The 265233-nt window shown below is 41.9% G+C and overlaps 7 protein-coding genes and 2 long non-coding RNA genes across 22 annotated transcripts; 3 read left to right on the top strand and 6 right to left on the bottom strand.

Moving 5' to 3' along the window:
* Positions 1 to 3523: 3523 nt before the first annotated feature.
* LOC134156219 (uncharacterized) lies at positions 3524 to 110508 on the bottom strand. 2 transcript variants are annotated; one of them, XR_009961861.1, is made up of 5 exons: positions 110067 to 110508; positions 53167 to 53226; positions 22713 to 22784; positions 21802 to 21852; positions 3524 to 4567 (listed from the first exon to the last, which is right to left on the bottom strand). It is a non-coding gene; the product is annotated as an uncharacterized LOC134156219 (long non-coding RNA). The 2 variants fall into 2 exon arrangements; XR_009961860.1 differs by lacking the exon at positions 53167 to 53226 and having other exon boundaries at positions 110067 to 110470.
* A 4628-nt stretch (positions 110509 to 115136) lies between these two features.
* TFAP2C (transcription factor AP-2 gamma) lies at positions 115137 to 125445 on the bottom strand. Its single transcript, XM_062604078.1, has 7 exons — positions 124989 to 125445; positions 123213 to 123689; positions 122906 to 122957; positions 121174 to 121396; positions 120398 to 120516; positions 118847 to 118988; positions 115137 to 117003 (listed from the first exon to the last, which is right to left on the bottom strand). The coding sequence occupies exons 1-7, from the start codon at positions 125034 to 125036 to the stop codon at positions 116718 to 116720; spliced, it is 1347 nt and encodes a 448-aa protein (XP_062460062.1). The 5' UTR covers positions 125037 to 125445; the 3' UTR covers positions 115137 to 116717.
* A 25052-nt stretch (positions 125446 to 150497) lies between these two features.
* RTF2 (replication termination factor 2) lies at positions 150498 to 178284 on the bottom strand. Of its 3 annotated transcripts, none has more exons than XM_062604018.1 (9): positions 178139 to 178284; positions 176961 to 177055; positions 176763 to 176856; positions 176429 to 176568; positions 175213 to 175291; positions 159142 to 159255; positions 155644 to 155686; positions 155454 to 155546; positions 150498 to 153032 (listed from the first exon to the last, which is right to left on the bottom strand). In XM_062604018.1, the coding sequence occupies exons 1-9, from the start codon at positions 178205 to 178207 to the stop codon at positions 152851 to 152853; spliced, it is 909 nt and encodes a 302-aa protein (XP_062460002.1). In that variant the 5' UTR covers positions 178208 to 178284; the 3' UTR covers positions 150498 to 152850. The 3 variants fall into 3 exon arrangements, with proteins under 3 accessions (XP_062460002.1, XP_062460000.1, XP_062460001.1); XM_062604016.1 differs by having other exon boundaries at positions 155632 to 155686; XM_062604017.1 differs by lacking the exon at positions 155644 to 155686.
* Positions 162293 to 169539, top strand: LOC134156175 (beta-1,3-galactosyl-O-glycosyl-glycoprotein beta-1,6-N-acetylglucosaminyltransferase 7-like). Of its 4 annotated transcripts, XM_062604012.1 has the most exons (7): positions 162293 to 162367; positions 162630 to 162740; positions 165238 to 165365; positions 165823 to 165917; positions 166695 to 167726; positions 168165 to 168260; positions 168961 to 169539. In XM_062604012.1, the coding sequence occupies exons 5-7, from the start codon at positions 166751 to 166753 to the stop codon at positions 169185 to 169187; spliced, it is 1299 nt and encodes a 432-aa protein (XP_062459996.1). In that variant the 5' UTR covers positions 162293 to 162367; positions 162630 to 162740; positions 165238 to 165365; positions 165823 to 165917; positions 166695 to 166750; the 3' UTR covers positions 169188 to 169539. The 4 variants fall into 4 exon arrangements, with proteins under 4 accessions (XP_062459996.1, XP_062459999.1, XP_062459997.1 ...); XM_062604015.1 differs by lacking the exons at positions 165238 to 165365; positions 165823 to 165917; XM_062604013.1 differs by lacking the exon at positions 165823 to 165917 and having other exon boundaries at positions 162315 to 162740.
* A 1662-nt stretch (positions 178285 to 179946) lies between the features above and the next one.
* Positions 179947 to 201428, bottom strand: CASS4 (Cas scaffold protein family member 4). Of its 5 annotated transcripts, none has more exons than XM_062604022.1 (7): positions 200993 to 201428; positions 188132 to 188560; positions 185801 to 185905; positions 184811 to 184960; positions 182085 to 183410; positions 181255 to 181314; positions 179947 to 180576 (listed from the first exon to the last, which is right to left on the bottom strand). In XM_062604022.1, the coding sequence occupies exons 1-7, from the start codon at positions 201026 to 201028 to the stop codon at positions 180163 to 180165; spliced, it is 2520 nt and encodes an 839-aa protein (XP_062460006.1). In that variant the 5' UTR covers positions 201029 to 201428; the 3' UTR covers positions 179947 to 180162. The 5 variants fall into 5 exon arrangements, with proteins under 5 accessions (XP_062460006.1, XP_062460007.1, XP_062460010.1 ...); XM_062604023.1 differs by lacking the exon at positions 200993 to 201428 and adding an exon at positions 197576 to 198496; XM_062604026.1 differs by lacking the exon at positions 184811 to 184960.
* Positions 201429 to 203871: 2443 nt separating this feature from the next.
* On the bottom strand, positions 203872 to 211561 carry CSTF1 (cleavage stimulation factor subunit 1). Its single transcript, XM_062604098.1, has 7 exons — positions 211426 to 211561; positions 210720 to 210890; positions 209831 to 210026; positions 208159 to 208436; positions 207157 to 207354; positions 206220 to 206610; positions 203872 to 204818 (listed from the first exon to the last, which is right to left on the bottom strand). The coding sequence occupies exons 1-7, from the start codon at positions 211543 to 211545 to the stop codon at positions 204559 to 204561; spliced, it is 1614 nt and encodes a 537-aa protein (XP_062460082.1). The 5' UTR covers positions 211546 to 211561; the 3' UTR covers positions 203872 to 204558.
* A 795-nt stretch (positions 211562 to 212356) lies between these two features.
* Positions 212357 to 220141, top strand: AURKA (aurora kinase A). 3 transcript variants are annotated; one of them, XM_062604099.1, is made up of 9 exons: positions 212357 to 212491; positions 213092 to 213179; positions 214015 to 214297; positions 214865 to 214919; positions 215603 to 215794; positions 216393 to 216531; positions 216890 to 217038; positions 217608 to 217782; positions 219431 to 220141. In XM_062604099.1, the coding sequence occupies exons 2-9, from the start codon at positions 213126 to 213128 to the stop codon at positions 219620 to 219622; spliced, it is 1239 nt and encodes a 412-aa protein (XP_062460083.1). In that variant the 5' UTR covers positions 212357 to 212491; positions 213092 to 213125; the 3' UTR covers positions 219623 to 220141. The 3 variants fall into 3 exon arrangements, with proteins under 3 accessions (XP_062460083.1, XP_062460084.1, XP_062460085.1); XM_062604100.1 differs by lacking the exon at positions 212357 to 212491 and adding an exon at positions 212708 to 212732; XM_062604101.1 differs by lacking the exons at positions 212357 to 212491; positions 213092 to 213179 and having other exon boundaries at positions 214136 to 214297; positions 214865 to 214923; positions 215606 to 215794.
* Positions 220142 to 220637: 496 nt separating this feature from the next.
* Positions 220638 to 228513, bottom strand: FAM210B (family with sequence similarity 210 member B). The gene is made up of 3 exons (XM_062604102.1): positions 228230 to 228513; positions 225022 to 225194; positions 220638 to 223591 (listed from the first exon to the last, which is right to left on the bottom strand). Exons 1-3 carry the CDS (start codon positions 228404 to 228406, stop codon positions 223375 to 223377), a joined length of 567 nt encoding a protein of 188 aa, XP_062460086.1. The 5' UTR covers positions 228407 to 228513; the 3' UTR covers positions 220638 to 223374.
* A 1155-nt stretch (positions 228514 to 229668) lies between these two features.
* Positions 229669 to 252634, top strand: LOC134156196 (uncharacterized). 2 transcript variants are annotated; one of them, XR_009961849.1, is made up of 3 exons: positions 229669 to 230246; positions 249326 to 249522; positions 252322 to 252634. It is a non-coding gene; the product is annotated as an uncharacterized LOC134156196 (long non-coding RNA). The 2 variants fall into 2 exon arrangements; XR_009961850.1 differs by lacking the exon at positions 229669 to 230246 and adding an exon at positions 235729 to 235803.
* Positions 252635 to 265233: the final 12599 nt, after the last annotated feature.

A 265233-nucleotide genomic window follows, 5' to 3' on the forward strand; every position in this document is an offset into this window, starting at 1 on the left:
TCAAATGAAACAGCCAGATCATTTTTTATATACAACTTGTCTGCTAGCAACTATGCTTTATGACAAGACCTTGTATGTAAGCATAATAAAAACCATAAATGATAGACAAGACAGCACGGTTCAGTGGATTTCAATAAAGATTCTGAAAACAAATCCTTGAAGCCACACCTCATACAATAACTATAACCACCTTCTCCATTAAACTCACATGGAGTAAAAGGCTACAGCTGCGAGAGGCCAACACTGCAGAGGGTTGATACTCATGCCAGTGGCTGCCCACTTCCACCTGCAGCACCACCCTCCTGGTGGAGGCTCACCCCCAGGAGAGGACATCAAAGACTTGGCCATCACCATCATTAGGGAGATATTGTTAGTGAGATACTGAATTCCCTGGGAGAGAAAAAACACCTTAGGTAATCATAAGCAAAACCTCACCTGCTTTTAAATGTTTTCCCTGCATTTTTAGGTCTCTTCTAGTCTAACGAGAAAAGCAGCTCTTCACTTTTATCAGAGTTCTCTTTTCTCTCCAGTTCTCATGCACCAGCTCTGTTGATACTGTATTTGGGTACTACTGGTGAAGGCTTACCGGCTTGAAATCACCATGGCTGCTGACAGTTTTCTCTTCAATGCCTAGAAATCCTTCTAGAGATGTGCAAGTTTGCTGAGGGAGGGATCAAGTTTAAGCTCTTCAAATTGCTTTAACGTAATCCTCTTCATTTGCCTTCACTAGCAAACTTCAGCCCCCGCTGAGCCTGGTTTGAGAGAATTAAGATTTAATCCAGACATCTTTTTTACCTGCCAGGCTTGCAAAGACAATTCCTGATTGACTGAGAGATGCTGTGGTGCCTTTGATATTCAATCACTATTTTATAATGGCTAGACTCCTCTGGCTATCTGAGAAATGGGTGACGGTGGAGTGTACTAGCATCTTGCAGTGTGTAAATTTTATATCTATAAAAATATATTTTATATATATAAAACTTGAAGAGTGTCAGGGCACAAAATTTTGTAAAGCAAATGTAGATGGTGTGGGAGCTTGCAGTGGTCCTGGCCCTCACTGGAGGTGCCCAGGGTACCAGCAGTGGCCATGTTGTAGGTGAGCAATAGCAAGCTGCTCCACTACACCACAATTCCTTCTGACACTGGGGCTGTTCTGCAGATTTGGTCTCATAAGGACCAGAGGCAAGGCAGCCTGGGCCATTCTTTGCTGGAAAACTCTATGAAAATCCATCCCCAGGGTCTCTGGCACGAACAACTCCAGCAGGGCTGTTTCTGGCACTTCTTGCAGTGCTTTACATGGGGAACTCACTTTTAATGCTTGATCATTTGGTTTAAATCAGCTGCAATTTAGTTAATAAATGTTTTCATTTAACTGACACTTGTTTTGCCAAAAGGTATTCAGTAGATTCTTAAAACCTGATACAAAGCACCTCTGACAGAGTCTTCTGTCATCTTTCTCCATCAATCTGATTTTACCTATTCTATTTTCACAAATATCTTTATGATAGAATTTGATATTTGCTTATAGACCTAAAAAACCATTTTCTTATAGACAGCTTATACCCTGAAAAACATAGCTAACTAGTTGTCAGGGAAAAAATACAATATTTTCTATGCATGAGAAACATTTCATTCAGAGTTTTGAAATGTTTTGACTTTTCCAAATGATGTTTCAGTTTAAAATTAAACCAAATTTAAAGATTATGATTAAGATTGAAAACAATAATGCAACAGTGCCTTTAATTTAGGTTAAACAAAGTTTTTCATCCATTGCAACATTCCTTCCTTTCTTTCCTTATTTTTTTTTTCTTTTCTATTTGTCTTTCAGGCTTTTTGGCGTTGTTACAATGGGAAAAGCACTGCTAAGTAAAACATTTGGGAAGGAAACACAAGAAAAAAGAAAAGTAATTTCAGACCAACCCATTTTCTTCCCAGTTTTTCCTGCAGTTCAGAGAAGTATTTACATGCACAGCTGTAATTGGAATTTGAGACTGTTTTATTTAAATATTGCAGATGTCTTTAAGCACAATCAAATTCACCAAGGCTTGTCTTTTTGCAGCACAGAGGTAGTCTAAGAAACAATATAGGGACCAAATCACCTTGAGCTGTAGGTTCTCCAAAAAACAAAAATCATTACATCATTTAAGGTATGAAATATGTAAACTACTGAGGAGAAATAGGATCCAGACCCAATATTCTCATTTCTTGCTTTTGATTTCCTGCTGTTATCATTACAATAATGAAATATTTTAACCTGAGGTTTCTCACCCAATAGGACCTAATTAAAGGCTTTTTAATTACATAGAAGTTAAAGACATCTCTTTCAGCTGTTTTTTTTCATTCCTTTCCCCTCTTCGCAAGTACCCTTTCACAATTGCTTTGCAGACTCATTCTATTAAAAAATTGGAAATTGCAGTCCATCTAATTCAGTCAAATCACAATTGTATGCAACTTGCATGAACCAGTGGCTGAATTTCACACACCATTTGGAAAGTATGGTAGTGTTATTGCTGATTTGTTTCAATACCTCAGAAGCAATATTCCATTATAAAAGGGAATATTACTATTTTGGTTTTGGGTATAGATGATTTCCTACTACATTATCAGTCTTCATTGAATTCTGTTTAAATGTATAGCTGCCTATACATATTATAGAAGAGTTGATATTTAAACACTATTGTGGAGCTGGGAACACAAAGAGGCATCAGACTGAAAAGCAAACTTTATTTCAGATGTTTTTTTTGCCAGAGACCCTCTGTTGTAGCAATCCTGGTTGTATCAGTTGCCCATCTTGTCTGTAATTGCACCCTAACTTCAACAGTGCTTGGTACTACACGACTTACAGGGACATGTGTGATGACCTGAACCAGCAGGAAATCTCCCAGTTTCCAAGAGCCAAAGGATGACACAGGGATTTATATCTCTTGGTTCTCCTCAGTTTTGCTGCAGTTACTGCTATGAACCTGGAAAGCTTGTTCTGCATCTGAATGTCCTGGGTTGATTTCTTTTTCTCTTTCTTTCATTTTTAGTGTAGTTTGTGTTCTCCTTTCCATGGTCTTTTCTGGCCTAAGATGTTTTGAAGAAAATTGTAACTGCTTTTTTTCCCCCTGCTTTTTATGTCATCAAATGTCTTTTACACAAAATAGCTCAGCCTATTTTTTTGAGCAATGGGAAATACCCAGCTGGTTTAAAGACCGAGTCTCCTTGCTCAACTCTTACTTTCAAACTTAGTGGAGTTAAGACTTCCATTTGTATTATCTTTTGTCTTCCTAACAGTGACAAAAGGTGTCTTGGCAGCAACATTTTCTACTCCCCACACACTGTAACACTTTCACAGTAATCCTAAGCACCAGGGGAATATCAGAATATTCCTTGTCAAAAGCACTACTCTCTTTGTATCTTGTTTCAGACCTATAACAGCTGCCTAGGAAAAGTAGTTGGATAGGGCAGGCAGACAGTGATTCTTCTCCCAGCATCTCCTCTCAACCAAAAAAATATAATGTTGCAATTACACAAGGAAAAGCAGAATAAAATATCAGATATATTTACAAATCTCCCATTTCACCAGTTTCACCAGACCTCACAAAGCCTGTGCTCACATGACACAAATGATTTTGGTATTCACTAAAATACAAGTATGACTGAAGCATCCACGATTACAGTACCCCAAGCCCATGCATGATATTTCTTGTCTTTCTTCCAAACATTGTGCTTGGTGGTAACTCCCTGTGGTCTTCTGCTGTGTTTTCCTTTTGAATTTTTGGAAGCAAAGGAATGAGATCTGCTGCATGTCAGCATGCATCAGGCTTTTTAGCATAAATCTCTTAGTGCTGAGAGAATAGCATCTGGATATCTGACTCCAAACATAGGAGAGCGACAGTTAATTTTTCTAATGATACACAAAACTACCAGGAGTGTTTCTGACATTTTCCATTTAATTCCCTTCCCCAAAAATCTACAAAACAAAACAACAAAGAGCTGCAGGACTAACAAACACTAGGCTCTCTCTTCCTTGGAAATCATTTGAACTTGCAGTAGGAAGTTGTTTCTTGTTGCAGATATTGTTAGACTATCATCTATCAAACCGAACCACTAAGTCCCTGGAAACAAAGACCATTAAGTACCAATTAAAAAATATATTAAAGATTCTCCTTCTCCCCTCAGATTATTGTTATAGCTTGCTGAAAAGACACATGCAGGTATTTTTCTAATGGATGGTTAACTGAAAAAAGCCTAGTTCAAAATGACTTTGCTGCTATTAAAATTACTCATCTTTTGTATAAAACAGGATATATTTTGCCACAAAACTTGGCATCATTTCTTACAGATGAAACACTCATAAACTGCACAGTTCTTGAAAGATTCTGTTGAGATCTATATATCACCATCCCTAAACCAATTTAAACAAATAGAAACCATCCATGATGTCAATACACGTTGGATCAGATCCTATTAGAGTTATTTCTACACGCTGACTCGTTGCTTTTCTACTTTGAACACATTACCTGAAGACTTGGCCACATTGCAATGTTGTTGTTAGGCACAAGTTTCTACTACTAACGCTAAACTGGAAAAAAAAGAAAAGATCAAAGAAAGTTTCGACAGTGAAATTAAGGCACGTGAAGCTGAAATCCGCATTTCTCGCAATGTTTAAATCTTTTGGTTGCAAGCTTTCACTCCCTAAAAGGAAGCACCAGAGGAGATAGAAACAGGGTCAAAAAATGTGTGATAACTTTTCGGTCACTTACTCAGCACCCTCCAAGCACAACCCTTTGCAGTTCCTGAGGTTCATTTTGGAGCATCTTTCTGAGGCAGGTAAGTTGCTACTTTCTTTTAAACAATAGAAGGGAAGTCAAGCCACAAACCCTACACGTAAACAGAATGAATGAGCAAGACCTGATTTAATGGCGGTTTTAATAACAGCTAGTGCAAAAGGTATAAGCAGAAGGTACTCTCATCATTGTCTTTGTAACAAGTCCCCCTTTCTGCCCCATGTCATCTATAGGTATGGACTTTATTATCTAAATCCCCAAACAAGCTATTTTCTTTTCCTAAAAGAGCATGGTCTCAAGTATGGTCCATCAAGACCCCTGAACCAGTTTCTTGGGCTCTGCACAAGTGATGCTTACCTGAACAATCATGCAGCTGCCTCCCATACAGCAACAGCAAGTCCAATCAAAAAAAGTTGTATTTTCTTTTTAGCTGTCCAGAGCAAAAGAAGTTTCCCCTCTCTCCATACTTGTCTAGCATCATCATGGCAATATAGTAAATTCAACTGCCTCGCCCTCTCTGTGCCTAAAAGGCATGAAGGACACAGAGGAACTGTGGGATCTATCACATGTAAAATTTCTTTTGCAGCACATCAGAATCAGACATAATCTCTTGTGACATGACATCAAGACACGGTTTTGTTTCTTTCTTTACCCCAAGCTAAATGAAGGGTTTATATTCTGCTTGTGGTTAATGCCTATTTTCATAACCATATATCTTTTTAAGCATCTCTTCTGTATCATGCATCACTGCCTTTACAGCAGTGCGGCCCAGAACCCACTGATAACTTGGTTTTCAGAGGTGTACCTGCAAGGATTCTTTTCCTTTCCATTAATTTCACTATTATTCCCTTTATCACTCAATTTTGGCAGTGATTTCCCAAGGCTGAAGGAGCAGAGCAGCAATCTCAGCAGAGAGGGTGCCACAGCCATGCATAGCATCAAGCTGTGGTGAGCCCAAGGGTGGCAGATGGCCATTTCCACCACTCCACAGTAACACTTGTCATTGGGACTGCTGAGCTGCCCTAAACCCCACAACAAAATTGCTCTTTGTTTCCCTCCACCATCCATCAGAGTCTCCTCATTGGAGGAGCAGCTTTGGAAAAGATAAAACAATAAATGGGAGCAGCAGGCAATACTTTGTTTCAGTGGTTTCTTCATTCCAATGTGATCTTTTCTTGCCAGACTGGGTTTTCACACCTTGGCCTTTGTGCTGCTAGGCATTTGTGTAATGGTGGGAAAGACTCTGCCATTCCCACCACAGCAGGAGATGCCCACCACACACATTCCCCACCACAGACAGAGTAGGTGAATCTCAATTCTTTTGTAAAGGTAAACTTGCAGGTAGGTGTTTGTTGTTTATCTTTTCAAACCATGTGTGCAGCATGGGGTCAGTCCATTTGTCAGCAGGTGACTATTATTAGAATGCAAAGGGAAAACTAGTAGGACCTCATTTGTTTTTAATAACTATTTCTTGCTGAAATTAGTGCATTAACATTCAAAACAACATTCAGTAAAGGAGAAAATTTTACAAATAAGGCCTCTCAGTCAAAAGTTCCACCTTTGTGAATAAACACAGTTCCAACCATGAGTAAAACCTGGAGTGCCATCAGGGCAGGGAGTTGCTTGGAAAAGTGGCCAAAAAGAGAAACTTTTCAGACTTTTGAATAAAAGGCAAAGTTTCCTTTAGCAAATATGAAGATATTTTAAAATAACACTTAAAAACATAGTTACTGTAAGTTTATACTTATGAGTCTTATTCCTCATCAGCAGATGGCAACAAGCACTTTACATCCAAAATCTTTTGTGACTAATTGAGGATGCCCACTTCAAAATCACAGCAACAAGCACACATAACATTTATTTTATAAATAAACATCAAATGTGTCTATCTATAAATATGTGTTTAAACACACATTTATTTTGTAAAACCTTCCTAGCCAGGAAAAGTATTGGTATCATCATCATTAGTCCATACTTCTAAACCAGAGTTCTCCCACTTTTTGAAGACAACTGCTTGTTTCTATTTTCCACTATTGTTCCCAATAAGACCACTGTTTTTTGCAATACACTGTCGAGTACAGCTCACCTTTCCTGTCCTCTTTCTGCATACCCCAAAGGACAAAAACACATGTACAAATGCTGCATGCATATTCTCTAGCCTCAGCATAGTTGGACAGGTATGATGCCATTTTCCTATCTTCTTAATATTGAAGCCCTTTTTATTTTCTCATGAGCTAAGTGGATTTGTACAGTACATTCATCCACACAGAAATTCATACCAAGAGCTGTGTGTTTGTATTAATCAAAAACATGTGGCAACACGCTATACGTGTAGATAAACAGCATGGGTAATTGAGAGAAATGTTCTGCTCAGCGTTTTGCTTGTTCTGGTGTGTCTGTTGCATTGGTTTGCATTTAATAAGGAAAATTAAACAGAAAAAAAAAACATGTTTTTATAATTCGCTGCTGAAAAAGTTACAAATTTATAATATTCATTTTCTGGTCCCTACCCTGAGCAATAACTATAAAACATGAAGTCATTTACTCTAGACAGACACCAGATTTTCTTTCATATGCCAAATTCTTTAAGCTATATTACTCTGAAATTGGAATTGATGGAGGACATCTGATGCAAAAGATTCTTTTCTTTAAGTTTAATATGTCACATCACATGATCTTGTCAGGTGGGATCATGTCAATTATATTTATGCCATAATGTGAATCAGCCATGTACAAGTTGACTGTACTAACACAGAGAAAGGAGATAGATTATTTTTTTTTTGCAGTATCTCAGCCATCTTTCCCCTTTTCTTACATTCTTTTTAAAGAAGAAAAAAATCTGAGTTACAAGCAGCAGCTAAATCCCAGACAACTTTCTACCAAGCCCAAATTCCTGATCCTAGTTTTGTGTGGGTGGATCAGAGCACCAATAATAGGAAAGCCATGAGATGAAAACGAAAGTGAGCTCTCCTTCCATTTGCTTTGGGCTCAGCTGCAGCTATAGCATTTTTCTTCCACAAAATTCAGACCTTGGTTTGCAGAGATCTTTTTCTGACTAATTTTCCCTCTTCGTTACATCACTGAAACATGAGAGGAACACTATCTGAGATCATCATTCACCTGAAGACGAGGAAAAATATATCAATGACCTGGAAATACCCAGGACCTTTCACATCCTCCATGACATGTGACAAGCCTCCTGTCAGCCCAAAGCACCACGACGGGTGGCAGAGGAAACCTGCCTGGCAGCAGCAATGCCTGCTATGCACTGGGGAATAGCATAGGACCAGATTCTGCTTCCACTTACAACCCCTTTGCTCTGCTGAGTGGTTCAGCAATGAAATTTAGCCACATAAAACCAACTGACTCAGAGATACAAGTGTATGGCATAGTGACACCCAAAACCTGAAATCCCACTTGGATTTCAATGTTATTTGCTAAGAGGGGTGGAAATGTGAAAGGGAAAAGTCCCCCAGATTGAACGTGGTATAAAATAACGAATTTTTGTTCATTGTGCAAAAATGTTTATTTTTCTGGTTTTGTTCTTCAGGAAAGAAAGTATACCTGATGACGCAGGTCTGGTGTTGAACCAGGAAATACAACTAGGCAGAAGTTTCTGCCAAGAACATGTTCTAGCAGAGCTACAAGACTAAGGTCCTATGCCCCTTCCATCACACTATGGTTTTCACTTGTTCTGGTGAGACTGACCACAGCTATCCTTTGGTCCATGATGCTTCTCACAAGAGTCGCCTTTTCACAATGAACTCAGACAAACAGAAAATCATGTGCTGAGAAAAAACAAATGCATATACTTGGATTCAAAACCCAGCTTGACCATTTGAGCCCACAACTCAAAGACCATGATCAGTTACCAGGTATGAAGTCCAAAACAACCAGATGCCTGTATTATTTGTGGCTCTAGATTAGCATCATTTATCCTTAACTGTGAAGCTCATTTAAAATACACAAAAGCAGCTTTGCCAGTTCTCATTTAATCCCACACAGAAAGTTGCCTTAATTTGCAGTCAGTGGGGAAGTTGGCTGTTACACCTGTGCCATGGCAGCCTGCGTGTGACTTGTACTTTACTACCCTGGTGTGTCTGAAGGGATGCTTCTGGGGGAATAAAGCTGCCACTAAAAATAGAGCAGGGGTTAAAAAAACAAGTTGCTTCAAAATTTTGCATCCAGTTTTCATGCAAACTGAGTGCAGCCCAGAAATGTAATCTCAGATGGCCAATGCAGCTCATCACTGCAGCAAACAGAGCTGGTGCACAAGTATAGCCTTGCTGGCCGCAAAACAGTGAAGGGTCTCCACCTCCAGCTCAGCACTGCCTCTTCACGCAGAGCAAGAGAAAATATAGGAGTAAAGTCAAAGGCAGGCATATTTAGACTGCCCATTAAGCATCATCTCATGAATTAATACTATCAGAAGTATTAACTCCTCCTTAAAGTAACTAATGCATTACCTCATTCTGGATTTCAGCAGATATAGGAGAAGGATGATGTTCTTCAGAAGTTAGGAAGCTTTCAGCCTCATGAGAAAATATTTCCATCTGGGAAAAGGAACTACCTGCAGGTAGTTAATGTAGTCCCCAGAGGAAAGTAAAACAGAAAAAGTTAAAGTTGTGATATGATTCGTTTGGCTTTCAGAGTTGCAGCAGAAGCGCTCTAATAGATGCCTGCTATTAGCTATTCATTTGTGCCTTTACGTTCAATAAAAATCTGATTCCCAGACCATCAATGGTAAGAAACAGGTCTTACACATAGAAGACACACCATCTCTTTCACACTCTTAATTATTGAGGAAAGATGTTTTTACAACTGCATAAGTGGACAAAATCTGCAGCAAGCTTCTCCATAGATCCATGAAAACGAGGTGCTACTGAGCACAAATAAGATATTCCAACTGACAGAGAAAGATATGTTACATTAGTTTATATTTCTGGAGATGATCTAAGCCCTTAGTTATCTGTTACATCAAATGTCTCAGTTTTCCTTCTGTAATCTAATATCCACCTTCAAGCTTGCCCTACATTTAAAATTTATACAGGTTTTTTCAGATGCTGCCATTTTGCCTCAGGCTTTTTAGGTGTTAAGCTCCAGTAATAATCTACACTGTTTCTTTAAGAAAGTTCATCCATTCACTTTAATTACATTTTCAGCCCTGGTTATTGTCCCCGTGCCTGCAAAGAATGTTTCCAGCCATAAAAAACCATTATCTGCCACAATTATGGATAACCAGAGCGTGGCCAGAGGGCAGAAATGCCATGGTGAAAGATTGTACCGCAATTCAGCGCAGAATTTATAACTTTCCTCAGGGCTAACTGTCAGCCTGATCACAATGCCTGACAAAAAGATCTAGTAAAGCAAATGCAGATGCTTCTTCTTGCCTGCGTGGTTGCTCTTTTTAGTTGTTTTTTTTTCTTTTTGAGGTGCAGTTTGTTATAACACATTAAGTTGCAGCCACTCTACATGCAGCGCTACAGAAAAGACACCACGCCTGATTCAGTTTGCTGGAGCACAGATTTAGATCATACAAATCCAGCACCATGGTTGTAAATACGCTTTGTTCTCTGCGCAACCAGGGCATCTCAAAGGTACACAGAAAATACTACTGTTTATTTGCTCTGGTCGCAGAAGCTGCAGGCTGTTTCTGCTGTGTTGTGTTCTCTATGCTTGATACTGACGCCAGATGGACACAGAGATGATTTTCCATTGCTACCCATGTTACTGCTCTTGCAACATTAGATCTTTCCATCTCTAATTCTTGTTTTTATTAACATGCAGAGGAATGCTAAACTGGAAGAAATATTAACTTCTTGACACAGTAGTCTAATACATCTAATTCTTTCTCTCATTCCATCTGGACATCTTTGTTCTAATGGAACAGAGAATTGTCTTAGGCTTCCTGATGTGCAGGATTTCAACAGAAGAGGGCAAGAAGATCATGAGCCCCATCAAGATATTTGTTGATGAGAATAATAATATAAATCCTTCTGTAACATTTTTCCAGCCAGAAGTCTCAAAGCACAATACAAACATGACTCAGAATTATTCTTTTTGGTTTGGCGGGGAAAGAAAACTGAGCAGATAGGAGAGATTCTTGGGTGATGTTCCTGGCATCCCTGATGCCTATGCAACCCCCAGCACAGCAGCATGAGCTGCTGTCCCCACCCATGTGCATGGCAGCCATATTTTTGGGCCCTTGTGAAAGGACAATGCAGGTTGAAGTTCTTCCCCTCAGCATGCTCCAGGCTTGCTTTAGCCTGTGCCTGGGTGCTGGTCTCCATTCCCACAGAGCAGACGATCCCCAAAGTTGGACTTTGTGCCTAGTCTCAAACAGACCTTAACATAGAGGTGATAACAGCAAGACCATAATCTCTCATCCTTTGCTTTCTACAGAGGATGTTGCTTTTCTCAGCAAGGAGGCAGCTGTTCAAATGCAAATGCAGAATAAAGACCTGGAAAAGATATTTGATTTCTACCCCAATCTGTCCCTGGGATTTCAAAAAATTCTGTGCTTCTAAATGGGACAATAATGCCTATGGGCATCTTTTTGCACCGTTAGACATTAAAGGACTTTTAAAAGCTTGGCTCCAGTGCCCACAGATCAGACTGAGAGCATTCACAGCAGTTTCAGTGTAGATTAACCCAGTTTCTCCTCCTTTCAGTTGTCATTACAGGAATCCAAAATATGGAAAAGATAAAGGTTAAAAAATTCAGATAAGATGACAGAGCTGTTTTTTGCTTGGTCCTGGGCAATGCAGTGAGATGGTGCAGCAGGTAGGTTTTGCCTAACAAAAACCCTTTGACTTTCATTCTAAGCTCTCTGGGCTTCATTCTCTTGAGTCTGACCAGTTCCAACTCTGATGCAGCAGAGCTCTTTGCAAAGGGAGTATTTCTCACAGTCTCTGAGATGGCAAATCTTCCACATTTCCCACCACCCTAACCCCACTCCGGCATGAACAGGTCATAAGATTTGGCACCTCTGAGTCAGCTTCAAACTCAGTTTCTATCCTAAACAAAATCCAAGGCAGAACTCCACCTCTTGGCATCTCTTCAATAAAACATCATTCTACCTGAACCTCAGAAAAGATAAACTATTAAAGTAATAAGAGGATAATTTAACCTCTTTAATCAGATAATCCTCCAGCACATTGGACATTTATTTGCACGGTATATTCTACAGTAATGAGTTTGCAGCTCGGATTTAAACAATTCCCCACCCTCAGAAAAAAGCTGAAGGAAGTGGTTGAGACATTCCATATCTCAGGTGCCATTATGTGAATGTGAAAACAAATGAGTTTAATTGGGGAGAAATTCATCCCAGACAGAGGGCTTGCCCAAGGCCCTTGTCTGAGAAACCCCACTTAACTCTGCTCTAGTGCAGAACAGCTACACAGGCACTAGATGCCAATTAAGCCCTACTTATCTTTTTAATGAAGGGCTGAATCTGAAAATGAATTATTGTTTTGATGTGTAAATGATGTCGGTTTGGTAAGGTAGTGAAAGTATTCTATCTGGGGGGACAAGCAAAACTAAAGTGATCAAGTGGTTGCATGAACATACATGTAAATGCTACTGAGCTTTCTACTGCTCTCCAGCTAGGAGGAAAATTCTCCACAGTACTCAGACTAAAACTGCATATTCAGCAACTTGAATCACTCTGTGTCTTTGTGCCAGTTTCAGCCAAGCATTCCTTTCAGAGACCAAAACAAACAGAAATACTTCCCTGAAAACTAGAACTTCATTTCAGTGTTTGCTAAAATAATTTCTTTTCTAAGCAGTTGTTCATTCTCCCACTCCCCTCAATTCCATATATGTAAGTGTTGAATGTTCAAAAATAAAGAAACTGTTTTACCTTGGGCCAAGTCAAACATTTCGTTTAACTTATCCATAACTTTTCAATTGATGAAAATATTTAGAATTTTTTTTTTTATTTACCAGGATTTTTTTCCTAAATTTAAAATTGTCCAGAACAAACAAAACCACCGATTAATACAGGCCAATGTATGTTCCAACACCAAGCAATTAATAAAAAAAAAATAATTCATTTTAATCTCATTTAAAGTTCAATTTAGGGAATAATTGTCATGATTTCTTAGTTTTTGGTAAGCTGTATCTTTACCTTAAGTAGTGTACATCTTCCGTGTGGCTGCAGTCATGAACAGTGCTTTTTGAAAGACAACATCTCTGATAGGGATCTTTGGAAAAGGAAGCAGTACTCTTGCTATGAAACAAAAGTGAAATATGGTGCTTCCTCTTCACTCAAGTGCCAAAGACCTGCGAGCTAGCTTAGATCCCACCAACAAAATCTCTAAAGTTCATCAGGTTTTCAAACTCCTATGATTGCATAGGACTGGTGAATGGTGAAAACTGGTGTGCAAGACTATAAAGCTCTACAGATGAGCTCTCCCAGCCAGTGATTTTAGCTTGTGGCCTAAAGTCAGACAGCTGACTTTAAAAAAGCAAGCCTACAAAGAGAAAGCTTAAATACCCATGGGAAGAGGCTGAAAATCACCAGTCCAGAGGAAAAAGCATTCAAAACTGTGTATGATTTTTATGATTTTTGCAGTTTTGAACTTCTCCTTAACAATGCTGGATAGTAGGACATGTCTATTTGAAAACAATAATGCAGCTATTGTTTCAATGTGCTCGTAGTCAGAACTTCATTTTAGTAAGTAGAACTGATGAATTAATTGTCAGACACATAGATATCTCACTTACAAGACTGTTATATTCCTAGGACAGCTTGCATGATATAGTTAGACTTCAGAGAATAGCTAAAATGATCTACAGAAACCAGTATTTAATGGACAGAGAAGTCATAGTCATTGGCAACAAAGGGTGGAGGGACTTGCTGGTCTTTCTCATCTATGAAATACACTAGTTTTCTGAGAGATAAACAAATGCCATGATTAAGGTGTGAATAATATTAATCTATACCAATAAGCCTCTGTTTTTTGAAAAATCACTGAGATGTCATTGGAAAGCCACAGTCTTGCACTATATTGGTCATATAGGTTTGGGTCTATAGGTAGATATGTTAAATTCCACTTTATAGTTTAAAAAAGACAAAATGCCATCTACTGCTAACTTAAATCATCCTCATTTCTGCTCCACCTTCATTACACAAAATTCCCTTTGCATGATTGCAAGATCAAATCCTTCATCCCAGGCTGTAATTACAGAGCAGTTGGAGAATAGGTGCCATCTTTCCTTTCCAGGGCCATATAACTCGTTAGTCAATCATACTATTAAGACATTTTCAGTTTTAATAAATGAAGGTGGTGCTCATCTCATGGCTGAGAATGGATATTTTCATGGAAATAAATATCTGATGCATATCTTCACAGCATCTCCTTAAGAAAACCATTATCACTTCAAAATAGTTCCTCCCAGCAAAAAGTGCGATTATGTCATTGGTGTACAAGCCAAGTGATGATGAGACGATAGGTTGTGTTTATGTTTTTTGCCATGTTTCAGACCCAAAGAATCAGCCACAGAAAGCTGATGAAACTTGAATACAGTTGCAGACCAGAGAGACTCAGTGCTTCAGCCACCTGCAGTAGTGCAAATGTCCCTCACAAGCTCCATTCAAGCTGATTCGCAAATTAAAACTAGGTTTTGAACCTGCATTTAGTTAGGGCTTGTTCCACAAGCAGGTCCACTGAACAAGGGGCTAAGAGAATCCAATTCTGTGCTTAGATGCTGAAAACCATCCACTTAATGGCAGCAATTACCACTGATCCATCATGCTAGCTTCTTAACATTTAATATCTTACTCCCTAAGATATGAAAATAGGTTATTTTAAGCTCCTAAAATAGATTTGAAGAGTCTCCTAAAAATTCTCAGGACCAGTCTCATTCAAAGGTGAGTGGGATTATGCCCAGAAGTTACTCAGATGCTTTTAAAAATTCCTATTTAATTTTACAATGCACAGCCCTGAAGTAAATCTCCATTCAGTACTTCTTGTAATCAAGCTGAAGAAATTGACTTTGGAGCCAACACACATCTTTGTACCTGTATTTTCTGTTGGCTGCTTTTCCTGCTGTAGCACGATGCTGCAGTGCTTCATTCACAATCATACCCAAAATACTAACATAAGACCCAAACTGCTATTCTGATCTGGGTCTATGGAGTGCTCTGAAAAGAGTCTGTGTTGTAATGGGCACACACAAGATAAACTGTGCTTAAGAATATCATCTTTGGTAAATAAAATGGTTTAAAAACTTGACAATTTGCGATAGATTTTGCAAAATATTTTTCTTTGGAAGCACTAAACTGCCAAAACAAACCTTCTTTACCACATGCTGCAGAGGTTAAGACTGATGTCAAAATGAACTCCATAGATGTCTTGGGAAATAATGTCTCTTAATACTCTAGCTAAGCACCATTTGTTAACTTAAAAACATAATGTTTGGAATGAATATTTCATATTTAGCGTTTGCATTGCACAGGAATGCACATTTTACAGTTTTTTATTAGTGCAAACATTTAGAAACCAAGCAGAAGACTAATTTATTATTACTGTTCCTACTAATAAGTATTTATATTATTGATGTACACAAAGTTCCCCGTCAGGATAGTGACCCTGTAACATTAACTTTTAAATAATGCATAAGTTGGCAAATTTCAATTTATGGTAATTGTTTCTCATAAACCAAGGCAATTAAATGCTGCTTCTGCAGTTGCATATACAAAACTGTAGGGTGGACCTTCCTCCTGCAGCACTGCAGCCATGCAGCTCCCTGACAGTGAGTTGAGGAGCAGTGATTAAGCTATTGTCAGGACGGAGGATCACCTTTGTGAGATGCTATTATTATATTATTATTTTAATATTTGATTACACTTGACACTGTGGTACTCTGGCAAATATTACTCATTAGAAAAAGTAATACTAATCTTTTCTTTTTTCACCTGCACCACTCTGCAATAATCCCAGTGCATGTCTTACAATGGGATTGCTCCTGATTTGCACTAGCAGAAGGAATGTAGGCCTACAAGTTTCAGAGGGTATTTGACTCATCAATTAATAGGCCAACTCAGGGCCATATCCATTGGCCACACCAACTTTCACCAGCTCACAAGGCTGGTAACCCCCTTAAGCATGTTAGTACCTGGTTTCTTTTCCTGCTCCTAAGTAAATCCCTTCCTTACCAAAAGGCACCGACACTTAAGCCCTATCCTTTCCAGTGAAAATCAAGAGAATAAATGTGATAGAAAATTCCCCTAGCAGGCTCTGGGGAAGGAAAACATAAAGATCTCTAATTACCAAACACTGTGAGAATTTAATTGCGAGCCCTCGCGAGCCCCTTGCTGGCTGCGCTGGGGAGGGAACATTTGCTTCTACAAACCCCGTCTGCCAGCAGCTGGGGCTGGGGCTGCTCACACCCTGTTGGTGCGGGCAGCAAGGAAACCATCCAGTGTCCCAAAAAAGTTAATGAATTATTCTCCTCCTCCCAACAGACTCAATGCTGGAGCCAGGAGCCGTAATCGCACTCCTGCAGCCTCTGAGTCACTGTCAGACAGAGCCCAGCGCAGAGCAGCCTGCACAGTCAGCAAAGGCGGTATGTGCATTGCGTCTGTAATTCGGTCAAACCAGTTTAAAAACAAACTCATCTTCCCTTGTCCCCTCACAGGCCCCTCTCAGGACACACAAACGCTGCAGCCTCCCACCGTACACACGGCTTTTTTGGAAGAGAGCATGAAAGAGCCTTTGCCCAGATGAACCAAAGCTGAGGTTTTCAGAGAAGCCTGCAGGAGTCAAGCATTCAAAATCCATTAAAATTCAATGGGAGAGGAGTGCTTGTGCTCTTGGGTGCCTTTGAAAATCCCATCCTCTGTCTCAAGGTTAAATCAAGATGAACACAGGAGCTTTCACCTTGCTGTGTTTTCTAAGGACAAAAGTAGAGTCCACAACTGCAAAGACAGGTATTGCAAGACCCTTCTGCTCATTGCCATAACCACAGATAGCTTCCATGCTTCCCCAAAGCTCCCTCTGTGAGTTTCCTCCATATACCAGAGTCATTGGGCAGCTGGAGTAGATAAATGGCCACTGTCACAAAGTATTGATATTGTGGAGAACATAAATACCTTTTTCATTTCTTCCTCAAACATTCATGTCATATCTAGCTGCACAGGAGTGGGAATTTTCCGTAATGAACCATTTTCCATCTGTCTCTGACAAAAAAATGACTGGCAAACAAATTAATTTCCCTTTCCCCCTGTTATGGCATTTGGAATGAAGTGTCAGAGAAGTTCTGGGAGGTATTAAAGATCTGTAAGTAAATTCTGAATATTTTAATATTCGAAATTCAAACCATGTTGATTACCTACAAGAGGCTCCATAGCTTGTTTCTGCTGCTTGGCTGAAGTGAAATGCTAGGAATAGTTTTCCAGTAAGTGTATGTATTCAACATTTCTATGCATATTTACTGATGTTTGCTTACTATCATTATTTTAAGTGAATGTCTCCACCACAAGGTTCAGCTGTATGTTTGATCAAGAAAGTAAAAATCCCAAACACCCCAACAAATTAACATGATTATTAACATTATCATGATTAAAAATGTGAGAGAGTTTTGGCAGAACTCAAATTTGTGTTAATTTTAACTCACTTAAAATTGTTGCTAAACCATGTATTGTCATTCGCACTTCTAGTTTTCCAGTGGAAATAAAAGTGTATTTTTATTTTATATGGTAGTACAATAAAAGGAAAAGAGGCTTATTTCTAGCTATTAAAGCTGGTAAGACATTTCAAGGCTTGATTTTTCAGAGTAATCATGTCGAATATTTCAACACACAAAGGACTAAAATGCAAAAATTATTTGTATTTAAGCATTGTGCTCTATGAATATTCTTCAAAATGAGTGATTTTTCAAATTTAACATAAATCAAAAAACATAAAAAAGTAATGTTTCATCAAATCATGCTGACAGTGTTTGTATTATTTGCATCGACTCAGTAGCACGAAATAGCGCTGTTGAAGAGACAGACACCTACTAATTCCCACTTTCTGAACTTTAAGCAGCAATAACCCTTGAAAATTTCTAAGAGATCACCCTGAAAAGAGCAAAGATAAACATACATCACTTCCCTTCATACTCCAGGAAGAACATTACTAGAGTAGAGCGTCTTAAAGTAGTTCATTCTACCCCAGGATAACACAACAGCACTGTGAACTGCTAGTCCTCAACATCACTGTAAATGTAAAGATTTTCAGACATTTTCTCTGGAAATAATTAACAATCACTGAGTAGAAGCTGCAGATGTGCAAAACTTGATCATGTTTTTGTGCCTGCTATAGCTAAGTAGTATGACTGGGAAAAGAGGTCCTAGTATCCGAGTCCCCAGCCCTATTGTCCCTTATTCACATTCAAACTACCACAAATTCTATGCTGAAATATCACTGTTGACCTGACCCCAAGGCAACTGCTTTTCCAGCTGATTCTAGGGCAGTTATTGCAGCCAGTCAAGCAGTATCTGTCAATTTTCAGTGCATGTCATTTCCCAGTAAACCTTTCCATGTTGTGTGATGAACACCAGCAGTGCAGTGCTGGTATTCACAAACACAGATTTGTCTTTGGTCTTGCGGCAATAGACCTGTGAGCTGGTGCTTTGAGGGCTAGAGGAGAAAAAGGAACCTTGCCAGAATAAGAGCTAGCTTTATCAGGAGCCCTGCAGGAAATCCTCCTCTGTAATCCATGGAGCACAAGACACAAAAGACACTACAGCCAGCATTACAATGGCGAGACCCAGCTTCAGGAAGGCTACAGGATATGACACAATGGCCAGTCACCATAACTTGGCCAGCCACCATAACATGACTGTCCTGGGTTCAGCAGTAGCAGTCATTTTTCTCAACAACAATGACCCATGAGAATCAATAGAACCTGAGGTGCTGAGGATCTAGGCAGCAGGACATGTTGACCCTGCACACTTCAAATTAACATACATGAGAGCTGGTTTAGCTATCAAAAGCAACCTTGCTACACTAGCACTGGGACTATTTTTCCAATTGTGAACTCCAATGCTTAGTTCTAATGTGGGTATCTGCTGCTCTACGCAACAGCCATCTCTAGTCTTTCTGTACACTAGGTTCCTGTGGTACAAATGGAGATAAATGATACATTCCTGGGGTTTAAGGTCATTGTGAAAATCGGAATCATTATATACAGTAGGGACTACTTGAGCACCTATGCTGAGACAGAAGCCAGAAGAGCAAGGGAGATGGGATCTCAGATCAAACACCCTCTTTGCACCAGCTCCCAGCATTGCATCAGTAACCTGTGCACCTCAAGAGCATTTCAGGGAGATCCAGGAGGGACTGTGCCTACTTGCACAGGGAATTCAAACAGCTTATTACCAAAGCCATTTTCTTTTTTTATTATTACTTTCTTCAAACAAAGCTAATAAATCAAATCACCCAAGATGCACATCATGCAAAGCTTAATTAGATTTGGCACACAACTCGCTAGGAGTAGCACCCATCTGACTTTAGATCAGAGAACTCCGGTTTGATGGGTGGAACCAAATCGCCCACTTTGGAGTTGCTAAATCTACTTTTAAATGCAGTGTGTTTGCATTTTTTCACTCTGGGACCTGGAGGAGGTTAGCTTTGTTTGACTTTTGGGCAATGGGAGCAGTAGAAGAGAATTCAGAAATAGAAGGATACACGTTTATGAAGAACATAAATCTCTTATTCTGCAGGCACGGAAGATTCACAAAGAGTTGGCAGCAACTATTTCATAGAGCTGCTTTTCACAGAGCTACTGGGAGCTTGTGGAGCTTCCTCCTTGACTACCTGCTTTTCTAAGACATTCTGGGGTATTTTTAATAAACACGTATAAAATTCATGCAAAAATACTGTTTTAACAGCGTATTATTTGGCAGAGCAACCTTCACTGCTATTACCTCTCTAGATTTTATTATCAATCTCTTGCTTTTCTTAAGCCCACAGCTCCTCAAGAAACAAGATCCATTTTAAAAAATATAGTTGAAATTTTTCACAATACATTTATAACCCTAACAGCATTAAAAGGAAAAAAAAAAATCTTTATTCATGAAAAGGTGCATAAAAAGATTTTTAAAAAGTAAAAATGCTTCCCCCCACTTTATCCCTTTTCTGCTGAGAGGAAACAAGGACCAAAGGGGGCATAGAAAAAACTCGCACAAAAGAGTAGCATCTCTGCAGCCTGCCCCTGAACCCCTGCAGCAATCTCCCAGTTCCCTAAATCCCCCTTTCATGGAATGACATGTGAGGGAAGCAGAGGGGAAGGGAAGAGGCTGGTTGCAGACATGTGCTTGTAAGTACAGCAGAGCTGTACTGGAAGTCCTGTGCTCCAGACAACACAACAAACCACAGCCTGGGCGACAATGCAGAGAACATGATGTTTTCTGCACTATGGATGGCTTGTGACTGGGCTATGTCTCAGCTGTCCAGAGTCTACTTGCAAAGAAGGAAACGGGTGTCAGCCCACCACTGTTGTGACACACCAGAAAAGACAAGCTCTCTGTTAAACAACAACAGATCTGGCTGGACACACCGGGTTTGATCACACAGAGCCAATGCACTGCACGTGCTGGCTGAAAGACATGCAGATTGGAGCCTACCTTCTTACCCTGCCTGCCTGCCGGCTCCTATGCACTATGCTCTGCATTGCCATACCCTCACCACGGCTGCAGCAGCTTAGTGCAGGAGCACTGGCATGGACCACTGTCGGACCTGCATTGTGCTGGAGAGACGTCTACTGAGCTTCATGCTCATCCAAACCGTGGCACAGCATGGACCACAAGGCTTGCATGCCCAAATGACACCAACCAACACAAGGCAAACTTTAAACCGCAAGTGCCCGCAATGGGAAACTCACATGCAGTCTTCAATCACAACTTAATTCAGAAAAAAAATATTCAGCAAATCTTTTAATGCTATAATTATTTAATCAAGAAAATCCTAGGTCAATTCTAGTCAACCAACATTAAAAAAAAAACACAAACATGTATATAGTTTCAAATTCATTCTTCAGAATGACACAGACATTCAGGATCTGCCTTTAAAAAATGCCAGACACCACTGTCAAAGCCTGAGTTTTGTAATGTGAACACCTACATTTTTCTATCTGCTAGATGAGAGCCTCACATTTGCCTTATTCACAAATACAGAAATGGGCAAAAATAATTAAATAAAGGCAGTCTGGTTCATGCTCCACTGCACCATGTATGAGAAGTTGTGGCTGACAATGACATTGAAAACCAGTTGTCAGTCTAATGTAATCAGAGAGACAATTGGCTCTGCTGGCAAGAACTGAATTAGTGTTTTCTGTCTGAATCAGTGTCATCTTCTAGGGAGCAGTGAAGCTTATGCAATGATCACAAAACTCCCCAGAAGCTGCATTTGTTACTGAAATATGGTGGTGCTTTGGTGCTGTGTAACCTCATTCTGTAATACAATATACCTCATGGTCATGCTGCTGTTCTCATGTTTCTTGCAATGATACAATTCAATGACCAGATACTATATCAAATTAGACAACCATAACATTAAAACTTTAAAATCTCTCTTTGAGAGCTAACACAGTTTATTCTCAAATGCATTCTCTGCTCTCTTGCACGCCGTGCACATATGCAGAGCATGAAATCAGGGCAGAGAGTCCAGGCCTAGATACTGCCACAAACGCTTGTACTTTGGGAAAGGCAGAAGGGTGAACAGTGTTAGTCCTCATTTTCCTAATGAGGACAGTGAAAAAAATTCAAACCAAGGTCAGAAATGAAAAAATCCCACTTTTCAAGTAGGACCCATTGCTGATGCACACGTGTATTTTGCCATAAGAAACTGAGAGTTTGTCTTAAAATAGACGTGTGCATTGTTGGTACTGTGACAACACCTAGCAGCTTCACCTTTATTTCGTTTCAGTTCGTAGCATGAGCTGGGTTTGAGTGCTGGAATATGCTGTGTAGGTTTTGTTTTTTTTTCATTTTTAAGTTTTCACTGTGGTAGAAGCTTGCTCTGCATCTGCTGCATCTTACCTGCAAAGCCACCTCACTCATGAGAGATGTGAACAAGTTTGCAGGGGACTCCTTTCACATGGTCCAAGAGTGTGGAAGAGCATACAGGTACAGAGCAGAAAGGCTACCTCAGAAAAGCCACTTATTTTCAAAGAAATACTACTTCAGCACAAGGAACAACCAAGATCTTTACATCAACACACAAGAATATTATCTTAACCATTGTGTTTCTATAACAAACAACCAGCTCTCAGAAGTTTCTGCTTCCTGCTCTATTTAATAATTATCTTGCATTCAGTGATATTGAACAACACAAAATTCAAGTATTAGTCAAAGCAATAGAAGCAGATGGTTTTTCTGTTATTTCAGTTTTACACATATTTACTCTTTTTCATCTGTAACATCTGTTTCTTTAAAGAGCTATCGGTATAATGGGAGAATACTCTCATTGGATTGATGTACATCTGTAATTAGCAAGTTGATGGTCCTCCTCAGGCCAAGGAGACACTAGGTGATCTGTCACTTAAAGGCAGACCATCAAAATAGATACCCTCTTTTTTATAATTACCGTTCCACGTTACATATTCATTAAGACTTACATAAATTATTTCCTTGTTCAAGGTTCAACTTTTCTGTCCTTGTTCAGACAAAGCTCTTGTTGAATCAGAATGTGTTTACTCAACAGGATATGGACACACTTTCAATCTGTTGTGCTGCCATTAGTCTTTGTAAGCCTCTAGTCTTGCTCAGACAGAACAAGGAACTAGTCAAATCCTGAAGCCCTTCATATGTGATTCCCCCTTAATTTTTACCAAAACCACCTCAAAAAAAACCCACCTCAAAATAGAAAAAGTACTGCAAACAAACAAAACCCAAAACTGAAACAAAACCATTCAAATACAAGAATTTTGTAAAAACAACAGGAGACTCACAGGAATAGGAAGCGTTGGTACACCACATCTGCCACACCAGTGCTTCAGACCAGGCCTCCACAGAGCTCCCTGCTGAAAGACAGAGCAAGTGAGATGAAGAGAGGAGGAATGGTTTATGCCTTACACCTACTGTTTGTCAAGCCAAAGCCCCAAACAGGAAATGTTTCACTAGCAAAGTTTTGTAACAACGTGTGTTTTTCATATGTAGAGGGCGAATTTTGTAGGTCACGTCAATAACCATTCTGATTTACTGAAACAAGGCAAAGAAGAAAAATGCCCAGTAGGGGCAAGGCAGATGACCACATCCCTTTGGCACACACCTTCCTGTCCAGCTCTGCCCTCTGAAGGCATGTACACTCTCCAGTAGTGCTTATTTATATGTCACATTACAGTGATGAATGTTACTATTGCTCTCCAAAACATATGCTCAAAGTTTATTATGGCACTAAATACGGGCTGGGTAAGAATCTGGATTGTTTAAGTGTCAAACAGTGACAACATGTGTACAATACAACACAGACATCAAGGGAGAACCAGCTAAGCTAATATGTGGTATTCATATAAGCCTTTAAGAACAAAGACCACCCATAAAGCAAAGCCAAGGTTGCCACAAGAATAGGTGGTACTGCTTCCGTCATTGCAAACTGTGTGCCAATTGGTTTCCTAATTAGATTTGCAAGTTAATAAAAAGCATAAAATACAATAAAAGAACAATATGTTATAACTTTTCCCATGGCAGACCTTGCAGTAAATTCAGCAAATTTCTGACCATGGCAGGTACCCAGTGCATGCTTGTCTTTCTTCTAACTAGGTTTGGTTTCTTTCTATTTTGAATGGCTTGTACCTTTTTTCATGAGAGTGAATACTTCCTTAACTAGGATGATCCCGAGCACAACAGTTATTCACTAAATAACGGTCAGCATAAATAACTCTCATAATTCTCAGCATCTTCCTTTAGACGATGGCGTTTTGTTCCATTTCAGATTCATTTTGTTAAAACACACAGTAAAATGGGAGTACAAAAAACCCTAACCATTAAAAAAATAATTAAACCACAAGGAAAACATTCTAAAGTACATCTCCTTAAATACTTGAGTTAAGACATCTTGGTACAGCAGCACCACATGAGAACTGCTGGAGCTCTAGTCTCGTACCACAGGACTGAAGGGTTCAACCAGAACTGGAGCGCTGCTCAACAGTACTTCAAAAGGATTGAAAGGAGAAAAGGAGTGAAAACAGAGTGACAAAAAAAGGACAGGAGGGAAGAACAGACTGAAGAGGGAAAACATGGGGAGGGAAATGAAATTTAGATTAAAATCTAATGCACCTTCATCATACGTGTATACCAGTGAGTTGTAAAAGGATTTCTTCCCTTGATGTATCAAACCCTTAATAGACAACTTTCCTTTCTCAGCAGCAGTTAATTAACAGAACGACCAAAGGAAAAAGCGAGCCTAAAGAGAAAACTGCAGTGCCATACTGACAACTTCTGCTCATATGAAATCATATTTAAACCTGAAAAAAACCCACTGTCCAGACTGTGGTCTACAATGCAAGGGTTTCAGCATGCAAGAACAATTCTGATAAGACCTTAGACTTTCAAACAACGCAGTGAAAATCCAAACAGATGCTACCACATCTTAGCATGCAGTCTCCAGTACAAACTGGAGAAAGCTATTCTAATAACGTGAGTGGTACTACCTACACCACAAATTCAACAGCAGTAGTGGCAATCCCCACGCACTTACACCAATTGCATGGTGGGTAGGACCCTGATAATGAGCCAAAACCTGGAACCTCTACTATGATTGCAGTCACAAAGGGTTTCATTGCTGGTACCAGCTCATATTCAGATGGTCCCTTTGCCCAGCACAGACTTACTCCTCAGCCTTTTGGAGCATGGTATAAAATCTTTTCCTCAGGCTCTCTCAGAGGAGGTGGGTTGAGTGAGGTTTGGGTGCTGGAAAGAAAGATGTATTGGCTCAAAGTTAAACAGCTTTTTGTATGCACAACCTGAGGCACAAACAAGTCAGGATTTGCGTACTGGACCTTTGCATACACAATCTGTGTACTTAGAAAAAAATCGTTCATTAGTCCTTCTATTGCATGGGTGTGAAAACAGTGGGTCAGCTCCTTTATATTTTAAACAGCAGAGAAATAAGCATGAAATTAGGAAATCCATAAACATCTTTCTACAGCCCATGGACTATCTGAAGAGGCAGTCCTGGCCCTGACCAGGGAATGGACAAATGAAACTGTGTCATGGAGGAAACAGGCTGGATAATCAAAATGTTCTGTACAATCCATGGATATCTGGGTTCATCTCAACAGCTCACGTCTGGCCCAAGCAGACTTCAGTGGCACTAGAGCTAGAACAAAGATTCAAGCAAAGAGCAATAATGATGGTATAGGGACAGCATGGCACATGGGTCTTGATGAGCTGTTTCCATTTTAATTCATTTCCATTGTTTGGAAAGAGTTCTTCAAAGGGGAGGACCCCAGCTAACAGGCCTTCTGGAAGAAAAGCACTTTCAGAAATGACTTGAAAGAAAAGAGGGTGGGGGAAATCTGATTTAATAAATGATATATAGGAGTATAATTATATGGTTTTAAACACAGTTCCAGTTCACTTGTCTCAGCAAGAAATCCTGGTGTGCAAAAGAAATCATTTATATTGCTTACTATGGTTTTTCAATCTTGGCAAGTACTTTTTCCATTCTAAGATGTGGGAACACCCACATCAGTAATTATATACGTTAGCAAAAATACAAGATAACTTGTATTCTGGATAGGGGGGGTTTCCCCCATTTCTCAGTGAACTCCTAGGGCAGTAAAAGGAAAAACTGCTATTCTATAAGCTTCAAAACTGTAAAAAATTATTACTGAGGTAATATTATTGTGAGGTTGTCTCTACATAATGAGCTATAGAACCATTATCCAAACATTTATCATACATTACACTTCTGTGACAAAAATAACAATTTTGCATTTTTCCATTCTGGATATGTTATTCAGTGTGAAGGGGGTAAATAGTCCACATAGTCTGGTGCAAATCAGCAGAACCAGTGGTGAGATGTTACACATTTGTAAGCACAGGTTACTTGGTAGGGCACATTCATGTATGCATACCAGTAAAACCCAGTCTTAAAACATGAAAGCTAGAATTTCTGCACCTGAAACACTTCCTGAGATCTTCCTAGGGGCAGAAGTTATGGTGAAGGTGTTGAGGGAGACAGAGCTGCAGATTCCCACTGATGGCCGTGGGATGAGGCTGTTCACGTGCTCCAGCCACAACCTGAACCACCTGTGAATCACACGAGTCTCCTGAACCACAGCTTGGCTATCCTCAAAACACAGCATTACAAAATCCAATTGGAACCCGGCAACGTCCACTGAAAATGCCCTGAAAAGTCCCAAATTATTTGCACAAAATTTAGCTCCATTAATTTTCTTGTTCTCATAGTGGCTAAAAGAAACTTGAATATACAGGCTTTAATTTTGCAGGTGTGTACGTCTTAAGCTGCATAGGAGAGAAATCTTAATGTACGTAAAGGAGCCATTCACTTCCATAATCCTACTACATGCATTAATATTTTCAGGACAGACCTGTGGGATAGTCAGAATCTTTTATGTGACCTGACACATGACAGACTGCACATTTTTTTTCTATGCACAGATTTTTCCCAATATGTGTCTAGATATAAAGATACGATCACTCCTGGTTTTATTTTGTTTTCATTTCTTTTGTGGTTGCACAGCTCTCACATCTCAATAAAGATTTAATTACCTAATGCATTAAAAGAGAATTGGGTTAGCTTTCTGTATGGTTTCTTAAATATTCTTTTCATTAATGCAGATCATCAAAAGCAGCAGTGATAAATAATGGTCCACAAACAAAATTATAATCTATCCCTTTTTTGTATATTTTGGCCTTAAAGAGCCATCACACTAATTGGACAATACAGAAATTGGAAACTCATGATTTTGTGACCCTGGATATCCCCAACTTGCTATTTGCCGCTAAGTCTCTGAAGCTAACTTGCATTCTATTTAAAAACTATATAGATTTTTGAGAGATAAATGAAATAATCTTCTTCTGGGGTTTCTTTCATGTCAGGGTAAGCAAATGTCCTAAGAGCCAATATTTTGTTGCACAAAAGGGTTTCTTAGCAAGCAGAATTATGGTTTTAGTCTAGATTCCCTTTTTCCTGAAAATATTAAAAAAAAAAAGTCCTGGTTACCTTTTCTATTCATAAGTTGATTAATGTAATTGGATAAATTAATAAAGAAGAGATAACTGAACTAACCATCCTTAATGAAACAGCAGATTGCTAGGAGATTAGTCTAAGAATTTCTTGTCATGTTATAGGCTAATACGAATAGACGTAATTTCATGTGCTAAACACCCACATTTTCAAATCCCAGCTTTACAGAGCTCACTTCAACACTACAGGTGACATTCCCACCACCTCCTGGCATGAGAAAGGCCAAGTGATGGGGCTGGATGAGAGTTAAAGGCAAAGCCGACAGGAAGAGACTCTGTCCAAAGTTTCCATAGGCTTTATACCAAGTTGAGGCTTTTAAAATTAAAGAAAAAGATCAAGCCACACCAATCCTCAATTTTAATATCCTAAGATGAAATAAAAAAATTACCTTGCATATTTCTTTGATTTTAAAATTTTTACCTCCTCCTTCCCAATCCCTATCATCCATGTCATCCATATCTAACACTGATCTTGTAACCTTTAAGTCATCATCTTTACCTGGAGCTGAATGATTATATCAGATGTTTGAGAGCACTGCATGCTCTGCAACAGTTCTGCATTTGTTTAAACTGTTTTGGGCACAACAGGCACAGACAAAACAGCTTACTGGGTTGCATGCCAGCTTTTTTAATATCTTCAATGTCATAGCTAGATAGATAATTTAAAATTTGGATTATTATAATGCAACATTCTTAAGTAGCTCTTAAAACCCACTTCTCCCTCGCTACCCCCCCCCCCCCAAGAAAACCCAGATGCACACAGTAAAAGCTGTCAAGCTCAGTCTTGTCCAAAGCAGATCTGCCAATGTTCTGACAATGTTTGTACTTGCTTGTCAAAATGGTCACTTCAGCTGAGCGTCATTTACACCATGGCTTACAAATTAGTCATGTAAATTACCTATAAATTTAACATGAAAAGTAATCTACCTACTTTTAAAATTGCATATAAAAATATACACACTTTCTATATATATTATAAAATGTGGCATCTAATGACCACATTATGAACACTTCCTGGCTGGAGCAAAATGTTGCAGATGGACTGCACAGAAGCGTTTGGCTCTTTGCCCATACACTTGGGTTTCACTCTCTCCTGTGCCACCAGCTCACAGTCCAAGCTTGAAGAAAGTCACCTCTTTCATACCTCACTTTCTCAAACTGTAAAGTGGACAAGACTGGCTGAATTAGCCCTTGTTTTATCTGGCAAATGTAGAGAACATTTTCTATTTGAAAACCATTTCACAAGCTGTTTTAGCAAGTGATCTGCTCTCTGAAACTGCTTAGAAAGCCATTTTCAGGAAGAGTGAGAATCTGTGAGGTTTTTACCAACTGGTCTGTTGGTCCATGTGGCCTGTTTTTGGGAGCAGTGTTGGTTACACAATGTGCTGCATGATGCTGCTCATGTACAGGGGCTGGATTAATGCTTTTTCTGTTTATATGAATGTCTTTAATTGTTCAGCAGATTTCAAAGATAATTAACCATATTGTTATTAAAAAAACCCAGCGCTGAGAGTGCTTCATCATGGGTTTCTTTCCCTCATTTACAGAGGGTTCAGTTGTATTTGTATGTAAAGACAAGTCGACTAGTTGCAATAGGAAGAGGAGAAAGGCTGCAATGGAGAGAGGATCTTGCAACCGGGATTAATCTGTCCTAAATTAAGACATGCATCACAATAGCAAGTGCTTATGCAGGAGGGAACTGTAAAGATTCCTGAGCTCTCACGGTGTAGCTGTATATGGCATAAATAAAACTGTTCAGGGTGTTGAAAGGAGATGAGCTTTGATATAATAGTATCCTGGGTCTTTCAGAAACTAGCAATGAGGAACACCTCTTAAAATTGGGATAGATAGCGATATTCTATACTTAGGATGAAAAACCTCTGTTAGTGGCTTTGTTCTCACCTCTTCCTTTCCTCTCCAACATCTTGGATACCAAGACCAAAATAGCAGTGATTGTTCTAACATGTCAAGGAAACACCCTCTTGAACATTTATTCTAAATTGCTTTAACTTACTCTTTTTATCCTCTGATTTTCTAATCCAAACTTCCTTGTTTAACATCTGTTAATAAAAGAGCTTTGACCGTTAATGAAAATGGCCAGTGGCTGACCGCTCATAAAATGCACACACGAAAACTTTGCTATATTTAGTCGTGACTATAACTGGGCATAGGCATACTACCTCACAGTACATGCCAACATTCCACTAATTGCTAATAGGGTAGGAGATCCTAGAATTAACAAGAATGGGTAATGACCAGAGTATTAATATTGTGTTTCACAGCATCACTGACTACTGAAATCATCTGCTGAGCTTCAAACTGTTCTTGTCCAGTTAAGTATTTCCCAAGGTATCATGACCCTCAAAAGACAGTGAGACACCAGATGCATGAACTTGCCTTCTCTGTCAAATGGACATTGATGCTAGCTGGAGCCATAATTACTCAATGGAGCTGCAGCAACAGCTTTTTGTCCCTTCAGTGAAGGCTTTATAGAAATCTTCCTCCAACAATTAAACATGATGTAAATGGAAAGATACTATTATAGCAGCAGACACTACTGTTTTTATAGCTCTGAATATTGAAACTCTCGATCCATTTCAGCTGCCAATTGCATGGCAGAAAAATATTATCAGCTTTTTCATCCTAATAAGTGTTCATTGTATTTCTCAATTTCCACACAAGAATCACAAAGAGAGACAAATGTTTATGCATCCTACTTCACAAATCATCATGTAGATATTATTCCTAACTTACAAATTAAGAAACTATATACTTGGTGTATACAGTGATTTAGCCAGAAGTGTTTCAAATGGCAAGACCCTTCTCTAAAGTTGTCAACGTGTGGATTTAGCAGCTGATCAACCCATGAAGGAGCCATGGCTCGTATCTCAGGATGCTGATGTATGTACCAAAGAGCCAAAAAAGATTGACTTCCATTTCACATTTGTGTATGTCCTATGCCCTAAAAATTCTATGTGTGCATAAATCTGCACAGTAAACAGAAGAGAAATCTGAAAGCACCTAGCACACTCTCAGCCTACATAACCATACTTCTTGAAGGAAGGCAAAATTCCAGAGGGTCAAATAAGTGGCGTGTAGGTTGCAGCTTGTCTCTTGAGTCACAGCTTAATTACATGATAAGAGATCAATGCTGTACATGCACAAGGTGAATTTAGCCTGATAGTGGCCTGTTTTCCAATACGCAGCCCTACAGAAAAAGAAATGAATCCCTGAAGAATTTGCAGGGAGCTGGAAACAGAGGAAGACAGCTCAAGTGTTCCACACTTACACTTATTATTAGAAGTGAGAGAAAGCTGTAAATAAGCCTGTGAATATTCCGTTTCGTTGCATTCAAGTTGCTTTCCAATCTAATTCTTAAAGGAAATTCCTACACATCAATCTCTGTGCAAATACCAGAGGAAAAAACGTGCGTGTCACTTCAGACTTTGGTATGTTGCTTGTTGAGGACATGGGAAGAGAACAGGATTTGCGATTGTTGCAAGGACATAAATTTTGACTAGAAATAGTACAGTTCTAAAGTAGTACAGTTAAAAAATGTAGTATAAAGTGTTTTAAAGTGTGAAAAAAGTGAATTTTAAATTCACAAAGATTTTTAGTGCTTGCACCAACCCTTCCCCCAACCCATTTTTCCAACCAGGAAAAAGAAGCACATCATGTGACTTGGACACCCATTAACAAAGAGCTTAAATTTTAAATGCTGGAAACCCACAACGTACTGCTGGCAACCAATCTACTGACAAAGAATGAATCAGGAAATCAGTTCAAATAACGAATACATTGAGAACATCATAATAAAGTCAATTATGATTCATACACAGAAAAGAGACACCATTCATTCACTATTATCCAGTGAATAAATCATTGAATTCCTCCTTATCTGAATATGTTTCTTTAACAAAGCTGGATCTTATAATAGCTTTCTAATTTAGCATTTTCTTACAGTAAGGAAGAGGGAGAACCTATGTGAAACATGCAAAGAGTCAGTCTTTCTAAGACCCAGATTTAGAAGTGCCTCTTGGCCACCTTCCTGATGGAAATCAATCCACAATATATTCTAGGTTGTGGACATATCCTACCAGGCAGCCCAGCAATCTATGTGGGACTCCACTACTAGTGAATGCAGGAGTTGGAGCTTTGTCAAATACATATTTCACTTGAGGTGAAATCCTGTCCACAGAAAGAGAAGTTTTGCATTTAGCTTCAACAGACCCAGATTATAGTTTGTCTTGTTGGCAATCAAGGGACAGGCAGTAAAAGCATGTTTTCCCTGTAGGTGCTCCTTTGTATTCTTGAACCACTTTCATCCACTCCCGTGTGCTTCTAAATCTTTAGCCAGACAGCTAGTTTGCATATGCTTTTGAGATACTAATTAAACACGTACAAACAAAGAAAAACCTTGAAGCAAAAGAGAAAACACAAAGAAATTAAGGAACAAGTCTTCAGAAGTCTCGGGTAAGCCAGTCAATTGGGTTTTCCCCACAGATTCCCCTACTACCTTGACTTCCCCAATCCACACACTCCACCAATTCCAACAGTGAATCTATATATTCACAATCGAGTGAAATAACTTTTAGACATTAAACACAAAGCTACATGAGCATAACTACACACAAGCACATGCTTGTTTTAAAGAGGGAATCTGATCCACCTTGAGAAATGGGTACAACACACTCCGTTAATCTTCTGGTTGCTTGAATTACGCTGTCCACAGCAGTGCAGTAGTTTTAACAAAACTACACACACACACACACACAAAAACGGAAAAAAAAAAAACAAAACAAACTAAAATGATAATTAAAAAAAAAAGAGAAATAAAAAACAGAGAAGGGAAAAAAGGGAAAAAAAAAAAAGGGAAAAACCCAAACCCAACATTTAAAGTATTACAGTAGTAAAATAAATCAGGAGATTCTATGCGACTTCTAACGCAGGGATAACAGTAAAGTATAAGTCTGGGAAAACAAGATGCTTTTGGTCAAAATTTGAAATGCCAGCAGCAAGACTGGAATTTTAGATCAATTCAGGATTACTCCTTCTCTAGCTCCACATTGCAGTGCGATAACTGGGTCGTGTTTGCTCTAACATTATCTTTCTCCACCAAGGCGGCCAGAAAAATCTCAAACTGTACCCTCCAAATAATAATACAATCAAGAAAATTTTTTTACAATTTGCCACAAAAGCTCAAGGTTTCCTCAGGTCTACCCAGGGAAAAGATTATTTGGGGTTCAAATAATACCTGACAAGTAATAATGGCTTATCTCAATAATTTTGCTCTTGGGAAAACGGCAAGAGGCAATCGACTTCTGTTCTCATTTTCTGTTTGTTTCCTATGAAAGATTTTTTTCTTTCACAATGAAATGCAGATAAGAAGTTCACCTCAACAAGATAAAGAGTGAGATGGGTGCAATTAACTCTCTGGAGTAATTTGTTTTCTACAAGACCCATGACTTCAATAACATAACATCTAAAATGCTTGAGGTATCAAAAAACTGGAAACAAAACCAATAAAAGCAAGATGAAATGTCAGCAGATGGATTAACATCATCAAGAATGTGCCAGATTCTTAAGGCTATATTAAGCAACATTTTTTTTCCAAAGCAAATTTTATGATAATTTTAATAACTTCACTGGGGAACTTGATTTCCTTTTTAACATTAATTTCCTATTTCCCTGTTCTTCCTCATTACTACTGCAGGGAAGGGGGCTTTTCCCAAACTGCTGTCAGTGCTCCAGTGTCTCAGCTGGGTTATGGACTCCTCACCTTGAAGGCTAACGTGCAAAGTTCTCCGTTGTTATTACAAATGATCTTAATGTCAGATAATCATCATTCCAACATGATGCCCTCTTGATTTTTTTGTTTTTCATTTGCACATTTTTCCCCAAAAAATTGTGGTTCCCTTCTAGCTGATTTGTCTATGCTTGTCAGCCATCACCTATGTGCTAGCTGTCCAGGGGTCTGAATACAACACACCCTCAGGGGATGACTATATATAAAATATGTGAAACTCAACAGACAGCTGATTTAATATGACCTTATCAGCTTATGGCACAATGTCTCCTACCATTTTTCTCTGTAAAACTTGAGGTGCTTTTGGCAGAAGGCAATAGATACACACATATTATATATGCATATGATAATATTACACATATTACCATATTTAGCTCCATTCCCAGAAATTTATAAAGACTGATGCAGTCTTTGCTATAATTTTTTTTTTCTTAAAAAGGGATTTTCAAGAACATTATAAAAAATGCACATCATTGCCTAAATGCCTAGATTTCCTGTCAAGAAAACAAGGGATTGATGGGGTAGTTTGGTTGTTTACATAAGAACTCTTTCATTTGTTTTGGGAGCTTTTATTTTCCAATGACCCTTGATAAGACCAACACAAGCCAGTAGAAAGAACAGAAATTCCTACGCATGGGAGGACTCAGCCAATTGAACTGATGATGGAAACTGCAGTCATGTGTAGTATAAATGCACAAGGGAAACAACCTGCAAAGCTTATTATATAGGATATCTGGCCAGCTGCTGACCTTTTACAAACACAGTATTTCTAGACATAGCAGCAGGGTAGATACACAGCCTGTTATCTTTCATGTCCCCGCTTTATCCCTTCCAAGGCAAAAGCAAGTTGGAAAATGTAACCCTGACATAGCCATCCTGCTTGTTCCTGGCACCAGCCCAGCCATCGGCGGCCTACAGTCTTCTCATCCCCTGATGCAGTCATAACAACTCCATTTGCAATAAGCACAAAACAGATTGGTAAGTGAATCTAAACGTGTGCCACTGATCCCTGTGGCCTTCTCCACCACTGTGGTCTGGATTTTCAATTAATTCCTATTAAAGCAACCAGCTCCCTTTAGAAAATGCTTTTGATTCTGTGTAAGTTTGTTCTAATTAGCACCGAATAACGAAAGTATTACAGCAGCACCTATTCTACCAGCATTTTTAACAAGCTGTCAGAGAAAGAATAGTGTGAATAACAGCTGGGTTTAATACGTTATTTTGCCTTTTTATTATTATTATTATTGCGTTGTGTTGCTTTTTATATTTCTGGGTGACCAAAGCAACCAATTTTGGGGTCAACTGAACACAGACGAATTCATATAGTTCCTTGACACAAAGAGTTTAATCTCAATAAAAAATAAACCTATGAAGAAACCTCCACAAATGACTCAGGGATGTGTCATCTGACACATTTATTGCTCAGGGTCCCTGCCAAAGCCCTTCAATATATAATTATCTCAGCTGTGCAACAACCCTTATTTCTATGCATTTAAATTCTTCAGATTTCTCCAGGAGAATTTTAATGGAAATCTTTTCAACATCAAAATGATATTATGTTATTTGGTGTCTGTCTTCATCAGAGCTCCGATCTGCACATGATAAAAAAGGCAACTTACTCTCAGCACTGATGAAAAATACCTGAGAACTTCGGGGATGTGTGATCAATTCCATGTTCCTGCAAGACCTGAAAGCTCCTGTAGACTCCAGCAGGAGCAAAGTGTGAAAAAGGCATTGGTAATTATTCTTGCATGCTACACTTTTAACTAAAGTAGTAAGGAGATGAGAAGAAATCACTGACTGCTTCTTGTTGTAAATAACACCAATCCTGCCTGAGGAAGTTCCTGATCCTTAAATCACTGAGATGGAGGAGTATTGTTAAAAGTTTGTCCCATCTATATAATTTTTCCTGCATGCCCATTTGCCCATTCTGAATGAGAATGATGAGTCATTCTTCAACTCAAAGAGGTGCCTCATGCTACTTCTACACAATGGTGCTCTCTTTTCCCATGAAAACCAATAGAATGCGTCCAACCTTGTTTGAACATCTTCAGACAACCAGGTAAGAACACTGCAGATGTTTCCTCAGCCTAGGCCAAATCTTCAGATGTTAAGAACGGGAGTAATTCCCTTGAAGTCATAGAAGATCTTCCAATTTCTGCCACCTGAGAATGCTGCCTACTGTTCAAACCCGATTCACCTACACACTACAAACGTTTACATAGAAAACAGGTTTAGGGAAGGAGAGATTGACAACATCGTTCCTGATATTCTGCTTATGGGCTGGACAGCAATTTATCTTGTCTCTGATCAAACCTAGCAGTTATGACCAAAGTTTCACAACTACAGGAGGCTTTGTGTTGCAACTTGCAACAAAAAAATGTGGCATCATACATTATAGCTTAAGTGTTCGATGCATACAGATCTGTCCTCATGCGCTAACAGAACTTTCAGTATAAGATTTTTGTTGTTGTTGTTGAAGAGATGTAGCTCTAGTCTTTGAAGTTTAAGACTAGTTGTAAATTCCTTGAAGTCAGCCCTATTTCCTTTTATATTAGCATGTTAACAAGCTTTGGAAGACTGACAGACCTTACAGGAAGACACAGCTGGGTGCTCCTCTAGTCTGGGCTTAATGAAAACCAGAACATGAAGGCTGAACTCTGTGGCTTGTCTGCTGTTTACAGACTCGGCAGGAAGAATCCACTACCCTAGTGATGAAGGCATAATGTCCTCATCAAATACTGATACTTTCTGTACTACCAAAGAAAACAGTTGGGATTAATTAAGAAAGGAAATGCCACAATATTTTAAATTACTTCTGTAGTTTAAACCTTTGTACCAGATGAAGTTCAACAATAAATAAATACAAATAATAAAAAAATAAAAAAAAAAACCTACCCTGTGAAATACTGTGAAAGACGGGATTTCGCAAACAGGGACTGATTAAAGGGTGAGGGTGTAACTGTGAATGTGATCCAGATTTAGACTGAAAGAGATAACCTTTAAACTCCTCCAGCATGGAGAGCTCCGTGTTACTGTGGGCTAAATGAGTATGTGAAGGACCAGCGAGAACAAAACATTACGCCCCTAAAATTCAAAGTCAGTAACGACTTACAGAGCAATCCCAAAACCACACTGGGAATCAGTGTTTATCAGGATAACTGTGATTTCAAAGGATGCTCAAGGAATGCCTATCACACAGACAATGTCCTCAAAGGACAATTCCCAAAGAGAAGATTTTGTACCCCATCTCCAGAGAACCAAGCTGAAGATAAAGAAGAGCAGGCAAAGGCAGCTTTGACTAACACTTTGATCCTCTGGTCCTGGGTCGCTCAAGCAGCAGTGATGCTCCTGCACACTTCTTCACATTGAAGAAACTTCAGCTCTGCACTGGCCCAGGATAGCCATTAGATATATCTCACCTCAATTATCTCTACTGCACCTGCCTCATGCCTCCCTGTCCCTATTTAATATGCACAGGAGCATAACACAAGCCATCCAGAGGAGTTTTGTTGTCCTCTATTCATAGACTCATATCACAGAATCATAGAATGGTTTGGATTGGAAGGTACCTTAAAGATCATCTAGTTTCAAATGTCTTGCCATAGGGAGGACACCTTCTATTTGACCACGTTGCAGTACTTGATTTGGAAGCATCCTCACCTTCCTGGGAGTCCCTTATGCGACTCTGGCCTTTTTACACTGAATATGCTGAGAAGCAAATCTTTCCTCTCATTTCTGCTTGTCCAAGCCCTGATGGTTGGAACCAAATTTTCAGGAAGCTGAAAGGGAGATCAAATTCAGTTTCTGCATTCCAGAGTTCTCATATCTCTGGAGAACATCGAGGAATATTGTTTCAACACTGAATTTTAACAGTGGATTTTCCTATTTACATGCACTTTGATTTAGTGAAATATATGCTCCAACACACTTGTACTACATGTCCAATTTCCACATTTATAAAAGACAAATATATGTATAAATCAAATAACTATAGGCACAACCGACAATCCTAGTCAATGACAAACAGTTTCTGTGACAGCTGCATTTTTCCCCACCTATCTATAATGCTTATGCAAGTCAATACTCAAGGGCTTGGAAAGAAAGAACATTCACAAACTGAATAAAAACTACTTTTGCATTATTATTTTACATCTTTTTTAACAAAGCATGGTTAGTAAAGGCCAAGACAAACCTAATTTCTCAGAGCAGTGTTTTCAAGTCAATCAGGCAGAGATTTGCTTTTGCTGTTATTACAGCAACATCATTAAAAATCTTAATGTTGACAGCAAAGGTAACCTTTAAATACTGTCCAATCTCAACAACCATATGTTGCATTTTCATGCATGCTTAGAGCTTTTTGCTGGATGCCAGATTTCCATGTGCACCTGGTTATGCAACCAAAATATCCAGCCAGAAATGTAAATAATGCAAAGTCTGAACCTCATTTAAGTCATATTATTGAACATTCAAAGTTTAAGTTCAGAATTTGTTTTGATGAACACTTAAAATGAATCATTTCTTGTGCAACAAAGACAGACTGATCTGCAACAGAAAGGAAGGGGGAGCTTGGTGAGTCCATGAAAGAACTTACTTTGGTAATTTTGTGGGCTACAGACAGTAAGGTTGTATAGGAGCTTGAATCCAGTGTCAGGTGTATTATTGTTCCAGGTTTTATTAAAGCTTAGTGATATTTGGTGGCTGTTGGTTTGCAGGTTTTGATTTGGGGGTGGTTTTTTTTTCTCTCTCTTTCTGAAAACCGTTTAGTTATAACTTTGCTGTTGTTCACTTTCTGGACAGTCGTAGCTGAGATCTGTGTTGCTCCTCAGCCATCTTCTGGCAATTGTAGCTGCTTGTGCCAGCCTGATCATACACACAGTGACAAATGAAACCACAGACAGCAACAGCAAAGGTATCCTTCTTTCAGATTTCCTCTCTTTTGCTTTTGATTCACATTTTTGGTCTTGAAATTAAAATAGTATAAACATAATATTGCTCCTCAGGGAAAGGTAAACAGCCTGGTGGGTATTTCTCCCAGGCCCCAGTGAGAAAAAATTGGTAACTGACTGGCAACAGAGTGTGTCTAGATCTTTTGCACACTTAGGACCAGTAAGTTGCATTTAGTAATCAGCAAAACCCCAACAACGTCAGTGCAGGACAGAGATGGCAAGATATTACAGATCAAAACCATAAACACTTACTTAAAGCAACAAGATCAGAATTCTTTACTGTGCACAAGTAAACTGGTGAATCCAGCAGAAACAATAATGTTTTCAGTGCCAAGGGGTTTTAAACTAATGATTACAAAATGCAAATGTAAGACATTCAGAAAGTCTTCCTCCTGTTTCATTATAGACGATAAATACTTCATGTATCTGAGTTTGTCTCAGTTTCTCTGGACTAACTCAGTGCAGCTCCTGAATAGGCAAAGAACATGTCAGTTATAAAAAGAAAACACAACCCAATAATTCTGGATAAGGACAGAAGCCAAACCTTTCAGATTTATAAGTTAAAAACCATGCTTTTATGTGCCTCGTGCACTGTTTATTCTCATGGGTCAGTTGGTGATAACATCCACATTAAAGATCTTCCTCTGACTTTATTAATGTATCCTGTATCTTTCACTTAGCTGGTATAACCAGTCCCTAGGAGTTCATACACTTCATTACTGCATATTCACCTGAGATAGCAGTATTCCACCAGATCTGAAATATTACTCTGTATCTATTTTTCTTCCACAGTTTTACTTCCCAATTAAAATTGTAAGTCAGCCTGTTAAAAAGATACGCAGTTCCATCAAATATGCTCAATCAGTGGAATTATCTTCCTACTTTTGCTCTTAACATTTCATCTTAAATCTGACTCAGAATTCATAAAATAGGAACAGGTCTATAAATAACATAAAGAAAGTTTTGACTAATATAGATTGAATGTGCTCCTCTCTTAATCTCCATATAACCTCCATAATGTCAAGCCCCTGAGTGGTTTTGTTGATTATGTACAGCATCCTGACATGCAAACTCACAATTTAGCCTGAAGTCATCTGCAATTAATTCATTAATCCCAACAGAAATTATCAACACTCATTCACCGGGCATTGCACAGCCAGCAGCGGAGACTTCTTAACCATGGAGAACTCTTCAAGCAGAAACAAAGCCCTATGCAGAAAACAAAATGTAAATTTTAGAACAAAGAAAGCTTCCTGTTCAAGCACGGATGCACAGTGAGTTGCCCAAGGGGTGCATAAGGTCCTCCAAGACCTACTTTGATGCCCATCACACTTCCCTCAAGGCTCTGTGAGTTGGGTCTGACCTCTGACATGGATTGCTGTAACATGTCAACTTGCCACTGTAACATCACCTTGAGAAGATGCCTCAAAATATGGGGAGGTATTCCAGATGCTTGTTGTGTTTTTTTCTCTTAAATGTACAAGAGCTACATGTTCGTGTTGCAAGACAAATAGAAATGGTAGTGCATTTCAGGAGCTGTTTGATGAAAATCCTTAATTTGGAGGTGTATTTTTAAAATTATACAAACCTTTATTAAACTCACAGAAGGCATTTGCATTAACATGCACTCTCCAACCCAGCTACAGTTTAGCTCCAGCCACTTTGATAAGAGCTGAAACTGATTACAGGTGATTGTGTAAACCTGACATTTCTGCTGGATGTTACGTGCTTGAGTAACCCTCTGCTTACAGTAAATTGGCTGGGGGAATAAAATACCAACTAATGCTGGGCTGGGGGAGGTGGGAGGAGGGAATCCCATGGAAAATACAACTATATTCAGTTGCTTACAGCCAGTGGACAAGATTGGAAATTAACTTTTAATCCTTTGTTACACCACCTACAGAAAGCAAGCGCAGTTATGATGGATAGCTCCACTGTGGTGTTAGAGACAGCACCCTACTGCAGCGCATAAAATCCCTTTTACAAAAACCAGATTAAGCTCATTCCTGTTGTGCCATCAATCCTATCTTAGATGACTTCAAACACATTTGGAAACTGCTGTGTTAAGAGATCCTAGTAAGAATGAAAATGAAAAAGTGAATTCAAGAGCAGCCTCCTATGCACATTGCTGGTGCATAGTGCCTCAACGATGCTGGACTAGTTCAGTGCAGTTTCTGAATAGAGCTAGTTGATAAAAAAGCTTTTATAAGGCAAAACATGTAAGTTACATAATAATAATCTAGGAACAGTAAAGAAAAAAAAGACAAAATAACAGCAACAGAACTAGAAATAAGGGATGTCTCAGGGCAAAGCCTCAGTGTAGTTAATCAAAGGATTTTGTTTTAATGGAGTAAGAATTTCTTGTTTCTCTGTCTTATACGTATAAATATAGATTTATACGTACTTCTTCTGAGGAAAAAGCTACTTTAAAACTGAAGACATTTCACTGGGTTTGGTTTTTGTTTGCTTGTGGTGTTTTTTTGTTTGTTTTTTTTTTTTGAGGTGGGGTTGTTTTGGTTTGGGTTTTTTCTTTTTTTTTTAATAAAACATCATCAAAATCCTCACCATGCTGTAAGGGGAAAAAAAAAAAAGAAAAAAAAAAGATGCCTGGACCTTTCCAAGATTTGGTTAAAACCACATTTTTATGCAAAAAATTCTTTTGACAACAGTTTCCCTTCATCCAGTTTGGTTTCTTCTGTTGTCTGCCAAATCCACAACAGGAAATTTTATATCTTTTTATTTATTTTTATTTTCTTTCTCTGATTTTTCCCATCCCATCCTCACCCTTTAAGGGAGCTCCTATTTTTGTTCTCTGGTGAGACTGCATACACAACTCTGAACCACCTCATTGACCATCCGCTCTACTGGGCCAGCTCATCATTTCTGGATCTTTCCTTCCCTAAGATGCTCCAGGGTGAATTATGCTTCATCCAGGTCCAGCCCAATTCTAAAACTCAGCTGCTGGAGTGTTATGAGTGTGGCACACATAAATAAGGGCTTCCTAAGTGGATTTGCTATGTGCAAAATTTCTAGGTATTTAGTAACTCCTCTCACCCATGTACAATCCAAGCACTTGGGTCAGACACACGGGGAGTGACAGTGCTGTGTCTGAGAGGTACCAGATGTCTGTGTATTTGAAATATAGCACAGGCACACAGAAGAAATGAACATTAATACTAATAATTTCACCCAATCCGACATATATCCCTCCTTTCCCTTTGAAACTGTTTTACAACACTAGCTGTTAACTCACTCATTTTACTACAGAAAACTATGTTTCCTCCTAGACTTTTTACTTAATGATTAGAGAACATTAAATCTATCTCTAGATCCTCTCCAGAATTTTAACTTTAAGCTCTTTACAGCATATTTCATTAATAGCTTTTTCAATGGGGTACCTATCTCCTTTCACATGTGCAGGAGCTATCATGATATGATCAATAGCCAAGACTATTTCTATCCAGACTCTTTAAATACACTGAATTCCACCAGAGATTAAATACATAATTATTTCACTCCTAATAATGGTTTTGAGAGGCTTCTCTTATAACTTTTACATTAACTTCCTTCTTCAGGTGTTAGCCACTTTATTGAATTGATTAAAATAACTTCCTGGTTATGTGACTCATATACTATAGAGCATTAAATTTTAAGTTAATTTCTAGTGGTTAAGGCTTCCTCTGCATCTCACACGGTACTTCCCCAGTTACCTAGATTACTTTTCAAGCAGTATGTATATAATAAGCAATAAAGGAGTAGAAGATTGGACAACTGAGCACAGCACAAGGAATAATTTGCTGAGTTTTGTTTACACTGGATGTTGAGAACCCATTGTAAAAATTAAAGGGAGGAGGTTTAACACCCCTGAGCCTGCTGGCCATTTGCACATCTGCACTTCCTGCTCTGTTCACTAACCAAACACAAACCAGTTATCCATTTGCATTTTTATTTCTTCTAAACAGACTGATGTTTAGGACAGAAGAACCTAAATATGCGCAAGATAAAAAAATGCATGAATGGCATAAATCTGTCCACAGCAGCTCCTTAGAAATACACATGGATAATGCAATAAGGCAGACTACAAAATCCAGACCATGGCTTACAGGCGTCCATCACAAACAGGCATTAATTAGCATTAAGCAGACTTTCACACTGAGCAGATGAGAAAGAGACTCCACAGTTCCCAATGCTTGTATGACGGTGACCCTTAAAAGACACCTTCTTTTAAAAGAAGGCCTGAGAGGGTTTTGCCCTGCCAGCTCAGTTCTGAGAAGGGAAACATTTTCCCTTTTTCCTGTCTTAAAATAGTACAAAGATCAACTTTCCTCTTCTCCATTCTGATGGGTACCTCAGCGGCACCTGATAGGTGAAAAGCCTTGCCATGCTTCTCAGAACCGTGGCTAGCTGGTAGCAGTAGATAAAGGTTAAACGTATATGGAAACCAATGCAGTTCAGGTGGCTGAAAAGGTCCATTGTTTCTCAAAGCTCCTTCCTTTCTCCCCCATTATCATCTCACTGATCCTTGCAAGATTCCAGATGCTTCAAAACTAAATGAGATTTGACTGTGTACATTATAAAACAAACCACCTGAAAAAAAGAAGCCTGATTGTGCTTCACCAGTGCTGGCACTGCAGAGCTGCTCTGCCTGGACCCACTGCCCAGCTGAGCCATACCCACTCCCAGCAATTACTATCAACGCAACCCCTATAGCATTTGACAAAGCACCTTAACTGCAGACTTGTTACTACCACAGACACTGTTACCAGCATATTTCCCTGATACAGATGGATAACCATTATTCCATAGCAAGAATTCAGGGCCGAATTCTCTCTGGGAAAAGCCCCACACGGGTGTCCATATCTGTAACTACATAAAGCAAAAAGCAACAACGACCCTTACAAACTTGCCCATGAATCAACGACACAACATCAAGCCAATGAGTGCACATGTTGAAAACTGAGCAACTACCTTTTTTGCACTTAGTGACACAGAGAAAACATTGTTTCTCCTGTAGCCCCAAGAAAGGAAGTACTAAAAGATCATTCTTAAGCATCATAACAATTTTCACACAGCAGCTTCTGTGAAAAGGGGTTACAGTTATTTAATTGTATGAATGCAAGCAATCCCACAATGAATCAATTATATGATTTCCAAAAACTGAAACAAGAGGCACAATTCAGGATGAAGACAGACTGCGATTTACCTCCCCAATCCAGTAGCTGGAGGCTTCAAAGAGAAAGTACAACTGAGAAGAAAGACAAATACAGTGGAACAAATTATCCACCTAAATGATGTAAAGGGACTGGAATCTGGCCACAACTGCTAGATTTAGATTTCTTATAATATACAGGGAAGTGTAAAATCTGGTGTGACATGTTTGGTAAACTGAAGGCACAGGACCCCCTCCCCACCGTCAAAATATAGATCTCTTTACAGAGATTGTATGAGTCAGAGTGGGCAAAGGAAGAGAGTCAGAGGTCTGCTATTCCAAATCGACATGTCTCTAATTTATTTAAGACCATAACCAATTTGGGATAGCTACACCAGCCCATCATGCCACCCCCAAATTTTAAGGCATCTGTTCTGTTCCTGTTATCTGTTGAAATCTGTTTTAAGTCCAATCATCTGTGTTTGAATAAAATGCTTCTTTCAAAATGACATTCTCTCCACCAACATAAGAAATTATTATTTCACCGAGTAACACTTCCTCCCTCAAGGCTAACTGCCCTGTTACTCGATGCTTTACCTCTAAGGTGAACTTGACTGGCTTCACTTCCAGTCTTTGGTTCTTCCTTTGTCTTTCATCACTAGATTAGAGACACATATTCCATACTTTGCCCTGAAGGCACTTAACATATGGTAGCCAGGTCACCTCGCTTTCTGAAACGTTTAACAGATTGAGCCTTTTAGTTTTCACAGTAAGGAGCACATCACTAGCATAAATCCTCTGCAGGTCACTATCTCCCCACGTTCCAATTAGTTCCCTTTTCAGGCAGGTTTCTGTATTTCCAGTATAGAATCATAATTTCCAGCTCATGTTTCTCTCCTTTCCTTGAAGGCTATTTGCCTACATGACCATCACATTCAATTCAAACGCTGTATTCAGATAGGAAGAAAGGAAAGATGAGTTAATTGATTATGATAATAATTGGGCAAAAGAAGATTCAAAGAATTGCTTGTCTGTAAAACTGTTTTCTTCTAAATTTATAAGGCAGTGGTCAGAGCCAAGAGAGCTATTCCTCTTTATGGGGTACATGCAAGCACTGAATGGCTCTTTCCTGTGCCTTTATTTTACTAAACTTGTCACACCAGATTTTACACTTCCTTCTAAATTGTGAGTAAAAAGAACCCTTTGTTTGTCATTTTTCCACTTTGATGGATACGGATCATAATCAAACAGTGCAGCCAAGTTCCCATCTCCTGCTCACAGCAGGCTCAGCTCCTGGAGAGGTGGAAATGCCCCTCACTGGTAGCTCAAGGCACCTGCATTTCCAAAGCCTGCTGGGTATCACACCCTGTGCTGCTCATCTCCCTTCCCACTGCCACTGCTAAATCATTCGCCAATGCCTGGGGGGAGAAAACAGTTCAGTGATAAATGTGGGTCACTCCTAGATCTCAGCTGTATCTCTGCAAACAGAAGACACCTGGTATCGGTTACCTTCTCCTTGCACTTTCTCTATATTTCAGAGAGCGTGCCACGCAAGAATAGATGCTTTTTCTCTTCTGCAAGCCACCTGTTACCTGTCAGCACTGCCTGTAACATACAGAGCCTTTATTTGTATTACTTCACCCCTCTGGCACGCACCTTCCACTTCACGAGCACTTTATATCGTCACCGGTAATTGTATGCTTGCAATGGCAGCGTGAGGAACATTGGTCACCAGCAGCATACTCCTTTTCCTACCTCAAGGCATGGAAAGCTGGTGGGTGGTTTAAACAAGCAGCGAAGGAAATAATGCTGTGAGCATTGCATGGTCTAAGTTCCTGTCCTGAAGGCTTGTTCTATTATTCACAGAGCAGCAGCAAATAAATCAGGAAAACCGAGCAATAACCTCCCACCTCAATCAGACAAAGAGACAGACTCCTTTGTCCCTTTAGTATAATTAGCATCCCCAATTTTATGACTGAAGGGGACAGGTATGGGCTGCATAACCTAAACAGTAAGAGAATTGAAACAAAGCATCACAGTGAATTGGGCACCTATGAGAGAGAATGACCCCAAGAGCACAGTCAGATAAACAAGGCAGTTTTAACAGTGATGTCCTTGACGCAGAACCAAGACTTGCACGAGGCTCTTAACTCTAAAGACAATCAGCACGAAATGTACTGCTGAGTATGGCTGCCCTCATAGCCGCTCCCGGGATGGTGCTTGCTCATGTAAAGGGCTCTCATGTAAATGTATCACCCACCTGCATGCACATTCATGGATTTCTAGGAGCAGAGGGTGACCTGCCAAGGCAAGGCTGCAGCAGTTCCAGCCCCTCTGCTAGCAGCTTGTCCCAGCACAGTCACAGCACATTCCTCTGCTCTGCCAACACAGCCTCCCGGTTCCAGCTCTCCACCTCACTGCTCCATGTGTGTCCCCTGCGTGCAGGAGCTCCTGGGCACTGGGTTTCAGGGGGTCCATCAGACCTTGTGCCTGGGATGGGGCCAGTGACAGCTCAGAGAAGGGGGCTGCATGCACAGGGCAGGAGGATCACACAAGGGGTGACACCAGGACCAGGAGGTCTTGTCCCCTCCTGCATCACACCACAGCTGAACATGGTCACCTTGTGACAGGAACAGCTGCCAAACCCAAAGCAAGGAGCTGCCTCTTTATCCCTGGTCCCAGGGGTCATTGGGCAGCACCTCACTGTCATGCTGGGGAGCAACACCTCTAACAAGAAGCATTTTTCAGTAATACTGGAGAAATCTTGCTGATCTCTTTTAACTCAAAGCTCCACACCTCACAAGCAAAGTGCTTTGGAAACCACGTTAAAGCAGGCAGGGACTGTGGTAAAAATCTTTTTCTTTTCCCCTTCTTTTCTCTCTTTAAATTTGTCCTGACGGTTTTCACTTGCTGCAGTGTAGTAAAGTTCTGGTGATCTTTTGGACAGGCAACACACTGTGCATGGCCTCAGCAATGTAAAAGTATAAAATCAATTTACTAGAAACTACTGTAGAATTACTGAGTTGAAGAAAATGTAAATAAAAGGGATTTTACTGTGACTTCTCCCCTCAGGGAACCACAAGAAGATTCCTCAAATAACTTTTATTTGTCAGTGAAAATATGCTGTTTAAATAATTTTCTGAAGTATTTCTCATTTTGCGTGCGTGTGCTTCAGAATAGTGGCAACTTTAACACGCTAATAAATCTTCATGCAAGACACAGTTTTCAACATAATTGTAATAGCTGCAGGCTAGATTACAGGTGTCCTTTTAGACACTTTACCTTGTTGTATTTACATCTTGCTGCATCAATTGTATGGCTATTGTAAACTCTATATTATGCAAGGTGTGTAATTACACAGCGTTTCAGACTTCCATCGTGAGTGCACACCTGGCCTGCGTCTAACAAGCACATTCCTTCTCAAAATCACTACGTAATTAGAAAATTCCACTTCTTGGACACAGCACTGCGCTCAGCACACGTATATTTTGCTGTGAAACGCGTTACCATTTCTCTGACAGGGTCACTAGACACGCTGTGAGCTGCTCATTGTTTTTAATCCTAACATGACCTTTATACTAAGTACAAAAACCAACCTTGAGATTGAAAAGCGTGGCATGATGTCATGAGCACAGAGAATGATTTCAATGAACCCAGGGCTGTTTGATCAGGGACCAGTCCTCCCAAGGTGCTGAGTCCTCATTTCCTGCAGGTCCCAAACTGTAGTTTGTAGTGCCTGAAAACTAGCTGTCCCAATTAAAATTGGAAAATGAGGCGTTTAAAATCTGCAGCCGCTTAGAGAACACTCACTTTGGGAGTTTCCTTAAGATGCTTTATCCAACTGGTGCGTCCTGTGTAGAAAAAGCACCAAAGCTTTATTTCCTTACATACACACACACACAAAACCCCACCGACTGCCAAAAGTGCAGACCAGTACAAACACAGTAATTATTTTATCACTGATGTAATCAACCAGGACTGATTATAGATCTGTATGAGCAAGACCTCTGCAGCACCCCCTCCCACCCTGGGCAAACAGGGTTATATGATAGTAAATGTGTTAATCAACATTTGCTGCAAACAGGGAACACACTCTGTGTTCCTTCTTTGCTAGAAGGGAGAGGACTAGGAAACAGGGAAATTTGCAGGAAGGTTTCAGGATGGGGAATTCTTAGAAGTGCCAGCTCTTTTCACACATGTTGTTGAGGACAGAAGGGAGATAATTGTAAATCATTATGGAAGAAAAAGAAAGCACCAGATCCCAAGCCCACAGAAATCCTTTGAAAAAAAAAAACCCAGATGAGTAGATGCTTTCCCACACCCCTTTCATTGGAATTTTAGATTCATCTTATGTGATCTGTAAAATAGCAGTTACCAGATTAAACCCCAACTTCTCAGCTAAGCAATGCAACCCCATGAATTCCAGTGAATAAATGGCACAGATTTATACCAAGATATTTTAATTCTTAAACAGTTAACAGTCAGAGAGCTACTTGGTTACTTACACAAAGGGAAGGCTGTAATTGTAACATCTTTGCTCTAAGGTGAATAATTAAGTAGATTCCACTGACAAAGGGATGAGAAGACTGTGCCTTGGGACATTTAGTCAATAGAACTGAGCAACAGGCTACAGGGAAGCAAACAAGGGTATATTTAAACACAGGCCTATTGACTAGATTATTTTCAACACAGATAAATTTTGATTCCTAAAAATGTTCATGGAATTCTGAGTAATCCTGGGGCAATTTAACAGAAGGAAGCAGAATGACAGGATTCAAGGTCACAGATATTTTTGTTGCAACTTTTGATGCCAGGATACCCTTTTATTCACTCATCTGTCCTCTTTCCCCTGGACTCTCAATTTCTTCACAACAAAAACGTGCTAAAAGTCAGAGATAAAAAGTTATCCTAATCTTTGTTTAATGAAGTTCTTCAATAAAGCTCAACTCCATTCATGAATACCTTTTGCAGATTTGGCCCCTTGTTTTTGAAACAGCAAGAAGCACACCACATACCTGCATTCAGAACTATTTTTCTTCATTCTAACAGAGAATTTAAGTATTCAGAAATGTAACTGTAAAGATCTGCAGCAAGAAAAATGAAGAACTCCTGTATAGTTACTGGGTGATCCAACCAAAAGCCAGAACTTAAAGGAAGTGCCCAGGTCTGTAGCATTTAGCTAAGGTTAGAAATCATCTTTCAGAGGGGACTTTTAACCCATACTCCATTCTGTTGGTGCAGATAGACCAGCAATAAGAGCACAAATGATTTGCCCTTTCCCGAAAGAAGTGAAAAGAGTCTTTACATAACCACTGCATTTATCCCCAGCCTAAGGTTGGAATCAACCCTTCTCCTCCCACCAACAAGGGCGAGATCCCCCCCGCACATCCTCGTTCTTCTACCTGCGGACCTGGGGTCACCCTGTGATAGCGTCTCAGGGAGTCCATTTGAGGTTGCAGTGATGAACAGTAACTAAGCAGTCATACAGCACCATGATGCAAAAAACCCAACACTACTATCAAAAACCAGCCCCAGGTTGTTTGATGTCTCAGCAAATCCAGCCAACAGTGAAGCAGATTTCTAGCTGCTAAAGCCTATTGCAGAGCAGCTGGAAATGGTGCACACCGAGCACTCACTACGGAAACCCAGGCATTCTGCACTCAAAAAAAAAAAACATTTTAAGCCAATATGATATCTGTCTTGTCTTTTCTTTCTTCATCTAGAAGAGGGACAAGAGGTAGCTTTTTGGATCAGAGTCAGCAAACAGCTCTAATGAGGCCTGGATGGTAGATAAGGTCAGCACACAGCCGCAAACACCCTAGAAAAGGATTAATAAATAAACTCAGAAGATCTAGACAGCATAGGATCCTGGGGACATGAAAGGCAGTAAGTCAAGAGGAGGACTGGACTGGATTGGCTGGCCCAACTAGTTTTCCATCCAGCAGGACTATCATCTTTAAAGAATGATTTTTAAGCTTTTCCGTCTCCTATTAATTTGTTTGACATGACCTTATCAGGACTCTGCTAGTTATGTTCTGCTTTCCTTATGTAGTTGTTTTCAACAAAGTGAAACTGCATATAGTTGTCTCCTTCTGTTATGCATTCACTTCTGCAGTGCTGAAACATTAAAACAATTTGAAAGATATGACAACGAAGTTGCTCAGTACAGTGAGCATGTGGATTGATAGGTTTTGATTTTTTTTCTTTCGAGAACAAGACTTGTCAGTGCTCAACTAGAAAAGCTGCCAAATACATCATCATCTCTCATTCACTATGACCCAGGTGCTGTCAGCCCAAACTGACTGTTTTCAGTAAAAAGAATAAAAAAAATGCATTGGGTGAGTTCAAAACGTATCCCAAGAGGTGCCAATTAGGAAGCATTTTAAGTGCAAATTCTAATGTTAATTTTCTGAGTTCATTTGCTCCAAGTCCATTACTAAATCTCCAGTTTAAAATGCACTTTATAGCCTAATTTTGTACTACACAATAATGTTTCCTTCCCACTCCACATACTCTTATAGTTGCACGTAGGACTAACACATGCATTTAAATATTTGATTCACTGCCATTAGCAAGAGAGGGAGAAGAAAAACTTAATGACGGATGATATGATATGCTGTGCACAGAATGCCTTCATGCTATTCACAGCACATTATTATCAACATATCTCTTCCCATCATGTGCATTTTTTAGGGAACTAAAACAAACAATGTCACTGAACTCAGAAAAGATTTGCTAGTAAAAGGATTAAAGTCTATGGATCATATAGATGAGTGATCAGTTTTGTTCAAATCTGACCTGTTAGTTTTGTTCCGATTTTTTTCAGTAAACATCTTTATACTGAAATGTGGGAGCTTACTACTTTAAAATGAGCAGTGAAATATATAAAACACATAAAACATGCTTTTATATGTTTTCATATCAAAACCAGTTACACAGATCTCTAATCTAACCACTGGAGTAACCAGCACAGCAACTTAATGCATTTAAACTTGGGAGACATCCAAATGGAACAGTTGAAAATTTCTTGTAAATCCAAATGTACTTTAAAATATACTATTGCTAAAGCAAAACAAGGGTTAGTTGAGAGGACGTTAAGAGCTAGAGATTAAAAAAAACAACCTATCTTTCCCAGTGTAATACTTCACACATTTTGAATGCTTTTGTGCCCTTTCCACTCAGCAAAACACAACCAATCAATAGACCATACTCAAGAGGCCCAACATGACAGGGCCCAGTACAGTCACTCCTGCTCAGTGGTAAGGAGCTTCTGCTTTTGTACCTTTCTGAATTCCCAGTCACCCCTTTTATGGGAAGAATGACCCCAGCCTGGAGCTGCCACCACTGTTGGTGGATGTCCTGTGCATGGAGCAGTGGAACTGAATCCATAAATGATCCTGGAAGTGGTGCTGACACTAGGAGTGAGCATACACCTTACCAGCAAGAACATCATCTGACCTAAAGATGCCACCTCTTTTACGTGGATTTTGAAGCCAGAGTTTCAAAAGCTTTAATTCAGTTGACTCGGGCTTCAATACATTTTCTATTATATGCCTTACTTTGGCCAAAATACCATGAGAAAAAGCTAGGGTTTGATACCTGAGTTTTTCCTGTTTCTAATGAATATCTAAGTCCAGTCAGGGAAACGAGATTTATATTTGATGGCAACCGCATTATTCACATGCTTAAAAATAAGCATGTGCATAAATGACTGCAGCTTTGAACTCTGTTGATATTGAAAATAGAACAGTTGATTGCTTGCACAGGGATCCAGGGTGTCCCAGTCCTCTACTCATCAGTAACACAAGAAGCGAGAGAGAGAATATCTCCCTTAAAAAATCAGCTCAGAAAACTCATAATCCAATTAAAGGAACATCCTCTCCTCCACTGCCATTTTATTGTACAATTATTCACCACATCCATCGTCTTTGAATGATTAAACAACTTGTTCAGCTTGCTTTGAAAGGCAAGACAAGGTTACAGGGGTGGTGTAATTCTTGGTCTCCCATTGCTCTTCCTGATGTTTTAGATTAGAAGATGCCTAACCTGGTGACTGAGCTTGCTGAGGACATGCCATGCCAAGTCCCTGGAAACTGGAGCTGGCAGCGCCTGCTCGCTGCCGGGTGCAGCATTGGCCACCGCAGCTGCGCCAGCCCTGGGGAGCAGATGAGCTGTGGCCAGGGCTAGGGCAGAGCAGGAAACCAGCCAAAGGAAGGAGAAAGCTCTACACGACAGAATTAAAGTGTACAATTACTGCCACGGTATAGACTGGACCAAACTTGAACTGCTTAAAGCCCTGAGTCCTTGGGTATCTCTGCTTGTACGTATTTCTTCCCATTAGGAGCTAATGTTCCCAAATGACAGGTAAATGAATTCATTTTCCAGCATCTGCGTGCATCCTGCACAAGCAGAATCTCCCAGCCAATGTAAGACCATTTGGTCAAATGGCATTTGCAATTTGCTTTTATATTTAGGACACTTGCCTGAAAAATTCCACAGATATTTAACAAGGTCAGTGGGCAAATTTGGGTGAGCGATATGCAATTTCTGCTATGTTAAGATAAACTACTTTAATTCATCAAGTTTGTATTCCTTTTATATCTTAAAATATAAAAACACATAATCATAACATCATAGAATAGTTAGGGTTGGAAAGGACCTTAAGGTCATACAGAGAAATACCTTGTGGATCTAATTCACACTGCAGCTTTTTATTAGCAAATCATGTCTTTTTTCACCTTTTGGAAGAGGATACGGCAAGATCAAGTTTGATCAAGATTTTGAATATATAAAAGCTAAAAAGCCCTGGAAGTTTCTTCCAATAGAAATACATATTTTTCAATACAGTTTCTACTTTTTTATTTATTTCTTCTTTTTTAAAGAAGCAACATCCCACAAAGGGAAAACAAAGATACCCAACCAGCCAGAGAAATATCAAAGCATTCTAAAGATAATTGTTTTGGTCTAAAGCTACAACTTGATTCTGATGAAAGACTGAAGTCTTATTGCATGCAAGGTCCTAAAGCACCAGTTTGATTTTAATGGTCTAAACATCCCTAATTTTTTATTTCCTTGAATAAACTCTTTCTTGGTAGATACTGCTCCCATAACAATCAGCATCACTTTGCATAAGTATATTTACATTTTTCTTTCAGAAGTACAAGGCGCTGTACAAAATGCAATGCAAGCTATGCTATTATAAAGAAATAGAGTTTTTCGAGTCCTTTGAAAATGCATTGAGTTTAAAATGCTTTTTTTCTATTAAAGTGCTTTATCTCCTAAAAGTTAAAACCAAGGTTCAGAAGAGTCAAATCTTTCTCTTGTTTTTAAAGGTGGCAGCTCCTGACAGGAGCACGCATATTCAGGAGTCCTATTCAGAGGGTCTCCAGGCGTGGTACCCATTCTGCCTTGTCACTGGTGCAGGCTCAGGGCACACTACCAAATTCCAGACCTGCGGATTCATTGCTAAACAGCAGCTTTCTTCAGCACAGCCCCGTGAAGCCAGTTTAGAAAGCAAATGTGTGTTTAAAAGTTAATTCAGCACAACCCCCTGCTGAGGGGTGGTGAGTAACACATTGGGACGTAGAACGTGTAACGTTCCCAAGCACCGAGCAATGAAAAAGTGTCCTGAATTCAAAGTGCTCTATCTCAGAGCTCTATCTCCACATGAGCTCTAGCCTGCAGAAATGGAATTCACTGTTCCATGGACAGGTTCCAGAAGCTGTTTCCGTATGCAATGCATGCCAAAACTGGGCCTAGTCGGCTGTTATTAAAATGTTGCTGTCAAGCTATTAAATGCTTGAAAAGCAGAGAATTAAAAGACGCTTTATGCATGTACTCCCTACAGTGTTTCTAATAATGCCATTGATGTCTGGAGAACCAGTTCCCTTCAAAATATAGTTACAGTTTGTGTTTATAAATCATTTCTTTTAAAGGCTGCCACCAAACAACCAATCTCATTCCTCAGTCTAATCTGCAGTTTGAAGAGGAATGAGATTGAGCTCAAAGATTGCAAAGTATTCTTCAAAGGCTCAACTAAAAGCAGGTGCTTTAGGGAACTAGTCCTCCCAGAAACAGGGTATTCTAAAAGCACCTATTCCTCCCGTTGGACCAGTTTGCACTGGGGAGTAAGACCAAGAGCCTGCAAGAAACTTCTTCACCTACACTGCCCTCAGTTCTGCATCATTCCCCTAAATTCCCAGGATGTGCTTGGTCAATTTACCATCAAACAACTATCTAGCAACACCTAAGTTACTGACATGAATGACTGGAAACCCAAAACTTACTCTATCTAAAAATCTGTCAATTATCTGTCTCTTCATCTAAATGAAGAACTTCAGACCCATCTGCAGAAAAACACATACAGGATAAGTGACTTAACAACTGCAAGAGCAAAACCACAGAAAGCCAAAATCCAAAGATTTCAAGAAGAGGGACCCCTTAGCATATCAAAAGCATCAGAGAAGTAAGCACAGTTGAAGCTGCACACTCTTGAGTCTCTAGGAAGTAATGGGAGCAGTTGTCAGGATCAGTCCCACGTGGGATCAGTGCTGGCTGCGTCACATTCTGCTCTGCCTTGTAGACAGAAGAAAAGCAACTCAGACGCAAGCAGCCAAGCACACAAGATGGAAGTGGAAAAATAGTCATCCTGTAATTGACTGCTCACTAATGCAGTCAATTTATGGCTGCAGAAAAAACAGCTAATTTGTGGGTAATGGTGTTTAAAAGATAAACCATCTAGACTGAATCAGATGTACATAATCCAACCATGCCTTCACTCTGGGGAGAATTCAGCATTTTCAGGAAAAAGTGAATAATCCTTAAGCATCCAACACTTCCAATGACCCCAGTTAGGGCTGAGGTCTCTGTTTTATGTAATCTGGACCAAATAGCATGAAGTGTATCAAAATTTGCAGGGCTTCAGAAACACTGTGACATTCTTCACTGTCTGGGATGCAAGAGGCTAGAAGTTATAGGGAGATTCTTGGGAAGGTACAGCAAGAGGTACACTTTCATTACTGAGGACTTAACCCAGATCAGCGAGAACCCCATTCAATCACAGACTAGTGCTGAGGGTGAATTTTAAGCCTGTCCTTGTCTAATCCTTACACGAGGAAGGAGTCACTGGTAGGATGGGAAGTACTCTGTTGTTCTTTTGTAACATCTGTGGGAGCATCCTTGAGACGAAATCTCACGATGCCAAAGCAGACTTTATTTAATACTCCTAATTCACAACTATTTCGTTCAAGTGTTTGATACAAGATCCAAAGGGTTTGATATCTGGAAAACCTTGCATGTAATACCCTCTTGACAGATCATTACACGAGTCTAATTGAATTTAGATCTTGAGATACGCCGTTCAGAACTTGTTTGCGTTTCACTAGAAATGAGATGATCATCAGTTACCTTTGCATAGATATTATGATGCATATTTTCCTGGACATGAAACACAAATACCAAAATATTCAGGTATTTGTGTCCTTTATTTGCATACATTTCTACATAGAGGTAGCAACTAAAGTAATTACTGTAACAGGTAATTATGTGCTCACATGTAATTTGCAAGAGAGGAGAAAAAGATCCTACAGTTTACTCATTCTGTAGATATTTGGGGCAACAAAGCAAACAAGAAAGAGCTAGAGGAAACCCTGCATGTTTGCCTAAGATGTCCTCCTGCCAAATAGACAGTTCATTTAGAGAAGAGAGAGAAAAAAACCAACCTCCACTACTTTCTCATGAGCAATTTCCCCTTTTTCCAGAAAATTATTTGCCTCTGTTACTAGGTTCTAAATAGATAAATAACAAAAATAAACAAATGTAAGAAGTCAAAACACTGCTACTTTTCTTTTAAGACCTTCTGTTACAAATGAATCAACAGCCTCTTGAAAAAGCTCTCTAATTATTGCAATTTTTGCTTAGTGGAAGAAACACGCTTGTATAATTGATTCGAATGGAAACATTCTTTTTTACTCAATAGGAAATATTTCTTCTATTTATGCCTGTTATTTAACAAAGAAAATTGTCTTTCTGAAATGAACATCAAAAACTAACTTAAAAAAGAAAACTTCTGCCATTCACCAACTCCTTCCCTTATTTTGGAGGATAAATTATCCACCAAATCTATAAGTAACTCATGCTAATGTTTTATTTTCTTAAAATTTCAGAATTTAGACATTTACTGAGAAAAAAAAACAAAACCCCATCCAGTTTCTTTTCCAAAGCTTCATCTGTGGCTAAGTAATTACTGAAACATCTTTCCCCTCTACTAGGCTAGTCTTTAGTAGATCACTGCAGCCTGCCTTCATTGCAAGAGTTTATAATTAATGGGATGTCTGAGATTTGGATCCAGTGTGTGGATGTTACAAAATGCATCACAAGTCTTGGTTTTCATAAGCTGAAGAAAGAGCTGCTTTGCTAGTCCTACAAGTCCTCCTTGAGCTCCACCAAAATATGAATTAATCCCTGGGAAGTTAAGCCAATGCAGGTTTCTGGTATCTGGCTGTGACGTGATTGAAATGGGCTCAACATCATGACAAACATAACCCTCCCTACCCTCTCCTTCCCAGCCTCCCACCTTCCTTGACACATTAAGTGAATTTCCCCTCCTCAAGTTCTTCATATATTGTAGGGGAAATCCTCTTGTAACTCATTTTGCCACTAAACTCATTGTGTTCTAGGTTTCACCTCTTGCATGAAAAAAAGGATTGTGTTTATTTTTCTTCTAAAACAGGTAGAACAATCCTTTTTTACCTTTGTTGTGAAAGCACCTTCTAACATACATTCCCTAAAGGAGGACACACTGCTAGTATTTAGGAAACACCAGAGCTTCCTGGGCCACCAAAGAATTTAAATCAGTTCTCCTCACTCTGTTAACCATGTTGGAAGAGAATCCTATAGTAAAACTGTGCTGAGAACTCGGGTACATAAATACGTACAGAAAACTCGTGTTTGAGCCTTTGGGCATTTTAAGTAGTAACTTGGATTTGTGTGAGTGCCCCTTCCATCCCCTGCTGTGGTTCCCAGTGCTGTACCCACTGCTCTCACAGTGCTTTCTCAGGGGGATTGGACAGGGACTGCCTACCCCACTCCTTACTCACAGGTAACAATCCAGAGCAACAGACTGCTCACCTGTACCACAGTATACGAACTAGGTCTTCGCTGTTTATGCTTAATTCCAGACATACTTATACTTTAATCCCAAGGTTGGATAACAACAAATGCAGAAGAGTCTCCACAATTACTTGACAGGATAGGACCATCACCACACAGAGCTTTTCACACCTCCTTCCCTCTGTTTTTTGGAGAAATAATAATGACGCTAGAAGAACACGGCATTGCTCTACCATCTTAGCCATTTCCTTGCATCTCAGACCACACTTGATCTTTTCCTTCCCAAGTAATTGACATTTCTCTCTGCTCATTTCCGTGCTAATCAGATGATAAACCCATGTCAAATTTAAAGGGAATAATATGGCTTCTGAGTTACTCCCCAGAGAAATACCAGAAACACCTTTCTCAGATACAATTCTTCTATGATATGTCTTTGCATAACACACTTGAAAATTCCAGGGTTGTTCCCTTAGTGGTTTTTGTTTGTTTGTTTGTTTGTTTGTTTGTAAAGATCTTCCTCAGTTTAAAACACCACAGACAACAGTTTGTCACATGAATGTACCATGAAGCAAAACTCCTACACGGGTTTTTCAGCATTACCAGATTTGCTTTGGGACCTTCATCACATATTTAGCCAAGCTGTATGAAAGGCATAATCACAGAGACTTCAAGTCATTTCTGAGCTCAGACGAGATATTTGTCTGTGTTCGGTTCCAAGCTGCATTTTTTGGCAGAGTTTAAAGATAAATAATTGAAAATTCTGTATGTTGATCTAGAATGTATAATTATTTGTTCTTAATAAGTACACACGTGCTTATGAGTCCAGAGCTCCAGGTAGGAGAATTTTAAGCAAATGGAAATAAATATAAAATAATTGCACGTAGTTCTATAAAACTGTAGAAAGTTGTGAAGCTGATTTCTAGGTCCTAAAATATCATACCCCGTTCTACAATAAAGTTTCTTTCTTTCCAAATACCTGCTCTGCAGCCCCTTGTCATCTGGGGCACTGCTGCTTCATGAAGGAGGTTTTCAGGCAATGAATGGTTGGACCAGTTGCTGGAAATTGGCTCTGCAGAAGTACCTGGGAATGAAAGCACCCAGCAACTTGCAGCTTGGAGACCAGGGAGGGAAACAGAGCCTGTACTGATGCTAGAAGAAAGGACAAACCTAGGACTGTGTCCTGTCTGGGTTTTGACTAGAACACACAGATTTAAAGACTTTTTTCTTTTGACATATCCCCCATCAGAGTTTAGTTTGTTGCCACACATTGCACTGACCTGTGAAGTCAAGGCTTGACCTTTTTCATTGAGTCCAAGTGAGAAAGCAGATGAGATACTGGGACAGAGGCAGACTTTTAGCCTCAGAGGCTGGCAAGGGAGGCAGAAGTGCTGCGCCTGAAATCTGTGTTGGGCTGTTACCAAGACATCGCTTGTTCCACAGCCATCCACAGACTGTCACATCATTTCAGTACTAGAAATAAAGGGTGGTCTGACATGTAAGTCATTAATAAATAAATAAATAAATAAATAAATAAATCTCTATTCCTAAGCCTCACAAGAAAAGAATGCATTAGAAAGTCAGATTTTTTCAAGAAGAAAGTCAAGTCCAAATGCTAGTTAGGCCTGTCTGCAGATGTGAATTGTGCATGTAAAAATATACACAGAGACTCCTTTAAACATGAAGCCAATGCTATGAAGGACTAGATGTAATTTTCCAAACAAAAATGCTACAGTCCCTACCTTAAGCATTTAGATAACTACTTAGCATGCTTGGAAGATACCTACGCTAGAGAGATGCTGGGCAAAATAAGATATTTTTGTATAGGATTTCACCATTCCACACCCAGAAAGGGAGCGCTGTAACATGCAAGGAAGAAGTTAACATGCTTGAAAAAATCACCCTACGATTACAACCAATGCTCTTAATTTACTCTCTGAATTGAAAGCTATCAAGGGGAGAAAATTTAGGGCCTTTTGGAGCCCCAATTTATGTCTGACTGTGGGAGGAACAGAAGTCATCAATCTATCAAACCCTTTTCAAACTAACACACTTTTTCTACCAAAAATTGTTTAATGTTTTCTCAGCAAATTTCTCTGTAAAAAAAAAAATAATAATACAAGACAGACCCTTCCATAGTCAATGTTTGCTGTAAATTTACCCAATCCCTCAGAATTATACAGAATGAAACACACTAAATTAGCCTTTTTTCCATTTGTGTTTTGGCACATAATATGTTTAGATGTGGTCTCTCAACGGCTCATCTGTGCCAAATGATTTTAAAGTTGCTGTAAGTTTTCCTCACAAAACAAATATTTCCAGACTGTTGAAAATAGGTTTTGGATCAAAAATAAATAAATCTTAATCCTCTAGAATTCCTAAATTTCTCTTGTGTGATCACCTGTGCTTACCTGGAAGCCTTCGTACAGAGGGGCTGTGACAAAAGGGAAGAAATAAAACAACTGGCATCTGAGGCATTTCCCTTTAACAGGGCTTTGGGCTCCTGTTTTCCTTCCAAAGTATAAGCATAATGCCCCAAAGTCTGCAAAAGGCTAACACAAGCATTCTGCTTCGGATTATGACTGACTGTTAGGGACCTGCACAATGACAAAAATCATCAAGCCAGTCAAGGCAATTGTGGTGAAAGATTACAGGGAAGGAACAGAAGCATGCTTGGAGCGCTGAGGAACCCCAGAGTCATGCTGCTCTCCTCAAATCAGAACGGGCAAATCCTTCCCCAGCAGCCACATCATATTCTCTGCAAACTCTGCTAAAGAATTAAATGTTTAAGCACTCTCACAAAACCACCGTATCTGCATCTGAATCACCCTGCGCGGAAGATCGCAATGTTTGGAGTTCTTAATGAAGCCTTGCTTGGCAAAGTTACAAAATCACTTTTAAAAATCTACTTATTTCTCCACCATCAATGCTCCTTTATATGCACGATGACAAAACTGAATCCAGTTTAAAATGCACCTGTCAGAGCTGTCAGCCATCAGGAGAGCCCTTTTGTTGTTTGGTTATGCTGCGAGGCTACTCCAGCATGTTTTCACTAAGAGGAGGAGGTGTCATCTGAATATGGCAAAACAAAACTGCGTGACTCACTCAGCAGAATCAGACGTTACAGCTTGGAGGAAGACGCACAGCCTGTCAGAGGCTGCAGACTCCTCCAGACTGAGACTTTCTGCTTGTACAGCACCCAGCTCCCATCACAGAGCTGATCCCACTGCGGCAAGATAACGAGGTGATGAGAACAACCCTCAGCGAACAGCAGTTCAGAGCCCTGTGAATCAGCACTTGCTCCATGCGTTGCTACAACAGTCACAATTAACACCCAGCTTGTACAACAGAGGTGGCAAAACAATATTGGAGTTAATACAGTGTGGCAAATAAAAGAAAATGTAATTTCTATAGCAAAAATTAGGGAGAAAGTAACACCTTTGGATGCATACACCAAAACTAAAGCTATTTAGGCATCCACCTATTTTTTCTTGCTTATTAATTTTTGCCACTGAATCCAGGCATTTTGTACCCTGTGGCACCTCCTGGAAGTTTTAACAGTTGAACTAATGAGATCTCTGAAAGCACTCCCTCTTTGAGAGAGGAAATGATTTTTAGTCAAACAGTCGAATGTTTTCCCTACCATCTGCACAACCTTTTGTTAAAACACCTTCTATACTAAGACACCTGATTAAACAGATGGGGAGAGAAAAAAAGCCTTTGTTAAAGTTTTGGCGTCCCATTTCTTCAATTAGATCCTTCCAATAAGTTTTCAGCAAAACCAGAATGTTCCATATATTTTTAATCATAAAACTTTTGCCAAGAAGGGGTAAAAGGAAGTAATTCACAGTGCCCTGTATCTTTATAGGTCTGAAAATACATTACTGCAAGTCATAGAATGGTTTGGGTTGGAAGGGACCTTAAAGCTCATCGAGTTCCAACTCCCTGCCACAAACCTTCTACTAAACTAGGTTGCTCCAAGCCTGGGGGGGGGGGTTACTGGGCTCAAGCAGACATAGCTGGATCATGGTGAGCTTCTCATCAACCAGCACCGCCAAGTCCTTCTGCTCAGGGCTGCTCTCAATCCAGCCTCTACCCAGCCTGTGCTTGTTCTTGGGGTTGCCCTGAAGCACAAGCAGGACCTTGCACTTGGCCTTGTTGAACTTCATGAGGTTCACAGAGACCCATTTCTCAAGCTTGTCAAGGTCCCCTGGATGGCATCCCTTCTCTCCAATGTGTCAACCACACCACACAGCTTGGTGTCATCAGCAGCCTCTCCTCTCCACTGGTCACTTGCAATCTACAGCAGCAGCACCTTGACTTTGAAGCACACCAAAGTAAATATGGTAAAGGTAGATCGAAGTACAAGAGAAGCATCAGATGTGTACCACCTGCACCAGTACTTATCCCTAAAAGCCTGGGCAAACAGTTGTTATTTTAAATGTTCAGTACAGATGTCAATTCCTGCCGGACAAAGACCACATTTTGATGCTGCTTTGTTGTGCCATCACAGGAAATGCAAATTAAAATGCACAACTTCTTGATAGTCTGTATTAAGTGCTCAAAATTCAGTTAATCTACTAATTCATGATGTTGCAAAGGAGCATTAGTTCATAACTAAATGCATGAAATTGAATGCTGGCGATTTCCTTACTGTAATCAGGTTAGGTGTATGCAGAGGAAAAAAGATTCAGCTACACTCTTTCTCTAAACCTGGAAAAGATTAGCACCTCTAAGAAAATACATAAAACTCAATTGTCTGCTAAGAAATTGATTGCCAACTAGATTGGCACAACTCATAATTCCTGTAACAGGATGGGCAGCCGTATCAGTCAGTATTGGCAAGTAAGGACTGATGCCCCAGATGGCTGGCAGCATTTAAACAAGATGGGACTTAGATCAGAGGCCAGCAAAGCGGTGAGCAAATCAAAATCATATCACTGAAATGCTTAATTTCTCCAAACAATTATGCTTTTAAAAATTAAACCAACAGGACTGTAAAACCAGGAACCCCTGAACTCTAGTAGGGTTGGAAAGGAAACCCCATGGGTGACAGCCTCCTCCTCCTGGCTGCGTGGAGCTCGTTCCCCATGGCTCCTTCCCCTCAGCATGCTCCCTTATCTATAGTGGAACACAGAGACATTTATGAGGGAAAAGCCTGGCAGATGCAAGAGCCAAATGCCAGAAGTCTGGATGCTTTTTGTCATCAGTGTTGCCAGCAGTGGCATCTGCTTGCATTGCTGGCTCCTTCCTCCGCCATCACAGGGGGAGTTCTCATTCTTTGCCTGGCCAACACTCTACTGAGCTGCTGTGGATCTGGTGGGTCAGGCCACCTCTAAACAGTGACCAGAATTCTTTTAGCACTACTAGCCCTTTCATTCTCAAAGGGGGATAAGACAAAGACAGGATTTTCTCCAAACAGACTTTCCATAACCTTTGGCTCTGCCTAGCACCCAACACAACCAAAGCTCACTCTCAGCATGAATGTTGAGGGATTGAGGCGGGACAGTTTAGCATCAAGTTTTCCTAATTAAATTCACTCTGACTTCAGGTTAGACAGGAATGCAAAGATTGTTGCATGTCAAGATGGAGACACTTTGCTAGCAGCCAGGACAGATAGGCACAGGGCTACGTTTTCCATCACATTTACCTCTGCCTACACACCATACACAAGCCAGGTCTGCAGCTAGGTGTTTGCATGGATAACTATAAGCCTTATATACATTTACATATTCATTTATGCTTCCAGTTTTTTATATATTCACATGGTGCTACATGTTTTCTAAAATTTCCAGTTCCTGACTGTAAGGTATTTGGGATCTCACTGTTAAATCCAAAGAGACTCATTAACATTTCAGAGCAAGACACCTCATTGAAAACAGCACACAATTGTAAAAAGTCTTGAAATCTGCACTTTTGCTTCCCTCCACCTCCAACGCAACATGTAGCATGTTATAAAGTCTGAACTGCTCATCCTCGTGACATGTTGTAGTTCAGGTAAGAGTTATTGGGATTCACTCCAACATGCAGACAGCAAGGGTAGCTATTCACATTGGTCCCTATAGCTTTGAAATGTGTTTGTGTTATAAAAGCATGTTTTGACTTCTGTGGTATGAAGAAACTTATCCACAGGAAATAAATGCAGCTTCTGCCACACTTCCGTACTTTTATTTCTGCAGATTTTAAGGTCTTACAGTTCTTCATTGGCTTGATAGCTCAGTAATCTCAGAAGTGTCCCTGTTGAACTGTCTACACCGTCAGGGCATCTTCAAGAGCAAATGTAAGGGATAATGCTTAAATTGCAGGAAGCACAGAAAGGCTTGTACTTTAGCGCACGTAGATTCATGAGTGGGAATGATTATCCTCAACTTTTCAGCTCTTTGATGCATTGTGTGAAAGATACCCACAAATCTTAACCAAAAATTTCCTACATTAAAAGCACAGCCAAGCAGAGGAGCCTGGTCTTCTGGCTGTGGAGTTTTGCCTGAATATATCCCCATGTGAATACACTGCTTTGAATGATGTAACATGAAAGGATCGCCTGCATTGTGCAGAAATTTTCTGTTTCCCATTACTCATACTTGTAAATGTATCTGTTTTACAGCTCCCTAAGAAATGAACAAGTCTTAGCATCAGAAATATTCCTAACACATTTTTAGGAAGAAAAAAAACAAAACAGCTAGCCATTCCACAGTACTAAGTAATTATTTTGTGTTTTGTAAAGGCTCACATTCCTATATAACATTTGGATCCATTTACGCAATTGCTTAGATTCCCCACACAAGTACAATTAGGTCTTTTCCCACTCTGACAAGAGGTTTTCCTTGGCAGCACCATAAACTGTGCTGCTGACAGCATACAGTAGTGGAAAGAGAGACAAGCGAGTGCTTCAGATGTTGCAAGAGAGAGGTATGCCAGCATTCACCACAGGAGACTCCTGCTTAGCAAAAGATCCCCACCCCAGCCACAGTATGGAAAACCTGCAATCTCTTTACATCTTTTACAAATTATAAAATATAAATTAATAATAATATTTTTTAAGCAAAAATAGAGGAATTGGATCAAAGCGTAACTTAGTTCTTAGTTCTCGATCTGACTGAGAGATGACTGTAGGACCCCTACTCTGATCACAGCTCATGACTACCTGAGGATGTCAAACAATATGGTGATTTTTACATGACTTTTTTGTGTTTACCAAGATACTACATGCATCTTTAACAGTAAGAAAGCTACAGTAGTTATAGAAACTGTGTTGTCTTGGACCTGATCTATTTCAAAGATAGCTTTTCAAGAGGATTATAAAGAAGGAGTTATAATAGCAAATCTTCAAATTGCTATAGACTAAGCAATCCTTCCTAAAAGGCTTCGAGTCCTTCTGCTGGAAGCAACAGGACTTCAGAAAGCTTCAGCTATTTGGTATCCTGCAGACCTCCCACCTCCTTTTTTCCTCTCAGAGCTGGCATGAACTGGCACAGAGGAAAGATGCTGATGAAGATATTCCCCAACAGTGTCCCTTAGACACACACTCAGGGCCCAGAATGCAACTGCAGTCATCAATCTGGAAAAATCTAACCACAAGGCAGCAATTTCTACACTTGACAAAAGATTTCAACACAAAGACAGATCTATAACCGCCTCTCCTTTGTGATGGATCTCTATTGAAATCTCTAGATGTGATGCCAGACTCCCTTGTATAAACATGGCATTTCACTTGCACCCTGCAGTACCTCACCTGCACAGGATTGTGTTTGGTTTTTTATCCATAGAAAAAAGTGAAGACTGAACCCTTATCGTTCTGTACACTGTTTATCTCACAAAGGTTTATTCCCCTCAGCAATTGGGCAAAAGCTTCCTGCTTTTGATCAATAAAGCAATATCTGCTGTTTCCTGCCTGGGAGAGATTGCTGGCTTTGAGCAGTGCCTGGTTTCTCCTGCAACAACTTATCCTTTTGTTGTCCCTCTGGGTTCAGACTTAAAGTTATTTGTAATGAATCCTGGTAAATGGCTCTAGCTCCTTGTGGTAAGATAACTTGAGAAGAGAAGCATAGTTGAAGTTTCACTGGAAAGCATGATACCTGTATTACTGCCCTATCCCATCTGACATCAATCAAAAGAAAATTCCCCTTCGTTCCCACACTTTATAAGCAGAGATAATGTGCTTTTGTGTGTAATACAGCTTCCTAGGCTTCATCAATCAAAGGAGGAGAAGAAAAAGGAGTCCTAAACTCCACAAGGCTGCCTCAAGGGGTAACCCACCTCCAGCAGTTATCACCCATGCCACAAACATCTTTCTCCTCTCTGCAGAGACCTCGACACTGCAGGGCTGAAAGGAACAGGGAATACCGGGTGAAACTAGGGCGTGCTGGACTTGCACTCGTCTCCAGCAGCAGCACAGCCTGGGAGCTGCTCCCAGGGAGCCTTAGTGTGGATACGCCTCTGCCGGCACACATCGCCTGTGCAGATGGATCATTCATTCTCCACACATGACTCACTGCAAGACCTGTGCTGAGCATCTGCCACCTCTGCCAGTAGACTGAAGAAGGTGGAGGCAGACTGTAACCCACCAAGAGGCCTTCCAGGGAAAAAGCTGAACATATGGACTCTTGTAGCTACCAGGGTGGTCTTGCACCAGTAATGAAAAGCTGCACATCTCACAGCACAATCTCATTTGTTTATAACCTGCAAATAACATATCATAGCAACAAGATTAAAACAAACCTTTTTTATTAAGCTAAATAAGGCTCATTTTCATCATATATAATATTGAGAAAATAAAGCTACATAAAGGACTAAGAAGAGGAAAAACGTCTTGAGAAACCAAGAACACCACTCTTCTGACTATCAGACATGGTAATGCAGCTTCTCCTGTTAATGTAGCTTAAAAGGACACACTCTGCTTGGTTTCTAGGACCAAGTCACAGAGCCTTTGATACATTTAGGTCTCAATGGCATTCAAACCAATGAAGCCCAAACTCTGGAATAAAACAAAAAGATGTGTAATTTCTCCTGCTACCCTCGGTACTTGGCACACTGTCTCTAACATTGTTTTGTTGAATTTGATCTGTTATGTACTTTCTGAAAAGTTTTGCTTGTAGCTACTTTTCAGTAGCAGTGGTTTATCATGGAACGTTGCTCACAACATGGGCTGACAACTGTTTGGAAGTCAGTTTGATCTATTTTCTATAGCAGTTGTGTTTTCATTTTAAATAGAAGCAGTAAGATAGTTATAACCGGAACATCCACACTAAAAGGGGGTCACACTAAACATGCCAGACCTGTCTGGGCAGGTCTAATTTAAACACCAGCCTTTTAAGAACGGGACTGTCTTTGAATGAGATTTCTTTGTACTTCTGAAGACAGCACACACCCTTTTCCTGCTGCTTGATTAAACAGCACTTGCCCAATGAATAGATCTTGATCAGGAATAGAAAATGCATGGAGCTGTCCTGAGGAAAATGTGCTCGATCCTTTCCCAGACTCACCTGTGGGAAGACAAGTTCAGTTATATTGAACGCAGACCTTTCAGATCAGTCCTGACACATATGGACCTCTGCTCTGCCCAATGACTCTGCCTTTAAAGTATTTTCTTTTAGGGGCTTGAACATAATAAAGCATTAATTGTAGAAGAAGCCTCTCACAGGAAAGCTGTACTTGTAGATTTGGCTTTGCTCTGTGTCTGTTCTGAAAGGCAGACATAAACCAAGACATGTACCATTTCGTGAGATACTGCGGCCTAAGATCCACCATTACAATCACAGCAGAAGTCCTGAAGTGCATCTATCACTACTCGTGCAGAAGTGGATCCTCCCTTGCTAAAAATAACCATCTTTGCTGCATGAATGATCATCCTTCATCTTGTTCCCACTCACCCATAAGAATACAAGCCAAAGAGAACAAGGCAGGTGAGCGCTAAGGAGGAGCTGGTTTCCATATGCAAGGTGAATATTAAAAGTTTACACTACTCTGCTTCAATAATGTTTTTTTCCTATATCAGAAACTTTAGAAATACTGATTTCTACAGTGAACTGCTTGCAAATGCACTAAATTAATGTGCAGAAATAGTATAAATACATTCTCATTACATTTTGAGGTAAGGGTCTTTAAAATAACAAATTATAACAGAAAACTCAGTTCCTTCAAAACCAAGAATGTTTGCTGCCTAGGACACATAACCTGGATTAACTCTGCTCTCTGTGCCAGTTTTCCTGAATTACCTTAGGCAAATCACCTAGCTCCAGTAGGAATCAGTGTGAGCTGGAACTCTGCATCAGGTATCTCAGCTCCCTGCAATTTCAAGGCTCAGCTGCTTCAGCATGTTTGAAAGTTTTATGCCTCAGCTCCATTGCTCTAAAACAGAACAAAGAGCATTTCTCTGCTTCCAAGTAATACTAGGATTAAAGCACCACAGGTTGTAAAACGCTTAAGTACAGCAGCTGTGCATGTGCCTGTTCATACTGTGCATGGACAGTAGCTAGGTCAGGCTGGCCCCCATCTCCAGGGTGACTCATTTCAGGAGAAGGTGCTTGCATTCACTTGGAAGGACAACAAGGCATGACTCAATGGATCAAAGTGACTTATCAGGACTGAAATCAGCACCTAATGTTAAATTCTGAACTCCCTTCTGCCAGTCCATTTACATATTAGAGCTTTACATGGCCAGTATTAGCTGAAACAAGACCCACTTGACAGGCAGAATTGTTAATTATGCACTTATGGGATTTCTGCAGTTGCTCTGGTAAACATTCTACAAGATGGAAGTCATTTTTACAACTGACTTCTTCACTTCAGTAGTGCATGTGTCCTCCCTACTTTCAGAAGGCCTAACCTTGGGAGCACAGGAGGCTCTTTGTCACCATTCTCTCTCCATCCAGGCACTTGGCTCTCTAAAGCAGAGGACAGAAATGTTGACCATGCTGTAAGGATTTTAACTCATCCTCAAAAGTCTGTATCCTGCTCTATAAGCATCTTCCTGCCTCTTTGGATGTCAAGTAGGGATCGTCCTGCAGAAGAATTCTTTACAGCCCTTTATCCAGCGAGGCCCTTGTCTCCTGGTGCTTAGACAAACACTTTTTGGTTTATGTAAATAGTTGCCGGATCAGATTTCCCCCCGCCACACCCAGCCGGCCTGAATCACCCAGCGAAACAAAGAGTCAACCTCTACGCATTGCTTTTTTACCAAAGTACACAAGAGTTGCTACGTTACCCTTGTCCCACCAGCAGAGAGATTTTTCACTCTGAAAGACTTATTTCTGTGTATCAACCCCCTGCATAGCCCTTGTTAAAGTTTGATCTGATCGAGAGGAGGAACATCGCGTGCTCAAAGTGAGCCTTTACGTCTGGGCTTCATGGTGCTGCTCCTCTAAAGGAGCCAAGCTCCAGCCTCCAAGTGCTTGCCCATTAGTTGGGCTTGCTTTTCTAGAAAGAACAATACAAGACTAGGCCAAACAGATCAGTTGTAATTAGAGTGAAAAATATGGAACAAAAAGCAACCCATCTCTACCTACGCTACCTCCACTGCAAGCCTCCCAAGACCATCATTAGCGGTACAATACAGCCCAACATGCGTGGTGTTCGACCGCAGCTCTGCCCTATCTGCTTCCCTCCTCCAGGAGCCAAGAGACCCGTCCTTATCCCTGTTTGAAGCTAGAGGAAAACTCCCTCCTGAAGCTGATGGTCACTGTGGCAGCCCTGGTGGTGCAAGCACAAAAACACAGCAAGGCTTGGGAAGAGATGCAGCTTATGCCGTGGGAAATCCAGAAACCATTTCTAAAGCAAACCCTTGTTTTCAGGCTCAAAGGAGAAACAAGGGGGGAGAGATGATTTTCTGGATGTTTCTTTTAGCATTATGGTGCCTCAAAAAGCCTCAGTTTGCTCATTAGCCTCTGTGTGCTCAGACTGCTATACTACTACTTTTAGCTGCTAGCAAGCAAATCCAGACCGAGACTAGGCAAGTGTTCCCAGTGATCACCATTCTCTGGCCCAGCTCATCTGGACCCCTGCCCACATCCCAACCGTACCCTTAATCCTACCCCCAGCCCAACTTCTGCTTCACAGCTGCTGCAGGAATTCAAAAGGACTCTGAAAAACAAAGCACCAAGGTCTGAATTCTCTATGGAAACCTGAATGTAATCCCCATTACGTCAGCAATTTACCTTAATGTTTCCAGCCATCACATACAAAACACTTGAAGAACCAAACCCAACTCCCAGTTTCATTGATGAAAAGGAGGGGAATTTAACCTGGTAGGGTTATTCCTACTTATTAGCCATTAGAAATAAAGTGATGTACATGAATTACTTTGTAAGGGTTTGATTTATTGCAGGTGAACAATTCTATTGTGGAGCTAGCTTACTTCATAGCATAGTGTATATACTGAAATCTTTTCTGTTTGTTTAAGTTCTTTATAGAAATTCTTACATAGTTTCAAATAGTTGTGGTTAAACACTTGTAAATACATATGCATTTCCAGCTATGTTCCTATATCTTTTCCATTACTCTTCAAATGTTTTATGTGACCTTTATGCCTCATTTTTAATTTTTTGACATGAAATATAGTTATATGAATTTGTGTCTGAATTTTTTCTTTCATTCATTTTATTGTTACATTTGACACTGTCATAATGTTCACAAGCAATGTGGAGCATAAATTGTGCTGTGTGGGTCATAAATCACTGCAATATGTACTTTAGTTTCTGTTGAAAGTGCAAGCCCAGCTCTTTCTCCATGATTTCTAGGTGAGATCTTACTGCTATTATGCTTTAAAACATTCTGATAAGCAGAAAACGTTTCGAAATATCAACAAATAAAAAAAAAAAAAAAGTAGTAAACCAGAGTGTTTGGTCAGTATCTTTCCTTACTGTCAAGTACCACACTCATTAAAGAGTTTAGGTTTCCATTGCACAAAGCAGCAGTCATGACAGTAACATCCAGGAAGCATTTTGTTTATTTGGACGTTTCTTTTTTGTTGACTACCTCAGTTCTAGTGAAATATGCTTAAGATATAGCTACAGGTGGCACCTAAATACACTTGCTAAATGTTTTTGAAATGGACAACTTAGCTTGGGAAGCAGCAGCATGCTGAAACATCTTATGCATTTTAAAGCCAGGTGAGATCTGCACATCAGGATAAGTGAAAGATAGTGAGCAAGTCCTCCAGCTCTCACCCTCTTTAAAGAAATAAGCATGGACTCCTTAAAAAAAGACGAGGAAGAAGAAAATATGTCTGGGTAGATCCTAACTACAAAGCTGGTGGTGATCCTTATCTTGCCTAGAATCACCTAGACTTTGGGGTATGCTTTGCAGCTTTTTGGGTAGCAGAAAGCTGACCTTCTCTCCAAAGGTCTTTCCCCATTGCAGGTTGAGAAATCAGAAAAGTAATCAGGCAAAACAGTGAGAAAAGGGAAGGGTGCATGAGGGGAAGAGGAGTTATCTGAAGAGAAGTGTTCAAGGGGCCTAGGCAAGCGCACATAGCTGCTGGGCAGCTCGCGAGGCTGCTGGTGTGGTGCATGCTATGGCAGTTGGCACAGGCTGTAAATTAACTGATGTGATACATAAATCCACAGCAAAACTGATTGCACACACCCAGCTGAAAAATGTAAGTAAACAATAATTCCTTCCTTTTTATATCTACTACTTCAAGCTCAAGCATGTTTTAATCCTTCATTTTATTTGATATCATTTACCTTATCCAACATATATAAAAGGATATGTTCTTCTCCTTAGACTGCATTCAACTTTCTATGAAACTAGCTTTAAGGAGTAGGCCAATATTTGTATAGCAGATAATACCTAAAAGGACACTCCCCTGTCTAGATAGGCTGAGAAAATTCCCATTTTAGTCCTTCAGTATAGAATAAAACATTGTATGCTTAGAGACGCACAGTCTGGCTTCAGCCATGTATTTGATATTCTTTGCATGTGTCTCTTGTGTCTGAAAACTAAGGACTATATGCCAAAAGTCATTCACTTTTCAGATGTGACATGTCTAGAAACGCCCCCATCTTTGAACAAAAACAATCAGGAGTATGGCACTCTTGTAGAGCTTTCAAACAGTTGTAAGAAATACAGGGTTATAAAGTCCCCTATACTTCAAACAAGAATAGAGGGACTGACAGGGAACAGAAAAGAGGTGGAAAACAGGAAAACCAGTTAAACAAATGAGTGTGGAGAACTGGGTTCTGTGCCTGACTCCACCTTAGATGTTTTGTTGGGCCTTTGGCAACTTACTTATCATTTCTGTCTGTTTCCTTAATGCATTTAGGGAAAACTTACAGATAAAATGATGAGTTTGTAGAAATTGGACACCAGCACGAAGTGTAGCAAAAGCACCTTCTCTTGGGAGAAAGAGAAGTGGAGAATAGAATGAAGGGATCAACATTTAATGAAGTTTCATCTCTTGCTCCTAGCATTTGACATTGCTCCTTTACCGCAAAGCCATCAAAAGAAGCCTATATTGCTTTGCCTCTAAGGGCCTTATTTTATCTTCTCACCTGCTCCTCTTCTACAAGTATGACTTCTAGTCTCATGAGCTTGCATAATCATGCATAATCGCAATCAAAGTGTGACACACTGCTGAACCAGCACCTTTGCCTCTATCCAGTTATCACTGCATTATCTCAACATGTCCCTAATTTTCTGCTTTTACTTCCTGCAGGCTGAGTTGGGAGTGTGGACCGCATGTGTTTTAGATGAATATCCCTCTACTTACTATCTGAATATTGTTATTCTAGAGAACTTCATGCTGCCTTTCAAGGTTCATCTCTGATTGTGATCTTTGCTAGCAATAGTGCTATATATATTCAAATAAGACTTGTGTGTATAGCTATTGGATGCACTGCAGATGTTTTAAGTACTTAAGCCCTTTAATAGATTTAATAGATTTATATTTCATAAATTTTTCCATGCCCTAAAATAAATCCATCGTATCTGGTTTCTTCCATCACAACAGTATTCAAGTTGCTGAAATAGTCACAGTTGCTTGCTTTTCCTCTCCCATCTTATAAAAACACAAATACTTGTATACATCAGAAAAAGAAGAGTTGCTTGTGGAATGGAAGAAGATTGTAAGCTTTAACCCAGTGTACTTTAAGATGATCTAAAATCTCAATGAAAACTGTATTACAAGTATTTCCATTTTAATGAAAGAAGCTGTCTCTATTGATAGTGTTGTGCTCATGATTAAAAAGCTATTTTGCCTCCTGAGCAGATATAGTTGAGAAATAACAATTAAGGTTAAATATTTCTGTGAAGGATACAGTACTCTGCTTGATTCAATTACAGGCGGTATTGCTCTAACTTCTCAGCATCCATTTGGCCAATAGTCCTAATCCTATGATTAAGCAGAATTTCTAACATCTTTACAGTGTTTCTGATAGAGGCATTGAAAAGTCATTTGGAGGAAAGAGACAAAAAGTCCTAATTAATTTTAAAATGAATTACATAAAATGTACATGGTGCAGTACCCTCAAGATCAGAGGGCTGAACGCAATGATCCATGATGCCCCCCATGTCCAGTTTGACCAAAAGATACTGTCTTGTTACTAATTGGTCTAACTTTAAAGTCCTGACACTGCAGGGGCAATTAGAGCTAAAGAACTATATTATCAGAAACACAAAGATGTAGTCAGATTCTCTTTCTTCACCGAAGCTATCCTTCCTGCACCAGTCTGTGACTTCCCAGTATTGTCTAACTCCTTATTATCCTATTTATGCTGAGTAGTGGAGCACAGATGGCAATAAGTAACAGAAATGACAACTAATGAAAAGCAGGAATACCTAATACCTGACAGTTTAGCCTGAAATACTTAGCAAAACTGCCTTCAGATGATTTATACCCAGAATTCCTGAGGTATCCCTGAGAACTTGGTTCTGCCCAAGGAAAGTATGGGAGAAAGAAAGAAAGAAATATCTTTCTGAAGACAAGACACCATCAATTACAAATTAAGTTTCAATACGTGGACTGAGAGAAATCACAGCTGTTCAAACTGGTACCACAACCCTGCATTTTTAGAACTATATGGAGTGAAAAGAATATGCTACCTTTTACTAACATTAGCAGTGATTTCTAACACCCTGGTGTGCAGGCAGGCATCACAATCGTTGCATAAATGGGTGCTTTCCTCCCCCATGACCTGCACTGGAGCTAGGCATAGACATCAAGCCCCTTAGACCCTGTTAATGTTTCAAGCATAGGGCACCTCACCCAATTTTAAGAACTTTTCCATACAACTTCCTGCCCTTAGTATAGGTGAGATAAAGGTATTTTCTACATAAATTCTTGTAATTATTATATTGACATGGGGTAAAAAGTCTATTCAGTTGGAAAGTCCAGCATTTAAACTGGACAAAGTATAGGCACAGGCACTGGAACCTCACTGTGTTCATCTCATCAGCAGGGAGAGCAAACAATTTGCTACAAGAACATTTTATGCTGTCTAACAATGTTTGTATGTGTCTGCATATATAAAAAACCCACTTCATACTGCTGGTTGAATGACTTTTTTCTCCCTCCCTATTTGGATCAGTTCCAAAGCCAGGATTATAACTGCTCTTTGCTAAGTAACAAATATTAACTATTGCTGCTTCATCAAAATCTTGCACCAATGCATTTAACCAGTTTATCAGCCAGGAAGATGATATTTTCATATTTGCTAGCCTGGAGCTTCACTAAAATTAAGATCAACTGAGTACAGCTATAACAATTATCAATTTTCATTCTTGAATAACAGCTTGAAATTGCCTTCAGGAAAAAAGGAGGGTCCTTTGCTTTGGATGAAAAAAAATTCAGATATAAAATTAACGACGTTTTCTTCCTCAGGCTAAACATGTGGTTAAACTCACCAAAATTATTCAACAACTTTGCAGGTTGCATCCCTATTTGCTTTAGCTTTTAGGTTGATAAATGAATAAGTAAAAAAAAAAAACCTGTCAGGTACATTAAATTGCAGTAGCAGCCTGCACTTTTATCTGTCCTATACTAAATCACTTCCTACAGCCAGCTGAAACTGTGCTGAGAGAGGGAAATTTGAAGTACCTCTGAAAAAACTCCTTCAGAACTGCTGAGGCCAGTGTCACCTGCTGGATATAATGCATTTTAAATCCAGACTTAAGTAAGCTATTGGTCACAGTGGAAAATCCTCTTTAACAAAGCAGTTTAATATCAATTGAGGAATTTTACTTAAGCAATATGACAAAGGTGGAATTATTGTAATATCCATTGCTGAACACTTACTGATCACAGAAATCAAAAGTTTTGATCATGTGAAGCTACTGGCAAACTCAGAGGCGGGCAAAGTTATGAGCTTCTGTGCTCTGTCCCTTTCCATGGGCCTGACACAAACACCAGGAAGATCTGGTGGCTCCAACCCACAGCAAACTTCTGGCTGGGTATTTTCCTGATTCCTCAAGCAAACAGAACAAAGCTTTTATGTACTCTTTTTAAGAGAGCTCCCAAAGGCAAAGAAAATTGGCTACGTAAGCAGTCAAAATACAAATGACAAAATATATTATTATTATTATTAATAATAATAATAATAATAAATAATAGAATTGTCCTTTCCCACCTCCTTCCTTCTACCTATTTGTCTATAGAAAAATGCCAGATGATTGACTGGTTTATTTATTTGGATGCAAAATGAGATTTCTTATGTCATTGAAGGAAATAACACTGTTTGAGTTGTTTTAATTTATTTTTCCCTTTGATGACTTTTCCACTGAACATATACTTACCATTTTCTTAATAGAACCTACCAACCACAGTGAAGCAAACACATGCAACTCAGTCCTGAAGTAATGTCATCTCTGGATTGCTTAAAGCTGTACAAAGATTAAAGCACTCCAGTTCTACCTTGCCCAATCTGCGAGATTGCAAACTTCTACTTTAAGGCACGTGTGGTGCTGCATCGCATGAACTGTGTATCCCAGGAAAAGGTCAAAGGGGCTTTTGATATCTTGTTGAGCAACATTTTCTATGACTGAGACAAATGTAGTAACAGATCAAAAGACAGTAGGTTGAGTAAAGGATCAGCTTGCTATCAATTTGAAGACACAAGAAAGACAAAGGAATTTCATCATGAAAAATTAACCCACATAGATAAGAGACAGATGGTGAAACTTTCAAGATATGTTGATAAAAATACTTCATCAAAGTGGTAAATTGCCTATAAAATTAAACCTCTTGGTGAATTTAGACAACTTTTCTGTTTCAGTGCAGGCATTTCCACAGTAAAGTGTACCATTTATAATTTCCACACCTAAACTTTTTCAGCATTTTCTAACATTTTCTTTCTGAAGTTTATTTTAATTGCGTTTGAACCAGTTGAAATCAAAACAATTTCTTAAAGCATTTTAATTACATCAAAATAAGTGCTTTCAGGGGAGTTGCGGGATGGGGGTGGGCGTTAAACTAATAACATTTCACATTTTCCATTTTTCCCCCAAATTGAAAAAAAAAGAAAAAAAAAACAAAATCAAACCAGAACCACCACCTAATTTAATCGTCCTCCACAGTCTTGCACACTGCAGTAATGCACAGACATGCAGGCAGGCACAAGCATTGCTATTTTACATTTGTGCCCATGGAAGAGAGCACCATGCGCCTCTAAAGAGCATACCAGGAAAGCAGAAAGCTTTCCCACAGGCTGGGGTCCGTCATGTCAGCAACTGCATAAATCTGTGCCCTGTTTTCAGCTTACTTGGTTGAAAAATGAGACACAGTGCATTTTAGAATCTGGAGACAACTGAAATGCAAAAAATTCCAATTCTTTCTGATCCTAAGTTCTGGATACAGACAGCAACCCAAGGAGATGTCTAGATCTACAAACCTAACTATTTATCTTGGCAGCTATGCCCCAACTAGTGCTCAATGGCAGAGAGCAGTTTCCTTCCCAACAATATGCCAAATGCACTTCTTGCTGATTAAGCTGCATGGGTGAGAATAATTCCACTGTGCTTGACTAGAAGAATGAGCGGCACCTTCAGGAGGGTTATTCACAAGGGGAGCTGTTAAGCTGTAGCCCAGCAGGGCTTCCCCCCCCTACTCCACTTTCTCAAGAGTACAGGGCAGCAATTAGAGCCACCGCCAACAGCTGCTCCCGTACCATTGAGAAGCCACCATCCTGCTGAGGCTCTGAAACACTGCTCTCGATTGCAATTAACACACCGCTAACAGCTTTCTTCCAGATCAACAAGCTAGGAGCAAGCTCAGAAAAAGACACTGGTCAGGTTCATTTTCACAATCACAAAGTTCCAGTAAGCCAAAACAATAATGTACTTGGCAAAGAATAGCTTGGGAATCTCTCTTTAAGGACAGGGATACCACCAGTGTCCCTACTAGTAGTTCACTATTGTTTATATGTGGTGATGACATTAAGAAACTACCTGAATAAAACTGGAAGTTATTACAAGTGTTACAGTATACCTGACACAACAATGAGATGTTTAGATACTAAATAATCCATGATTCATTCTTTGCTGGGGCAAAGTTCCCTTATTCTGCATACATCATAGTAAGAGGCAATGTGTACCTGTTGATAAATTTACTTAAGCCTCCAATCCCCAATTTTAGCAGGAATCAGTCAACTGAATGTTTAGTGAACACCTCGACCACAGGAGATGAGGGCATAACAACTACAACACAGTCTACAAAGGAAACCCTTTCCATGACAGTAATTTCCCAGGAACTTTCAAGCATTCATTTTGTCCTCAAGACTTCTGTGTCTGGAAATACAGACATGCTCAAGATTTGCAGATTAATGTAAACAGTGTATGAAATCAAGCATAGCATTAGGCTTCAGGCCCCTCTAGCTACCTACAAATGTAGAGGAAGTTCAGGATAACTAGCACGTAATTGTGAAGTTGGGGGAGCCAGCACAACATTTGAGTTTTCCCTTGGTTCAGATTTCCCTGCATATAGAAAGAGTGGGTGGATATGGCAAGACATACAGTATTTATATATCAGCTGATGTCACATCTGAATGCAATTCTAGATTTACTATTACAACTCTTCCTTCATCTAGGCAATAACTACCTGCCTGCTAAAAGGCATCAGATTCTTTTATTGTTAAAATGAAACCGGACCTGGTACCCTGGGGCAACTGATTTCAATCTCCAAGTTCATATGGGTTTTCTTGCTGACAAGACTGGTTTGAAGGAAAGCCAAAATGCCAGCGGCAGTTGCCCTTGCTAGGAAGAACCTTGAAAGATGTTACGATGATTGTTAATAGAGTACTCACACACATGCACACAATTTTCTGTAATAAGCTGGTGGATTATAACTGGTTCCCCCAGTGCTACACTTGGGATGGATGTGAGGAGGATATAGGAGGCAGTTTGTATCCTGTTGTGGAGGAGTCAAGAAATCTTGAGTTTGCAAGAAGCCAAAGGGAATCCCAAGTATCGCACTGCACTGCCAACTGGTTGTGCCTCAAATGCAGGAGGCACCTACTGATCCTCTACGCATGCAAATACCAGATTTTCATGTGGTATAAGGGTTCCTTTACACAAAAGCAATAGCAATTTCATGCATTTTGCTAGTGCATGTGCCATTGCCTGACCAGTCTTTTGAATATTAAGCCTGATGCTTTAGGGGTAGAAAGCATGCAGAAGAGCCACCGATCTTAAAGTGACCGAAGATCTGGAAACTGTCTTATTCAAGAAAGTCAGGAAATTTCAGAAGAGCAGTGGTATGTTGCACTGCTGATGCTCCTATAGTTGTTTCCACACACACTGTCATGTGATGCACTGCAACACAAACACCTAACTCTGCTTGGGCATGGTTATAAGTTTTCCAAGACAACATGTGTGATCCTACAGGAGCATCTCATTCACCTCATTGCCTCTGCTTTCCCTGCATTTAATGGAACTGTGCACTCGATGGGTCTCCACAGCTTTCATAAAGAAACTGCATACCCTGCTTACCATAAATGAAGCTTATATTTCAGTTCTGGTTTCTCTTAAAGGGGGATTACAGGTTTATTTCTTGCATTTACAGCACTATCTAGGCAGAGGTTTAAGATGATAGGTTTGTCTACGCTAAGCGGTTGCTCTGAATAATTGCACCAAACAGTTCCAGTTTTTCTGGACCTGCTGCATTTTTCTACATTTTGCAAACACTTTAAAAAAAAAAGAAAAAAAGGAAAAAGAAAAAAAGAAAAGCAACGACAGCTACTGAAACCCTTAGCAGCACCAGGCAGGGCCCCTTGTGTCTGTATGATTGCCTCTGCTCTCCGTAAAATGCTTCCTGGGTGTCCCCTTCTGCTGGGCTCAGAGACTCACACTGATGCAACCTCCTTGGCCACCCAAAGCAGTTACAGTGCCCAGCTGAACATAACAGTTTCAACCATTTTGACTCCAGGATGAAACCCCCCTTTATGAAAACTCCATCTAATGCGACTTGTGGGTTTTCATTCACAACTTCTGCTCTTCTAGTGCACACATGCATGTGCAGACTAGCTCTGCGCCAGGCAGAGGGGCTCTGCCCAAACTAGCAGCAGGAGGCAAGAGACCGGCACGCTGCACAGTGCTTGTAGCTCTCCATGGCCCTGAGCCAACCCTGCAGCACCGCATGCAGGGCACACTCCATGGGCAGAGGGGGCTGAGCTCCACACACAAGCACCCACCTGGGCGAGGGGAAACCTGCGACGACAATGTCACTATCAATAATGGAACCAGCATTAACAAAGGTTCCAACTGCAGCTTTTCCTGTGAGAGCAAAAGGCTGCAATGATCTTTCCCAGCCAAACGGTCCCAAGAGCACTCCAGCAACATATTGAGAAGTTGCTATTCCCCAGTCAGTTAACTGGATAAGAAATCTTGGTCCAAAGGCAGCCACATACTGACAAGCAGTATGCAGACAAGCATATTCCTTGGAAGTCTCCATACCCACTTCCAGAGCTCAGTTGAAGAGCCTGTTTATTATTATTTTCTTTTCCTGCAAAACAATCATTTTTGACATTGATGTTTGGATCTACAAGAGCTCATCACTTGACCAAAATATTAAATTAGGAGTGAATGATGTAAAAGAAGGGATCGGAGCAAAAGACAGATCATCCTAACCCCTGATTCACCATATCTGGAGAAAAACTATGTGATCATTCCACAGCTATGGCTCTTGGTTCTTGCTTTTAACTCGTAACCAAGTATATTTAGTTTCTCCAGCATTATTAAACCACCACAAAATTGATGTCTGACAAGTGTTAGCAGTGCACCTAACAGACATGGACTGCATGTCACTTCTGTCTTGTTTTATTCTAGCATTTCCTAGGCAGAAAATATTAGCCTTCCAAAAACTCTCTGTGTAAGATGCAGACCCCAGACATGAGACAACATACCCACCAAAAGCAGACAATATGAGAGAAGAGCAACATTCACAAGCACACTCTGCACATTAGGGTTTTTTTTGTGTTTCTGGATGATCAGCTTAAACGTTCTGGCTGAATACTGTTTCTTAAGCAGCCTTAGTTTCTTCAGCAATCTTAGAAAAACAAATCTAGTTCTTGTGCCTAGTCTTACTAGAATTCATTCATCTTTTCCACTCTATTGTTCCATAAACAAGACAAAAAGAGCAATTTGTTAGATTCAGAGATTTAACACGGTCTATTCCAGCCCAGCACACAGTTCTCTCCTTAGTAACCACATTTTTTGTAACAAGCTTCCTTACAGCTCCCAACCTCTAGAATATCTGCGCACCAAGTCAATGCGAACCAGGGGTTTAGTCCTCCTAGCTCACCACAGAGCAGTTTGCACCTTTCACTATAAGGATCTGGGAGGTGGAAAGAGCTGCTAAACAATGTGGAATTCTGACAGCAAAGAGAATTTCTGTTACCAGAGGATGGATCCCTGCTCTATCCCTGGCGGTGTTGAAGGCCAGGTTGGTCAGAGCCTTGGGCGACATGGTCTAGGGTTAGACATCCCTGCTCATGGCAGGGGGGTGGAACTGGATGATCTTAAGGTCCTTCCCAACCCAAACCATTGTATAATTCTGTGATATGTAAATAGCCTGTTAATAGAAAGCAACAGATGGCTCTTAACAACAGCATAAACACAACAAGTTTTATTTGATCTGATATAAGGTGGTTGATGAAGCCATTTGTTTACAAGTGTATTTTTACATAAGATCATCCCCAGTGCCCAGAGCATTGTCTGGGTGCTCTTTTATTACAGTTTGTGAAACTCCAAGTAAAAAACTAGGGGCAAGTTGATTCTTCTTTGGAGCATTGCTTGTGTAACAATAGGGCTCTGCTTGCATCACCAAGTATTCAAGACAGAGAGAATCAAAATAAACTTTTACAGCTATGAATTTGCAGTTTTACTCATACACACATAAAGATGATGCAGCTTGCTTGTGCTTTTACTACTGCTGTTTGCATAACTGATGGTAAAGTGGCAAATAGGCAGCTATGAAGATGCACTGGACACATGCATTTTGAAGTAGTCTCACACTGTTACGCCCACTTTTCTCTCTCGTACATTAAGACCGTGCCAAATAAAGTCACCATTTTATATGTGCTAGCAACCCTAGATGGCCTTACTTATTTCTCTCACTGGAACAGGATCACAAACAAGCAGTAAATTTGTAATAGAGCATCTTAAGAGAGGTGGCAAAAGCTTCTAAAGGAGGCGGAAGAACATCAGTGGGTGTAAAGCCTTCTTTCTCACAGCAATCCAAGGCCATGTGGAATTGATTTACAATTCTGACCTGTAAATTCCTCCCTCATTTCTCCGATCGCTTGCTGTGTCTGTGAGAGTCATGCAGAAGCACAGCCTCCTGCATCGCTGCATGCTGGCCCCACATGCACAGTCATTCTTTCCACTGACAGTTGTCACTGCCACACACACTCAGACACTGCCCCAGGGCACAGTATAACTATCTTGCTTCTAACAGACGCAGCCAGAGCAGACACAAAACAACTTGTGTACCCCTCAATACAAATATGACATACACCCACAACAGTGGGTGGAGAAAGAGGATGGAGAGCTAGTCTGGAATGCACTGGCATTCAGATATTGGCATATATGCTTCTCAGAAGATTAAAACAGAGGTGAAATACAACTATAGTATAGGCAGACTTGCAAAAATAGCCTTCCTTCCCTACCATGTGCAACTTTTTAATCAAAACACCACTAAGAGCATGTAAGTGCTGACAGTGTAAGCATCCAACTCACAAACTCCATTACTGAAGCTACCATACACAGTCAGCTTTCCAAGATAAGACTTTGCATGCACTGAAGACAGTTGTGCAAACAAAAGAGGGCATCGAGTCACCGCAGCTGGAGGGGACACAGTCACAGCAGACTCAGAATCAGGACTTCAGCTCCTGAGTTTTGCTGGCATCTCAAGCAAGTTCAGCAACACCACTCTGCTTCCTCCCTCGGTGGCACTGTGGGTGCCTGGGCAGCACAACAAAGCTCCCTCCCTGCCTCTACCAACTTGTTCACAGTTTGCTAAATAGTCTAGGGTAACTTAAAGACAACCCAGAAACCTTAGGGAACATAGTACTCTAAAATCTCCCTTGATTTTCTGTTAAGCAGCTACTGTGAAGATATGTCAGCCAAGAGTTTGGTCTTCCTATCACCTTTCAAATGTTTTCAAAATACTTGCTTTGATCTAAAATTCTTAAATCAAGGAAGACTCACAGAAAGAAAAAGGAAACCTGTAACTTTCCAATGTGGAGAGGAACCAAACCAGGAGATATCCTCATTTTTCTCTGAGGAAAAGATTGCAGCAGGAGTACATTTGTGCTGCAGCATGGTCAACTGGCGGAATAAGCTCTCCCAGATGTAAAGTAGCACATGTAGAAGACAAAGATTTGTTCAAATAAATTCATTCCTTTCTTCACATATCTACAGGTTAAAAAAAAAAAAAAAACACAAAACCAAAAAACACCAAACCAAAAAACCCAAGCAACACAGTGAACATATTCATCCTCTTCTTAAGATGGTGGAAATCTAAAATTAAGAGGAGGAAATATTCATCCTCTTAAAATTAAGCTAAAATCAGTATAGGAGCCCAACCAGCAGCAAAGCACATGAATATGAACTCCAGCCCATTCCAAACATCCTAACCTTAGTGCTGCAAACAAACTCTTGTTCTTCACTCCCTTCAGCCACTCTTCCCACCTACTGCTCTCCCCTTACTTCACCTTTCTGAAGGTCGTCCTTCAGAGTGGAGGACACATCTTACAGATGTGGAGCCATCTCTCCCCCATTTCAGCCTTGCGCTTTGCGTAGACAGCACCAAAACAACCACATACACCACCCCATGCTCTGCTCCTTCCGCACTCTCTGTCCTTGGCGCAGTGACATTGACAGCTGTATTTCAGACGCCAGCGGGGACGGATGGTCTCTTACAGCAAGACAAATCGGAAGTGGCATGTAGAGGATGATTGACACCACATGTAAGTTCTTATTCTGTCAAAGCTTTATAATGTTGTTAGTTGTCAAACCCAACCACCCTGCCATGGATTTGCCACAATCCCACATGATGCCCAGTGTCTACCAGGCTTTTTATCTGCTCACAACAATGTTTGCAAATCCCATTCTCAGGGTTGTACGTATACCTTCTGCATAGCCTAAAGTCATGCAGTCTTGTGAAAGTTCATTTGCTTTGTAGAGGATGCCGCAAAACCATTTTTGCTCGCTAGGCTTGCAAGAGAAGTTCTTTTGAACTGAGGGTTAGTTTTTAAATAAATAAATAAAGCAAATCTAGGGCTAAACCAGCTCATGCGTTACCAGACTCTGCATTTAATGGGCAAAACTGGGGTAATCCCATTTGGAATTCTCCCTTCGCAGTGTTAAGGAAATTCACCTCCAAGTTTAGCCAATACAGAAACCACCAGACCAGTTCAGCTGAAGATCACAACAGTCCTGTACCCTGACACCCATGCAGCCTAACTCAGGCTACAGGCAGAAAGTCACCTTGCAATACTTGGGTACAAAATTACTTCTCCACAATAGGAAAAAAAAATAATCTACTCTCATCAGTTAAGCAAAGCTTTGCATCCTGCCAGAAAAAAAACAGCCAAGTTCCCTTCTTCAGTTACGTGTTTAATGTTTTCTCTGCTGAAATCAAAATGCATATATAGTAGGCTGTCACTCAAAAGTGACTCCTCTGTACAGCAGCATGAACTGAGCCATGCCTGTTCTGTGCTTACTGCACTGTAAATGTTCTGTAAACACCAAGCAGGATGTCTTTATGTATGGATTAGGAGGACTGCACAACATTAAGGTACTATGCTGTTTGGGAGAACTCAGCAAGGTGCAGGGCAAGCTGCATGTGATACTGCCTTGCCAGTGTCTGCTAAACTTCAAGTGATCGAGTGCTATCATGGGGTTGTGGCATTACCTACACCCCATCCACAACTGTATCTATCTAGCTTCCAGTGCAGCAGCAAAAAAAAACAAACAAACAAACCTGGAACTCCACATTAAGTGGGTTGAAGGAATGCCCTTTAACTGATGGAGCAATTCCTGAAGAAACCCAGGGTATTTAGCAGATAATGCAAACATCAGTAGCATTTTCTGCCTTCGGAGAAGTCAATCACGACATCCCGACAATTCAACTCAGGTGAGTGCAAGCAGTTCAAATACAGTCTACATTTTTCCCTGCAGGAAGGCCAGGAAGGACTCCTGCTGGGTCAAGAGAGTTCATCTGTCTCTCTGCTAGTACCACTCACAGGGCAAAATCAAACTAGGGGAGTCCCTTTCCCTCGGCCTCCAAAACACTCTATCACAAAGGTTTACTTTTTCAATTAATTATAGTCATTCTATTAAGAAGGATCAGAAGAACAAAAATAACAAAGTGAACACAGAAGTCTTATCATTAGTGAAGGATTTAATTAGAAGAACACCAACAAGTTAGGACAAGAACTACACCTTGCTTTGCGTTTGCAGAACAGTCCTCAGTACTACCGCAGTGCAAATGTTTAGTTATTTAGTGAAAGAGGAAAACTACATATATATCATAGAATCGTAGAATAGGGTTGAAAAGGACCTTAAGATCATCTAGTTCCAACCCCCCTGCCATGGGCAGGGACACCTCACACTAAACCATATCACCCAAGGCTCTAAATATATTCTATAGTTACATAATCTGGACTCCAGAAGCTTGGACACACTTGGATTAACACATTTTTGAATTTCAGGAAGCTTGAGTGAAGAAATTCAGCCCACCACCACTTAAATACTGTTATTTTCACCCTATGGGACCTCACTGCTCAGCACGTAGGGCAGACAGTGATTGTGGAGCAGGAACCATCTCTATACCTGGAATGCCCTAGACCTTATTTGCCACCTGTCTTTAAAACAAATAATATTAGTAAAACTAACTTCAACAAATTCATCCCAGTGATTCAAGCCTGACAAAATTATGAGGCATTGAGTTTTTGGCCAGAAATTGTTTCATAACCTTCACAAAGTGTCATCAGATCACCAGATTAACTGGGCCAAGAAACGTGCCTTATAAACATGTTTCCCTATTAGGCAAACCAGGTATCACAAATTTGCCTATTAATAACAGATATGATTTATCACTTGCACTGATGCGACACTAAAAAATTTGGGGCTTTACCAGTAACTTGTCACAGTACATCCATGTGGCAAGTTTTGGTGGATGAGTTGCCCAGGGAAATTGTGAATGCTCCATCCCTGGCGGTGTTCAAGGCCAGGTGTGACAGAGCCTTGGGTAGCATGGTTTAGTGTGTGGTGTCCCTGCCCATGGCAGGGAGGTTGGAACTGGGTGATCTTAAGGTTCTTTCCAACCCTAACTATTCTATGATTCTATAATGAAACTAGGCTGGAAATGAAACTGAAAATTATCCCTAACATTGAGCAGCCTAAATTATTTGTCACCACCACCCCACCTAAAAGTTACAAAGGCATCAACAACTCTTACACAAGCTTCTCCATAGGACCTTTCTGTACCTCGGGAGATGACTGAGTTTAGCTATTTCAGGATCAAATTAAGTTGTACTAGTTAATGGCACAAAACTTAGCAGCCCTTTACCCCACCTGTCTGCAGTTCTCCGAGCCCTGAAGAATAATAATATCTGGATGAATTTCATGATACCCAGAACCATGGAAAAGGTAATCAGAGTTTCCATATAGCTGGCTCATCAGCGATAACAGACAGCATGATTCAGTCAAAGCTTTATTTCCCTTGACCTGAGAATTTACTCTGACCAGCACCTGTTAGCTGCAGCCCCGATTGCTGATGTTCTAGGCTAACAGGACCTGGATGTCTAATGAGGACAGATTCCCTCAAAGAAGCTTTCTTCTAATTGGGCACTGCATACCAATCACAGAAACATCTGTATGTGGCCCATATCAGTTTTAAGGACTTCTATCGTCCCTGTTGGTGCTGTATACGTGATGCATTTCAACACCCCTGCACAAGCATAAATGAGGCTAATGAAGAGAAAGGGCCAGGGGATGAGCTATTCCCATCAGGCATCAAACGTCAGCAACATCATAGCAACAGTTGGTGCAGAGAGAGGCTCCCCAGGAACATAACTTTAGCACTTAGCTTGGATATCTAAGGAACATGACATGAATAGCCCCACCTGCAAGCACAATGCTCCAGGACACCCAGCTTGCATGGGCACAAAAAAACAAATCCCGATTTCTCCATGCTCCCAATTAGCATCTTCCTTGCTCGATGGGCCTTCCCTCACCAAACTGTTGGCAGGGAATGTTTTTACTTGCTGAGCAGGGATGGATTTCAAGAGCCACAGTTCACTGTAGCGTTTTCTTCCCTTCTCCCCACCCAGTGAGCAATGCTGTCCTGAGCTACAGCAAAAACTTGCAGCAGGATTTGTTTGAGCAGAAAAATAATCCTACCTTTCAACAAGGGTCAGGAGAGATTTTAAGGTGTCTCTTTTTGCTTTCCACTGAAACTTCTTTTTTTTTTCTGGACAAGAAAAGGTAACATTTTTTCCTATTGTGACTAGAGTGTCCTTTCTTCAGTTTTAGGAGAGGGAGGAAATGGCCATGTGTTACGCTTTTAAAACCAGAACAAAACCAGGGACAATTACAGAACTTGCTGGTGCACCATGACAGAATTGCATCAGTCAGAAATACAGAATACAGAGAGATCCTTTTTCTCAATGTTTTCAGAAAAATATATCAATACACTGAGAAATCTCCCCTGAAGTACCTGTCAGGGGTGAAATCAGACCGTGTTCAGTCCTTCCTTGCATCTCCAAATAGAGGGCCAAACCCAAGATGCGCTGAACACTTTGAGACTCCAGTGACTGCAGTGCAGATGGATTCAGACTCTCCGTTCCCAAGACTTCAACAATTCTCTTTTCTCTCCTAGCAAAGTACCATTGATATATCTTTCCCTGCTATCTGTGCATTTCCCCTTGGATCCTTTCAAGTGAACTACAGGAAGCAGCAGCACCTGTAGGTGGAAGGAAAATCCTAAATAGCTCATTCACATACACCAGGTCAGGATCTCTCTTCTCTTGGCCTATTGAACAGTTTCAGGTGAAATTTCCAGCCAAATTCAACAAAATAAAATGCAGCTTTTTCTACTATGCTGTCCTCCATTTATGGGAATTTTAAGAATCTGCTGGTAAATCTAACTCTTAAGAGCTGTTAGTGATGACTAATCACTAACAGACATGTAGTCACAGCTGCTCAGATACTTATTTCTTGTCTAAACCCAACTCTGAATAACTTAAGCACCTTAATAGAAGTAGAATAGTAAATACAGTCCAAATATAGGCAGCAATCCAACACAACCATCACAGCTCTCTCTTAAATCCCCCATCTTTCAACAGTGCTCACTGCAATAGCTCTTACTATTGTATAACAAGAATGTAACAGAAAAGCAGACTAGGAAGGACCAGCATAGTTACCATATTTACTGCTTTCACCTACTTCTTTATTTTTTTAAAACTGAGCACATTCTGGTTTGTCACAGATTCTTTCCCCATATGAAGCAATAACCTCCCTCTGTTCTAACAGACTTGGGTGGAGATAAATCAAACATGCATGAGTTTGATTTGGATCAAACAGGATGGGGGGGGGGGGGGAATTTACTGGTGATCTGGGCTTAGGTTTTCATCTCTCTTAGAAAAGGAGGAGAATCCCAACCATGAATGCATTTACTCCGATTAGGACATACTGTCCAAGGCTTCCCAAGTGAGACAGAGCCTGGGCAACATGTGCCCTGTGAACAAAATGCCTTGAAGCCAAATACTCACCTAAGGAACAGCTAGTACAGGCACCTGGGCTTCCTATTCCCAAGGGAATTGCAATTGGGTAAGGAAGGTATGTCAGCTGTTAAAAAAAACAGCTTTGATTTAATTGGCAGGGGGACAACTTCATTGATGACAACCCTGAGTATCAAAAATCTTGGTTGTACATTCTGAGGATCCCATGAATTGCCCATAGGGAAATGAAAACGAGAAGGAATTATTTTTAAGCTACATTTTGGGGTTTCTTATAAGCTTTTTAGTTTGATTTTCTTTTTTCTGTAACTACAACATTTATAAACTCTTTTTGAATTAAGAACTTTAAGATAACCATGTGACTATACCTTTACAAAGATGAAAATCTACAGGGTACCAATCTCCCAGTTAAAACCAAACAAGTCAACAGCCTAACGATATGGCATCGTTTATTTTGCTTAGATTGAGTTTGCAAGGAATGAACAGAAACTGAATTATTTTGTCTTAACAGCAACACATATGTAACAATTCAAATGACTACCACTGCTTTGAGTTTCCTTTCACAAGGGTGTGGATTCTCAAAATGCAGAGCACCACTTCAGTAATATTTGCAAAAATAAGAAAAAGGAGAAAAGGGGGGGAAAAAGGCGTGTACTCTTCAGACAAAACCCTTTATTCTTGACCTGGCCTCTGCTGTAAAGGTTGGCTCTCTCTTCACTCAGACATATAGTGAAGGTAAATCCTGCTGTTGCAGTCCATCAAATAAGTTCCTGTCTCCTCTAACCTATAATTGAGGTTGTAACAGATGGCTTTGCATTTTGCAAGACCAAAGATTGTGCAACAGCAGCAGCTTTATTTAAAGGGGAAGACTTATCAGAACACAGACTAAGGTAGGAGTTTGTGGAAGATAAAAAAGAATTTCTCACTTTGAAGGAAGACTCAGACTTAAAGCTCATCTTCCTGTGTCTTCTTTTAGTTAGTTCTTTCAGTGGAAATAAAACATCCATGCATCCCTGTGTGGTTAAGGACTTCCATGTTCTACTGTAATCTCACCAACATCTCTGTTAAGAGATCCACAGGCTTTATTGTACTGAGGTCAGCTGGAAGGGCTGTAAAACCACCCAAAGGTGAGGGCTGCTCTGATAATCTCAAACCTTCACCAGAGTAGCAACATTTTTGTGGGTGATGCTCCTGGCTTGTCATGCAGATTCTTTGTGCAGGACCACAAAAGCAAGAGCAGAATACTTAGCTGTAAAGCCACAGGAGGGCTCAGCAAGACAGCCTCCAGCAAGCACCACCCAGTCTGGCACAAAACCCTATCTCTGGGTCACAGAGCTCTTCCAAATCCACAGCAACCTGTGCTTTGCAGAGGGATCTCAGCTGTCAGCAGGCTCAAGCCCAACTATGTTGGGATCACACCCAAGAATTTGTTTGGGGACAGCTTCCTGAACCAGTTACTTGCCAAGGTTTTGTTTGGTAACAAGGATGGGGAACAGTCCCTTATGGCCCTAAGAGAGGTTATTTCAGTGCTGCATCTGGGCACGTCTCAGAGCAGCTCTTCCGTATCGCTCACCCAGAGCGTTTCTCCCCGCTTTACATAGCTCCTTCTTTTTAAGCCTGTTAAGTGAGTCCAGCCCCCCAGGCAGAAGGGTGGTACCTTCCAACTGTCTGGCTTTCCATGGTCTGCTTATCAGATCTAATGAAGACATTTATGGGTTGATGGTCTGACAGATGCTCAATTTTCTGACTGGATGAGGAAGTCAAACTGTTATATAAGAAGCCAATAAGTACCATTCGTTCCTAAAGCAATAAAACACTGCCGCATTTCCAAGCTCATTGGCACAACTGGGTTTGCTGGGAGTGTATTTAATCAAATCTAATCTTTAGTTAGGGGCTTCTGTAGCACCCTGCACTATACTATCTGAGGATCTCCAACAGTAATGATTGCTATTAAAAAGCACTGTTTTCCAGGATCGAAACATATTGCTAACACAGCAAAACATTCTTGGAGACGTTTGCACCCTTCTCTGTTTGCGTGCATGGTGGGGGTTAACACAGAGGTTTGCTGACAAGTTAAAGTTCAAAAGATTGCTCCTCTCCTTCACTCAGAAACTTTTGTATTCTTAAAAGTTCTGAAAATAGTTGAACATTTCCCTATTAAAGAGAAAAGCCATCGCCTAATAAGGTTTTCTCAGCACTGGCTGTCCCAGGTGTTTACTAAAGGCATCACTTTGCCATCCACCTTACATTAAATTCAGGAGTCCTTTGTGCTGAAGCACTAAGGCTTGATGGGGCACGTTTTATGTGTTCATTACAGTGTGCCTCTGGAGTATTGCAAGGCATGAGACCAAAGGCTATGTCCCATTGGCTGCCTGAGTCATTTATTAATGGCTGGCCCCATTAAACACCCCCTCAAGCTTTCGATTGCAGTTATCCAGTGTTCTTTTAGATGATGTTTTCCTTTTGACATACGCTTCCACAGCTGAAGCACGTCCTTAGGGAGTCACAGAGAGGCACTCGGGTCTGGTGTCTGAAAACCTTGCTGTGGATGTGTCCCAGCTCCACTGCGGGCTGGAGGCCTCCTGCCATCTGCACTCCTGCCTTCAATCCCGCTGTGCACTAGCCACAAGAGGGGGACAGAAGCTCACCCTGCCCTGCATAAACACAGCCTGTGGGTCAGGCGGGGGACAGCAACGCCACCATCTCAGAGCTCCAAAATCTCTCCCTGCAAAGACCAAGGATCCTCCTTTCCTCTTGCTTAGCATCAGCGTTCATAATGCCCTGCACAGCAGGAACATAGCATTAGTATTAATTACTTTGACTGTATAGGATGTCCAGTTCAGGGGTAATTCACCTTTCTCACTGCCATGAAGGAGCAATGCCAAGATACATCGACAGCAAGCCATACAAACTCCATCTGGTTGACCTTCGAGGGCCACTTTCCCCTCCAAAAGATTTCCATCCTCTCTGCCACAGGGTTAACTGCATTCATCAGGCAAGAATTAACAGCAATACTGAGCTTTGTGTTACCACTCATGTGCAACAAAATAAAGAGAAAACTCATAGACCCCTAAGTCACTCCCCCATTGTTTACCCTGTTGCTGCTGTACTAGGAAATGTCAAGCTACATCTTTAAGAGTGGACCTGTCTCTGCAGCAAAAGCACAGAAAGCTGGCAGTTGAGAGAGCAGAGCGGATGACAGTTCTTGGCAGCGGTTTCAGCTGTCTTGTTGGGTTTTTCAGATTAATCAGCCCCTTTGGAACACTGAACAGATCATCAGGACAATCCTTCAATCCAACATCTTTTGCAGTGGAAAAAAAGTCATACACTGGGACAGCAGCATAACAGAGGCAGCTTTCTGAAAGGGACTTGGTCTTGGCTCTGAGAAAGGTCCTTATCAAGACAGTGTCTAAAGCCAATGGCATGTCTGCACCATCATCCGTCTGCATGTGCTCACACCAGAAAGTCATGAACTGAAAGGAAGTTTCCCTCCATGCTCCCCAATGCCACCATTTCAACCTTTTGTTAAATAAATCGTGTTCTTGTCAGATTTATTTCAAGGAAATCTTCCTTCCCCAGTATCTAAAACCAAGTGCACACTCACAATACGTTTTGTTTAAAACATTCAGTTTTACTTTATATAGGAGACAAATAATCAAGAACCTTGTATTGCCTTAAAGATCTGTCCTCAGCAGTAAGTTTCCAGGGTCTTAGTTTTCCCCCATGAATTCTGAAATCAATATCCTCCCATGCTGAAATCACCCCTGCCAAAACAATTAGTTACTGTTAGGAGTTACTTTCCCCTGTTCCACATTTTTACTTCTTCAGTGCTCCTGTTGCTGTTTAAACACAGATTTCAAGCTCTCCTCAAAAGGCATCTGCATTTCAAACAAGGAGAGTATATTGGCCTTGGCCCTACTTGTTGACCCTTGCAAGCAGCCCTTTGCACCTGCGGGAGTATCTGCCAGAATCAGTGGGTGCTAAGGTCTGTCTGTTTTAACCTGGATGCAGAACAGGGTCCACATTTTATAGATCAGAAAAAAAATAAATGCAATTAATAATCACATAAGCTATTTATTAGACCATGCAACGAGTATTTTCTTACTGCTCTTGCCAGAAATGATAAGCAGCTCAACACAACCCACCAGTGTGCATTTGTAGCCCAAAAAGTCAACCATACCTTGGGCTGCATACTCATAGCATGAGCAGCAGGTCATGCAGGGGATTCTCCCCCTCTTCTCTGTAGAGACCCCCTCCACAGTCCTTATCCAGCTCTGGGGCAACAGCACAAGAAGAACGTGGAGCTGTTGGAGCGAGGCCAGAGGAGGCCACGGAGATGCTGCAACGGCTGGAGCAGCTCTGCTCTGGAGCCAGGCAGAGAGAGCTGGGCTGGTTCAGCCTGGAGAAGTGAAGGCTCCTTAAGGGGAGACCTTAGAGCAGCTCCAGTGCCTAAAGGGGCTATACAGGAAACCTGGAGAGGGGCTTTGGACAAGAGCCTGTAGGGACAGGACAAGGAGAACGGCTTTAACCTGCCAGAGGGGAGATTGAGATGAGCTCTTAGGCAGAAGCTCTTCCCTGTGAGGGTGCTGAGGCGCTGGCACAGGGTGCCCAGAGAAGCTGTGGCTGCCCCATCCCTGCAGTGCTCAAGGCCAGGTTGGAAGGGGCTTGGAACAGCCTGCTCTAGTGGAAGGTGTCCCTGCCCATGGCAGGGGGTTGGAACTGGATGAGCTTCAAGGTCCCTTACAACTCAAACCATTCTATGATTCTATGAATTCTGTAGTATAAGAGCAGTAGAGTTCATTACATGAATTTAACCACTTGATAATCTGGTATAGCTCCTTATAGCACGTCATAGTGTTGGCCCACATTATTTGAAATTTAGGCAAAAAATAATAGCAAGCATCTTTGCAAAGGAGTTTCACCCTTCATTACACAACAACCTAACAATTAGCTCTTATGCAAGTTTCTGTTCACCATGAAGTGTGCACTGCTCTCAGTTTGCCTAAGATAGCAAGCATGCAGGAGCACAAACTGAAATTACATTGTGCTCTTTACCCAATCACCATTGCTTTAAGCAAGGATTTTGTATCATCACAAAACACTGCACATCTGAAGACAACGCTTCACTTTACTCCTGGCATCTCTCTGTGGCTTTCCTTTCCACATCACACCAAGCAGTTTAGTGTTCAGAGTGGAAATGGCCAAGTGACACCTCCATCCAACAGGCTCTGCATGTGCCCTGCACAACTGCTCACTGCATCCCTGGGATACGGACACTCGGGGTCAAATCCCTAGCCGCTCCCAAACCACACTGGCATATCACCTATAGAGCTGATTACCCCTAAAAACGGATCCACAAGCACAAGTGAATATTCAAGGTCCTTCACTGGAACAAGGGGTTTATTTCCAGTAGGAATTGCAAGAGCTGACTTAAGGAATGAAGCAGATGAACCCGATGAACCAGCCCAATGAACCAGAACTACCAAAGTGCCTTTTCCTTCATCAGACTCCTGTGGCATGGCTATAACTTCATTGCTCCCACAAGTCCCAGATGCGCCCTCCATCAAGCACCCCAGTCCCTGCCCGGCACAGTAGCTCACAGCAGTGGGCTAAGCCGCATAGGTGCTATTCTGACACTAGTACAGTTCTGCAACCTCCATCTAACTGATGCAAGCCTGGCCTGCATGCAGCTCCCCTGCTAGCCCACGGTGGTAGCTTAGCTCCTGCTTTTGCCCCATGCGATGTCCTGTCACCCACCTGCAGTCTGTGACGAGCTGTGGCCATCACCAGGGATCTAGGTGGCTCAAATAAGACATGCCAGGGTTGCAAAACGTTCCCAGGGAGATGTTCTTATCACAAGTAGTTTTTACAGCAATAGCCCTGAGAAATCCCATCAGAGAAGAAGAGATGACTCAGTCTCGTACAGACACTTTACACATCCAGACATTCTTGCATATGAGAATCTACTGGATATAAAAAATGACCTCTGACTTTTTGTGCCTCTCCTCTACACTGTCACAAACAAGAATATCATTTCAAGAGATGCTGTCAACTTATATTTAGCCCAGTTTTCTATTTTGTTTAAAAATAAGTCTTCTGTAAAGCGTGAGATGACTAGAATTAAGAAAACTATTCTTTAAAACAAAACAAAAAATTGTGCTGCTGCCTTTCAAACCTTTACCCTGTAGCACTGAAAACTTGGAATTGTCCACAAATGAATATGAGACATGATATTTATTATCCAAGCTTAAAATAGCACAGAACAAACAGAACACAAATCATGGCAAGTAAAAATTAATTTAAAAATTCAATTTAATAATCTAACAGTTTAGGGGCAATATGTGGTTTATATTGGCAGTGGCCTTTTAATCTTGCAAATCATATAATTAAGAAAACTTAATTAGTAAAAGCAGCGTTTGAATATTAGAGCTGTGAAAATCTCTCAGAAAAAAAATGGCAAGTATTGGCTTGAACTTTCAGTAGAGCCTCAGTTCTGTGCCTGCACTTCTAGTAATAGAAATAAAAGGCAGCAATGAGTAAATGGCAGAAGTACGCAGGAAACTGTGAAGTTGGAATATTCACAAACCCCAGCACTGTAACTGTTTGCACAAGGGTCTGAGGCATAGCCTGGCAAAGAGAAGCGGCAGCACAGCACGTCCTGCTTCACCACTGGACCTTCCCATCACAGCCAGGCCAGCACTGAGAATGGAAGATCCCTCGTGTTGAGCACAGGCCTCCACTCTCCTCACCACCCATCTCAAAGCATGCAAACTACTCAGCCATAAAGAAATGAAATAAAGGCAGCGCCTGATTAAGAAGAGTTGTGTGTGTGTCTATTTGGAGAAAGCCCTAACTTGTTTCGTACTTGTTTCGTACACCTGAAGGAGAGCAGCGGGGATGGGGGGAAGGCTGCTGGCAATCTTGGAAATCCAAGCTGGCTTCAAGCTTCAGCCCTGCATCTGAGTTAAAAGGCACCAACACACCATCACATCTCAGGAGAGATTCTCGGGAGCTGCACGTCCTCAGAGCTAAGACATTCATCTCCAGCCCAGCCAGCTTTTAAAAGCACAAGAACGATTAAACTCACATTTCCTTTCTTGGCCAGGTAGACAAGGCGAATCTATGCAACAGGGAAACTCCAGAGACTTTGTGTATGCAAATGATACAGAGACTGAAATAATGTCACCCACAGGCAATATTCACACTCTCCTTGCAGCTTTAGACAGAAGGGGGAAAAAATACCAAATAAAAAAAATCATAATGCAGTTAAGCATCAAAACATTCTCATCTGTAATATCCCAGGGAGATGTTTCTCTGCCTCAGAAAACAGAAGTTTGGTTCATTTAATCCTAGGCCACTTTAATATTGCAGAAAAGTTACAGTTTGAGGCAAATCATCTAAAACAGATAGAGGGCTTGACTGCATTTGAAGCTTCTTTTGCAATATCTGCTCAAGAGAGCTCTTACTGTTGCTGCTTTGCTTTGGGACATGTACTGTATTTTTCTAAAAAGATGATTTATCACTGCCTTAAAAAAAAATAAAATCAAGAATCTTTGTTACTATTCTTAAATTGATCAGATTGCTTTGTTTCTGGGGCCAATTCAGTGACTTTCATTTGCTCTATGGACAATTTCCAGTATGGGAATGAAGTTAGGAACTCAAAGCAGATCCAAATTTTCCCCAAACCACCTCAGGACCTTTGAGTGCTTCAAGTCTCTCTTCTGCCCTTCAAGCTGCTTCCGAATTAACTTGCACAGATCAAGGGCCCTCAGAACCCATATGGAATTCAGGGCTTCACCCTGCATCTATCCTTCCTCATCCAAGTTCTTTTTTATGCTGCACCTTTGGAAGGAAATCAGCAGCAACTACAATAGAACGCAGGGGGCAGGGAAAGGGGTGTGTTAATAAAAATAAACATGGAATAGTGTTCTTGGAGCCCTCATTTTTGTTCTTGTAAAGCTGAGGTAATTCCAATTAAGTGTAACAGAGATGGACTTCTGTTGCCGTATACCATACCACTGGGTTCTTAATTGTACAGAAGTCAAGAGTGAATGCTATGTAGCATTAGATGTACTTACTGTATGAAATTCATTTACTGTACAAAATACATGGCATTTTGAATATATGAATATATATGTTATATAACAGTGGTAGGATATTCACGTATTGGTGATTAAAGCAGCACAGAGAAGCCGTTAGCTTTGCCACTTACTCAGGCCCCCCATCCCTTCGCAGTGTGGATGTGTGTCAGGGCTTTCCCATATATCCTAAACCCCTCCCGCATAAGGAGCTAAGGGGCAGCAGTTAATCTGTACATCAAATGTGCCTTTTCAACAAGTCCCCTCTTTGGACTCGTTATCTGAAGAGCGCGGCTGTGCTTGGCAGTTGACATCCGGCCTGAAATAATGACATATTAAAGGTTTTAATCTCCTATAATTGGGAAAGGTTTCCAAAGAAAACAAGGGTGTACAGATAAGCACCTCCCCATCTTGAATGTGTATTACCCAGATGTCACCAAGTTAATCCATGTGAGCCACTCCGTTCTGCAGCCAGAAAGCAGGGCAAGGTGCCTGCTTCTCAGACAGACCCTGCTCTGTCTATGCAGACATCTGTGCTAAGAGTTTACCCTGTTCATTTACTCTTCTTCTCTTCCTACAAATGCACTGCATTTTACAAAAGCAAACAAAACAAAGAAGGTCTAGGGAGTTTTCAGTTTTCACACATATGAAAATGTCCCAGTGTTAGCTAAGTATGAACATCAGGTATATGCACACATCTAGCAAGATTTAATTGTGGATTTACTCTCTCAGCTCCAAAACTATCAACATGCAAGGGAACACCAAAGAAAGGAGGAACAAGGATCTGGTCCTTATTTGTAGCTGTCAGAGGACTCAAGGAAGGAGGCTGACCAACCAAGAAAATTAACATTTGTTTCTGACAGGGATCTATGCAAAGCAACAGGGTTTTAATTTAGGGCTCTTTTCATCAGAATGATAACAGCTGTCATCTACTGTGTGAGTGCAGTAATTACTGAATCTCCTATGTGGAAAATGAATACCTGATGTTTCATTTACACAATAATATCTCAATCTCCAGTGACATTCCCACGGAATGACTAACACATACCCCACCTCTAAATTCCTGCAATTCTACAGCCAGCTGCCCCCAAACCCTCAGTGGTTTTCATGGTTCTTCCAACGAAGAACAGAAGTGCTTGTGATAATATTTATGACCCTGAAATTTCAAAATCCAGCCTGATTCATCCTATTCTTTCACAAGCCACTTGAAATAAATCAAGTTTTATTAAGCAGTGTGAGTATCCTGCCTCACCTACAATTTTAACCTATTATTTTTCGTCTTTACCACACACAGCGAGAAGATTTTTGCTCCATTCACCATTACCACACCAGCACAAGAAAATAAATAGGAAGCCACAAACTCAGGATTCATCCATCTTTTTGTTTTGATTTAAATGGAAACGTTTGTGTATATTTATCAATCAAATTGTAACTGACTTGAAAACAGAGCTTGGTTGTAGATCTGGTTTCCCCAAAGATGAGGAACTTCTCTTATTTTTGTTGTCCTTTTTAAAATAATCAATTCTGATCTGGTTTCTTAATAGAAACAAAATTGGGTTTTGAAAGCTAAGCAACCTGACAAGAGAGTGCAATGATTTTGCTTACTAATAGAACAGTCTCACTGGTGTCATTATGGGAATGAAAGTAATTAAAAAAAAGTATTTCCATCAAAACACACGTAATTGCACAGCAGAGATCAGTTTAAAAGTATACGTTTCCCGAGTATTAAAACAAGTGAAGTAAAATTATATGTTTTGCAGAACTGCTTGTACCAGCCTGGGCTGTATTATGAGGCAGGGGGCCAAGAGCTAAGCGCTTCCAACAACCAAAAAGTACCAGTAACTCCTGTAGAGCCCCACACCTCAGAGAGCAAAATGGTTTCAGCATTTTGTGTTGTTTTTTCATTTACTGAAGAGGATGTGGAAAATGACTTTGGATTAGATAAATCGCTTGGAAACCTGTTTCAATCAATCATTTCCCCCTCTCTAGCCATGCCCTGAAGATGTTTTGCCTACAACTGGTTTGCATTCAAATGAGTAAGCATGTATCTCTTTTGCATACACTACCATGCAGCAGCATGCTTCAGTCTGACAAAAGGTGCCTATCACTCCAAACCGCCTTCCTGCTTAAAACTATCATGGAGCAGCTTCTAATTCTAGAGTCTCATCAACTGTCAGCACAGGAGTAGGGAAGTGGGAGCCTAAATGATCTTTAGCGGATAAAATCAAATGAGTTTTATGTTAGGCAGCAAATAAATATGAAGTGCCTAATTTATCTAAATATTTTAGGGTGTGTGCTTAAATCCTGTTAATTCCCATTTTCAGCCATTTCTCAACTGTCTTGATTAATGTACAGTTTGGGTTTCCAGAGAAGCAAAGGAATTAGGGTGTTCAAATCCTTCAGAAATCAAATGAAGCCTGAATGTACAGAGAAAAGAGTTTCTATGAAAAACAGCCAAAACTCAGCCTGAGTAAGGTGTTTGAAACGGAGATTGCTAGAAACAGGTTTTCTATTTGCAAAATAAAGTCACATTTTAGTGACGCCCAGACAATATGGTTCTTTTCTATATCAGCATAAATCAGGATTTTTTTTCTTCTCTCCTTCAGGACAGTATGTTCTGTAAAATGCTTTTTATTTCACCAAGAGGGAGTTTCCTGGAGAAGTTGACGGGGAACTGCCGAAGAATTTCTTGACCACATTTCATTTCAAGCAAAATGCTTCTGTAGAAGAAAAGCTTGTGATCTGGGACAGGAAAATTAAGCTGACAGGCTTGCTTGAAATGAGATTTTTCAGTAACTGAAGTTACAGCCTTCTAAAATTACTTATTCTAACTCGTGGTGCAGAAGTGCTTACAGCAGTCATTAAAAAAATATATAATCACAAAATCCGAACAGCAGGGCTGGGAGGGCTCTCCAGCCATCTTCCAGCTATTGCCTTTCCATTCCAGACCGATGTTTGGCTAATTTCTCCCTCAGCTGAAATTCACAATCTATTACAAATATCCTTGTACTGCTAAAGTTGTTTTTCTGATGTCTAGCTTTATATTAAAAAAATGTGGATGAATGGATACAAACAACATATTCTCTCCCTTCTTTTTGAAGGTTTGTAATGCTCGTTTGCAAGCAAAGCAACCCAACTTCAATCTTTCTTTGTAAAGTCTTCTTCCCAAATTTCCTCTTTTTTTTTTTTTTTCCCCTTCAGATACTTTTCATCTGGTCCATATCTTTCCAAAAACACTGTGCCTAAATCTGAATATAGTTTACCTACTAGACCTTCACCAATACCAAGAAGAGTCAAAGATTATCTCTGATCTCTTCCGCATGGTTTAGTCCATTTATAGTGCTTAACTTTTTTCTTTTGGTAACAGCATAGTGTCAATTCATATTCAGCAGGTGGAAGTACAGCCATTGCATCCCTTTGTCAGAATGTAGACACAGACAGGTTTTCCTGCTGGGATCCCCTAAGAATAAGATGTGTACTTCAGAGAGCATTGTCTCCAAAAATGGAGCTGTAAATCTGAATGGAAGGTATCTTTACTAATAAAGATAAAACTGTGCATCTGCACTTCGAAGGTGATTGCCAAGGGTTCTGTAGAGACTCAGTTTCTTTGTTCTAAATATAGCACATAACTATTAACATTATGCTTCTTATTACCTAGTAGTTACTCACTTTAACTTGAGTAAAGCGCATGAGCAGAGTGCTACTAAGTCATCAGTTACTGATCACTGATTTAAGTCTGCATTTGGGGCCCAAACTTAAAAAACCCTAAAGAAACAAATAACAAGAACAGTAATACAAGTAGGATATGATTTTCTAGATTAATTTTCAATGTTACAGTAAATATCTTTGCTATTACAAAATAGTGATTTAAGCAACTAAACTAATTTTAGATCACCATCTACATGCAAATTTGCCTCTGAAAGCACACCGTAAGCACCAGTCATCCTTCAATTTGGAGACTCAAAGAACTATTTCATCAGCAAATGGTTTTGTTAGGAGCACCACTGAGTAATTGCAGAGCCTTCATGATGGTGCACTGTGATACTTGTATCTTGTCATGCAATTTATTGTCACACCTAGGTGGTCTTTGAGATGAACATCTCAAAAGCAGAACTTTTGTCCTTTTTAGAGCTATAGCCAACAACGTCAATTCTTCCTCTTCACTCGAGATGTAAGATTAGGAAGACAGATGATAAAGAGTGCAGAGTAAGCAGAACAAATAAGCACGTTTGTCAGCTGCATTGTACACTTCATTTACTGACTGTTTTGAAATCCAAGACAAAGGGTGTCCTGTGTGCTGCTGCATTGTGCATGCTATGCAGCTCCAAAGCCCAGAGTTAAGTTTAAACAAGAAAAAAAATTGTCTTAAGAGGTCATATACTCAAACATTAACATCAAGTAGCAAATGTTTTAAACAGAGTTACTCCCTCAGTTCTTCTAAACAGGAATTTTCCTCAATGCAGATTCCTGAAGTTTAGCAAATGACAAAGCCCTGCTTCAGTACCTGTCCTCCCACACTACAGTCACAGCACAGCACACAAGGGAGATTCCCGTCTCCTGCTGCCAAATCCAGCCCTGTCAATGTATCTACAAGCAAAAAAATTCAAAATAAAATACCAGGTATGAGAGGCTGGTTCCTTTGCTCAGGAAATGTCAATTTTCCCATTTGACATACAGCTGAGGGATGGTCCCACCTGCAAAGGGAAGGCAATTGCTCAACCGAGAACGCACTGTGGCAATTTCTGCATAATTAGCAGAATACATTTAGTCTTAACCTTCTTCTGATGAATTCAGTCACACCTGTTTATGTGAAATCAATTAAAAGACCTTAATCTTCTTAAACAGTTTCCAGCACTCCATCCACAGGTTCAGGCCTGTTTCTTGTATTGCGAAGTTTAAATTATATTAAAAAAGAAACAATTATCCTATAAACATTAAGACCTAAATTAAGCCTTAATAATTAAAACCAGTTACACTTTTAGTCTGCAGCCTTTTGGTGGACAGACATATATCAAACAGTGCTGTCCTTTTTGACTCTGATGAACAGAGGGGTGAGTAGAATAACCTCAAAGCAAGGTCAACATGAACATGTCTGTGTGCCTGCCCCGTGCAGGCATGTGCCAGAACACACATTCCTGTGCCTGGGTTTGCTGAGGACTCATGGAGTGATGTAAACATAGCCTAGTAATGGGGTCATCCAAGGAAAGGAAGCCCAGACTGCCTCCCCCCAGCATCCACCATCCTCCTTCTTACAGAAGAATCTTTTGGGAAGGACTTAATTTCATCCTACTCTAGTCATCTCACTAAAGCAGACATTGACAGCAAGTCAGATGAATCACTCTTCAGAAGTGGCTATATTTCTTCTCTTTGAATGGAGCCTGCACAAGAAGCTCAGGTTGGATATCTAGAATTTGATGAGATGGATCCCACCGTTAGTAGGGATGTACAGACAGCACCACCATCTAGTGAAAGAACAAGGTGTATGAATCCATGCTCACCGGCGAAGTCAGAAGCTACCCGATTAGCTGAAGCTAAAAAAAGAATAGTGTTGCTAGTCTCCATTGGGCATAGTTTGTGGTTTACAACATAAAGAGTCCTGGCACTGTTTTATGCCAAAGAAGAACTTAAATCTCACATCTGTGTTTGTTTCTTGGAGCAACTATGCTGGCAAGTGAGTCATCCTAAGAAACCTTAAATTACTTTTCATCATACATCTAACATTATAAAAAACATTGAATTAGTGTCCAGAAATAGTTCGAGGTGAAATAGAAGCATACTTCTTAGGACACTGACAAGACTATCTACTGGGACATACATGAAAGGTGCTTGGAGTACCTTGAAGATTTTGGAGCCAAACCTCTGTTTAACCTACAGAGCTGCACAAGGCTGTTTGGAGGTGAAACAAAAACAATGAAAGTCAACAGCTTTACCTGAGTAAACCCTGCCATTTAGTATGTGCCTTGTCAAAACTGACCCACTCCACTAAGCCCCCTCAGAAGGCGAGATCCTGCTCAGTGTAAATAAGGAGTTTCTCTTGCAGTAGCATACATGCTGTATTTCAAGCCATGTTCTTTACACTGTTTCTAGAAGGTGACTGAAAAAAAGGGGGAAGAAGAAACAAAATAAAAGGGGGAAAAAAAAAAAGGAAAAATAAGGGGGGAAATTCCTTCCCCCCCCAACCTCTAGTAAGAGAAAATATCAAGTAGCAGCTAAAATCTGTTTGAGATCAACTTCTGTTTTATAAACTTTGGGTTTTATTCTAATTGTTAGGGAGACACATAATAACTGGCTTTAACATAATTTTCTTTGGACTATCTCCCCAAAGCCACAATTAATGTAAATACCAGTTAGTAATTTCCTTTCATTGGTAAATGCTGAAATGCAATGATCCGACCACAAATCACAAAGCAAATAAGCTTGCAGCATTGTTCAAGCTACATTGTTACTACGCAGTTTGTACACCAGTGTTGATAAGGGAGATTTCTATGAGCAGCAGAATTCTTTAAGTTCTTGGAAGAGTTTTATTACATGGGACTGTAATGCCCTTCCAAGCAATGCAGATGGCAGCTTCTAGGGGCACTTACACATAAACCGGCTTGAAGAGGTAAAAGCAGAGTCAGGTGTCAAGAGATACCTGGTGTAGATGTGGGGTCAGAGACCAAGCTACAGTCCCTCTTCTCTGATCACAAACCTGAAGGGTTTTACTGTCTTGCATTTTCTTCAGTTGCTTTTGAGGGGCCTCTAGTGATGGACAACACACACCAGCAGCAGGAGATGACTACCAGCCTCTCTGTCTCTCCTGTGTGCTAGGAGACTGATGGTGGAGGAGAAAGGACCTCCAGCATGCACAAGTCTTAGTCTTTCTAGTTTTGCTATCACTACACATCTCATATTTTAGCATGCACTTGTTGGCATGCAAGAATACAGTTATTATAATGCCCTGTTTTCACTTTATAACAGGATACATGTTTAGCAGCCAAAAATACACAAACGAAAGACTGAACATCCAAATAACTGAAGTAGATTTCAGTCTCCTATCAGCCAAGATCCCTCTTTGCCAAATCATCTCTTCTCTGCCAAACAGTCACAGACAGAGATGCTACTAAAACAGGCAACAGTAGAAGATGCTTTCCAGGGAAAAATTAAAATCTTTCACTGAAATACAATTGGCTCACACACAGCAAAACAAAATCTGACTCCTTGACCAGACTACCACACTCGGCGTGGCAAGACCATTCACTGCAATACACACCAGAGACGTGTTACCGATATGTCTTGCCTTCATACAACTGCAGTCAACATCGCTCTGACCAAATAGAAACCCTCGGTTTTAATTCAACATTCTATAAAGGGAATGGTTCCACCCCTGTTCTTCCATGATGCTCTACCCATTAGTCCCATAAGAGCAGCCACAGAGCTATCACTCTGACAGGGCAGAACTGTCATTCTCCTGACAGGGCCTCAGAAGTCTTTTCCCAGGCAGGAAAATCTGTCTCTAATAGCTGTGAGGAAGACTATGGAGGGATAATTAAATTAATCCCTTAGCCTTTCTAAGCAACCTAGGTAACATCCTTCCGTATCTGAGCATCTTTAAGCTCAGAGTCTACCACTCTTCAGGGTAAGCATGATATCATGTTTTCAAAGATAACAGTATCTGCCAAAAGAAAAAATAAACTCCTTGTGGCCATGCAAGACACCTGGACACAAAGAAACTAGGTGCACAGCTATACTGTAGCCTGCACTTCTCTGCCAACATACTTTCTGGACCCTCTAGCATTGATGTCTGCATGGGTTAACGTAATCTGCTAGTGGAAGGGAAACTTGCTCCTCATACCCCAAAGTGCAGAGCTAGGTTATTCTGCCAAATAAGCTAGTCACAACCAGCTCAGGTACCTCTGTGCTACACTACAGTCTGCAGTGTCGGCATTCATCACATCTTCTCAGGTCAGAGATTAGTGCCTAATCCCTCTGCCATGTTTCCCACTAGGAGCTTCACAGTACTAGGGCTTTGCTCATCTCTACAGCCAATGGTTTTGCAAGGCCCAAACTACTTTGCAAGGATTGCAAAACATGCTTGAACTTCTACGTTTTCCCAGTCACAAAGGGCTGCTCAGCCCCTCCCCCAGTATGTTGGCATGAGAGCTGGAAAATAGACCAAAATCCCCCCGAAAAAGAACATGCCATCTTGGAAATCAATAATGTCTCAAAAAACGATCAGCTACATGTGGATGTAGACACATAGGACATGAGTTTATCATCCCTCTGTGTTCTTACATTCTTTTTTCCCCTGTCATTTTTCCTCTAGGCTATTTCTATATTCTAACTCCTGCTCTAATCTGGGGTTTCGCTATGCTCCTGGTGTAAGAGCCGCACATCCTTTTCCATCTTGTTCTTGCCATGTAGTTAGAAGTGCCTATAGATGATTCGCAAAGGCTTGTGACCTTGCTGCAGTACATTTCCCAACATTAAGCTCCTCCAGCTCCCTGTTGATTCAAATCACTCTGAATTTTATTACCCTGCTTTGTATTGCCCGACTCCCTTACCCTGTAGTTTATGCTTAGTCCAACCTTTGCATTTCCATCAGAAGACACTTCTCAACTAACATTAGGTTAAAGCCTTTTAGAGCTGCTGATACAAGAGAAACCCCTAAGAAATCCTGAAGGGTGGAACTGGGGATACAAACAGCACAGGAGCAATAAGCTTGTTCCCTAGCAAGCATGATCGAAATGATGGATCTTGCCAGAAGTGTCAGTTGCCCAATTTTTGTTCTTACCGAAGCTATAGGGTTTCCTTCACACCCTTTAATTACTCAAACCTTACTTAAGGAACATGGTTCAAACAAATAAACATAAAAAAAAGTTACAACAACGTAGCATGATCTTGACATACAAGATGTCAGAACCATTATAAACCCCTTTATTCCAGAATGATGTCCTTTGTGCTTAGAGGCATGCTTGCTATTCATAGATCTACTGCTCAGCTGTTCCAGTTTTTAGTTCTGCATAAATGCCCACTCATTATGTCCAGAGGGTTTTGCCTGTAGCTTTGTGTTTATAGCCTTGAGGCAAATGTCTTGATGGCTTAGGGAACTCGTAGGGAATGACCAAATAACATCGGATTTTCCACAGCAACGAAGCCATTATGGGACACATTTCTATGTAACAGCACCCTTCAGTGTGCAATCATTATAACTAAGGATTTAACCAGGCTGAGGACATAACAAAATCACTTTGAAGCCAAAAATCTACAGTGAAATCTTAAGCATTAGATTTCTGAAATGCTGCTCAGAATTGCTTGAGTCAGGCCGCTTTGTCAGTTACAGTAAAACCAAGGAAAGGGAAGGAGTTTGATGCACATCTTAAGAATGAATCCAACTATTCAGACCGGTGCATGCAGAGCAGGGGGTGCAGTGTGCGTTCACTACACATAGTTTTTTACAGTTGCACATGGAGCCATCATAAGCACACACACAAGTCCTAGCTAACATCTATAGTTTTAAGCTCTGAATTTTAGCTATTGCTGAAGTTTCTAAGTATGTTGCTCACAAATTTGAGGAATATCTGTAGCTAGGCTGTAGGAGATTACATTGAGCCTTCATAATCCTCATAGCCCAGGGAATCCAGAGACTGAAACCCAGCCCGTTTCAGCTGCAATACTCCCCACTGATAAGGAATTGATCTGGTGAGCTCCTGCTGTATTAGTGGTCTGTGCAGATCAGGTTTACAAAGAAAAGGAAGTTTGTGATTTTAAAAAATTAAAAAAAAAAAAAAAAAGAATTAAAAAAAAAATAAAATCAAGGCTGTAGCATAAGCCCTGGGTGAAAAGAGTGTGTGCAAGTGTAATGGGTTTACTCTGGACTGCAGCCAGCCACCCACCCAGCTGCTCTTTCACCCCCCTCCCAACAAGAGAGAAATAAGGTGAAAAAGTTAATGGTTCAAGATAAAAACTAGGGAGAGCCCATACCAATAACTGTCATGAGCAAAGCCAGACTCGATTTGAGGAAAACTAATTTAATGTATTGCCAATCCAAATAGATTTGGATGGTGAAAGACAAATGCAAAATTAAAACACCACCTCACTGACCTTTTCTTTTTAGGCTCAACCTCACTCCTTCAACTCCCACCCATCGCCCTGAGATGCAGGGAGGGCATGGGGAACGGGAATCTTCCCCCTCACATTTTTCATAGAGTCCTAGAATGATCTGGGTTGGAAGGGACCTTAAATATCCTCCATCCACCCCCTGCCACAGGTAGAGACACCTTCCACTAGAGCAGTTTGCTCCAAGCCCCATCCAACCTGTCCTTGAACACTTACAGGGATGGGGCAACCACAGCTTCTCTGGGCACCCTATGCCAGGTTTCTTGTAGCCCCTTTAGGCGCTGGAGCTGCTGTAAGGTCTCCCCAGAGCCTTCTCTTCTCCAGGCTGAACCAGCCCAGCTCTCAGCCTGGTTCCAGAGCAGAGCTGCTCCTGCCCAAGTCCTTCATGGGCCACAAGAGATCTCGGCTCCAGCACCTTGAGCACATGCTTGGCAATAGCAGGGCTGTTTCTCATGCTGTTTCCCCTCCCTCCCAGCAGCATTTTACCCTTTTGTACACTTGTTTTCAGTGACAGACTCAGCTGTAGCTGCAGGGGGACCATTAAGGAACCAGCATGGGGCCACTACACAGTTCTCCTCACACAAGCAGCCTCAGCACCAGCACCCAGGCATGGACACCCCATACAGCAAGTGCAGTACAGGCTCTGAGAAGCCACACAAGAAGCTTTAGTCTTTCCAATGAGAGAATCTCAGACTGGAAGGGAAATTATAGCTGAATCTACCAGAACTTGCTCCCTACTCTTTGCTTTGAAGACCAGACTGCACCTACATGGCTGCATATCCATGTAGGCTTGCAGCAAGAGAGTTCCCCACACACACACCCATCCCGACTGCCCTCAAAGCCGAGAGCTGGAAGAGGAGCTCATGCGGAAGGAACGTTTGTTTTGATGGGGAGCGTGTGGAAATAATCACATGTGGGGCAATCTGTGCCAGGCAGCCTGCACCCCTGGTCTGCAGACCCCAAGCGGGACTGCCGTTAATGAGCTCCCGGTCATGGCACATGAGAAACTGCACCGGTGCTTTGAGGAGAGGAGGAGGGCACCTGCCTGCTGCACATATGGCTGTGCTCTCCCAACAAAGGCAGGGAACAACCTTCAGCTAAGGACAGAGCGTGGAGGGATGTGGTTCAGGGAGCACAATGCCCTGGTTCCACCATTACTGGGAGAGCAAGAACAAGGCACAAGCTTCCAACTGGTTCTTTCTATCCCTTAACACAAAGCATGCCATGAAAGGCGGCATTCTACCCAGCACACATCTCCGAGGATGAGAAGCTGTCCTGTGGTAAAATTGCCGAGATGCTAAGGGTTGGATAAGGGCTGCATTGAAGAGGCAGGAAGTTGAAGCATGGATCAGAAATGCATGACTGCATAGAAAAGTCAAAGGTGTACCAAGACAAGTGACCCTCTTGTATCATAAGGTGATGTGGTCCAGCACTGGAATGCAATCAGAAAGGGGCTCCCAGTCACATCCCTCCCCAGTTTGTAACCCTTGAACACGAGCGTTACTGCATTTTGACACGACTCAGAACAGCTCACTACAGAGCAGGGATTAATCTGACTGCACATCTCACCCCAGATACAGCACAATTTTTGCATCTCCAGGAAGGCTGGATTAATAGCAGCAGCTAGCAACATCACTGTCACAATAAGTTAGTGCTTCTAAGAGAAGTAACAGGAAGAATAACCTCTATATTACAGAGTTTACAAAATGGTTCAACCCAGGCAGTACTCTAGCCCAGCAGTGACTCACCAGAAATGCTCACATGTTCCTTGTGCTGGAAAACACTGTAGAAGTCTCCCCGCAGCAAGCCCTGAACAGCCCCGCTACAGCCAGGCTGCCATCGGCACAGCCTGGAAGAGCAGTTGTGCATTTTACCCTCAGCTTCTTCCACCCTCAGGGATGCAATTTCCTACCTCCCTGGTGGCTCTGGATGTTAACCCTGATGGGAGAAAGAGGCTGGGCCTCGGTGGGGGGGGGTTAGGTACATATCTTTGAGGAGGGTGTACATTCTTTGACACCTTTCCCTTGCACTGTAAAGGTCAGCCAGCACATGCCAGAGGGAGCACTCACCTTTTGTAGTAATTAAAACTAAAAGAGGAGAGAAAGAAGTTTAGCACTTTCCATTATTTTCCCAGTTCAGGTTCCATAAGTTTTTAGGTTTCTTCCTCAGACACAAGAATCTTCTTTCTTTCAAACTTTTCTTTTGGATAAGCTTGAAACCACAACTTTTGTTGTCTACAAAAGTACCTGGGACACGGTCCTAGAGCTGCCTGTGTATGATGGTTTTTCAAGCCTCAGAAATCAATGCAGGACACAAAAGTCAACAGAAGAGATTTTCAACAGCCAAACTCAAATCACCAGCTCCAGGAATCAGCTCTCACACCCAGCAGCAACAGCACAGACTGGCTTGCTTGACTTGTTATTGTAATGTGGCTCATTAAGGTCCCAAGAGAGGACATTCCACAACATCCCAGCTCCAGCACATCATCTAGTAACCATTTCCACCTGGGTGGAAGGTGTGCTAACACCCCTAAACACACACTGAGCCAGGCCATATTTAGGGAACTGCATGTAGGAACAATAAGAAAAGTCAGCTTTTCTTGTATCATTATGCTAACAGCAGTACAGTCACACAAGTCCATCCTGGATCTGTACAGGGACATACTTCAAAAGACAGGTAAATAAAACCTAGGGCAGAATGGGAGGAAAGAAGCAGAAAAACATATACAGAGTCTTGCCAGTTAAATGAGCCATATTAACACAGACATGGAGCTACTCTTCCATTCAATATGCTTATTTTCTTTTTTCCCATTTCCAAGTTAACACCTTGGTACATGGCAGGAGATCCCCCCCCCCCCCCCCGACTTGTAATTCTGAGTCTTATTTCACAAGATGTGGAAGGGGAGAGGAGAAGAGAAGAGAGAAACAAATAGATAGATAGATAGATAGATAGATAGATAGATAGATAGATAGATAGATAGATAGATAGATAGATAGATAGATAGATAGATAGATAGATAAAAAGTGGAGTTTTTCTTCCACCAGATACAAGCCTCATTCCTTGTACAATCACTTTACAGTATCCACGCTAACAGTACAGATTTCCTGTCCATAGCACTTTGACCTCAGGACCACAGCACAGGCCCATTCACACCCTTCACAACTCTCCTATGACAAGCACCTGCTGCTTTGTCTTCTTGATCTGCAAAGCGCTCAGGTATTTCATTGCCGTTTATTTTGTTAACAGTTAGGGGCCCTAAATATGTGCTCAACCTGACCATAGATACTTTAGATATACCTCACTGTAACAAGAGGACACAAGTTTACATCCATCTCCTGCATCCAGAGCAAGCAGCTGCCACTGCCTTTTCCTCTGCATAGAGATATGAATATACCCATGTACATGGGCATAGCCACGGACACCATTGCCAAGTCCTAGGGAAAAGCCGAAGACCACAATTCTGGGAGTCCTGCAGGGAGTGGTTGAGTGGGGGATTAGTAAACCAAACCCTGCTAAAACAAAGCCTCTCGGGAAACCCAATACTGCCTCTCATTCAAATCTCTTCATCACCTTCAAGGACAGAGCTATGCTGGAAGCAATTTGGTTGGTTCACTTAAACCAGCTATTAAAATCATAGCCAGTTCCTTAAGCAACAGCTGAAAACAACTTCCAGCCAGCTTTGCTGCCCAGCCTGGCCACACCATTCCAGGGAGAGAGCTGAGCATCTGCCCTACCACAGCCTGGGAGCCCCGTATCCCTAAGTTTCACACTTTAAGGGGAGCAGATGATTGAATATCCAACTCCACATTTACAACCAGCCAGAAGAGACATGTCTTGCCTTCCACCCTTTCCAAAGCGGCAAATTTCTCTGCTCTACTTTCTTTGGATGCAGCAGCTGTACCTAAGGATGTTCATGGCCACAGCTACACTCTGGGGTATTTATCAGACTTTCACAACCACCAACCAACATTTCCTAATGCATCACAGCAGAGACAATGTCCAAGACTTGCAGTTTCCTGGCTTTTTACCACCACCACCCCACCACCCCGCATATTTTTCCACTAAAGAACTTGTGTTGGATTAGCTCTTATGGGCCACAGTAAACCCAGTGCAGGAGACACATACAGCTGTGCAACAAGTCATCAGCAGACTAATCCATGCAGTGGCCTTTGCACGAAACCACTCAGTCCTTCGAGTAAGGTGCTGCTGGAGATCATACACCATTTACTGACCTCTGCATTAGCATCCGAGTCACCCACTGTAATTAAACAAAGTAAGAACGCCTTGGGTTTGTGACTCGACAAGCTTTGGCAACCCTCTCCACGCCACAGCCCTGCTGCGGAAGGAGGGTTTTCTCCTATGTGTGGCACCCAACAGGTTTGAAGAAACAGCTTCTTCAAAGGGGATGAGTTTCCCCATCACTGGTCCAACACTCACTTTCTGTTTATGATCCTTACCTCTGGGTTGTTTTCCCCAAGTACACAATGACAGAGTTGCAAATTTGACGTGAAATCATTTCAAACCCAATTATGGGCACAATCATTTTGGGAACCACAGGTTTCTGATACCCCGTTTGTGTGGAGCTCTTTCACCTATTTTTTCCCCTTCAAAAAAAAAAAAAAGTTTCTTCAGTTTTAATCTTGTAAAACACATTATGCAAATGTATGGGGTTTATGTAAGATGATGGCCTGCGGCCATATCACCCCTGGCCCCGGCTGTGATCTCCTTAGATCTCCCAGCCCCAACAGGCTGGGGCCTGCTGCACTGGCTGTGAGACCTCTGGAGCGAGCCAGGAGCTGCCGGAGCCGGGCAGTGATTCAGTAGGTGGCCCCCACTGCTGTGAGTCAGCACCCACGGGTGCCGGGCATGACCCACTCTCCGCAGCGAGCCTAGGGCCCCATGTGCGCGGGGTTCAGAGCATCCCTGCATCCGGCGTTGCCTGCACATGGTGCCTCAAAGGGCAAGGCACTTCCAAGGGGAGTGAAAACATCGGTATTTCCAAGAGAGCAGCAAAGGAGAACATCAACCCTGACCAACCCAGACAGTTACTATTTGAAGCAATGCAAACACCTGATCGTAGAGGAAAGTAGAGAGCTCCCCCCCCCTCCACATCTTGAGTTACCTGGGAAAAATGGAGAGGAAATCCCATAATTGACTTAACCCATTTCTCTCACCCTTTTAGCTAGCACCTAGCGACTCATTCTCATTTTCCCTTTCTGATGCAATTCACTGCCTTGAATACCTCACAGCAAATACGAAAAAAGGATTGATCTTAGCTACACTTCTGGTGCTTTTCAACACCACAATCACACAAGACCTGAAAAGTACCAGGCAGAGATCACTTTTACTTCAAACGTTAACAGAGATCACTGACCACTCTGAATCCTTCTGCCAGTCTCGCAGTTTTGCTGGAGTGAATCCCTGGAAACACTCTCCACAGGGAAACTAATAGGAGTTCCTCACAACAGCTTTACTAGGATCTTATCAACTTTTTATCTTCCACCAAACAAAGCCACTAAGTACAGGCTTTTATTTACCAGACAATACAAAGATTCCCTACCATTGGAACTAGAAAACAGTACTTGAGGCTCTTAAGGGGCGACCCTACTCTTTACATAGAAGCATGCATAATTTTTCTCTTCCTTTAACATTTTCACAACGACCCCATCCACATGCAGATGTACCCTGTCTGCAGTCACTGTACACGCCATTATCAGGAAGAAGAAACCTTACCTTTGCTGAAGAGATGGTGCTGGCAAGTCCTAGGGAAGGAGCCACAGCCCAAAACTGCTCAGAAAGAAGTGGTTCAAACCTCTGCCTACTGCACTGCTGAAGCCAATCAGCCCAAACCCCAGCTGATCCCCCTCACTTCATCAAATGAGCTCACAGACTAATTCTTAAATGTGCTTCAGCTGTGGCTTCTAGGAACTTGCGTGTGAGGTCTGGAGAAGAGGAACCTCTGCAGTAAGGCAAAAATGGTAGCTCTAAGTAATGCCTCTGTTCACATTACATCTTTGTCTGAGTCACATTAACTGGTTACAGCCTAGTAAAAAGCTATAAATTTTTAACTTAATAAGACCTCAACTGTGAAAGAGCTTTACATCTTATGAGGAGAGGGCCAGAATCCATCTGCACTGATGTTTCCAATACTGTCCCCACTGGGGTTTCTTGTTTGAGGTTACAAAGAATCAGAGCCTTGTCTAATGTGCTTCTGAATATAGAAAATACCCAGATTTGGGCTTAAATGCCAAAGGTCACTTGGCTTTGGGTCTCCAATTGAAGAACCCCCTGCTAAGAGGTTTGGTGGTCGTTGCTTTTTAGGGCACATATGGATAGATGTCCAAATACCGGACAGTGGCTTCTGGCAGTTTAGGATCTGTGCTAGGTCTCACTGACCCATTGAGCCATCCAGCTTCCTTTGCACCTATGTGCACCATGATCTCTGAATGGTTTCCTGGCATCTCCAGCTCTCAACATCCTCCAGCTTCTCTTGTGTTTTCTCTGTGTTTCACCACACCTTAGCCTTAAATATGGAGCACCATTTTGGGGTAATTAGAGATTCCTAATTAATTAGAGTTATAGATTTAAGGATTCAAAGCTTGACAAATGAGCCCAAGTAAATTTTGCTGCAAGAGCTGAAGAAAATTACTGGTCCCAGGTACGCACCCTACCCCTCTCCTGGAGGTTAATTACTGTTTCTCTGGCAGAGACAAAAACACATGTGCTTCCATCCCAGCTGCTCCAGCTCGCAGTCCAGCACTCGGCTCAGCTTCAGTATCATCCTGCCAGGCTGCACCACATGGCTACAAGTTTTCCCCTTCAGCCCTTGTAGCTTCCTCAGGTCTGTGGTCTTCCAGCAATAAGCAGAGGTGCAACAGCCTGACACAACCTAAAGGACATCTTACTACCTTACAAAGGCAAAAGGTAATGCATTCCACTCAATATGCCCCCAAACCTGCACTGTTCATGTGGTTTGGGATTTGTCTTTCTCTAGGGAGCTGATGTGATGCAAAAGGGGAAGAATACGATGAGGCCCTGGCTCCCACATGGGCACTGTCCTGTTAGAGGACTGCAAACTCTATGCTTTAGCATCTGTGTTTTATAACAAGGTAGCTGGCATCATTTTAGACCACTTTCTGTTGTTACTGAAGAACTCTTTCAATTAACTAGAAATGATTCTTAATTGCAGTGATCAGCTGAAGAACACTACCTTTAGATCCTCTTAAACTACTTTTCCCTTAGTTTTATGCTGATTAACCTTGGAAATACAAACTCTAAAACTCACCTAAAAGATCACTTCTGTTATTTTGTTCATGGTTCAGAGTGAAATTTCTGCTAATTCATGAATAAATGCCTGGGTTTTGTGGCAGAGAGAGCAAGTGACTGTATGGTTACATGTTTTCAATTTTAAATTATGGGTAAAACTGTAGATTAAATGTAATATTCAGGGAACATGTCATGGAGCAGTAGTAGCCTGTGAGCAAAGCCTTCACAAGAGCCAGTTAAAAAGGGCTGTTCAGCCAAAAGAGAGGAAAAATGCAATAATTGTAGCCAGCCATTACACAACAATGGCACATGTAAACCAGCTGGACCATCCTTGTAAGACATTAAAGAATATCCTATGAATGCAAAGTGGCATCTGAAACCAGGAAAGCTTATATAACCCTGAGAAGGTGAAAATGAAAGAGGGAGAAGGCAGCAAATAATACACAACAGAATATAGCAATGTGTTAGAAATACGGTTTCAGTGCAGGCCCTGTGTGATTTGGACAGAGCCGGTCATCCATACAGCTACTTGGATAATGTGATGTTAGGCAACAGGCAGCAGCAATAGCCAGGCACTGTAGAAGCATCATGACAGACCACAACGGGTTTGGAAAACGCAGATTTTGAAGGGCATGGTTATGTCTGGCTGTGAGATAACAACCCTGGGGTTGAAACCATTCTCGGTTGGATGGCTCCATATGCATCCTGTGGCTCACCACCACCAGGCCTGGGTCATCATCCCAACAGAACCCCAGAGTGCTCAGTAAAACAGGCTTTAGGTTCCCCATACAAACCTGCAAATGTCAATGAACAGAAGCATATTATGCTTCAAAACTTACTTTTTGTGAGAGGGAAGCACCTTTGTCCCTAACCTCGTGTTCTAACTTCATTGATCTTAAGGTCTTTTTCAACCCTAACTATTCTATGATTTTATGTTCTTTTAGTGAAATAACAGGTTTGGAACAAAATCTTAACAGCACCCTCTTTCTTTTTTTCTTAGTAATAAACAATGAAGCTCTCATTGCAGAACATGTTCCAGAAGGCACTCCAAGCCCATTGCCAAGGCCAAAATAACTACAAGGATACACCTAAATCCCTCGGGGGGGGGGGGAAGAGAAGGGACACAACTAATAAGCATGGCAGCCTATCACAGCAGGCTTGACCCATTTCAAAATGCATTGCTGGGTTTATTTGTATTGCAAAAGTCTGAGGGAGCAGAGGAACAGATACCACTCAGGCTTCAGACAAGAGGCAGGGGGAGACAAACTGTAAATAACAATGAAATGAGCAAAGAGCAAAGCAAAAACAGTCGAAGTTCACTGAAAGCAGTTATTAAGAAGCTCATTCTTTTTCCTTGTTTTCTTATATATTACTAGTTCTGTGTCATTTTGTCTCTCTGCAGCTGCAAACACTAAGAAAAACCTATTTTTAAACTGAAAGCAACGCTGCTGTGAAGTCAGATGGTCGCATGAGCCAGGGTCTTGAATAATCATCAGCTTTGCCATTAATAATTTGTACCCATCAGGTTGCCTGTCAGGTGATAGGATTCCAAAGGCCATGCCCTTAGCTGTCATGGGTGAAAGGAAGCAGCATTCCTGCCTGCCATGATTCCAGCAGTGCCAGGGGCAGACCCTGGCATCCTCCGATGGCCAGGCAAGAGATGGTCAACACATTTTCCTCTTCCATTTTTATACTGACATGAATTCAGCTATTTTGTGCCCACGTATCAAACAACATCTTTGCAGAAGGGCAACACTTAGAATGGCCCATTTCAAATGCAGAATTTTTACTTTTAAATCTTAATAGCTTAAAGTAATTTTCCATCACATAAAGACCATACCCATTATTTTTCTGGGAGAAGGGCAAAGGACAAGATTGGACAGTCATGTGGATATTCCACTTTTAAAGGAAATTAAAAATGGAACTTCAGGAGTCTGACTTAGAACTTTCAAGCCAGCCCAGGAATAGCCTACGTAAAAGAAGTAAAAAGAAAGAAAATTTGAGCATCAGGAAAAAGCAAACTGTGTGTTCTGATAACTTTGTGCATTTCAGATTTCCCATGAAGTTACTAACCTAGCAACACTTTAAGTTTAATCATCTCAGATGACAGACAAGTTCGGGTCAGAGTTTTACTGTTCTCTTCAGTGAATGGAGCAGAAGACATTGTTCTTGTTTCATATTACTGACACAGCTTACAAGGTAGTCGAGCCTCAAAATAACGTACCATCTAAAATATACAGTAGAGGAAAAGCATTAAGGTAATGGAAATTCACCATTTCTGATGTTCCAAACATATAAATAGAACCTGAGTCAGTACATTAGACAATTGACTGGCTTTGCTTGAATGCACTCAGGAATAAATGGAAACATCCTTATTTCCTATCCCAAGGGGCAATTATTTCAGAGCCTGGTTTTATGCGTTAATAAAAAGCAAGATTCCATTGTCTGGTAGCTAAAATATCTTACTGTATATGCTGTATAAGCAGCACAGCAGCAGAAACAGGAAAACAACACCAACAAAAAGCAAAACTCTAGCATCATATTCTCTAAACAAGCTCTTCCCATACCTAGCGTATTTATATATATGTATGCTATGTATATTTACATATATAGAATATATATCTAAAAATCAATAAAAACAAACAGAATGGTGTAATTCGTATATTTTAGAAGTTCTGTTAGACATCACATGTCCTGGCTACACTTGTGTCTACAGATGGTCCAAAGTGCTTATTTCTCAAATGCTACAATGAGCCTAACAAATGCAAAGACCGGAATTTCACACCTCTTTAGGAGAGAAGGGGACCGGATTGCAGCTCAAAAAAGCTAGCTTCCTCCTTGCTCACCACCAAAATATTCATTCATTTCTTTGAGCTTCCCTTTCCCCCCACCCCGTGCACCTTCAGTCGTTTTCCTTTATCCTTTAAAGGAAAAAAAGAACATAAAAATTTATAAAGCAAGTCATCAGAAATGGCACATATTGCCTCTTCTCCATGTCTGCAAAAGAAACGCACTGCCACAACCTGAACTGAATTCTTACTTGCAGTTATTGTCCAGCATCACCATTCCTAATGTTTGTCCTAACTACACTCCTGACAGACCTGGTACTCAAATGCCAAGGACAAGCTGAAGCCCAGGTTCATGGTCTTGGTTTTTCAGAAAGGACCAGAAAAAAAAAAAGAAGCAACCCACCCTTTCCCCTTAGGAGGGTTTGTTTGGCTATTTTACATCCAAGGCACTAAATGCCACCAAAAGCCTCAAATTCTGCCTCCCCACTACCACACAGAGCACACTGGGGACTTTCTACAAAATGCTGTGAACTTCCTCAAATCAGCAGAACTGGGCTGAAAGCAGATGAGACGTCAGATCTCACACCCCGGGACTTTGCAAATATTTGTCATAGGAGACAATAAAGTCAGATTCATCAGAAAACAAAGCAGGCGAGATCAATCTTGCAGTTTGTGTTTAAGCTGCTTGTTTAAATAGGCAGCCTGCATGATAGTGACATCTTAAAAAAAAAAGATTCTTGGAGATACATGTTTAATTGAAACCATCAGTTTTACTGGCAAACAGCTCCATATTTCTGTTCTGTTAATCTGAACAAAGTGCTGCAATTATGATTCAATACATAATGTCCTCTAGTGCTGCTCGCCCCACATTCCCAAAGTATAGAAAGAAAACTGGTTTCAGTTAACAAAACATTCCATGCTTCTATCCAGAATACTTTTATTATATGGTTATCATATACATCAGAATTATATAGGGAACATTTACAAATATGTAAAGAGAGTTCAGAACCTCCATTATTCACATACACACTAACTCACACACTCATTTTGCATGTTTAGTCAGTTACCAGGTGAATGATGCACAAAATTTTTGCTTTGTGAGCATACACCTCAGATTAAATCTAATCTTCAGTGGCAAGAATTGAGATATTAAAAAGTCTTAAATACCCTGTATAACATACCTGTGCATAAACCTAAAGATATGTTTAGCTTACCCATTACCTTTGAAATACTTACCAAAATTAACATTTGAAACCCATTTATAAAAACAAAAAAGTATTAAAAAGTTCACCATTATTTACAAATCCGATTAAATTACACATAAATAAATATTTACATTCAACACACTGCTCCCCTTAATACACATAAAGCCTCCCTGGAAAGTTTTTTGGCCTTAATAGGCAAAAAAAAAGAAAATATTCAAAAAAGAGTTATGTGCCTATTCTTTCAAGCTCGCCCCAATTTAAAAACAATATAAATATGTCAATAAAGCTGCAATATCCTCAACACAGAATTTCCTAAAAGCAGTTTCATTCTGAACTATTCCTCGTTTAAAAAACAGAATAAAGTCAAGATAAGATTCACTGCAGCAAAAAATTGCTGCAGCAATGAAGCCTGAATATTCCCATTAAAAAAAAAAAAATAAAAAAATCAGCATGTCAAATGCCATCAGGTAACTTTTAAGTTGAGCAGGATTTTAGTACTCTCCTATGGTAATGTGAAAATAAAAAGGAAAAACTACAAAAAAACAAAACAAAGCAAAAACCCCCACAGAATAATCTTACTATTTTCAGGTGTTTATAAAAACTTTTAATGTACATAAATCTATATATCACTGTTTAATACTGCTTTATTGTTACTGTTGCATTTAGAGAGAATAAAACCCTGAAATTGTATCAGATAACAAATAGGCTTCCATCTAAAATCTGCATCATAAAAACTATACATGAACCTGGTCACCACTAGATACTTAGATGTGGAAAAGAAATCTAAATATATCTCTTTGTATATTTCCATCAAAACCCCTTTATAGCACCACTTTTACAGCAAAGGATTTCAAGACGCTTGTACCAAGTACTTATCTTCTGGTAATTGCTTCCACAGATAAGGGATACTGCAGCTTTTAGAAAGACTTGTCTCATGGATCCAGGAGGAGTGATGATCCTGAATAAGATGAATTTTTTTTCCACCCTTTTTCCCTCTTTTCTTTAAGAAGAAAAAAAAAAAGAAAAAGAAAACCACCAAAAAAAACAAATTTCTACGTTCCCCCTGCCAAGAAGATCCCAGTCTGTGCTTAGGAGGAAGAGTTTAAAGTCTGGTTTCCCTCCTTTTACTTCCTGTGCTTATCCATTTTATCAATGGTTTTGTTGGTTTCTGCAGGGCTCTGGTCGCCAGCGTTCATGTATGTTTTGTCTGCTATTTTTAATGCTTCATTTAGGTAGTTCTGGACGGATGTCATGGCAGCACAGATGGCAGCGCTCCCAAAGCCATGCGTGATCAGGCTAAAATGAGTCAAACAGCCCTGGATGCCAGGGTCCAAGATGGGACTAGGTCTCGTGTTTCCAAGAGGAGTTCTGTCCTGAGTGAGGAGGTCTGTGAATTCCTTACAGATCTGCCTGCAAGACACAAAGTGATCACACTTTACACCACGATGAGAATTTATGCAAAAGCAAATAAATAAAGAAAACCAACAGAAAATCCATAGCAAGTATTTGGCAGTTCTGCGGAATTAAAAGGTTTCAGAAATTCATTACTCCATCAGCGGCAGTGTCTAAAAGCCTATTTATTAGCACCAGTTCCTGATGAACCTGCTGTTATATTTATGTCACTAAACCCACACAGACTCCTCAAAATAATCTCTCCACCTCTGGTGTCTGGCTGGCTCTGTGTCATTTGCTCTAGATTTCAAGGGGGGAGTGGGAATTTAGGACTAGTTTCTATGAGAACATCCACAGCTGCAGTTAAATGATTTAGAAAGACTAAAGCAGCTCAATAGAATGTTCAAGTCAGTTATGCACATTACATATATACACTCTCTTAAAGAGAGACCTGGGCCCTGATCCTGCAAACACTAACACATATGCCTGGCAAAACATGAATGGTTAATAACGCTCAAGCATATGTTGTTTGCTGCTTACAAATCTGTCCCCTTGATGAGATTTCACAGGAGCTGAGCAGTCTTAACAGAATCACTTTATCAGAATTTGTCAATCACAAACGTCTTCCAAAAAAGATTCTTGTTATCAGTGCCAATAACAAAACCAATAATGAAAATACTAGGAGCAGAAGGAGCAGAGCTCAGTAAAAGGCAAGATGTTCAAGCTATAGGAAAGAGAGGTGCTATATAACTGAATTTCTGATAAATATTCCTTTACATAGGATATATCTTGTAAAAGAAGACCTCTTTCAGGAAGGCTGGATTAATTCAACACCAGGAGGAGTGTGTTTTTCATGCCTTATCCAAGCCCAAATTCAGGGCAATTCAACAGTTTAGACAGGCTTTTCTCAGAGACTCTTGCAGAGCGAGCGTGCTTTCAAAAGCAAGGAATTACATCAACCCCAAAACAGACATCTCAGACCAGAAAGGATTGTGAACTGAAGGCTTTGTTAAACCTCAGCCTGGGAAGACAGCAAGCACTCCAGCCACTGGTTTAAGACAAGCATAACCCAACACAGATATTTCCTACCAAAGACCTGTCCAGTGCATGGTTTGTTTACAGTTACAAGTGTCTGTAGAACAGCCATAACATCTTCTCTCCCTTAGCCTTTCCTCTTTATCAAGGCTTGTAGAAGGAATTTAGTTAAGCACAATGACACATCTACCAAAGGTTGGCTTTCACTGAACTATAAAGAACTTCAGCCAAACTTCCCCAAAAAGGGACTACCCATGACTCTTGACTCTTAAGGGCCCAATGGGAGAAACCTGTGTGCTGATACTGCCAGAAGCAGTTGTGAGTACACAGGTCCCGAGCTTCCCTTGCATCCAGCATGCCCACCAGTAACTCTCCTTGGAGGTGCCCCTCTGGGCTGCATGTACACAGAGAGGGGGGTGAACCAGCTCCTGCTCCCAGTCCTGACACTGCCTCACTTTTCCAGGCTGCACCTCTCTACAGGCCCTCCACCTTGGGACACTTAGGGACAGTTTTCCCCTAAAGATATAGCTAAAGACTTTTTCCTTAAGTATATAGGACTTTTTCCTTAAGTTTTTGCTACTGTTAAAAGGAATAAAAAGACAGAACTAGTCCAAACTGCTTTAGAGTTATCATCCAGGGTTGTTATTATTACCGGTTCAGATAAAATAAGTTGTCATAGTTGAATTCAAACCAAAACCAAATTAAAAAAAACATTCCCAGATTAAAGTTGCACATGAAAATTACTGTATTCACCCAGTCATAGGTACTCATGATCATACAAAAGCATCTTTAAAAAGACAAAAAAAAGTCCAAGCCCCAAACTTACTTTGCAGCAAGAAGCATATTCTTCCTGTTTGCCATTTCGTTACGGCCCATGTGTGGTCTAGTTAGATATTCGGCCACTGCTTTGGAAGGAAACTCTGTCTCACATACATAACCAAAATCACGAGCAAGATGTACAGCTTCACCTGGTGTGGGCAAAAGGGAATGCTTATTAAGTTTAGCAGCATCTATTTATTATAAGGAGATCAAGGGAGTTAAGGGAAGTGCTGTGATTTTTGAGGTATACTGATTTGGAAAGGGTCACTGCTGTTACCACCATACCACTCCTTACCATTTTCTAATTGATAGATCAGTGTTTCTTCACAAGTTTGCATCAAGAAAAAAAATATCTACATGGTGACCACTACAAAAAAATAATCATTCTCCTGCCTCTATAACTAGAAAGAAAAATTCCCACCTCTCTCCAGATGAGCTGCGCAGCAGACTAGAAGTCAGGCTAGATCACATTGTCCACCGAGATTTAAAAAACCTGGCAACTGTATTCCATTTACATAATAAAAGATTTACCAGTTTAGAATCTTTTCTGAACACTGATAAGCATTTTCATACAGAATATGAACTGAAACTGGTGTAATTAGAGCACTTTTTTTTTTCCATTAAGGTAATGTGATCAGACTTAAAAGAATAGATTGCCATGACCAGTGCATTACCTGTAAGGTATGTGTGTACACATGCACATGCATAAACTCTCTCAAACCCAACTTCCAAAGTTTTTAAATGGAAGCTGCTATATTATCTTAGCTAAGGAAGTGAAATAGCAGTAAGGTATTAGATGATTATTCAACTTTTCAATTGCTGCTTCCATTCCTATTAAATTGTACCACTACCAGGAGCTGCTTTAAACAGAAACATAAAACAACCGCACACATACATATACAGCCTTCAAGTCAGCTTAGCTGATAGAAGGTTCATACAACATGTTACAGATTAAAGGGGCTCCAGTTTCTTATCAGGAAGTCAGAAGCTATAAAACTCATTTTATATGCTTGTTTATTAGAAAAGCTGCTGAGGACACCTCTGAGGTAGGGCTGGGTGCTAGAGTCAGCTGCCCAGACTTTTACAGTTTCTCAGTAAGGAACTAAACCCACTAATGTGATGAGTTTCACCCCTTTGGCCTGTCCCTGCCCACAAACCCTGAAACAACCTACCCCCCCCCCCCCCCCCCCCCCCCAGCCTCAAGAAACACAGACTGCACAGGGATGCATTTTGAATGTCCTGGCATGTAGGAGTTACTGCATCCCTGCCAGCATCCCTGTGATGCAGCCATGAGGAAGAGGAGCACCAGCTGGGTTTGTGGAGGTAGGGCTGAGGCCAAGGGCATAGCAACCAAATTTGAAAGGAGAAGAAGGGGAGAGGAACCTCTCAAAAGCAAAGCCAGCTGTTAGCTGCAGAGTCTCCATCTTACTCACTTCTAAACAAACTAAACCCTCTCTATTTATTATGCTCATCGACTTCCTAGCCTTTCTATGCTTTGTCTACAGGATAAAAGCTATACACAAGGGAAAAAAATTTTTAAGACACATTCAAGACTGACCTTCCACCAAAGATGTCAATAGTGTCACATTTGCAGCTTTCCTTCTACCAGCAGGAAGATTCAAGCCAATTTTATCCAGTTTTTCCCTTAATGATCTGCCACCGTTTTTAGATTTAGCTCTGTAATTAAAGAGGGGAAAAAAGAAAAAAGTCCTTATTTATCTTCAGAGAACATTTCTTTTTAAAGATGAGAAATTCCAGTTACTGACATTCAATAGGGTTCTACTTGGGAGGGAATAAAGACCATGGTCTTTTTAAGTGACCTAGTTTTTAAATGCCCTATGACAAACCAGCCAGGATGAAATACAGCAGAGGTCAAAATCAAAATGCTTCTAACTGCACCAAAACAAACAGCTGTAGAACGACTACAAGCCAAAGAAAGTGTATGCAAAAAAGGACATACAAAGTGTCCTTGTAACGATTAGTCAAGACCAGGAGATTTAATCCAAAAGTCATTCCATGGGGAATAAGTTTGTCACAGGAATAAGAAAGCTCCATGAGCCATTTTTGAGACAAAAATTCAACTTTAAACAGAGAACAAGAATTGCTGTCAGAGCTGTTAATAGCACTTCTCGAGAAGTAGCAGAAGTGCAAAGAAGTTTTATTTCCAAAGCCCATTAGGATTCAGTGTTGCTGGGCTTCTTAAAAATCAGAAATTCACTACAAGGCTTTCTGAGCGCCTCGTTATGCTAATCCGGCTGCTCACACAAGCACAAGGAAAATCACAGACAATAGACAGGATGGGGACGGCTGGGAGAGGAGTGGGAGCCTACCTACCTTCGGAGTACGCCTCCCAGCAAAGAGGCATTGAGGCATTCGGGGGGTGAGAGCCGCCTCTGCACCTCTGCTACTGTCACTTTGTATTTCGATGTGGAGCTCAGGAGGGAAAGTCTGCCCGGAACCGAACAAAATACTTCATTGGGGTTTATGACCACTCCAATTAGTCCATCCTTTTGGCAGGGAAGACTCAGAGCACTGTTTTTCGTTAAGGAAATGGGACCTGTGGGACGAGAAGGGAAAACGGGTATTTTATAAAAGGAGAAATAGGAAGGGGAAAGTGAATTTCCTTTCTACAAAAAAAGACCAGGAGAGAGATTTCGTTTTGTGCTAAATACACACAACACTGCCCCCTCCTCCCCCCCCCCTCATCCCCAGCATTTATCTGCAGCACAGGGCTCTGCTGCAGCCAAAAGGTCCCCTCAACTAATCCTAAGCAGCTGTATTTTGCCACACTAAATTTCAAGGAGCTGCCGAATGCAACTAAGGACACTTTCAAAAAACGCACAAATCCCCACGTCTCTGGAGCAGCACGCTGCAAGTTAGCAAACCCATGCTCATAGAAAGCCCGATTCAACTACAGACTCCAAATCAGCATCCTTCACTGCTGCCAAAAACCCTTTTGAGCTGGAGCAGAGAGAAGCCTTCCAGCTCCTGCTGGGCTTCACCTTCCACCACGCGCACGCAGATGTAAGAAACTGCCTTTGGAATTTAATCCAAACAAATTCGTAACAGACAACACGGCGGAGAGAGGGATGGAGCCCAGAGGAGAACTGAAAGTAAAACGTTGCTCCTTAACGGCTTCAGCCTTTAAGTAAACAGGGACCAAAAAGGCTTGGCAACACTGTCAGCCACACATCCAGCTTTTCCATCCCGGGTGTATTCACCCGTTAACCTGGCGGCAGCACCGATCGGAAAGGGTTAAAGAGCCGAGGTCGGCCCTGCTCCCCGGAGGGGGAAAGATTTTTCAGTGGTGCATCTGACAACGAAATTATTCTCCCATGAGCTAAAGGCAGCAATCAGCGCTCTGACAAACACTTCTGCTTTTCCTCAGCCAGGTTTTTGTTTGAAGTCTTCACAGGAAACTTCCACCGATTTATTTTTTTTTTTACGCACAAATTTGTTTAAAAACAAAAGCAGGAAAGGAAAAAAAAAAAAAAAAGAAAAGAAAAAAACTCTAAATGGCTGTAAATCGAGTCAATGCATCTTTCTCCTTCCTCAAAATCTCAGCTACAAAGCAATTTCGATTAAGGTAAAACCGAGGAGGCTTATGCCAGCGATCTCGTTGCCTTCTTCAGTCTTGTGAAGAAGTTGCAGGAAAAACAATAACAAAAGCAAGAAAGCCGTCTTCGAGTGCTACAACAAAAAGAGCCCAACCAAAACCAAAATAACTCAAAAGTCAGCCCAGTGTCCCTTTACATGCGTACTCCAGGGCAGCATTACATTTGATCCAAGGTTCTGGTTTCGATTAAGGCCGCATACAAGGGCAGGGGCTATTCCGAGGGGGAAGACCGGGGTCCCCCTGCCCAGGGTTTGTCCCCACCGGCGCTTCCCTCGGATGGCGTTAGACAGAAAAATCCAGCGACTGCGAAAGCGCAATAAAAACTTCTCCTCCCTCCCGATCCGAAAGGATTTGTCTTTTGAAAGATAATAAGGCGTCAATTCACAGGTGCGTCATTAAACTTTTTAACTATTGACAAGGGAAAGTAAACTGCAGTGCCACCTTACTGACCTTTTCTAATGACTGTCTGGTCATGCATTAGTAAGTGTTGATCTTCCACGTTCTGGAAAGAGAAAGGGGAGAAAGTTTCGCACCTTGAACAGCTGAGAAAAAGGAGACGGGGGCTTTCGGGGGACACCCCCCACCCCACGCGTCCCCATTTTCAGAGCAGACGAGGAGAAAAGGCGGGTTTCGCCCCAAGGACGGGGATAGGGCAGGCGAAGGTGCAGAAGAGGACGGTGCCCTGCTCCGCCGCAGGGCGTCCGGGCATCCCGGCAGCGCCTGTCCCACGGGGTGGAGTGGGATACAGAACCCTTACCTGCACCTCCTCCATCTGGTGAGCCATGTCGTGCAGGCCCAGGTTATCGGCCAGTGCGGAAGCATCCAGCCCGTGCCCGTGGGGCAGGAGCAGCTCGGAGCGGCGGTACGTTTCCCTGCGGGCGCCGGCGGAGCCGCTCTCCAGCGCCGAGAGGTGCGGGACGAGGCCGGGGCGGCCGTGGGGGGCGAGGCCGGGAGGGTCCTGGCTCTGCCGGCTGGGCCAGGGGCTTTGCTGCTGGCTGGGGGGCGGCGGCGGCGGCTGGTGCAGCGGGTTGATGGAGAAGGGGTCCCCGAGGTGGGAGTAAGGGTCGCTGGACTGGGAGTAAGGCAGCGGCTGGTACGGCGGGGGGAAGTAAGGGGGCTGGAAGTCGGAGGCGCCCGAGTGGGAGAGCGGCGGAGCCGGGCTGTACAGGTGTTGGCTGACCGCAGAGAGGTGCGGAAGCCGCGGGTTCCCGTTGCTGCTCCCATCATGACGGTCCTGGAAAGCACAGAGGGGTGGGGGAGAGCGGAGCCGGCCGTCAGCTGGGGGGCTGACGGTCAGCGGCCCGGATCCAGGGGGAGGCACTTGCCGGTCCCGGGGAAGGAGAGGAGAGAAGCGAAGAGCAGCCCAGCTCCTGCCCAGGAGCCTTCTCTTTTTAAGGCACATCGCGAAATAAGTCAGCCCCACTCCCAGGAAGAGATTACAAACCAGTTCTGTGTGCTATCCTCACCGCGACTACAGCAGACTAACCCTCACGCTTGTGCAAGTCATTGGGAGGATCATTAAAATAAGACAAATTCAAATCAGAGACGCTGCCCGATTTCCGCCGGTCTGTCCCGGCTGGGGAGGAAACTCCGGGGCCGGGAGCTGCGGACCCGCCGCCCTTGGGGAGAAGGCCCCAGTACCGTGTCGTCCCCCCCGGCTCGCCCGAGGCCCCGGGAGCCGCTCGGGAAGGGCAGCGGGAGGGGAAGGCGGTGTCCCATTCCAGCCGTCCCGTCTCCGCTTCTCCCCCGATTTCAAATCTCAGCAGCCAAGAGCTGAAATGTCTACATTGAACTGATCCAGGGATTTAGCAGCTTCTGGCTTCACGGTCATTAAAATAACAGGGCTAGTTAGTAAGAGGTGAATGGGGTCCCAATGGAGCGTGAAGCAGGAACTGCAGCTAATCTGTAGGAGCCAAGCAGGCGGACCAGAACCACGGCCGCTTTCGAAGAGATCAAAACCCGGGCGGGGAACGCCTCACTGGAGTGGGAAACGCTCCCGCGGAGGGGAGCGTGGGAAGGAAGAACGCCGCAGGGCTCAGCCCTGCCACAGCGGCTACCTGCGGGCCGGCTGCCCCGCACTCGCCCATCCGGACCGGGCCAAAGGGATGAGGATTTTGGGGGGGTCTTGGTCCCGCGCTCCGGCAGCACGTTTGGGGCTGCCGGCACCGGTGCCCCTGCCGCTGCCTCCTGCCCCTCTCCTTGTGCCCCTAGACCGCTCAAAGGGGACACTCCGAGCCCGGAAGGCGCAGCTCCGCCGGGCGGGTGGGGGATGCTGGAGGGGAGCTCCCTTCTGCCAGGCGGGGCTTTCACCCCGTTTTGTTTCAGAGTTCAAAAATTAGAAAAGTAGAATTCGCCTCTCTGAAGGAAAACATGAAAACGCAAACCGGGATTCCTCGGGAAGGGTCAAACCCCGCTCGGGGGGACGGCGGGATAGCCGGAACAGAAGGGGATGGATGGTGGGGGGGCGGCGGAGCTCCGCGCTGCCCCAGGCCGGACCCCCTTCCTTAGTGCCGCCCCTCCCCATAGTTCTCACCTCGCAGTCCTCTTCATACTTGACATTATCTGCTAGCTTCCACAACATGGCGTCCAGCGTCCAAACCAGGTGTGTGGTACCGAAAACAGACGAGAGCTCAGCCCCCCCCCACGGGCGGTAAATCCACGTCGGCGCTGGGGAAGAGGAGCTGCCCCCCGGACGGAGCTCAGTTGGCAGGCATGAAGGCAGATGACGGACTAAACCTCCGCGCTTATGGTCACTCGGGTTTTTTTCCCTGCCCAGACGCCCTTAATGGCAATAGGATTATCATAACTCCTCCCCAGGGATGGCTCGGGAGCCGCGGCCGCCAGCCATTCAGGAGAGAGCGCGCAGCCTCAAGCCACTCCTTCCGCGTTGCTCTCCGCGCCCGCGGAGGAGTGAGGAGGCAGCGCGGAGTCGGAACTGGACACCCCTCAGTGCCCCCGGAGCGCTTCTTGTGCAGCCCTGACCCGCAAAGAGGAGTCACGCGTGAACACCCCCTAACACCCCACTGCAAAGAGACTGCCCCCTAAAGTCCACCACGTGTTGGATTAGTTGTGTGTTGGGGGGGGGGGTGGTGTATTTCCATCTCCACGCATAGAAGGACTTTGCAGAGGTCGGCGTGGGGAGGCGCAGCTCCCAAGTCGTCGTCGTCGTCGTCGTCTTCCCCCCCCCCCCCCGCTCGGAGGCTTCTGAGCGAAATAAACTCCCCAAAAGTCCTCCTTGCAAAAGGGAAAAGGTCCGAGCGCCAGCCTGAGCCCAATCTGCATAATTGCCAAGAGTTTGAATTACTGATTACAACTTGTAAGCTACCGATGTTTAAGGTATAATTTACTTAATTATCCGACAAGATTATTGCAGTTGTGCTGGATCCCCGGTAGGTAAAGCAGCACTGATTCACCGTCCTCGATTCGGGGCTGCGCGAATGGTGCCGCCGGTTCCTCGCATCTTTATTATTTTTATGTTTCTCCTAACGAAAATGATGTCCGTCTAATCTTTTCGCTCTCACTCGGGGCTGGGGAAGCAGGTGGGAGGTGAGACAGACATTTTCGGACGCCGGGAGCTCACTTTCATTTAAGCTTTGAAAATACTTCCCTGCCAAATTGCTACCTTTCTGCAGCCATTTGATCTATGCAGTTATGGTGTCAGACAAAATGAACATCGTTTTCAACAGCAACGACTTCTCCCAGTGTTTTAAGGTGCATCCGCATCGCTGCTCATTTACATGAGAGGAGCAAGTGGTTGTTTTTTTATGGCAGGGACAAAAGCTGACCCGGGGACTGGGCTGGCCGCGGAGATCTGGGCTATCAGCGCCGGGACCAGCCGCCCCAGAGCTCTTATTAAAGGCCGCAGATAGATCCATGTCTTCGAGTTTAAACCTGTTCACACTTCCCCTTTTTTCCCTAATGATCAGGGAACTAAAAAAATAAAGAAAGTAGAAAAATAACAATAATTAAAAAAAAAAAAAACCACCCACACAGGAATAATAATTAAAGCAAAAAAAAAAAAAAAAAGAAAAAACAAAACCATGAAAACAAAACAAAAAACCAAACCCCTCCGTCCAACTAAATGAATGATCTAAAACTAAACCCGAGGACGGGGGTGCTGGGGTAGGTGTTATCTGCCTTATCTAGCACGCAGGTGCTGATTTGCAGCAGCTGCATTAAGCCCATCATCATCATCAGGGACTCCGCATTATCATTTTTGGCGGAGTCTCTATTTATCCCCCCCCCCCCCCCCCCCCGATGGTGTTTTTCTTCCAGGGATGTTTCTTTGAAATGCAGTTCGTGACGATTATTAGCGAGTGTGCTTGCGCTGCTCCTGGCGTCATTAAGACTGGGAATCTAAATAATAAAAGACAGGGGGAGCTTAAAGTTCATTTGTATTAAAGGGACAAGATGGATTTAGAAAGAAACGAGGAAGGGAACCGTCGAGCTTCCCAGATTTGAGATCAGCTCCTCTTCCTCCCGAAAAGTCCCTGTGTTGTAGCAATGTTGGTCATTTTTATTAGAACGTCAGAAATCAAGTTTTCTTTCTGCTCAGAAATGTCCCCCAAAAAGGGGACCATGATTTTCTCACTCTTTAGAATTGTCAAGGTCTGAACACCTTCGGTTTGCTTCCTTTGGTGGCCAGAATCACGGAGATGAATCCACTTTCTTATTATTTGCTGTGTGTATGTAAATAATATTTGTAAATAAAGGCGTGGAAGAGGATGAGGGATTTATAAGAAATTATCTAAACAAGGCGACCAAAACAAGCACTTGGCTTCTTAGAAAACAATCCGAGAGAGCAGAGGAGACGCTAAACACGGCAAGTTTGAGACAAACTTTCCCGTGCATCCACTTGCTCCTCGGTCTCCGCTCGCAGCAGCGGCAGCTGCCGGGGATAGGCACAGGGCTCGGGGCTCCGCAGTAAGCAGACAGCAGGGCACGGGCAGGCCCTGGCTCTGCCTGCCGCCTCCCGTGGGGTGCCCGGCGGGGAGCAGGGTCCTCCGAGCCCGGCTCCTCCGCGCAGGTGATGCCGCCCCAGGGCCGAGCGCGGCTCCTGCCGCGGGTGCTCCCGAGGGATGCGCTGATGAAACAAACGCCCGGCACCCGGGCAGCTCAGCGGCGTGTCCTGCAGGGTGAACGGGGAGTTGGCATTAGCGCCTTTGGAGCCGCGCTCTCTCGCCGAAGAGCGGCTTCTGCCTCCCACCCTCCCCGTTGATGGCGCAAGCCAGCGGAGCAAGGGGCTGACAGAGGCCACCGGCAAAGCTCGCCGGCGGCCGTGCCCCCCCACCCCACCCCGTGGAGCCCTCCTTTTCCAGGGACCTGAAAGGCACCGGCAGCCAGGGCTGCTGCAGCGACCGGGCGCTTCCCTGGGTGTTCCCTTAGGGACCACGGGTCAGGGCTCTTCAGGAACCGAGCAGTCGGGGAGGCAGCTCCTGGCAGGTGGCAGCTTTATTTACTTGTTAAATAAATAAACACATAAAAAAGGTGCCCTCACTTTGGGGACATCCCCTGTTTCCCATTAAAGAGGGTTTCTTGCTTCCTGGGGGCTCAGTTCTCCGCACACCCCACTTTTTACGAGGACGCAGGTTCCCATGGGGACCCACAAATCCCTCCGAGGTGTGAGCACGCTTTCCGGAGGGAGACAGAGCCACTGCCGAGCCTCTTGTCACATCCAGGATTTTTCCTATTTGGCAGCAATTAAAAGAGAGCGTGGGGATCCTAATTAGTTACATCCCTCTTCCTCTAAAAATTATTTAAACATACACATATCTTGTATCCTTAATGAGACTCCAGCAACCTGTCCGGGTTGTCGCCTCTGCTCCTCCAGCGCTGTACAAAGGGAGCTGCTGCCCCGCGGCCCCGGCAGAGTTTCCGTGTAACTTCCACCCCTAGCCCGCGGGGCGGAAAGCGGGTTGTCGTGTGTGTGTGTCCCGGCACGGAGCCCGCAGCACAGAGACAGAACACACCCCCCGCTTTACCCCCATAGTCGGCGTCCTCCATGGCTGCCTCCATGGCGGGGCCGCGGATACCTGAGCGCGGAGCTGCGCACTGCATACGCACTCTCTTCCCCCGGCTTATGCCCCCCAACCCCGGCCACCTCCCGGCCTCCCCAGCCCCGGAGCTTCCCCCGCCGGGCTGCTTTCTCGGCGGCTGCCTCGCAGGGTCCTTCCCCGCTGCTGGACGGCTCGGATCTGCCCGAGGAGAAGCTGGGATACTTTAAGCAGGTTTTTGCCGCAGATCCGCCGTTTCCCCTCCCTTTACGGCGCCCCGGGGGATGAATGCGTGAGTTCGTGCTTCCCCGTGGCTACTCGCACCGGGAGCATCCCTGACCTACGGAACCTCTTCCCCGCCTTCCCCAGCCCCTGGAGGGCAGCGACCGCTGGGGTGCCGCTGTCTCAGCTGCTTCGGCTGCGGCCCCGTCCGCCTCCACCTTCCCGAAGCTCCCTCAGCCCCGTCGGGCCCCATGGACACCCACACCGGTGGCACACCGGTACTTGAGGTGCGGTGGGGGAGCCAGAAGCTGAAGGCGCCGGCCCCAGCAGTCGCTCTTCCGCAGCTTGCTCCCCAGCAGAGAAAGCGAAGATCTTTGGGAGAGCGGAGGGGGGTGCACCGTCGAGCGGCCATCACCTGCCCAGCTCTTGCCTCAGGTTCCAGCCCCTGCAGGAGCCGAGAAGAAAGCGTGCCCACAGAGCGGCTGGTTTTCTCGCAGCCTATTAATTTGCTTAATAAACACGATTCCAGCTAAGTGTTCTTCCTGCTCCTTCCCAGTGCAGCTGGAGGAGTAGAGTCCCCCGGCCAGAGCGCACCGTGAGCCCGCAGCAGGAGAATGTGTTTAGCAATTCACTACTGAAGTGACAGACTGACGCTCTCGAGCCCTGGGTCAGGCGCTGGATGTGGCAGAGGTTCAGCAGTGATGAGCTGCCTCGGGCTCCTGCAAAGGAGTTCCTCTGGCTTTTGCACTGCAGTTCCGTCAGTCTGGATGGTTTGCGGCAGGAGATGGATACCTGGGAAGCAGGGAGCTCACGGGCTGCCTGCAGCCATGGCGTGGGGCAGGAGAGTGCAAGACACAAATTCCCAGCCTGTCCCTGTCCTTGGGGCAAGGGATGACCACCACTGTGTTTACCTCGGTCTTCTCATTCATAAACCAGGGTTAATGATCCCAGTGCTGGCCAGAGCTGGATTCCTATGAGCTGGGACCAAGGGAGAAGGGAGAGCTGTGGTCCCCAAGGCCCTTGGATCTGTGCCCAGTGACCTTGAGGTACCTCCTTGGGGTTCTGACACTTGCCTGCAGAGGTGTGATCACTCGCTTCAGGAGACATGCTCTGATTATTTTTATTCCCTACATTTTATATCCATTAGGAGTAGCAGTGCCCAGTGCCAAGATCCTCACTGCTGTCAGCCATTGTGCTGCTCCAAAGGATGTTCTCGCTGGACTGTGTGTGATTGAGCTCAGTTCGCTAGTGCAGGAAGCAGACTACACGTCAGAAAAAAAAACCCAAGATCGAAAACCAGAAACAGTCAAAACACCACAATGTTAAATGTGAAATCAGGATTCATAAATTTAGTTAGGCTCTTTTCTGGAAGCAAAAAGATAAACAGACTCTTGGCACAGTATGCATAATTCATACTTTATAAAATAAAGCCTTGGTGGATCGTACATTCCTACAGCTAATTGCTTACACTTAAATAAGAAAAAAAAAGCCCCAGTACCACAAAAAGAAAGAATCTCATAGCCTAAACCAGCAGAAAAGCAAGTATTGCAGAAATAGACACAGAAATGAGCTGAAAAATTATTGGTCAGCCCCATTCAAGCTGTAGCTAATACTAATCCTTCAATACGAGCCTCCCACTCCTTCTGCCCTTTTAGAAACAGGAGTGGACACTGTCACTGAGATGTACTTGCACTGTGAAAACATCTGCCATGAAATGCTGTCTGTATTCTCTCTTCAGCTTTCAGAGTATACACAGCCCACATGATACCTTAAATGATGCACCATGTTTTAAGAAAACAAGTGCTGGAGCACAGCAGTGATGGTTTGGGGAAGGTTTTGGGCAGAGATGGGCACCAGGTACAAAAGGTCTTTTCCATCCCCAACTTCGAGGGGTCCTGCAGCTTGTGCACCTTTAGGGAATTAATCAAGTGTGTCAAGTGTGTTTTTAAAATAGCCCCTTCTCCACATAGACACACTCATATACATAGATGTCCATGAGCTGAAAATCCTAATATATAAATAACCTGAACACTTTCAAAGATGATTTTGAGCGTAATATAAAGGAGCTCAGCAGAGACGTAGACAATACCTGTGCAGTAGGAAAGGGGTTTAGAGAACAGACAGATGCCTTCTTTCTAGTTACCTTTCACTCTTCATTCATCTTAAAGGGGTGATGAAATCAGTAAACTGACCTCAGTGTCAGGGAAATGGGTCATGTGAGTTGAAGCTGTGGATTTTCCCTGTAGGCAATGTAAAGAAGTAAAGAAAACAAATTCAGTTACTCTTACTTCCATAGTCCAGGTTCTTTAAGATTCCTAATCCCTCTAAACAGCCAGTCCTCCCTGGAGCCCTCCACCAGAGCTGGGCTGGAGAAAATCTGAACTGTGTCAGATATGGGGGAAAAGCTTGGAAGGACAAAGAGACAACCACAGAACTCTCAATCTCTTTGGCCTTTTATCACTTAGCAGCAAAGCAGAGCACAAGGACACTCTCACCTTCCATGTCTCCTTTAAAAGATTACCACAGGTGTTTGCATACTTGCAATTCATTGGAAAATACAGAGGGTTTTGTGGCATCACGTTTCCGCCTTTTGTGGTGTTTCCCCATTGCTGAAACCCCAGTGAACAGCAGCTCTATTAGATGGCAAGATGAAGCAGAACTGTACAGTGAGAAAGAATGAACAGCTGGCAAAAACTACATCAGTCAAAACTCTACCCCTAATGCACCCTGTCATTTCTAATCACACTAATAAGGCACCACTGAAGGGCTGTCAGCATTATGAAATATCAGGTGCTAGAAAATACCTCCAAATTCTTCCAAACCTGCTTCAAGCTGTGCTCTCAAGGACTTGATGTTGCAGGTGTATGTGCAGAGACAGGAGTCTGGGGTGACACTGTGTGGTTCCTGTAGCAAATATATGCAGGCTGTGGATATTTTTTAAATAGATCTGTATTCTTTTTCCATGCAAAATGATTTGCAAAGCTTCATGCAGCGCTGCTGCCGCAAAGGCACAAAGGACATACTCTGAGGTGAAAGAATGCATGCCACTTAGAAAGCTCTTATCTGTGTCCAGCTGATTGCATGCAGGTAAGATAGCAGAAGGACACAGACTTGGGATGTCCAGATGATTCTTCTTGTATTAAAAGCCTGCACTCTTTGCTATTTAGTGATAAAATGGAGGCAATAAGATTTGGAGTGCTTCAGTTCAAATCTAACTTGAGGCAGCATTTCAGGCATCTTCATTTGGGGGCTTCCAACCTTTTTTCTGTCATCCCTTTCCCCTCTGCCTGCACACATGCACCCATGCTCTAAGATTTCCCATCGTTGCTGTTGTTAATGGAGTTTTGCTTGGGAATATTGCTGTGAACACGCAGCTGTGGCTCTCCATGCCTGACCCCTAGCTTGCTCTTTGTCTGTGCTACATTTCTACCCACTGGAGCAGTGAAAAATGCCCAGTACATATTGGACCGGAAAAGTTTAGGTGCCATAACAAAGGTATTTGCTAGATTTCTAACCTCTAACATAGTTGTTTCGGGAAAGAGCCAAGTGTTCCCATCCCGTGCAATTTAGGAACCGCAGTCCAAACACCGCCAGGCAACATAGTCCAAGCTCCTACTACTAGTACAAAAATCCATCACAGGGAAGCACAAAGCCAGTACAAATTCATGCTACCAATGAAAATGTATTAAGAAAGAGGCTGACATTCATTTGGCAGGAGCAGTTTCTTGCTGCATAAGATGTCTTTTCCCACACCATTGCAGCCAGATCTGGTCCATCACCCTGTCAGCGAAACAAATTCACAAGAACTCCAAAGCTGACCCTATCCGTGTGCTTTGACTGACTCAGCAGACAGGCAGCTCTGGGTCCACACCTGGCACTGTTAGATGAGTTGGTGGTCCAGAGAGCTGGGATGAGCAACTCTGGGAGCACGGCCTTGGGCAGCAGCCAGGGGAAGCCTAAGAGGGGATGTGAGAAGAGCTGCTCCATCCCTCTGAGACGCTGGAAGTTTTTTGCCTAGGGGAGATGTTGGGCAAGGGTCTGTCAAGGAACAAGAGAGACCTTGGAGGGCAGGGAAGGCAGCTTTTACAGCTGAGAGCTGTATCAGTGCAAGATGGATGGCTGCCTTTGCCAACCAGCCGTGATGCTGAGAGGAGAGGAACGAAGCTACCACTTCCTTGTGCTGCGCTGCATTAGAATTGAAAACAATCACAGCAGCGAAACAAAACCAGCTCAGCTGAACAGATGCAAATCCAGCGGCAGACACAGGCATAAATCAGGTCAAGCTGCACCCATGCAAATTATGGGTTACCCCAGATCATACCATGTCCACACCAGAGGGTGTGTGCTGGTGCACTGCCAGAATGACCTGAACTCCAGTCTGGGTCGGGGCTGTCAGGCAATGCTTGCCCTGGGGGGACCCTGGCAAACAGCCCCATTCAAGCATGGCCAGGCGCTTGACAAGTCCCCTCACCTAGTGCCAGATGCACCCCTCCTTGGAGCCTCTGCCCATAGAGCTACACAGCAAAGGTGCAGAGAGAAGATGAGCTAGCCTGAGGGGAATTTTGCCAGTATAGCTAGACCGATAAAGCACTCCTCTTGTGTAAACACAGAATACACCAGCTAAAGTGCTCTTCTGTCAGCATAGCTTATCCCAGCATAGTTTTGCCAAAGGAATCCTTGCTTGTGTTTCAGTGAGACTGTAAATCTGTTGTAGCGTGGTTAGGAGCCACTCAAAGCAACATCACTGCAAATCTCTTCATCCTCACCAGTTCAAGTTTGGTCCCAGGTTTCCAAGTCACAGCGGTGTTTTCCACTGCAATGGCCAGCAAAATATAGCCATGAGGCCAGGGTCCTTCAGAACCCCCAGTCCCCTGGGAACACCCAGGCTCCTCGTCCATGCACAGGGCACCAGTTGCCACTTGCGCTTGTGGCTTCTTCCAGCAAAGCAAGCCAAACCTCACCAGGCCTGCAGTGCCTTCTGGAGCCCAGACCTGGCCCTGCTTAGTAACCGCGGTGTGTAAGTAATGACAGGGAGGCTTTCCAATGAATAGGAGGGAGGGATGAGTTCACACTTCTGCTGCCACAGCTGCTGGCCAGTGGAGAGACTGGGTGAAAGAGCCCCAGTTATTGACTTGTCTGGTCATATACATACATATAAAGCTGCACTAACTGGGGAGGGGAAGGGTTTGAGTACTTGCTGTCTCAGCTTCTCTGGAGATCATGTTGTGCCCACGAGCCTGGTCAGTAGCAAGAACCATGTCTGCACACACACAGAGGAGAATTTACCTGTTCAGCAGTCTCAGACCAGCCAAACACCTACCACGCTCTACTGGTCTTCTCCAGATCTGCACTACCTATGCTGGCTGGCAGCATGCCATCTTCCTCTCCCAAACGTTGGGGATGCGGTGTGTCTTTGTTTATAGCGCAGAAGCAGGAAACACGGAAATGTAAAGCATATCTACAAGCTACAAACACCTCCAGCTCACCCTACCCCTGCCCCAAGCTGGCCAGATGTGATCTGGAAGATCCAGGAGCCCTTGCAGCACTCGATGCACCAATTCCCTACCAGAGCAGGCACACTGGCTCCTGCAGAGCAATGACTGGCGGCCTCCCAAAGCCACTGACACATTGAGCTGGTTCAGAGCAGGCAAAGGGAAAGCTCCGGTTGCTGCAGACATACCCCAGGGGTCTTGCTCAACACAGGAAGGCTGTGACAGCAAAGAGTGATGCCGGCTCTGCTGAGACCTGGGCTGTGGCCACGGCCTCATCTCATTCCCTGGACACAGAAAGTCCCTGTGCCACCCTGTTTGAGTTCTGTAAGTGGATTGTGGTACACGGCTCCCCATGCACACACCTCGCTGGCGGGACCGGACTGTGCCTGAGACCTTTAGGCTCCAGTCTCAGGACTGCCTATATGAAGCATGCAATTGATGCTCCTTGTAATTTTACCAGAGCTGGTGCCATTGCAAATGCCATTCTTATCTACCTAAGTACAGATCCTCTCCTGAATTGTTAACAATGTCATGTAGCAATTTGTTACATAAGCTCATTAAGTTTTTTAATGTATCTATGTTAATAGGGACGTAAATATGAAAATCTTAATTTCAAACCTGTTTCTGAAAGCATTAGCTAGGAGTCTAGTCTGAGAAAAAGCAAACATGACCCAGGAATACACAGGGACCTATGCAGGGTTTAGGTGATGAGCAGAGCAGGAATGGGACTGTCAGGATGCCCGAGTTACACTCCTCACTTATCGGCTCTGTGACCCTCTAAAAGCACACTCTCAACAGAAGAACTTCAGGTACTTTGCACATTTCTTCCTATCCTTAGCTATGCTACAGCAGCAAGCTACTTTTATTTCTATTATTTATTTTCTCTTACTGCGGGTGGATGGCTAACAAAAATGAAAGGACTCTGGTTCTCCAGAGGAACCAGTGACATTGACTGCAGCCCAGCTAGCCCCAGTGAACAAAGAGAAATAGCAAAATGCATCAAAAAAGGGTTCAGCTGCATTTCAGCTACATTAATTTTCAGCATCATTTATAGTAGTAAATACTTTTTCAGGTATATTCACGTTTGGATTGACCGTTTTAGTTTGATGGTTTAACATGGGAGAAGATTTACACACCTTGTGATCCTTCCTCAGAAGGAATGGGCCAGTTACTGAGCTCTCAGGCCAGGTTCATCTACTCTGGTTCCTCCACAATAGCTTCACCAGGAGCAGCTGTGTAAGCTGTATTCATTACACAGGCACATGAGGTAGGTTTATACTGCTATTGATACATCCCCACAACACTTTTGGTGCCTGCAGATGGAAGTTAACATCAAATTACCATGCTATGAAGTTGGCTGCTTCACATTAATTCTCTGTGTAAGGCTATGCTGCCAGAAGATGCCAAATCCTGTCTGAAGCTATCTGGGTGCCAAATGAGCAATTCCATATCCCCACTGGAGCAAATTTTGTCTGTTGGTTCAAGTCTATTACATTTTTCAAGGGTGAATCAGGTTGGGGTAATGGTGAAGTGCATACTAGAGCAGTACAAAGCATTGTGCAGGTGTAAATGCTACACCATGTGCTCCATCGCACAGAGATAAACATGTCCTTGCACTCCTGATGCACATCAGATGTGTGATGCTGGACACTGCTGTAGCATCTGGATTCACTTACAGTGAATGTGGCCCCAGGCTGCTGTTCTGTTGGTTCTGCTGCACTAACCCAGCTCACCAGTGCTAAAGGTGGTGGTGAGAATTTCCCTTTCATCTCTTCCCACTCCTCTCTTTGGGCTCCCAGCAGCAAGATCCAGCTCCCAGCACTTGTTGAACCCCTTCAGGCATTGTTTCTCTCAGATTAGTGACTTAAAGTGGCCCATGGAGGACTCCCATGGAGACCCAACACCCAGCAGGCAGCTCCAGCCTTCAAATGTTCTTATTCCACAGCAGTTTCTACAGTGCTTTTCTACATCACCCACCCAGGACACTAAAATGCACTTCCCTCTCCCATCACCTTCCTTGTTAGAGAAGGAGGCTGTTTCTAAACCTAAGCTTTTTAAAGAAACATTTCAACATGCCACAAACACTGTAAAGTCCCTTGGATAGGGAGTGTCCCTCACTACATATGTATGCATACATACAGACATGTATAGATTTATACAGATAAGGCACATCATTTGTGGCAGATGAGGGTGGGTGAAGGACTGGGTGTTGCTCCTGCTCTCATAGCCCCTGTGTCTGCCGGACCAAGAAGACACCCTGGCTTAGCCCAGCCTGATGTTGATTCAAGCCAAGGCTTCATTGTCTGTGATCAGAACGGTAACAGGGAAGGAATGGGCTATTTTGGGCACATTTCACCATTTCCAGCTTTTGTAAGCTCTTACTGACACCGTGGCATTGGTTGGAAATACCTGACCTTAAATCCAGCCATTTCTAGCCATTGTACTCGTGAAAAACTTTCTTCTCGGTGTGATACTGGAGGTACCACTCCTGAGCCCGGAGCAGCAGAGCCCAGGCACGCACTCACCTCTGCATCTCACTGCTGGGCTTTCACATGCAAATGATGCCAAGTGCTCTGCAGCCCCCATCCCTCAAAATAGCCATCTATTGTCATTGACAGGGATTGCGAAATACTGCGAGTTGATAATTAGGCAATAATGACCAATGGGAAGGGTATTTCCTGGTTGTTAACTGGAGACTCCTGACCTGGAGGTCAGTATCAGTCACCCAGGAATTATTAAAACATGGAGGAGGAGGCGAGGAGCAGACCAAGAAGAGCAAACCCATCAGCTTTTAAGGTGGCCAGTGCTTCTCCATTGCACAACCCAGCAGGGAAAGGTACCCGTCTCCCACCTGCACCCAGCAGTAGCTGCTAATGCTGCTCTGTTCCATTCTCCCAGGTACTTCAATTTCCCAACTAATCCTGTGATCATGAAGAAATGGGACATTAAATATTCAAGGATTATCTTCTTTTATCTATTTTTTTTTAATACAGCTGAAATGTGAAGATGCAATTAGCAATAAACTGGGCACCTGCTGGGCCTGTGTGTACTAAATCCCCCCCCCCACTTGTAAAAGGAAGATTTACATCTACTCTTCTGGTTTAAAATTTGGCTCTTTCTCCCATTTAACCCTTGTGCTTGCTCTGCTCTCCCTCACAGGTCACTGCATTTCAGGACAATGGCTTTTCCAGGTTAATTAAACTAATGTGAATTGCTGTATTTCCTAAGGGGTGACCGTATGAAATACTGTTTGTGTTTCTACAGAGAGAAGCACCCAAGTGCAAAGTGGCTCTGGTTAGAGGACTGCCAGCAACACATTAACCTCTCCAGCATGGCTACAGGCCAGAACTTGCAGGCCATGTCTGAAGGACAAGTAGCAACAAAAATTAACACCCCCATGCCCTACTTACCCACATGGAATCTGTCAAATGAACACCACTCCAAGCATACTTAGGAGTGAATGAAGGGAGCAAAGAACCAGTCAAGATGACATGGGGTGGGAATCCCCTTTTTCCTCGCAGGGAAGAGGATGTTGCTACTTGTGTGGTGGCCCAGTCACTTGTATTGGTACCCAAGTCACCAGCTCATACAACAGCAAAGGGCTGGGGGACTCTCCTTCCCTCCTGCAAATCTGGCATGTGTGTCTTCAAACTTCTCTGGGTAAAACTCCTTATGATCGTACCTTGGTAAGCTCAGACAAAATAAATGAGAAGTTTATGAGAATGTATGAAGTTCATAGAATCACAGAATAGTTAGGGTTGGAAAGGACCTTAAGATCATCCAGTTGCAACCCCCCTGCGCAGGGACACCTCACACTAAACCATGTCACCCAAGGCTCTGTCCAACCTGGCCTTGGTGGGCCTTGGATGGGGCATTCACAGATTCCATGGGCAACCCATTCCAGTGCCTCACCCCCCTCACAATAAAGAAGTTCTTCCTTATATCTAACTTGAACTTCCCCTGTTAAAGGCACAGCGCTGGCTGCTGTGGCTGTCTGCCCACATCTACAGCTGTCCGGAAAGGTTTGCCAATTCCTGAAGACCTCCCTGGGTGGCCACTCTGAGATGTCTGCAGATTGGTAGTAGTAAATGGTCATACACAGGCTATTAAGGACTAAATAGGATGTTTTAAATTCACATCCTTAACCCACTGTAGCTTTCATGCTCGTGCTTAGATTTTGGCTAAAGAAACAGTAGTAAAATAATATAGAGGAAATTGCCATGTTCAGAGCATTGAACGTTTAGGGTATAAAAGTAAATAGCTAAAACCTTTGCCCAAAGTTTGCAGTCTTTTTTATTGACCCATCCTTGGCAGACCGGCAGACAGGCAAGGCTTACTGCTTGTAAACAGGTAGAGTTGAGCAGAAACTCCATCCTTAGTTTTGAGATGATAACAACCCATGGATGCTGCAGCACTGTCAGCTTTGGCCTGTGGCCTTACCTGCAGTATTCCTGAACTTTATCCATGCACCCAAACCAAACTATGACCTTGGTCAAAGCAAGAGATACGAGCACAGAAAAGTTTCACCTCCATCACAAAGCAATTGTGTTATTATCTGTAACCGCAGCGGCTCTCATCAATGTCTGCCATCAACCAGCAGCCAAAATAATACTGAAAAATTAACCCATTCAAGCAAACCTAGTTTGTTTTTGTTTTTTTAACCTAGTATTCCCTATTCCTTCTCGCCTGAGGGGTGCTCTGAACAGCCCTGTTTAATACGCACCGTATCCAAATGATCTGTCAGATCATCTCACCTGGATGCAGGTGTGAGTCAGGGTGTTCCTCTCCTTTCCTGTCCAGCTTTGTCTCCTATTCCCAGAAAAAGCAGGTAAGTCCTGTTATCCTGTCTGGAGAACGCTGATTGTTTACTGTGATTTTTCAAGCCAATCATGATACACTGGTCCCAGAAGTACTGAATATGAGTGGCTTTTCTGGAACACCACTTGGGGATCGGAATTCACTCACTGCTTTTCCCCAGGTGATATTATTCCCTTGGGTGGGTATGTTAAACCAGCAACACCAGCAGGAGAATTAAAGGACCTGTTATACTCTGGTGCAAGGAGGTTTTCCCATTCTTCATGGGGAGCACAAAGCCCTTGAAACTTATTAGGAGTCATACCAAGCAGGATTTATATGCAGCCGAGATTGATGAGCTATGTTATGCTACCTTTAACAAAATATCACAAAGTGATCCACACCCAGCACAAATCGGGGAATAAAGGCTTTTAACAGACAGTTGCTGCTTGTGAATTCTTTAGAAAATATTCCATCCTGTCTCTCCAAAAGGTTGGTGAGGAATTTGCAAACGGCCTAATCCCCCTCTAATCCTTTAAAATGCCGAGCTGTGATAGCACAGGCTGTTTTGTGATTATGTGTCTTCGAGCGCTTGTTTAGATACTTATTAAGAGATGCCAACTCGGTTTTGTCATAGAAAGACAAAATTGCTTGATATGTTTTTGTTGCACTTTACATTCTTCTGAAAAGAAGTATCAGGTCTGCTTGGAAAGGCAAATCCTCCCCATCCTGCCTCATGGCACTGCCACAGCTTTTGGGGACAACCAGGAGCTCTTCTCCACAGAGGAGGCCACCACGTATTGAAGTCTGTTGAAGATGCAAGCAGAGAAATGCTCCTCTCCTTGCTCCCTGCCCCAGCTGCTTCTCTGAGCGTGGGGATAGCAATGGCCCAACCTTTTAGGACCTACATAGAAGCTCTACAGAAAGCACAGGGTATTATTACACTGTTTGGTGGTGCCCTTAGCAAGCACTAGTGGAGACTATGCCTGTTTTAGGTTGTGAGTGATATTTCTATGTGCACAGATAACCAGGGCAGAGCCAGCTTTTAACTGCTCATATGTTTTTAATTAGAGCTGCATTTTTAATCCTTTTAATTTGTATCTCTTTCTTAACAACCTCAGCTTGGCAAAGGTTGAAAAGGAATAAGTTTCATTTGAATATTGGGTAAAACTTGGTAACAGCAGAGCAGATTGTTTAGCAAAGAGGTTACAGCATGTTCCTTAAAGACTATGGGTAACAGTTTGGCTCTATTAAACTCTGGAGCTAGCTAAGCCTGGGTTTTCATCCTTTGAAAATCATTTCAGAGAAGCTTAATAAAAAGCACACTTGGAACCCAATAATCCAAGCTTGCTATGGGAGGCCGAAACAAATCAATGAGGTGTTATTTACCTGCAATCTCAAGGCAAGTAAGATCATAGCAACATTGATTAGTTTTTACAGCACAGTTCTGAAATCTAGCTGCAATCGTGTTATATATTCTTGTTTAACTTTTGTTGCCCAAAAGGAGAAAAAGTCATTGCAGACTATTGCAACTCCTGCTGATGAAAGGAAACATCCTCAGAGGTTAAAAAAAAACAACCCTAAAGGAATACTCCAAGCTGAATTAGTGAAAATAGTTTCAGTAATCTCCAAATCTTGAACCCAGAGCTTATAGAGAAGAATGAATCTATTTCACAAGCACTTGCTGGTTTGTTTCAGATAGATTTGAAGATTCATTTCAGAAAAAAAACACCTAAACCCTGCCATTAAGTACAAGGTAACTTTGAAAGGTAAAAATCAGCAAGTTTTAGTTGTAACAACCACCATGAATTTTGCCCAACACACTGGTAGACCTCAGTGCCTGCTGACATCATAGGAAGACAGACCAGACTCCTCAGCCAGGTGGCTGTGGTTTGGAAGGAACAAGGCAAAGAGATCACGTCAAACACAGTGATTTTCAAAGTCAAGATTTTCTTGATGGTTTTGCTGGGCCATGGAAAAACACATTCTGGTGTCAAAAATGACCACACTGGAGAGCTGTCTGCACCCTCTAGATGGCAACTGTTCAAACTCCATTCAGAATACACAAACAGGCATTTGCTGGTTTAGCGTATCTGCTATTGGAGGTCAGTTCTCAGCATCTGTCGTTTTGGTGATCACACCTTCCAGAGGATGCTGGGCACCACTATGTAGTCAATAAAATTTTTTTTCTTCATTACCATGCTCAGGTCATGTAGAAATAGCCCATGAGCCCCAGAGGCTGCTGGAGCTGGCTGGAAGGTAGCAGTATAGATTCAAAAAGGCCAAGTGTAAAAGCAATGGCTTAATTTGTGCTCTGGCAAATCACAGCATCCTTATCCTCAGGACAACTCTCACACCAGCAGCAGCAATGCAAGCTTCCACATAACCTCATTTTTCATTTCCGAAGATGCCCAGTTCATGGACAACCCTCTGTCCAAGCTGCAGCACCGAGGTTGTTCCTTCACTTCTGATAGGATTCAATATGAATTCTTGTGCCAGATGCAGAAGGCTCACTACTACTTTCAGGCAGCATTCCTTCCCCTGCGAGTGCTGATGCCTATACTTACGTTAACTATGAAGGCATGTCTCTGCATGAAACCTGTTGCAGCTGTTGCATATCTGCATGAAGTGATCTTCAACAGTCATTGTGCGAGCAGCATGTCTGCACAACTTTGATTCTCTCTGACTACTCCAATTTTGTCTCGGATTGTTGTGGCCACATAGCACTGGGATGTTTTGAAACCAATAATCAGTGGCTCTGGTCAAACTGCTTGCTCAACATTGCTCCACGTCTGTGCTGTCTGTGTTTGATGGGGTATTTCATGCTGGGTATTATATGACACTTCCCAGAAGGCATCAGAGCTCTCAGACAAAATTATATAGTTTTCATAATTCCTTCTGTTCATCCCATCACTCGGTTGTTTTCATATACCCCATTTTCTGACATTGTGGAAGAACAAGGATAATCCTTGTGATCATGAAATGCCACCATCCTAGAAAAGCACACAAAGCTTACCACACCAGCGGAGGGTTGCAATGGCTTAGTGCAGAGGGATATAGGGCAGAGTACTGCAAATACACCACTTCCACTTCTACTAGGAAAAAACTAACCAGTGTGATATTGAGAGTTCAGCTGTCAAGCTCTTTGATAAAGAGATAAACCTCAGAGAGGGATTCTAACAATAAGACATACTGCTACAACACGGATGGGGGCTGGATCAATGAATACGTCTTAGGAGGTACAGGTGGTGTGATCCCATCCTATTTCCATGTGTCAGGGTGCAAAATAGCATGTGACAGACACAGCACCATCACAATGACACATTTGCATGTGCAGGGGGTCAGAGTTGTATTCTGCCTAAGTAGAGGCAGTGGTAGTTTGATCCTTCTGCAGTCAAACACAAAGGATTTCATTATTCTGGCTGTTTGGCAGTGGAGAAGTGGTCCAACTCTGGCACAGCTCCACTGACAAGCCTGTCCCCAAGAGCAGTATCTGGTGCAAAGGAATAGCTCCACAGGGCCAAAAAAGCAGCCAGAGCAAACATGGGAAGAGATCCACCGGTGCTTCTCATCTCATACTCCTACTTTACTGATGAATCACCAAAATTGAAGCCCATTTCCAAAGCAGACTGGCAATGTACTCAAATACAAGAGGGTTCACATCATGCGCTGCTTCCAGACACAAAGGTCTTCAGTGTGAGTGAGCACAAAGCAACCTACAGTGATGGGAATGGGAGCTAATCCCCCCTGACTGAGAGGCATGGGCTGTCCCAGCAAAATCACAACGTGCTTTCAGTGGCACCATGACTTCCACCAGGCTGGCAAGCTGCTGGAGCACGCTGCCCTTCCAGCACTGCCCTGTGCCTCCTCATAGCTGTTTGGTCAGGCTCCTAACACCAAGAGAAGACAGAAGCAACGTTTACCAGCCTGTACCACGACCAGCTGTAGCCCACAACATGAAGGCCCATGATAAAAGCAGAGCAAGTGCCTCCCTGATACCCTACTCCCTGCAATGTGCCTCAGTGTATGGCTCTGAAGCCATACACTGATGCCAACCAACAGCTTGAGTAGGATGTTAACCTAGCAAGCAAGCCAGATCATTGTGCCATCTCCTCAAAAAATCCTCTTCTGCCTTTGATATGTTAATCCAGCATAAGGCAAATTCTCCCATTAGAATATAGTCCATTCTGGTCTCTATGCAATCTGCATTATCCAGTTCAAAGTTAAATTAAAAATCCCAACCTGTGTGAATGTTGCAATCACATTATGAAATCTGTAAATCTATTTTTAATGTCTTAATGCTGCTCTAGTTGAACAAGGCAAAGAGACTGCTGCATTGCATTTGCTTTGCACTTTTTTAGATTCTCATGCACTAGTTAAATATTCACTCTGCGGTGGTTGCATTTCCAGTACTGCAAGACCCTAAAATAGAAGACAAGTTTTTCTTTCCCTCTTTTGTGTTTAAAATTCCAACTACAAGCAACTTGACTTGGAGATCTCTCCAAATCAAATGTGGAGTGCTAAACATTGCAAGGAGAGCTGCTGAAAACGTTTCAATGTAATACAGATGCCAGAAAATAGGATTGAAATCACAAACACACAGCTATTGGCAGTGGGTTTAGGGGGTGATGGAGCCAAATATTTTATTTCATTTCAAATTTAAGATATACTAAATGTTAATTGTGAGTAGCTTGTTTTTAAGAACGAAAGTATTTGAACATAGCTGGAACAACTCAAGCGATGGGCACAACTCAACTATCCCAGAACAACGTTTTACAGAACATTACTTCAGGGAGTAGTTTGCACTTTTCCTCCTCATCTGGAATGTCAGCAAGCTCTGAAACACTGGAATTTTCTGTGGAACAAAACCTCTATTTTCTGACCAAGTCTCTTTGAAAAAATCAATGTATTAAACAGTCAAATCTTGTTGTTTTCACTTCAGAGTCATCCTATTAAAGGACAGGCACTGCTTCTGCACTGGCTTCTCCCTTTTTGTACTCCATCTCTATATTACCACCAGTATTTCTCCACTCACAAGTATGATGCGGTCCCTGATATTAAGTGCATACAAACTATATACATACAAAGAAGAGGGAAAGGACAATAGAGACCACAGATTGATTCTGTGATCACAGGACCTTCAAGGCAGGCACTAGATCAAAATTCTGTGCTATCCAGATCATGTGCAGCAGTTATTACTGCATGGTCACCTGTGTGACGCCGTAACAGCATTTACCCAGTGTTACTCAGAGTTACAGGAAATTAGTGTTTCTGTAAGTAACAGAAGGGAAAGCTTTAGTGCTCTTGCTATCATAGAATCACAGATGGGTTTTGTGTTGGAAGGGACCTTAAAGCTCATCCAGTTCCAACCACTGCTACGGGCAGGGACACCTTCCACTAGAGCAGCTTGCTCCAAGCCCCTGTGTCCAACCTGGCCTTGAGCACTGCCAGGGATGGGGCAGCCACAGCTTCTCTGGGCACCCTGTGCCAGCGCCTCAGCACCCTCACAGGGAAGAGCTTCTGCCTAAGAGCTCATCTCAATCTCCCCTCTGGCAGGTTAAAGCCGTTCTCCTTGTCCTGTCCCTACAGGCCCTTGTCCAAAGCCCCTCTCCAGGTTTCCTGTATAGCCCCTTCAGGCACTGGAGCTGCTCTAAGGTCTCCCCTTAAGGAGCCTTCTCCAGGCTGAACCAGCCCAGCTCTCTCAGCCTGGCTCCAGAGCAGAGCTGCTCCAGCCCTCGGATCTTACTTGCTTGAAAAGCGGAGATGACTTACAGCACAGTGAGGGAGTCTGAGAAACTTTGGGCAGCAGAGAAAGGAACAGGAAGTTTTAGAAGGGAAGAATCTCAGTTCGGGCTTTGCGAGGGTGTCTCCAGGCCGGGGCACATCCCCGCTGCTCCCGGCCGTTCCCTGAGCTGGACTTCGGGTGCCACCGCATGGATAACGCGGCCAAGTGCAGCTCTTGTTCTGTCCCTGCCCGCAAAGCCAATAGCGGGTGGAGGGAGGAAGCGAGGGAATGGAGAGAAGAAAAAACCAACCAAGTGTGAAGGAATAGATCGAGTTCTGCGACACAACGTCCTGCGGCTGCACTCGGCGACTCCCACTTAGCTCCCGGGATGCTTTTACAGCACCCGGGATGCTGCAGATGCACCCCTGCCTGCTCACTGCTTCGGAGGCTGCATTCACCAGGAGCGCACCCTCGCAAGTACTTGTGCTCAGGCAGCCGGCGTGTGTGGAACCAAATCTTCACCCATTCGGTCAAATTCCGGCTCTTCCCTGCGGTTTGTGAGCCCCTCGCCCCTGCCCGGCGCAGCTGGCAGCAGCCGGGCCGACGGGGATGTTTGAGACTGTTTAATGATTCCTTTAAGAATGGAAACATGCAAACCAAATGAGCTATGAGTAGCTTAAATCTCAATGGGGAAGTAAATGGCTACAGTTTAAGAGATCCAACCAGCCCAGCATGCCCGCTGCTGACCACAATTCAAAGGCTAGCAGATTCTGTTTCACTGAATTAAACAAGAGTCCTTGTTCAAATATTAGGAAAGCCAAGAAAAAACATTCTTGGAGAAACAAATCCTGCTGTGCTGGATCAGCTCCATGGACTAACTAATCCGGGATTCTGTCCTAGGAATCATCAGCACCAAATGTCTCTGGAAAAGTGCAAGATACAGATACCTCATCTCCAACCATAGGGACGTCAAGGGTCAAGGGAAACATTTATAATAAATACAGAAGAACTAGTCGGTCTGAAGTGACTACCATGAAAAAATAGTTCGACTTCATAAGCTTGGACAGATAATGCAGTTTTGATGATTGAGTTTTCATCTTTGTTAGTGTAATTTACTGGTCTCAGTCAGATCCCAGCAGGGAAGAGGAGGGCCAGCTTCAAAGGACAGTGATGGGCTTACTAAAAATACATGTAATCACATTAGGAATACCACTTTCTCCCAAGTAACATACAATGCAAAGCTTGACTGGCAGCTGCTGCTTGAACGGCCAGGATGGGAGCTGGGACATGGCATTTAGCACTGGATGGGGAGGGGAACTGATGGGGGTGAGAAACATACGCAGGTATCCCTACTGACCTGGCCAGTGCTAATAATCATTGCCATTCATAAGCATAAGAGGAGTCAAGTATTCCCACCCCCACCACCCCACCATTTAAAAAGTATCTGACCTAATTATTACTATCCCTGTTGTGTAAATTCAGCACTTTGTCAGTTTGAATAAATGTACATTAGCCTTAACATGAGTTAAACAAGTTTAAACAATGTAGGAAGCTCTGTAAAGCTCCCTTGCTCTTTAACTTATTTGACACCACACTAAAGAACCCATTTAGACTAAAGAGTTCAGCACATTTTGGGACCCATTAAATACCCAGGTTGAGACTAGATATTCCCTTTTTCTTTTTTTAATTTGTCCTGCCTTCTTGCTAAAGTCAGCATAATTGAGCAATAAGCTGCTTTGCATTTCTTTAGCTTTGTAGGCAAGTTGGAGAAAGCTACACCCATCCCATTCCACACAGCCCTTTCCATGCTAATACAGACGTCCCCACTTATCACTGCAAAGTGGATACTCAGTGATTCCTCAGAATTACTTTTAATTAAAAAAGAGGAAACTCATGGCATAAAAATGTGACATCCATTAGGAAAACTTACACTGTCAAATTGTTTCTATTTTAGGCTAACAACATACTTCTTCCCAAAGTCAAGTCAGCCTTTGACAGCCCACAGAAAAGCATTCCTTGTCTCCTATTTACAAATTACATTGTACCCTGATAGGGACACCTTCCATCCTCCAGACATAATAATTAAGTCTTAAGAGATCCACGTACAGTGGGGTGATAACTAACATGAGAGAAGGGAGAAAAAGACTGGGAGAGAAAGATCTATCCGAGGTCATGAAAAGAAGAAGGGAAGCAGCTTCTTACCAGTATCATGAGAGACTGAACATCTTGAACAAGCTGCCCAGAGAAGCTGTGGCTGCCCCACCCCTGGCAGTGCTCAAGGCCACGTTGGATGGGGCTTGGAGCAACCTGCCCTAGTGGAAGGTGCCCCTGACTGAGGCAGGGGATTGAACTGGATGAGCTTTAAGGTCCCTTCCAACCCAAGCCAGTCTGGGATTCTATGATACGTTCTCCACTGCAGATACAACTCTGCTCTTTAAAAACTGCCACACAGGGAGGAAAATAAATAAATCACACAGTGACAAGCTATGAGCCTACCCTGACTCAAACTGCCACCAAATTCAGGACACAGCCTGGAAGATGGAGAATGTTCAGCTGGGTGAGGCAGCCTGTCTGGCTGCATAACAGCAGCAAATTAGCCCCAGAGAGCAAACAGGGCTGCAAAACCAGAGCATCCATCACCCAGATCATTCCCTGTTCCCTGCTCTCCTCATCATCACCAAGGAAAGCACTGTCTGATTTCTGTAGGCAGTGGATAAGGGGTGGCAAATGAGAATGAACAAAGGGAAAACCAGGTGGAAGAAGCAGTAGTGCAGCCTGACAGACAAATGCTCTACATGGGGAAGGGGTTGGTTTTCACCAACTCACACCCTTAACTTTTGAGAAAACCTGTTGGAGATATCACAAGTACCATGCAAGGGCTGAGTTCTGCTGGATGGGTTACAAAGAGCTGGTAGGGCAACATTTAAAAATGAGAATTTCATTTTCCTCAATGTCATAATGAAATCGGCTCTTCCCCAAAAAAAAGATCTGTGGTCAATCTGCAAATTGAATTCTGTCACTGACCTGTAAGAGATAGTTTAATCCACATGAAGTTAAATGCTTGACAAAACCACAGCTATGAAATTGTTAGCAGTACCTCCAGAGTAACTGCGCAGTTGGATGGATATTTAGATTTAAATCCTGGCTTACAGGCAGAATTCCCATCAGTTGCAGATGGATTAGGATTCCATCCCTCTTGCTCATTTTGAAAGTTGGTAAAGTTTAAAATGCAGAAAAAAAACGAACTCAATTATAACTTCTAGCTGTCAGGAAGGAATTATATCAGTTCCATCTTACAGAAGGAAATCTTTGCTGTCTAGCAGTAATCAGTTCCATATTTGTGAAGCCTTCCAACAAAACACTTTTTGTCTATGATTTGTATTCATCTTGGACACACTGATTTCAGACCCTCTGTGGATTGTGATGTATAAACAGCCCTTTTATTTTCAAATGCAACTAAGAAACTATTTGGCAGGGTCACTGCAGTTCTGAATCTGGAGCAAAATATACCAACTGCAACTGGCGTCTGGGCTGCGAAGCAAGCAAGACGAGACACTTAAAGACAATTGTGTTCGCTCAGTTCAGCTAAGAATAGGACATTAATAAGAAATATTTTAATGTTTTAAAGGGAATGTTAGGCTTTTTTGGGTCAATTTCACAGGCATGTGATGATCTCATGACATGGACCTTGGAGACTGAAGCAGAGAGGTTCCGAGAGTCCAATAAAATCTCCCACCCATCTGAGCAAACGGCATGAATTTTCCCACTGTATGCCTCCCAAACTCTATTCCCATTAGAGAGAAGATAGTTCTATGATTACTTCTAAAACAAAATATAGTCAAGGGAAATAAAATTTCACATATACTTAAAGAACAAACTCTGTCCTTTGAAGCTCACTGTTCACTAACTACAGGTTTATCCTCAGGATGTCACAATTTCAGTCTTTCCAGAAAAGATACTCCATGTTGCTCTTCTTCAAAAGTCTTCCTGATGGCTGTTGGGGTACTCCTTTTTGTCTGAAGGATTTTAGTCTAATTTTCTAGAGATTCAGGGCTTCTACACCCTCAGCTGTACCAGCAATGTTATAAAACATTGTTTAATTTCAACTAGTATTCTCAGATGTAACACCCTTGAAGACACTCTGGTTTTAGAGGTCTTATGGAAATAAATGGCTGGAGAGATGAGGCCTTCAACAACGTCCTTACAAGAGGGACAGGCTGCAGAGCTCAGTGCTACCCACCAGCAGGCTGATCAGCACATACCTCCAGCCTAACTGCTAGTAAAAATACACTGGGCAGAGCTGACGGTACTAGAATATGGTGAGGTCAGGAGATGTGCAAAACATGGAGGCTAGGGAGTGAAGGAGGGAAGTCACCTTCTACTGCAGCGTGCAGGAGCCAGGGAAGAGCAACCTGTCCCAAACCCACTTTTGTCAGCTCGAGAGTGTCCGGCATGCAAGGTTTAGTGCTTACTGTCCTCTGCAAAGGCAAAAAGCCATAGCATCAGCACCTCCATTCCTCTTTGCACGTCAGCCCACGGTGCAGGAGAGCACAAGGTGGTTTGTCAAGCTGCGGGAGGGGACTGAGGTTGCTCCACCATGCCTGAGGCTACAGGTGCTGTGATGGATCACTGGGGACGAGGAGAAAGGTTTTGGATACCCCATGGAACAGCATGAATCTCACATCCAATTTGGTGTGAGTAGGGAACAAAACTGTAACACTGAACATGGATAGCAGGCTGACCTTGCTAAGTGTGAATGTGTGAATACCCCCACACTGTCAGATTGAAAGGTAATGAAATCAGAAGGACTGAATGCTCAGCAAGTGTGCAGGACAACAGGCAGCTCACAGGACTGTAACAGGATATATGGCTGCACAGTATACACCCAGCATTTGATTACCGGGCTATGTGAAGGAAGTTGTTCAATTTCATTCCAGTTCCCAGTGGGCAGGGTCCACATCACTCACACACACACACACACAAAAAAAAATCCCCCTATTATACAACTGACACTAATTGGATCCTTTTTAAGCTCTTCTGTTCAGAAGGGAGGCCAAGGCTTGAACATCATGGAAACAGAATTAACTGTTCTGCGAACTCCCAGAACAGACACATGGATGCAATGCTGTGGGAGACTAATGTGGCATCTCAGAAAATATAGGTTTTAGATTCTAAGACTTCTGCAGTCTTCAACTTTCACCAACATTCAAATTCACCTATATTAAAAGAAAATTAAATTGCCCTCCCCCACAAAAAGCAAACCACAACAAAGCAAACATCCTCCAGCAAACTATTTGCTTGCATCTATTAAAACTTGCCAAGTCAACGTTCCAGTCTCAACTGCCTGGCTGAGCCTGCCAACAACAGAAGTGTCAGTTTTTTGCTCCTCTATTTTACATTAACAAAAGTCAATTGTGGCGATGAATTGCATTACATGCCAACAATATATCACATTCCTTCACAGCTGGTTTTTGTAAAGGGAAGGAAAAGACCTCAGTAGTCACTGACAACACTTCCATAAACCATAAACACTTTAAGAACTCCATCTGCAAATTCAGGATGGCAAACTCCCAAACAAAATCCTATCCAAGTGGCAGAGCACAAACTACCAGTTCCAGATAATAAACTCAAGTGTGTATGAGCAATCCATACATTAACCAAATTATGGTAGTCATGAACTTATTTTAATAGATGATCCAGTCAGATTGAAAGAAAGAAGTCACTATTATTTCCTGCCCCAATGAGCAGGAAAGCCTGTTCCCAAGTCGGCAGGCTGGACTTTGCCTAACACATTATCAAGAAAAGGGAAACAAAACTGCATATTATGTTGTGTTGTATTCTTTAGCAAAGTAATAGCTTGATCACAAGAATTAAGTTAATTCCTCTTAGGATTTACAACCGATTTAAACAGAAGAATAATGCATTCCTATAAAGCACTAATAGGACTTTAACATGTATTGTCAAAACAGAATTAGACTGCAAAAGAAGGCCTTACTACAGTATATCTTTTAGTGTAGTAATTTCATTATCTGTAACTAACAACTAATAAAGGTTAATAATGAAGTAGAAAAGAATACAGAACAAGGAGAACAAAGCTGATTATTAGACACGCATACAAACCATGGCTGAGTGCTTCCTGGAAGCTCAAGTAAACCTCAAACTGTTTGATGTGAGGTATATAGGCATTCCCATCGTCGGAAACCAAAACTGCTTACCACCATACAAATTCTGCAACAAGCCAATTTTTAATTATACTTATCAAAATAATAATAAAATCCTAGCAGTTTCATTCAACACACCTGAATCATGGAGACCACCTACACAACTAAACACAGCATTTGAACCTGCAATTCACTATTGCCAATTAGAAATGGGGACAGTTTTAAACATAAATTATGAGGATAATGAATCATTTTCATGCACAAGGTAACAATGTAACATCATGCAGTGGTTTTACAAGCCTCCTACTTTCTGCATTTCTATTCTGGTTAGTTTGTGCCAAGATTATAAAAGCGTATTTTAACAGAGGAAGAGAGGAAGGTGAAAGGGTTCCATCCCTCTCTCTGGTCATTTCATGTCATTATTATTGGATTTAAATATTCAGCTGCTATGGAATTGCTATGGAACATTAACATTTTAAAAGAATTCCTGCCTTTGGAAAATAGCTAAGAATACAAGGGGCAAAGGAAAGCCCATAAAAAGTTATTCTGTTGTAGCACTGACCAAATAAGCACTTGTCTATCAGTTCAACTGACAATGAAGCATTATGGTCACACAACAAGAGCAAGTTTCATTTAAATCAACATCTCAGGGATCAAAAGTATAAATATAAAAGCAAAACTGAGCAAGTACTACACCTAGCATCTTCCTGTAACAAGCAGTCGTTGCTTCCTGGTAAGAGTTTTATGTCAGAAATGTGTGCTACAGATGTGAAAGCAGCACATTTCAGTTGCCTGCAAAGTGCAAGAGAAACGTTTGCAAAAGCTAATCCAGCCTGGCACGGTTCCCTCCATCAGTCACCAGTGGATTTGATTCCCCTGACACTGGTGCCCACTTATTTCTCCCTAAAAAGCCAGTTGAGATCTGCCTGTTCCTGTTCTGTCACCACTCATTTCTCTCTCACCCTGTGCAAATGCTTGTATTTTCATGTAAGCTGCCAAATTCAAAATGGCAAATTGCTCCTCAGAGTTACACAGAACCTTACTGTTTCAGCAGAAAAATAAGGAAACTCATAAGTTTGTTCCATTGTATTCTGATCCTCTGAAAAAAAGAAAGCTCACACCTGGTAATTCTAACTTTAAAACACACACCCAAAAAGAAAACCCTCAAAACCTTTCTGGGGAAACCCCAGAAAGCTATCGCAGGCTCATCTTTGTAGATAACGATTTACAAGGGAATACTTGGTTATTAAAAACAGCCTACAACAACATGTACAAGAAGAATGCTGTACAAACAGTTTCATTATTATCCATTCATGTACTCCATCAAAAGGCAAATTACTTGAAAATACTTATAGAACCTTTAAGAAACATACTAGCTCTACCTAGTTAGCTGTCAGAAAGTTACAAAAAATGTGAATTTCTGTACTAATACATTGAAAACTATAATTGTAGTTGCAGCAAATATCAAATATGAGGCAGGAATTGTTTCCTGTGAGGGTGGCGAGGAACAGGCTGCCCAAAGAAGTTGTTAAAGGCCTAGCTGGATGGGGCTTTCAGCAACCTGGTCTGCAGACAAAGAGGTTGCTGCCCGTGGCAGGCAGTTGGAACGGGATGATCTTTAAGGTCCCTTCCAACCCCAATAATTTCTTGATTCTGATAACACAAGAGGACAGTAGGCAGATCCTCCTCCTCTCACTGTTATTACTGAGGACACTAGCTGCTGTGAGTAAGAATGACAGCATCCAACTGGGAGAAGAAAAATTTATGTGCAGATAATCCATTTTAGAATCAGGTCTGCTGATACAGCATGGGTTCTGGGGATCTATTTCTTACGTAATAGAAGCTGCAACTAATGCAAGTTTGCTAGTTATCCATAAGTTTATAAACAGTTTACAAACTGCATAATCCCAGATAGCATCAGATTACAACAAAAGTTCTGTATCAGTTATAGAAAAAGCCTTAGGGAAGAAAAGCAGTAATGAATGTTACATTCAGGCTCATCATTATTTCAGAAGCAGTATGCTGTGTGAGTAACCCAATTGGAACACTCTTCCTTTGAACGCTTTGCTGAGCTATGCGATGTAAAAATAGATTTGTATGCTTCAGACTTCTCACTGTCCGCAATGGATCTCTTCGTAGTAGTAGCAGAAGCCTTATTGACTTTTCCTGGGACAGATGAATTTCCATTATCTGACAGAGAGAAAGGAGTAGAATGAAGCAGGCTTAAAAGCTTACAACCAATAAAAGTATTTAAATAATGATGGAAAAAGGTATTAAAAAATAATGCGTGCAGAGATTAAGTATATACATTTTTCAGGGCGATTGCAAATATATCCCATAACCATAGTCAACACCAAGTATGTTCATAGCTTTTAGAATTGCTCAAAATGCATTTAGAAATCTTGGAGAGGGAGGAATTCTTTCCTACTTGTGTAAATCCCTTGCACTGTAATGCAGTATTGACATTTATCCCTCTACATGAAAAATGGCTCTGAACTGTTGTCTTAAGAAACATGAAAGTATTCCACCACCCTGAAGTATTATTTAGAAATTAGCTATCAAATGACAAAAGCTAAACTTATGACATACTGTCCCCAGGGAATCTTTCTCCTCCCTTTATTCTTTGCAGAGTCATTTATGACCAATAACAATGGCCTGCATAATTTCATATTTGGGATAGGAAAATGCCCATCCCTCTGTTTCTGATACAATCTCTCTCAGTGTATTACATCTATTGCTACACCCCCGCTCCCCCAACCTCTTCTTAACAACTGTTAAATGTTTTCCAAAGTTGAAGGACTATTTTAAAAAGAACATGCCATCTCTTGCACAAAGAAGTGAATACATAAAAGTCTGCAGAAACTCAACATATTTACTTCAACTCTGGCAAAACAGCATGTAAAGAGCTAGTAGGGAGCCTGTCTGAAAACAGATTTATCTCTGATTTCTGCATGGAGTCAGAGGAATTGTATGCGCAATCCTGAATCATCATAGATCAGACCCTTTTTATTTTTGGAGAATGCTGCTTTTAATGTCACCAACAATTGTCTGGAAAGAATTACCAAATACTGGATCTGAAAGAATGAATATGCATGCTGCAAGTCCAGAAACCTTAGGGTGCCATGTTCACAAATTAATTCCTATGCTACTGGCATTCCTCAATTCACAGATCTTCCTTTATTTTCCCTTCTCTCCTCTTAACCTCTTGCTGGCCAATATAACTGCTGCCAGAAACATAAATTATTTACCTGACATTTCAAAAGGCATATGTTTTCTTTTACACTCTTGGAAGACAAAGATACATAAACTATTATTAGAATTACTAGGTTTCTAAATATTCAAGAGCAATACTCTGGAATGCAATATTCTTAGAAGTCTATCCTTTATAAGAACTGACAGAAGGGAGCAGGTAAGGCATTTCTGATGGAAATTCTCCCAGCTGCTCACATAGTTTATTTACAGTTCATTGTTTAAATATTCTTAGTTTCTTCAAACTGAATTTTTCTGTGGCTGTTATGTACATAACTGAATACTCCACGTGGAAAGCTCATATTGACTTTAAAAATGGACCCATTCCTATAGTTCTGAATGAAAACACTGGAGACATTAAATGACATAATTTCTGTAATCTCATAGAGAGAGGGCACCATTCTCTGGACTACAGGACTGCAGAGTTTACTCATAGCTGCATGAGGTGCATAAGTACATCAGTACGTCCCAAAGTTACATTCCACTGCTAAAATGGAGGACTAAAGGTCAAGCTGTTAGCTTGGGACATTTTAATACACTTCACTGAAATAAACTACCATAACAGATTTCTTGACCACTTGTACTTTAGGAAAACTACCAATTCTCCTCACGCTACCTCCTAGCTAATAAAACAGATATATACCAAACCCTCGACTATACCACTGTGTAAGTAAGAATCTCTAATCTCATTTATTCAAGTTGGTTCCCACCAATTTAAAGTAATATTGGAATGACATAGACAAGAAGATCTGGCTGGTTTCAGAGTGAAAAAAATAAAAGATACACTGTGGTGAAAAGTATTTATTATTTTTATTAGTTATCTGCATCACTACAGCACTTGCCAGTCACAAGCACAAGCAGAGAACCTGTTGTTTTAGGACTATAACAAGAAGTTAGTCCCTACTCTGTGAATTATTTACTCAGAGTATAGGATGGATGATAGACAGCAGGTGGGACAAAGGCAAACTGTGCAGAATATGGAAAACCAGACAAACAGCAGCCATTATACACTTTCTGCAGAGTCAGTGTTGTAGATTTCACAGATTTTAAAGCAAAGCTCTAACAAAGACTTAAACTGAGTATAGTTTCTATTGAACAAGGAGATCTGTGCATGTTCACAAGGCAACTTCCTACTTCAGCTTGGAAAGGCACACTTTCAGACTTCTGAAAGAGGGGGTTCTTTGAAAAACTGAGCCATGACATCATGGCTGCCCTGAAGACAAGAAGTGAGCAGGTAGCTTCTCAAAACTATGGTACAAAATAGCCAGAGAAGGATCTCTCCTGCAGTGTTTTTTTTTTTTCAAAACAGAACTATTTGTTTTCCCAGGTTTTTCAAACTTAGATTGAAGAAGAAACACCAACCTGAACTTTTGGTGAGGGTAACCTGCCTCTTTTCCCCAGAACTGGAACTGATACAGTCCTTTCCATCCTTAGCCTTTGACGGACCTGGAGAATCTATGAGAGAAAAAAAAAAAAAGAGGGATCATGAATCTGCTTCACAACTCAGAAGGCTACACAGAATTTGGAGCTGTGACTTTACCTTCAGTGGTACCTTGCTGAGAAGCTGATTCTGCTGACTTGGATTTCTTTGATTTCTGAAACAACACAAACAGAAATCTGGTAACGTACCAAAAGGATATACAATTCCAAACTTGTATTTGATAGACACACAACTTCAGGTGTTACATTTTTATGTCTTACACGTCAGAAATTTTCCTTCCACCATACTGATCCACACTTTTGCATTATTTCTATATGAAAAAATAATAACCTTGGGAACCTTGAAGTTACCTTAAAGAACATTCTGCAGGCCAAAACTAAACTGTCTGGATGCAGTATTTTGGTTTGTATGCTTTGCAGGGGAGGGTGTTATCATTAAGGTAATCTGATACTCTGAACCCACATGGCAGGACAGTAAATTGAATGACATTAAACAGAACAGTTAACTGGAAACAACAACATAAGAAGGACATGGAGCTGCTGGAGCAAGTCCAGAGGAGGCCATGAGAATGATGAGGGGCTGAAGCACATCCCATATGAAGACAAGCTGAGAAAGCTGGGGCTGTTCAGCCTGGAGAAGCTGCAAGGAGACCTCAGAGCAGCCTTCCAGTATCTGAAGGGGGCCTACAAGGATGCTGGGGAGAGACTCTGGAACTGTAGCAATAGTACAAGGGTGATGGGTTCAAACTGAAACAGGGGAAGTCCAGGTCAGATATAAGGAAGAAGTTCTTTACTGTGAGGGTGCTGAGGCATTGGAACAGGTTGCCCACGGAAGTGGTAAATGCTCCGTCCATGGCAGTGTCCAAGACCAGGTTGGGTGATATGGTCCAGTGTAAGGCATCCCTGGTTGTGGCAGGGGGGTTGGAACTACATGATATTAAGGTCTTTTTCAACCCAAACCATTCTGTGATTCTATGATTTTTCAATTAAAAATAAAAACAAAACACAAAACCAGAATAATCCTGCATCTCATATCCACTTAATTTCATTTAGTTAACACAAAACCTCCTGCTAGTAACTTTCAGTAACTGGGGCCTTTGCTGCAGGATTACTTGGGAAGATGCAAATAGTTAATCTAAAATTTTTAAAAGCATCTGTGAACCAGATTTTCCAAGTTAATTTATATTTGTCCAGATTAAAGCACACAAAACCCCAAACAACAGCAACAAGAATCCCATTAATGGCTTTGATGACATAAATGCCAAGCTGAAAAAGATGTGTTAAAGCAGTCATTGGCACTGTTATTACAAAAGATGACTGTATACATTCGGAATGGTGTACATATGTCAAGAAAGCTGCACAAACTCAAAGAGAATAAATAAATTGTGTTATAAAAATTAGCAAAAGCCAAGCTGCCAAGAATATGGTTAATGCTTGAGGGAAAAATAATGCTGTACCACACGTTGCTGCAAAGCTTAGCCAGAAGGTGGTGGCAGAGGGCTGCTATTCTAAAAAGCAAACTTTCATCTCCTGATCCTCCAGTGCACATGAAAAACCTCTTTTCAGGGTGCTTTACAAAGTTACCTCCAGTAGCTGGCACCTGAATTATGAGATTTTAAACATATGTATGCATATATATTATATAGAAGTATATATACATTATATGTATTTCATTATAATATGACATAGTTGAGCTTGAATAAATTTTTACACTAGTGCAAGCTGTGCCTTCCTTATAATTTGTGTCATGAGTATGAATGAAACGAGTTTGTACTTCATGCTCCAAATACAGTTGGTCCCCTTTCTCTCCTTGCCAAAAGGAACGGAGGAAGACACCTGAACAGCAGTGCCAACAGACCCAAAACTAGAAACTGTCTTCCAATATCAGGACTGCAGCTCACAGATCTTGGATTAAAGTGAATAGTGCCAGTGACAGCAGAGAAGACTGGTTCTAGCTGCAAAAACATCAGCTTGTGCAGCAAGGAAGGCAGAACTGCAAAAAAACCTTGAAAACTTGAGGATGAAATGCAAGACACCTGCTGAGAGATTTGCAAATACTGTACCTGCCTGTACTGTAAGCCTCCACTAAGCAAACACAAAATATTTGCATATTCAGCCAAGGTATATTCAGGCCAAAGCATGATTTCCTTTTGTCTGCCACCATAAGTGACCACGCCAACACTGTAAAAGAGAACTGGACACCACACTTAGGTGGTACTTCTTTGTTGCGTGTAAGCTTTGTTCCAGCTTTCAGACTATTCCAATTTACTTGAACCAAAGCTATCATTGCTTTGTCAGGGCTACCTTCCTAATGAAAATTGAGCACAACCAACCACTGCTTTTGGGGCTGATTACTCATCTACTCAGATCTCCAATATTCTATCATCAAATTATCTGTAAAATTCTTTAAAACATTTAATTATAAAGTACTGGGAATAAAAACCCCACAAACATCTGAAGAGACAGCACGAGATTTACAGTACTGCTTTTATGCAAAAACCTATAGGATACTAAATGCAGAGGCTATAAACACAGAGGAAAAAGAATAGCAGAACTTGTATGGGTAACCATTCTTTTGTTGCATTGCCCAGGCCCAGTGACGGTGTATTGATGTATAAAGACCCCATGACACGAAGGAATTATGTGCTCATAGGAAATTAAACAAGTATTTGACTCAAAACAATCCAGGAAAACATTTGTATGCCATCTAATCCTACAGGCAGGCAAAATTAAGTGCAGTAATAGGGATGAGATGATGGACCTCCATCTAAAGTCTCTGTGGCTGAAAGTGTCAGATTCATGCTCTTGAGAGTCAACCAAATATGCCTGCACTCTGGACTGAGTCAACACTGACTTTTTGCTTGCTCTGTCATCCTCCAGAGCAGCAATGCCAGTTCAGAACACCACAAAAATGTTGAAAGAAGTCCCTTATGCAGAACTTTCATTTGACAGTACTGTACCACAAAACAACTACTACTTCACAGAGTAGTACACAGTAGTGCATTGAGTAGATCAGCAACTTTATTTACATGGCATTTTGCCTCATCAGATTGAAACCAAAAATAAATGCAAAGACCTCGACATTGCGGCAGGAAGTAGCATCACCAGTAATCACCCAGGACTTTAAGAACCACAAAGTATGTAAAAATTTCCCAGCAGTGGTCTTACAGAATCAGACCAGGAATCTACATACCCCAGTATTGTTTCTGACATTGGCCTCAGAGGATACTTTGAGAGCAAACAACTAATAACCTGCCATCAGGTTAAGATTTTGCTCATTACTAGAATTAACTAATACAATCTCTATTCGTTTCAAGAAAGAACTTTCAAGAAAGACCTGAAGCATAGCTGGCATTGAATTCTGTGATCTTCATAGCACTACACACTGCTCGCTATTCAAGACAGTTTCAGTACATACAACTTCAATAAGCTATTAGCAAAATATGCTCACAATCCCATTACTTTAAAAAGTAGCACTGATACAACACAGCTCACTGAGTAAATCCTTCCATCTGCACAAAGGTTAGCAAAACTATGCAATCTAAGAGCAGACCGCATTACAGGCAAGAACTGTTTCAATTTTGTTTTAAACAACATGTAAAAATATTACCTTTTCTAATTTACTTTTAAGTCTTCTATCCTCCATTCTTTTCTTCAATACTTCCACATCTTCTTTATTGCCATTAAGGATAATCACATCTTCCTCTTGAAAGGGAACACCACACTTAAAGGAAAAAAAAATGGACAAAACCAGTATTACTTTTAAGGTCTGTATGCTGGCTGACCTTTGCTAGAATTAATACTGTGCTTAAGCTCTCCAAGGAGATCTCCAGCCCTTCCACTTGCCGCTGTGTCTTTTCCAATAGTTCTGTTTTAATACAGTCTAACATGTCTTCTCACTTAAAACGTCAAAGGGAAAAATCTCAGTTGATTTTACCACAGAGCAAAATAATACCAATTGGCAGCATTCCTTCTTGAAAAGTAGAATAAATACTCATCTTACAAGTGAATCATGAACTTTTGATAACCAATTTAAAAGCAGCTCACATATCAATCTGCACAGCAAACTCTATAAGAAAAATATATAGGAAAATATTTTGTTCTTGTCCAAAGCCTGTTCCATTAGTAACAAAAATTGCAAATTATTTCATTATGAGTACCAACACTTTTAATTATTATTATTTTTTTTTAAAGGAAAGGTCCCATTGTGTATTTTCCATCCATGGGTTCCTTGTCTTACTAGCATGAAATGTACAGTGACTAGATTAAACAAAGTACTCCTATCTACAATCTACTCAATTTTCTGAACCCCATAGGTAAAAGCAAAACACTAAATTACTTTGAAATATTGTTTTAGTTATGAATGCATTTCATAAAGACCTAAGTGTTATGCCGTGAATTTGTCTTTCAACATAAGGAGTAACATTTGACAGGAGCAGTTTCTTTATATTGACTAGGAACAATGACAAAGGTGTTATTCCTCTGCATTGACTAGGAACAATGACAAAGGTGTTATTCCTCTGCATGTCGAGCAGACAGCATGAGGGAATTTTTCTCCCCAACACTAGACAGCAAAACCTGGTTTGTTTGGACTTTTTTTCTATTTAAAAGATTATTTTTTAAATGACTCTGGGGATGAAAAGGGGTCATAAAAGCAGCATTATTCATTAACCCAGCCTTGCTACCTCACTGTCAGTCATCTGATCTATTAGACTCTGCCAAGTTTCAAAGTATATTTGTAATTAATCTGGATAATGCATGTAATGTGGTTCATGTAATTCCCCATTTGCTTTATGATTGAAGACACAAATGTTTCACTGTGCACATTTTTGATCAGTTGGCAAAGTCAGTACATTGACTATAACATTTTCTAAGATCTCAATTTCTTTTTCCTTTTTTTTTTGTTATTTTGTTAAATCCAGAAGCTTTCTGTTAATGTGGAAGATCAGTTAATAACCCCACCTCTGTCACTACTCTTCTGTTTTCTAAACAAAGGTTTGCAGTAGGAATTAAACAAATGAAAGGACATAGGGACAGTGCTTTGACTGCAGTCTGCAGTGATGAACACATTTATTTAAATGTATTTAAATATGTATTTAATTTTAAATATGGATTTTAAAATGTATTTAAATTTGTTTCAAAATGAATCTGAACACAAGTGGTCAGTTTTGCAAATTTAGAAAGATTGCTCCTTCAGGTTAAAGTCTTCTGGGGTGTATGTTTGATATCACAGGGTCTCCCTTGCTGTACCTTGTTTATATTGGGACATTAACTACATAGGAAGGTACCCGCTGTAGTTCCTTTATGTTTTTGTAGCACTTTAATAGAAGATATTTCTAAATGAGACTGAACTTGGAGACTACTCAGGAATGGACAAAAGCATTAGACCAGCAGCTTGCAGATCTGAATGCAAGATTCGGTCTGTAACTGAAGAAGAGTGGGATGTTATCTGAAGGAGATGCTGAACAAGCAGCAAGGATGTTGTCTAAAAGGCCTTCCAGAGTCCAATTATAAAAGTGCATTCAAAATTGTTTATATCTAAATGGCTTAACATGCTCGCATCACGGAATTAAAGGCTGTTCAAATATGATCAAGAAGTCTCCGAAGTCTGATAGTCATAAATTTACATACCCTACATATCATCCCATGTGTATACACATACACACACACACACACACACACACACACACACACAATATCAACTTTAAAAAACACAAACCCAAAAACCAGAAAACAACCCAAAGGCGTAAACTTATAAGATTCAAGGTATTATGAGCTGTAAAGGAGATATTAATTTTGACATAAATCTAATCTTTTAAACTAGTAAAAGAGATAGCTAAATTACTTTTTCAAATAATGAAGACCTAAATTTCAAGTCATTTTAATCTGGTAGGATAGTTGCTTACCTTTCTCAGAGAATAAAACACATGACTTTTGTTAGTAATAATGAAATCTTAGTTTAAAATGATTTCCTGAATTCTAAAGTTTACATTTGTCTCTTAAATTTCAGCTACATAAGACAGTAACTGTACTTCATTTTTTGAGGCCAACTACTTTTGACAGTGAATTTAGGAGTTTTTTGGTACAGCATCTAAGATGTAGTTCCACCCATGACTACTCCATTCATTACAAATTGACTTACAAATAAGCAGGCAAATATCTTTGTATATCTAGATGTTTACAGTAGTACAATATTTGACAAACACAATTTTCGACACTGCCACCCTACTCAGACATACAATGGGTCAAAGACTAAATGATAACTTGGGAGAAGTGGAAAGTCTCCTACATACTAATTCACAGAACACAAACTTTCATGCAGCAGTTGTAGCATCTCCTACAAAAACACTGTCCAAGCAGAAGCCTCTATTCACAGAGCTTCCCCAAGAGTCAATGACAATGTTGTAACTGCCACACCTGCAGCTGTGCCTTAATTTACTTCGAGGTTTTCTCTCTATTTCTGACCAACATGCTATTTTTATCGGAACATGTCCAAAATACACCAGCCTTCTTACTTGCTTCCAAAACTCCAAACGTTCCCAATTCCAGCAAATTTCAGATGCTAACTTTTCACTTATTAAAAGCCTTTCACTTACTAAAAATCTTTATAAAAGTAGTATTATTCTGTTTCAGAATGAGGCATTTCATTTATCTTTTAAGCTTCCAACTACTAGAAATGACCAAAGGCATTTCTTTGCTATATTTATTTGCTGCAAACTGGAAAGTTTCAGCAAGCAAACAGTTAAGAACTCGGGGGAGGAGGAGAGGGCTGTTTCTTTCCCAGTTCTCATCAGCCAGCATGCTCGGTTAGCAGTGCAGAGGTTAAAGCCTCTGAGGTAAGGCAATACTATTTATAATCATCAGCAATGTACTCTACATATTTGAAAGTCTGATTTCGGTCCTTTAAAGGCTGTCTGAGAAAGAGTGGCAACAGAATTTAGAGAAGCTAAAGTTTTTACTCATTACTGTGAAGCAGAGGAAATTTCTGAAGCCAAACAGCATTACTGCAGAATAAATATGCTAAGCATTGCGGGAAGCCAGATGAAGCCCTAAATGAAAACATTCCCGTTAATGTTTAACCCCTTTCACTTACACCAGATCCCCACACAAGCGACAGAATGAAGAACACCGTCTGAATTCTGCTGAAGGACAATGGGACTCTCCATTTATTTTTATGATGCTGCCGTCTCCTGGCTAATTTCATACAAGGTAAGACTGGATAAATTAGATTGCAGAGCTTCAGATTTCTACTATTCCTCTATTAAAACACATTTTTATTTTTGTAAATCAGCAAATATTTTCACTTCAGAAATATTTATTATATTTATAGAAATATTTAATTATTTCACTTAAAATACTCAACTCTGCCATAAGGTTAATACTTCATTTCTTTTTTACTTTGTCATAGAGGTAGTGTATGATGGAGGTCATTACTACTGGTGTCGTTTGCATTATAAAAATCACAGTACTTAGGAATACTTGTTATGCTCTGTTCAACTTCATTTTTATACCCTCTAACTCAAGGGTTTAAATAGCTTTCATAGTACTTGTTTGGAACTGTTATAAAGTCAAATACACAATGAAAAAAAAAACCAATGACAGGAAAAAGCTCTATAAATCTGTTGAGTATATACCAGTAAACACCAATACACTATTTTTAAGGAAGAATAATGTTACATTTCTAAGGCAGGGTTAATTAGGTTTGATGAAGAAATTTTGTTTTACTTGATATATCACAACACAGAAGCAGGCTCAGCACACTTCCCCAGGCTGAAGCAAAAATGCAAAGTAAAAAGCAGTTAAAAGCGCTGACTTTTAACATTTAGATTTTAAAGGACCAAATTAGTATTCACCTCTTCATAAAATGTTTATACTAATGCCTGTATAAACCCCTTTCAGACAAAAAACAGACATAAAATATTTGGGAAGGAGCAGTTAATACATTTTAGCCATTTTTAAAAAAAATGATGTATTCCTAAATTGTTTGGTTCACTGAATTATGAAGCTTTAAGAACTACAATTTAAACTAAGCTTTAATATTAAGCAAATACAAAGCTTACATTTTAATCTAAGCTTTAATATTAAGCAAATACAAAGAGTACAGGCAAAATAGAGTATTTAGAGGTGAAATAATCCAGCCCAAAACACTGTGGCAGGAAGGAACTGCAAAATGTAAAATGATTTGCTACTGTGAACTGCGGAGCAAAGTACACAGCTAATGGGGTCTGGATTAACTGAGATATTTCACAGGCTTCTTTTCAGGCATAAACGTAATTCTACTTTTCTCCAGTTTACCTATTTAATTGAGGTGGAAGAGCTTAGCATAACAACAATTTTCTGTTAAGTAATATCCATAACAGCAATCACGAAGTTGCTTGAAAATCCCTACAGTGTCAGCCACTACTCTCAGCACTTCTAAAAATTAAGACAACTTCACCCTCCAGATTTAGAAAATGTCTGTAACATAGAAAAGGTTGAGTTTCAAATGCATTCTGATAACAATAAATACCTATAATGGCACTCTTGCATAATAAAATTTAAAAGGCAAGATATCACAGACTGGATTATGTCTGGACAGTGGATATGCTCAACAGTATGACACCTTGCTCTTCAAGGGCAGGAAGAAATACAGAAATACAGTAGTGTAGTCCTTGACAGGAAACAACAGCATAGGGGCTAAAGGATTCTTCTAAGTGGCAAATTTCAAATGCAATTGGACTAACAGCACCAATTCTAGCTCTAGATCTGGTAAAAACAGAAAAATCAATGCTTTCATTCTATAATACATCTTGCGGCTAAAAGATGTCAAGTTCTGTTCTCATAGACAAGGCTTCCTCATTTAGTCGTTCCCCAGAAACATATTAACACTGGAGAAGGAATTATTTCTTCCTACCTGATAGCATGGTGTTTGTGTACTTTCATGCTGCCATGCAAAATACAGCTTCTCAACACCTCATGGTTCAATAGGAAAAATCCATAGTAAACACTTAACAACCTGAAAGATCCCTGGAAGCTATTACCTGAAGGGTAATAAAAAAATCTAAGTGTATGATACAAACAGCTTGATTCCCCAGGGAACTATCCTCTGCAACCTGTCCACAAAGATGTATTTAAGGAAAAAAAACGATGAGCATGCTCATGTACATCATCATGTACAGATGTTCTATATTCTAAGTGGGTATAAAGTCCCCGTTATTTCTACAGCTGCCCAGTGCCTTCAGTGTAATTTTTATGTCCAGAATGAACATTCCCTGTGACATACCATAGGGATCTCATCACATTCATTAATTCAGAGCAACCTCAATGCTCCTCCTGGAATTAGTTTTTCTGACTCCATGAAAATCTGTGCTTCCCGAACAGACACTCCCTCTTCCCAACTTCTGCCACTGGGCACATCATGGCCATATGCAAATCTATTCTTGGCTCCGGCAGTCAGCTGGTAGCAGGCCACAGCACTGGCGTACGTCATTTTTACTGCAAACCCCTGGCTTTCACCTTTTGGTGGCATTCCTTTTCTCCTCCTTTCTGCACAATACCAAAAGGTTGACATGGATTTGATCTGCTGAAGCTTTTCTTCAAAGGAATCAAAGACTCACATCAAGCTTGTTTACCCAGTAAATGTATCCCTTGGGAGCCATGAAGAAAAATACATTCTTCTGGGACCTGATTTCCTAATGTTTTTCTTTGGCCTATTCATCCAACACAGACTGATGAGCAGTACTGACAGAACATACAGGCAAAATGGATGAACCCTCCACCTAACATTCAACTCCACTTTCTGGAATGCCAAGTGGAAAAGAGGCATTCTTCCAGCATGAAATCCAGTGCATACCAGTAAGGACAATTAAATAAATACATTCTTTCCCAAAAGCCTAATAAGATTTTAAAATTGTGGTAATACAGAGTATCCATTCTTTGGTTCAAATGCTGTATTCTTAATGCTTTTTGAACTCCATGTCTCATTTCTACTACTTAAACTAAAATGCCCTCTTTATTTTCAAGCTTCTAAGACTGATGTATACTGAGTTTTCATTAAAAGAATTATCATCTTCTTCTTTCTAATGAAAACCCCAGAGCCTTCTAACCACAACAGCACTCTTTATAAACGCAGATTGCTCTCTTTCCCTATGTAAAACCAAGTATGTTGTGATGTTGATAGCTGCAAAGCATGAAACGTTTACAGGTGAAATACAGTAAATAAATTCACTGAGCAAAGAAAAATAATGTCTTAATTTAACTCTTACAATTAATGGCAGTTGAACCCTTCCTCCACCCGTGGTATTTTCTCTAGGAAGTTCTACACCAAATGCTTCAAGGATAAAGCCTCCATGTAACTGCTGTGGGATTTAGTACCGCTGCACTCTCATTCTTCTGACTTTCAATAAGGTAAACATGAGGAGAAAAAAAAAAAAAAAAAAAAAAAAAATCACAGTGGAAAAACTCCTGTGCCTATACTGATGTAAACTACAGTTATCTCAATGTTAACCCTGGCAGTGATGCACTTAACTCTCGATATGCACACATGCTAAAAATAAGAAATGATTGTCTGCCATGTTCTGTTTTCCAAAGCACTAATACAAAGATGGCAGAGAAAAAAAATAAATCACATTTGCTGCCTGCATAAAGATAAAACCCAGTGTATTTTGTGGATTACATTTTAGTCTCTTCCTTTTGCTTGTTTAATAATTTTTTTGCTGATTTAATTTATTTAATTCTGGTCCTCTGGGAGAACTTAAGGTTTCTTAGGCCTTCAGGAAATCTCAGCAGCAGCTGTCCTCCAGCACACAGTGCTCACACATCTGCCCTGTTCTAAAGCTAGACCTTGACCAACCCACATCACTGGACTCACCCACTGAGACATACCTGGCCTTAGAGGAGAAGGCTGTATCCAATGGATTAGCCCTCCTCCTTGATCAACTAATGAAACATAAAAAGCCATTTTTGGTTCTTTGGATAATTTTGTTTGTCCTAGAAAGACTGCTTCATGGCTCTGCAAGTACCATATCCAAGGGCTGAGTACACTGCAGCATGAGTATGGGCACACAGAGTTCCTCCTAGTAACTGGAAAGAGTAATCTCAACATTTAGATACATCACTAACATGTCACCTATTAATAAATTATAAAAGGTTCTCTCCATCTTTCTATCTCACTTTTTCTTTCAGATAAACTGAACACTTAATTCAACTACAATGAGAAGACAGTATCTGGAAAATAGAAGATGAACCCACTCGATGCAACAAAATCAGGATTTTTACTCTGCATTGCTGTCTGCATGTTCATCTACACTTTCATCTACCTGAAGGATATACTTTCTGAAGGGCCAAATGAACAAAAATTTAATGCAAATATAGCAGAGTGTGGATTTTACCCGGATGAGCTTTGTTCAGCTCTTTTTGCAGGGAAAACTGCTGCCTTTAAAATTGGAAACTCTTGTCAGAATACCTACCAACCTAAAATACTCAGCTGCATTCAGACTTCATGCAACTGCTCTGTGGTTTTGAAGACACTGCATTTTATCACAAGACCACTGTCAGACGAAGAAGGGAATTTCTCCTTGGCATACATTATTACAATTCACAAGGAGCTGGAAATGTTTGTAAAGCTGCTAAGAGCTATTTATATGCCTCAGAATATTTACTGCATACATGTTGATGAGAAGTCATCACAGGATTATAAAGCTGCTGTTCAAAACATTGTCAATTGTTTTGAAAATATTTTTCTTTCCTCAAAAAGAGAAAATGTTGTTTATGCAGGATTTTCAAGATTACAAGCTGATATTAACTGCATGAGAGATCTAGTTCGTTCCAAAATTCAGTGGAATTATGTTATTAATCTATGTGGGCAAGATTATCCCATTAAAACAAACAAAGACATTATACAATACATTAAAAGTAAATGGAATGGTAAAAATATGACTCCTGGGGTAGTTCAACCACTTCATATGAAACATAGGACACAAGTTAGTTACAAGGAGTATGTACATTCTGGAATGTCATACGTGTATCCAACAAAGAATACAAAAGCTAAACCTCCATATAATTTGACTATATATTTTGGTAGTGCTTACTACATACTCACTAAAGAATTTGTAGAGTTTACACTGACTGATGCACGTGCAAAAGATTTGCTTGAATGGTCAAGAGACACGTACAGCCCGGATGAACACTACTGGGTCACACTGAATCGCTTAAATGGTAAGATGTATGTTACTTCTACTATGCATAACCCCTGGAGCAACAGCACTGTAAGGCCTCTGATATGGAGAGCTAGTGAGCTCCAATTCAGAGCTTAACACCACCGCTTAACTGAGTCACATTGCATAAACATGGTAATTTCTTCAGCCTTGATGCTGCCCTTTCAAAAAGTCACATCTGACAGCCAAGAAACAAAGCCTGATTCCATAAAAGTACTACTTAACATGCAGACCATTAGCTAGAATAATGTTGATTAAAAAGGAGGGGGTTTTGTTACAGGAAAGCTCTTGCTCTCAAGGAATTAAAACTCATAAAGCTGAGAATGATGCAAATATCTGTAAATAAATACTGAACATGACTACAGTTAAGTCTTCAGCAGTGAGAATTTTCCCTCTAATAAGTAGAAAGAAATCTTATCAGAACTTTATGTTTTTAAAGATGCTCCAGGGGCTACACCACATGCAGACTGGGAAGGAAACATACGAGCCATTAAATGGAAAGATCAAGAAGGAACCATACACAAAGGCTGCAAAGGTAATGTGAATTTCAGTAATGAACTCAAATGTGACTCACTGATCAGCATTAATGGCAAATTACACATTATGCTTTAAACGGGGTATTAAATGTGCCTCACTGGTCACATGTAACTTATTTTGGAAGTATCAAAACTGAAAGCCGCCTTACTCCAGTGTATCCAGCTTCTGACATATTCTTGTAAAGACTGTCACAGTATCCATATACTGACAACTTGCTTTCAACCTCCGATTACCAATGCATTAACTTGACCGATCGGTTTTCAGCGAAGGATAGGGGTTTTTCTGACAGGCATGCCTGCCAGGCATTTTCATCAACATTGGATTAAATCTTCTTCAATTGGAACAATAATAAAGAACAGTGCTGACCACATGCAAAACCACAAAATGTTTAACTGTCTCAACTCAGCACAGTAAAGTACTGCATGGTTAAACAGGTATCCAAATAGCAGTAGATCAGAACTTCACCATGTCCAACTACAAAACACAGTATTAAGCAGAGCTGGAAGTGACATACCCATTGGTGTAAAATACAAAAGCAAACTCTTGCCTCTATGTTTAAGATCTAGCATTATCCTACAGATATATTTTTGTGATGCTCTATGTGAAATCAAAAAGTTCTGTTAATAACACTACAGAGCAATACTATTATTCTGTTCAACTTTCTGCTGCTTTCAGATAACTTCAGTTTGTCTTTGCAGGTCATTACATCAGAGACATTTGTGTCTATGGACTAGGGGATTTGCAGTGGATTATAGAGTCACCTCATCTGTTTGCCAACAAATTTGAGCCTGCAACATACCCACTTGTTATGGACTGCCTAGAGAGACGCTATAGGCTTAAAGTACTGCACCAGGCAGAAGTCCCCATCGAAGATCACTGGCGTTTTCAGGAAGAGAACTACTTCAACATGAAGCTGAATGTTTGAGCTTAACTAACATCTAAACAAGCGTTCAAAATACTGACAGAAATGTTAACATTCTTAGCCATAGACTTCACTCTGTGCATTATAGCATAAGTACAATACTGTACTACCAGCTTGCCAGTGAAATAAACAGTTCTTATTTATTACAGTAAGATAAACAGCTACAATTAATGGGTTAATTCTCAAAGAAAATGACGTGTCTGAATCTATAATTTACTAAAGACAAGGGGGAATTTCATAATCCTTTAAGTGATACATTTAACTGGAAAAATGCATGTTCCTTGTGTCCTTGGCAAAAAAAGGACTAACCAGTATGAAAACAATAAAATGGATGCAAGACCGAACAAAGATAAAAGCACAAATTAAAGTCATGTCTATTGTATGTATTAGGAACCAGATTATTCTGAATAACTAAAATTTCAGAGCTTGTAGATATGCAAGTGACAGCTGGTTTCAGACACAGCCCATTTCACTGAGGATTTTTTGTTGGTTTGTGTCTCTCTCTCCCCTCTTTTTTCCTTTTTTCCATGGCCAGCTGCATCTCTTAATTTCATTGTGTAGCATGGCAACATCACTCCTGCCCTGGTCAGGCTTTACTCCTAATGTAAAGGGGGGTGTGTGTGTGTGCGCGCGCGCCAGAACAGTAGTAGAGGTCCTGCGATCCTTTAAGTCCCTGTTCTGTAAGCTCTGCAGGGGCTTAGGGCAAGTAGACATAGGAAAGTTGAGACCAGGGAACAAACGAAAATGGAGTGAAAGCAGTCTTTCAACCCCAGTGTACATGAGGGAAATCAAACTTCCCTGACCTTGCAACAAGTCTGCAACAACTGGAAATAACACTGGGACAGGCATATCATTTCCCAAACCTTCTGCAGACCAAAAGCAGCACTTGCTGGTCTATACTAAGGAAGTGCTTTTCAATACACAACATAGGCATAATCAGGGAACAGCAATGAACAAGGATCAGCCCTTTTCCAGGCAAGAGCTGCTCCTGCCTCTTCAAGACTATGAAGGACACCAAGCCAAAAAGATGGGGGATTTAAGGAAACAGGATATAGGTGCTGGTCTTTTCTACAATATAACAACTCTTCCACAGGATTAAAAGTCTTATAAGACCATCTCTACACCCTGTCTCCAAAAGTCTTTAGTTAGGAGATACTGACAGAAGGAGACTAGGAGAAACCTGAATTGTGACAAGTTGTTTCAAACTGTTCATCTCCCTTTAGAAGCATTTTCGTGAGAATGCAGATGAAAGTATCATTCCAGCAAACCCAAATAAACTACTAGCTATTTTGCTTGAACTCTGATGGCAACTAATAAAATATAGCCTGTTACTTATAAGCTCACTTGATTAGAAAATACAAGGTATTAATACAGGTCTAGGAGCAATTTAGATGTAAGCTTCAACATGCATCCAAAACATCAGTCAATTTTTACAAGAAAACTGACTTACAGATTAAGCATTTTTCCAAAACAAACAAACAAACAAACAAACAAACAAACAAATCAACAAATAACCCAGCAATAGAACATGAAAGCTTCCTACTACAAACTTATTCCCAGGTTCCTGGAACTGCACTGCTCATTTTCCCACACGAATTTCCCAGAAATATAAATTTCTTCCAAATGAACTTTAACCTAAAGAAAGCCCATCTGGTCTTTCTATTTATCCAGAATAAATAAATCTAGTTAGTTACAAAAACTTATAATATCAACCCAAAGGCCGGTATTCAGTTTCATGTATAATTCAGGACTTATTCTGTTGCTAAATACTGCTGGAGATGCCTTTTTTATGCCAGGAAATACAAGGAATAAAAAAGAAAGGCGAAAAAGAGCCAGGCAGCATGCTCACACTGAGCTTGTGGAGAGCCCCTGTAAAAACCATTAGTGAAGCTAATGGGTCTCTGGCATGTATTAATCATAGCAATATTCATAATTAATCTCCAAACCACTCCCAACCCACAGAAGGGCACTGCCAGCATTAATCCACTCCATGCTGTCTTCCAAAGCGCAGCAAATGCAGTATCTAGCTTTTACCTTTCATCAGCATCACACAGAACAATTGTTGTGTATAGCTTCTGAACTGAATTAGAAGGATAAAGTCAGTAACAAGGTGCTCTATAACATGGGCTTATTTTGCAGAAACTGAACAAGTCAAACTGGGAAAAAACATCTGCACAAATAGCCCTCTTAAAATATAATTTAGGTATGAATTTGCCCAGATCAGTCTGACCACACTGGAGTGTGATCCACTTTTCCTAAAGGATTTTGTATCTTAGACAGAATTTTACATCTATAAACCCCCAGAAAATACATAACTGAACCACCCCACTGTCAATCATTAAGAAGCAGTATTCTACACATTAAACTGAGTGACCATGACCACATTATAGTCTTGAGATAATTTTTACTTCTAACAATGGTAAACAAATTAATAAAACTGTCAAAAGCTGAAAGCATTTAAACATACATAAAAATCATTCACAGAGTTCTGTACGTGTTATATCAACCAACTTTTAGATCTCAGCAGCCAATGTTTACTAACTTTTGGTGACTATTGATCTAAGAGCAGTGTCAAAGTGACTTTGTTCAAGGAAACACTGTGCTCTGTAACATACTGCATACACATTACTCTCTATCTGAAAGACGCATACATAATTTCTGTTTCAAAAAGCACATGTTCAATAGCTCTGTATCTAAGTTAAACATGTGATTGTTTTATATGGCAGACTTTAATAGTTAGGGTACTATTTCAAGTGTGTATTAAGAGTCTGTTGACTCCGAAAACAATTCTAAAATAAATTTCAAGTGATGTAAGGAATTATGTTTTAAAATGTAATCTTTTCCTTAACTTCCAGAGTGACTCCCCAGAGGGCTTCCACTGCAGATTCAATAACCACTGTCCCATCTCCAAACTACCTCTAGCATACTACAGCAATTGTAACTTCTTAGACAGGGGACTCAACACTAACAATTGGCAACAGTGGCTTTTTTGAACCTCAAAACATGAAGTTAAATAGATGCCATCCATGCACTCCTAGGCACTTCTTTCACTGCATCATTTCCACAGGCATAACTTTGTCAAACAGCAACTTCCAAACAAGCAGGCACCAAAGACTGCCCATGGAAGAACCAGGAAGCCAGTTAGAACAGAAATTCTAAAACATTTAATCACTTTGGGCCCCACCAAAATCAATGGACCAACAGAGATTAGCACTAACTTACAGCCTTCAAGATCCCATCAAACACAAAAAGAGCAAGTAGAAACAGTCTTGCTGTTTTTTTTTCATTTAGTAGTCTGTTGGAGAATTAACAATAGGCAAGAATGTCCTATTCAAAAGTACAAGTTTCAATTGCCATGTCGCATGTAATTCTTCCTGAAGCATAGGAAGCAAGAGACAGCAGAAAACTACTATCTTCAGGGCTTCTGTGCAGAATATATAGCACCAAATTCTTATCTGGAATCAAAGTTGTTTCCCTTTCTGCTGATTGGAAGCCCTGTCCTGCACATTTTAGCATGTGACTTGGTACAGAGTTAACATTTTTTCTTCTTGCTGTACAAAACCTCAAAAACATGGCTCAAACAAACTATGCTTCTGTGTAAACAGGTATTCCATATTTTCTTTCTACTCATAAGTTGCTGTGTTTTAGAAAAAGCTCTTTTTCAGTCTAAACAGTTAGAAGCTTCAGAATTTGTCCCAAGCACTTACTTCATCTAACAAGCTCACTCTCCAACATAAAACACCATAAAAACATTCTCATTGCTCTTTCAAAAAGTCTTTGGCCAGGGAGTTTAGTATTTTGGCAAGACCCTTCAAAGCCTCCCTCAACACCGCTACAGTGTCTGACTGTTTGCTTGCCTTAGGGTTTCTCACTTTAGCGTTATTTTTTTTCAACTTGAATCCTTCAGTATATTGCTACTTAAGATGTGAAGTGAGAAAGAACAGTTTACTTCCAAGGGAGGCACATCACTTAGAAAAAGGCCTCATACAATTACAGTTGCCTCACTAAAAGTCCTCCACCCATGACAGTTTCACATTCTTGTGCCATGCCCTAGTACCAGTACAGTCTTTTTAACAATTCCAGTAAAGCAGATAAATACATGTATTTAATATTGTCAGCTCTTTATGTAAGTTTCTGTGGAGGCAAAATGTGGTTTTTTTTTTTTTAAAGAGAACTCCAATAGAAAGACTGCTTCATCCTCCCTGTACCTAGACTCCATAAAGCCTTTCAAATCTAGTACTACAGAAATGCTGAATTCTTCATCTCGGTGTTTTCCATTTCCTTGAACAAGACAAAATGTTTATATGAATTCAGCTTTTTCCTGAACACTTACTTTGTGACCTGCATATCACTGCGCAAACAGATTGCTCTATTTCTTGTATGAGCTGCAACAGAAAAAATCCTGAGAAGAAAACTGAGCAGTGAGAAAACTGTCTGGTCTGTGGGGCTTCCCACAAAGTAGTAAGCATTTCCATGAGTGAAGCCAGGCAGCCTGCAAAGGGAGCAACCTAGTTTCACAAAGCACAACGTTTTGTGATATGCACCTTGTAGCATGTAAATATATGCTCATTATCTAGTTCAGAAGATCTCGTTTAAGGTATATGAGCAGAACTGTTGTTTGGGCTGCTGGGTATCTGTATTCTCTGGTGGATGTTTTCATTGCATCACTACAGCATCTGTTTGATAGAGTCCTTTGGGAAACTTGCTGTTTACAATTTAGCAGACTATCAGGAGTGCTCTGTAGGCTCACAGACAAAATTAATGCACAAGAATATCTTGTTTTGAAAGAGCTTTCTCGTAGTGGAGAACTGGCACACAGCTCTTAGACTGACACTTCTTTAGTTTATATCCATGCTATAAACCTCATCCACTGGGATGAAGTGAAAAGAGATTCTGCTAGCTGAAAAGAACGGAAAACACAGCATAAACAAGCAAATACAGTAGTTAAATTCTTTTTTAACTACTCTCATCATGTTGCTCTCTGAAGTCACATAATGCCTCTATGTCCAGACGTGGCAGGGGCACCTAGGGCTGGGCGTCTGGGCACACACTGGCAGACAGAAGGTGGCAAGAGTAATACTGTAGTCCACATGGATCTCAGGTTGCTTTTCATTTCAAAAACGATACTGCAATTCTTAAAATACAGTGGGTAGGACCAGTAAAAATGTGCGTATGGCAATCTACAACATTCCAACATTCTGCATTTACTTTTTTTGTGCTTTGAAAGAGCATGGATCACAAGAGGATTCTATTTATTAATTTTAAAAACTCTAATTCTAGCATATGTATAACAGACAATTATGATTTTTTTTCTTCATTCCAGTTCCAGTTAATTTACTATATATGCCCCATTGCTGCATAAACATAGAATGTGCTGGGGGAATGCTGCTAACTAGCACTTTAGATATAAACAGTTAAGTTACCAGAACACACAGCAACCAGTTCCCCATGATCTTATTTAGAAAAGTTCTGGTCCCTTCTTTGTTCCAATGGAGAACGAGAACATCATCAGTGTATATCCAAAAATCTACCAAATCACTCTTCAACTTTGCTCAAAGGAAATGTGGACTAAAACGGGTTCTCCAGGGTAGTCAGCATTGTCCCCCATTGTCCAGTAATGAAAAGATGACAGACTAAGTTATATTATATCCACTTCACTATTTCCAAAAGTGTCCTTCTGAATATTGTGAAGAATCAACATGTGTGAAAACATTTACATGCAAACATGAGGCTGTCCTAAATACTGATTATTTAAGAAATCCAGAAAACATGTGGGATTCATTTAGTTTTTACAAGATCATCAGACTAGCCAAACCATCTGATTCCTGCATTGAATAATCAAGTTACATCCATCCCTCAACAAAATTCAGATTAAAAAAACAAGCTTTACAATAGTGGATGTGAATGCAACTGTGTATGTACATATATATATACGTACATACACATACACTCATATGTATGTATCTGTGTATCTATCTGTGGAGGTCAGATGTGACCCTACTGCTACTAAAGCTAATGAAAAACTCACCTTATGACAAACTTCCGATTTAATTTCTCTGAGAGCACGTTCAGAGAACACACAGCCACAGTTTCTCAAGAAGCAAAACCTTCAAAGAGAAGAAGACAAGACATACAATTGTTTTTAAGAAGCCCTATTCAGTGCTGATTTAACACAGAAACAACACAGCAATGAGCTAGCAGGACACAGCCAACTTCTTTACAAATTCTTGCAGCTAATCAAAGTATCGGCATCTTTAAATAGATTAAACCATAACACATTTTGTTATTTCATTCTCGGTGTAACTCATCATGGGTTTACGACAATCTCTCAAGTGGATCTTAGCAAGACAAATGCTCTTTGAGATGTTTTGGTACATTTGCTATAGGTCAATACAGGTCACAGAACCACAGATGGTTTGGGTTAGAAGGGACCTTGAAGCTCATCCAATTCCAACCCCCTGCCATGGGCAGGGACACCTTCCACTAGAGCAGGTTGCGCCAAGCTGGCCTTGAACACTGCCAGGGATGAGGCAGCCACAGCTTCTCTGGGAAACCCGTGCCAGTGACTCACCATCCTCACAGTACAGAATCCAGTACATAGACTCAAGTGTTTATTATCTCCCACTCACATAACCAGCCCTCCCTATTATGTGCTCCTCTCCTTTAATGCAAAAAGGTATCTCGGGCATCAAATACTAAGAAGTAAACAGGATTTCAGCACCAGATAGTCTTCTGTTACTTCCTTTGATCTATAAAGACAAAATTTTATCAATTTCTTATGTAAGCAAAATCTGTTTTCCAAATCTTCTATTTAATTTTAAATAATGTTTTAAGTTCTTTTTAAAAACTTTCAGGGATTTTCAGATTTATGCAAGTTTCCACAGAGAAACAACAATAAAAATACATTTTTAAGCACCTAAAATTTCAGTTGATGCACACAGTAAAGCCCCCAAACAACTTTTAGTCACTTTTTCTCTGCAAACACTGCCCTCTGTATTCCCTTATTGCATGTATAAATTAATTTATGAAAGGGTTAACTTTTTATCTTTCCTCTTGAATATAAAAAGACAGAACACTTAGCAGTCTCAACTCCCTCCTTTTGAAATGAAGACAAATATTCCCCACAAAGGCTTGAGCATACATGTGATTTGCAACACCATTAATTCAAACATTTTTACCTACTCTATATTCCGTTTAGCACAGTAATGACTTTTAAAATAAAATCCAGAAACTTCAATACTGACCTATGTCTTCCATTCATTTCTAATCCCACCACTGGGCATATGAAGCGTGCAGACTGCATGTCATCATATTTGTCACCTTTTATACTCTCTTTATCACCACTCCAAGCTGGATTATCTGCAAGCTTTAGTTCTGTTACATTCTGAAAAACAAAAATGTAAGTCTTAAGCTATTTAATAATCATTCTTAAGCCATGATAACATTCCCTAAGATTTTTTTAGCGTGATTTGCTATTTTTAACACTTTTAGTGTATGCTAAGAAGACAAGCAAACTGAGGTCTTGTTGCATGTTTTAACTTTCATGGCACTCTTCACTATTTGACACAACCTGTTTACCTTGATGCTCTTGATGTGTAATGCAGCTGTCATAGGAGTTTTATCAGCTGACTTATCCAACAAAAATTCAATGATGGCATCTTTATTATACAACCTGTAATATAAAAAAAATTAGTAAACATATTTGATACTCATAACATTCTTTCAATAATAAATTAGCACCTTTTATTACAGTGGTCTATAAGGAAACATTCATACCTGCCCAGCTCACAGGCCACAATTGGGCGACGCAACTTCTCCTGACTCAGAGCACAGTAGTGCCATTTTGCCACCAATTCAGCATTTTTGTCAGCCTGAAGGAAAAACAATATACTTCTGATTTAAAAATAGCTTTTGTATTTGCAAATTACTTAACCATAAAAATCAAGTAATACTTGGAGCTTTAATCAAATCTGCAGGTATCTTACCAAACCTACTTTCTACACTCAAAGCTTACCCATTAAATAGGTTTAGCAAATCTTTTTAGCAAAATTCAGTATCAGCTTTGAGAGTTTACCTCTATTAACTTTTCCCGCATTATGGGACTGGGGACCTATCTCCCTCATCTGACTCAGATTTCCTATTTTTTGCCACTTCCACCTGTCCCTTTCCCTCTTTATTCTTTTTTGGTCTTCACATTTTCTCCATTGCCCTCTTCCCTCTAATTCTTCATCTCCCCCCTGCCTGGGTCAACTACCAGATCCACTCCCTGTAAGGACCAAGATAGCAAAAAAAAAAGCAAATATGGGGATATTAGGCTGCTACCTGCTCCTCCAGTCTAAATCCACAAATTTTATGACAGATAAGGCCATAAAAGAAAGGCTGAGGTTCACACCTACTCCAATAGCCTGGTGTGGAGAGGAAAAGGATTTTATTTACTTATTTTACACCAGCACGCAAAGTTTATCTACACTTTCTAATGCTTCTTGTGAGATTTTCCCAAACTTTCATCCACCTATATGCACAGAGGATACCATTGTATATTCATTACCCTAAAACATCAGCCAAAAAGAGTCCAAGCACCATTCAGAATACAGGCAGATGGAATGCTGAAATGGCCCAGTCTGGCCACACTATTAAACTACTTATTAGAAGCATTACCATCAGACACCACCCCTCTAGGTGAAGGCAGAATGCCCCGTGCCTGGAAAGCCCTCCAGGACAGCCACAGATCTCCGCTGTAACTGCCACTAGCGCCATAGATGCAGACCAAGAGGCGGTACCCGCAGACAAGCGCTTTCCCCCCCGTTGCCAACCGCCAACCTCAGCGAGCCGGGCGGCGTTCACCAGGCCCTCCCAAGGCCTCTTCATCGGCCGCGGGCAGGGCCTAGGCTCACAAGGCCGGCCCGACGGCCCAGGCCGCGCTCCCGGCAGCGCCCCCCGCAGCCCCCTCGAACCTTCTCGACTTTGCGGGGTCCCTTGACCAGCTCATGGCGCTTGGGGATGGTGCCACCATCGCATCCCATCTTGCTCCCCCACCCGCAGCGTTTCCGCGTCCACTTCCTCACAGCACAAACACTTCCGGAGATAAGAAGCACTTCCGGCGCACACGGCGAGTCATGGCTGCTCCATAGCAACCAGCCGGCTGGGGGCGTGGCCACAGCTCAAGGAGGGAGGGGTGGGACGGGGCGGGGTGGGCGAGTCCATCGGGCGGTGCCGGAGGGGAGCGGGATGTACCACCGCGCACCGGGGGGGGAGCAACGGCTCCTGACAGAGTGGAGCACCCGGCGGCTTGTCCTTGCCCGCACCTCACTGCAGCGGGATTCCCCCTTTGGTATGAGGAAACCCCTCATCGGACACCGATTTTGGGTGATTTATGGCCAAACGAGGTGTTGCAGGGGTGGGCCGCGGGGTGCCCCTGCTCGCCTTGCCGCTGCCCGGGCCGCTGAGGCGGGAGGGGCGGTGACGATCACGCGAGGGACGAGTTTAATACAGCTCAGAGCCAACGTGGGCTGCGGTTCGTGCACCGGGCTGTGCAAACAGTACTCTTGACAAGTGCCGGTGTTTAAACAGCGGTAAAAGCCGTGGCGACTGCCAAGGGAAGGTGCAGCCGAGGAAGATGAGCTGGGTTTCCACAGCGTGTGTGCAGCGGGGCAGTGCCAATTAGCTGTAACTGCGCACAAAGGTAATGGTCCAGGACAAAGACACAGGTGTGACACTGCCAATAAGGGCCCGGCTTTGAGATTTCAGATAAAACCTTTAAAATAAACTAATTGGGACGTTCACAACGCAGGAGTACAGTCTGCCTGGGTGGTGGCCGGCCACTGTTGTTGTTCAGATCCAGGCTATATGGGGATAAAGTCCGGCAAGTTGCACAGGCCAGCATAGTACAAGCCCTGTCCTGTTCGCAAGGCTTTGCTCCAAAGCCGCTGCTTGTTCAGTGACTGAAATTGTTGTTTCAGCTGGAGCAATGCTGGGAACAGCTCCAGGCTGCGGCAGGACTGTCCCAGTATTTAAAAGCTAGAACAAAGAAGATGGAGAGGCTCCCTTTTTACAAGGGGTCACATGGAAAGGCAAGAGGTGATGGGCACAAGTCACTCCTGAGGAGATTACAAGTGAACACAAGAGGGAAATATTTCTCAATGAAAACAATCAGACAGAATCTCCCCAAGAAGTGGTGAATTCCCCAACCTAGACACTGTTAATACTCAGCTGGACAAGGTGTTGGGACAGCTAGTCTAGGTCATGCTTTGCCTAGGAAGGTTGGACCAGGTGATCCTTGAGGTCCCTTCCAACCTGGTGTACTATGGTTCTATGCTGATATGTAGCTCCCTGTAGATTTACCAGGACTCCTCCAAGTTTACTCTCCTCTGTGCTCAGCTACCAGCTGGAGCATTTCCCATTAACATCTAGGATACGTGCAGTACCTGCCAGAGTTTGTCATATAATACATGCATCACATTCGTGTATTTAAAAAAAAATAATAAAAATCTCTGCTGCTTGAAAAAATATAATTAGAAATTGTGAGTAAAGTCCTCAGGGAACGATGATGGGATATTATAAATTACAGAACATTGTGCAGCAAAGTCTAAAAAGAGACTTGACATACCTGAATAAGAAACTAAAAATAAAGGAAAAATATCTGACCTATATAGAAATTAAAAAATAAGAAATCAGCCAGATAATAAAATAATTTTGCTCTAATACACAACAAACATTCCTGCCCAGACACTAAGATGAGGACATAATCAGGCGGGATCTAAAGAATGGAGAAGAAAATACAGATTTAATTCTACATTTTCTACATCTGCTGCTGTGTGGATCTTCACCTACTAAAAGTGCACCAGCACCCAGGAACTTCCCAGCAGGAGTTCTTGGAGGTGACTTAAAGTTAGTGTCACTGAGCTTCTTTTGCCTCCCTTGACTGCCTCATGCCAGAGGAGCAGCAACAATGAAGAATCTGTAAAAACAGCAGTGTCTTTCACTCCATCATTGCTCTAAATTGCTGTGTGTATTTAGACAGCTCCTCAATTTGGTCCTGAAGTCCCCTAATGGCATCTGCATTTGGATATTGTATTGCAGCATTTTTAGTAGCGAGAGCCAGATTCTTCAAGAGGCTGCAGAACCGGCTGCTGCTGTGGAGAACGTCGTTCCGAGCATCCCTGTCTTGAGTCTCTTGGCAGAGAGAATCCACTAACTTTTGTCCCACCATAATGATCAATTTGCTGTGGGATATGAAGACTTCGGGCGGCTGGTTGTTGTTCAGACTCATAGTAAATACACCAATTGCCTTGTGAAGTGCACCGAAACACAGCCTGCAGTGCTCAGGGAGAGCTATTTTTTTTGCAGAGTCCTGCTTGCTTTGAATCACAGTCTTCTTTGCAGATGGCAAAACCTGGAAAAAGGTTAAATAAAAATAAATAGACTCAGCTTGGTGGCACACTGTTTATTTTTTTACTCTACCTGCTATCCTTCACTAACAGTTTTGTTAGTTAATAGTCTCCAAATTGCCACATCCCAGAAGTCTTTTACAATCATTTCTCTTTCCATAATGTACTCAATTTCAAAGTGGTGTTTTCTCCTGATTGTCACTGAATACAGTTTTAATAATGGATAGCACACAAAGTGCTGTAGTGTAACATCAATCCTTTATATACGATCTGGACTTCAGGCTTTCAGATAGTACAAAACACTCAGTCTTGATCTTTAATGGTGCTGACTTCATGAGGATTATGAATGACTAAAACTGTACAACAACAGTAGAGTCAATCCTTATGCCAGTGGTATACAAGGTATTTGAACTACTCTCACAGCCCTACCCCATATGATACACAAAGGAAAGCAAATAAATAGTATAACTTTAAACTATAGTGGTTCATTCCATTTTAGGAAAATAAATGCTTTCCACAAGTTTTCGGCAGTAATTCTAAGAACTACTTCTGGAAAAATTAACTAGGAGAAACCAAATCGATCTCTCTGTATAGATATGTGTATCCAAATGCAAATTACTTTGAATTTTAGCAATCGGGGACCAGGAGTCCTCATAAGTAATAGTTTTCAAAATCAGAAATACCTTTGGTTTTGAGTGTGTGCTCTTCTTTGCGACTTCTTTACCTGAAATGATTTTCTGTGCCTGTTACAAATCAAAATGAAAGCAAACTTGAAATGGTTTACATTAAATATTTAAATACGAATGTGTTTTTCCTCTTCTTTCAGGGTGAAATAACTACTTACTATGCAGCCTTCATGTTGCAACAAAACTAGTATGCTTATGAGAAGCAACTATAGGGTTTTTCCTACTAAAAATTTCATGTCTGATCCAGCAAGAGCTAAGACTGAAACCAACATCAGCAAAACATAACGTTTCTGAAATTCTAAGGAGAGGCCAGCATTACTTTGTGAAACCAAGAGTTACATTCTTGTAGACATTTCAGTAATTGTAAGGGGAATGATTCTAACAAGCATCCAGAATGCTTCTAACAAATCTGATAATTCACAGTAAGAGTTTAATTTGTTAAACCAAAACTTTTTACTAAAGCATGCTTTCCAATATACCTCAGGTTAGAAAGTGAACATCTCCTGTAGCGTCATGTCAGAATCAAACAAAATGTGTTGGCAAGAAGAGAACTACTAGTTAGAAGCAGCAAATTGGCAATCCCCACCTAGAAGCTAAAAATCTTTTCTCAGTGCTGGCTGGCTGCCTAAATTCTCAAATGCCACTTCAAATGATCATTCTACATGTGCCATCCAGCCCTGTAACAAAATCCTGAATTCATGTGAAGTCTGGAAAATAGAAATAGTGCAAACTGAATTTGGCATCAACGCAAAGATATGAGTGCTAATAGCTTAGTGTTTGCAAACCCTGAAGAATGTAGCTAGCTAGTAAAATCCAGTTATACTAACCTGTAACTGAACATAATCAGAGTCCTCAGTGGCATTTTCTTTTGGCTTCTCAGAAGAGGCCTGACTTTGATTGGATTTATCAGGAGTATTTGTTTGAAGCGAATCAATTTCTGTTCTCGGCACTGTGATTTGTTTTGCCATTTTGTATTCTGGGATCACTTTTGATTGTTTCATTTCTTGTTCCTTCTCATTCTTTCTGAAGAGGAGCTTTCCATTGGCAATGATGATGGATACAAACCTCTTGATATCATCTGGAATCGTGCGGGCTACCATAACAAAGCGATCAAGATCATCTGGGTTGTTTTGAGGTTTCCTGAGGACCAAAGCCTCTAGTGACCAGCTGCAGTTGTTTAGAGCTTCTCTTGTTTCTGTTAAAATTTTGAAGGAGTTTGTGAGAATTTCTAGCTGTTTTTTAATTCTGGTCTGAATGTTGTTATCAGAGAGGTAAGAGGCGTTTACCTTTACAAGTTGAGCAAAGGCCAAGAATTCTCCCAGTGATACTTTTATGTGATCGACTGCTCTGTGGATTTCCTCAATGCTTTTCTCTAGATGTTCTTGTAACCTCCATTTACTACTCACAAAGATCATTAAACTTGCAACAGAGCTGGATACACTGTGCTGCAATCTAGTCAGGGTCTCTATGGCTACATCAAGGTCCAGTTTAATTTCTTTGGCAGGCTCTTCTGATGAGATAGAAAAAGACTCAGCAGAAGAGTTCGAGGATGTAGAGAGGGTGCTGGTTCTGCTGTCCACACTAGAAACAGATAATCTGTCTTGTTCTAATTTAGCATCTCTTGAAAGCTGTGGAGAAGCACTGTATGCTTGCTCTCCAGAATTATCGCTGCTTTTTTCCAGCTCTTCCTTGGACTCCACAACAGTGGGCAAACCTTTTGGAATATCATAAACATTCTCTTCAGAGATCTGATTCTCAGCCTTTGGAGCCACGAGAAGTGGGGGGACATCACAGCTACCGTTTTGTGGCAAAAGGAGCACATCCCGTGAGGATGGAACGTCATAAAGATGGGTATCTGGAAATGTTAATTTCCGTTGCATTGGTGGAATATCATATAACTGTGGGTTTGCAGCTTTGGCTTCTGTATTTGTTGTTAATGCCTTGTACCTGGCTGGTGGTATGTCATACAGCACCTGGTTCTCCAGGGAATGGCCAGAAGGGGTTTTTAATCCTGTTTTTTCAGGTGATACTGGAATATCATAAATCCATTCTGACTTGCGAGGATTTGGCAAAGTATTGTAATGGCCCCAGCACTTTTTCTGAGATTCATTTTCTGCAACATCACTTTCTCTTTTGGGAGGGACATCATATAACTGCAACAGAGCACACAGGATTTATAAACTGTTGTTTGAAACAAGAAACAAAACTGAATTTTTAGAGCCCGTAAAGGTATGCAGCTCTCAAGTAACTGCAATAAGAGATACAGGTTTGCTAAGATGGAAACAGAACTTGCCCCATGCCTTGAAAAATGTCTGTGTACAGCTGAAGTCAAAGCTGGAAATCGTGAATGCAGGACCACTTCTTGTGTAAGAAAATACAGACTAATACTAACAGGCACTTCGGGAGGGATTGTACCTGGATGCATTACACACATGAAGCACAAGCACTAGGGAGTGCAAGGAGCTATAGGACTGTGCAGCATCAATAAACATCTAAAGGAACTGGTCTATAATAAGTTTTTTATGAAGAACTGGCCAGGTCAGGCTTCCCCATTTGCAGAAGATGTGTGTGAGAAGGGGAGCCCAGACATGGGTGTTTCAGAGCAAAGCCAGATTTTTTCCAAATTGCCTACAAACAAAGAATTCTAAGAAAATTTGATTTTGGAAGCAGCAATAAACCATGTCTCTGGAAGGAAACCTGCTCCCAGACTGTTGCAGCTGATGGGTACAACTGCTAACAGCCATGAAGCTATCAGGAATGCTAGCTTTAGTGAACAATTGCTCATATGCCAGCACCCCAGTTCTGGGTAGCACCAGTCCTACTATCACAGCTGAACAGGCTCTGTGCAAGGCTGGTTTCTCTAATCATGAGGCACCCATGAACCTGCAGCATTTCTTTTTAAATCCACAAAACCAGGAAGCCTCAGATTTCCTGTGCTGGCTAGTCTGCTGCAAGATCGTATCTTAGCCCTGGGCACGTGTGCTAAGGAGCCTGTAAAAATTCTTTTGGATCTTAAAACCATTCAGGAAACCTGAAGTAATTGGCACTCAACTCATAAAGAGTTTTCCATTGAGGCATTTTCTTTGTTGTGAAATTTCAGATCAGTCCTTTTTTTAAGGATGGTACTTATCAAATAGGGGGAAGCCTGACCCACCCCCCGAAACCAGGTGTGCTTCACTCCCCAAAAAAGTGTCAGGAGAGTGCTGCATGGAATAGGGACCATTCATTTCTATTTGTTTGAATATTACAGACATTCAAGAATGTAGGGTACTGAATTTGCTTTTTGCACTGTCATAAAAAGAAGTCAAGGCAAGAGGTGATGTTGCCTGTAATCTAAAAATCAAACGCGATCACAGGTGTAGCTTTAGTCCTGGTAGGTACCGTGACTATCCAGGAGCCAGGCAGCATTTGTCTCTTTAATAGGAAGGACAAAGCACTACACTGAAGATGTGCTGGTCTTACCCCTGCCATCACCTTGAGGGAGGTTCAGCACACATGCACAACATCCCAGTAATGAGAGATTATTCTCTCGTGTGCAGCAAGCCTTACTTACATTGCCCACTGGTGAGTCTTTCTGGGTAACACCTCCTGCCTTTTCTGGGCTGTATGGGATGTTGTAAAGCTGCTTCTGCTCCTCCTGGAAACACTCAGTGGATCTGGCAAGCACAGCGCCCTTTCGTGCTGTGGGCGGAGTGGAACCAATCTAGTCAAAGGCAATAAAACCAGGTTGACTTCAACCCTGTTGAGACCCCACTGAAGACTTGGACAGAGTCAAAGGCTTTCAGGTGATATACTGTATTGTGCAAGGCAGCCACCACCTAATTGCCTAACTTTTGGTCTGAGCAGGGATCACCCCACGTATACAAAGTGGATAACACAATGGAGGTTTTGGATAACTTAACAATAAATGAATTAGAGTGGGTTCAACCCTGCAGTGTCAGGAGCATAAGGTGTGTGTGTAGGCTCTGTGGACATGCTCCAGTCCCACACGCACCTTTGTGTGGTAGATGACAGGATGGGTCCTGGCGTCTGTCCCATCCTGGTGACCTACATGGGCTGCAGTGAGGTGTAGAGGTGATACGGTGACACTTGCTCTCCCCAGGGCAGCATGTTAGCAAGAGCAAGATCGTGTAACAAGATGCTTCAGCAGTAGATGCAGCCAACATGTTGCCCTTACCCTGAGTGTGCCTAATCCCTTGCATTTTCTTGCCCAGGAGGCAAGTGGTGTGGGTGACATTTAGTTTCTTTTTGCACATGCACTAGTGACTCTTCTATGAACATCTTGAAATCTTCCTGATCAAATGATTATTCAGTAGTGGTAAAACAAGAAGTGTTTCTTAGAAATGTACCAGATAAGCTACATTTTTCTAAATGTCTACCAAACTCCAAAGAGAACTGCTTTACATCTTGAACTTCCCTAAAAATAGATTATTTTCTGCCAAATTCTACAAAAAGTGAATAGGAAACCACCAGAATTTACCTGAAACTCTATTCTGAAGTCCTGCAGGGTCAGAGCTGCAGGGGGGACCATGGCTGGACTCACCTGCATGAGCAAGGACTCCCGGCGCTGTGTGGATGGAACATCATACACCTCACTCCTGATACTTGGGACTGAAGCCCAGCACGCTCTCGGGAGAGTAAACAGATGCTTAGAGGGGGAGAAAAACCAACAGTGAGAGAGCTGCAGCGAGCACTAAGCTCAGGACATCTTTGAAAACTCAAGTTGAATAGGCCACTGTCAGAGTAATCACTCTTAAGGGATTAAAAACCTTCCAGCTTTTCACTGACAGTGATAGACAGGAGCTGACCTTACAAGCCTGCATGGTGTTTTTTTTTCCCCCAGAATTCTCCTTTGCCAGCATTTCTGCTTTATTTCAGATTAGAATTGGCACATACAAACCAAAGGTGATCTGCCTTACTAACCGGGGGAAGGAAAAGATTTAGGGAAAACCCAGCTTATCACTTTAATCTTTAGACTACCCAAAAGCAGAACCACTAAAAAGAGTAAGTGGGGGAATTTCCACTTCTTCAGGCCCACAGAGCCATCAGGTCAAGTCATATTTAGTGGAAGTACGAGCAACAAAAAGGTACAGGCTGAGACACATTATTCTGTATTTATGAAAGACTGACTCATTTGGAAGGAGTAACCTTGATGTCCTGACCAGTCTGTAGAGAAGTCTGATATGGGAATTACATGAGGTCAATTACAGACTAATTCTCCTGTTTGCTGAAAATGTAATTTGAAGGGCCATGACTGGTGGGACAGTGAGTTAAGGTGCCAAAGTATGAATGTTTGGAGAGGACATTGTTAAAAATCAGCTTCCAAACCACTGAATTTTGTTCGTTCAGGATGGGTTTAGCCTAGCTTTCCACAAGGAGTTCATAAATGGACTTCACGTTACTGACCCACAGAAACGCTACTGCAAAAGAGAAATCACAGTATTTAATGTTGGAGGTAGTGTTCCCCACCATGTGAGTGGTGTAGCCGCTGAATTCAGAGGAACAAGGGTCCAGCTTTACAACTGCCTGCTTCATGAAGGAAGGGAGCAAGGAATGAGCACAATTCCTCTAGTGCTCTGTGACATAAGCCAACTTGCTTGCAAACAGAGGCATAGAAGAGACTTTCCTGAGCTAAAAGGGTAAAAGGAAAGGCATCTTTAGCTCAGGTCTGTTTTCAGATGGATAGATCTTGTTCAGTGTACCACAGAAAGGAAACTAAACCAAGTATCTTTTCTTGCTATTTTAAAGTACTTTCAGGCACAGTGAAGCAAGAAGGTGCCTTGATGTTAGGCAGAACTGACAAAGCTTTTTCAATAGGGTGAAAGCACACAGGCTTTGGGGGATTTTGCTGTGCTTTATTGCTTTCAATCAACTCCCTCAAAGATTTACAGTGGCTTTACCCAGCTGCTCAGAGGGCAGCTGAGTATGCCAGGAACTTTGCCAGTTGTCCCATAGGGTCTACATGGGATTGCCCAGACTGCGGAGGTTCCCTGTGCCCTCACAGAGCCTGTTCACCCCCGAGCCTCCTTGTGCATCTGTGACCACCACAGTACAGTTGGTGTAGTAACAGCTGGGGCATTGTGCAAGAGGCAGCTCAGGCAAATCTGAACTTCTTAAAAGCAGCCTAAGATGTTGTTTTGTCTTTCTCTGTTAGAGTAAACAAGGCTTAGGTATATAAACTCATTAAATGATAGAGACACAGGAATAGCCAAGGACATCTTCTATGGGGCCATTTATCCAGATCAAGAACATTTTTCAGCCTGTTTTGCTGGCACGACATGGACAATTTGTATCCATCTCACACTGAGTTTGCAAATGGCTTCTTTATGGTTAGGAATGTGGAGAAATCAGATCACAGCACTTACTGAGGTGCTGGAAATAATAAAACTACACCAAAGACATCAATCACACAGCAAAGGGTGGCTTTTTTAATTACAAATCATGTTCCTGTGCAGATGGGTGCAAAGACCCCACATGTGCCCAGAGGACTCTGGATGCTGTAGACCAACAGAGCAAAAAGCTCTGTGTCTTGTTATTTTAACTTTGGGGTAGGTTTGTAAACCGTTTCTAGATTCTTCCAAAACACATGGTATATTCTTTACTTCCTGTCTTATTTGACAGCCTCTTTAAACTGTCAGAAAAGTGAGGGACTACAGAATATAGAGAGTACTGTATGTTGCCCAGAGCAGCATTTCTCATACAATGCTATAAACTGTAACAGAATTGATGGGAGTTTCCTAAACACCATTTATTTGAATGTCTCTGCTGTGAATTCCACTGAGATGTCCAGGCCAACAGCAGTTATTACTTTCCTGCTCCCAATGATAGTTTTAATAATAACACTTACTACTTTTATAGCTGCCTATGTTCTTACCTGGCTTGTTGAGCTTTGCGTCCTTTCACTGAGCAGCTGTGCAGCCACGGCTGGTACCTGGTATATTGCTTGGGCAGGTGGAGAGGAGACCCTCGCTGGAGATTTAACCCACCCCTCCATCTTCTCATAGGTAGATGACAGCACAGTGGGCTTGGGGATGGAAGGAACCTGGTAGATGTTTTGCTGGCCGGGTGGTGACTCTGCGGCACCGCTCCGGGTGGAAGGAGGCAGCAGGGCAGCCTGTGAGGCAGCAAGTAGGTGCAAGCGGTTAGCAGGGGCCAGGCCCTGCCTGCCGTGGAGGGAGCATCTCCACCAGCCTTCGCTGCCGATGACGTTTTGGTCCAGAACCGTCAGGATGTCTCCTTTGCGGAAGGCCAGCTCATCCGAGCACTCTGCCTTGTTGTCATAAAGCGCCTTCGCCAAGGTGTTCTAGAGAGAGAAAACAGACCAGCACTGTTCTACTGCACCAGCAGAAGTGTTGGTTCGTGTCTAGTTTGGTGTTTATCTCCTCCTTAATTTCATAGAATCATAGAACAGTTAGAATTGGAAAGGACCTTAAGATCATCCAGTTCCAATCCCTTGCCATGGGTCACACAAAACCATGTCACCCAGGGCTCTCTCCAGCCTGGCCTTGAACACGGCCAGGGATGGGGCACTTCTCTGAGCACCCTGTGCCAGAGCCTCAAAACCCTCACAGTAAAGAACTTCTTCCTTATGTCTAACCTGAATTTCCCCTTGTTTCAGTTTGAACCCATCACCCCTTGTCCTATGGCTACAAACCCTGGTAAAGAGATTTAATTCAGTTTAACTCAAGTCCACCCATTTTTGCATTAACCACCATTTCTCAGTGCATTGGTTTCGGTGAGTTGTAACATTTACAGCCTGTGTCTGCTGGGCTCCATGCAGTAAAGAAATATATAATAATAATAATATTAAAACAATATATTTTTGCAGTACCTTTTCCCCCCAAGGAAGAGCACTGCTAATGTTCATTACTTAGACTCATTACTTCACCACATCTCCGTATGAAAACCAGGTGTTTTCCCATTGCTATTCTGTGTATTCTTTGTCAGAAGGTGCAGAAAAAACACATCAACCATCCAAAACTGAACCTTGTGCCTTGCTGCCTGCTACCCAGCTCATCCAGGGACTTCAACTGCATCTGGAAAAGTCTGATTATTTTTACCTACCCTCCCAAAAAAATCCTTCACAATCAAACATCAAAACCATCCTGACTTTGTTTGTTTTCCTTTAAACTTTGTCTTTTCTCAGTCTTAGAAAAGCAGATCTCTCAGCAACATCAATGCTAAGGGGAGTAATAAGTGCTCAGTGGCAACATCAATGGCAGAAATACTGCTGGAGAGCTGTGGTGCTTGTGATGACCCAGGCTCAGCTGTCAGCATCCACATCTACCCCAGACTGCAGGGCTGGATCATACTGATTCAGAGCATCCCAGGCTAATGACTTACGTGACACATCAGCTGAGAGAGAAACCTAGTTATGCACACAGTGGCACCAGCTCTGCTGGCTGCTAAGTCTTGATGGCTGGTCAGTGTGTCTGTGAGCATTTCTTCAGGTAAGCACACCTGAAACAGTGCCTGTGTTTCTCTCCATCACACAGACATTACCTGTATCTGAATACCTCTATCTCCAGTATATCTCGCAGCATCTTCATAGAGTGCTCTTTTAGACAGGAAGCCGAGAAAGAAGAAGCAAGAAATCCTAAGGTCACAGGAACTGTGAGATAGCAAATATCCATCTTTCCCAGCTTCTTCACTACTGAGCAGCCCTACCTCTCTCAGCTGAAGCCCATAAATTTCTGGCAATTGTGAGTGTGTAGATCACCATGTTTTATTTTTATCATATTTTCGGAGGTATTTGGCTACTCTGCACAAAGTGAAAGTTAAAAGAATAAGAAGGGTAAGAGCATGCAGTTTGATTCACCCAAGGCATTTGTGCAAAGGGTAGAGTGAGCTGTGGACATAGTGTTTTGCAGTACAAGATACCATTTTCTTGCAGCTTTAAACCCAGACTGACTGCTTCCCAGTCAGTGGGACACTGGCTGATTTTAAGCATTAGTTTCTTATCAGAACATGCAAGTAATGTCCAAAGAGATAGTACCCAAACAGGAAGTGTGATGCCTTGCATTTTTGTCCAGAGCATTTGCTGTAAAGCAACAGCTGGCTTGAAGTTGCAGCAGGAATAAAGCAATTTGTCAGCTCAGCCGATGAAAATGGCTTGTTGTTCGCCGCATGCATTTCTTGGTCAGGGTGACCATGAACAATGGCCTTTTTATGATACATGGGCTTGTACCTCAGCAGCTGCCAGAGATGAACAACAGCCCCATTTACCTTGCATCCTAGCCTTGTTAAAACAGCCTTCTTGCCTTGAACATGGGAGTCCACTTTCTATTTGGACCATGCCAAATGCTCTGAACCACCTGTGTTGAAGGCAGGCCTCCAGGAATCCCACCACAAAGCACAGTCCAGGCTTGGCTTGGGCTTCACACATTGTTGCAGTTATCGAAATAAAGAGGAAATCAGCCAACTTTTCCTATTATCCATCAGCAACATTTGTAGATCCCTTGTTGTTGAATGCTGTACATTCTCGCTGAAAGACAAGACCCCCTGCTTCTGACCCGAAGAGGATGGGCAGAGAAACACTCTCCCCCATTTGCAAGCAGGCAACTGCAATGTGAAGAGCCTTATCTAGGCACACACAGGAAATCAGTGGCAGAGCCAGGAAGCCTGAACCCAGGAACTAGTGCACGAGACGAGGCTGTCCTTCCTAGCTGCACCAACACAAATAAGAGGTTCACGGTACGGTTTTAATGGCATCTAAATGTGACATTTCCCCAGCTAAGTCTTGTGGAAATAGCATACTAAACACATTGGTGGTTCTGATTATTTAATCAGACAATGTATTGAAACTACGCTAATCTAACCTCAAATCTAATTTGTTTTAAATATGCTGATTTTCACTGGGTCGGAATTTGGCCTGTACACATCAGTGAGGATTTCTGCAGAGACTGCAACCTAAGTCACATGGAGTGAGGAGATTCCTCCTATACTCAAACATGACTGCAGCAGGTCCTAGCAGGATAAATTATTCCAACTATTCTCTCATTTCTTTCCCTAGGCACTGCTGGAACTGCTTTGCTGCAGAACAAGTGAAGCAAGAGAGCTGCCAGGTCAATGAAAGCAACAGGGAGTTCTGTGTTCAACAGCCAAGCTCTTCCACTGACCACCTTGTCATTTGGCAAAGGCAGGTGATATATTCAGGGCACTCACACTGAATGAAGAGTTAAACTTTAAACTGACACCATGGAAGTCACAAACCTGTTCAGCAGAGGGGTCCCTTCTTGTGAAGCACAGCACAATAAAGCTGTGCCAGCATCCAAGGGCAAGTAGCCCACAGCAGGGTACCTTCAAAGCAGAATGGTTCAGATTTTGAAAGGTGGTCTCTGCTCTGTCGAGCTCAACTTAGGGCATGTGAGCTCACATCTGTAGGCAGCAGTGATACCCAGGATCCCTTGAGACCATCTCAATGGCAAGCCAAGCAGGGGACTAAAAAAGTAAAAATTAAAAATCATAGGACACTTTGGAAAACCTGACTTAGATGGAACAAATCTGTTCACGGATCATCTCATAGCCCATACACAGGGCTGGAACTAAAGTGATGGAGACAGGCCACAACCTCCAGACTATAGAACATGGACAAACTGGGAGGATGTCAGACCTCTGAACCTTTCCAAAAGGTTTTTCCATGTAAGGCAGTGCCACATTAGGTTTCAAGGTTCAGAACACATGGTTCAGGACACAGTGATAGAGCTGGAGATCAAATCTTTTCCATCTACTCTGTTTCAGTATTGCAGAAGTGCACAGCAATATAATTTGGTTCTTCATGATTTTCTGTCAGCAGAGCCAGCCCATCACTGGCACAACAGGACAGCCGGTGGCGCAGATACAGTTCCAGGTGACAGTGACCCAAGGCTTGCAGCCCTTGGTGACACTTTTCAGTACATTTTGAAAGGGTAGAGAAACTTAGGAAGGTATTTTAATGAAGGTCTTTATCCTTTTGACTTGGAACTAGCCTCTGAAGGGATTTATAAAAGGTAGAAACATTTAACACAGAGGATATCAGTAACTTGTAACTAGGAGTCCCATGCAAAACCCTTTCAGAGGACATCCTCTTGTCGCAGTGTGATATGAGGAGGCACAAATCCCCCACACCAGCCAAATCACTAAGACAGCAAAAAAACCCTGCCAACATCTTCCATGAACAGACTCTTGTGTGCCCACAGCCTGGCAGAAAGCTGCAGTAATACATTGAAAAGAGCAATACAATTAGCACCACACCACAGAAGTAAGGCATTTCTGCTCGGTTCTAACCTCCATAACAACAGAGAAGAAGGAACATTTGCACAAGGTGTAAGAACAGGTCAAGCAGGTCTACCTTTGTATTTTGCTCCCTCTTCTCCTTTGCTCCTCTGTTTACAGGACTAGTAAGTCCCCTTTATTTCTCATTTCCTTTCCAAACATTCTGGTTGCTCATGCAGCCTCTCAGGACCTGACTGCACCAGGGCTGATGTGAAAGCATTTCTTCTGCGCAGCGTTATCTCCAAGGGAATGTAGGCAATACTGTTCACATAAGCTCCATTAGTTTTTAGGAGTCCCAGATGTGGATTCAACAAGTATTAGCCCAGGATGCCGAAGCAGATGTTGAGGGTCAGTCTAATACTGGTAAAATCGACTGTAACAAGCTCACAGCAATGACTAGCATCACAGGCACTGATGTGGTTAGCTATTTTATAGGATATACATGCAAGCAAGTGTTGAACTAGCAAGCTTTGATACAGACAAGTGCTGTAGTTCTGTCAGCAACGAGTTTGCTATTGGTAGTTGGTTTTCCAGCGGAGTTTGAGATGGCACTGAATCCTATGGCACTAGAAAAACCTGCTGGAGCCACTGAGCTGGGCCAGTTATGAAAGCTAGATTTGATATATCCATGTTCCACTGACATTAAACCCCTAGCAAGACTCCTATGAGGAGCATACAGCCATGCTGAGTAAACCAAAGCATGGTGGGGCTGGGGAAGAAGCCAGCACTCTGCCTGTGCCCTGTCCTGTGCTGCCCACAGCCAGCTCAACATCCTGCTGGCTCCATCTGATCGTGTGAAGAAACTGAGTTACTGAGGAGCTACTGGATGCCAAATCTGTTCCCATTTGCTTTCCAAAGTCTGATTTGTGGAGACATCTCAGAGAACTCACCCCAACTGATTCTGTGATCACAATCCCTGGGAGTAATTCTATGCACAAAAGTTACAGGAGGCTTATGGGGTGAGTGCTCGACCTGATAGCACACATCGTGGAGGTCTACTCAGTAACATGGGGTGAGGTTATGTGTACTACAGGCTCTGGTTCATCCAGTGTGGGCTGTTAATCAGAAATTTGGGCCCTATCTACACTTTCAGCTATCCAGGACATATGTAGGGAATCACTGTGGCAGCCCCCTTCTATAGTGTAAGCAGAAGCATCTCTGACCTGCCATTAACCATAAACAAGTACTGCATTCCCAGGATCACAGAGACCTTAAAGGATGTGTAGCTGGGAGGAAGCTGGGCTGTGGGGGCCAATGGGATCTGCACTTTCTCTTTATTGCCAGAGGAGCGGAAACGGGCTGTCTAACGCTATCACCCACAAAATGCCATCGAGGGCCAGCTATGTACAGCTCTTTGTTATTTTATGCAACCTCATTAATGTGTCTTTACAATAACCCACATGTGGTAAGTGCTAAAGCAACACATGAGATCAAATTGTTTCCCCTTCTTTGACGTTTGCTGCTTCTTCCCATCAGCAGCCCTGACAGAAATCTCCCAAGACAAAGAACATCTTAAAAGCCAGTCTCTTGCCCCATGAGAAAGCACCCGCCGACAGTGCTGATACTCTTCTCTCACTGAGCAGATTCTAACAAGACAATGACAGAGCACAGACCTAGAAAACAGAGGCTGCGTCTGCATCCTCTTACCGAGACACTGTTCTCCCCCACACAGTCCATGACCATGTTGGAGTGATGCAAGTTAGTCACATAGAATCACAGGATGGTTAGGGTTGGAAAGGACCTCAAGATCATCCAGTTCCAACCCCTGCCATGGGCAGGGATGCCTCGCACTAGACAATACTGAAGAGATTTACAGTGCAAGACCTCTGCTAACACAGGTTCAGTTAACTTAGGCATGCAGAAAAGTTCTCCTGTAGCTGGAAGGGTGTCTCCCTTCATTGGGGTGTAGATCAGATGTTAAGACAGCAATTCTCCCTGCAACTCAGACTTTTTACATCTTTATTGTTTGTGTATCCTTACCCAGCAGCACTCCCACTATAAAACCTAACAGCCCTTGGCAATCTTCACAATGAAGCTGTTAGCACATGTTTATTAATGAAAAGAGGGAAAATTTTAATTAGGACTCAGTAAAGTTGATAATTGTACAATTCTACAATACAGAATTCAGTACTCACAGACTGACATCTGTGCTTTATATACACAGTAAATACCTGTGCTTTTACTAGGGCAAAAAAAGCCCACTAAGTTCTCCCGATCCCTCTCTTGTTCCAATCCCTATCCTCAGCCTACAACAGAAAAGAGAAGTCCTTTTAGTCCTTATAAAATACATGCAAATGTTGCATAAAAAACCTTCATGATTATCAAGTGATAATGTGAGCATCCTGCCTGCAAGTCTGCCATAATGTCTCTACCCCGCCCCTTCCCACTCAGTTGTATTTGGAACATCAGTTCACTGCTACACACTATTTCACGTGACACAGAGGTACGTAGTACCTCACAGCATTTAAAATGAAAAATAACATTTTTTGTCTGCTGTCTTAAATTTGCTTATTAAAAAAACCCTATTAAAGCAATCTTAAAAAAGAGACAGTTTTAATCATGCGAGGTTTTGTGGGTGAAGACAAATATTTCTCAGCTGCATTTCATGCATTAAAAAAACATCTGCAAGCACCTTTACTGCAGGAAAATGGAATTGGACGTATTTGAGGAGAAGATACAACTAAAGGCAAGAGGTTGTGCTTGCTGAACGGTGATGTTCATGCGTCAGTGACACCCTGTGATGTGTTTACAGAACTGCTTCCAGTTAATCCCCTCACCACCAACAAAGCTGAAGAAATAAACATTCTCCATTGCCCGGTGCGCTGGGAACAGGCTTTCCAGAGAAGCCCCATTTAAACAGCACACCAGGCTGAGTCACTTGAATTGCCCCATTCCTTTAATTGTAGACAGGGTTCACATCTTCAACATCCCACCGAAGAAAGGAGAATCCACCTTGAATGCTCAGCTCTTTCTCCACATGCATGTGATGCATGATGCCTTCCTTCTACTTGCGTCCCACTTGATGTGCAACATCTGTGACTTGCAGAAGGTCCTTGACCCATGCTTTTGTGTTTGTGTGTTTTGGAATGTAAGTGATCTGATCACGCCTTTTCAGACCTTTTTGCATGAGCTTCAACAAGGGATGGGTGTCAGGGCTTGCTTTTATCGCCTATTCAGTGGTTAATTGATTTTTTGAGAGTGGAGCCAGCTGCTAATCAGCAGGTTTGAAATTCTGAATGGTCAAATCCGTTTCGGATGCAATAAAGAAGAACCAGTTTAACAAATGAGGCAGAACCACTGAGAGACAGAACTTGTGCAGCTCCACGTTAGTCAGTGCTGCAGAGGTGGGAATTACAAGCCAGGTCTGTTGGTTTTCTCCACAAATACAGTTAATCACATTCCAGCTGTGTTAGAACCAACAGACCCCTCCTCTCCCTGTTTCAGTGCCATCAGGATTTCATTCCCATTCACAACATTTTTGCATGTGTGATCTCATGCCTTAAGTTCAAGTTAAAATAAACTGCCATTTCCTGATATTTAGAAACCAGAATATGCATTTATGGGGTTTGGTTCCTCCCACAATGCAAACAGTTTTGCCCATATGCACCAAATGACTTTGCTTTTAGTATCTTAATTACATTTTGCTACAACATTTATTTCCAAATGTGGATTTAAAGATCCAGAAAGTTCTGATGCACACAAGTTTTCTCTGTCTGCCTCCTAAGCAATAGATGCTTCAGAGACTCAGTAGAGCAGGGTCCTTCTTTCCCTTCCTCTGCCTGTCCAGGGAACAAGCAAACAATTCCTAGGGTGCATTATCAGGAGCAAGCTGTAGGATTTGCAGGCACTGCTGTACATCCCTGCTCTGGGTGCACAGGCGGGCCAGGATGCGTCCCACATCCCATCTGACCTGCTGATTCCCTGGGCGCATCAGAAGTGACAGAAGCGCAAGGGCAGCAGTTCAGGGGTGGCTGTTCTCTGATTCATAATGAATCAGCGGCGACATCACAACTCCCAAACGCTGCGGCTTCCTCCAGCTCTCCCAGCGCAGTTATCTGCCCCAGAATGGTATTCCTGTTCAAGACTACCCTTTGGGACCAAGCTGCCTTTATCTGGCATGTTAATGTTTCCCTGGGCAAGGATGCGGGAGGGTTTTCTCCTGCCCTGGCCCCCTGTGTGCATCCTGGCTCAGGGCAGCAGCTGGACATTGCCCCTTCCCCTGTCATTAACAGCAGGCACACGGGGACCGCACAGACCCTGCCCGAGTCACAGCTGCCAGAGATCAGCTGCACATCACGCTGCAACATCCACCCCTGTTCAAAGCCAAAGAAATGCTCCTTAGCACAAAGCAGGATAATGCCAGGAGCCTCCGCGTGTGGGACTGGAGGCTTGGGCAAAGCCATTAACATAGGACTCTGTAAACCAGTTTAAAGTCATGTTTTTGATGCATCCACTTCTTCCCCCTCCTTCCATCCCAGGGCAGTATTCCCTAAAGGTGAACACAACCACCACCCCTTTCTTTTGAGCTTCAGTTCTCTTTGCAAAGAGCGCTGCAGTGTTATCCTAGAATGAACACCTCCCAAGCTTGCACAACTCATTGACGTTTTCTTCTGCAAAAAGCAGCTCAAGTTGGTGACACATTTCCATTGCCCGTTTTCTAGTAATCAGTGAAAAAAACCCAACCCATATATCTATTATAACATATGGCTCAAATGTTATTCATTTAAGCTCATTATTTCCAAGAAAATATGCAAACCAAAAGACATCTTAATGAGCAACCAGGACCATTCGTGGTAACACTTTAACAAGGTGTAATATTGCCTCATGTGCAGGGTACAAAACCTTGCCCTTCTTGACCCCACCGTTGTTCTTGATAAAGCACTTTTTTTCAGCTTGATTTGGATTGTATTTTAAAGACTAAGACCCCATACTCTGTGATAGGATTAGCAGCGTGCTGTGAACAGAGATCCTGATAAATACAGGTTTTACACTGTCCACGTTTCCACTCCAAATGAAGTAAGTACAGTCATTAGCTGCAACAGAAATACAATAAATCAGTACTTACATTGACCTTCATTTTGCTGTTACCTCCCTGTTACTCCATCACCTGAGGAGGAGGACGATGAGATCTCCCCCAACCCTTCCTCTCCCAGCCCAAGCAGAGCGGCAGCAGCAGGGAAGGGTCAGGCTGGAAGCCCCGTTCCAGCCCCGCTGCGCTCAAGGGCAGCCCCGGAGGAGCGCAGCGATTGGGAGCAGAGGGAGCTGATCACGCAGCGGAGTTATCTGCAGCGCCGGCAGCTGCTGCGGGGCCGTGCGGGCACACACACGGCCTCCGTCCGGTCCGTCCCTCCCTCCGGCAGCCGCCCCAGGGAGCGCCTTTGTGCTTCACAACCGCATCCGAGCTGGGAGCCGCGGGGCGGTGGGGCTGGGTTTGAAGCGCTGCTTGCAGCATCGCTCTTTACTCTTGGTTTGTTGAACTTAAAAGGGGTTTGGCTTTTAGATTGAGGTGTTCGGGTCCCTGGAAAACTGAGCAGTTCTCTGTTGTCACAGAAATCCCTGCAAAATAATCTCTTTCAAGGGCAGAAAACCTGAAAGCTACACAGTGACTGCAGCTGAAGGGGTTTGTTCCTTTGGTTATTATTAAACTGAATCTGTAATATTATTAAATAGCAGTTATTTAAAATTACCCATAGTTGCTATTTGCTCAACAACAGCTCTGCCTGGGTCACACTTACACAAATGCACAGATTTTACCACTCTGCCCTTGTGAGTATCTTGGGGTTTGCAAACTTCTACTGGCTTTGCCTTTGTACATGCTGCCTTTGCTCTGGCAAAAGTCTTTTCCTTCCTCTTTCCATGGCAGTGCAAGATGAAATTAGACACTGGCTCCCAAACCCACAATCACGCAGCTAGAAAAGCCAAGCATCTTGAATAGGAAATGCTGCATTGAAAATGCTTTCTCAACAAAATCTACATGGGGCAGACCAGCAGCTGATGCCCTTGTTCTCATGAGAAAGGATTCCTGGCACAAAGCAGCTCATTTCAGTGCTTTTGGGGCTTTGCTTTTCTTTCTTTCATGTCACAACCAGCACTGTTACTGGTTTGAACACTTCATAAAGAAGATAAGGAGCAGCCATTCACTGTCTGACCTGGATTTTTAACTATGTCACCAGCATTTGAAATGATACAGAAATACAAGTGACAAGGCTGTGGACACAAAGCTACTGTCAAATACAACTAAATGTTCCCTTCTTCCCTGTGAGGGTGCTGAGGCGCTGGCACAGGGTGCCCAGAGAAGCTGCGGCTGCCCCATCCCTGGCAGTGTTCAAGGCCAGGTTGGAAGGGGCTTGGAGCAAGCTGCTCTAGTGGAAGGTGTCCCTGCCTGTGGCAGGGGTTGGAACTGGGTGAGCTGCAAGGTCCTTCCAACCCAAACCAGTCTGGGATTCTGTAAACTGGGGCGGACAGAGTGTATTCCCCCCCCCCCGAAGGTGTTTACTTAAGTGCTTGCTTAATTGTCCATGGTTCTACCTCTGCCACCCACACCAGTGATTAGAAGTTTGTATTAACTGGCATAAATTACATGATGTTAAAATTCCCTGGGTCAGGACTGTTCCATCCATGACACAACTGAAGTTTTACATGTAAGATTTCCCCAGGAAAGCTGGGCACTTGACTTGACTGCATCCTGACTGCCACTTCTACTTGACTGCATGCCTGAGAACAGCCCCAGATTTATTGTCTGAGGAAGATGGAGACTCTCCAGTATTTTCTCTTGGCTAAGGAACTCCTTGTTCAGTGCATCACCTTTGGCAAATCCTATTTTGAATCATGTTATCTACCTCCAGGTGCTGGAAATGGAGCCTGGGGGGTGATGGCCTGCACCTGGGGCTGTGGGTGCACACATCACCCACATAACCACATCGCACTTGTTTGCCGACAGGATGGGAATATGTGAACTGGGCATTTTGGAAGGGGAGAAAACCTCCTACCAACTTAATGCGTGTTTAAAAACCCTCTCCTATTTTTCTCTGGCAACAGACAATGTTGCCAAACAGTACAAGAACTTTCCTAAGCGCAGGCCGTCATGCAAACTGTTTTAGATTGCACCACGAGGTGCAACATTTCCTGTGCAGACTGTGTCGCAGGTGTATGTGCAACAAGAAAGGAGTTGCATCATTTCTCCAGCTCTGCTTGTGCCCTGGGTTCATTTCAGAACCAGTTTTCCTTGTGAAGGTGGGATAGTTTGGGCACGGTGGTAACTGCAGAGCGTTACCTGTCCCACCAAAGCTACTGATGGTTGGCATGTGGCGCTTCAAGTCCATCTAGTAGAAAGAACACATTCCTGTTGTTTTTGTGTTGTCACATTCAACTATTACAATGAACAGCACTGCCAGGGGAGCAGGAACCTTAGAAACAGCTAATAAATTACATAGTGGAAATAAATCGGACTTTTTCAGTTGTTACTCAGCTGAATTTGACTGGGTGTGCTGTGGCCATGTCTGAAGATCGCACGGCAAGATGGGAAATGAGCTTGCTACCACCATTACGTTTCTTTAGCCAATTCAGAAAACTGAAAATATCATTCTTAGAAATAGAAACTCCATTCTTTGTATAGAAATCGTATGATTCTGTGTCATTAAAAACATCATTTCTGATTACTTCACATGGAGAAGAGTCCTCTTAGCTTTACATGCCTCAATGTCAACTTTTGAGTGCAAAAAAAGGACTCACCGTGCTGGTACTGAGCTTTTTAACCCCACTGTGTTTCGTATCAAATTTCCAGAATGCAGTTTATTTACAATGAACACTGAGATCATAACCCAGGATGAAACTAATAATTCCCTGCTCATTAGACTTGCAGACAGGAGCACAATCAAGGCACTGACTTTGGATCAAGACTTCAGCATTCTCTAACCCTTATAGCTACAGCAGGGTATTTTATCTATGAATATATACATAAAATTACAGCAGATGCAATAGGAATACACAAATAAAAGCCAACCCCCTCATAAGCTTGTTCCAGTCTTTCAAACTAAACAAATACAGTATTCAAAATGGTTTGTGTGTAACGTAGGGAAATGATCTATCACACAGCAGGTCACCTGGACTGTCACTGGAAGTCTCTGACAGCATAACCACATCTCTAATGTTACTACAGGATAGAGGAAAATTGCTGGAAGCTTGAAGGTACATATTTACTATCTCACAAATGTGTTTATCCACAGGTATGTGCTACTTGGGGAGCCTGCTTTATTCAGAGCCCTCCCCAGGAAGACATTCCTTATGGTTAATAGCTTTGTAGCAACAGAGAGCACCAGGAGACAGTGAGTACATGGGCATCGTAAAGAGCTTTCTGTGCGGCTCAAGAGAACACCAAGCATTTCCCACATCAGCAGCGCCACGCTGGATTAAAAATCAAACCCTTCTCTAGGCCCCATTTGTCTTAGTTGTTTATACGCTGTACTCACAAAACCAGACCTACCTTTGCAGTTCTGTTGATTCTCACGTGTTTATCCATTGCTGTTATTCACATCCCTTAGAGCACTGCAGATAACCACGGCAGGAGGGAGAGACTCTGCCTTTGCCCAGTCTCCGTATGTTAGGAGCTACGTCTCAAGAAAGCACATCTGCATTTAGGAACTTGTAGAAAAGATTCGCATGAAAGGCAATTTCTGTGGCAACAGCCAAGACTACAAGGGGCAGAGCACAAACCAGAAAAGCGCCGTTAGCATCTGTGAGAAAAAGAGCCTGTCTGCAAGTGGAATTTTCCTTGGTCTCACTGTCACCAACTTGTCGCAATTAACCGCAGTCAGAAGTCTCACCCTTTGGGTTTGCTGCATGTTCCTGTATTTCCTCTTTTAGAAATGGAACGAACACAAGAATAATACGTACCACAAGGGCTGCGCAGTGCTCGATGGAAATAGGACTGCTACAGCGGTATCAATTCAGGAGTTTGAAGCCAGCAGTCTTTATGCCTTTCAAAGACACTGATACGGGTTTGTTTATAAAGGGGCTTTGGGGAAACCTTACATGCTGCCATCCACCCCTGTGGTGAAGGCTGTGAAAGACTCCCCCTCAGCTGCACCAAGGCTCAAACACAAGGGAACGCATTTGACTCCTGGCTTGCAGCACCCACTCAGTGAGTAGAGCAATTGTGCTGCATCAAGTTTGAAGGGTCTCTTACAGCCAGCTGAAGAACCTCCTAACCTCAGCTATAACCATTGTAAAGACTTTACTGCACTTCATTTTCCTGGGATTCAGTCTCATTGGCAGCTCTCATGGAAAGCCAGGCTCTGTGTCCACGAAATGAGAAATATCCATCCCAGCCCAGAACACCCTCTTCAGTATGAAGTTTGAAATCTGTTTAAAAGGGTGGCAAATTAGCCTCATTCCAGAAGGAGCCCTATAGGAAACACTTTCCCGAGAGCTGGGTGCCATCAGCGCCAAATCAGTGTGCTGAGGAATGCTGAGAACTGAGAGATACAAATCTGGAGTTACGGTTGTCTCCAAAGCTGCTCTCACATCCGCATGTCTCTCTGGCGGAATGCATTAGCTGTGGTATCATCTCGTCATGCTTCCATGACAGCTTCTTCTGAGAAGCAAGAGTAGGTTACACACCAGACATACACAACAGACCTTTAGACAGGTGACAGAGGCTTTCTTGAGGAGGTGGTAAATCCCGAGTATGACAGCACTGCTCTGGGATGTAGCTACTGAGAGGCACAGACTGCAAAACTCAATGAAGGGCAAGTGGCTGCACTGGAGCTTCAATTGATGGATACAGCTTCTGTGTGTGAAGCTTCTCTGACAGTAGCAGTAAGTATGATCACATAAAGAACGTTTACTGAGACACTTGCAGACTTGCACAGCAGAAGGATGTATTCCCTCCAAGCAAATGCAGATCAAACAGGGTCACTACATGTGCACACAACCTTGTTCTCCACAAGGCAGATACAGCTCCTCTTCACTTACACTGTTGCTTGCTCCCAGTGCCTTGCCCCCCCTCCCAGCCACCTTCAGACCACCACTAGGATGCTGTAGCACTAAACCATTTCACTCCAGGATTGCATTATCTACCCAAATAGGATGAGTTTAAGTTTCTTCCAGCCCTTATTTCTTAAACAGAAAACCCTAAACTTCTGGCCTCAAGCAAGATGATGAAAAGTAAGAAAGAACATATGAAAAGTAAGAAAGGTGCCAGTGGCAGGGTGTTCTTGTGTTGAACGAACAGAACTATTCCTACATTTTACAACTACATTTCTATATTCCATAACTACTATTTTAAAGTGTCTTTAAAATAGAAAGAGTCCAAACACCAATAATAAATGTGTTACTTAAGGCCTCTTTAATGGAACTGACACGAATGCAGCAGTGCCCTCAGCATTGCCAGTGCTATCAGCTTAGCAGGCAGGCTGCAAGAGGAGGGTGGCTGACACTGAGTGAGCACAGAGGCACTCTCCTTGTTTCCCCACGAAAAGAGCCACCAGAACTGCTATCTCATGATAGCATTGCTGAGCCTAAGGAACGTTTCCAGAGCAGCAGCTTTCAAGAGAAAAAAAACTGCATTCTCTCTTTTAAAAAACAATCCCATACACTGCAAATGTACAGTTGAAACACAACAAATGAATTCATCAAGCTTCAACATGTCCCCAAAGACACAGCTTTCCACTATTAATTTTCTTCTTCGTTATATAGAAAACCAATACATTTCCTTCATATGTTAAGTAACTTTTTAAAAGGTAATTTTTATTTAAATACAGAGAAAACCTGTACCCTCGTCAGCCCCTGATGAGCATCAGTGGGAATGGGGAGCTAATCCAGCAGTAAGAGTAATCTTTCTTACATTTAAAAATCCTCATGAAGGCAAGTGCTGAGCTTTTGAGTAGAGGAAGCCTCCCATATATGAAGCCCAAGAGCACTGTGCAAAGATGCCTCAATTGTTTAACGCTTTGCACAGGCAACTCTCTGTAAAATAAGCAGTGAATTTTCAAAGTTACAGAAGGTTTAAGCACAGGTCCTTAACAACCTGTACTCCTGCTGAATGGGACATGGTCTGGGATACTTGGACTATAGCAGTAACAAGGAGAAGAAACACTGAGTCTGGGTTTCTGAATAATGAAGAAAAAATGTAATTCAAGTGCTGTATAACAGAATGAAAACTACTCAATAAAATGAAGCAAAATGACATTTCTGAGGTACACATACGAAAATTAATATGCACAACAGCTTCTCGACGGCAAAATTATTCTCATTTTCACATGCCACAGCACATTTTACATTTGCAATGTGGATATTTCTTGGAAATACCATGAATTCATTTTGAGATCCCACTTGTCAAGATAAATTCAAAGCAAGACCCGATTTTAAGTCTGAGCTTTAATACCAGAACTAGAACACCATTTCCGGAATTCATCTGAACAGCTTTAACATCCTGTTCCAAGTTCTTATGGCACAAAACCGGCTCAGAACTGAAGGGACACTTGGAAAATAATTGGAAAAAAAAAAAAAAAAAAACACCCCCCCCCCCCCCCAACAAAAAAAATACAAAACAGCTTTACAAAGAATGATCAGAACTGAAGGCAGCTTAAGGCTTCATTAAAGTATCTGCCAAGTTCTGCTGTTACTTGTGCAATCCATTCTTTAAACAGACTTCGGTGGGATTGCACAGATACAATGCAGAGCACAACTGGCTCACACTGCCCAGTTTGAGCAAGATACAGTCACATTATTGTCATGTGGGATTTAGAAAGACAGGAAAACAAGTTTAATCCTTTCTGCAAGGATCATTTTATTCTTTGCCCCCCTCCTTCCCCTCTCCACTCCTTGAGTACAATTGGAGATGACTGACAAAAAATGATGCCACACACACTAATAAAAAAAATTAGCATGGGGCAAAACTTAGTCTCAGTATTTTGATATTGTTTCTGCCACACTTGACAGAATGAAAGACCAGACACAGCACAGCTTTCTTGTAGGCATCTGTCGGCAGTACAATCAATTCAAGATGATAGAATCAATCTGGAGCATCACTGTTTTATAAAGAAATCCTTAGTCTGTCGTGGACCTTCTGTACCAGAATCTAGCCCTGTAGTCGTCACTGCAGGTCATGAAGCCAGGATTGGTAGGAGAATGGACAATGCAACGGACAATGCTGTTGTGCCCCAGAGAAAGAAGATTTCTCCTTTCAGCAGTTCTTGAGTCCCAGCAGCAGAGACTTATGGTCCTTTCATCTGGAAGCAGCACATAATCTTCTGTGTGGTTGAAGACAGCTTGTGTCCTGTGTACTTGTCGTCCACTCAAACCAGCTCCTAAATACGTGCAGCAAAATATTAACACAGACAGGATCAGTTTTCGGAAGTTTCCAAAGACCTAAGAACAAACCTCCCATAAGCATCAATTTCTGCAGTCTACAAAGGAGCCTTATTTTCTCAGTCTACTGCTTCCACATACAACAGGTGAGTCAATAATGAACAGTTAATAGACACATCACATTCTAAAACCTCTTAAAGGACAGAAAGATTAACTACTCCAGCTGTGTTAGTCACGTCCAGCCACTCGCTATGAGTGCAGTCACTTAACTAAAACCACTTCTGCCTTATATATTTTGTATGAGGCTTACAGCTGTAACTAAGGCAGAGTACCACAGACAGTCAAATATATAGATTCTCATTACCAAGGACAACTTTTGGTTTTAATCTACATATCATATGGCACTGTATGGGCTAACTTGGCCACACTTCCCCTCCAAACCCTTCAAATAAAACACGTAGTTTCCTATATAGGCATTTACTCTGCAATGCACACACCTGCATCCTACCTAGTATGTTGCCAAAGTTTATCAAGGAGGTGCTGCACTCTGCTGGTTGAGAGCAGACAGAGCTAGCATACAGAAAAGGACCATACACATCCCAAAAGCTGGTAACATTTTCAACATCCTCTCATCTTTTATGCTATGACTTCTAATGCTTAAGCACATTAGTGCTTGACTCAAAAGCTTCCCTGTCACTTAGCTGCTATTGTATGCAAAGCTTCTGCATCCTTCACCGTTTAAGTCCTGCAGAGATCAAAGCATGGCATTGCCAGAATGCTCTGAGTAGGACCACCTTGCATACAATGGGAAGGAAACCAACCAGCTGTAGCTATTTTAGAATACTGCCACAGCTTACTAGAGCCATCTTTTGCACAAGAGTTTAATCGTTAAAAAACTGCCACAAAGTAGGTTCAATTACCTGGGTCTGAGTGGGTGCTCTGAGGGAACGTGGCCTACTCTAGCCAGAAATGGATTAGGTTTTGGTTTTGACCATTCCAGTTTAAGCTGTGTCCCTACTCAAGCCGGGAAAGTGATGATGTATTTTTGTTTTAATAATCATTGTTTCTAAACTCTCTCCACAAGTGGTCCTCAGAGCAGCCCTCCTTCTTACTTCTCCCTAATTTAGTCACAACTTCCCTCCAAAGCAATGGAGTAACAGTGTCAGAAAAGTCTCCAAAATGCACTCAAACTAAATACATTTACACGGATGGACATACAGGAATCACAGTTTCTCTTTTGGAATTAGTCTACTTAAATGTTTTCAAAAGTTTGGGGCAATTTAACCTCAAAGCAGCAGTCTCCCAGTGCCTTTAAGAACTCCTGGTTCCTCTGACAATATTACCCTGCTGTGGGTCAGTACCTGAAAGGGAAGGTACTTGGAACGTCACCTGCCACATACCTGTATATTTGACCAGTGTTCGACCAGTGGATATCTCCCATAGTTTAGCTACAGAGTCTTTTCCACTTGACAAGATATACTTTGAGTTTTTGGAAAAAATAGCAGAACAGACTTCAGCTCCATCATGTGCCTTCTCAAAAGTAGTGATGCAGCGATTTGAAACACCATCCCACAGTTTGATGCATCCATCCTTACTTCCCGTCACATACATGTTTGCACTTGTGTTGTAATTTACTGAACATATGGCATCAGTGTGCTGATCTTGAGGATTGCAAGACACAAAACACTGGAAAGTATTGATATCGTACAGTCGTAAAGTAGGGTGCTGAGTACCAACAAGTATGAAATCTCCAGAAGGGTGAAAAGAAATTGAGCGCAACATCTCTGCCTCCTGTTTGATCAAAAATACATAACTGGTGTAAGAAAAAAGTCTGAAATGGAAGTGTCAATTCTGGTGGCATTAAAGTGTTAAAAGCCTGGTTAAATTATCCGTTAGCACAATGTGTTCTGCTTGTTTCAAAATAGAAAATGCTTCCCATAGGATTAAAATGACAGGCTGCCTTACTTCTTGTCCTGAAGCAGCTTGCAATGCCTGCTCATTTTTGGGATATTGCACAAGAGTGACAGGAGGTTCTATCAGCCAGTCACAAACCCCAAAGCCCACCACATAATCCCAAACTCTTCCAAAAGGAAGATAAAGAGTTACCCAGATCAGATCTAAATTAACAAAAAAGCAGACAGGCACTAGATCTAAGGAATGCAGGTATCCATTATGCACGAACTCTTAACACGTATTTACCATAATGTCTCCACATTTTGTATGTGCATACTCCTACAAACCTAAGCACTTATAAACCCAGACACAATTCAGGTTACTGATACCTCAAGTACATATACATTCAAGCTTTGGTTGCTCTGAACTGGTATCGTATCTAACCTGTATGTATTTGAAGGCTCTTTTGGCAGAAGGTTTTGAATAATCAAATAACTTAAGTGTGTAGTCCCTTGAACCAGATGCTAGGATCTGTTCTGTTGGATGAAAAGCTAAGCACGTAACTTCATCCACATGATCATACAGAGTTCGAATAACAGGATGATTTTCCATGTTTTGCTGTGCTGTCTCATTCATCATGACCTACAAAGAACATTGAACAAGTGAGTGTTAGAAAGTAAACATGCTTTTTAACAGAAAAAGTAGGTTTTATGCTTCCCAGAGCAGCTAAACAACTACATTTCTGACACATGCCTAGGCACATATCACCATTATCTCGGTTATTTGAAGGCCCATCAGACACTGTTATCATATAAGATCCCTGTATCTTTACAAAGGTCAACTGACTTGCTCAAGGACACGCTAGTTTCAGCAGCAGAGAATGCGTGCAAGAAAACATACCACTGTCATAAGTAGTCCAAACCAAAATACTGTATTGCTGTAAGAATTAAGGGACACTGTACCAGCTGGGAAAACTGCAATTTCTACTCACAGGATACTGCTGAGAATTTGGTGTGCGCGCTGCGCAAAAGCACCCCAACTCACCCACTTCTAAACTGCTACCTAGTAACCATACTGGAGAAAAAAAAATGATGCAAATAAACATGTATTATGTGAAACAGTTCTGAACACACAGCCACGAGAGGCTGTGGAGGGCAAAGGTATAAGTGGGCTCAAAAATGAACTGTGTTTATACAGTGTAATAATTATCACCATCTATTAGAAGCAATTTCTGGCTCAATTCTTAGGACTGCTGCCAGAAGTTACACAGGTACACTTGCCCTATTTCTTCTTCCTTCTCTTCAAGGGTACTTTATGAGCTGCTGTTGGAGTAGGAAATATGGCGAGACAGAACCCACTGAACCAGCCACAAGGCACAGACACAGCATGAAACAGACAGCACCTCAAGAATTCACACAGTGGTTACGATTCAAGTCATATTTTTACCTCAATAGGCATAGCACTTTTGGCCAACATTCTCTCTGTATCAAGAATTTTTATTGAGGCATCAGCAGATCCTGTAGCTATTAACTGTCCGTCTCTGCTATATGTAGCTACACGACACGGCCCTTTGTGAGATGTGACATAACAAGTCTCATATTCGGAAGCCTCGGGAGACATGGTCTGTACATCTGCATCAAATTCCAAGTCAATTCCTGTGCCTGGAGCTACTGTATCTGACCGTCCAATTGCATACTGAACAGCACTGTCATCGTTCTCCATTCCTGAAAGAGAGAAGTTGATGCACTTAAACCAGGTTAACCTTCTCCTTAGACAGATAGGCTGTGGCCATACCTATGCCACAGGCTTTGGTAACAGCTACAAGTCAGGTTTTGAGAGGCAGCTCCTGGTGAACAAGGCTAAGCTAGCAGAGCAGATTTAGTGACACAGCAGTACTTCTTATGAGGAGTGAGAAGTAATTTGGCTACTATAGAGCAGAACACAGTTCTCAAAATTAACTGTGAAAATACAACCAGCAAATACTGTAGAATGACAGTATGAGAGTAGAATGACAAATGCATTGACAATCAAGTCTGTGAAGCCACTGGCAGCTTTTCACAGAGGAAGAAACAAGCTGGAGCCCTGTTACATGAGATTTAAAATAAAAGACTGAAGCATTTACCAAATCTTCTTTCTGTTTCACTGCACTGAAGGGAAAAAAACCCTCTGCTCCAACAATAACTAGTGCAGCACTGCAAACAGAAACACTTACTCCTCTTCACACCCACCCTATAGATTTTTATTTATTTCCAGGATGCATCTACAAAGACAGTTCAGCACTGGAAGTGGTAACAGAGCAGACACAAGAATTTCCAGCTATGTGCCCAACTTTGATCATCGATCTATCAAATGCAAGTTTTTCTTGCTTTCATCTACAAATTGCAAGTCTAGCATTCTTATTTCAGAGACAGGGCTTCACATATTTATAACCTTGGAAGTCAACTAGTTCAGGCAGCAGAACCAGTTCAGTTACAATACAATGATGGCATGGCTAGACCTCTTCCAGTATCTTAAGTCAGCTTGTTTCAACAGCAGCTCTGGTGTTGTGACTACATACTGGGGCACAGATGTACTTTCGGAGAGAAAAATGCACAGAGAGAGAACAGGCAATACCTCTGCTGAGACCCTAGATTGTGAAGCTAATTTTCTTGAGACTGATACACCAAGGCTAGCAAAGACTGCCAATGGAAGGGCTTGCTCCCTTTCCAGCATTGTCAGGAAGAATCATATATAAAATATCTCTAAAGTTGGCACAGAACTGTTAGGTCTGTGGACGCCGTGATCCTGTTTACTGGAATGTGCTTTCAGAAGGTTGCCAGTCACCCAGGACCTTGAGCAAGTATTCTTATGTGGCACAGAAGTGCAAACAAAGGGATTTTGACTACGTGATGTTTTGCTTTTAATGCATACTAAACAATGAAACACAGAGCCAGAATGCCCTTCAAAAAAGCCACAGAGGCAAAGGCTTTATCTAAGTATGTGAAGTGTTATGCTATTACTAGACATAACCATTGCATAAAAGACATATTGTCAGTTAACTCTAACCTCTTAATTCACAAGGATTTAAACTAGAGATTTAGAAACTAGACTTTTATGTTAGCTTTTTATTGCAGCTTACCTAACTTAATTAGGTGCAGCAGTTGTTCAGATGGTGCACAGACTGATTGTGGTTTTATCTCATTTATCAAGCCATTGGCAATATTTATGTATCCATCATAAAGCAGCTGACTAATTATCAGTTTATAAAGTTGCTGACGGTCTTTCAAACTGACTTTTGTTCTATACATTGTGAGCAAGGAGTGCCTTGGAGGGGCCTGAAATAAATAAAGAAGAAAAATTACATACAAGAGAGTCTCATGAAAAAAGCACAACCTTCAAATAAAGCACATCCTGCCCAATTTCAGTGCAGACACCTTCATTTTAGGTAAGAATCAGAGACTGAAAGAAAAAACAAAAGGCAAGGAAAAACCTGTTGCACTTGTCTGCTGTAGAAATGAAAACCTCACCAATAAACAGAGCACGAACTGTATATTAAGGAGCAATGGAGAAGACAGAAATAATGCGGCATTAGTTAGCAGAATGATTCTGTCAAAGGCCTTCCACTGAGCCTCGCCAGAAGGCGGCCCCGGGCACTGGGGAGGGGATCGACCCAAACCACGCAGGGCAGCCCAACGCTGGCACCCTCCCGCCGCCCCGACCCGCTCCCTCCCTCTCTCTCAGCCCGGGACACCGCATCCTCCCCACCGCCCGCAAACCCTCTCACAGCCCCGGGCTGCACGGCCCGTAACCGGCTCCGGGGACCAATAACCGGGCAGCGAGGGGGCGTGGGGGAGAAGGGGCTGAATGAGGGCGGGGAGTGCTTCGCTGGAGCGCTGAGGCCACAGTACGCGGGCTTCCAGCGCCGGGGGAGGGGCGGGCAGCTGCGGGCGGGAGCTGCCGAGGGCGAGGCGCGGCACGGGCGGGGGAGCCGAAGGCGGGGGACAGCGCGGCGCAGCCCCGGTACCTACCGACCCTTCCTTCTGCCTCCCTCGCTCTCCCCCTAAAATGGCGACCGGAGCCCTGAGCGCATCGATGGGCGGCGGCGGCAAGGGAGGAGGCGGCGGCGGCGGCCGGGACCGAAGAATGCTCCTCCGCGAAGGCTGCTGCATCGAGCGCCCGCAGATCGATTGGAGGCGACTCTTGAAGGGAGAGAATCGCAAAATCACATGACCGTGACACCACGCGCGGGCCCTGGCAAATCCCGGTGTCACGTGACCTGTGACGCGCCGAGGGAGCCCCCGCACGGCGCGGAGGGGCGGGGCGGGAGCGGCCGCGCCCGGGGTCCCAAACCACGTCCCCTTCCCGTTCCCCTTCCGGGGAGGTCGGGGCCTTGGCCCGAGCCGGCACAGCCCCGCTCAGGGCGGGACGCAGGCTCCGGCAGGCCCCCGGCTCGCAGCAGGAGGGCGATTGCTGGCGGGAGGCGGGGAGCCGGGTGCTTTTGTGTCCCAGCGGCAAAGCTCCGAAACGCTGCTTCCGCTGAGAGACCGCGGTCCCAAACACGGGGACGTGAGCGGGCTGTGAGACAGCAAGTGCCGATACCGCTGCCCGGCGCTGCAGGCCGCCCCGCACCGGGGCTACGCGGCCGCAAGCACCTCCCGCTGCCGGACCGCTTAAACCCCGGCAGGCCGTGCCCGCCCCGAGAGCACGCCCCCCCCTCCGAAAAGTCCTACTCACGTCAGCCTCAAGAAACGGCAGTCGAAGCGGGCGCGGGTCAAGGAGGGGGGATGCCATGCTACCCATGCCCCGTGGCAGCTGACGTCTATCACATGCTGCAGCGACACGGCGACCCGACATCTTCTTTTTACCTATCCTGTACCACTTGTGAACACCAACACACACAACTGGTTCGCCTCCGCGCTTGTTTTCAACACCGCAGAGACAGTTAAAAGTTGCCTTCGATCACGGTTCTTTAGAGGCCCGAAGTACTGAACCTAGCTTCAGCTGCCGCTTGTCACCCGGCAGCCAAGGTCCCCCCTCACAGGCGTGAGCAGGACCACAGGGGCAGCTGAGACAGCGCAGCAGCCTCACACTCCTGTTACACTGCTGCTTGCAAACCGCACTCGCTGATTGTCCACTGCCGCTCGGCGTCTCCTCGAGAACCCGTGCGGTTTTGGGCACTGCCACGGGCTGCGGGTCACCTCTGCTGTGACACGAGGGGTCCGCGGGCCGGTGGAGCCACCTCAGGACAGGCGTCCCCTGTCGCGCTGTGCTGCGCCGAGGCGGGGGAGCCCTTCGCACTTGTCCTCAAGAGCTAGCGGCACGTGGGTGCTGCCCTGGGCCGCACGTCCCGGCAAGCGCGAGGCTGAGGCCTGCTTCACCCCTCTGCCCGTCCTCCCGCCCCTCGGGGCTGCGAGCTGCCACCGGGGCACCTACCTCACCGGCTGCACACAATGGCCCCCGGCCCCACTCGCGCTCGGCTCCACGCGAGGTGGCAGCACCGCCTCTCCCTCGGCCCGGGCCGGCGGGTAGTGTGTGCTGGAGAAGGAGAGGGAAGCGGCTGGTGCCTCGCGGGATGCGGGACGAACCTGGCGCCCTTCCCCCCGCGGCGGCGGCAGGCTCCGAGGCCTCGGTGGCTGCGAGGAGGGGACGGTAGTTGTAGCGTTGCCACAGGTGGGTGGTCTGGGCGTACGCGATTTACGTAGCGGAAGACCCGAGCAGGCAGAGACTTGGCGGAGCAAAGTATGCGAGCGGCGCCGGTCCACGCAGTTGGAGTACGGAAGGAACCAGCGGCGGAGAGACGGTACGTAAAATACGCATGTAGCGCAAACACCGCCCTCGGGGCGGGCGGGGCGGGCCCGCGCGGGGTACGCAGCAGGCTGTCGTTGCGCATGCGCCCCAGAGGCTCACGGCTACCAGGCTCAGCCTCGCAACGAGCGGAGCTTGTGAAGAGCCAATGGGCCGGCGGGCCGGTTGAAAAGCAGCCAATCAGTGGGCGCGAGTGGCGGGAGAAGGGCCAATGGTGAGAGGCGGTGGTTTAAAGGGTATTTAAGGGAGGGCGGTTTGAATTTAAACCGTTGTGGCGCCCGGAGGCAGCGGAGCTTCAGGGTGAGCGGCAGCCGGGCTTCCGCGCTGTGTGGGCCCTGGGCGCCGTGGGTGCTCGATGGGAGAGCTCCGGCCGGCGGGAGGCTGCGAGCACAGGGTGGCTGTGGTGTATAGGTGGAGTATAGCTAGGGTATAGCGAAGTTTTAGCTAGGTTTTGAGGACTCCCGGCTCTCGCGTACGGGTGGCTGTGGTGCATAGCTAGGTCTTGGGGCCTCCCGGCGCTCGCGTACGGGGAGGGGAGACCCGAGGCTTGGTGTTTTCTGTGGAGCTGACTCTGTTTGCCACATCCTGTCTGTAGGCTAAGCTCCATGTAGTTGCTGTTTTCGGGCACTATGGACAAGAATACAAAGGAGAACCCCTCTGGGTACTACAGCCGTACTATAAAGGTAAATGACTCGTTAGGTTGGTGGGTGCGTTTATCCTGATAACGCAAGAGCTACAGGTTTCAAACTAGTAATTATCAATTGTACTAAGCAGCTAAAAGGGGGAAAGCTTTCTTGAAACAGTAGCTTCCGTGCACAGGAAATAGTTGCCAAAATTGTTAAAGCTAATCATTAGCATTTGAACTTCACTGTAGCCAAAGTATCCTAGAACAACTAGGTTCCTCAGAGAATGGGGCAACTCAGATGGCTGTCCCATCCCTGTCAGTGTTCAAGGCCAGGTTGGATGGCCCTTGGAGCAGCCTGGTCTAGTGGAAGGTGCCCCTGTCTGTAGCAGGGGGCTGGAACTGTATGAGCTTTAAGGTCCCTTCCAACCCCAACCCTGTTGTGAACTAAGAATTTTCTTAAGCATAAACCCAAGCTACTTTCTCTTATTGGAAGCAAAAGGTTAAGGTTCAGCTATCTGCTTTTACTGAGTGAACTTGGTTTGTTCTGTGGAACTCCTGTTGCAGTGCAATGTATGTTAAGATGACCAGCATTAAAGGAAGCAATGGCTCAAAGGAGCGTATGTTTTTATAGTAAGGGTCTGCTGTCTTAATACCTTTGGCTGATGTTCTGGAGAAGTGTGTGGAAAAGTTATCCTAGCTATGTTTGCTGCTGTAGAAAACTTAACTTTCTTGTCAGTTTAGAAATTTAAGAATGCTTTTAATCATAAACCAGATCAGACTACACTAACTTTTCCTGTTCACGTACTTTGTGGTGTTCTTGTGCTTTATGAATGTGGCCGTAAAGGTTGTAGTATGCTATTCTACAAGTAATACATAATTTTTTCTTTTTGAAGGTTGCTAATCCCTTTGGGGATGGCCCGAAGCGTGTCCCTGTGTCTCAGCATTCCTCCCAGAGTCAGTTACTAAACAGCGGAGTTCAAGCGCAACGTGTTCTTTGCTCTTCAAACTTTGCTCAGCGAGTTCCAGTACAGCCACAAAAGCCTCTATTGTCAAGCCAAAAACTGTCTAATCACCAGACAACACAGCAGCCCCGAACAAAATTACCGGTCCAAGCGACTGCTAGGCCTCAAGTTCCAAGCAAGAGCAATGAAAAATCTCAACAGACTCCAGCACCTGGTAATTCTGAAGATGATGTATATGTGTTTGTACAGTTATGACACTCGGGATACTTCTGCTCTATGAAGCAGAGGGGAGTGCAGAAAAAGCTGATGTTGATTATATGGAGAGATGGCCTTATAGAGAAGTACTTGGTTGTGCCCCAAAACAGCACAGCAGCACAGCTTCAGCTTAGATGTTACTGCATTCTCCTTGTTGCCAGGGTTACCCATATAGGGCCAATATGAGTGTTTAAGAATTTGCAGATGCTCATCTGGCTGTGAGTTAATGTAATTGGTACTCATACATCAGTTTTTCCAGTACTCATGTTAATCTTTTGTATATAAAAATACTGTATTGGGGGGGGGAGTTTTTTTTTTTATAATTTCAAGAAAGCTTTGAAAATTACATCTTTATTGCTGGTAACTGCTATGCTGCTTTGCCAGTAGTAAGTTGTTGAAAATGTCATTGAATGTATTTAAAGAACTGCTTGAGATACTGCACAGAGGCTAGATTTGCTCCCATGTGAATTTTTGTCTTACGGTTCTGGGTCTGTTTCTTAAAATTGATCTACTTTTCTATACATAGCAAAAAGTTCTGAAGCAGAAAGCACCTCTAAACAGAAAAAAGAAGAGACTAAAAAGTAAGTTTTATATCAAAATTGTTTTAAGCTAACTGAGCCCTGTTGGATTTGGCTTGTTTTTGTCTTCTAGGACTTCATGCTGCAACTTGGTTGCAGCTAAGCTGAAGGCTACTTGAGCCTCTTTGTTGTGGAGAGCAGTGGCCCTACACTTGCTTCATAGAGACAGCAGATGAAACTAGGAAAGCTTACTTTGACCTGGTAATTCTCAGGAGCAAGAACTTCCTGTAATCTAAAGAAAACTTTTGGCTAAATGCGTAATAGCTCTTCCCATGAGAGAACACTGATAGCCACTGCTCCAATCACAAGATGCACACTTGAAAACAAAGCCTCTGTCATATGTGCAACAGGCTGGAGTTCAAGGGTGAAGTTAGACCTGTAGTATGGCTATCTTAAATAGCTCTGAAATGCTCTAATGATAGGTCTGTATTAAATGTATTGAAGTGAGCCTGGCTTAGCATTTTATAGTAGTGTGGTTGACATTAGTGTGTCTGTGTGTAAACTTTATGAAGGAAGAGACAAGGTTTCAGAACTTGCTTTTGAAAAGTCTCAAGGCATATTTTATTCTCTTGATGGTGGTATAAAGATCACTAAGATCTATTGAACAGGAACACTATAGACCGTAAACCTAGAGTCAAAGCCCACACAAGTATCTAGGTTTTGTAACTTGTTCTTTTCTCTTACAGAAGGCAATGGTCTCTTGATGATTTTGAAATTGGTCGTCCTCTGGGGAAAGGAAAATTTGGAAATGTGTACCTGGCGCGCGAGAAGCAGAGTAAATTTATTCTGGCACTGAAAGTGCTCTTTAAAACACAGCTTGAGGAGGCTGGTGTAGAGCATCAGCTACGAAGAGAAGTTGAAATACAGTCTCATCTTAGGTAAAATTTCATGACCAGTTACACTCTTTGTGTTCAAATAAACAAAATACCTTGTTTATGACAGCATAACCTGCTGAAGAAGAGAAGTTTCAAGTGTGTGACACCTTGAAATTGCTAGTTAGAATTCTTGCTTTTCTACAAGGAGATTTATCTTTGTCTACCTTGCAATGAAGCAACCTCTGGTAAGATCTTCCTGCTGCTTGGATTTATGTGGGTAGCAGCATTTTCTCAACGTCTGTTTCTGGCATTTTGCTTCTCAGAAAATAAGCCTAACTTGAAGAAACTAGTTTTCACAAAGTGTTAAATTCCAAAACCCATAAGAATTCGTACCTTCAATGGTCATTACTCTTCCACTTGCTGTAGAAGGGTATGGACAAGAAGATCTGAATTGGCGAAACTTTTGGTTAGCTGCTTGCTAGCAGGGAATCTAAACTGCTTCTTAGATAAACATCTGTCTGCTATGAAGCTCTCAATCGGTATGTTGTGAGCTGAAGGCACACTTACAAGATTACAATGGGGGGGGAGGGCAGAAAAGGGAAATTAAAGTTATATGGACAAATACACCTGTTCAGAAAAAATATTTAAATGTTTTTTGCAGACACCCCAATATTCTCAGATTATATGGCTACTTCCATGATGTTACAAGGGTCTACCTTATCCTAGAGTATGCACCACGTGGAGAAGTCTACAAAGAACTCCAGAAGCTCACCAAGTTTGATGAGCAAAGAACTGCTACTGTAGGTTGTTCTAGCTTCTGATGTGTTACTTGCTATTTGTATTTGGAATATTTGCAGCATAAAGCTAGATCTTCAGATAAAGTTCTGTATTGTTGTGTGAAACTGTGATTCCTTAGATGCTAGTTGATGTACTTGCAACAAGAAAGAAATGTTGCTGCACAGCACTGATATGATATTCAGCACTGCTGAAGATAGTTGTAAGTGCTTGGTCATTTCAGGCAGAGCCTGTATTGTCAGACTTCAAAGGGTTTGAGGAATAATTGCTGTAACTTCTAATTAGGCCTAGAAAAGGCTGTAATGTAGTCAGATAAGCTAGAGTGACAATGAATTTAAAGTTTTGTTCTCTTTCTGAATACAGTACATCACGGAACTAGCAGATGCTCTATCATACTGTCATTCAAAGAACGTGATTCATCGAGACATCAAGCCAGAAAACTTGCTGCTTGGTTCAAATGGAGAACTAAAAATTGCTGACTTTGGATGGTCTGTGCATGCTCCATCTTCGAGGTGAGAATGTAGTACATACCTTGCGCAGTGAAAGAGCTCTGTAATGAAAATGTTACTCTCTGTCACTCTTACAGTTGTGGAATGGAAGTAAATGTTAACTTACTAAAATAGTGGGGAAAAAATCCTTTAAGAACTGGGCCACTGCAGCAACTTGTATATTTAAAAACTTGCTGAACCTGGAAGTGAAGAAGGTTGGTGTACTGTTGATAGGGTTAGAGCAGTCCCTGAGAGCACAGACCAGCACATGTGTTCAAACATCACTCTAGTAATATACTTAAGTCATTTCCCAATTGGTGTGAATTGCATCTGACAAAGGAATACTATACTTAATCTAGCAAGTGGAATAAAGAAAGGAGGGATCAGGCTGACTGCAGTGATTGGAATGTTTTAAAGCAAAATTGGCAAAATTACTGCTAGCACTTCTTTACCAGGTGTTCTGGTGGTGCAGTCTATCCAGGGTAGATAACACTGAAGTACAGGTGATTGCCAGCATTAGCTTTTATCTGGCTCTTTAAATGGATCTTACAATTGCCATAATTAGTAAATTATTAACTTTGCCTTTTATTCAGGAGAACAACTCTCTGTGGGACACTTGACTACCTACCTCCTGAAATGATTGAGGGAAGAACACATGATGAAAAGGTGGATATTTGGAGCCTGGGAGTTCTGTGCTATGAATTCCTTGTAGGGAAACCACCTTTTGAATCAGAAACATACCAGGAAACCTACAGAGCTATCTCCAAGGTATGTGCCACACTTACTTGGACTGAGGCAGATGAATTGTGCTTTCAATTCTGTTTTCTTATTGAAGTGTAACAAATGGTCATTTTGAAGCAGAGCATGTATTTCTACTAGAACTGTAGAAAGACATAATGATACGCATAAAATGTGCCATGTGCCACCACAGGCACAGCTACAAGTTGGGCAGAGAAGGGATTCAGAGCAGCCCTGTGGAGAAGGACTTGGGGTGTTGGTTGGTGAGAAACTTAACATGAGCCAGCAGCGTGAGCTCGCAGCCCAGAAAGCCAACCATATCCTGGGCCGCACCAAAAGGAGCGTGACCAGCAGGTTGAAGGAGGTGACACTGCCCCTCTACTCTGCTTTCATGAGACCTCACCTGGAGTATTGTGTGCAGTTCTGGTGTCCTCAACATAAAAAGGACATGGAACTGTTGGAACAAGTTTGGAGAAGGCCATGAGGATGATCAGGGGCTGGAGCAACTCCTGTACAGGTTGAGAAAGTTGGGGCTGTTCAGCCTGGGGAAGAGAAGGCTGCGTGGAGACCTCATAGCAGCCTTCCAGTATCTGAAGGGGGCCTATAAGGATCCTGCAGAGGGATTCTTCATTAGGGACTGTGGTGATAGGACAAGGGGTAACGGGTTCAAACTTAAACAGGGGAAGTTTAGATTGGATAGAAGAAAGAAATTCTTTACTGTTAGGGTGGTGAGGCACTGGAATGGGTTGCCCAGGGAGGTTGTGAATGCTCCATCCCTGGAGGTGTTCAAGGCCAGGGCCTTGGGTGACATGGTTTAGTGTGAGGTGTCCCTGCCCATGGCAGGGGGGTTGGAACTGGATGAACTTAATGTCCTTTGCAACCCTAACTGTTCTATGATTCTAAAACTAAATCCCTGAAACAATCTTCACTCATGCAGTAGAATGAGACCTTAAAGATACCTTGCCTTATTGTGGAGATTGACGACATGGACTCTGGAGGGGTATAGGCCAAAGACCTTTATTGCTTCGCTAACAGGCTTTTTATACTATTGTTCTACAAGCATGTGCCACCAGAAACACTCTGATAGGGTACTGCCTTGTGTTCACACGCTTCTACTGCTACACTGATTGGTTCAATGCTGCTGTCCATGCATTCCTCCAGTCATTAGCCGAGTTCCTTCTTTCCACCGCAAGTCCCCTCCTCTCCTGCCTTCCTCTGCTTCAAGGACACAAGGCCAGCTCATCAAGGTGAAACTTGCTCTGGCCCTCCACACTTATGTATTTAGTTCTACCCTGTTTCTGCCTGCATCTGAACTTCTACCTCTTCATGAAGCAACTAATCTTCTCACCTCTTTCCTTTTCTAATTTATAAAATGAATATTTAACATCCTATGTGTTACTGAAAATAAGTAAGCTTAACCTTTCCTTTTGCATACCCTAGAGAGGTCCCAGCAAACTGATCTTAAGTACATTGAACCAATATATTAGCTTCACTTCTGAGAACCTTGTTTTCTTCAGGATTATGATGAAATTACTTAATCTTGCCTCAGCAGGCATAAGGTGCATAGCCTGAGGCTGACTCAGCCTTTCTAGATCTACATCAGAGGGTAGAGCCTAGTTTGGTTATTGTTAAGGAACTTCTGCATCATGTTTAGTATCTTTTTTTTTTTTTTCCCTAGGTGGAATTCAAGTTTCCTCCATTTGTAACAGAAGGTGCGAGGGATTTAATTTCAAAGCTTCTGAAGCATAGCCCATTCTGTCGACTGCCCCTGAAGGATGTACTGCTTCATCCCTGGATTACAGCAAACTCTACAAAGGTGCCCAGTAGCAGAAAAAGCGATGCTGCTGCCCCATCCAGAACGCAGTCTTAGCAGGGACAACCTCATGGGATCAATGAGAGTCTTGTACTGTGACTACTGTAATGCCTACAATACAAAAAGCAGGTCTTGGAATCTAGTAGCAATTGGAATGCAAGTCTTGGGGTTGGCAGTCTTATTAAATTCTGATCGCAATGTAAAGTTATTTGACTTCTAGCTGGACATTGTGGAATACTTAAAAGTATACTTGAAATCTTGTCATGTGTGGGCCAGGTTTGTTGATGTAAGTATTAAGCTGTTCAAGGCTCTTATGATGTCTGTCCTGGTAAAGGTTCATTGGTCCAACAAGAGTAAGTTGTTTTAGCTTATTGAACAGTGCAATATCCTAGAGATACCTGCCTCTGAATTTACTGGGCTGCTAAGGGTATCATAACTGTGGTGTAATCTGAAACTGAGCAAGGCGAATGTGTTTCTTGAAATGTCCTAAAAATGACGTGTGCATTATTTTTGTCTACTTTTTATCTTAAATGTGAGCAGTCAACTTCTGAAATAAAGATGCGTTGTATAATGCTGCAACATGGTAAGGCTCCTGATGGTATTATCACTTTCACTGGCTGTGTCTAACCCCTTGTCTTTACCATCAGGACAGCTTGATTCTTTGGCTGTGATCACATAGTAAGTTTACCTCCCACCTCTGTCAAAAAGGAGGCTGGTATAAAGTTCTTGCTCAAAGTGCAGGTACCAAAAGTAGGTATGGTCGTGCCCTATTCCACATTTGCCATGCAGGACTACAAGTACCAAACATGTTGCCATTTACCTTTTGTGACTTTTCTGCAACCACTGAACCTAGGCAGAAGCTTGGGTTCATCCTTTCTTTAAATGCAGTTATTCAAAGACAACACAGTCTGAAAGCCCTTCTGGGAGAAAGGGCTGGAAGGTACTGTTTTCCAATGGGATATGTAACAGGAACTAATGTTAACATCTGGTGTTGTAAGATGTTATTTCCTAAAATGGAGCAAGGGTAGGCACTTGCCACCAAAGCATAAAAACTGATAAAACTCCAAGCAAATTAAGAGAAAGCAATTTATTGTATTTTCATTATAAGGCTTTAAGCTCATTGCTATTTTACAAACCATTTAAAAAAAACAGTCTTTTTACAGCAAGGATTCTAGAATTCAAAATATACTCTCAAATTAATATAATACTTTGTAAAAAAAAGCTTCATCAAAGATTGCCAGTAGTTTATACAACCATATTTATCTGAATAGGTCATCTGAATCCTGGTCATAATTTAAATTAAGCCGTTTCTTTACGGCAAGGAAGTCTCCAGATAAAAGTACCAGCACTAAGAACTTTGAGGTGCATTTGCTTTAAATGATTCCTGCTTTACAGAGAGACTTTTTAGAAAAAGCCTGCATCTTCCTTTTCTATCAACTTTAGGGCAAAATGTACTTAGAAATGACTGATTAAATCAAGGCTGCCACATGATGATTCTGGAATTCCTCTGCTATCCTTGTTAACGGAACATTGCCCTGAACCGATACAGAGGACATGCAGGAAAAATAAACCAAAACACAAAGGCTTCCATGAACAGGAGAGAAAAAAAGCCAAAGTAAAACTTACTCTTAAGAAACAGTGACAGCCCACTTGAAATTTAAAAATATGCTACTTGCTCTATAATGTAGCAGATCACAGAAAGCTGCACTACTGTTCATTGCACATTGTCATACCATACTAACCCTTTACCTGTGGTGCAGATAGTGCACTGTTTGATAGGCAAGAACTGCACTAAGCTTCCATCCACATAACAGGTATAATCACACAGATTAGTCAGGGGTAAAGGCAGAGCTTCCTTATGCTCTAATTAGAGCTGGCAAGTTGAAGCTAGTGCCCTGGCCAAGCTGCCAGCTTCAGCAGCCATACTTGCAAACAGGCATAAAACAGGAGCAAGCCAACTGCATGTTGTTTCTTTTATTTTTGGGGAATAAGCAGCTAGTTCAAATGAATGGGACAGCCATTCCTCCTCCACACATGGGTATGTGAAGCACCGGAGCACTGGCTCCATATGCTAACAAGCAAGCCAAGCAGCTGTGCATGACATAAGCTCTCTTAGTGACAGCTTACAGCTCTACAGGCCACACCGCAAGGCTAATTCTCAGTATGCCCTGCTCCTGTGGCTGTTAAACACTGCACAAAATACCAGTGTAATGCACCTTTACGCATGTGCCATGGATGGCTATGTCTGCATTGTATATTAAGCCTCCAGTATGTGTATCTGCTCACTGCAGGGACTGTTTCCATCCTAAGACAGAAACCCCGCAAATGGGCTAACAGCACAGCCCCACAGACCAAAGGGGCCCCTTGCTTTCAGTTGGCAGTCTCTAGTATCAGCTTGCTTCCACAGGGCAAAGGAAGTAAACTACCTCTTCTACAGTTTTCCCTTTCTCTCAGTTCACTAAATTTCAGGGTAATTGCATGCTATTTTACTTTAATCAGATTCCTGAATGAACAGATTGTGTCAGAGCCACCTTGGGGTAAGTATCAACAAAGGCCAATGTAAAAGAGCAGACCTGGAAGGAGGAACTGGTCCTAAAGTCTTGACTTAAGCTATCTCACAGCTGTGAGCTGAGCCTGAAACCCAGGTTTACCACAATGCTGCAGTCAATACTCAAGTATTTGGGATCCAGTTTTTAGTTTAACTGAAAAGTGGTACATGTGCAGTTGCATTCTAACAGGAACAGCATCCAAATAAGATTGAAAATCACCTCTAATTGGTACATTCAAAAGTCTGTCAGACAACAGCACATGAATTGCTCTTGGGAAGCTATGAATTGCAATGTCTGGACTTCAGGTGCAGTTTTGAGTTTCACCCACAGAAGCAGAAAGCTGCTAGGGTTAGTTTTCAGATTAAAAAAATGTGTGTAGTACACAGCTAGATCTCAATACATGAAAAACCCCCAGATACCTTTGCCTCTGACTTGATAATCTTTGGAGTATGTTCCTACAGGAGGTAATTTTGGTTACACTGATTTCAGTAGAGTCTGTAGGCATAAAAAAAATAAACAACACAAAACGGACTTTATTAAGGCCAGCTCCTAGCCTATAAATAAAACCCATCTTCAAATAAACTCTTGAAACATGGAAGCACCTCAAAGGAGCTGTAGTTTCAGAACAGTACATCGCCTGTTCTGGCTAAACCAATTATTACTGTGCAATTACTAAGCGTGCAGGTACTCCTGCCTAAGTTAACTCAGCATGTGTGTTGTGCTGCAAGACTGTGGTCATGATGTATGCCTCCTATAACAAAAACACCCACCTACCACTTTAGATTTCAGTATATACCCTTACCAAAGGAACTATTCATATAGTAGGATATTGTTGATCCCACAGCCTATTAGGAAGAGAATCTTACTGTTTCCCAAATACACAGACACAAACTAACGCTGGCACTCTATTTTGACAAGAAAAAATAATTAAGGCCCCAAAAGCTAGATTATAAAGTCCTAGAACTGTGTGTTCTAAAGAGACTGCTCATTGTCAAGCACTTATATTACCACTTGCAGTGAAAACCATTTTTACAGGTTTTTCTAAAGAAGAGGTGGCAAAATGGAAAGAAGGACAGCACTTTTCACAGTGTACCATTCACCACCATTCACCTGAAAAAACAAGTAAGAAATGCAAGAGGAGGTCAGCATTTACATGGATCCAAACAAATCTTTTAAAGAAATTTAACAATCTGAAAAGCTACGTGGATATAGAGCATTAAAAAAACAAAAACAATTGGAGTAAAAACCAGTAAGAAATCCTCACGGATTTGGGGTAGGAGGTTTGAAGAAACCAATCTTCCGGCAGTATCGGACAATGAATGGCACAGAAACTACAGTAATGCTGATTCTTACTGGAGCAAACAACTTGTGAATGGCATATGCCAGCACAAATGTACTTGTGCCAGCTGCCATTTTAGATTGCAATGATGATTCACTGAAACCAAGTTTGAAGAGAACTGCAGTCATATCCACTCCACTGCGGAAAAAGAACACAAGATCTCTTTATTTTAAGGTTGCATACTAAAAAAATATAAAATGCCATTTTTTCTTTTCCAGGGAATTTTACATGGCATCCAACTGGAATTTTTTATAAATTATTTATAAATTAGATATTGTTAAATAAGAAACTCAACCAATCAGTTCAGCAGTAACAGCTTAAGTTACTTCTGTAGCAACAACACATGCAATATTATCAAATGCACTTTTTCTTCCCCTTATATAAGGACAAGTTACTGTGCAGTCAAATATGTTCTTAGTTTTACAACTGTATAGCTGCAGCATGTGCATGGAGAATACTCAGCCCCATGTTCAACCTTCAGAGAGAAAAGAATCCGCTTCTCTACTTCTGAACTTTAAAAAAGTTAGAAATTTATGAACTGGTGTTGGAAATTCATCTTCCCAAGATTTACAATGAAGCCTCTTTGTGTCTCGATGAAATTTATCACATTAATATAGACTGACCCAAACCAAACGAAGTATCTGTTGCTAGGCTTAGAGTGTTCTAACAGAGGAGCAAAAGCTGAGAAAACTACAAGTATCTTATCTAAAATCAAGCAAGAGAGGGAAGTATTATGGATCTCAAATAAGTGTTATCCACTGAATCCATTAATATTTTAATTCCCTATGGACATAACAGCTTTCATCAAGGTCCCTACGTTTTGAGTAAATTTCCAAAGCTGTTAAATCATACCTGAAGGAAGAAAATTCATTGTCACCCTGTGTGTGCCACGATGTACTAAATGAGAGAAATCAGCATTCACATACCCCACAGAAGGCAAGAGTAAGCAGCAGGGAATATTCTGAGGAATAGTGTGTGTTTCCCTGTCTCCTCAACTGGAATACCTCATGCTCAAAGATTATTTATAACTGAGGCATTCCCACCAGGAGCCACAGACACAATTTCCCACCTGACTCCTATATGGTTATCTAGTATTTTCTTTTATAATCTAATCCTGTTTCAGTATCTGCTACCTTCTGCAGTTCAACTGCAAAAACAGAGTTCAATACCCAGAAAAACAAATTTATCTCTAAGCACCAGCACTTCTGTATGGCTCTATCTCTACAGACCATGCTACTGCATGAGAATAAAAGATATCTCTGCAGAACAAAAATGAATTCTCTCATCTGTTTAGTTACTCCGGTGCAGTCTCCACTCTGCTGTTTTCACCTGCTCACCATGGGTCTTGAACTTACGTAAAAAAGACCATGTACATCCAACTTCTCTCATGCTTGATGGGAGACTAGATCCATTTACAGATCTATCTAAACTCAGAATACAGAAGATTACTGTGTATAGATCAAAGTGGCACAAAGTAAATGTCCCCTTGCAGAAGTAAGCACAATAGTAAGATATTTTTCTTGGCTAAACCATTAACTAGAGGCTACAGACAACTGTAAAAACCTCACCTTGACACAGCCAGGTAGAAGATACCTAGAGATACTAATGAAATTCCAACATGGAATGAAACCCCTACAGCACCATACTCTTTAAACACTCGTTTCAGCTGCTGGGATTTGTTGAGTTTCTTGTTTTCACCACTGGGATCTGTGGCTGCCTTTTCAGAGGATCCACCTGCATCCTAAAAAGAAAACAGAAGTATTTATTACCATTAAGCACAATACCATATTCCAGTCAGTTGAGCCAATCTGAAATAATGAAAGAAGTGGCTTGCATACAGCACTGCTCAGAATGCTTTGGGAAGGTAGTAACACATTTTTGCTCTTTCGCATCAGTATAGCAGTCACTTGAGAGATGAGACAGAGGTGCCAAAGAGATCTTTGCTTACACCCACTGCTCAGCTTTATACAGCAAATTCTTGTAACACAGCTTTTTGCTCAAGAGCTAAGCTGCTCATGGCACTGGAAGCCTACATGATACCAACTGATGCTCACTTACTAGCAACTTCCTGATAGAAGTCCAACATAAGTTCCTATAAATCACACTCCGTAGATCAGCTGAAAAAAAGGATGAACCAGGGAACTGCTGCTGACAGCCATGAGCAATGCTGTTGCCACAGTGTAGACAATAGCTACATAGACATGCCAGTGCTGGTGTAAATAGCCTAACTTCACTGAAAAGTTTTTTTCATTTGTCATAGTGAAATTTATTGACAGCTTTTATCTGGGTAAATTTAAAGTGCAGAACTTTATACTAAAATATACCCCAGAGCAATGTGATAGTGTGATGCAGGCAAAGAAGGGCTAGTAAAAAAGACAGCCCTTGGATACCTCCTCATACTTGCCGTAGAAGAAATATGAATTGGAGAAAGAAAACGTTTCCACAGAGACCTCAGGATTTTTCTTTAATTAGCAAGCACTTGTCAGGAAAGATTAGAAGAGTCCTTTCTTTCCAGCTGAATTCAGCAGCAGTCATGACAACCTGTCAAGCGCACTAAAGGCCACTGCTGCCCACAGGACAGCAACAGCTACTGAGTGCCTGGCAGCACTTTGTCCTGCTGTAGATTGCTTTCAATTAGAAGAAAATTAGAAGAAAAATACTTTTGATTAATCCCTGGAGTCAGTGAAAGTGCAAATTAGGATACACATGAGAGGCTTCTCCCACAACATTCATGGTAGGATGAACTGGCTTTAATCTGTGATTACAAACATACCAACCACACCACTCCCCCAAAACCCCTACATTTGCTGCTGCTTTGTCTTTTTCTCTAAATATGTATTTAGGGAATTATGTAGCCCAACTTATTCTGATTATCATATCTTTAAAAAAATAACGGATAATGTTAGCTTTTGGGTTTTTTTTGGCTCAGGAGCTGAACTGAACAAAACAGTCTCACAGTACCTTCTGCCAAAAGCTGTCCTAACAATTCAACCAACAGCATGTGTTTAGTCACGAATGCTCATTTATTCAACAGTGTGATTTTCTTAAAAGCCAAGCATGGTTTGAACGGTAGTTTAAGACTTAACAGCTTACAGTGAATTTTTCATCCAAAGATGATTATTACTAATTTAAGGAGCCAAACACAAGGATTCTCTTCACACAGCTGCCATGAGAATAGGATCTGACAAATCTACAGATACATAAGCCTCAGGGGAACTCCATGTCTCACAGCCACAACTGCAAGATGGATTATAAGTACTGAAGAATAGCTTGTTCTCATCATTCAAGTACATTTCAATTCACTCGTGCTCTCAGGCTCACAAGCCAGGCAATTTCTGCATGGTATTGAAGCAAGATGTTAAAAAAGTCTCACTTTGACAGATGTTATTTGAAGTACCCAGTACAGTTGTGTCCTCAACAACAAACAACTTAGCAGAGAAAGCTACCCATTTTCCATATAATTCTGCTACAATATTTCTCCTAGAAAGCCAGTTCTGTTCACATAATTTACGCAAAGATTCAGCTTCCTAAGCAAACTAAGGACATGAAAACAAATTTGAAGCATCATGTTATGCTTTGTAATGAGGCTACCAAAGTTAACCTGAATATTAAGCTGTGGAAATTAAAACTGTACACAAAGCTTTGTATTGAAAACTTACATTCACAAGCAGGTGTCAAGCAGCCCCCTGTATCCTACTGAAATACAGTATAGAATCATAGAATAGTTAGGGCTGGAAAGGACCTTAAGATCATCCAGTTCCAACCCCCCTGCCATGGGGGGACGACACCTCACACTAAACCATCTCACTCAAGGTTTCATCCAACCTGGCCTTGAACACTGCCAGGGATGGAGCATTCACAACCTCCCTGGGCAACCCATTCCAGTGCCTCACCACGCTTACAGTAAAGAATTTCCTCCTTATATCCAATCTAAACTTCCCATTTAAGTTTTAACCCATTACCCCTTGTCCTGTCACTACAGTCCCTAATGAAGAGTCCCTCCCCAGCACCCCTATAGGCCCCCTTCAGATACTGGAAGGCTGCTATGAGGTCTCCACGCAGCCTTCTCTTCCCCAGGCTGAACAGCCCCAACTTTTTCAGCGTATCTTCATACAGGAAGTGCTCCAGTCCCCTGATCATCCTCGTGGCCCTCCTCCAGACTTGTTCCAACAGTTCCATGTCCTTTTTACGCTGAGGACACCAGAACTGCACACAATGCTCCAAGTGAGGTCTCACGAGAGCATCCTTTCCAACCCAAACCACTCTGTGATTCTATAATGGTAGAAATTAGTATTACTTTCCCCTTCCCACCTCCAAGAAATCACCTGGATGTTGAAAGCACAGTGAAACACGTCCCTAACGGGGTGCACGTTCGGGCTGTACCTCTCAGCTGATGACACGGCGCAGCCAGGCTGGGGACCCGCCGCCGCTGTCAGCAAACCCTTTCAGCCACGGTCACCGGGAGCAGCTCCTGCCCCGCTCTGCCTGAACTACCGAAACCCCTTTATTTCCTCACGACTCGCCCCAGGTGCTCAAACCCCGCAGCTCGCAGGGCAAACACGCCAGGGTGCTGCAGGCCAGCCGAACCCCTAACCTTGCAGACAGCCCCCAAAACACTTCCAGGCCAGGACAACTTCGTGCTTTAATCGAAGCTACAACCCGCTCCTCACCGAGACACCTCCCCTCAGAGGCGGGCCCTGGGCCGCGCTGCCCCCTCACACAGGGCAGTACCCCAGGATACCGGGTCCCAACCGAGCCCCCTCCCCGCTCCCCTACCTTGGCGGAGCTGCCGGCGGCGGATCGCAGCGTTACCAGGGGCAGCGGCGGGCTGAGGCCGGCCCAGGCCAGACGGGGACCGCAGCACAGGACGCGGGGAGCGGCGGCAGCGAGCAGCGGGGCGCTGCGCGGGGGCACCAGCGGCCGCAGCGGGCCCAGGCGCACCAGGCGGTACATGACAACGGCGCGGCCGCGGAACAACCCCAACGCGGCGCGTCCAGCGGGGCAGGCGGGCAGACATGACACACCGAACACCCGCCCCTCCTGCCGGGCGGGGCGTGCGTAAGGGCGCTACCCCTTTAAGGAGGAGGAGCCATCCCTTTAAGGAGGAGGGTGCCCGCCGCTGGGCGGGATGGTGGCTGAGGTCGAGGTCGGTGAGGGGAGTGAGTGTCCGCTTGTACTCTGAGGGGAGGGAGGTGTTCAGCGGCAGTGCCCGGCCCCACCTTGGCTGGTCAACAGTCCCCAGCCCTTCAGGAGGGAGCTGTATGGAGGTGACCACTGCAGCTTTGCGGTGTGGCTTTGCAGGTAGCTCGCTAGACGGGGAAAATCGCCTTTCCACTCCCCTCGGTGATATTTAGTCTTGTAAGTGTGAAGGGGAGGCGGTGCCTGTCGCCTTTTCAGCGTGCTCCCGAGGTCTCCGTGTGCGCTGAAGTGGAGAGGTGGTTAAGGCGTCATTGCTGCTGCAGGTCCGCTGCCTGGGCTTACGGTGCAAGCAGTTTATTTCCTTACCGGCTTTATCTTGAGGAGCTCTGGTAATTTGCCAGGACTTCATGGTGCAGGGCAGAGTGCAAGCACAGAGCTTATCCAGCTCCAAAGGGTTCATTGCATCTCTAAGACCAGAAGAAGCTTCCCGCAAGCACTGAGAAGTCTCACATTTACCTCTTGTTTCTACATTAAAACCACAACAGGACAAGTATGAATTAAAAATACCACTGAAGTGTGACATCAGTCTGGGGGAGCTGGAGATGTTGAGTGGAGAGGGAGTGAATCCCAGTGCCCTGGGGAGCTTTATTGCAATGAGCAGGGCTTTGGTTGGTTGGTAATTTTCAGGATCAGAGGATAACTGCAGTGATTTCCAGACCTTCTGCAGTGTTCCAGCTATTCAATGTTAATGCTACTGAACACAGAATCATAGAATTGTGTAGGTTGGAAAAGATCTTTAAGATCATTGAGTCCAACCGTTAACCCAGCATTGCCAACTCCATCACTAAACCATGTCCCCAAGTGCCACATCAGAATGTCTGTAAAATACCTCCAGGGATGGGGACTCCAGTGCTTGACAACCCTTTTGCTGATGAAATTTGTCATAATATTCAATCTAAACTTCCCCTGGCACAACCTGAGGCCATTCCCCTTCAGCTTGTCACTTGTTCCTTGAGAGGAAGACTGACCTGCACTGTGTTAATACCTATGGTTCACAGAGTCATTGGTGCTGGAAGGGACCTCTGAAGATCATTCAGTCCAACTCCCTGCCAAGGCAGGGCCACCTAGAGCAGGTGACACAGGAACATGTCCAGGCGGGCTTGGGATGGCTCCAGAGAGGGAGACTCCAGAACCCCTTGGGCAGCCTGTTCAGTGCTCTGCCACCCTCAGCGTAAAGAAGTTCTTCCTCATGTTGATGTGAAACTCCTCATGGTTTAGTTCATGGCCACTCTTCCTCGTCCTGCACAATGCCAACATTTCATAACTGCAGTGGTTGCAGTTTTCTGGAATGGTGGCTTCTTGCCATCACAGACAAGGCTGCTCACTGGGGTGGGGAGGATAAAAACTACACTAATGTACTGAAACAATGCATCTGAATGCTGAGCTCCAGGAGTAAATTACTTCTCTTTTCCTGGTGTCTAAGCCTTTCCTCTTCAGGCATGTTGTTTTTGCAGGGATGTAAGCATACAGGGCTGAGTACAATAGGAGCGCTGTGTCAGATAAATAGGTTTTCCCTCTGGAAGAGCTTGCAGTTTAGGAGCACAAGCTGGAACTTCACAGGACAACACTGAATAAACAATGCTGAAATGGCATGGTGGGTGGCTCTTGTTAAGTGCAATGTGCCATGGAACAGATGGGTTTCAGGGAGTGTATTGGAGGAAGAGAGGGAGAGCTTTGCATGCATTAAAATAGAGTCTGTTCTGGGCATAATAAACAGCACTGCCAGTTGTAGGGTTTTACATTTCCTTTAGTTCTTGCTTCATAAATCCAGTCTCTCTCTGAGTGCTTTGTAGTTCCTTGGAACACAATTTCACATACTCATATTCATGTATTTATGTTTATTACTGTTCCAAAGCAATTTGCTGATGTGTTTTCAGTGACAATTTATACACCAGCACCACCTGAGCAGGCAGATGATACTAATGTGGCAATGCTCTAATCATAGCACACTCCAATTTTGTCATCATTTTTTAATGAATTATAGGAAAATCCCAGGAGTTAATTTTGGTCTCAGTAAGGGAAACGTGAGTTGAGTTCTGCTGACATGAACCACCACTGGGCTCTGCACACAGGCACTGGACACTTCCCTGTGTTTGGCAGACCCATTAGAGCCACTGCATGGTAGAGAACGCATAACTGCTCTCCTGTGACATATGTGTTATGCTGCTGCTGGCTGTCTAGAAAGCCTGGGCAAATGCAGAAAAGATTAGGAGTTCATTTAATGAGGCATAAAAGCATTATGGTTGGCAGTTTTATGTGTCTGGCTGCTGTCTCCAAAGTCTCAGTGGGAGATTTTGCTAGAAGCAAGAAGGAACAATGCCATAAACATCAAATGATGTAAGCTCATTGAAAACCAAGCAAACACCTGGGCTTAAGATGCCTTAATGTGGAGATAGTTCGCAAGTGCAGGGAGAGCCTCATAACATTGGCCTCACCCCATCAATCCAGCTTGTCCAGAGCCCTCTGTAGAGCCTTCCTACCCTGAAGCAGATCAACACTCTCAACCAAGTTACTGTCATCTGCAAATGTACTGAGGGTACCCTCAATTCCCTCATCCAGATCATTGATAAAGATAATAAGCAGAACTCGCCCCAACACTGAGACATGGGGAACACCACTTGTGTTCCCCAAATTGGGAACTGGATTTAACTCCTTTCACCACCACTCTTTGGACCTGGCCATCCAGCTAGTGAACAGTACTGCAGTGAACAGTCCAGGCCATGAGCATCCAGTTTCTCCAGGAGAATGCTGTGGGAAACAGTGCCAAAGGGGCTTTACTAAAGTCTAGGTAGACAACATCCACAGCCTTACCCTCACTCAGTGGGTCACCTTGTCACAGAAGGAGACCAAGTTAGTCAAGCAGAACCTGCCTTTCATAAACCCACATTGACTGGGCCTGATCTCATTGTCCTGTACGTGCTACTTGATGGCACTCAATTGAATCTGCTCCATAACCTTTCCTGGCTCTGAGACCAGGCTGACAGGCTTACAGTTCCCTGAATCTTCATTCCATCTATTCTTGTAGATGGGCACTACATATGCTAACTTAATTTGTGGCACAAGTGGGAGAACAAGACTTTAGGCCTAACAAAGAACTGCCTTGAACTCGTATTTACTAGCTGTAACTAGTAACTTGTTCTTACTGGATCCCATGGGAGGACATAACCCTGTGCCCACCAGAGTGGGTGCAAAGCAGTTGAATGTGAAGGAGAAATTAACTTTTTGGTTACTGATTTTCTCTCTTACATTCATACAGTGCATTTATCTTTCATGTCAATAGAGATGATTGTTGTTGTTAGCAAGCAGGACTGACTAGTAATTTTAATTTTTCTAAAATTACCTCATATTGTCCTATTTATCTTTGATAATTAGAATATAAATCTTTATAATATGTTAATTTTCAAGTAACACTTTAATAGTTTATCTCATATAAGTGTACTTATTTCTCTGTCATTCATTTTCTTACAGGCACTTGTATTAAAATGTTTTGGTATCTCTGCTAAATATAAAACACACTGGAAAAAAAGCATGCTGCAAAATGACAAAATATTTACAGATCTCAAAAGAGTGTTCACCAGTCCTCAAACAAGAGCACAGTGTGTCAAGACATGAATCCCAAAATTCACAAATCAAGATGGCTTTGGGATATATTATGTGAAAATAGGCTTAGATTGACAATGTACTTCATCTACCGCATTTGTGTCCTGTCTTCCTCTCTCAGCCTGTTGCTATGTAGATTTTCTATTATTTCCCTTTTGTGATTTTCCAACAACCAGATAGTGCTGCTCTGGTTTTGTGTCGTTCATGTTATTATTGCATAGTTACTGTTTATTGTCAGTAAGAGTAAAGCTGTGAATCAAGATGATAGATTGCCAAAGAGGCAGTAAGTAAAATATCACCAGAAGATGCATTCGGATTCCCGGGAGGTGAAGACTTTTCCACAATGGCCATTCTCATAAAACGTGTCAGAAATGTTTGTCATGCTTTTATCAGAGCACTTATAATGAAGTAGCAGAGGGGGTACCCTTTATCAAGATATCTATTATAAACCCCTTATATAATACTTTCTCTTCCATAATTTGACTTTTTGAAGTCAAAATCTCTCTTGATTTCACAGCGCTATAGGCACAGTGACAGAACTGAAGTATGCTACAGCACATGATTTCTGTAACTAGAAATCCATGTTGCAGAATTGTTCAATCTGTGGTTTAGCCAAAGTGCTGGTTGTGGGACCCTGCAATGAGCTAGTTCAGGAGTTAAATACATTTGCAAGGGTAAAAGTGATTAGTAAATCAGTAGCAGTCTACTTTCAATAACGTCTCAGTCAAACTACAATGATGTTTTGATGACAAATCTTAGAAGTCTTCTAAGTTTTATAAATTTCACAAGAGCAAATTCATGCCACGTTTCTCAAATCATTTAATCTTCAAATAATTCAGGGATCGTGAATGTGCTAGTTCCAAGATATAATGCCTTCTAATGAACAAGTAGGAATTGGTTCCTATATGAGAGTGGGAGTTGATTGCTTATGCATGATGGAAGCTATATTGTTTAGTATTATTACAAATCTAGTAATGCCATGTACATAAATATAATGAGAGAAGTTGGGAACTGATCATGAACCTCATTCACAAAAGAAGCTAATTTTTTTTTTTTTTTAATAGCAAATTAAAGGCATGGCATGTGAACAAGTTTGAAGTGGCCTAATTCTTTAGTACATTGGATTTTTCACACTGTGTTCCGAAGGTGTTTAAATTAAGAAGATAATGTGGGTAGTTGATGGCTATGAATTAAAATGATATTAGGAAAGCAATATCAGGAATCTTTATTTCCTTGAAATTAAAATTTGTACCTGTGCAAAATACAACAAAATGACTGTTTATTATTTGAGGAATCCATTGGCGGTTTACAAACATAGTAAGAAATTTCTGTGTTACAAATGCTCAACTACGTACTAACCTTTCAGGGACATCTTCCTCCTCAAGGTAAACCAGTGGAAAATCATTAAAACTTGGTATCTTTTATTCCAATGGGAGACGACTGCCCTGCTAGGATAGCTAAATCTGAAGGAAGCCAGCCCAGATATTTTTGTCTGTGAGGGGAATTTAGGGTGAGAAAAATCTCCAAACAAGACAGCAGAGGAGGAATTAGTTGATTTATTTACCTGCAAATCCTTGGAAAATGGGGCTGTGTGGCCCTGTTTCATTTCAGGGCCCTGGAGGTATGTGGGAACTTTCATTCACTGTGGCTTCAGCCCCAATCCTTCCGAAAGCTAATGTTTCAATTTGTGTGATGGCTCGTGGGAGCCTCTGCACAAGGATGAATTTCAATTGCTAAGCAGATCTTGCTCTTTGACTCCCTGTTCTTGTTGAGAAAAAAGGGTTGTAAAATAAAAAGAGAGAGAAAAAAAAGTGAAAACGTCCATATTGCTTGTATTTATGTGATCTGCTGCTGATTTCATGTGCCCATCCTTGGCATGCACATGTGCGAGCAGACTGTTGCTGTTGAGCAGTGAAGGTCCCACTCTTCCTCATGGAGGAAGCATAGTTTTTCAGGATATTGGTGCCTTAGTTGACACAACAAATCAGCAGCATTAATTCTACTCTCCACAAGAGTCCTCTCCAGTAGTCTGATGAGATGTCTTTTCATTTGGATGGTGTGATATACAGCCATTTGGACATGTGTGAGTGAAAATCCCGTCTGATGACTCCTGCTAGCTGTGGGAAAAGCAAGAAGGTAGCAAAGCAAGAAGCTGATTTTTTCACAGAACAGACAAACTAAAGGGAGTGGCAGCAGAAACAGCTTCCCTGGCACCCACTAATGCGTTTCACCCTAACATGGAGGGTAACTCGGCTTCCATGTTCAAACAGCTCTTGCCCTCTTTTGCTCTGTCTCTGCATGATACGGCTGCACTGAGGACACACAACTGACTTCATGGAAGTCACTGGCTGTTCTCACCTTTCAGGAACTGTTAACCTGGGTTACATTTGAAGCAGCAATAGTTTCTGTACCCACTGTTAGTTTCTTGAAACATGTTGTCACATACCTACTCACAGTTTGACAGCCAGGCTTTACCATTTAAGTCACCTTTTTGAGCATCTAGCAAAGTTTCCATTCCTTGTGTCTGTGAAGCATTTACCATCTTCTACCCTTAGGTTGATATTTGTTTTGCAGTAAAGTGCAAACAATTCATTCAGGTACCTGGGGTCTGGCATTTAGATAAGATTTCAGATGGCTATTTAATTTATCATTCAGTGCAGCCCACTCTGAGGAAAGGTGTCTGCTTTAGACGCATACCTCTGGAAGAAAGCTATCAAACTTTTAAACCAGATGAACTCAGCTAGCCCAGCAGAAGTGCAATGCCTTGTGATGATGAATCTAACACAGAGAGGGATACAAAATGATGCTGTTTTGTGAATTCTTTTTAATATCTGCCACTGTTAAAATAGGTAAAGGTTTTTTTTTTTGTGAAGTCAAAAATTATGGGGACAAATTTAAAAGCTTTGCCTCTTCAAGCTGTTTTACACCTCTTCTGATTCCCATAGCCCTTCAAATCTGCATAGACTCCTTTAGATTTGTTTTTTGAGTTGACTCACTACTGAATAATGTGCTGATCATAATTCGCTTCATGAGAACTTAGGAAAAATTAAGCAAGAGACATGTTTTATGTTTGTTTTCCTAAACGTTCAGCAATCTCAAATTGTTTTCTCAAATACAAAAGCCAGTTGTCCTCTTCCCCTTCAGGCTTAAAAGCCATGTAAATAGTTGATAACATTCTGCTGTAGAGGCCTATGACTCAGATTCTCAAGTGCAGCTTTTTCTGCCCTTTGCTCCCTACCAATATTGCAATAAAACAAATTGTAAGCCAATTTAGACGGAACAAGTAACAGCCAAGGCCAGATTCCCTCTTTTCTACCTCTCACTGCATAATGCCATAATGAGATTCTGGCCAAACAGCTCAGTGCAATGCAATATTCAGTCTGCAGCGTACTCAGAAAAGGCCGATGTGAATTTCTAAACACAGTCATTAGCCCCTATTTGTGTGAGGTTACTGGAAATTGTTCCCACATCTTTTGGGTGGTTATGCTGCTGTGCTGGGACATGTCCTTCTAAAGTGAGTGACGCACCCAGTCTATACTCAATATGTGCAAGTGAGTTTACCTTGAAGCTTTTGATTATAAACCTTTAGTTTGACAAAGACGTTCTGATGTGACTGGGCGTAAGGAAGAAAACCTTCTGGGAACTTCCTTCAGAGCATGGCTAAAGGGGATAAAGTTATCCTTACCTCCTGCCTGCTCTACAGAGCCACCACTCAGGAGCAATGCAACAAGTGAGCCTTTTGCTGAAGGGTAGGTCCCCATGCTGGTGCCTTGTCTCTGTTCTTGCATCAGAAGAATTGCATCAATAAGTTTCCTGAGACCAGAAGAGGAGCAGATGCAGGAGGAGAGCTTGCCTTCACTTGGTGTCTTCTGCTCTTTCTTTTTTTTTCAGCCAGAACTTGAGATACACCCAAAATTGTAACTATCTTGAATGATCAAACCTTAAATAATAATGATATTAGTTGTGTTGGTAAAATCATTTAATAGATCTGAGTAGCTTATAATATGAGCTCATAACTAGAGAGCATTGTAGATTACAGACCACAGTTACAAGCAGCCTTTTGGTCTGCTGACCTTTCTAACAATCCCTAATGGGGAATATTCATTTAAAGCACCTAATCTATCAATAATAAAATATTTATGTCATATTTTTGAGTGTGATTTGGTAAAGTAGGACCACTATAAATGGTCATTTTGTAAAGCGCTGTCAGCTTTATGACCTTACCTGGTTCTGATGTTGCATTATGGTGGTGCTTGTTACACGATCTCAATAGGAGAAAAGAGCCTGTTCTTTGCCTCTGGGTGTGTGGTCACCCTGTGACTTGTCATGTTCTTCTTGTGACACTAGTTAGCTGGCAGAAGCATCCGTCCATCATGAGTCAGCAAGTGTAATGGCAGGTGTTCTGTCTGCATGAGTAAAGTCTTTTGACGTATCTGGCAGCTGTTGCTTGAGAGCAGGCATTGTAAGAACTTGTCTGGGACCAGAGTCCATACAGGTTTTCTTTGGGAAATTGTCTGAAATAGCAAGAAGGCAGCACTGAGGGATGTTGCTTGTTCACCGATAGATATTTCTCCCCTGCCAAGCACATGCCTTACAAAGTTTAGTCAATGGATGGCACTGCTGACTTTTCACAGCTGGGCTGGTTTTGGGAGCTGGCTTGTGCAATGCAGTTATGACTTATTGTTTGGTTTAAACCATGTCTGAAATCTTGCTATTGCAAAGTGGTTAATTCAATAGTAGTCATGCAGCCAGCTGCCCTGGAACAAAGAGGGTGTAGGTTTTGTTGGCCACTGAGTTCTGTTAGGGAAACGTAACAGTCACCAGCCAGTCCTCATTCATCACTCCCTAGTTCTCATTAGGAAAAAAGCATCCTGCACCTCATGCTGTGTGGGTACTGTCCTGAGTTTAGCAGTAGCAGTCATTTTTTTCTCCTTCTTAGTAGCTGGTGCAGTGCTGTGTTTTGACTTTTGGCCTGGGAGCAGAGCTGATAACACTCAAATGTTTGGTCTGACCAAGGACTTTGTGAGTCTCACGCTCTGCCAGGGAGGAGGGGAAGCCAGGAGAAAGAAGAGACAGGACACCTGACCCAAACTGACCAAAGAGGTATTCCATACCACAGCGTGTCACGCCCAGGATGTAACTGAGAGTTACCCGGAAGGGCTAGGGCACTGCGGGGTTGGACTAGGTATCGGTCGGTACTCGGTTGGGCAGGGTGAAGGGAGTTTTATCGGTCGGCAGGTGGTGAGGTCTTGTATTCTCTTCCCTTGTTATTTCCCTTATCATTATTATTACTGGTGGTAGCAGTAGTGATGTGTGTTATACCTTAGTTACTGGGCTGTTCTTATCTCAGCCCGTGGGAGTTGCATTCTTTTGATTCTCCTCCCCATCCCTCCAGGAGCAGGGTGAGGGAAAGAAGGGGGGGTGTGAGTGAATGAGCTGTGTGGTTGGGTTTAAACCACCACAGGCACAGAAAACAGTGAGATTTTTTCCATTGAGAAGGCCTACAGCACATTTTACTGAGAGAAGTCCAAGCTTCTAGGGCTTCAGGATAACCAGAAGTCATGTTAACTGTTATGTGCTGAACTAATGAGCTCTGCTGAGAAAACAGCTGTATTATTTCAGGCCAAATGCCATGCAAATGTGGCTATCTGACTTCTAATAACTCTTGGAGCTGCTGCCAAGTGTAAGCATATCTGCTGAGAATATGGAGATATAAATTAAATTGCTGAATGTTTTTTTACTGTTGCAGAAAGTTCTTTACTTGTTCTCTGATGTGCAGCCAGTTGCCAAAATACACTTGGAAGAACCACCCTATATGACCTGGTACGGTATCAAGTCTAGAGGGTGGAGGGCTAAGAAGGTATCCTCAGCCCTAGGGAAAGAAGGAGGAAAGCCATTCTGCTGTATTACTTCCAATTATTCATTATTTCTTATTAATAATGTATAAGACATTCCTCATTATTTGCTATCCTATGGGATAGTACGTGAGAATTCACTTATTATTCATGGGTTTAGCAAGTTTATCTGTTTATTACAGACTACTTCTCATTTGAGCTTACTGAGGCAATTCTTAGTTACACTGTTGTAAACACAGAGTTTGTAAAATGGGAGAGAAGGAGATCTAGCAATGTGAATCTAAATGGGGCATTGGAAAGCAGAACTGAAAAACAGAAAACAGTAAAGATCTTTGATGTTGTACAAAGGTTTTTAAGCATTCAAAGGAAAAAAGAAACAAACAACAACAACAACAAACTGTGAAGAAAGGGGAAGGTTAGATGAAAAGCTGTCTATGAATAGATCCTCTTATTCCAGAAGCCTGGATGAGCTTTAAAAAATAACCTGATTACAGAAACTCCTAAAGAAACTCAACCTGATAACACTATGAATTCAGTGAAGTGAATAGTGTTGCAGTAGTATAAAACCGCCATAAATCAAAGAGTGATCTGAGCCTTAATTATCAGTCTGCTGTAACAGCAGATTCAGGCCTATCGAAACCCTCAGTGGCTTCCATGGTACATCATCCCCCACATACTAATAGGCCTCCTGCCTTCTAGAAAGAGATAATTAAGAAAAATAATAAATTGGTAGACCATTTTGCTTCTAATTGGGGGTCAGATGTATTGAACCCCTGAGAATCTTGACGGCTTTGCTAACAATCAGAAACAAGCAGCACCTGCTTTGTTCTCAGTTGTTTGTGAAGTATCAGATTTTTAATGAATGCAACGTGCATCACGGATAGATAACCAAGAGACTATGGTTTTGGGGAAGCTACTCTGCTGCCAAAGTGAACCTGAAATTTTCTGGTTTGAAAATAAACTATTTCTCATCTTTGTGGTTACAAAACCTAATTTTGCCTATGACTAGAAAGCCTTCATCTGTGTCTCACAGTAGTGCAGGCAAAGTAATTGCATTGGATAGAAAGATTTAACAATATACATTGTCTGCTAAACACTTACTACGTTAAGCAGCTCTGTTTCATGCTGACTCATAGAGTAAATGAATACCAGTGTTTATCAATTGCTGGTAACAGTCCTTTTTGAATTCAGGTTTTTGGTGCAGCCTATGGGATTTGGAGTTGTACCTGGATAATGCTTGAACCCACAACCATTAGACAAGTGGTTGTAAGCAGTTTCCATGGGAATAGCATTAAAAGCTATTTAAAAAATGAAAGAAAAATGAACACCTTTTTTGATTTATTACAAAATAATTGATCCTAAAAGCTAGCGTGAAGCAGTTCACACACTGAGACAACGGTGCACGTAGATGTTTAATACTGTTTTTGTTAGAGGTGAAGTGTTTATAAGTACTTGTGACAGGTGAACACTTTTTAGATGGAAGTTATATGAACATTTATAATTCTGCTCTATTTTTATTTTATGTGTGGAGGAACTGTATTGATGCACACTGCACTCTTTCCTAAGACAGTATTTAATATTTGTATTTAATTCTCAGTGAACAAAAAGAGCTCGGGCTTAGTTCAGATCATTTCCTTCCTTTTTGTTATCAGCATAAAGTCAGGAATTTAGGAGGAAAAGAAAAGATAAACTCTTTGGTGCTTTTTGAAGTTGAGGCGATGGCACTGGAGTAACAAACCAGAGTGTTCAGCACTCACAGATACCCTAGAATAACAAACTGGCATATAAACCAAAAGGGAACAAACAGGGAGCAAACCAGCCTGTGTGGTGGGAACAGGGGGCAGAATCGATCTGAGAATCTTGTTACAGGCTGCCAGGAAATAGTGTTTAGCAGGAAATGTAAATGATTAATTCAACAAGATCTGAAAGATGCCTTGTTGGTGTCATTTTGAAGTGGGTCACTGTTGTTCCAGTGCAATATCATCATCAGTGCTGACTATGTCGAAATTAATAGAAACTGGGAATGTTAATTATGAACCGGCTCAGCTGTCTTTTATCCCTTGAGACAGCATCATCCAGCTGTGATGCCTGAATAGACTTTCTCACACACCATTGGCAGACACTGATTTTAAGGAGCTGATAGACCCCAGATCAATAACTTACCTAATACGTTTTCTGAGTCACCTGTAAGCAACTTTACACATGTGAGATTGGAAAGAAATAGTCGTGAGTTTATGACACCCAATCCTCTTAACATCTGTTTCCCTTGGAATAGGATGTTCTCCCTAGGCATCAGGACTGTCACTGCAGAGGTGCAGCTTTGGCTATGCCCAACTTCTGTCTGTGCACCCAGCCATGCAGGCAGCATCCCCTGCCTGCTTGTTTGACCTGTTCTGCATTGAACACTGCCACCAGGCTGGAGCTGAGCCAAGAATTCACTCGGTTCAGAAGTTTCCCTTTTACAACGGAACAGATATAAAACTGCAACCCTGGGAGCACACATTACCATTGCCTAAGTACGGGTTGTTGCCAGACAGGGCAATTGACCCTGTGGCAAACTCAGCGTGTGCTGCGAGAGATGCTTAAAAAAACCTCGGGACCTTTCAGATCTTTATTTAAGGAACGAGGTCATAATCAGTTCACAGGATGTACTTCAGTGGACAATAACAATCAAATTGAAATTCTAAGCTGTATATTCATGCTCAGCAATAGATTTTTTTTTTGTTAATGATGTAAAATGCTAGCGAGAAGAATGGTTTCCATCTAGGTTAACAATAGGAGCTCTTGCATAAGTCCCTGGAGCTTACAAAAAAATGCTTAAAAATAATCTCCTGATTATTCTACGTGGCACTGACTGAAGATAAAATTTGAAATAATTTCCCTCATAACCCATGTTATTTTTTACTCGTTATCAACATCTGAACTGCATTTCTGAGGCAGCCACCAGATGTGCTCACAAGTTAGCACCTGTGTTGCATGCTTTTATTTTTGTAGTTAGCAGTGCTCCAAATGAAGGAAGGAACCTTTGTTATTAGGAAAAATACTTACTGATAATTAAAAAAATCCCACATTGTCCAGCTTGTGGTTTCCTGCTGTAGACTACAAGGTGCCAACCTTATATTGCAATTGGAGCATTTGTATATTAGGAGGGTGTCGTGGTTTAAGCTCAGCCGGTAACTCAGAGCCACTCAGCTGCTTGCTCACTTCCCCTCTTCTTCCCTCCAACCCTCTGCACCCAGAGGGATGGGGAGGAGAAGCTAAAGAATAGAAATTCCACGGGCTGAGATAAGAACAGTCCAGTAACTAAGGTATAACACAAACCACTGCTGCTACCACCAATAATAATAATAAGGGAAATAACAAGGGAAGAGAATATAAAACTAAAAGGGGAAAAGGAAAAGAATAAACACAAGTGATGCACAATACAACTGCTCACCACCTGCTGACTGATACCCAGCCTGACCCGAGCAGTGATTTGGGCCTTCTGGGTAACTCCCCCCAGTTTCTATGCTGGGCATGATGTGCTGTGTTATGGAATACCTCTTTGGCTAGTTTGGGTTATGTGTCCTGTCTCTGCTTCCACCTGGCTTCTTGTGCTCCTCCTCACTGGCAGAGCATGAGACTGAAAAGTCCTTGATTGGAATAACCATTACTTAGCAACAACTAAAAACATCAGCGTGTTATCAGTGTTGCTCTCAGGCTAAAGTAAAAAACACAGCACTGCACCAGCTACTGGGAAAGAGAAAAATGACTGCTAAAGCTGAACCCAGGACAGAGGGTAAAAGAATGTCCAACAGGGAAGATATTGAACTTCCTGTAAATTTGTTGAAGATCATGACTACTGGTTTTTTTTTGAGTGACTGTGGGAGGAAGTCTGTTTAACACATCTGTCTTCTGGTTTCTTCTTCACTTTCTTTCTTAAACCATACTATAAGACTACTGTGTGCTCTCAGGCAGATGTTTCATTGACCCTCAGAAGAATCTGGTGACTTTTTGCGCATTTCCTAAAGCATATAATATAAAAAGAATTGGTGAGCAGGTACTTTATAGCAGTATTTGGGGGTCTGTAAAAAGAGAAACAAGATTTGTCCACTGTTATATTTTGAACTTAGTTGCTTCCTCATTCATATGAAATTTGATTGTTATTTAAGAAAAACCAAGTTGGCTTTATAATGTGAACTCTGGGCTGTTTATCATGCTGAGTTGCTCTCACCCTGCTGTTTCAAAGTGGGGATGTGGGGTAGTTTCTTGCTGGCAACCTGCTTCAGAGAATTAATTCAATACGCAGATGCTGAACTTTAATGAAAGACTAATTATGTGGTAGTGACTGAGCCTCAGAATCCTGACTGTACCTTCAGGCCTTTGGCTCAGACTCCTGTGGAAGGCAGCTGACACTTTCACACTGTGTTTTTTCTGTTGAGGTCCTGGCTTAACACATGCACACTTGTGTTACCACCAGGCCTGGAAGGTGAGGGAGAAACACACCAATTTCCTTTATGATTAATTATGTTTGAATGAACCAATTTGGAGTTCAATGCAAACTTTAGGAGATACAGTTGCTAATGACCTAGTAGTGGTTCATCTGTTATAAGCTGATCTTTAGCTGCATTATTTAAGTACAGTGAGTTGAATACAAAAAGCCAGTCTCCTAGAACAGAAAGGACTTCACATAGGAATGAGCAGGGTATTTTAAGTTAATTGAACAGTTTCAAAATTAAAAAAAAAACCCTATCTGCTTTGGACTGCTCAGGGGATGCAAAGCAGAAGGAAATCTGCTTTACCATGCATTTAGATGGGCTTTCCAGCTGCTTTGTTAACTGAATGCAAAGTAGCAGGCTGAGGTGGGTGCATCTGGCTGTTAGTTTTAACCTAACTTTTTCTCTTTTTTCCCTTAAAAAAATAATAATTATGGAATGAGCATTTTTGGAATTGTATTAATGTTCAAAATGAGCAGATGCTCACTTAACATAGCTTGACATCTGTTGATTTTAAATTTTGTTTTTGTTTCATCAGTTCTATCGTGATTAAAATGGCATTTTCTGATATTTGATGTTAGAACTTAAGTTTTGCAAAATCTCTGGGGTTTTAACATTCAATAGACCAAGGAACAGAGAGAGCTGGTAATCTGAGTGCTGAGGGCAGTTAGCAAAATCTGTGAACCAGCCCAACAGCTTTAACTGGAAATAACCAAACCTTACATGACTGCATGCCCTGACATTTGTTTTCAAGGATCTAATAAGGTTTTTCTTTCTTTCCCTTTTGGCCTTAGATAGAAATGTTTGATTTAGTGGATTTGTCAGCATTCCCATACTGTCAGAAACCAGACAAATAGCCACTCATTTATAATGGAATAAGTAAGGTGAAGAAGCAGTTTACTACTGATATTCGGTGTGCCTAAAATATCTTGCAGGAGAAAACAAGTATTCTGCTCCTACATCTGTCTTCACAGCAGAGCTTGTATCAGGTCCTAGCTTTTCCATGAAGAAGTCATAGTCCTGCAGAGCATGAAATAAATCATTGTTTTCCAGAGCTGACGTGAATGAGTGAGAAGCTTCCTGTTTCATTTGAGGCATCTGGATGAGAATGTAGCCTGGGAAGTACTCTTAAAATTACACACTGCTGAAAGTAATTCTTATCACGTTAAAGCTTGATTTTTTTTTCTTTTTTTTTTATAAACTTACAAAGGAATTAATTGCTGAGAAACACTGTAAGCTTTTGGAAGAACCAGTGATTATTTTAATGTAATTTTTTTTTTTTTTCTGACTTGACATCTCTCTTTTATGTATTCCGGATCTGAATCACCCTCAAGCTGAAGTTAAATATTACTGATGAATTCTCCCGTGTCTTGCTTGTAGATCAGTTGTTCCTTTGTCTATTGTGTTTGATTTTCATCTTGCAGTGATGAAAACTTGCACTAGTTCTCTAAGGGCAACTATCCCAGCACTAAACTAATGTAAACAGAGGATTCTTCTCACTTCATGTCTTTACCAGGTTTTAATTTAAGCAACTATAAAAGAACACATAAGTGGGATGCAACTGTTGAATCATGACTCCCTGCCTCCTCTGCATCCAGTTTTTATACCCTTCTTCCTGTGCTGCCTGTACTCGTGTACACTTGTAATGACAAAACTGACCTTAGCAAGTTGCCAGTTCTGCTTAAAAATCACTTGTGTGACTACCTAGATAGAAATTTGTGCCAGTGACTCCTTGATTACCAGTCTGTCTGCACAGAACAACAGATACTTGATGATGGGGCACAGTGATGTTTGGTGCCCTGGGCATGGCATTGAAGAATCAGAAGAGGTTTTGAAGTGGGATCCTTCCCATGAAGAGAGACCAGTCAATAGCCATGGGGAGAGAAGGCAGGAATTTCACTAAACTTGAAAAGATGACTGTTTCTTTGAATCAAGGGGTGAAGTTACCTTAAGAGATGAGGCAGAAAGAAGAAAGAAATATTCTCTGGGTTTCTTCCACCCAGCCTGACCCCACCAGCAGTCAGCTGGTTTGTTTGGTTTTGTACTTTCCTTTTTAGAAATTATCTGTGATTTAAAAACACCAAACAATCAATAACAAAACAAGAAACAAAACTTCTCAACTAGCCCCCTCTACCAAAACATCCACTTTGTTGCTATGTTCTGTGCAGGTACTGGCTGCAGCACTGAGTCATTTAGCAGCTGTGTTCTTGTTCTCTTCACCCACTCTTGTCACCTCTTGACTCTCTGCATAGCCCCTGGCTGTTGTAAGTGATCCAGGTGTAGTGTGGGCAGAGCCTAGATGTGATTTCTGGTGCTTCCCTCCAGTGCACTCTCCTGAGCAGTTTCCAGTCTGAACGCTTCTGCGATTCAGCCTTCCGAATTCCCAAACCCACATCTCCCCTAAGTTTTCAGCTGCATAGTTAATCTCAGCCCTCAGAAGGGATAACAGCAAAGAAAGTGGGTGTTTTAGTAGAGGAGGTTAGTTAAGAAGTTTTGCTTGTTGTTTTGTTGAACATGTGCATCATGTTGTTTCAGTCATATAAATAACTTTGCAGTCCTCTATGACATGATGTATTACCATATAATTGCATAGCTAATTTGGCAGCAAGACTAAATTAATTCCTTAATGTAGAGGTCTGCAAGATACACTAGTCTTTTATGCTGTGGTTCCCTCAATTTGGAAGGTAGCCAGACAAATAATTTGTGATGGTAATGGTGTAATTGCTCTCTGTCAAACCTTGAATGTTGAAGAGAAAAAGCCCAGCTTTCTTGTACTGCAGCCAGACACAGCTGTCACTCTCTTCTATTCCACCAGGTGGAGAAGCTCACTAGTGCGACTGGCAGGAAAGGGCGATGGATGTTAAGCAAACTGTGCAAAACTGCTCTTGATCAAGAAACCGTTTGTTTAAATTGAACATCAAAAGTTTCAAATATAACATGTTATTTTCTAAGGGAGGAAAATGACTTTCACAAACAAAGCAAGAACCGTTTCACAGCCTTCTCCCATAACCGCACTTACTATAACATTGTCTTGGTTTAAGCCCAGCTGGCAACTAATATATAATAATAATATAATAAATAATAGCCTTTCCACCTGTAATTCTGAAGACACTCTTTAAAGATGGGTAAAATCTTTAACCCTCTTTTATAGATGCAGAAGCAAATAAAGGCTAAGCAGCTTTCTTGAGATACACTATAGATCCATAGTAAAGACAGTGAATCACCCAATTTTGAGTTACAGCTAATGAGGAAAACTGACAAATTCTAAACCTGTATGGATTTATAGTGAGTGAAAACATGTATCATAAGCACTTCTCAAACTGAAGGGCCTAATTTGATCCCCAGTTAGGTGACAGTACTCTATTTGCTTTTGCCGTTTAATTGTGTTTTCCATTTGAGATTGTACTCACTCAAAGAATGTCCTCTGAAAACTTTACCATGTTGTCTGATAACACATGTAGGGGCTGGGGGGCTTATTGAAATTAAAGAATAAAGGGTTGGCTTTGTTGTTGAGACTGAGTGTTGGGCCAGGCAGCCCTACAAAAGATCCAATCCCAAAGCTATTCTCCATGTATAAGTGTGGGATTCTGGATTCCAGATTGAAGACATATCAACATTGGTAGGAGCAGATAGGTATGAGGTATATGTGGTTATGTTAACTGTGAATGTAGGATCATTTGCACCAGGCTTTTCTGAGCTGGCAGGACCCAAAGCTGCTTTTATGCCTGGTGATCTAGCTATCCAACCCCAGGATCAGGGCTCTACTAGCTGAAACACAACGTGAAGCTGGTGCGAGTGTTGTGCCAGCTCCATACATCTATGTAAGCTATTCACTTGCAGTATGGCAAGGCTTAGGGCAATGCTGTCCACAGGGAGCACACAGGTTTATGAATCAAAGTCTCATCCAGGTTTCACTGTCTTGAGAGAAATGCTTAACCTCTGTTATCTCAGTTTACTTAGCTGTAGGGATAGATATTACTATAATCACGTAAAGTAGTCCAGTTACACAATTTGAGGATTAAGTGAAGCACTAAGTAATACATGAAGCAACAGATGATCCATAAAAATGTATTCTTTTGAAATATAATCCTGCCTTTTGATATAGAAGTTTAACTTCAAAAGCCTGGCTCTGGGAAAATGGACCTTACCCCTACTCATAGACTTTCTGAATGTGTCCTGTTTACTGAAGGTCTGAGTCACTTTAGCATCAACAGGCATTCTTCTTGCCTGAATCTTGCTGTTTTGGGCACATCTCAAAAAATGAGAACATGGTAGTTAGACCATGATAGTTTTAGGTTGTACCAAGGTGAACTCTGTCCTTTCAATCTATTATAATGTTTGGTCTTTCTGACCCCAAATCAAAGCTATTTTCTGAAGCATTGCCATGGTGATGCACAACACAGTGTATTGTCTTTGCCACTGCTTTTAGAGCTTTATTGAAATACTTTTGAGCTGAAGATGTATATAAAATAATAATACATTATGTTGGAGATTGACTTACAATGGGTTGCTATATGAAATACTTAATAAAATCTCCAAAATTATATTAAGAGAAGTTACCAGAAAATTAAAAATACCTAAGTATATAGAGCTGCAAAAACAGACATGAATGAGTGAGTAGAATTGAGCCTCTCTTCCAAAGCACTGCAGGAAGAAATATTTGCTAGCAAATTGAGTAATTGTTTCTGAAAATTGGCAGCTATCTAGTTTCTGGGTAAGCCTTCAGCATTACCTATTCCTAAGAAACTTCTTTGGATTCACAGAGTGCTTACTATTGTGAAGCTAATAGATATGTTTTTGATGAATACATTTTTCCATTTGATTTGTAAGAGCAGTAACCTTTAGTCACACACAGACAAGATCATTTTTATTCTAGGCTGAGCCCAGCAAAATTGCTTGATTCAGAGTCTGATATGCGCATTGGCTTAATTATTTTTTTCCATTGTGATGAATCTTATGTGGTGATCAGATTGTGAAGTTTATTTTATGTGTGTGGTAAGTTCATCTTAGGTCTGATGAATTTATTTCTCCTCTGTTCTCCCCTGCTCTTTAAAAAATACTCAGGATTGCTTTTATTGCTTTTCAGAACACCCTTTGTAACCATCATATTCTGTAGATCACAGAGTCATAGAATCGCTTAGCTTGGAAAAGACCATTAAGACTATTGAGTCCAACCATTAACCCAGCACTGCCAATTCTACCACTAAATTGTGTCCCCAGTCTACGTGTCTTTTAAATAACTCCCGGGATGGGGACTCCACCGCTTCCTGGGTGGCCTGTTTTCCTGATATGCAATTGTGGGGAGTGAAGGCGGTAAGATTTTCATGAAGAACAGTTTGGGAATGAGCTCTGAGGCCTTGGTGCTTTGACAAGCCCTGGGGCGATGAGTTGAGGCGTTGAAGGCTGGAGGATGTGGGGGTTGTGAGAGGGTCTGTAGCACTGTGATTGGACTATTTACCTGGAGAGTTTTACAGGGGCCAATGAGATTGAGCATTGTATGCATGTGCAGGTTGGGAAAGTACCGAACAGGGGGATAAAAAGGGCTTGGTTGTAATAAATTGGGATTTGAGTCTCTGCATCAACTTGAGTCCATGTCGTGAAATGCCACATGCAATCAGGTGCCACTTGAGGGAAGTAGGTGCTATGATTCTAATTATTTACTGCTTCAGATACTGGAAGTTATTTCTGTTTGAATTGCAATATGACCAAATTATTATTTTGATTAAGTTGATGAGTTCATGCTCATTTATCTCAATTCTCATTTCATTGAGAAACCTTTTAATCTACAGGGTTGTCCCACTCTGAGAAGCCTCCTATTAAAATTCAAGCAATACAGTCCTATTTTTTGCAAGAGCAGTTACTGGAAATTTGGAGGTGGAAGAGAATGGGGCAGGATGTTTTAGGTCATAAGACTGAACCTCCCAGGTGTGTTTGGGCATTACTCAAGAAGTTAATATGAATCAGTGCAAATCAGTTCAGCTTTGCATCCAGAAGTCCAATAAATGGGCTGAGCTAGCAGACCTAAACTTGCTTGTGGTAACCCTGAGTCACCCTGAGTAGCTGCCTTCTTACAGCAGGTCCTTACTAAACCTGGAAAAGGTCTTTTCCAAGGATTTTTATTTTCCATTATGAGACATTTCCTGAGACTGATGTTCTGCTAGTTGGTAACTACTCTGTCTCCTGTGTACTCTGTGGTTGTAGGCTATCCCACAGGAGGACCCATGCTTACTGCATGGGGATTGCACCATTGTCCAGACAAACCAGTCTTTGTTTCTGGCTTCCTCCTGCTTGAACTCTTGAAGCTGTGCACTAGATCTAGCTCCCCATCCCTTTGCAGTCTGGGTACAATGCAGAGTAATTTAATTAAGGATGCTCTGTGGGGAAAAGAGAAGGCTGCAGCAGCCGGGGCACAGTACATAAAAGCAGAGCATCAGCTGCAGCTAAGCAATCAATTGTATTACAAAGAGAATAACTGTGGGATGCTGTGGCAAGTTGGAAAAAAGGCATTTTATACAACCTCAGGTGGATCCCAGGTTATGCTCAGAATGAGGGCACAGAACGTTCCGTTATGAGCTATGTGAGTGCTGTATCTTTGTGCATTGCTTCATATTTTTAACTGGACCATGACATTTCATGAACTTGTGCCTTTTCCTTTTTTTCCCTTATTAATACTGCAAAATATTTAAACAGTATCTAGCATTGCTTCTGAAAGTTTTGCTGATAACTTTTATTGCTTTTAGCAGGATTGGTCAGCCTCAGGAGGGAAAAAAGGACAGTCTTGTCATTTCTGTGTGAGTTTAGAAATTACAGGGCTCCTGTAAAAGAATCCACAGATCTGTTTAGGGATCTAATTTTTCCCACATGCTGTATCAGGAGTTTTGCTACCTTGCCAGCAGGAGCCAGCATCCTGGATGCAGAACCATCTTGAAGGAAAAATCAGGTAGGAGTGCCCAGATGTGTCCATATGTTCCACCTTGGCATGTATTAACTTCTTTTCTTTCTAAGACTTTTATCTTTGTGTGTGGCACAGGGTAGAGGGTCAGATGATTAACAAGTCTCTGTTTTATTACTTCACTTTTTGCGTAAAACTTCCTAATTCCCCACGGATTTTAGGGTGAGAAGAACCTCATAAATTGACCTTGGTTTCAAATGGGCAGGTCACAAAGGTCCTCATTCTTCTCCCCACACTTGCTGTGACACTATCAGGGCAACTATAATTGCCTTGATGTTAGTGGAAAGAAACCTACTTCTCCAGAAACTCCAAGAGTTTCTCCATTGCAATGGGAATTTTGAGACTGTCATGGTGCTTGAACTGTTTTAAAAGTGATGTACTGCTTGGTCTTTCAGGATCTGGCTAAAAAAAATATAAATCCAAACTCATTCTAATGTTAATTGCACTGAACTATGTACCGGGCTAATTGCAAAGCTTTTAGCTATGTTGGTTATCCATGCGCTCCCTACTTCCTTGTCCAGAAGACCCAAATTACATATAATGGAAAAAATTAAAGCATTAAATGGTTACTGCAGGTGGCTTAGATTGCAGTCTGCCATAACATCTACGTCATCAGCACAGGAAACAAAAAGTGTTATTGTCTGGAATGTTTCCATTGGTCTAAAAGACATCAGGAAGGCTTACCTTTTGACTTTTACATGATAAATTGCTTACCTTTAAATGCTACAAAACAGAAAAAGGGGTTTTTCTTACAATGTATTTGTGATTCTGAAAGCCATTGGAAAGCTGTACTTGAGGATTGTAGATTGATAGTAAAAAGCCTGAACAACATAACAGAAAGTCCTCAGTTTTGGTGGCTAACATTTTAAGTACCATGTCTTAATGCAGTAAGGAGATAACACTATAGCGTCACTTTAGGGTGATAGGGCATGTCACTGGGAGACAACAAGGACAAGGACTCCTCCTTGTTCCCTAAGTCCTCAAAGGAGGGGACTCACATAATTGACAAAGCCACAAAGCTATTTTATTGTTGAGGTGTCTGCTGATGCAAGAGAAACTGGAAGGTTTTCAGAGCAACAGGAAACATGTAACCACCTCTCCTTTTCTTTGGTTAAGAATGTCTTGCATGCTGCTCAGATGCAGTCTGCAAAATAGGTCCAAACACATTCCAGAGCTCCACCAAAACCGAGCTCTGGCACAGTTTGGGTGAGGTCATCCAGAGCTAGTTGCTGAAATGTCTTCAATGTATTTTATTTTATTTTATTGGGCACCTTGAGTGTCCACCTTATTTTCTTGTTGTGCAGGTCAATTGCCTGTGCTGTTTTTCTGGGGCTGAAGCAAACCAGAAATGTTCGTTAGTGAGTTATATTCAAAGATGATAGAAGCATCCTCAGCACCCGTCAGTGAGAAGAACAGTCCCTGTTGGAAGTCCGTGCTTGACTGACTGTGTTAGCCTAACCAGAATGAATGTATTAATGGTGCTCAGCAGGTGTCTGAAAACAAGTTTTCCTTGAAAACACTGCTGTATTATGTCCTTCAATTACCTCCTACTGCTGACATTGCTGGGAGAAAGATCTCTTCTGGTGGTTGTTGAGGTGTTAAAATCAAGCAAACACTCCAGGATTTTGCTTCAGCAGGTCCTAGAAAAGAAGTGAGCCAAGTGTTCATGGTTCTTTGAATTTTTTGCCTCTCTTGACTGTTCTACTCTGTAGGTATGTCCTTATGCCTGAAGCACAGACATATCCTCATAAAATATTAATTTATCCCCTGGGTGAGAAGGAAACAGAGTGAGAATAAAGGGAAGCATTAAGAAGTCTAATACAAGAGACTGTATGTGCTTTTCATGCTCACTCATGATCAGTGGCCTGCTATTGTATAAGTCCTGATATAAAACTGCTGGTCTTTGACATGAGCTGCATCATGTCATGATGTGAGCTTTGACATGAGGTGCACCATCAGTGATAGACTGGGAACAGTTGTGCTTTCCAATAGGACACAACCCATTGGAACCACAGCTGCCAGGGTGGAGTTCATGATGTCAAAGATAATCAAAAGCATTGGGAAGGGGCAGTAACCTGCTTAATTCTTCAGTTTCAGAAGGGGCTTGAGAGGCCTGTTGCTTTGTGCTTCTCCACTTGCTATAGTTACTGCAACTCTTCTGCAGCTCCTTTCTAAATGAGCTAGCTTGAACCCTTATGGAAAAGACTGATAATCAAATAGGGCTGATCTTTAACTTATCAATCAACCAAACAACGTCATTAGGACATCAAAAATGCATTGTAGCTTTTGCTTTTGTTGTGAAACAGCAGTTGGAATGAGGTATTGAGAAAAACAGGTCCCAGAACATATTCAGCATGAAATATTCACCATCTATGACACAGGCCTTCCTCTCTTAAATTACCAGTGTCCTGAAGGTCAGATCCTGCACACCCAGTTGGCAGTTTTGCTAATCTCCTCATGCTACACTGTTCTCAGGCATTCATTACTTCTTGATAGCAGTAATCACAAAGTCCTTCTGCATTGTCTATTTTAAAAAGTGTCATGTAGCTCAGGAAGCGGTGCAGTGTGCTTCTGCCTACAGAAATGGCAGGATCTTTCCAGTCTTTCTTCCTTTAATTATCTTGGGCAAAAAAAAATCCATCCAAGTGCATTATGGCAAACCTTTAAGTCACAGCACCTCCAGGACTGGTGCAGTCTGAGTACACTGGAGTCAGGTTGGATGACCTCTTCCCGTTGTTCAGAAACAAAACCTTTAGCCTCATGTCTGGGTTTTTTTTTGCTTTGCAGGAGAACCCCAGGGGGAAGATGATCATCTGTTGTAAAAAAGTCACACCTTTTCTAACAGGAACACTAGAAGCAGAAGCACGAATCTGGAATCATGGCAGCATGTTATAAACAAGAGCAGCCAGGGGGCAACCAATGCACAAATCTTTGCTTCACAAAAAAACTACAGGAAAGGTACAATTGGTATCAACCAAGAGAATAAAAGCTGCATGAAAAGAAACTACTGATGGGTGTAAGAAATGCTGATGCATTGAAGATGTGTTTGCTCTCGTTCATTCTCTGTGAACACTTCCTTCCACATACTTGGCTATTAACTCCAGGCAGTTTAGTTTTATTCTGAGAAAGTGGTTGCAGATGCATTTTATCAGCCAAATTCAGAAGTCTTTAGAGGAATGGGCCACCTGTACTGCTGTTGTGTCTTCTAGTTCGTCCCACTCCCACTGCTGAACAAGAACTACCTCGTTGAACAAGATTCTTCAGCAGTGGGATTGAGAGGCCCCTGACAACCAGGTACAAAAGCACTGACCATGATAATTTTTCCAGAGAGGATTTTTGATCATTAGGAAAAACCCTAATGATTCCCTCAATTAATAATTCACCTTATTGGGATTAGGTGACATTCTCAAGTGTTTCTGTTACTGTTGTTGAAGGTTATTTAGAGGTCTGAAGATGGCCAGTGTAATGAGTCAGAGCTTGAAGCATTTACTTATAGAGAATAAAAACCTGCCAGTATCTCACAGTATGGTGTCAAGAAAGCCTTTTGTGTTTTGTTTTAATAAGAAACTTCTCTAATTGTCATTTAATGTACACTGTTGCATCCAGTGATAATCTTTTTCCACTTGAGTGACCTTCCCGTTTTGGTATCTATTTAAAACTGAGTTTTTTGTCAAAGTTGAATTCACGATGGCTTCATAACCTTCCTCCCTTGAAAGGAAGCAATTATTCAACCAAAAAATATATATACACTTTGGTTATTATGTCAATATGCCCACTTCCTGCTGAGTATTAAACTGTACTATTTCTAGGGGCTGGACTGGGAATATGATTAATAACAGGTTCTGATACAGAAGACAGCAAGTCAAGGCAGGGTAATAGTGATTTTTCATTTGAATCATAGACAAATTGGCTGTTTTGCAATACTTGTCTATGGCAATTACATGTTGTTTTGCTTCCTAATGCTGATTTCCTTCCACAGTTTATTAGCATGAATGTCAGAGAAATGCTAGCATATTGTTTTTGTCTATAAACACTTCTGGCCAGGTGGAGAAGGCAGGCCTGTCTGAACTGCTGATTAGATCTGTTCGAATTCAGGCACTCCTGCAGGACAGTGCTTTTGCTGAGTGCCTCTGATCATGCCCGTGCTGTGGCACAGCAAGCTGCTCTCAGCATCAACCTGCTCGTGGTGGCCATCTGCGAACGGCATGATATGTGAGGATCTGGGGAAAAGACGAGCAAACCTTCTGCAAGATGTAATGCGTACCAAAAGCCAGATCATGTTCTCTGGCTTGCGCAAGTCACCACGCTGAGCTCAAACTGCAGGTTTGTGCTCTGCCATGGAGCGGTGCCGAGCTGCTTGAAATGCTTCTCGCTTCTTTTGTTATTTCCAAACAGGATGTGGAGCTCTCCAGAAATGCTGACCTGCTGAGTTAGATTTACAGACTTTGGCTGGATTTGCTCAGGGGGCACTCAGCAGTTCCCATTTTGTGGTGCTTATGGTTAAAATCCTATAGCCTTCCAGAACCCAATGTTCCCAGCAATTTGAAGAAATTTGGCCCCAGCATGCCTTTAAAATAAAAAAAGGAATTAGTTTTGTTTTCCAATTTCTGCCATACAAAACAGTTGTATTCTGTAGCTCCACAACATAAGATGATAAAAATTGAAACAACAGTTGGATTAAGTTGACAGAGGGTCTAGAAGAGAACCATTTTGATTCAAGCTTCGCACAAGAAGTAGGTAGTGCTAATCTTCCTAAGTAAATTGTAGATTGCTTTGTGCCAGTTTGTCTTAAAATGCCGATGGCAAATCTGTGGATCTCATTTATTTTGCACATTTTAATTCAAACTCGCTAGCTGTAAGACGGGCAGCAGAACAGGGAGTGCTTAAATTCTCACTAAAAGAACACAAACAAATAACAAATGCAAAGAACAAACATGACAGCAAAACTTGGTTAATTCCAGATTTTCTATGAATTGTCAGTGGCTTATTCAGTGTGCCTTCATAAGGAAAATGAGTGTATGGCTTGTACATATACATGTATAAATGCACAGATATAGATGTAAATATATGTATGTAGCTCATGATGATGGGAAAGTTCTTAAGAAACAGCTATTTTTTACTGTGAGCTACCGGTTGTAGGATGTTAAAGTACACATTTTAGCTACTTAGGTACCATGAACGTACAGCCAGTGTGGGTCTGATTGCAGAGGTGGTGACATAATGGGCAAGGTGCTATTGGATTCACAGTGTAAACAAGATTTTTGAACATGGATTTGTTAAATAAACATGGTTGTGCTAAGCGACACTTTTTGAGCAATGACATATTTTGCAATGACAGTTTCTCATTAAGATATGGCTTTTTTCTAGACTTTTCCTCCCCTACAGAAATTACTTTTTTTGCTCTTAACACAAGTGGTGGTTTTGATCGTGGAGAGCTTTCACTCACTGCTTACAGAGCTGTCTTAATGCACTTATCTCTTCAAGAAAAAAAATGTCAAAACCTTGTGTTACGTGTTCTGCTCTTACCAGCTCCCAGGAAAACAAGGAAGTGGGTAGTGTATCAGTGAACTAATTTTCAAAATAGCAATATTTGTGCATATGCCTAGGCAGCTATTAGGCAGCTATTTGCCTTTTCTGATTAGTAATTATGCAACAAATTGGGAGTAACTGTCACATTAGAAGTAAAATATTACTTCAGTGTTTCAGAATAATTTTTAATTAAGCTGAGCTACCAAAGGGACAGCATTTAAGAAAACAGACCACAAAACCATCACAGAGCTCCAGCTATCCCTGAAAATTCTGCTCCCTGGGCTATCTCTTGGCTGTTATAATCTGGAAAATACTGTTCCCTGAATTAAACATCCTCCCTGACAACTTTGCTAGCTTCAATATTTGACATCAATTAAGAAATGGTCCCCTACATCTTTTCTGATCTCTTCCTTAAGTTTATGGATCCATCAAAGATGAAAACAGGAGTGTGTTTTGGTGGCTAAATAAGAAATCATGTTCATTTAGAAGAGGGGCAACAGCAGGGAGGTATGCAAAAGATACTTCTGCTCATGCTAACAATTAAGTAGCCTTCTGGTCTGTAAGCCAGCAGCAAGGGAAAAACAAAGCCTCATACTCTAGTCTTCTTTAAGCAAAGCAAACCAGAAATGTCTGGTACAATGTTCAATACCTCTTCATATATTGCTTTTCAGGTAATAATTTGGTTTTGAATATTTCTTGTCTATTTGGAGTGTCAGTAATTTCACTGCTCTTAGATTCTGGTAAGGAGCTGCACTTAGATCAAAAAATTATATTTAAAATCCAGCCTATCTTAGAAATAATTAGCTCCATTTTGATTAACCTGTCAGTCAGAGAAAGCATGGATTTTCACTGTGCATGTGTTATCATATGGAATTTAGATTGTGGTTATTTCACTCTAAGTAACAGTTATTTGGCCTTGGTTGCCTTACATATCTGTAGTGTGTAGGCTTTAAGTTTTAAAGGGTATTACTAGCTTGTCATTTAACCCTTAAAAGTACAGTATAGTTTTAGCTAACAAAAATTGAGAATACCTAAAAATAAAGGCCAAAACTACAGGGCAAAGTTTTCATGTGCCTCTTGAAGGTTTCCTGTTTCTGTCCCTTTGGACTCAGCAAAGGTTAGGACTACTTCCCATCAAGCCTGCATAAAATGATGTAAAGTCTTATTGTTAGAAGAACTGCATGGAGGCAAGTGTTCCCTTGTCTCTTTTGTATGATTGCCTTTGGAAATACATGAGCCTGCTCAGTGCATCTGGCTTAGTGTTTTGCCAGAAAAGAAGGTATTTTAATACAAGAGAAAAAAAACCTTTGCATGGTGACATGTCAGCTCCTAGTGACACTACACAGTAAATAATCAGAGGTGGTAGACATCTAATCTAAACCAGTTTAATATTATTTGAGATGAGAGGAGAAAATGATGTATTGAAGCTCTGAGAACATCATGTTTTTCTACTTGGTGAATTCATTTCCAAAAAGAATATTTAGTAACTTATGTGTGCCCCATCTGATTCCATGTATGCATGATTTTCTTTCAACAGATTTGTAACTAATTAAATATAGAAATTTTTGGGGAAAAAAAGAAAGAAAAAGAAATACAATGTTTTATCTTCATAGAAAGTCACTGCCTCATTGCTTCCAATGTCATCCCCATTTCTTCTAGCTTTTGATTTAAAATTTAGGTTTTCATAGTTATTAACTTTGTAACAGAGTTTATGACATCTCTGGTTTATAATTTTAAGATACTTTTTTGACAACAAAAGAATATTTGCATTTTAGGCAATAACAATGTGATAGAATTATCAAATTGCATGCTGGATCATCCATAATGAGACTAAATTATATGCATCAGTAGTGGAAACAACATTTGCATTGTTATTACACTCACAAGACAGCTAGTGCATGTTTTCATTTGTATATGCCTGTATGTTATTTTGGTTTCAACTCAGCTTGCTTGGCTAAAAGAAAAAAGCCTATGCTTTCAGATCTAAATGCAATTAGCAGGAGAGAACAATCACTCATTAGTAAAAGCTTTTTACTATTGCAATATTCAACTGTCACAAATTCTTGCTGCAGTTTTTTCTGCTTCATCTAGTCTGGTTTTAATCAATGGGAACTTCTTTGATATCATAAATAATTCAATATGATCTCTTAGTGACTAATTGCGTTTACCTAAGTAGATTTAGAATGTTGAACACTGTCCTCTTCACTGTATATATCAGCCTGTATGAAGTTTCTCAGTTACTTCTATGCATGAACCTGCTTTTTCTGGGCGCAAGTGCCATACCAGCACATGAACTCTAGCCACACAGTCATAGGTTTATTTATGGAATGTCAGGTTTATGCCAGTTGTATACATGGATTATTGATTTGTTTTTTCCTTAGGCCTCATTCTGTGAAGTTCCCATTTGCTACGTGTGGCATTAAACAGGGCAGTAGTGTCAAATAGTACTTAGGAAATGGGGCGAATTATTTGTCTGTTCAGCTATCATTTGAGTAACAATAGCCATCAGTACAGAGAAAAGGGTAATAGCTGGGACTGCATTTGCTGCATAGAGTTAAAAACACTGTGGCATGGCCAGCAAGGAGACACGGAGTAACAATCAAATGAGCTTAAGAGCATCTTCCAGTCAGATTCTGCTTGTGACTGCCTACTGTGCTAGATGTCACTGGGAGCAGTGTGCTGCCCCTTAAGAGAGGAAAATTGATTTCAGAGAATTTTAGTTGATTCTACTTAAAAAGGTCTGTTTTAACACTGCTTTGGTGTCTGCTGATGGGCATTTTTCCTGTCTTTGCTATTCGCCTTCCCTGCAACTGAGTGTTCAGGCCACTGTGTAATGCAGGAGTCAGTATTCTCCCTTGTTTTGTGTTTTTAAGTAGCACCTGCTTTCATCATTTTGGTACTGAGAAAGTCACTTGTGTCTTTCAGAGGAAACAGGCTGGCCTGATGGATATCTGGTTAAAATGGGAAGACCTCTGGCCTCTGGGCCAAGACTATCTATGTGGTATGCATTGACTCCTGAATGAAAAATGCCAGAACCAACCTGGTCGGAGAATACCTCTTTCTGAAAATCCCTACCTCCCCAATAATTAATAAATTAATTTATTAACATATACACAATCTATTTGGACATGCAAAAACTTGTGCTAGGCATACCCAGATTTTCTTTTTGGCAATTTACTTCATGCAATTTGCATGGCTTATTACCATAAATTAAATTATATGTTGATTTACTTTGCCCATGATCTCTTAGAAAAACTGGATGCTTAGTACCCTTCAAAGCTTGTTTAAGCACTAGACTCTATGCAAATGGATTTCCTTACCGGAATTGTGCTAGAGTTGTGATAGCTGTCTTCTCAAATGAGGGCCAGGAAGGTGGTTAATTGTGCTTGTGATAGCTGTTGTGGAATACATGATCACAGCTACTGATTTACACATTCTTGACTCAGAAGGAAATGAAAATCTGTATGGTCACAAAGGCAAGAACTAAGGCCACCCACCTCATACCTGGCTGCAAGCCTGGAAATGTATTAACAGTTTAGGAGCATCTTTATGTGTTAAAGACCAACCTTTGCATTATATAATGTGCCTTTCTGATTAAATAGATGGCCTGTTACCTAAACATAAAAATATAATGCAGTGCATTTTGTTAGCATAATAGTGCAGTGTTTGGTTTAAGTTTTACACATCAAGTGTATATGTAAATCTATTAATTGGTTTCTTATGTATGAAGATAAGTTTACTGCATGCCTCATGTTCAGTCCTGCTTCCTGATTTGTTTTACCAGAAGTTTTGAATTCTCAAGTCTCCCTAAATTGCTTTCATGCAGAGAATTTGAAAACAAAATATTATCTTTATTTGCTGTCCATAAGCCACTTCAGAAATTTAAGTGATGAGCCCTTGATTTAGAGCACATTTCCAAGCACATGCAGTACAATTTTTAGATAACTAAATGCAAGTCTTTTTACAGGTATCATGTAGTTGACTGTGATGAAGAGGCAGGCAGTGAAAAGCTGCAAGGGTTGCTCTGGTGTTTTGCTAAAATGCAGAGTAAGTGAGTTCTGCCTCATCTTGAGGGACAAGCCTTGCGTGAAGAGGTGCTTTGCTCTTAAAGGCTCAAGACAAGACTAGCATGTAGGCTTTGTGAAATAAGACAGTAGCAACAATACAGACAAAATCTGCATTAATTAGCTGTTGATTTCACACTTATCGGTTCTTACATGCTGATAGGCACCAAAGATATCCATCCTCAGATCTTGCTCTCTCCTGTGTCTTAAATGTCACTATGTGCATCCAGTAACTGTTTTGCACAACTGTTCAGACTTTAATTCCCCATCCACCTTTCTTTTACCTCTTGCTTTTGCCTAATATTTTCTTAAAGGCACTGATCCTGGTGGTGATGAACATCTGAATTGCAATGACTCATGGAATTAGCTCACTGCATGCTGGGACTCCTGCCTCCTGGCGGTGCTGGAGCTCCAGATCTCCAAGTGTTTGGTCAATCTCAGAACCAGATTTTCTCTATGATCTCAGAATGATGGCATAACTGAAAGGGATAGAAATGCTTCTGTCTGTCTTTTTCCATTGTGTGCACATTTCATATAAATACACCTTTGTAAAATTTTCACTATTTCATTTTGAATTTGGGAAGTCCAAGGCCTACAAGGTTGGATGGAAAGTCAGGGTCTTTCACTGAAGTTGAGATAAAAAGACTCATTAGTTCTCAAAGCAAGTTATTGCAAAAAATAATGCTCCTCTGTTTTTTTTTTTTGTTTCCTGAATATAGAATTTTGCGTGGCTGCTTATCATGATGAAACTAGCAACTAGGTAAAAACATTTAGAGTGCCATTAGCTCTCTCTGTAGCTGAAGAAGAAAGTTGTTCCTGGCATAGATACGGTGAAGCTGTGACCTCATTCTAGACAGCGAGTGAAAGTGTCTCTGAAGAGGAGCTTCCTTGCCTGCAACATTAGCCTTAGGGAATACTCAACACCATGAGGTAAGATATTATAATAAGAGAAGAAGAGTTAAATACACTTAGAGCTGAAGAAGTCCTGAGATGACCCTCACAGCTGCATGCTAATGGCAGAGGAAGTAATCCATTTCTTAATGCACTTATTCTGAATCGCACTTGGATGCTTTTCTCAGCATGCTCTCAACAGCTTTAAGTCATAAACACCAACACTCATGCAAAACTCCATGAAGGTGTGATATGAACCCCTAATGAAATGAGTGTTAATAGGTCCTCACTGCTTTTTCTCATCACAGGAAATAGCTGCTTAGAGTGGTTCTCCCAGCTGCACCTTTTCACTGCTTTGATTATCAACTCACTCAGTATAATGGCCCCTTTGGGGTAGGCTGGTTCAGTAGCATGGTTTTTGAAGATGAAGAGGCACTGCAATTGCTACCCAACTGCTTGTACAAAATGGGCTTGTGTTGAGTGGGCAAACCTAAATTTGAACGCGTGTAATAACAGGTGCATGTGGTGAAAGGTCTGTAGTTGTTTTGCCTCACCTATAGTTTCTTGTACCTGTGCAAATATGCAAGTCTGAAGAAATGGTCATTTCCTGCCATGTCTGTAGGTTTATCTGTGCTTAAATGTTAATTCAAGGTAAGTTAGTGAATTTGAATAGCTAGAAGTGTTTCTGAATCAGTGTATGAGTATTTATTTTTAAAAAAGCAAGCCTTCATCCTATTTATTTAAACTATATTTATTGTTACATCAGTTAATACATGTTTATAATTATTTATATGTTAATATAGAGTAGTCTTGAGTTCATCATGTTTGTCCTTTGGGTCTGTAGTTGAGTTGCAGCTTGCCTCCAGTGTGTGTCCTTACAATTGTAGTGATTATATCAGTAATGTGTTGAAAGTGTTGTGCTGCTTATTGTACCCATTACAGCGGATGAGGACTGTTCTCTTTGTTGTTTTTTTTTTTTTCTAATATACATATTTCTGATCTTCACTCAATAATAGATATAGAACAAACCAAACTTGTACCACTTAGGCTTCAAGGTGAATAGTGACTGGTCATTACTAATGGAGACAATCTGAGCAGTAAATGCATGGATTTATAGATTTTTTTTGTAAAAGTAAATATCAACCCAGCAATGGTGCTGTGTTTGTAATTATGAGAGAGGAATAGCTGTGTGTTTTTTTTATAAACAAAGAAATAAGACATGTAAAACAAGACACAAAGACCTTGGAAATTCATAACTGCTTAGGGTTGATACTTAACTGTGTTGCTATGAACGCAAAAATAGCAGATAGTAAATAGATTTCCATCCCAGAACAAGGAAGTGTGTCTTCTTCTTGTGCATGGTCATTTAAAGGTGTAAGAATAATGATTAGATCTACTTTTGTCACCAGTGTTAGAATGATGTGAATATTACATAATTGTCCTGGTTCAAGTCTTCCTGATTAAGTACATGCTTCTGGACTTCTGCCCCATTGACCAATGCAGCACTGCAAAACCATCAAATTTACTGCATTCCAGTTTTTCTGCTTTCTGAGACTTTTCTAATTCATCTATGATACAGAAACCTCCCCATATCAGGCAGGTTTAGGGATACTCTGCATAGTGGTGAAGCAGTGAGTGTGATAGAAATATGCCTTTTGCTCCAGTCAGCACTGGTGCCAGCAGTAAGGTCCTGTGTTGGTACCTTACTCAGTGATTTTTAGGTTGGCTTTAAGAGGCGTATGTTATGAGTGTGATGAATGAGCATAGTTCTTGTGCTGCAATTGAAATTGCTTATGAAATATGTAATGACTGTGGTGATGTTAAGGTTGTGGATGATTATGAAAAGTGGATTAGGAGCAAGCTTCCCTATGCCTGTTATTTCTGAAAAAATGAAATAATTATTTTTAAGCAGGAAGAATAAAAAAATTGCATGTTTTCTAGGGCAATTTAAAACATCAAAAGCTATGTTTAACTCTTTGAAACAGATCTGATGGAGCTTATTTTCATTCATCAGTGTAAAGCCTGACTTGAGCTGTGACCCTGTTATGTGGCAGCCTAGGGAAGAGCACAATGAAATGTGCAGCTGTGATGCTGTGCTTCTCGCGCTGTAGTTAGCTTCACCAGTGCAAATGGGCTTCATGTGTAGCTCTGGCATTAAGAACCTGCTTTATCTTCCTTCTTCAATGACTTTGTCCAGTATGTTATTGATTGAATTGTTTATAAACAAGGCTGTATTTTAACCTTCACAACTGAACAGAACAGCATCATTTGAATGTTCTTCAAAGATATATATGGGCAAAGATGTTTTTATTAGTCTTCATAGTGTTCTTTGAAAACTATTCTTTTTCCTTCCTGCTGGAAACCTACTGAACATAGGCATTGTGATATAGTTGTAATAAAAAGCCAGGTCCGTACCTGAACCCAGAGCTCTTCTGAGCAGGGAACACCACAGAGCCCTGTTGTGACTTGGTACCAACATTCCCGGTGGTATCTGCAGCTCAGCCCGCCTGTCCCTGCCCTGCACCCTGTAGCCCACTGAATGTTGTCCAGATTTCCACACCTTATTCAGAAGGGATCAAATTGTATCAGTTGGTCTGAGTGCAGCTTACCTCTGCATTTGGATGGTGGAGGCAGGAAGTAACAAGCTGTTCTGTAATTATTACATCTGCTGTACCCATGCTGGATATCCCAGTGCCCAGGCTACCAGATTTCTATCATACTGTCTCAGAGGTGTGCAACATCGATTGGGATGGGTTGCCTAGCAAATGGGTTTCCAGTATATTTTGTGAAGCTGTATTTATTTGTGAGTGAGCTTCAAAATCACTGTAATGGTTTAGGTACAGGTACCAAACCAAGCATCTAGCCCTTGTCCTGGTCCAGGCTTCAACAAATGGAAGCATCTTATAGCTGTGAAGAGGTAATGAAGGTATCTGTACTAACGGCCCTACTGATGACCTTGGTTGACTGCAGAATTCTGTGCCTGGATTTTGCTGTTTATCCATTAGGTCAAATGTTTTCAATTATAAAATATTTAGGCACTTACTGATGGGAAAATTGCATGCATAGTGCTGAATATTGTATGAAAGAAGCAAATCTGGCTGCAATTTGCAGATTTGCTGGGTTGAGTTGACTTAGCAGGATAATGCATGCTCCTGCAAATACAAATATTTGTCTGAGCAGAGCAGTATTTTCTAACAAGTCTTTGAGCAAATGGTAGTCTTGCAGTGCTCATGAACTGCCTGGTTTTCTTGCAGAAATACTGAATCAATAAACCTATATAAATGACACCTTTAAATGAAAAGCGTGTTATCTCAGTCTGCCATTTCCCATGTTAAGGGAAACTGAAAATATCTTGTTCAGCCCAGCACTCTTACCTAGGAAGAAACATTTTTTTCCTAGAAACAGATTATGTATTAGCTTAATAATGACAAATTGTTCACATTTCACTGCAATTATAAACAGGGCCGATTCTCAGCAGGTAGAAATGTTGCTCTTGGGTACCAGCATCTGGTAAGGACTGTAGTAGTGTATATTGCTGTGATATCTTTGCTCTGCTCTATACACATGCCTATAGAGTGTGCTGCTGGGAAATTATACTTTGGGGGGGGGGGAATGGATGGATGGGACACGCTTCTGCTGATGTCTCAGTCCTTGTATGTCTCTTTGAGTCCCGACTTGAGTCTCAGCCCTGTCCCTGAGGACTGAGGAAGGCTGAATGCCAGTTCCAGTACTCCCTTCCCAGTGAAGTGTTAAGATCTGTCCCACAGCAACTGACTGCAGTGGTATTTCCTTAGAGTGCACTCCTGCAGAATTAGGAGGGTTTTGCCCCCTGTTAGATGTCTAGTTTTGTGAACCAGACCACCAGGACTGTGGTTTGACATGGCATAGAGCTCTGATAGACACAAACATGATTCTCAGTGATGTCTTCAGATTGTTTTATTCAACAGATATGTTTTTCTTAAAGGCAAAGCACAATATGAATCAGTGTAACCTAAAATTTCTTTTAAAGTGATAAATAAGTAAAACATCAGGTGCAATTAAAGCTAAATACACAATAACCTGAGGCAGAATATCATGGTAAGCCATGTTCCAGAATATAAAGGTACGGAACACTGACAACAGGTAGAGCTTTTGTACAACAAGTAGGTACAGTCTGTATGAATAATGTGGGCCTGTTGTGTGGTTTCCTATGCCAGTTTGTTTCAGTTCATCTTAACACACCACATCAGGTGCTGCAGAAGTAAGACAGGCTGAGCTAACAGATCTTGGGACTGCCAAGCTGTAAATATGCAGATAAGGCTGAAAGCACTTGGGTTTGCCATTTGCTTGTGTTTTCTCCAGTCTCTACCTGAAACATGGGAGAATTTTCATGTCTGCCTGTTCTGCCGCATGCTCCAGAGGGACCTTGGTGGGTTTTTTACTTTAACCTTTCTAAAATTAAGGGTTGTGAGATTAGGTAAGTGTTGGAACATTGGGAGTCTTGGGAAGGTGGAAGTCTGGGAGGAAATGAGAACTCTAGTAGGAAATTTAGGGTGTGATCAGAGGGCAAGGGAGATAGGGAGCATGAGGCAGGTTTGTGCTGATGGGCAGTATGGCTAGAGCACAGAAAAAGGTGGCTCTTGGCTGCATGAATATTATACACCCCATTGGACTGGGAAGTTGGGTTGCTCCTTATGTAGGTTGTGGGATGCTGAGAATGAAGAAATAAAATATGGGCCAGTTATCTGCAAACTGTGGGAGATGTCTTCCTTACAGACAGAGCTGGGTGCCAGAGCCAGCAGCAGTGAAAAACCTTCAGCCTGGGTTGTACTAGGGCTAGTGTGTGAATGCAGAACTTGGAGGCAGAGTAATTGGGAGGATCTGGTCTGGAGTTTCTCAACTGACAGAGGGGACCCCCACAGATAACAACAAACTAGCAACTTCACTCAAATGGGAAAAAACCCAAACCAAATTTTTAGTCAAATGAGTTCCTTTAGGTGTTAGAAAGCATTAGACAACCCCAAAGGCTTCAGGTTACTGCACCTCCTAAAAGTGAGACACCAGAAAGGTGCTAAGTAACTTCAGAAAGGCTTAGAGTTTTCTTAGCCTGGCACCGTCTATAATACTGCATATATGTTGTATTATATACAAATCACATCAGCCTTTGCTCAGTTACAATACATTATGCTATTTGAAGGCCACTTACATGGTTTATTCCTATAAAAAGCAGAGGCAA

Source organism: Pezoporus occidentalis, unplaced genomic scaffold (assembly GCF_034315485.1).
Source record: "Pezoporus occidentalis ecotype Australia unplaced genomic scaffold, CSIRO_AGI_Poc_V1 ctg83, whole genome shotgun sequence".
NCBI classification, from domain to species: Eukaryota; Metazoa; Chordata; class Aves; order Psittaciformes; family Psittacidae; genus Pezoporus; species Pezoporus occidentalis.

Bases quoted from the DNA above. Each gene is read 5' to 3' on its own strand.
- CASS4 (XM_062604022.1), bottom strand. From the start codon at position 201,028: ATGGATAAACACGTGAGAATCAACAGAACTGCAAAG. The intron at 188,561-200,992 runs GTAGGTCTGGTT...TTCTCTCTCTAG, and splicing joins GAATCAACAGAACTGCAAAG to AACACCTTGGCGAAGGCGCT. The intron at 183,411-184,810 runs GTAAGTAAGGCT...GCTCTGTTGCAG, and splicing joins AAGACTCACCAGTGGGCAAT to TTATATGATGTCCCTCCCAA.
- TFAP2C (XM_062604078.1), bottom strand. From the start codon at position 125,036: ATGTTGTGGAAGCTAGCAGATAATGTCAAGTATGAAGAGGACTGCGAG. The intron at 121,397-122,905 runs GTCAGTAAGGTG...CTCGTCCCACAG, and splicing joins CCAGACAGTCATTAGAAAAG to GTCCCATTTCCTTAACGAAA. The intron at 120,517-121,173 runs GTAGGTAGGCTC...CTTTAATTACAG, and splicing joins CTGGGAGGCGTACTCCGAAG to AGCTAAATCTAAAAACGGTG.
- LOC134156175 (XM_062604012.1), top strand. From the start codon at position 166,751: ATGAACCCACTCGATGCAACAAAATCAGGATTTTTACTCTGCATTGCT. The intron at 167,727-168,164 runs GTAAGATGTATG...ATGTTTTTAAAG, and splicing joins CACACTGAATCGCTTAAATG to ATGCTCCAGGGGCTACACCA. The intron at 168,261-168,960 runs GTAATGTGAATT...TTGTCTTTGCAG, and splicing joins CATACACAAAGGCTGCAAAG to GTCATTACATCAGAGACATT.
- FAM210B (XM_062604102.1), bottom strand. From the start codon at position 228,406: ATGTACCGCCTGGTGCGCCTGGGCCCGCTGCGGCCGCTGGTGCCCCCG. The intron at 225,195-228,229 runs GTAGGGGAGCGG...TTTTCTTTTTAG, and splicing joins CCGCCGGCAGCTCCGCCAAG to GATGCAGGTGGATCCTCTGA. The intron at 223,592-225,021 runs GTGAGGTTTTTA...CTTTTTCCGCAG, and splicing joins TTCTACCTGGCTGTGTCAAG to TGGAGTGGATATGACTGCAG.
- AURKA (XM_062604099.1), top strand. From the start codon at position 213,126: ATGGACAAGAATACAAAGGAGAACCCCTCTGGGTACTACAGCCGTACT. The intron at 214,298-214,864 runs GTAATTCTGAAG...TTCTATACATAG, and splicing joins TCAACAGACTCCAGCACCTG to CAAAAAGTTCTGAAGCAGAA. The intron at 214,920-215,602 runs GTAAGTTTTATA...TTTCTCTTACAG, and splicing joins AAAAAAGAAGAGACTAAAAA to AAGGCAATGGTCTCTTGATG.
- RTF2 (XM_062604016.1), bottom strand. From the start codon at position 178,207: ATGGGATGCGATGGTGGCACCATCCCCAAGCGCCATGAGCTGGTCAAG. The intron at 155,687-159,141 runs GTAATATTTTTA...GTGTTGTTTCAG, and splicing joins TTAAAAGTAAATTAGAAAAG to AAATCAAAGAAATCCAAGTC. The intron at 153,033-155,453 runs GTTGGTGTTTCT...TCTCTCTGTCAG, and splicing joins TACCCTCACCAAAAGTTCAG to ATAATGGAAATTCATCTGTC.
- CSTF1 (XM_062604098.1), bottom strand. From the start codon at position 211,545: ATGTCGGGTCGCCGTGTCGCTGCAGCATGTGATAGACGTCAGCTGCCA. The intron at 210,891-211,425 runs GTGAGTAGGACT...TCTCCCTTCAAG, and splicing joins TGCCGTTTCTTGAGGCTGAC to AGTCGCCTCCAATCGATCTG. The intron at 207,355-208,158 runs GTAAAAATATGA...TGTTCTTTGTAG, and splicing joins AAAGTGCTATGCCTATTGAG to GTCATGATGAATGAGACAGC.